General features: G+C 41.4%; 15 protein-coding genes, 2 long non-coding RNA genes and 2 other non-coding genes across 20 annotated transcripts; 9 read left to right on the plus strand and 10 right to left on the minus strand.

The window, feature by feature from the left end:
* Positions 1-608: 608 nt before the first annotated feature.
* On the minus strand, positions 609-2,938 carry LOC146635335 (butyrophilin subfamily 1 member A1-like). Its single transcript, XM_085350512.1, has 3 exons — positions 2,869-2,938; positions 1,239-1,562; positions 609-1,012 (listed from the first exon to the last, which is right to left on the minus strand). Exons 1-3 carry the CDS (start codon positions 2,936-2,938, stop codon positions 852-854), a joined length of 555 nt encoding a protein of 184 aa, XP_085206638.1. The 3' UTR covers positions 609-851.
* A 10,854-nt stretch (positions 2,939-13,792) lies between these two features.
* LOC146635336 (uncharacterized) lies at positions 13,793-18,164 on the minus strand. Its single transcript, XR_014905470.1, has 4 exons — positions 17,393-18,164; positions 16,724-16,797; positions 16,433-16,517; positions 13,793-13,924 (listed from the first exon to the last, which is right to left on the minus strand). It is a non-coding gene; the product is annotated as an uncharacterized LOC146635336 (long non-coding RNA).
* A 26-nt stretch (positions 18,165-18,190) lies between these two features.
* LOC146635337 (uncharacterized) lies at positions 18,191-21,419 on the minus strand. The gene is made up of 4 exons (XM_085350091.1): positions 21,196-21,419; positions 19,919-20,260; positions 19,189-19,304; positions 18,191-18,214 (listed from the first exon to the last, which is right to left on the minus strand). Exons 1-4 carry the CDS (start codon positions 21,263-21,265, stop codon positions 18,191-18,193), a joined length of 552 nt encoding a protein of 183 aa, XP_085206217.1. The 5' UTR covers positions 21,266-21,419.
* Positions 21,420-27,061: 5,642 nt separating this feature from the next.
* On the minus strand, positions 27,062-32,829 carry LOC146635338 (uncharacterized). The gene is made up of 3 exons (XM_085350514.1): positions 31,242-32,829; positions 29,471-29,806; positions 27,062-27,729 (listed from the first exon to the last, which is right to left on the minus strand). The coding sequence occupies exons 1-3, from the start codon at positions 31,270-31,272 to the stop codon at positions 27,518-27,520; spliced, it is 579 nt and encodes a 192-aa protein (XP_085206640.1). The 5' UTR covers positions 31,273-32,829; the 3' UTR covers positions 27,062-27,517.
* Positions 32,830-39,130: 6,301 nt separating this feature from the next.
* LOC146635339 (Fc receptor-like protein 4) lies at positions 39,131-41,997 on the plus strand. The gene is made up of 6 exons (XM_085350513.1): positions 39,131-39,161; positions 39,556-39,591; positions 41,002-41,262; positions 41,342-41,587; positions 41,663-41,860; positions 41,948-41,997. Exons 1-6 carry the CDS (start codon positions 39,131-39,133, stop codon positions 41,995-41,997), a joined length of 822 nt encoding a protein of 273 aa, XP_085206639.1.
* A 20,376-nt stretch (positions 41,998-62,373) lies between these two features.
* On the plus strand, positions 62,374-114,325 carry LOC146635340 (scavenger receptor cysteine-rich domain-containing protein DMBT1-like). The gene is made up of 23 exons (XM_085350092.1): positions 62,374-62,782; positions 62,926-63,357; positions 65,209-65,595; positions 65,739-66,170; positions 70,539-70,925; positions 71,069-71,500; positions 75,869-76,255; positions 76,399-76,830; positions 83,181-84,370; positions 85,634-85,661; positions 86,045-86,431; positions 86,575-87,006; positions 91,555-91,941; positions 92,085-92,516; positions 97,065-97,451; positions 97,595-98,026; positions 102,395-102,781; positions 102,925-103,356; positions 107,725-108,111; positions 108,255-108,686; positions 113,055-113,441; positions 113,585-114,016; positions 114,264-114,325. The coding sequence occupies exons 1-23, from the start codon at positions 62,374-62,376 to the stop codon at positions 114,323-114,325; spliced, it is 9,492 nt and encodes a 3,163-aa protein (XP_085206218.1).
* Positions 114,326-115,405: 1,080 nt separating this feature from the next.
* On the plus strand, positions 115,406-124,032 carry LOC146635341 (alpha-tectorin-like). Its single transcript, XM_085346857.1, has 11 exons — positions 115,406-115,648; positions 115,870-116,026; positions 116,151-116,238; positions 116,345-116,407; positions 118,749-118,948; positions 119,058-119,189; positions 119,283-119,470; positions 122,153-122,304; positions 122,390-122,635; positions 122,718-122,880; positions 123,946-124,032. The coding sequence occupies exons 1-11, from the start codon at positions 115,406-115,408 to the stop codon at positions 124,030-124,032; spliced, it is 1,719 nt and encodes a 572-aa protein (XP_085202983.1).
* A 2,986-nt stretch (positions 124,033-127,018) lies between these two features.
* On the minus strand, positions 127,019-138,526 carry LOC146635342 (nephronectin-like). Its single transcript, XM_085350515.1, has 13 exons — positions 138,459-138,526; positions 137,496-137,596; positions 136,728-136,820; positions 134,952-135,071; positions 134,589-134,708; positions 134,372-134,506; positions 133,398-133,472; positions 130,887-131,402; positions 127,967-128,050; positions 127,704-127,802; positions 127,343-127,529; positions 127,186-127,270; positions 127,019-127,105 (listed from the first exon to the last, which is right to left on the minus strand). The coding sequence occupies exons 1-13, from the start codon at positions 138,524-138,526 to the stop codon at positions 127,019-127,021; spliced, it is 1,770 nt and encodes a 589-aa protein (XP_085206641.1).
* A 2,520-nt stretch (positions 138,527-141,046) lies between these two features.
* On the plus strand, positions 141,047-151,038 carry LOC146635343 (atrial natriuretic peptide receptor 1). The gene is made up of 23 exons (XM_085350517.1): positions 141,047-141,082; positions 141,269-141,380; positions 141,561-141,693; positions 141,784-141,916; positions 142,449-142,553; positions 144,126-144,228; positions 144,478-144,623; positions 144,706-144,778; positions 145,066-145,210; positions 146,450-146,536; positions 146,623-146,766; positions 146,946-147,067; positions 147,391-147,529; positions 147,705-147,753; positions 147,846-147,947; positions 148,869-148,988; positions 149,157-149,250; positions 149,434-149,521; positions 149,689-149,828; positions 150,213-150,365; positions 150,447-150,545; positions 150,669-150,760; positions 150,847-151,038. The coding sequence occupies exons 1-23, from the start codon at positions 141,047-141,049 to the stop codon at positions 151,036-151,038; spliced, it is 2,607 nt and encodes an 868-aa protein (XP_085206643.1).
* A 9,108-nt stretch (positions 151,039-160,146) lies between these two features.
* LOC146635344 (uncharacterized) lies at positions 160,147-161,958 on the minus strand. Its single transcript, XR_014905471.1, has 3 exons — positions 161,850-161,958; positions 161,170-161,302; positions 160,147-160,529 (listed from the first exon to the last, which is right to left on the minus strand). It is a non-coding gene; the product is annotated as an uncharacterized LOC146635344 (long non-coding RNA).
* A 1,599-nt stretch (positions 161,959-163,557) lies between these two features.
* LOC146635345 (uncharacterized) lies at positions 163,558-176,978 on the plus strand. Its single transcript, XM_085350518.1, has 4 exons — positions 163,558-163,774; positions 164,823-167,308; positions 168,336-168,467; positions 174,968-176,978. Exons 1-4 carry the CDS (start codon positions 163,685-163,687, stop codon positions 176,976-176,978), a joined length of 4,719 nt encoding a protein of 1,572 aa, XP_085206644.1. The 5' UTR covers positions 163,558-163,684.
* Positions 176,979-190,834: 13,856 nt separating this feature from the next.
* On the minus strand, positions 190,835-196,781 carry LOC146635346 (uncharacterized). The gene is made up of 3 exons (XM_085350519.1): positions 196,665-196,781; positions 193,946-195,001; positions 190,835-190,882 (listed from the first exon to the last, which is right to left on the minus strand). Exons 1-3 carry the CDS (start codon positions 196,779-196,781, stop codon positions 190,835-190,837), a joined length of 1,221 nt encoding a protein of 406 aa, XP_085206645.1.
* Positions 196,782-210,705: 13,924 nt separating this feature from the next.
* On the plus strand, positions 210,706-216,157 carry LOC146635347 (PRELI domain-containing protein 1, mitochondrial-like). Of its 2 annotated transcripts, XM_085350520.1 has the most exons (6): positions 210,706-210,728; positions 211,531-211,654; positions 211,954-212,179; positions 213,802-213,915; positions 215,302-215,380; positions 216,066-216,157. In XM_085350520.1, the coding sequence occupies exons 2-6, from the start codon at positions 211,563-211,565 to the stop codon at positions 216,155-216,157; spliced, it is 603 nt and encodes a 200-aa protein (XP_085206646.1). In that variant the 5' UTR covers positions 210,706-210,728; positions 211,531-211,562. The 2 variants fall into 2 exon arrangements, with proteins under 2 accessions (XP_085206646.1, XP_085206647.1); XM_085350521.1 differs by lacking the exon at positions 210,706-210,728 and having other exon boundaries at positions 211,563-211,654; positions 215,302-215,411; positions 216,070-216,157.
* trnag-ucc (transfer RNA glycine (anticodon UCC)) lies at positions 211,037-211,108 on the plus strand. Its single transcript has one exon. It is a non-coding gene; the product is annotated as a tRNA-Gly (tRNA).
* A 5,135-nt stretch (positions 216,158-221,292) lies between the features above and the next one.
* On the minus strand, positions 221,293-234,170 carry LOC146635349 (alpha-tectorin-like). The gene is made up of 17 exons (XM_085350522.1): positions 234,125-234,170; positions 230,556-230,647; positions 230,043-230,267; positions 229,300-229,374; positions 229,046-229,151; positions 228,790-228,919; positions 228,419-228,656; positions 228,047-228,197; positions 227,832-227,919; positions 227,660-227,722; positions 227,273-227,472; positions 225,658-225,789; positions 225,377-225,564; positions 225,065-225,216; positions 223,371-223,616; positions 223,095-223,257; positions 221,293-221,385 (listed from the first exon to the last, which is right to left on the minus strand). The coding sequence occupies exons 1-17, from the start codon at positions 234,168-234,170 to the stop codon at positions 221,293-221,295; spliced, it is 2,388 nt and encodes a 795-aa protein (XP_085206648.1).
* A 613-nt stretch (positions 234,171-234,783) lies between these two features.
* Positions 234,784-252,682, minus strand: LOC146635350 (uncharacterized). Its single transcript, XM_085350093.1, has 5 exons — positions 252,553-252,682; positions 252,152-252,403; positions 251,510-251,599; positions 251,087-251,338; positions 234,784-234,890 (listed from the first exon to the last, which is right to left on the minus strand). The coding sequence occupies exons 1-5, from the start codon at positions 252,680-252,682 to the stop codon at positions 234,784-234,786; spliced, it is 831 nt and encodes a 276-aa protein (XP_085206219.1).
* Positions 252,683-255,782: 3,100 nt separating this feature from the next.
* On the plus strand, positions 255,783-255,854 carry trnag-ucc (transfer RNA glycine (anticodon UCC)). Its single transcript has one exon. It is a non-coding gene; the product is annotated as a tRNA-Gly (tRNA).
* A 436-nt stretch (positions 255,855-256,290) lies between these two features.
* Positions 256,291-265,371, plus strand: LOC146635352 (PRELI domain-containing protein 1, mitochondrial-like). The gene is made up of 5 exons (XM_085350523.1): positions 256,291-256,382; positions 257,480-257,705; positions 262,297-262,410; positions 264,500-264,578; positions 265,265-265,371. The coding sequence occupies exons 1-5, from the start codon at positions 256,291-256,293 to the stop codon at positions 265,354-265,356; spliced, it is 603 nt and encodes a 200-aa protein (XP_085206649.1). The 3' UTR covers positions 265,357-265,371.
* Positions 265,372-270,464: 5,093 nt separating this feature from the next.
* LOC146635353 (alpha-tectorin-like) lies at positions 270,465-285,585 on the minus strand. Its single transcript, XM_085350526.1, has 17 exons — positions 285,540-285,585; positions 281,961-282,052; positions 281,448-281,672; positions 280,705-280,779; positions 280,451-280,556; positions 280,195-280,324; positions 279,824-280,061; positions 279,509-279,659; positions 279,297-279,384; positions 279,128-279,190; positions 278,741-278,940; positions 277,570-277,701; positions 277,289-277,476; positions 276,980-277,128; positions 275,328-275,573; positions 275,052-275,214; positions 270,465-270,557 (listed from the first exon to the last, which is right to left on the minus strand). The coding sequence occupies exons 1-17, from the start codon at positions 285,583-285,585 to the stop codon at positions 270,465-270,467; spliced, it is 2,385 nt and encodes a 794-aa protein (XP_085206652.1).
* Between the last annotated feature and the right edge of the window lie 1,452 nt (positions 285,586-287,037).

The following is a 287,037-nucleotide window of genomic DNA, read 5'->3' on the forward strand; positions in this document are numbered from 1 at the left end:
TCTATACAGCATCTGCTTCGATCACTCACACATGGAGGTAAAGCTTTATCTGTGCAAAGAGTCATTTTACTGTAATAGCTACATTAATCTGACAACTTACAGGATATCTTCACATTCACAAATGAAACAGTTTTTGTTAGCATAAAATATAAAGCTTTGTTTACAAAACTGTAAAAACAGGACATTTTACATTATAATTCATAGAGAGGAAAACTAGCTTCACCTTTAAGAGAAAACACTTAATGGAGAGAAGAAAAAATAGTTCCATGTCTATTAATTACTTGATATAATCTGACTTCATGTGATGACAAATTACTCAGTTTCTGTCATGAACTCTTAACAGCTCAGTTTGATTCTTGTGTTTGTGTCTTATAACCAGCTTTGGTGTCATTACACCGAGTCCCACACATCAACAAAAATCCCTGTCCTAATGAGGACACACATATATGATCTTTCTTTTATTATTCAGGTTTCAACACAAAGCAAAGATGACTTCAAAGTGATCACCACAGCTGCTCTACTATAGAAACACGGACAGGTAGAAACACCAATTTCAAGTCTGACTGATCATCTCTGCCTTTGTTACCTGTTCAAGTTCAGACTCTGGCTGCTGGGCTGGGGTCAGCATACACCCACTTTCAGCAACACTCTGTGTTATTGGCTAACTTAGTGTTAGCATGCTGTCTGTGCAAATGGTTGCAAAGAGCCAAAGTTCTGTTAGCAGGATACTGCAGTTTAGCATTGCTCTGTTGTCCTTCTGTGCAAAAAATAAATAAAAGTAATGGCCACATCTCCACTGTAAACCGCTCCACCGTTTTCCTGCTTCATGTAGTGCAACAAAGAGTTTCAGTTCACACATGATAGTACAAACCGTGACGCCTGCGTTTTTTATGTTTTCGGTAAATTAAAAATACACCAGCGATGATGAACATCACAGGAAGAGGCAGACCAGCTCTCAGTCCAACAAATCCATCCTCGTTCACTCCATCTCCACTCTCTCCTCCTGACTGACCTGCAGGTGAGAAACAGGTGTGAGGTGTCAGCTGTCAGGTAGGTGATGAGTGAAGAACAGAACAGAATCAAACTGCTGTCAGACATTATCTACTGCACTCTGATCACATCACTCAGACCAGCTGCTTTCTACAAAGTCTCATCAACAACATCTTTACAAACAAACATCAACAACCAGGAAGCAGCTTCACCTCTGATCACACACACACTCAACTCTACTCACTCACCTGGAGGAGCAACAACTCTCAGGTAGATGCTGCTGATGGACTTCCCATCTAACAAACGACACTCATATGTTCCTGTGTCCTCAGTTTTCACATCCTTCAGAATCAGAGACACATCTCCATCCGTCATCTGTCTGTCCTGCAGATCCACCCGGTCCTTAAAATTCGGATGCTGGTTTGTTGGATCGAGCTGCTCGTCTCGGTACAAAAGGACATATTGTGTCTTCAGGTCAGCTCTGCTCCACTCCACACCTATGATGTCGCTGTTTGGACCTCGACACGGCAGAGTGGCAGTCTGTCCACTATCCGCTGTGATGATTTTGCGATCTGAAAGAAGAAATAATTCAGAGCAGAGAGTTTAATGGGATCAAAGTATAGCAGCCAATCAGAGTAAGGAGCTAAGAGACCACTCAGTGTGGGATTTTCATGTGTTTCACACGGCAGCTCAGGTAACTTTATAATCTTATGAGCCCCTTAAGTCCTTTTATGATCTATCTTTTAATCTAAATTGTTTATTTTCTTGTTTTCGGTGCCGTTTTACTATTAAACTGTTTGGAGATTCTTCATAATCCTTCAAAGATTAGCAGGTCTCCGTCTCTGTGGGAACACTGTGGATAAATGGAACACAGGGAGTTCTCATGACAGTGTTACAGTCCCCTACAACTACAAATGCATTGGTAACAGCAAACAGTCTTTATGTGAGCCTAACACAGCCACACCACATGTGTGGATTGTCAGAGCCCTGTCAATGCTTTCCTGCACAGCTGAAGTCCATGGCTGGCAAAAATGATCCCAAGGCCGCCGGGAAATGTCCCTGTACCCTCCCTGATAGAACTCAGCTCACCTGCACTGAGCTATCTGGTCTTGGGACAGGTATTAGGAGCACATCGGCCTCTGAACCCTTCCTATAGAGGTGGGCAGATCCATGCAAATATCAGTACAGTGATGATATTGGTATCAGATTGAAAATGTGTTCAGAATTTTCAATTTGAGGATGACTGAGCCCATAAATCACAACACACTGCTCCCCCCAACATAATCTGCCTTTATGAATTAAAAGCTATACTGACCCTATATTTACTTGATATTGGATGAATACAAGAATATGTAGTATTGCACAGCATTACTCTTTGGTAAAAATCCTGTTGTAGGCTATAACATAATGTTCCAAGAAAGGGGAACAAAATAAACTGTTGGTGGTAGTAAAAATGCATAACTTTTGCAATTAATTATCCAAAACGGGTCTAGTTTTATGCAGGTTATAGGAAATTATAGGTTATAGTAAAAGCTGTTTTTTTAAAATACATGAATCACTTGGAAACATGCAGTCCATATAGTCTCCACCTCCTCCTGCACACCTTAAACTCCTCCCTCAGTGACAGCGCAAAGCAACATCATTTCTCCGGACCTCGTCGTGTTAGTGAAAAGAAATTGTTGGGAACTGAGCGCAGCACCCCGCCGTGCGTATTTCAGAATAACTGCAAATAAATCGGGTTGCGTGCTGAGTTTCCACAGCACAGGTTAAACAGACACTAATGACACAGATATTATAGGCTCAGTATTACGGACTTTTCAGAGTAATATAAAGTGAACTCTCATACTTCATGTTGCTTTAAAACAGCTTGAGTCTCACCTGCAGAGACCAGCAGGACGCAGACAGACAGTAAACTCCAGCAGAGACACGCAGACCTGCCAGCTCTCATTTCCGTGTTCGGACTTTTCCTTCTTCAGCTTTAAAAAAAAAACTTTAAACTTCCTTATCGATAGATCCTGGGCGTGAGATTATCTGAGTTGTACTTTATTAAAAACATTAACATTTAATGTTGTTTAAATATCCGTGTGTCTTCCGTGATCGTGTCAACGCAAGCAGGGGCGCGGAAGCGGTGGAGGAAGAGTAGGACTACCCAGGGCCCCTGAGGTGGGAGGGGTCTATCCAAACCTGAAACATTTTTTTTTTTAGTTTGCATTTTTTTTGTTTTTTTTAGTAATTAGTGTCATATTTAAATTTCATGAATAAATCAGTCAGGTGACTAAACTTTGATTCCTAACTAGCTGTGATAATACTAGGTGTGATGCCATTTCACCCCTTACAGATAAAAAAATGGTTTAGTCCACCGTGCTGTGGGGCTTGCAGCAGCAGCCTATCTATATGAATGCTAGTGCACACAGTGAGTCATGTCTTTAAACAAGAAAGTAAACTGAAAGAACCAAAATAAACAAAGGAGCAAGAAAACAAACTGAGGACAGTCGACTGCTAACAAAACCCCGACTTTCAGCAGCCACAGTGCAAAAAGCTGTCAGAACTGCTGCCTCTCACTAAAATCAGTTGATTTTGTGCATCAGAATAAGTAAAAGTTTTGTTCTTTCAGGAAACTTTCATACTTACTGTTCAGTTCTCATCCCACCACTAAATTTAACCAACTCGGTCACGTTAAGAAAAAGGTAAAATATCAGTGTAGCAGAAACATGTGAAAAAAACTTTTGTTTCAGATATTTTAACTGTTACCCGGTTATCAAGGAACATTCCCACAACCTCAGTAACATCCATACAGGACCCTCAGAATGCTGCAGTCAAAACTTTTAGTCTTAATTAAACTTTTAACCTCACATGAACTTTATTTCATTTATTTTTGGTGACAGAAACCTGGCGATGACTCCAACCTCCTTGGAGCAGTTTCAACAGGAGGCCGTTCCTTCCTGCTGATGTCAGACTCTTTAATTCAACCACATGGTTTTTATACGATTGCTCTGCTGTCTGCTGTATGTGTGTATTCTGCTGCTGACAGTTCATAAAGTTTCTCTGATTCTGATTCTGAAATGATCATATTAAACGGTTTCTTGATAACTTCACTGTAACTTGTTTATAACATTTGCTATGATTGTGTGGCCAGGTGTTTATTCAGAGAGCAGCAGCAGAGTGAACGAGGCAGGTCTACAGATAAAGTGTAAAGCTCACCAGTTTCTCTTAAGTCACATGACTTCAACTGAAGTCTTTTACAGAAGTCATGTAATTCAAAAGTCCCTGCTGTCTTTACACACAGGACCATTTGCACCACACTTAGAAAATTCTTTGTAAATGTCAGAGATGTGCTAATGTTTCCTCCCTCTGGTGTCAAAGGTCAACTTGGGCGACAGATGAAAGAGTTAGTAAGGATTTAAACAGGGTGAAGTCTCTTTGTGGACCAAATTGTTTGTGGAAATATAAAAAAAGAAGAAGAGGTAATGTGGACTCAGACTCTTCTTTCAAGCAATGCTGCCACTTTGAGGTATAATTTAATATTTCAAACTCTCAACTTTTCTGCAACAGCTTGGGGATGGCCTCTTCCTGTTCTAACAGTGCACAAAAGCAAGTTCCATAAAGACACGGATGATGGTGGATTAATGAGTTTGGAGTGAAAGAACTTGACTGGCCTGCACAGAGACCTGACCTCAACCCAACAGAACATCTTTGGGATCCATTTGAGTGCAGACTGTAAGTCAGGCCTTGTCATCCAACATCAGTGTCTGATGTGACAAATGCACTTCTGGAGAATGATCGAATATTCCCATTAGCACTCCTAAACCTTGTGGAAAACCTACACAGAAGTGCAGAAGCTCCCATTGCTGAAAATAGTGGGACAACATTATATTAAACCATATGGATTAAGAATGAGATGCCACTTAAGTTCATATCCGAGCAAATACTTTAAAATGTATCTGGCCTGTCTGGTCTGATAATGGAACTAATCTTGTTGGTACTAAGAAAGAGGCTAGGGGGGAAGAGTTGAGATCAGTAAAATACCATGTTTGAGGGGAGTAAGCTAAGGGTCACTGATTCCTCTTTTACACGGCAAACAGGTGACAAAGGTCTCCAAATCCTGTTCAGTGAAGCTGAAGCAATCCTCAATAAATTGCCCAGCACTTCTATATCCTGTGAACTCTTTTGATGTAGAACCTTCTACACCAAAAACTATACTTTTATTCAACCCTCAACCTGTTTTCCCTCAGCTTTCCAAGGCTGGTGGAAACAAGTACAGTACCTGGCTTAAGTTACATAAAAGCATTTCATCCTTGCCTTGTTGCTTTAATCTCACTCACTTTGATCTGTTCTTAAAACATTATGTTTATTTCATGTCTTATTGCGTGAAACAGTGCTGGATGTGTTTGATGGTAATGAGGTGTCTCAGGCTAAGGGCCAACTTGAACTGGCACTACAGAAAGCTGTAGAGATGCAATTCTGGAGACAAATCAACTAAATGACTTCTCTGCAGCTCAGTTCAGTCCAAACAAAAGTGGTTTAAATAACGGAGACATGTTGTTCTTTAGCTTTGGGTGGTGAAAAAATGTGGCAGGTGACAATGATGAGGAAGCGGAGGATTTTTTGCCATTGTTTGTGGTTTTATGTACTCCAGATTCTCTTTGGTGGTGGATTATTAGTTTGTGAGCAACTCTTGACCAAAGCAAAACCGACAAGGAGCTGACCTTATAACGTAGCAACAGCAACAAATAAATTTATTTTGTTTTTCATTTTCATCATTTTAATTTGCTGTTCTGTGAGGTCATGACAAAAAGGTTGGAAACACAGTTTTTCCAGTTTGCAAGAAGACAAATCGTGTGCCTGTCAACATGAAATATGATCGATAATCATGAATATTTTCAGTAACTCAGTCAGTAATTTTAGTGTATCTGTGAAAAAAAGCTGAAAAACATCCCTCTGATTTATTTGAAGTGTAAGCAAAGGCACCACATTCAAGAAAAGGAAATTGGGTGGTTGTTACATTTACAGTTTACTAACTTAGAATTTGAACAAAACAATTTAATGTTTCTATGCTCAACATAATTAAATCATGTGGGATCTGCATGAAATTCAACAACTTAATTTGATCTTGTGTCGATGACATGATACAATCTAGTGAGAATAGTTTATTGCCTGGACTTATGAAATTCACAAGATCACACGAGATTTCAAACCACAGGAAAATCACTGGGGTTATTAGAGGAAGACAACTATGTGTACGCTGTTGCTATTTATTGTGGTTTAACCTGTCAAGGACAAAAACGTAAAGAAAATTCTGCATCAAGCCTTGTAACCACAGATTTCCTACTTTTGGGAAGTCAGGCTTGACAGCTTGGTGGCGCGGTGGTTACTTCACAGTAAGAAGGTCCTGGGTTCAAGTCTGCAATCCAGCTAGTTAGCAGTGGGTTCCCTCTGGGTACTCTGGTTCCAACAGTTAAAAGTCATGCAGTTATTGGGGTTAGGTTAGTTGGGAAATATTCTCCAGCGTTAGCCCTGCAATAGACTGGTGGCATGTCCAGGGTGTGCCCCGGCTCTCGCTCTATCACATTTGGGATAGGCCCAAATGACCTGTGTGATTTAACTCAGTTGTTTAAGGTGAAAAACCTCTGTGTGCAACCAATGTCTACTACTGAATTAAGTAAATCCAACATGTTCTCTTTTCATTGCAGAGAGGTTCTGCTTTCTGCTTTTCTAAAGTTTTGGGGAAACAAGAATGCTGACACCAAGTCAAATAGAAGGAGGAAGAAGGTGAAGAGGAAGAGTAATGTTTTTATTTGAAGAAACAGTGAATTGATTAAATACAATTTAGATTAAACAGGTGGGATTCTCTCTGCAGGTACACTTACAACCACAGCTACAGTGCGAGCCACCATGGAAACAGTGCCCCCTTCCTCAGCTCCACTCCCTGATTGCAGCTCCATCCAGCTTGCATTCAGAGTGGTCCTCCACCTGCTGGTGTTTTGTCCATACTTTATCTCCACTCTCCTCGTGGTGTCTTTGTATCGATGCAGAACCAAAGGTAACACTGAATCACTGACTCATCACTCAGTGTACTAATGATGAACTAGTCTCCCTGTGTAAACTAGTCTTTCTACATATTTACAGGAAATTTCCTTTGTGCTTCTCATAATGATGAGAATAATGATGTCATCACTGATGTCACCACAGAGCATCACCTCTGAATCGCCTCTATTGTGTCTCAGTGATCTCTGCAAACTTTATATCAGTAATAAATAAAGCTGTGCATTTATTGTCATTTCTACAAAGAGGTCTTCTGTCATCTGAGTGTTAGAGATGATTTATTTCTAGTAACTTTTGTTTTTCAAAGTAGGAGTCTAGAAACAGTCTCACTGTGAAACAGACTGAACAGCTGATTGTCTTTGTTTTAAAACTGACTTCACAGCTAAAACACATTTAAAAACAATATTACTGTAAAAGTAGAACAGTGAAAGTTTATCATCTCGGCCACATCTGATCACCAAACCTGCTGCCTTTCATCCACCCTCCACTGTGCTCCGCCTCAGTGGTCAACTTCACCTCCTCAGCTCTCCTGCTCAGACCTGATCCTGGATTTCATTCTTTATTTGCTCAGATCAGTTCTCCACACTCTGGACTCTCTGCTCAGGTCCACTTCCCAGCTGCTCTGCACAGTCAGTGTCACGGTCCTGGCTCGGTGACCCAATGTTTTGACATTTGTATCATTATTCATCTTTATTTTCCTCATTGTTTAGTCTGTTAGTGTTTTGGTTTCTATTTTGGAATTCTAGTTCTTAGGTTTTGGTTCCTCTGCTTCTCATGTCACTCCTGTCCTTGTACTCTGTGTTCCCTTCAGTGTCTAGTCCGTGCCTCTGCTGTTTTACTTTGACGGGCCCTTGTCTCATGTCAATGTTTCTAGTTTTGCTTCCCCTTGGACTCCTCAGGTGTGATTACTCCCTGCTGTGTCTCATCTCCTTGTTTGCCCTCAGGGTATTTAAGCCCTGTGTTTCTTTCTGTACCCTCATGGTTGTGTTTCCCTGTGTGCCATTGTGTGTGTTTAGTTTATATCATTTCCCAAAGTACTTTGTATTGTTTTACCAGCCAGCAAATAAAGCTGGGCTGTTTTGAGTTTACTCTTCGCCTCTGTGAGTCTGCATTTGAGTCCTCTCCTGCCTGCACACAGCCAGGAGCCTGCCCAGTTTCCAGACAGTCGGTCACACACTCCCCACTCTGACCAGCTCTGCTCTGGCTCAAAATCCTCAGCTTAACCACAAACCCCTATATATTTATGAATCATATCTAGCCAGCTTTGCCTCGTGCAACAGCAGCCTTCAAGTTAAAATCTGTGTAAACAATAACCTGGCCCCAGAAGTGGCTCCATATTCATTTCTATAAGGTGAAATGACTTCCTTTTTTTCCTTTTTTTTTTTCCTTTTGACCCCACTCACCCAAACTTTCAGTATTTGATGATTAACCCCATTTTTGGAAAAGCCATGAAATATGGGATCATTAGGTTTTGTTTCTTAAAGAGTTGCAGGAATTTTAAATTTCCAATGGGAGTCTAGTGTTAACAGAGTGGACAGACAATACAGACACAAACAACATGATGCAGACACTAGCAGCATGTCGGAGGACTACAGGGAGGGTGTGAGACCTTTACAGGATGGTGCAGTAACAGAAACTTGTTCCTGAATGCAGAAAAGACCCCAAACAAAACTGGTATTCGACTTCAGAGGAAAGCGGCCCATGCACACCCCGATATGATAAGGACACTGCTGTGGAGGTTGTGTAGCATGTAAGATTCCAGAAAGTCTGCCCTCGACCCCGTACGCCTCCTTCATTGTATAATTTAAAAAAAGTTTGCCATTACCTGAACGTCCTCATAGAAGAGCTCATCTCACCTGTCCTTTCTACTTAACTTTATTCCATATTTTACGGCCTCAGATCACATACCAATGAAACATCTCAGTAAAAGTAAAAATGAGACAAAAGGAAGATTTCTGCCTTTATTTCTGTCAATAATGGTGCACAAAACAGCTAAAGTGTCCAGATGTGCCATTGCAGTGCAGAAAGGGTTCTGCATGGGAAAGAAGTTAATATTTACTCTATGAAATCATGATAACATCCACTGCTTGATGGAAAAATCTCACATTACATGGAACGTATTTTTCAGATTTAGAGATTCTCTACAAAGTGATTACATCTGCGATAGCCGTCAGATGTTTAGATAATTTTAACAAATGTGTGTCCTTATTCTTCATGAATGAAGTTTTTTGTTTTTAAACACTCTGCGGCTTTCTCTTTAATAAATGAATGGTTTCCTTTTAAAGGTGGCTGCCCCCTGTTGCCCAAACATGTGCTACACCAACACAAAGAAGCAGGAAGAAAAAGCAACATCTGTCTGTAAAAACTATTTCAACATGGGAATGATCCACTAAAGAGACAGACTCTGTCAGTCCAGAGTATTTTGTAAAACTGGCACAGAAAAGACATCTTTGTATTTGCATAGTATCTATAGAAAACCCACTCAGACATGGAGACTGAAAGTGGAGAGCATGACATGTCCACAGAGAGACCCCAACTGAGGACACTCATATCAGGATCCTTCTACCTGTGATGCTGCAAAAACCTGGAGCAGAGAGTAAGATGAATGGATCTAAACTGCCTGATCCGAATCCTGAAGGTTCCTCAAATCTGTCATGACCCGTCTGTTAAGTTCCACAAACATTTTAAAGATGGATGCAGCATGTGTGATGACACTATCTGGTTTTGGTCTCCACATTTTAGCATCAATGATGTCACCACGTTGTTGTTGTTTTTTTTTGTTTGAAAGCAGAAGTGACCATATTTGGACAGGGGTGGGTGGTAAATTATGAGCTCACGGTGCCAAGCTTAGTTGCTTAGCATGCAGATTGAACAACTTTTAGAGACTAGCTTCTAGTTTGACCTGCTCCCCTCAGGCAGGAGGCTCCGGTCCATTCGCACCAGAACCTCTCGCCACAAGAACAGTTTCTTCCCCTCTGCTGTTGGACACATGAACAATAACCACATGACTGTCCCCGCCACTCACACATGACCCTACGCTGTGTCACTGCATCATTTCATGTCTGGCACTGATCACCACCTGCACTCATGTATATATCCTTCTACGTAGCACTCTTAATTCTTATTCTCATGTATATATCTCATGTATATCTCATGCACATATCTTTCTTTCTACATAGCACTTTAATTCTTATTGTTTGCACTGAAGCACCGCAGCAAATTCCTAATGTTGTAAACCTCAACATCTGGCAATAAACCCATTCTGATTCTGATTCTGATTCTGACATGAGAGGAACTGCAGGTTTTGGCACTTAGGTGCAGGCTTCAGTTTACAGCTCTGCAAGTTGCTGCTGTAAATGCTGGTAAAATGTTCTGTGTAGATTTAATGATGTGGATGACTGATTTATAATAAGTTACATAATTTCATGAATATGTATATAGTTTGTGTTAAAATGTCTTTATTTGAAATGTGCATGTGTACAGTGTAAGAGTTAGTCTCTCGTGAGAATACCCTTAAGGAGAGTACACGAGACTTTTTATGGACTGCAAGGGAGCAGATGTCTCTCATGAAGCCTGTTAAGCTAAAAGTTTACTAAAAGAAAAAGCAACACAAGGACTTAAGGACCTCTTTTCAGGACAAGCAGTCAATGAGGTATTTGTCATTTGAGAAATGTTTTTATTTGTGTTTGGACTTAATATGTGTACTGTAACGTTGCTAATTGGTTTGTACTGTTGACTGTTGACCAGTTCTCACGGCGTATTGATGTAGTGGCGTATCGGCATACTGGTGATGGTGAAGCTGAGGACAGAAAGCCCAAGTAATAAACGCCCGTTTCAAAGAACCGACCTGTGTCTGTGTTGTCGTGAAGAGAGCTACAGCTGCTTTGTGAGGTAATGACAAAAACACTTTTTGCAGTCTACAGGAAAATGAATCTTGTGTCCGTCAATATGAAACAGGATTGATAAAGAAATCAAATATTTTCAGTAATGCAGTCATTAAGTTCAGTTTATCTGTGAAAAAAGAGCAGAAACACATCCCTCTGACTTATTTGAAGTGTACGTGAAGGCATCACAAAGGTTCTGCTTTTGCAGGGTTTCGGGAAAACAAGAATGTTGACACCAAGTCAAACAGAAGGAGGAAGAAGATGAAGAGGAGGAGCAATGTTTTACTTGAAGTGACAGTGAATTGATATCAGTGTTGGTCTGATATCAGTGAGCAGTAAGATGGAGGAAACGTCTCTGCTGTGTCTGTTCTGTAAGTTCACTCTGTGTTTTTCATGCCTCTGCTGTCTTTGACTGGGATGGAGATCCTATGGGCTGTTTTAAGGAGGAGGAGGAGCCCAAAAATAGGGACAGTGGGTCCCAAGAACCGCTATGTTTAGCAAGTTTGAATGTATTTCTTTGAACTGTGTCTCAGGGTTTGCTTCTGTTTTTAATTCAAAGCTGAGATTTTTGTTGAATTTTTTTGTATTTATTCTGTTCTTATTCTGATGAAATAGCACAATTCAATGCATATATACATATTTCATCATACAGTATTCATTTTCAGTCACATGACCAACTCACCACCGTTGTCCAAAACATTACTTCATTGTGACAGTCAGCAGTACTGCAGTCTTTTTCTTTATCACCTGTCCTGAGCCAAAACTACTTGGATCACCTATCCATGGAAGAAAAACAAAGATATGAAGAGAAACTATAAATTTGTTTTAAATCCGGAACCTCTCCTGGTACTAAAGAGCTGATCTGTTTCAAACTGCTGTTTCGTTTCTTGTAGAATAAATTATTTTTTTTCTTACTAATCTTTAATAGTATCGTAGTGTTTCACTGCCAAACATGTTGTACTGACCAGAACTGACCATGTTTGGATAAATGAGTAACATGCTGTGGCCAGCTAATCCTTACTAGCTCAGCTAGCATATTGCCTCTGTAACCAGGCTCAATCACTTTGCTGGCTGTTCAAAAAACATCACTTGTCTCTGTGTTGTGTAGTAAATGATGAACGAGACTTGCTTATCCTTTAGTTCTTATTAACAGTCATCAGTGGAGATTATTTTATTAAAAGTCAGACAATATACAGTGGTCATATTCTCCATATAGTGATAGCAATAATACCAATATGTAATGGTCCCAGAAAGTGTACTGTGATGCAGAGTGCTGTGATCTACAACTCACTTCAACCTTGTCCCCTGTAATCTGGCAATGTTTTAATGCTGCCAGTGGCATTTATTCACTGCTTATGAGAGAGGGCGCTATTGAGCCAATAACCCTCACAATACTGTGGTTAACCTGGCATACACTATAAACATACGACATAAACACTGTTACACGTCCATAGAAAGTGTAAGCCCAGCATACAGACGCCTGCTGGTCAGTGGTAAACAGTAAGTACATCGGCTTCATCATTCATCTCCAGATCTCACTGGTAAGGCTGTAACACAAAGAATGAAAAAACAGGCTTTACAGACAAATGATAAAATCAACACTTTCCATAATATATTCTACATTTTTAAATTGATTTTTAAAAAACATTTCTAAAAAAAAAGAAAAATGCAAACACTCCCTTCAGGTCTGGTCAGTGAAGGCATCACACAGGTTTTGATGTTGCCTTCATGTTTTGCTGTCAGTTGAGAATTTCTTCTCACTGCAGACAGTCTCCTCTTCAATTATGTCCTGATCTGTTTCAGAAACACAATCTCCTCTGAATGTGTGAAAATCTCATACTTCCTGTCACCTTTACACATTCAAATAAACGTTCTTCTTTCTTCCACTGGATGTATAATATTCACATAAACCTTGATGGTAAGAGAAAAATGAAAGCTGTATATTATTGCTTATTAGGTCTTCTTTTTCATACAGTTACATTTGATTTTCTTTTCGTGACTCATGTGTTTTATAGAGAAAAGCTTAGATTTGAGCCACAAACAATATTATATTTATATGTGCAATGGTGGAGAGCAAAGACGTTGTAATAAAGTATGGATAACTGGTTAATATACATATGTAACCCTACCTCTTTTGATAGTTTTGCTGGCTTTGCTGGTGTGTAATAAATATGTATATTTTGTGAAATTAAAGATTTTATTTATCTATTTGATTAGATTTTAATTTTTCCACTTTGTATAACCACATTTTGATGTTTGATTCATGGCTGACAGAAGTGTCGAAGCAGATAGTTTGAGTCCAATGTGACGTTTCCGTAGAGATGGTTTAACCCCTCTCTGCATTAAAAATGATTAAAAAGGTCAAATAAGTAACATTTTAAAATGAAAAGAACCAGTACAGGCATGATAATCACAAATAGAGTAATTAAATGTCACAAACATAGCTTGGCAAATTAAAGAGTTAAACTCTTGAGTAGCCACTTTTTTATAACATGCTGTGTGATGACAAGGGGTCCAACATGAGCCTGGAAAATGTTTTTCATTATCATAATTTTACACTGCATTTATTTCTGATGCGACATCCTGAGCGGTGTTTTATGTGGATTCATGTCTACTTACCAACTTCTTTAATCGCTACATTAAGATATATTAAAGTCCACAGAGTTTTTTAAAATGGTTGTGAGTGCCTTGAGGTAAATGTTGTCATTTGGTGCTAAATACAATAAATACATAAATAAAACTGAATTGAATGTTACTAATCTCTTTCTTGTTGATGTATTTGGGGATTTAGACCAAGACATTGAAATCAGATGAGGAATTCCCCCACACGGTCATAACTAATGGACTGACTGGACTCATAACACAGACTTGCAGGATTAAGTTCAGTGCGTTTATTTACAGTGAAGTAACAACAGAATGTGACAACAGAAGGATTTCCAGTTAGTGAATCCAAAGCTTCAGTTCAGGCAGGTCCACAGGAATTCTCTCTCTCAGTGGGTCCCAATTTCCTGCAGAGAGGGTAAGATGAGGTGAATGAGCCGAAGCATGCAAAGTTTTAGACTGAAAGAGCCGACTTCCATAACTGTTTCTGAGCCTAATAATGCAGCATCTGATGAAATCCCTCCTCCATCATAAGTAGTGGGCAACTGATCAGAGCTTTACCAGTATGTGAGTTAATGAACCCAGGTGTGCGGAGCTGAAGCACGAGAAGCAGAGGAAGAACCTGCCCTTTGAACACAGGGTGTCTCAGCCTCTTAATATGCTGGTTAGATAAGGTAGAGTGCAATGTTATTCAAGTGTAGTCCATGAAGGGAGATGAGTGAATTCATTTAAACAGGCACCTTATCAAGTGTTAAAAAAAAAAAAGAAAAAAAGGACAAATTCGAAATTATTGACCCACAGAAGGATGAATAAACAGAATGAAATATAAGACAAAAAGAAGGCCTGTCATTTATTTTTAGAAGCCACCCATCTCACATGAGCTCTTTAAAGTTTTCTCTAATTGCTTCTCAGAAACAGATTAAATATTGAGACCTTGTCTGTCATTGCCCCTCTAAAGCTACATCCACACTAGCCCGGACAGATTTGAAAACTGTTTTCATCTGAAAACGCTCCACATCCACACTAGCGTTTTCAGTTGTTTTGACAGATTTGTGCGTCAACATTGAAACAGACGAAAACTCTTACGTTCCAGTACTGCGCATGCGTGAAACGCAAGAAGATTCGACCTGCCTCATTTCTATCTGCTGTTTATTTACTTTCCGGCTCTCTGAAACGTTGCGGCAAACGGTTGAGGAAAACCACCAAGTTTTTTTAAATGGACAAACAATGAGGTGGAGTTGCTGTTGCAAGTAACGCAAAAGCAAAAAGTTGCAAAAGCGAGAATTAAAGAATTTGAAGAAAAGCTATCTGAAGCATGTACAAACTGATATTAATCTTTAATAGGGCTGTCAAACTGAGAGCAAACAAAACAACTAACCTACTCTAAGGCTACGTTCACACTGCAGGTCTTAATGCTCAATTCCGATTTTTTGATCAAATCTGATACTACGGGTACTCTAAATGGACCTATCTTCTGTAATGAAATTACAATTACTCACAGGGTTCATACGCCTTTTTCAGGGTCAGGTCTAGGTTAAATTAAGCACCTTTGTTCCCCCTTTTGTTAAGACATAGAAAAAACGCACCACACAAAAATTCTGCAAAAGGAAACTGTCACCTTATATGCATATAGTGTATAAACTCAAAATGCACATTTCACTTAAAAATTAAGATGTGAAAATGTGAACAAATCAACTTGTTAGAGATATCCATCTCCTGTTGCTGCTGCTTCTTTCCTGTATGACACAAAAAAATAGGACAGAGATGTTTGTTTGTTTTTTAAATTAATTCCAAATAAAACTGTTTTATTGCTAACTAGATTGCTGTCTGTATTATTGCTGAAGTCCTAACTGATCCCCTTTAAAGTGTTTGTGCTAATGACATCATGTACAGTCAGACAGGCATGGAGAACAGCACTGACTGGGAGGCTCTGAACTGATCACAAAGTTCAATTCAACCTATAAGACTTTAAGAATGCACAAGCATCTACTTAAAATCTATTTAATTTATCATCCGTGATATTATTATGTACAATTCAGTCCAAATTCGTAGACTCTGACAAATGCATACTCCTTTTCCTCCAATTTGAAGGATGGGTCGGGTGTGTCCTTGGTGGCCCACCATATTCCAGAATTCCTAGCACGGCCCAGCTAATTCCAGTTTCCGCCAATGTCAGCAGCTACTAAGTTTTAATATTACTCCAATTACTCTTTCTGAGTCACAAAATAAACTTTTAAGATATTTTTAGGCAAGAATGTAGCTGTGTAAACTTCAAATATCTGCTCGGTTTATCAAGACATCACATATTTTCAGAAGTGCTGCGACATTTTCGGAGACGTCTGTTAGCAACCAGCTCGACAGCTAGCCGGGGCAATAACAGTGAACCCCCCCGCTGTCTTTCGCTACTCAGGTTAAACATGATATAAGTCACTTAGAGAACTTAAAAATGTTAATTTGGCTTTTTTCAGTGTTTTATTTGTTTGTGAGTAAATCGGTTTGGCTGAGATTAAAGTTATAGTTTTCACACAGCTGAATAAAAGTCAAATGGAAAACTGATTATCAGAAATGTGAGATGATCGAGAATTATGCCAGTATCCTGTTATATTTTAGACAGAAATGAGCAGACGGCCGAGTTTATTAAACTCAGCCAAGACAGCTGGTGATGCAAATCTGAAGGCTAGACCGTCCAGTTTCACAGCCGCTCACTTCTGGCCTACCCGACCTTCTGAGGACCCGGCCCACGTAGACCGCGAAGGCCGGGTCCTCAGGAGGATGCAGCCTATGAATCTGGACACCCCTAATATCATACATTATCCAGGTATTGCAGTATAGTATGCTGCAGCATATTTATGGGTGGAGCCTAGTTAGTGCTCTGTGTGTGGCTTATTTAGTGATTCAAATACACAACAACGCACCATTAAACTTTGAGGCGCTGATGACTCTTGTTGATTTCTCAAGACACAAAGGTGAGGCCTCTTCACTCCTGTGACACCAGCTAGTCTGCAGAAAGAGCAGGAGAACACATATCTTTAGCAGGGCCATGCAGAAATGTTTAAAAGGGTTGATGCTTAAAGTTAAAAAGGGGCACAGATCCAGGCTGGAGAACAACAACACACATTTATCAAGAATCTAATATGGAATCATATCATACTATATCACTGTCATCAGGTGGGAACAATGCAAAGCAAACGCAGTTTATGTTTTACCTGATGGGGTGCAATGTTGCTGTTGAGGGGTTGCTGCTGCTGCTGATGGTGCTGGAGGACAGGGCTGTGTTGATCTGAGGCATTAAAGAGTCCATAGGAAAGATGGTAGCTGATTAAACAAGTCTTATGACATAATAATAAAATCCAAAGACTGGTGACACTGCTTGGAACCATAAGGCTTGTTGCCTAATGGTTCCAAGCAGTGTCACCAACTGTGAGAAATAAACTAGGCTCTGCTTGTGAATCACTCATTGCCTCTCTTTCTCCTTTCATCTCCTCGTCTCATGTATCATCTCCACTTGCTGTCCATCTGATAGTTATAGTAATAGTTAAATATTATTGTTGAGGGCACAGGCAGGACTCTACATGCACACACACATAAAAAAAACATTTGCCTCAAGAAAAGGGCACTTGGGGCATCCATCAGGAAAGGGGCAGGTGCTTAAGCCCATCCCCCCCCCCCCCTGCACGTACCTGATCTTTAGTAAGGCTAAGCATTTGCATTTAGGTAAAACTAGTAAAGGTACATACTGCCTTACTGTTATTGGAAGGAAAAGGAACATGTTATGTGACCCCTCCTTACACAGATTTAATACGATTATAAAGTCTTACACTTGTCTTGCCTGCTAAATTATGCTTTCAGCTGTTAGGTGGCTCTAGGCGGTGTACCTGCACTCCAAGTTGACCTGGCCCATCTGGTGTCATGGTTTGCATGGAAGCCCACGTCCTCAGGAAACCCGTTTCATTATTTTAGCCCTGTTGAGGTTCTAGGATTTAACTACATACAAACTTCACTGTCATGATTTCATGTTCTAGATGTTGTCGGATCTGAAAGAGACTGAAAAACAAACAGGTAGTTTTACCCTTTTCTTTTCCAAACATTGTTTACTAGCAAGCATAAACCACTGCACACACACAGTTCATGTTTTAAGTCTAGATGAAATTACACATTTGAGTGGTTGCATCTAGCCACTTCTTCCAGATCATATGCGGGACACACAGTCACTCGCAATCTAGTCATGATACACAATCTCCTCTGTCAAACCCGAGGCCTCCTTCTGGTTGGACAAGGCTGGAAAAACCTTAATGGGCTCCTTTTTATGTGAAGGAGCGGCAACTTTACTCTCAATTGACCAAGCTCCTCACCCCATCTCTAAGGGAGAGCCCAGCTCCTCTATGAAAGACGCTCATCGATCCACATCACCGCAGATGTGTGCATCAGAGCACCAGGACCTCTGCCCGATCCACAAATCCAAAAGTAGTGTCTCACAGAAGAATTGACCCATATAGCTTCTTCAGCTTGAGCCCGGCTGGGCCAACTGATCATCGCCCTTGAGCCTCTCTCCAGGCTTGGCTACAGGTTAGGACCCTGGTAGCCATGTTCCAGGCAGGGTACGCTGGCTACCATGATTTTTTTGGTATAAGAGTGACCCAAATCACTTTTTGCTGCATATTCTTTTGTTTAGATCATGACCCACCATGCTCATACGACTACAGATGTCAAATACACAACGTATTTAAAATAGATATTTATTTTAGTTTTGCAGTAGTGGAAAATAAACAGCATGTCGCTGCATTCCTTGCTCTTTTATTGTCGTGTGGCGTAAATTTCCCAGACGGTGGCGTGTTGCATTTCCCATCTGCCGACCTCCTAGATGGCGACACGTGCTTGTATTCTCCAACCGCCGATCTCCTAGATGGCGACACGTGCTTGTATTCTCCAACCGCCGACCTCCTAGATGGCGACACGTGCTTGTATTCTCCAACCGCCGATCTCCTAGATGGCGACACGTGCTTGTATTCTCCAACCGCCGACCTCCTAGATGGCAACACGTGCTTGTATTCTCCAACCGCCGACCTCCTAGATGGCGACACGTGCTTGTATTCTCCAACCGCCGACCTCCTAGATGGCGACACGTGCTTGTATTCTCCAACCGCCGATCTCCTAGATGGCAACACGTGCTTCTATTTCCCCATTCACTGAACTCCCAGGCGGGGTTCGGCTTGCCTTCCTCATCTGCCAATGTATTCTTTCAAATTGCATCAAGACCAAATTTGGGTTGGGGGTGATGGGTGGGGGGACTTATTGGCCTATGTCAATTTATGACATAAGGTAAAAGATGACTGGTGACTCTAGACTTGTCACCAGTCATCAGACTGGGAAGAAGCTGTAGTAACTATCTGTCAGGGACCTTTATGCTTTATGCTCAAAACCCCCTCCACTTTACTGCAGTGGAAAGGTTTGTGTAGAATTTGAGCTTTGCGTTTGTGGTCTCACTTAGAATTGTTAGACCACTGAATTATTTGCAGATTATTAATGTTATTTGCTTTGTTTCTCAGTCAGATTCATTATTAGAAGGAGGAGAAAAGGGTGAATTCTTTTTACAGCAATTTATAAGCCACTTTATAGCAACTGGCGCACATACACAACCACACACAACCACACCAAAACAAAACAGACTGACTGCCAGCCCAGGATGTTCTCTACTGGCTCCATCCTCCTTCCCTCCATCCTCCTTCCCTCCATCCTCCTTCCCTCCATCCTCCTTCCCTCCATCCTCTGTGTCTCCTCCTGTCTGACCTGCAGGTGAGAAACAGGTGTGAGGTGTCAGCTGTCAGGTAGGTGATGAGTGAAGAACAGAACAGAATCCATTTCCTCTTCAAACTGCTGTCAGACATTATCTACTGCACTCTGATCACATCACTCAGACCAGCTGTGGCTCAGAAGGTAGAGTACGTCAGGTCGTGATTTAATCCCTCTCGGATATATGTCAAAATATTCTTGAGCAAGACACTGAACCCCAAAATAACCCATGCTGCTTTCACTGATACGATGATATTCTGATATTCCCCACCATGTATTATCCATTTGAATCATTTCAAATTATGGAAAAGACTTTCATTTACATAGTGCTTTTTATTTAAACACGGCATTCAGTCAGGTTTGTAGTTTTGTCTCTGTATATCATCTGCCATTTTTAAACAATATTCTATTTTTCAGTTACAGAAAATATTTTGCTTGTCCAATTACTTTACTCTGGCAAAAAAGGAGAAAGAGATACAAGTCCCCTTCAAAATATATTTCAAGAAATGAAAGTAGGGGTGTTTCTAGATTTATTGTACCATTTAGCTTTGTACTACACCCACCCGGTGGTATACCCAGGGGAGGTAATGTTGTGAATAAGCCTGTCTCACCTGGGTCAGTAACGTTGAGGCAGACCGTTTTATTAAAGTATCTTCCACTATGGTCCACCCCTTGAAGCTCGTATGTCCCACTGTCGTTGCTGGTCAGGTTCTTCAATGTTACAGAGACTGTGCTGCTGATATTGCTACAGTCCATCCCCTCCACCCGACCCTTGATTGACTCCTCCTGGTCACTGGGACGTGTTGGTGTTGAGTCTTGGCAGTAGGAGATATATTTATCATTGTTTTTATATTTTTCAAGTCTTTTTAGCCATACAGATGTGGTGTCAGTGGGAACCTGAAATGTCAGATTGACACTCATCCCAGGATGTCGTAAGATCTGCTGGTCTGAAGCTGAGGAAAAGAAAAGAAAACAGAGTGAGGACTCATCACCTTCACAGCAGCCAATCTGCTTCTGTTCAGAACCACCCACCAAACTACTGAGCCAAACTTTAACACTAGAAGTGATTCGCTCGCTGTAAATCACTTTTAAGCAGACATCTGATGACCCTCTAATGTACTTGTACTGAAAAATGCCCACTTTATGTTGCCAGCACTGCACAACCAAATATTGTTCACCGTGTGTGGTGTAAGTCACCATGTTGTTGGGGATCACTTCCAGTGTGTATAAGGCTTCAGTGCAGGGTTAAGAGACAGGATGTGCTTACCCTGTGACCAAAACGCATTTCCAAAATAGTCATCTACCTCCCATTTAAAACTCTGAATTAGAATCCCAAAATTCCTCACTAACCAATAAATCTCTCTTTGAGGTGACACCGCACAGGTCTCAGTGGATCATGTCATTTAGACTGAGATCCTACTATTCACATTTTTAGGCCCAATAGCTGTGTTTTACACAGGAACAGCCACAGACTCTAAACGTTTTCCGTGACTCGCCGTCAGGAGCTGTCCACTGAACCAGTGACATTAGAAACAGGACTGTAAACAATGTACATAGTCTTTAGTGATCGTGTGTTGAGCCACGGGTAACTTTGCGGATTTTACCTGTTACCACATGTGGGGACCGGTCTATAGTTATTTTTTCTAGACGTTTCCTTTTCCACTAATTTTAGGAGAACAGTTTGATACGTTTTAAAGCCTGAGTTTACTCCTCAGATTTGCATACGTTTCTAATCGGTTCAGTCCAGCTTTACTTTTGACGTTAAACCTGTCCGGTCACCAACACACCCATCGACATATTTACAGAATGTGAACTTGTTTATCTGTGAGTTTCTGTAACTTCACAAATCATTACAAAACAGCAGCATTTAAAACCTGCTCAGCCTTACCTGCAGAGCCCAACGAGACGTGGATGACCAGTAAACTCAAGCAGAGACCCAAATATGTCCCAGCACTCATGGCGTTGTTGTGAGTCTTTCTTCTTCGACAATAAAACGTTTTATATTTTATATGCGATAGATCCCCCGCGATAAATAAGTTTAAAAGAAAATACTATTACTAAAAAGTGGAAAAAAACTTCCCTGCGTCTATCCTCCGTGCGTCGTCCTTAATGTCGATGGGTCCACTGAAAACCGGTGAAAACTGGATCTTCACAAGTTCCGCATACTTACACTTAAACCAATCAGCAGGAGGACCTCTATCAACTTATACTACCTGTGAATAAATATTGGTTGAAAGTACACGTGCATGTCTGGGATTGGTCAGTCATCACTGTGCTCTCTGCAGAGGCGGTCCTAGGCTGTTTGGTGCCCCGGGAGAACATCTATCTATCTATCTATCGAGGGAGAGAGAGAGAGAGTATGCAGACGGCTAACAAACAGTCCTTTTAATTTGTTGAGAATAGCAGACAAATCAACAATACATCTCTTCCAATTAATGAAATAATATTATTATGCTGAACACAGTCCAAAAGATCCAATAAGCCACATCAGCGTCTACTCTCTGTCTGTTCAGTATCATAGCCAAGTAGCTAACAAAGATAAACAGAAATTTTCACTATCCCTACCAATAAATGTTATCTTGTTTCAGGATGCATGTCATACATAATACCTGCCATTATCCAGTGACACATCTGCTTACCTGTATCTTTTGCTCCTTTCTCCTCTTCTTTTTTAAAGAAGAAACTGAGCAGCTGTTGGCTTTGACGTTCTCCTGGCTTGGATTTACAACGTTACATTACATCACGTTACACAAATATATTGCACAGGTTGTGTATGAGACTTCAGCACAGCAGCAGCAGCAAGCAGGTGCACCGAGGACCCTCACGCTCACTTTTCGCGTATATGTTTGTGATAGAATTTACAAAACACATCGGTGCAAATTATAAGTGTATATCATGATGTGTGGCGTTTTTGTGTTTGTTGGCCCCCACCACGATGCCACTCTGGGCAACTGCCCATGTTGCCCATGTAAAAAACTGCTATTACTTATTATTACTTATACTTATTTTCCACCCTAATTTACGAATAAATTCTTTACAAATCCTACCATGTGAATTCATGGATTTTTTTTTTCACATTCTGTCTCTCACAGTTGAAGTGTACCTCTGGTGCAAATTACTGACCTCTGTCATCATTTTAGGTGGGGGAACTTGCACAATCGGTGGCTGACTAAATACTTTTTTGCCCCACTGTATAAGAATAATGATGTGGTGACATGAGATACTCTGTGGTCTCATGTCATCACAGAGCATCACCTCTGAATCAGAGCTCGATTGTTTCTTGGTGGGTCTCATTTACATTGTCCTCGTCACCTCTGTTGTGGAGTTGATTTGAATAAACGGACTCTGATGTAGTTCTCTGGATGTTTTTATGTAGAATAAATAACAGTAATTGTAAATATTCCAACTCAAAGGAGGATATTCATCATGTGCTGTCTATGTATCACTGCAGCTATAATGTGTTGTGCAAAGCATTCCTTTTACTTCTCGACTGATTGATGGGACTTTGTTTTCTCTTTGTTGCTCTAGCTTCTTTACCTTATGATATGAAATGCACTGAGGCAACTGCTGTGGTGATTTTTTGCTATATAAATAAAATTGAAAAAGTACTGGATCGATACTATCAAGAGCAATACTTTTTTTCTATCCTTTAAAATCAGTATGTAGCCCATTGAGTTGTGTTATGTTTTTAAATGAAAATATATACTTCAAACTTTACTATGACAAATGTTTGAACCTTTTTTGTGTTGACTAACATGTCTATTTGATTTATAGCCTGTATGAGATTTAAACAGAGAAAGTTGACCCAAAGTGCATTAAAGACAGATACATTTACATTCCATATAACTGCTCTCCCTAACGTACGCTCCCCTAATGGGTTAAAAATATCAGTATCTGCAATACTGAAACTGTATTTACTTGGAATCATTGTTCTATAATCCAAATCTATAGTATTGCACTACTCTTAACTAAAATGCTCATGTAGGCTATAACAAATTTTGGTTGCAATAAAAACTCTAAAACTCATGGACACAACTATCCAAAATTGATCCAGCTTTTTGAAGGCTACGTTTAAAAAAAATAAAAATAAAAATAGCCTAGCTACATAACAGTACAGGTAATGACTTGTTTATGTTGCATATATGGTTTGTGTCACGGCTGCCGAGGCGAGCCGTGTGGAGTTGGAAGAAGGACCCAAGATGCAAGCAGTGGATGAGATGCTAATGAGGTTTATTTACAAAGGTGTAGTGGCAGACAAGCAGTGGGGCATGACAAATAACTGAAGACACCTAAACTGGGAGAACTAAAATAACAGACCTGGAAGCATACGACAAAGGGATGAGACGCAGCCAAGGAACAGGACACCGTTGAACACAGGGTAAACGCAGACTGACACGGAGGAACACAGACGAACCAGCAACAGGCAGGAGAACACACAGGGCTTAAATAGACACACCAGTAATCAGGGGATGAGAGACAGGAGGGCAACACAGCTGGGAGGAATCAGAGCTGAGGGGACAGGGGAAACGTAAACAGAACACACTCACATCAGACAGAGACCTTCACAATAAAACAGGAAACTCAGACACAGGGAACCAAACAAGACACAGAACTAAACAGACAGATTCACAAACAGTTGGGGTGACACCATAGACAGAGACACAGACGCAGACTCAGAGGCAGACCAAACATAACACATAGAACTCAAACAATAATCATCATCATCATCATAATAAACTAGAAAATGATAACAAACTAAAAGCGCTGGGTAACCGACCCAGGACCATGACAGTTTGTAAACTTACAGTCTGTATAGCAGGATGCAGACAGACAGCAGAGAGACGCAAACCTCCCAGCACCCTCTTAGTTAGGACATCAATGCGCTCACTAAGTGTATCGGTGATTACATAACCTTCTGCACTGACTCTATTGCCCCAACTCAGACTTTCCATTGTTACCCAATAGAGCACATCCCCACTGATTTAGCTGTAGTAAGCCTGCACACTCTTTGTCCCTCTCTCCACATTGCACTATGGGCTCCTGTGAATGTCATTGCACCTCTTTCCCACCTATCCCTTTCTTTGATAAACTCTTCATAATGAGCGTGAGTCTACAGAAGGTCCCAGTGCTGTCCAAGACATTTTGCATTGTTCCTGTACCAAAGACACCACATCCCATTCGCCCCCAGGATCTCCCAGGATCAGGTTACCCACCATCGGGAAGCCTAGCGTTAACTTTCATTGAGTGGAAAAAAGTTAGTGTTTATCATCCAGCTTCACTGTTTATATTATGCTAACATAGCTGTGTCGCTAGAGATCACGTAGCACATCATTATATACCAGCCAAACTTCAGTAACTCTACAAACGTCACTGCTGTTTAGTTTCTTTTCTTCATTTATGTCGGAAGTGATAGCAGAGCTGTACGTCTCAATTTGTTTCAGAAATCTCTCAGTCAGGACATGCTATATTATATTTAGGTGGAAACTAGTGAGCTAACTTCCTTCTAACTTCTAACTCCGTTACATTTAATAAATTCTGTTTCCATGGATGCCTGGATGTTAAACTTAATTGTTACACCTGGTAAAGCAGCAACACTGATCATTTTAATACAGATGAAATCATTTAGACATTATTTAGAGAGTTGAAATTAGAGTTTTTCAACTCTCAGTGATGCCGCATTTCTCGTTTGACTTTGGGACCTGCACCAGAGTTTGGGCTCAGACACGGCTAATGACATCAGATTTAAAGACCGGATAGTGAGGCCAAACTGGCCCCTCAGTTCGCTTACCAGCACTGCCTTGGAGTTGAGGACATCCACCTACACATCTGGATGCCTCTCTCGTGTCCTGGATTGTTGATTACTGACAGAAAGATCACAATATGTGCATCTTCAACATTTTGTGTCTAACAAGGCGATCAGCAAAACAGGGGTACCACAAGGGACCGTCCTCTTCCCTTTGTCATTCACAGTCTACACCACAGACTTCAGCCACTGCACAGAGACCTGTCATCTTCAGACGTTTCCTGATAACGCTGTCAAACGTTTGTGCTGCAAAAGTTTTTGTTTGTGCCTCTATCATTTTAAAGATACTAATATAAGTTTCTAGAGGTCATCCAAGGTCAATCAACCCCTTTTTTAGCTGTGAAAAGGTTGTGAAAAATAAACCAGTGCTGGATATTTTTTTTATCATGGCCACACTCTTAAAAATAAAAAATTAGGTTAACATATAACAGTCAAAATAAACTATGCATTGTGTTTTCTGTTTTCTTTACTCACATCAATAAAATGGGTTAAAAACACCACTGCACTCCACGGGAAGAGCGAGAGTCGGCTTTATTCTCCGAGGCAGCTGGGCTCTTTTAACATCTGTCGGACAGTGCCCAGGATTTTCTATGAATCTGTTGTGGCCAGTGGCATCCTCTTTGCTGTTGCATGCTGGGGCAGCAGGTTGAGATTTGCAGATGAAAAGAAACTCAATAGACTGACCCACAAGGCCAGAAAGTTGTCAGGAGCTGGACTCTCTTAACGTAGAGACAGAGAGGTGGATGTTGTCCAAGGTAAGGACAATAGTGGACAATACCTCCCACCCACTCAATGACATGCTGGCCAGTCACAGGAGCACGTTCAGTGAGAGACTGAGATTACTGATAATGTACGAATGAACGACACGGAAAATCCTTTCTACCTGTGGATATGTTTCAGTAGAACTCTTCCATGTGTACAGGACACATTCCGATAGCTCTACACCCTTGATATTTGCACATCCCCTTTTGAGAGAATTAAGTTTTAAAGTTTGGTAAGAGGAGTACTAGAGGGTAATGGTCTTCAGGTGCTGCAACTCTGGCCCTTTAGATAGAGAGAGCAGGTTGGGTTATCTGTTCCACAATTATTTAAATTAAACAATCATCAATGGAGCTGTGATATAAGGATTCCTGGTGCTCACAAGTACAACAACAAAGCCAGAAATTCAAAAAGACGTTTATCCATGCAATCAGTACCTACCTAGCTTACATTTTCAAGTTATCAACAATAACTCTGGATTATGGACAAAGCCAAAATGGACTTTTTGAGTAAGAATGTCATAAAGTTTTTATGTGTCAGTTAGAATGATTATTTTCTTTGTTCCCTGATTAGACTAGAACAATTAAATAAATATATAAAAAATACATATGGTGATTGTACAGGGTTCAGGATGGGGTAAACCCTCATGAACAACAGTAACATCCTGTAATAGAGTCACAGAAACAATTTTTAGCTGATAAATCCAGTGATCGCTGCCTCTGTCCTCATTCAGATTAGTATATTTTATTACAAAAACAATTAACTCTTACCTAACAGACTTCAGTGTCTGTAAACACCCACACTTGTGTAGATTAGAGATCCGATATCAATTGTACGATATAGGACATTAGAAAGTCTGACTTGACAGGAGGATTCAAAGAAAACCTGCCTCCTTCTCTACTGTGTCTCCTTCATCCATCCTCAAAATTAAAGCCTGTCTGCTGTGAGAGACTGAACCAGCAGAGTTCACATTAAATGGTCACACTTATGGCTATATAGCATCACACAGACTCTGACATTTTAAAAAAAGTCAAATACATCAGAAAAAAAACAAATATTTACTTCAATCATTAACACAATTAGACAACATGTAAAAACAAATAATTTGATTAAAAAAAACAAATTCCATATATTAGCATGTTTTTAGCATCTTAAATACTGCACAACAGATTTCATGATTAGATATCTCCATAAATAAATACATGTTCAAATGTCCACCTTTGCACAGGTATAGAAACAGGTTCATTCTCTGTTGACAGTTTCTTACTTTATACAAACTCTACAGGGGTGATTTTTTTAACATCCACCTGGATGCTGGAGATAAACTTATCAACCCACACATGGAGGCTTTAAAATGTGGAGTCTAGCCAAAGGTTGGTGTCACCGTGTCCAAGTCCTTCATTTATACAGTTTATAATTATACCAGGAAAGTGAAGCTCTCGCCACGACCTGAGCATGTGTTTTATCCACACTAAAAGTTGAAGTTACAGGAACTCTGAGATGTGTCCATCCTGCTGCTGTGGTCATCATCTTAATGACAGGATGACGCTGTGGGAAACTCTGGTTTGTCTGATGTTCAGGGGTCCAAACCCAGAGTGCAGTTCATGTATTCATGAAAAAAAAATAAATCTGTCTCCGTCTCTTTCCGTTACACGGAGTTAAAGGAAAAAATGGTTTGCTTCAGACAAACATCTTGATCAGCAGGAAGGTCATGAGAATTCTTCTCCTTGCATGTAACGAATTTATAAATTATCCCAGCAATGACTGCAAAGAGCAACAAAGTACAAACTGTCAGTCCAACTTTGAGTCCGACAGATTGATCCTCCTTCCCTCCATCCTCTGTGTGTCCTCCTGTCTGACCTGCAGGTGAGAAACAGGTGTGAGGTGTCAGCTGTCAGGTAGGTGATGAGTGAAGAACAGAACAGAATCCATTTCCTCTTCAAACTGCTGTCAGACATTATCTACTGCACTCTGATCACATCACTCAGACCAGCTGTGGCTCAGAAGGTAGAGTACGTCAGGTCGTGATTTAATCCCTCTCGGATATATGTCAAAATATTCTTGAGCAAGACACTGAACCCCAAAATAACCCATGCTGCTTTCACTGATACGATGATATTCTGATATTCCCCACCATGTATTATCCATTTGAATCATTTCAAATTATGGAAAAGACTTTCATTTACATAGTGCTTTTTATTTAAACACGGCATTCAGTCAGGTTTGTAGTTTTGTCTCTGTATATCATCTGCCATTTTTAAACAATATTCTATTTTTCAGTTACAGAAAATATTTTGCTTGTCCAATTACTTTACTCTGGCAAAAAAAAGAAAAGGAGAAAGAGATACAAGTCCCCTTTAAAATATATTTCAAGAAATGAAAGTAGGGGTGTTTCTAGATTTATTGTACCATTTAGCTTTGTACTACACCCACCCGGTGGTATACCCAGGGGAGGTAATGTTGTGAATAAGCCTGTCTCACCTGGGTCAGTAACGTTGAGGCAGACCGTTTTATTAAAGTATCTTCCACTATGGTCCACCCCTTGAAGCTCGTATGTCCCACTGTCGTTGCTGGTCAGGTTCTTCAATGTTACAGAGACTGTGCTGCTGATATTGCTACAGTCCATCCCCTCCACCCGACCCTTGATTGACTCCTCCTGGTCACTGGGACGTGTTGGTGTTGAGTCTTGGCAGTAGGAGATATATTTATCATTGTTTTTATATTTTTCAAGTCTTTTTAGCCATACAGATGTGGTGTCAGTGGGAACCTGAAATGTCAGATTGACACTCATCCCAGGATGTCATAAGATCTGCTGGTCTGAAGCTGAGGAAAAGAAAAGAAAACAGAGTGAGGACTCATCACCTTCACAGCAGCCAATCTGCTTCTGTTCAGAACCACCCACCAAACTACTGAGCCAAACTTTAACACTAGAAGTGATTCGCTCGCTGTAAATCACTTTTAAGCAGACATCTGATGACCCTCTAATGTACTTGTACTGAAAAATGCCCACTTTATGTTGCCAGCACTGCACAACCAAATATTGTTCACCGTGTGTGGTGTAAGTCACCATGTTGTTGGGGATCACTTCCAGTGTGTATAAGGCTTCAGTGCAGGGTTAAGAGACAGGATGTGCTTACCCTGTGACCAAAACGCATTTCCAAAATAGTCATCTACCTCCCATTTAAAACTCTGAATTAGAATCCCAAAATTCCTCACTAACCAATAAATCTCTCTTTGAGGTGACACCGCACAGGTCTTAGTGGATCATGTCATTTAGACTGAGATCCTACTATTCACATTTTTAGGCCCAATAGCTGTGTTTTACACAGGAACAGCCACAGACTCTAAACGTTTTCCGTGACTCGCCGTCAGGAGCTGTCCACTGAACCAGTGACATTAGAAACAGGACTGTAAACAGAACAGAACAGAATCCATTTCCTCTTCAAACTGCTGTCAGACATTATCTACTGCACTCTGATCACATCACTCAGACCAGCTGCTTTCTACAAAGTCTCATCAACAACATCTTTAGAAACAAACATCAACAACCAGGAAGCAGCTTCACCTCTGATCACACACACACTCAACTCTGCTCACTCACCTGGAAGAACAACAACAGTCAGGCTGATGTTGCCAAGTGATTTCCACGAGACTGTTTCGTCCTCGAAGACAAGACACTCGTATGTTCCAGTGTTACTCCTCGTCACATTCTTAAGGGTCAAAGACAGGTCTCCATATTTCATCTGTCTGTCCTGCAGATCCACCCAGTTCTTAAACGATGGATGTTGCCCTTGTGGCTGAGGTTGCCCTCTGCGGTTCAAATAGACATATTCTTCCCCCAGGTCAGCTTTGCGCCACTTTACACCTATCAAGTTGTTGTGTGGAGCTTGACATGGCAGAGTGACGTCCTTTCCAGATTCAGCTGTCTTCGTCTGGACTAAAAAAGGAAACAGAGAAGAGTTTACACATTACATGAATCCCTTCCCTCCATCCTCTGTGTTCAGCTGTCTGACCTGCAGGTGAGAAACAGGTGTGAGGTGTCAGCTGTCAGGTAGGTAATGAGTGAAGAACAGAACAGAATCCATTTCCTCTTCAAACTGCTGTCAGACATTATCTACTGCACTCTGATCACAACACCCCGGCTAGCTATCGAGCTGGTGGGTAAAATATGTCTCCGAAAACGTCGGAGTGCTTTTGCAAATATGTGATGTCTTTAAAAACCGAGCAGATATTTGAACTTTACACAGCTACATTCTCGCCTGAAAATATGTTAAAAGTTTGTTTTGTGACGCAGAAAAAGTAATAAGAGTAATATTAAAACTAAGTAGCTGCCGCCATTGTTCGAAACTGGAATAGGCTGGGCTGCGCTATGAATTCTGGGATAGGTTGGGCCACGAACGATACACCCGACCCATCCTTCAAATCCGGAGAAATGAAGGACCCATTTCTGGGCCGCATTTGTCGGAGTCTTCGAAATTGGACAGCCTTCGTCGTGTCGCATTGATGTAATGCGGCCTCAGGAGGATGTGGTTCCTGTATTTGGACACAGCTAGGATACTGGACACAGCTGCTTCTTCTTCTTCTTCGAGGTTTAACGGCAGCTGGCATCCTTGTACATGCAGCGCTGCCATCTTCTGTTTCAGTCCGTTATTACACTCTTAAATCCTGCTACTTATTCCAGCGTCTTTTGGGATCTTACAAAGCTGCAAACGACTATTAAATTAGTCGTCGACGATTTTGATAGTCAACGTAATCGTGACTAGTCGACTAATCGTGGCAGCCCTAGTTTCATTTTAATAGACAACTTTTGTACACAAACGTCAACTCGACACCCACTTGAGATATAAACACATAGATCCTGCATCGAGCTTGTAAGATGTTCAGGGTGTCAGACTGTGGGATGCAATTTTTTCATTCAATGAGGAAAGATTCTAAAAGAAAACATGGCAATACAATTGAAACATGGCAAAAACAGGTAATTTTCTACAGGTCACACTAAGTTAAACTATAGCTTAATGAACAATGTTTTAATTATAATATATCATATATACAGTATGTTTAGTTTTTATTTAAAAGTGCATCATAAATACACTTATAACATCTGTAAGCACACTTCTGGTTAATAATGCAGCAAGTTATTATTGGCTCTCTCTGTCTGGACAAATTAATTTGAGTTAAGGGTATAAACTCACACCGTCATCTTCATCCGGGTTACCACACACACAAAATAGATTAAGCCTTGCCACACTCGTCTATACAACTCCTCATTCAACAATCATTTTCAGTGAGCCGGCAGATCACACACAAGTTACAGTACGAGCATAAGTGCTAACAATATGTCATTGTTTTACAAAAAAACCCAAACTACTCACCCATGACACCTTCATGTTTCACACCCACCATTGGCTTCAATGCCCAAATCCCAAGTCCTGGGGGGTGTACTCATCCTCCTGTCTGCTCTCCTTCCGCTCTGGAGCACCAGTTTTTTGTTTGTTTGTTTTTTGGTTGACAAACCCAAAGAAAACAAAAAACCCTTCAAAATGAAAATATTTTTCTTCTACTTAGTGTGTCCCTAACACTCATTTTCCTCAGAGCTCCTCTTTTGCAGAGTTGGTTCAAGTGATGTATTTCCCAAAAACATTTCAAAAATGCCTTTTTAATCAGTGGAGTGTAAACTCCCCACGTAAATATTGCAGTTTGATATTTGGACGTGTCAGTAGAACTCATGTGGCACCTAGTTTACTGGAATTCTGCGAATATGAGCATCCAGTGTGATGTTGAAGAGGCGGCCCTCCTACTTTTTCGGCCGTGGGGGGATTTGATACACTACAATGCATCAGTCGCGTCATCTCTATTCACTCCAATGGATCAGTTTTGTTTTTTGTTTTGTTACAGCGATGGCAGACGGAGCACAAGAGAGAGGATTTTATTATGGATTTCAAAATCTTATCTGGTTTTCTTATTCAGTTCAATTTCATTTATATATCGCCAAATCACAACAATAGTCGCCTTAGGGCGAGCCCCCATATGGCTAAGAAAATGTCTGGAGGCGGCCCTGTTTGCAAGCATATTTGTGCCTGCGTCTTTTTTACCTTATAAAAACATCTGAACAAAATTAAAGAAATGTTATATATTGGCACTCTTGAAAGGCGTTTTTTGTATGTCTATTAAAGTTATTAGCAGAAAATTGATTGCAGCTTCTCCCTTTTGACAGGAACGTTGTTTGTGGCTCAATGTTTGACAAGTAAGTGCCGCAGGGAACAATCTCAAGTCTTCATGTTTAAACTCGCGACTCTCCCAATCAACAGCTCCCAAACCTCCGACCAACGCGCCATCTACGATGACCTGACGTCGCCACAACTTTAAGATTTTGGAAAAAATTTTAACCAATAAAAGGCTTCAAATACTTAATCACACAAAATGACGTTTTCACAGTCAGCGGGGGTGATTTGTTTTGGAGTGTTCAGTGATGTTATGAATAACAGAACACGGTTCGGCGCCGAGGCGAAATCTCACCGGCGAAAGTGGACGCGGTGGCGACGACAACGAGCATCAGAATCCAGCAGGGCCACGAAAACGTTACAACAGCCATTTGCGCTTAACCTAAAACAGCAAAGATTGAGGAGGGAATAGACGCAGGATTAAAGTCACGGAGTCCAGTTAGTTTACGTACACAGTAAAGATTTACTGAAATATCCGTTTGTTTACCGTCGTTTTAAACTACGGCAGAAAATGATGTGACGTTGCTGTACCAGCTCGTACCGTGAACCCGTTTAAACGTTAGCGCTTTACAGATTAATGGTGAATAACACGGTAAACATCGACGGTCACGTTCAATGTGTCAGTAAAAACAGAGACGCCGGTAAACGTTTCTCTTTTAAAGGTTTTCCGTCAGTTACTCACGAGCTCTCAGCCACGTACAGCCAACACGACCACGGTGGAAACTACTCTGAATGAGCGCACCGGATCCGGTGAAGCTTCTTTACCGGCTCCAGAACTTTCTGGAGTTTTCTGGACCAGCGGAGGAGCCGAGAGTTCTGCTAGATACATTAACCGACATTTGTTTATTCGTTTAGATTTTTAAGGTTCCGAAATTACATTAAAGTAAACATGGTTCGTTTAAATAGCTGATTGATGTCGTTCTTTTTTTCCCAATAAAAAGCTAAACTAATCACGCGGAAATGGTTCAGGAAGTCTGTGGGCGGTTCCCGTTCGAATAGGAAGTAAACAAACCGCTGTTTTTTCCTCTTCAAACTTTAGTTATAAAACACGCCGCCCCCAAAACAAACAAAACGAACTAGAAAGCACTTACAGAAAGGTACCGCACTAAGAGGATCACTTATAAGTAAAAAAAAACAAAAAACAATTCTACCAAAATATGTAATTTACATAGACAGGGAAGAGTTTCATCCATCCATCAGGGAAGAGTTTCATCCATCCATCCATTCGCTTCCGCTTATCCTTTTCAGGGTCGCGGGGGGCGCTGGAGCCTATCCCAGCTGTCATAGGGCGAAAGGCGGGGTACACCCTGGACAGGTCGCCAGTCTGTCGCAGGGCCAACACACAGGGACAGACAACCATTCACATTCACACCTAGTGATCCAATTATCCAGTTATCCAATTAACCCATCCCCATAAGCTGCATGTCTTTGGACGGTGGGAGGAAGCCGGAGTACCCGGAGGGAACCCACGCAAACACGGGGAGAACATGCAAACTCCACACAGAAAGACCCCGGCCTGATGGTGGATATGTATATCCATATATGTATATGTATGTATGTATATATATATACACATATATACATATATGTATATGTATGTGTATATATATATATATATTAGGGGTGCAACGATACACAAAATTCACGGTTCGGTTCGGTTCGATACTTTGGTGTCACGGTTCGATATTTTTTCGATACAAAAAAAAATGTTAATGCCTTTTTAATTTGTCATTTATTAAAATTATAAATATATATTTTAACACAAAAGTACAGTTTTTAAATTTAACCCTAACCCTTGTGCGTGTTTTTTATTTTGACTGCGAATACGCACCTGTGGACCACTTATGTGCAGCCCTGGTTATTTAGCTCGTCATATTGCAGCCACAGAAATTCTTTTGTCCATGAAACCATAAAGCTGCACTTTCTTTTTGCCTTATAGTCTGATTTGTCATAACTTCTCCGTTTTGTGGTAAGCTTTTCTTTGGCTGTCACTTCTTCACCCTGACCTGTCTTATTTGGCTCAGCAGAACTAAAATATATATCTGTCTGTGAAGGTTCTCAATCATCCAGGTCATCGTAGTGAAATATATATCCTGCCGCACTCACATAAGCTCAGCGATTCTCTGCGCGATCAACCTCTCACATGTTTAAGCTGCGGGAGATTTCACTTGTCATGTTTGCATAGTAAGCTAACAATTAATAAGACGATGTCAGAGGAATTGGTGCACAAATTATCATCACTCACAGATCAGTGCTGTTGCTCTCTATACACAGTTTGCGCGATTGCAAAGTGAAAGCAAAAAAACAAGCGCAAATTCAAACACGATTTCAATATGTCACATATTGACAGTGGCTCACCCAATGACATAATTACCCAGCTACATTTCTGAAAGAATGCAAAAGCATTGACATATATTTTTCCTACAATAGCCCGACAGGCAGGGCAGAGATAGCCCCGGGACATCGGGCTAGCGATATTGCGAGCCCTGTATCTGATTGAGGAATCACTCATCTTTGGAAAAGAGAGTTTATTACAGAGAAATGTCTCTTTCCAAAATAAAAGCTATACTATCCGCTTCTTCTGGGCTATATTCTCAGCAGCATATTAAACATATCAGGTCTCCATAAGGAGAATCCTGTGCTAACAGCTGTCTAAATGACTCGGCTAAAGTTTGTAGCATGCATGCTTGTTGTTTTTGTCTTTGCACTAGGATGATGTCGGTGTAAATGTGCAGTCATATTCGTTGTGTTCCCACTAGTGCTTTCAGGTTAATCTCGTTGAAATAACCTTAACGCCACAACACGGCAAATCTCCGTTAACGAGCTACCCTATACAGAGGGGCTAGACGGCCAACACGTTAACGAGCTAACTGTGCTAACACACTAGCTCCCACCCATGTAATTGAGCATTGCATGGCACATCCAACATACTGTTTTACTTTAGTCCATGACTCGCTTACCTTCAGGGTCATACCTCACATGAAAACCAAAATAATTCCAAACGCCAGATCTGAATGAGGGTGGGGAGGTCCACTTCTGTCTCGCTAGCTTGCCCTGCGCTCTTCCTTCTGACCATCCTGTCTGTGTTGAGTGCTCAGTGAATCTGCGTTCGACTACTCCGCCTAGGCTGCACTCTCGAGCCTAGGCGGAGTAGTCAAATGCAGATTCACTGAGCGCTCAACACAGACAGCATCGTCAGAAGGAAAGTTGATAAAATAAATTACAAATTTTGTATTGTTCTTTTTTTTTTCTCCCCTTTGGTTTTCTTTCTTTCTCTCCCCCTCTTTCTTTCATTCTTTCCCCCTGTCCTATCCCACAGTCATGTCTGTCCCGTTTGCAACTGAAAATAAAATAAATTCATAATTATAATAAAGGTCAATCAAATGGACCAATATGATGATCCACTTGGTAAAATAAATCCTCTTGGCATCTTTCTTGGCCTCAAGACAACAATTCTGATGGCTATAGATCCAAACGGGACACAAAAAAAAAAAAAAAAAAAAAAAATTGAAAAAAATTGTATTGTTCGATACATATGCGTACCAAACCGAAAGCACTGTATCGAACGGTTCAATATCGATACGAATATCGTTGCACCCCTAATATATATATATATATATATATATATATATATATATATATATATATATATATATATATATATATATATATATATATATATATATATATATATATATATATATACACACATATACACATATACACATATATACACATATACACATATATATATATATATATATATATATATATATACACACATATATATACATACATATACATATATGTATATGTATGTATATCTTGTTGGGTCTGTATAACTGCTAACTGCAATTCCTTCCTCTGCTTCGCTTTCCCTGTTTTACCTGCTACACTTACAGCTATTCTTTCTACCAGCATTTTACACTTAACTTCCACTAATGTCCTTTCAAATCCACATTTCTTACGCCAACAACCTACATACTGCGTGCTGCCTGGTAAAAATTTCTCCATAAATTTTACATCTCCTTCTAAGGCAGACTTACACATTTTATTCTCCATTACAAGACAACAATCAGCCACACTCACGCAGACCACGTCTGGCCCGCACACACACAACATAGGCCTATCGCTTGCGTCTGCACGCACAGCTAGCGCTCTCTGTTGAAAACTCTCCAACGCCCCAAATGACGGAGATTCCGGACTCCTTCACGGCGGAGACGCCGAACCTAGGTTATCTCCACGCCCCAAATGGCGGAGAAGTCTCTACGCCCCACACGGCGGAGAAGCCTGCGTCTCTCTCACGCGGCTAGCGCGCTCCCGTACCTGCGGTCAACGCAGGGTCACGTAGCCGCTCTCTAAGGCCTTCTGTACTCACTGTTTGTTTACGTTCATGGGAAGAGTCTCTGGATCCCGTCAATCGTCACCCATCCCGAGGGGAGGTCAGGCGCAAACTTCCCGGCCTGGTGACAAGCCAAAAACACCAGGGCTTTACGTCAATCATCCCAGACGTTGCGGTGGCGTCCTCTCCCTCTCCTCGGTGGATGCAATGTGTTAGGCTCCGGCTCCGAAGGACCAAATAAATGTTGGGTCTGTGTTTCCACAAACCCCGCTGATTCTAGAGACTTATTCATGATGAAGAAAACAAGACAGTCGATCGATCCATTACTTGCGCAAGGGAGGCCTCGTCTGTGTCCAGCACGACAAAGAACCCCATGATGGCCTCCTCTCGCTGCCTTTTATTGACAAACTTCAAACAATAGTTTACAAAACACCTTCCCTTGCAACTCCCTTTGGTTACAAAGACAAGGCACTGTATGTAAATGTATATGTGTGAACTTCTGTAAGAGTGTGTGTGTGTGTGTGTGTGTGTGTGTGTGTGTGTGTGTGTGTCAGACCTCCTGCTGACCAAAGGGTCATAAACCCAGAAAGTTTACATCAAAAGAAACAGATCTTTCAGATAGGATGTATCTACAATAAAACCTCCCCCAGCACAGAGTGGTTGGAGAGGTGATCAGGATCAAAGGGATGGCTTTGATCCTACTGCTTAAACTAAGACTGTACAAATTTAAGAAACACAATGGCAACATTCAACAATTAGACTTAACAAGGCCTCTGGAGAACTTCAAGACATGTTGAGGAGCTAATTTAGCCATTTAAATCTAATAATAAACTAATAATAATAATAATAAATTTAAAACAGCTGTGATGGATCAAGGACACATCTAAAACCTGCAGGACACCGGCTCTCGAGGCCTGGAGTTCCCTACCCCTGGTTCAGAGAGATTCAGATCAACATAATGAACCCTCACTTTACAATATCACAGGCTTTACTGTGATATATGAAACACGTGCAGAGTCTCAGCCTATCCTACCTGCTTCCTGTCACAGAAAATGATTTCTAATAATAATAATTACTAATTTAAGAAAATACTTTTTCGATTAAATTGATTGACAGTGCTCACACATGTTCACTACAGTTCTTGTTTTGAACCACTAGATGTCAATAAACCTTCATTTTTATGGTGTGAAGAATGAAACTATTTATATTCCTGATGTTTCACAGTTTAACATTTTTTCATATTTCAGACTTCCTGCAAGTATTTCACAATAAAAAAAAAAAAAAAACTTTTCATACTTTTTTCAATTTGAAGGGCTAAAACACTTTCCATGTGAAATGATGCAGAAAAGTCTTTTTTTTTTTAGCCATAAAAAGAAAACAGAATTATTATACTATTATTCAACTTCTATGGATTTCTCATTCATTATTCTGCCATAGCTCAGCCTAGTAGTATTCACCTGTAGTAATAACTTATTGATTTATAAATAATCTCTATTCATTTCAATTTTATTAATGCAGAGCCAAATCACTACAACAGTTGCCTCAAGGTGCTTTATGTTGTAAAGTAAAGACCGAACAATAATACAACCCAGCCCAACCCCCTGTGAGCAAGCACTTGGCAACAGTGGGAAGCAAAAACTAGCTTTTAACAGGAAGAAATACCTGACAGATTCACACTCAGTGGCAGCTATTTCGTGTGACTGGTTGGGGGTGAGGGGAGGGAGACAGGACAAAGACACACAGTTATTAGATGCTGCTTCAGCCAGTCAGAGAATCCCCCGCCGCCCCGCCCTCTCCTCCCTGTGCAGCAAGCAGCAGGCGCACCTCGCAAACGGAGGGCGCTCTTACTCCCAGCAAATGGGCGGCAGAAAACCGATCGGTGCCTATGCTATTCCCAATATGCGCTGGCATGACATGGGGGCAGGATGAGTACAGCAATTTTTTAATTTTTTTTTTTTTTGCCCATGTCGCCTGTATCAAAAACCTCTACTGCATAAGGGCATAAGGAAGTTTGTCTAATGACACCTGTTGTGGATAGGCGTAGCTTTGGGTCACGTGGTGTCTGTAATAGTAATAGTGATTGCTATATGACCTGTTCACGTCCCGAGGGAATTTTTGTGAATGAGTGGGTGATGGGGGAAGTCGACTTTTGCTGACTGTTCAAGTCTAGAATGTTTTTGATTATTTTTTCTACGGATTTTAAGGATTTGATAACAAATAAAGGAGTTTTAACCTGGAACTTTGACTTACGTTTTAAACAGTGGGCGCGTCAACATTATTCCCCTATTCAGCTGCTCGGCGACTCAAAGGCTTGACAGTCGCCAATAAAACCTTTACAAACCACCCGATTGTGGTTAAAAGAGAGAGAAGCACAACACCACCTCCATCTCACTTCCTTTCATGTGAACTGCTCTCACTATCAGGAAAACAAAACCTAATGTTCTGACATAACAGGTCATCACTTCATCAATCATTGTCCATTGAAGCTCTCTGATTCTCCCCATGAAAGGGAATCAAAGAGCTCATGGTTAATAAAATCACATTCATATTTACTTCATATTAGATATTAGAGCTTTGATTTAATAGAAAAGCCTCGTACTGATGAGTGAAGAGGAAACCACAGTCACAGAGGAGGAGGAAGAGGAGGGTGTGCATAGAAACTGATCACTTATAAACTTTTAACTTACCAAGTGTGAAGATGGGGGAAGTTTCTGTGCTGTGGCTGCTCTGTAAGTTCCCTCTGTTTCTACAAAGTTTAGTTAAAGATACTTGCAAAAGGGAACAAAAACATTTCTCCAAAGTATGCTTTTAGGGATGTTTGGCTTTGTTACGATTAATTTGTGAGACTTACTCAGAAAGGTCGTAATGATACTCCTACAGGAAGTTTGCATGTTTTTCATTTTAATACATTTTAATACTGTTACGTCCTGCTAGGGCCGTAACAAATACAAACGTTGAAATTGTATTTAAATTCTCTTTACGTTTGAATCAATTCCTTGTTTTCAGCACTTTTTCTCCTTCCTTTGCTGACTTTTCTTCAGTGTTTTTTTTGTCACTTTGCCCTCTGATCACTTCGTTAAACCTCTCAAATTAAAAACTAACCCAAGTGTCATTTGTCTTCAGTCCTGACCTCACTGCTGATCTACACGACAAATGAAGGTCAGTGAGCTTCGTCTTTGTTAGTAAAAACTTAATTTAAGCATTCAGGTGTTGGTTTAAGGAAAAGTTTTCATTATTATTACTCATTGATTACATGCTTAAACTCTCATTTCATACAATCTGCTTCACCCCGATGCTTCACAGGGCAACATGATGGTATAAAACATGAAAAAGGTCAAACTCGTGTTGTACCAAGAGAAAAAAATAAAATAAAAGGAAAGGAAACAAACAGCTACAAAGGGAGGAGATGGTTTTAACAAGAGCTCCCATTGGTGGCCTCACTGATAATGAAAGCAGAAAAGGAGGAAGTGACGCTGTTACAGAGACAAACAGACAGTGATCGGAGCATGAGAGTAGAAAATTCATCAGCAGGTGACCAGAGCTTGTTCATCTGTGCAGTCTGGGACTATAAACTGTATATAAAAGATGGCTGAAGTCAAATGGAACAACAGTATGTTAATGATTAGTGAACTGTTTAAAGCTTTAGTTTTAGCTTCAATCGGGAACATCGTACTTAGAAGTGACCGTACTTGGGTGAGAGGTCAATGCTAAGCTATTGGCTAATGCTAGCCAGTTAGTGCTAAGTGACATCCAAAGAAAATCCTAAAATTTCAATCACTAAAACTGGAGCAGAGACATCTTATATGTGCTTTTAGAACAATTAAAAATTTCACCTCCACTTGTCAGTACCATTAAATAAATATAGCAGAAGTAGTACATTTATTTTGTAGTACACATTTAGGTTTTTATGATTAACTGTATGCAATATTTTCTTTATATAAATAAGTTTTTATTCATTAGAATTATAAAGACAAACTGTTAACTGTTTGGTAAAGTCAAGACATTCATTTAAAAATGTGTTATGAATTAAGTCATTCAAGGGTGCTCACAAGTAGATTAGAGTTGAGATAAGAATCTGTTCATATGGTCTTAATGTTTACAGCCAGTGGAGTAAAGGCATGAAGATTGGTGCTTCGAATTGGAAGCATTTGTTATTTATTAGCTCTTCTAGCTAACAGCAGCAGGCAACTTTTTCTCTCCGACTTGTGGCTTTTGTGGTCCTACAGGCGATTCTGTGTCACTGTGTATGCAAGGTAAACATGGCTGTGTGTAAAAAAAAATATTGCCTTGCTAATGAAATACCTCTTAGTTTTAAACCTAACACAGGTAATTAAACATTGTTTATTTTGAATGAATTTCGGCACTGCCAGTAATCCCAAATAGAGTCCTGCTAATCCAGATTTGATAAACCTTAAAAGTCTGTACCTGGATCAGTGTGATTGCCAAAACTGGATCACTTACATACTGTTAAAAATTCAATATTTACGGTGGAAACTTGCTTGACCTTTGTGATCAGTGCTCAGGTTGACAGTTTCTCATATCCAAGTATTTTTTCCCTGTTTCGTTCAGTTCGTCTGACTGTGAACCCAAACAGCTCTCAGTTCTTCAAAGAAAAGTCTGTGTCTCTGAGCTGTGAGGGGGCCGAAAACTCTGCTGGATGGACTCTGAGGAGAAGCACACTTGAAGGAAAGAGTCACTGTGGAGAAACGTGGGGAAGATGGTCCAATTCTTCCTGTAAGATCAGCATGACGCTCCCATGGGACAGTGGAGTTTACTGGTGTGAGTCCAGAGAGGGTCCCATCAGTAACATGGTTAACCTGACAGTCACTGGTAAGCTGAGTGTGTGGAGTTAGTGTTGATGAAGCTGTGTGTAAATGGATGAAATGCTGTAGTTTGTCTCTGTGTTGAGGTGGATCAGTGATCCTGCAGAGTCCTGTCCTCCCTGTGATGGAGGGAGATGACGTCACTCTGCTCTGTAAAACAAAGACCGCTCCCTCCAACCTCCCAGCTGCTTTCTATAAAGATGGCGTCTTCATTGGGAGTGAGACTACAGGTCACATGACCATCCAGCATGTTTCCAGGTCTGATGAAGGCCTCTACAAGTGTGACATCAGCGGTCATGGAGAGTCTCCATCCAGCTGGATCACTGTCACAGGTGAGGAGCTTCACTCTGATTTCAGCTCTGATTTCATCCACATATTCACCTGAACAGGTGGGATTCTCTCTGCAGGTAATCCAATAACCACAGTCCTGCCTACATCTACACCCCCACCACCCACTTTTACATCCCTCACCCCTGGATCAGCTCCACACCCTGATGCCCCCTCCCTCCAGCTTGAGTTCAGACTGCCTTTCCACCTGCTGGTGTTCTGTCCATACTTCATTGCCACTGTCCTCATGGTGTCTTTATGTCGACGCAGAGCCAAAGGTAACACTTTGATTCCCCTCGAATATTTTTAAAGCTCGATCTGGGGTTAACTTATTCAACAGGCGCTCCTTGTTTCTTTGGTAACAGCACCACCTACCTGCACTGGACAGAAGTTGCCTGACGACTTGTTTGACTGACCACTGAGCATCAAGTGTGAGATGCAGCTTAGAAAAGTCAACATAGACTCTTTGTACAAAGATATGTCTGCTTCCTGATCTTTCCCTGTTAGGTCTTAACGTCAGGCTTTTTCCATAAATCCTTTTAAAAACATTAATAGCAGTTGTTTTTGTTGCTTTTCACTCGTAAAATTTCTTAAATACATTCTTAGGATCAATATGTGAATCACCAAGGCGAAGGCGACTCATTTCTCACTCACCATTGATAACTCCACAGTTTTCCCTTCTCCTCAGGTTAAGAGCCTTGGTGTCATCCTAGACAGTTCACTTTCCTATAAATCTCACATCAGTAATCTCACCCTTTCTGCCTATTTCCATCTACACCACATTAACAGATTACGTCCTTCTCTTTCCACCCAGTCTACGTCCATTCTAATCCATAGTCTCGTTCTCTTCCTTCCTCCTTCATTTACTATAGTAATTCTCTCTTACATGGTCTCCTCCAAAAATCCCTCCAGAAGCTTCAACTGGTTCAAAATCCCTTCTACCAGCACATCACCCCCATTCTCCAGGAATTTCACTGGCTCCCAGTGAAACTCCGGATGGTGTACAAACTTCTTCTGCTCATCTTCAAGGACATTAATAACCTTGCTCCTCCTTATCTTTCTGACCTGTTAAGCACCTGACCTGCCTTTTTTCCGCCTCACCTCCATGGGAAGCAGAGCTTTCAGCTGCTCTGCTCCCAGGCTGTGGAACTCTTTACCCCCAGATATAAGAAACATTGGTTCTTATATCTCAGCTCAGAACCCGTCTGTTCAAATCTGCATATTCACTGTGAATCCACTGTTTGTTCATTTTATCTTGTGCTTTTATTTTATTGTTCTTCATTGTGTCATTGTTCTATTATGTCTTTTATCCTATTGTGCAGTGTCCTTTGGTGTCTTGAAAGGCACATTTTGAATAAAATGTATTATTGTTACTATTATTGTTATTATTATTATTATGAATACTTAACCTCTCTTTTTTTTAGGATTTATATTCAGTGCTCTTTATTGGCTCTTTATTGGCATAAAAACAATTACGTTTTCAATTCAGTTTGATTAATGCAGCACCAAATCACAACAAAGGTTGCCTTTAGGTGCTTTATATTGTAAGTACAATGAATGTTCTCTGTACAATAATACAGAGAAAAGAGAGAAAACCACAACAATCAGATAACCTCCTATGAGCAAGCAATTTGGCAACAGTGTTGCTGAGGTTAGTTCATAGACTGCAGACTGTTAGACTTGATGGATAGGATTAACAACCTGTTAGCTGCAAATAATCATGTGCAGTTCTGAAAGCAGTCTATGAACTAACCTCAGCAAACGGCAGCTAACAATGTTAGTGGGGTCGCGAGTAGCCTTCAGTAATACTAATAAATCACGCAGCAGTAGTACATTCATGTCGTTGTAAAAAGCATGACAGTATATTAAGTAATCCAAAGTCTTCAGAATGTGTTACTCTCATTGAGTAACTTAACCGAATACGTTACAAAATACATTTGGGAGCATGAATTCTGTAATCTGCAGTGGAATACATTTTAAAAGTAACCTTCCCAACACTGTACATATATATGTATATGCTATAGTTATGCTTATATTCATCTAATAAATAAAGTTTTGTTTTTTCAATAAAGAGGCACTCACAGTGTTTTTCCACTCATCAGTTAGATGGAAAGTCCGTGTGCTTATTGTGGTCTGGCTGTGGTTGACAGAGCAACACATCATCTTTGAGTTTGTTTTTTTGTTCTTTTGCTTCCTTTTACTGAACACTGCAGACTCAACACACTGAGCCCGTGAAGCCGAAGTCTGGATTTACGCTTCAGATCTCCTTTACATGATGCCTCTGTCCTCCTAAATGGCAAAACCAAGACTGTGTATGCTCGTTCACGGTTGTGGAGAGTTTCAGGCTTTCAAAGTGCGGACATTGTGACTCCTCCTCAGAACATCTGCTGTGGTTTCTGTGGTTTTTGCTCCTCTGCAGGCTTTTCAGAAAAATGCTTTCTAAACTTGGCTGCAGGCTTAAAACTGCCCCCCTGCTGGGCTGGGAGTCCTGCAGCTACGTTGCTTTAAATAAGCACAATCATCCTCTGTAAAAACTCTTCGAAGTAGAGCCTGTGACTGTCCAGTGTGCTCGACAAAATAAGCCGCTATTTTCCACTGCCATGTTTTTTTAAAATTCCTTGGCTCTGCTGGAGTAACTTTGTATGACTCAGAACTGAAAATAATCCTTCTTTATTTTGTACTGGGCGTCCGTGCAGAACCTCAGTTCTGGAGTTCAACCTTGTGAACTCTCAGCTAGGAAGAAACAGTCACATTATTTACTTATGAGTGCTAAAACACTGCAAAATGCTCCAGTAATATCCACTCATCCCCAACCCATTGAGTCAGATGGCCGCCCCTCCCTGAACCTGGTTCTGCTGGAGGTTTCTTCCTGTTAAAAGGGAGTTTTTCCTTCCCATTGTTGCCAAAGCGCTTGCTCATAGGGGGACATATGGTTGTTGGAATTTTTCAGCTTTTCTTAGGTTTTTGTCTTCACATTTGGCAGATTAGGTTCTATTTATATTTTCAAGTAATCATTTCACCTTATTCTTTAGTCTCCATCTCAGTTTTCTCTTTGTGTGGTTTACTTTTGTGTTTGTGTTTAGCTATTGTTTCTCATTTCCTTATTTGTCGTCTCCTGTGTTTGAGATCTAGTTTCACTTCCTCATTTTCATGTGCACTCAGAAAAATTATGGTTCTTCAGATGTCTTCATGGTTCTTTAAAGAACCATCATACGTCAAAGAACCTTTTTATTTTGTGGATGGTTCTTCAGCTATTACAAATGGTTCTTTAAAGGTACTGACGTATGTTACCATCAGTTCTTTGCCATGGTGAATCATTAGAAGGAGAGTTTTATCATTTATTTTCCTACTCTTGGTTTTCTTGTTGATGGTATGTGGGTGGATTTCTAATTATAGTTTCTTAGGAGACCAATTAAGTAAACTCAAGAAATGTTTTAGGTTTCAGAGTCTGTAAAGCTCAGATTTGCTGATTAAATATGCTGCACATAGATAATGTTGGAAACAAGACCTGTCAAAGTTGAGGGAGGAAGGACAGCACCTGATTTTGTTGATGGTTATAGAAATTAAAGGTTATTAAGGTGGACAAACTGATAAGGTGATCAGATTTATTGGCACCTGTCAGTAAAGACTGAATCACTGCGTGACAGAATACTGTCGTATCCAACAACACCAGCATTCAGCTGAATCTGAGACCATGGCAGATGTTTGAGGGGTTGGTTTTTGTTGAAACAGTGGAGTTGGTCTGTTTTGTTGATTTGAGCTGCTTCTCTCCATCTCCCATATCATTCATTGTTTGTTCCATTAGAATAGGGGAAAAAATCAAATAAAGGGATGATTAAAAAACAATCTCAGTTTCTTTCAGTTTTTTTGGTTCAGAAGCTGATTTGATGTAAGATAAGAACCCATTAAAATACTGTTGGGTAACAGAGTCAAAGCAGCTTACAAAGAAGCCACTGGACTTACTTAAGTTTCTTGAAGAACTTTTCGAAAAGCTTCTTCTTCAGTTCTAAGACTAAATGGTGGAGAGTCTGATCTATATCGCTACTTTATTTTACATGTAGATCAAGCAGTCAAATATTTTTTGACTGCTTTGTCTTCCCATGCTGCCTTTGTTCGCTTTTCTCTGTCATTTCTTTTCATTGTCATGTCCCTGTGTTTGTTATTCTTCTCTTCACTACTTGTTGTTTTGCTGTGGAGATGAGTTTTTATGTCCTTAGTGATTTGGTACATTGGAATAGCCACTTTTCCTGGTCATGAAGTCAAGGAAATGTGTGAAGGAGAACTGATAACTTAGGAAAAGGGAAATGTGGTCCAAAAGGAATCCGACTGGACTGATAAACTCAAATTTCAGGTTTATGATGTAAAATGCAACAGGTCTCCTCTGGATAGAGCCTGTGGCCCAGACCCAGTCTGCAAGACCACACACAGTGCCAAATGGATCCAAATGCAGGACCCCAGAGACGACACATGAACTTAAACAGCTTTATTCCTGAGAACCAAAACTAAAACTGGGGACTCAGAAATACACAGGATCATGAGAGGATGGGCAACAGGGGCAAACACAGATGGAATAAATTTGACAAACGGAACAAGGGAAGCAAAACTGAAATTAACACACATGAGACGAGGTAGCTTCATGATAAAACAATAAGTGACACTCACACTGAGACCCAGACAAAGACAAAGACATGCGAACTTGACAAGAGGACAGGTAACAAGCAGACATGAAACACATGACAGACTGGGGAGATGAGATGAGACACATGGAGAGCCACACTGGAACAGATATGGAAGACGAAACACAGAGACACCACTAACAGAGTGAGAGAGAGGGACGCTGAGGGCGAGGGAGTGTGTAAGGAGTGTGCTAAAGAGACGACAACTATAATAAACGGGACATGACAACAAGACTGACAAACACTGCGGACAACATAGAGGGAAAGGAAAACACTAAGAGAACTAAACCGGAAGCAAGAGGGATTAACACAATCAGAAAAACGAATAAATGTAAGAAAACTAAACTAGGAAATATGAGTCACTCTAGAAACATAACACTAATGATTAATCAAGATTCAAGAGGTCCACAAACACAAAGGAGTGGATCAGTGACCCAGGACCATGACAGTTTCCTTTAGAAGACTTTATAAGTTATCTGACAACACAACCAGAACACAAACAGCCTCATAAGATTACAGGTGAAACAATCCTTTTTACTTAATGACATGTAATGTTATTTCAGCAACATGATTATGAAGTGTTTAAGCTGTGACTACTAGAGATTACATCATTTACAGTTGATGACTCTCAGTCAGCTGGGAGTGAGGTCAGGTGTGGCCCATTTAGGAAGGTCAGAGTCAAACTGGTACATCTGTTTCACAACGGATGTGATCATTCTCAGTCCAAAGGAAAGGCTTATGTCCAGGGATTGACCTCCTCAGACTCATCAGATGTATTTTTGTCCACTAGTGGATCTGTATGGTCCTCAGGAAGAGGCTCATCCATATTGCTTTGCTGTTCTGGTTCTTCCTCATCTTCAGCAAAGATATGATCCCCATTTCATACTCATAACAAACATCATGACTTTCACCAGAGCATTTTATAATTTAGTGAAATTCTATTTTTTGTGTCTTCTGTTTAATTATTAGCAGCCATCACATTGCCAGCTGTGTGACACCTGTTTTTGACTCTGGTACAGTTGTTTTTGTTTGCTGCTACCTCCTGGCAGCTTCCTGTCACTGCTCAGTTTGTCTGAAGCTGAGCAGCTCCACAATGAAACACAGGTCAGTGTTTAAAGATGGATATTGGATGGATAAATAATTTCCCCCAGGGATCAATAAAGTATTCTGATTCTGATTCTGATTCTGATATTTATTGAATAAACTGAAATTCATTTTATTAGTCATAATGCTGATTTCCACTCACACTGGGAATAAAGTGGGTAAGAGTTTGACTTAAGTAAAATTTTGTGACTTTAAGACATTTTAGGGTGTGAAAAATATGCTGCTGTGTTCATCCGTGTGTTATTTAACTCACCACCAACACACTGACAACATTGAGAAATCATGTGTAGCCATTTTATCACAATATAAGATTTTTAAAACATGCACATTGCAGATACTCTTGACCAGTGTTGCAAAGATTCTTCATATGCTGTTAACCCAAAAATACCCTCAATCCAGCTGTGGTGAGTGTGAGCAACCAGGTACATGAGACAGAATGACTCTGGTGGGAAAAATGAATCGGGAGCCATGATGAGATGTTTGCAATGTACATACACTGCTTTGCCATTTTCATGTTGTTACAAGTAACCTGGTAGCACACACAAACTTTCTACCCCAAATGCTGTCTTAACACAGGCAACAAAGGTAAATTGCAAACTGTTTTAGTTACTGGACTCTAATCAAATGAAATGTATTTAACTGGTATAATTCAGTTAATACCAGCAACATTGTCCTTAAAGATTAAGAATTTAAACAATTGAGAGTCACGTGGGACCGCCAAAGAAGATGGCCGCACACTAGAGGCGCTCCTAAAGCCTGTTGATTAATGTTCTGAATCTGGAAACATACACTCCAGCTGTAGTCGTAAGTTGGACACCCTTTGTGGACTTTGAAGCTTTTCAAGGATTACCGTCTTTGGAAAATGGCAGGTAACAACAAAGCAAACTTTTTTAAGGGAGCTACCACGAGGAAGAAGCAAGCTAGCATTAGCCTCGCTCCGGAACCACCCGAAAGTGCATCTGCATCTGAGGCCGCCTCTCCAGTAGTTGAGGGCGGTATGGGGAGCGAGAGCAAAAAATACATTTTTGAAGAAATTAAGAAGATGAACGCTACTCTTCAGGTCGTAGCAAAAGATGTCACCACTATTAAAGAGGCCACTAAAGAATTGAAAGATTCGGTGGAAGATATAAAAGTGAGGTTAGGGGAGGCGGAACAACGTATATCAGACATGGAAGATGCCAGCATGCTTACCGAGGCAAAAGTGGACAAATTCCAGAAGAGGATGGACGCGAGTGGAGGACCTTGAAAACCGTAGCAGGAGGAATAATGTACGGATCATTGGACTCAAAGAAGGTGTGGAGACACCCGGGAACGTGGACAAATATGTGATGGCGATACTGGCCAAAGCATTTGAGCTTTCTGGAAGTGAATTTGAAATTGAACGTGCCCACCGTTCCCCGGTACCAATGCCGGAACCTAACGAGCCTCCCAGGGTGATACATGTCCGCTTTCTACGTTCATCTGCTAGGGAGAAAGTGCTTCGGGTGGCCAGAGAGAGGCGTGGAGTCGATTGGCAAGGCTCCAAGCTTTCCTTTTTTGAAGATATTACAAAGGAGCTGGCGGAGAAGAGGAAGGCATTCAACCCGGTGAAGAGGCGTCTTCGGGAGCTACAAGTGAAGCATAGGCTGATGTATCCTGCAACGCTCGTTTTCACGTGGAACGGACAAAAGAAAGCATTCAAAGACGGAAAAGAGGCCGAGAAATTTCTGCAGGAGTCGACTTAGAGGAATGCGGGACATGATGTAACAGATCGGAGTAGTGTATGTGGATTTTAAAATAAGGTAACAAACAAACAATGGGCACAATGGGGCTGCGGCGGTGGTGCTGCTGTCGGATGATTAGTGTGTCTCACGGACCACAAGCAGTTTGGGGTTTCAAGCTAAAGTTAGTTAGGCTTGGGTAGGAGGGGAGGGAGGGGGCGCTTAGCAACGTTGTTCTGAGTTGCTATGCAAAGAAGGGTGTTGGTTTTGTTCAGGTTTGTTTGTTTTTTTGTTTTTGTTTTTTTAATGACGGCTAGTTTGATAAGACCAGATGGGTTTTGTAATATTGAGTGCCTATGCATATATTTGTGTTGTGTTGTAAAGCGCACAAGGTGTGCCTTACCCCATTTCTGTTAGAAAGCGATGAACAGGTATACTAAAATAATATCGTGGAACATAAACGGATGTGGGGACCCAATCAAGAGGAGGAAGGTTCTAACATACTTAAAATCTAAAAATGCAGATATAGCGTTTATTCAGGAATCCCACATTGCGGGGGAAGAAGAGGCGAAAAAGTTTAAACGAGACTGGGTGGGCTCCGTTTTTCATAGTTCATATTCGAGTAAACGAAATGGTGTATTGATCCTTGTTAATAAGAAATTAAGCTTCGTGTTGCTGAAGAAGTATAATGATGACGAAGGACGCATTATATGCTTGGAGGCCTTAATTAATGGGGTTCGAACAGTTTTGTGCAATATTTATGCACCTAATAAGGAAGAGCCAGTTTTTTTTCACAAAATTAATAAGATAATAGGGGATCATGTGGGGCAGGTGATATTGGCTGGGGATTTCAACCAGGTGATGGATGGGATAATTGATAAGAGTAATCCCAGGGGTACGTCTACACCCAGGGACAGAGAGGCTGTTCATTTACTGACAGAGGATCTTTGCTTAACGGACATTTGGAGGTTAGTTAATCCCAGTTCAAGGGAATACACGTTTTACTCCAACTGTCATAAAACATATTCGAGGATAGATTTCGCCTTAATATCAAAGTCTCTGGTCGATTCAGTCGTAGACTGTGAGATTGGTGCCATTGCTATTAGTGATCATGCCACAGTAGAGTTGTAAATTGACTTGAACACAGATAGAAGGAAGAGGGGCCACTGGAGGCTTTTATCGAAGTTTACCGGAAGCCCACACACACGGACCAGTACCTCCTGTTCGACTCCCATCACCCTCTGGAACACAAACTTGGAGTAATTAGGACCCTACACCACCGGGCAGAATATGTTCCCTCTAAGCCTGAAGGAAAAAAGAAGGAACACACACATGTAAAGGAAGCACTCAAAACGTGCGGCTATCCTAAATGGGCGTTCTTAAAGTCAGCAAAGAGGCACAGAAAAGAAGACCAGACACCAGCGAGGGAGGATAAGAAGGACAGACGCAACAACATTGTCATCCCCTATGTAGCCGGTGTATCAGAAAAACTCAGGAGAGTTTTCTCCAAGCACGACATCCCAGTGTATTTCAGACCCAGCAACACGCTCAGACAAAAACTGGTTCACCCGAAAGATAAAACGCCAAAACACAAACTTAACAATGTGGTGTATGCTGTACAGTGCAGCGAGGAATGCCCAGACCTCTACATTGGAGAGACCAAACAGCCACTTCACAAGCGCATGGCACAACACAGAAGAGCCACCTCCACAGGACAAGGCTCAGCAGTCCATCTGCATCTTAAGGATAAAGGACACTCTTTCGAGGATGCCAATGTTCACATTTTGGACAGAGAGGACAGATGGTTTGAAAGAGGAGTGAAAGAAGCCATCTATGTCCACTGTGAGAGACCATCTTTGAACAGAGGCGGGGGTTTACGACACCAACTCTCTGCCATCTATAATCCAGTTTTGAGATCCCTTCCCAGACGCCTTAACGCCCACTCACATCCTGGGCCATCTGATCTCAGGAATTCGCATGATAAGGTGGGGCCAGGTTTCACAATGAGCTCACCTGAAACTCTGGCTGATTGGGACCCACGCCCAGTTTCACATCTTGGCTCAGGCGATTAGAGGATCATCAGGGGGTCCTTTTGTCCCTCTGTGGGGGGTCACTCCCACTAGGTTTATATCTGGGACTCTCCACCATTTGACCTTAGAACTGAAGAAGCTTCTCGGATGAGAGGTGAAACGTCTTCAAGTAACTTAAAGAAGTCCAGACGCTTTTCTTTGCAAGCTCGTTTGACTGCTCATGTTTGTTTGCATACTGTGTTCAGGAGGCTTGCCCCATCGTGATCATCACTAGAACATCAGTTTCTGAACAAAAAGTGATGAAACACTGGTTTTTAATCTCATCCTTTATGTATTTATTTCTGTCTGTTGGAAGAAACAATAAAGCAATGAGGGAGACAGAGCAGCTCATCAGCACAACTGTGACCAGCACTACTGTCTTCACAACACTCAAAGACAACTCTATAAAATTTACGAATAAATTCTTTACAAATCCTACCATGTGGATTCATGGATTTTTTTTTCACATTCTGTCTCTCACAGTTGAAGTGTACCTCTGGTGCAAATTACTGACCTCTGTCATCATTTTAGGTGGGGGAACTTGCACAATCGGTGGCTGACTAAATACTTTTTTGCCTCACTGTACGTATTTGAGCAGCTATTCCCCACCAAAAACCGCTCACGCCTCACAGACGACAGCTTACAGTCCTGTGTAAAGATAAAAGTGACTTCGTACAGCCCCGGTCTGCTGACGCTGTGTGTAGAGGTTCATGAGCAGAAGTCCCATTGGAAACATATCACGGCAGACCCGACGATGTTTAATAATGAAGAACATTAAAACATTACTGTTGGCCACATGTCGGCAAAGTTATGTGACATTAGTGATGTTTGTACTTTCAGCGTCAGCTTGGTTTTTAAAGCCTTTGCTTTAAAATATACGCCGTTAGATAGTCGACCTCAATCTTACAGAGAATGTGATGATTTTATGGATAGTTAAAGTCAGTCATATATCCACAAACACAACAAGCTGAAAGTCAGTGATGCTGCTCGGTCTGCAGTCCTGAATATCACGGCACAAGCAGGATCCACTGCACTGTTAATGTTAGCTATGTTATATTGCTGCCTCTGTTCGGTGGTGTCGAGCCAAACGGACTTTAACGTGTGTTTGAACGAGCTGACAGTTCAAACTTAATACAGTATGCTCGGATATAAAGCCTGACGGATAGCAGATGGTCAAGATATTAGTGGCACATACGACACGTGAACATGGGTATGCTGATATACTTATTTCATACATATATATCTCATAAATTCTTTTTATGCATCTCCCACATTTATTTTGCTGAAGGTGGCATTTAGACTTTTAACAGTGGCTGCACTTTGTGTTTGTCTGTGTAGGACAAGTCCTTCGAGAAATGTCAAAGGGTATCATCACGTTGTTTCCATACTTGGCTGATCCTAGGAGCAGGTTTGGCTATGTAAGTACAAGCTTGGCTATGGGTTGAGTAATACTGAAGCTGGGGTTTTTTTTCGCATGTCTTCCATCTGTGCTGCATTTTATATTAACTCTGATAGTGGAGCTATCAGGTAGCTCAACTGTAGATGCCGCCTCTGTATCCACCCCTCCTGGGTGTGGAGAGTGGAGCGGATGTACATAAAGAGAGACAGAGTGGTGTCCTCACAGAGACACCAACAGACAGATCTGTCCAAGTACTGCAGATCCACCAGATAGCCTCCTGAACATCAGCTTTCATCCTCCATCAGAGCTGCAGAAGGTAAGATGAGCTGCGCACTTGTACTCTTATTCTTCCTCTAACACAGGGGTCTCAAACTGAAGTCCTCGAGGGCTGGTGACTTGAAACATATCCATGTGTCCCTGTTGCAACACACCTGAATGTAATTAGTAGGTCATTGGCAAAAGTATAGAACTTGACTGCATGCTGAAGTGGCAACCCCTAACGCTACTCAATTAAATTTAAATAAATGTAAGTGTTTGAAAAATTGTACTTCTAAAAGTACTTTTATTGCACCATGTTCATTCACTCATGAGCTGCTGTAACATGAATCAAATGGCTGAATTTCCACCTCAGCATGCAGTTAAGTTCTATCGAGTCTGCTAATGACATACTAATTGTATTCAGGTAAGTTGCAACAGGGACACATTGAAAAGATTCAATACACCGACCCTCGAGGACTGGAGTTTGAGACCCCTGCTCCAACAGGACTGCTCAGCTGGCATAGATACCACACATCAATTTTATGCCTGTTAACAAGCTGCATAAGCTGGACAATACACATACAGAAACAGTTTGAGATCAACATGCAGCTCTGAGGCCTTATCAACAGATATAACAGATAAAGTTAAGGAAACACGAACATAAACTTTAGATTTTTTTCATTTCATTTAACTATTTATTTTTATCTTCATTTCAAAAAGAAATTCAGTGTTTTTGGCTCATAGTAATCACTCCTCTTGTGCTTTTGTCCTAATTGGATTGACTGTAAGATACTCAAAACCTGTTATTGTGATGACGTCCTGATCACTTTTAAATCACCTTATACTTATTCTCGTATGGCTTTAAAAGCTAAGACCTTTTTCTTTCTTCTTTACCCAAAAACTAGGTTTGCAAGTCCTTGAATATCAATGGCGTCTCAGATTACCCACATTTTTCTTTACAAAAGACATCAACTTATTCCACGAGTGTCTGGTTACCAAGGTTTTTCAGTACCAGGAATCCCTGTCTCCTTTGTTTTGTTCCATGTTATTAATTAATAAAGACATGCTTCAGAACTCTTAAGCTGCATCTTTCAACACTTACTAGAGCATAGGGCAAACTGTATTAACTTAATGCTTTACTTGTGAATAGAACACCTTAAATCTGTGCTGAATTCATATAGAACATTTATTGTGTGAATATCAACATTGCTATTTTAAATATTATAACATTTACATTTAACTACTGATTTTATCTACTGTTCTGATTTTATCTGTTTTGATTTTATATACTGTTTGTTTGTTTGTTTGTTTGTTTGTTTGTTTGTTTGTTTGTTTGTTAATTAGTTAGTTAGTTTATTTGCTTGTTTTAATCAATTTTAAATCATGCTTTTTATTTGTTCTTGTTTCTAATGTCTCTGTAAAGCACTTTGAATCACCTTGTTGTTGAATTGTGCTATACAAATAAACTTGCCTTGCCTTGCCTTGCCTTATATTTTGACCAAGTCTTGATGCATGCTCAATCATCCAGGTAAGTAAATCTCCAAAAGTTGGTTCTGTTCATCTGTAGCGTTTTGTGGGAGAAACGTTTCGTCACTCATCCAAGTGACTTCTTCATTCTCAGCTGACTGCAGGTTTCCCCAATCGCATAAACAGTGCATTTGCATAATGACTGAAACCAGCCCACTGAAGGAACAATGGGCTGGGAGGTCAGTTCCTTAATCTTTACTATGCAAATTCTCATGACCATTGATCAACAACCACTGACCAAAACCCACTGATCAATGGCCATGAGTACCATTCACAGAGAGTTGGGGAATGGCCGCAATCACAACATTGATTGTAACATTGTAAGATGGCGAAAGATGTACCCTTAGGCCCCCTCCTCAATTCAGAGATGGTGATCCCGTATGTGTCAGGAGCATCAGAGCAGTTGAGACGCATTTTTCTAAACATGCATTCTGTGGCTTTTAAACCCCAAAACACGCTGCGCCAAAAATTGGTCCACCCCAAGGATCGGGTCCCCCGACACAAACAGAGTAACATAGTGTACACTGTTAAGTGCCAGGAGGATTGCCAGGATTTATACATTGGGGAAACCAAACAACCTCTGGCAAAGCGGATGGCACAACACAGAAGAGCTACCGTGTCAGGCCGAGACTCTGCAGTCTATTTACACCTACAGGCCAGTGGACACTCTTTCAAGGATGAGGGTGTACACATCCTGGACAGGGAGGAACGCTGGTTTGAGCGCAGAGTCAAGGAGGCCATTTACGTGAAAAGGGAAAGACCATCTCTGAATCGAGGAGGGGGCCTAAGGGGACATCTGTCACCATCTTACAATGCTGTGATTGCAGCCATTCCCCAACTCTCTGTGAATGGTACTCATGGCCATTGATCAGTGGCCATTGATCAGTGGCCATTGATCAGTGGGTTTTGGTCAGTGGTTGTTGATCCAAACTCTTCCATGGCATGCATTTTTAACTTCTCTTTGATATTTGGGCATATTGGGGCCCGATGAATGTAAAAACAAAGAATTACCAGATTTTTTTTTTTTTACCTTATTTTTGTTTTTAAGAGAAATCAGAGCCACATAAGGATATTTGTTTAAAATTTTGATAGAACAGTAGCAGTATAATGTCCTCGTAAGTGGATATCAGGCCCTTGTAGAGCAAAATAACCCAAAATGTGATGTCCACGTATGTGGACGGCAGGTAGGAGGTTAAGGAACTGACCTCCCAGCCCATTGTTCCTTCACTGAGCTGGTTTCAGTCATTATGCAAATGTACTGTTTATAAGATTTGGGGAAACCTGCAGTCAGCTGAGACTGAAGAAGTCACTTGGATGAGTGACAAAATGTTTCTCCCACAAAACGCTACGTCCAGATGAACAGAATTAACTTTTAGAGATATTTTTACTACATTGTTGTCTTAACCAAATTTTGCTTGTTGGGAATCTTCCACATTTCCATTTTTGTTGGTACCAAATTCTTCAAAAATAAACAGGTTCGTTCAAACTTTAGATGTCCATTAAATGACTCAATAAAACTGTAATACTTTTTTAAGCAGAATTAAAAAGTGACTCCTATCACCCACAACCGCACTGTATCACAAAGACACACACAAGTTATTACGCTCGAGGCAAATAGCAAACTGTACACATCAAAAGGAAATAATGTATGGTATTTATCAGTCCATATATCAAGTCACAAATGATTATATTTTCTTCTTTGGATGGTGAGGGTTTCAAACATTTAGATAAACAAATGGAAACTTACAGACATTTCATCCACCTTGTGGGATGATGTACAATATTAGGATGAATACCAAGTTTTGATGATGGGAGAATGGGATTGTGACTTTCTATCCAATCAGAGATATCTAACTACGTGTGTGGTGTGTCTTACAGCTCAGTCGCCTGATTGGCTCTCTGCAACATGCTCCACCCCCTGCTCATCCTGCCTCTTCTCAGCTTGCTGACAGCAGGTAAGCTAAAACAGCTGGCAGTCAATTAAAAGCCATTTGGGGGTGACATTTAGTTTGTGACCGGGATTTTTTTTCCTTAAAAGAATATTTGATCTTTGTGATAAAACAGGTTGATCAGGACCTGACAATAATGTGTGATATTTTGCATGTGTGTCTGTTATGATTATCTGGGTCTCACACAAGCACCAAAATCACTCCTCATCAAAAGTTACCTCAATCATTTACCTTTGATCATTCTCCATCTGAATTTATACTGAAAGTCATGTCCTATTCATGTATTTAGGAGATCTTCATTTACCCTGAAAAAAATCTTAGTGTCTTACTATTCATCACTGATTGAAGTAAATAAGAACAGCCCTAGGTTTGTCTTCAGCACGGTAACCAAGCTGACAAAAAGTCATTTATGTTGAGCAAACCATTCCTTTAACATTAACTAGCAAGGACTTCATGAATTTCTTCACACAGAAAACCAATCAAGGAAAAAGTATTTGTGACAATTATGTACAGCTGCTTTCAGTACCATTTACCATCCACTGACACTGCTCTGTTTTGTGTGGTCAACCACTTCATGGCTGAGTTGCAGTCATTGCCAATCGCAAGTGGCATCTTGTCACGGTACCGGGTGGCTTTAGCTCAGGAAGGTTGGTGGTTCGATCCCTGGCTCCTCCAGTCTGCATGCCAAGTATCTTTGGGCAAGATACTAACCCCAAGTTGGTCTCTGATGCATCCTTTGGAGGGTGAATGTGGTTAAACAGCACTAAGCTTGGAGAAAGTGCTCGTGTGACTGGGTGAATGTGGCATGTTGTATACAGCGCTTTGAGTACTCCAGGAGAGTAGAAAGGCGCTATATAAGAATCTTTACAATATACATTTACCATTTACCATGCTGGAATTCACTAAGCTCCTCAAAGTGACCCATTCTTTTCAAATGTTTGTAGAAGCCATCTGCATGGCTAGGACAAAACAAAATATATTCGGACAAAATTGAATTCTTAAAAAAAAACAAAAAACCTTAGATTGAAAACTATTCTCTAATTGACTTTATCAAACAATATAGTGTCATGTCTTCCCATTTAAATCAGAATACAAAACTCATAGGGGCAGCACGGTGGCACGGTGGTCAGCACTGTTGCCTCACAGCAAGAAGGTCCTGAGTTGTACCATCAGGCTTTCTGTGTGAAGTTTGCATGTTCTCCCTATGTTTGCGTGGGTTTTCTCTGGGCACTCCTCCTACAGTCCAAAGATATGCACTTAGTTGGGATAGGTTAACTGGAAACACAAAATTGCCCATAGGTGTGAATGTGGGAGTGAATGTGAGTGCATTTGTTTTTTTCTGTCTATGTGTTAGCCCTGCAACAGACTGGGTACCTATCCAGGGTGTACCCTGCCTCTCACCCTAAGACAGCTGGGATAGGCTCCAGTAACCCTGAAAAGGATAAGCGGAAGAGGATGGATGGACAAAACTCACATTAACTATAAGAAAACTCAGAACACCAATATGTATTAGACAGGAAATACACACTATTATTAATTACTAGTGCATTGCTTAGGGCCCACTCACAAATGCATGGCTGAAACGGTCCAAACAATTCTCTTTAAATTAGAAAAGACATATCTTTCAATCATAGCACATAGCTCAGGTTATGGAGAAGGTCATCTGCTAATCGAAAGGTTGGTGGTGATTTGATCTCCATGTCCTCAAGTCTGCATGCCAACTACAGGGCAATCTGCAGGGCAAAATCCCAAGTTGCTCACTGATGCGTCCATCAGAGTATGAATGTGTGTGAATGTTAGATAGAAAAATGTGAGTAAGAAAAGTTGTGTCACATGCTTTAAATGCTCAGAGTAGAAAAGTGAAAACTGGGTTTGCAAGTCCTTGAATATCAATGGTGTCTAAGATTACCCACGTTTTTCTTTACAAAAGACATCAACTTATTCCACGAGTGTCTAGTTACAAAAGTTTTTCACTACCAGAAATACCCGTCTCCTTTATTTTGTGCCATGTTATTACCTAATAAAGACATGCTTCAGAACTCTTCAGTTGCATCTTTCCGCACTCAGTAGAACTTATTGGTAATGTCACAAGAAAAACAATGGTGTGTTTGGTTTCAACGTAACTTTATTCTTTCATGAGTTATTTACAAGTTTCTGACCACTTATAAAATGTGTTCAATGTGCTGCCCATTGTGTTGGGTTGTCAATGCAACCCTCTTCTCCCACTCTTCACACACTGATAGCAACACCGCAGGAGAAATGCCAGCACAGGCATCCAATATCTGTAGTTTCAGGTGCTGCACATCTCGTATCTTCACACCATAGACAATTGCCTTCAGATGACCCCAAAGATAAAAGTCTAAGGGGGTCAGATTGGGAGACCTTGGGGGCCATTCAACTGGCCCACGACGACCAATCCACTTTCCAGGAAACTGTTCATCTAGGAATGCTCGGCCCTGGCACCCATAATGTGGTGGTGCACCATCTTGCTGGAAAAACTCAGGGAACGTGCCAGCTTCAGTGCATAAAGAGGGAAACAATCATCATGTAGCAAATTCAAATATCCAGTGGCCTTGAGGTTTCCATTGATGAAGAATGGACCCACTATCATTGTACCCCATATACCACACCAAACCATCACTTTTGTTGTTCCAACAGTCTTGGAGGGATCCATCCAATGTGGGTTAGTGTCAGACCAATAGCGGTGGTTTTGTTTGTTAACTTCACCATTCACATAAAAGTTTGCCTCATCACTGAACAAAATCCTTTGCATGAACTGAGGGTCCTGCAAATTCTGTGCGCCGATCTGGGTCATCCTCGTTGAGATGCTGCAGTAGCTGGAGTTTGTAAGGGTGCCATTTGTGAGTAGCTAATATCCGCCAAAGGGATGTTCGACTAATGCCACTCTCCAGTGACATGCGGCGAGTGCTACGCTGTGGGCTCTTGCTGAATGAAGCTAGGACAGCCACTGATGTTTCTTCATTAGTGACAGTTTTCTTGCGTCCACATTTTGGCAAATCCAACACTCAACCAGTTTCACGAAACTTAGCAAGCAGTTTGCTGACTGTAGCATGGGAGATGGTTGGTCTCGTAGGGTGTCTTGCATTGAAATCTGCTGCAATGACCCGGTTACTGCGTTCACCAGATATCAACACAATTTCGATCCGCTCCTCACGTGTCAACCTCTTCGACATGTCAATGGCTGTGAACAAAGAGAAACTTGTAAATAACTCATGAAAGAATAAAGTTACGTTTAAGCCAAGCACACCATTGTTTTTCTTGTGACATTACCAACAAGTTTGATGTGTCACATGGCCCTCTTCCTATTGAAAAAACAAAAGTTGTACCCAAGATGGCCGACTTCTAAATGGCCACCATGGTCACCACCGATCTTGCCGAGTTTGCCCCCTCACATATACTAATGTGCCACAAACAGGACTTTAATATCACCAACCATTCCCATGTTATTACGGTGTATCCATATAAATGTCCCACCCTGTATATTATTGTCTTTACTAAATTTTGCTTGATGAGAATCTGTCATGATCCTGGGTCTTTTGACCCAGTGTTTTAAGTTTGAGTTTATTTTGTTCATTAGGTTATCTAAGTTCATTTGGTTATTAGACTCCTTGTGTTTTCTTCCCCTGTATTTAAGTTTCCCCTCACCCTTCGTGTTTCATGCTGCGTGTCTTATGTTATCAAGTTTGTATTATCATGTCTGTCTCATGTTTCCTGTTTTATTTTGAAGGATTAGTGTGTTCTTTGTTCATTGTATTTAGTTTCACTTCCCTTGTCCTGTCATTAGGCTCATGTCAGTCAGCTGTTCCTCCATGTGTTCCCACTTCCCCTAATCACCTCCTGTACATTTAAGTCCTCTGTTTTCAGTGTGTGTTTGTCAGGTCGTCTGTTGTCCACGCCATGTTTCCAAGTTCCTTGTCTAGGTTTTTCTTATCGTTTGTTTAGATTTCCCAGTTTAGGTTTGTGTTAATTTTGCTTCAGTTTGCCTTGCCCTTTGTTTGTACCTTTTTTATCAGCCATATTAAACGGCTCGCTTTTTGTTAACATTCAAGTTTTGTTCCCTGTTCCTTGGAGTCTGCATTTTGGGTCCTTTTTTCAATTCATACAGTCTGCCCTCACCAGACTGTGACAGAATCTTCCACCTTTACATTTAATTCTTAATTTTTAACCACAATAACAAAATAAATCGGTGAAGGGTGTAGGCAGGGGTGTCGCTGCCCTAAAAGAAAAAATACATGTCAAATTTTGATGTGAAGTATTGAGAGCAGTTTCCGTGTTGTATTGTTGTTTTGTGTAACAGAAATTTGATCTGTAACAATGTTGAAAACTGATTCTAATCCTTATGTTTCCAAAAAAAACAACAACTTGAAATTCATATCAGCTATGCCACTGGCAGACATGCTGTATCATGTTTCTAAAACAAACCCAGAAAAAACAGGGAGATGTTATGTTGTTGCATTCACTTGGTACTTATTGCCCCTTTGGGTTTGCCATAATGGCAGTGGGTTGGTGGGATTAAGGAAGTGGGAGGTGTATGTTGGAGATGTATACAGAGTGAGTGGCAATAAAGAAAATGGTGACTAATGAAGCAGTTTAAGAAGACGTTTTATTATAAGAGATAAGAGCAGAGCATTACATAGTGTCCTTACAGTACTTGAGTGGAAAAAAAACTAAAGAGGAAACAACCTGAGAACCACAAGGAAAGCTGAAAAGGCTGTAAACTGCAGCACAATCTCATAAATTTCTGATAATATCAAGCAAACAACCAAATAAAAGGTTAAAAGCCATTTGGGGGTAACTTTTTTTTTTCTTAAAACAATATTTAATCTTTGGGGAAAAACAGGTTGATCAGGACCTGACAATAATGTGTGAAATTTTGCATGTGTGTCTGTTATAATTATCTGGGTCTCACACAAAGACCAAAATCACTCCTCATCAAAAGTTACCTCAATCATTTACCTTTGATCATTCTCCATCTGAATTTATACTGAAAGTCATGTCCTATTCATGTATTTAGGAGATCTTCATTTACCCTGAAAAAAATCTTAGTGTCTTACTATTCATCACTGATTGAAGTAAATAAGAACAGCCCTAGGTTTGTCTTCAGCACGGTAACCAAGCTGACAAAAAGTCATTTATGTTTAGCAAACCATTCCTTTAACATTAACTAGCAAGGACTTCATGAATTTCTTCACACAGAAAACCAATCAAGGAAAAAGTATTTGTGACAATTATGTACAGCTGCTTTCAGTACCATTTACCATCCACTGACACTGCTCTGTTTTGTGTGGTCAACCACTTCATGGCTGAGTTGCAGTCACTCCCTATCGCAGGTGGGATCCTGTCAAGGTTACATGAAACAACCAAACAAAGTACATTACAAAGACCATAAATAGCAACCCTTAGACCTGCGAGGTCATTCAGCCTTTAACCCCACCAACCATCCTGCAAATTTTAAACAACAACTTAAGTCCTTGGTAAATACAATGCTGGACACCTGAATGACTTTAAACAGATATATAAATACAATATACTCTAGGTCCTAGGGTATATTGTATTTATATACCTCGGGCCTAGGAGTAGTGATGGCCAATTTAAAGCTGAAGCTCCGGTGTAAGTGTCAAAAAAATCAACTCATTGTTTCAGAAACACTGTGTTGAAGCTTGGTTTGTCTGAACAAAGTGATCAATGATGTCCGAAACTTCATTCGGCACGTCACTGTCAATTCAGCTGTATAGAGTGGGCAGTCCTAATAAAGCAGTGCATTCGAATTTGTAGATTCACGCTGCTCTTCATATTTGTGACCACCAGATGTCACCAAAGACTGTACTGAACAGCTTCTAGTGATGAAATGTTTTTCAATGCAAGCTTAAATGCATCAGAAAACTTAATTTGGCCATCACTACCTAGGAAATATATATTAGCAAATTTCATAATATTTTACCAGGGTAAAAAAGTATTGTGATCAGACAGAATTAACTCTGTCTGATCACATTCGGTCTGAATATGGTCTATCCTTAAAGCATAAGAAAAAGGGTTGTATGACTTGTGTAAATTTCACATATATCAGTGAAATTTGCTTGAGGTAAAGATGACTTCTTTTCATCCTTCAGGATATTCCCAAAGTGTCGATCCTTGTTACAACTACACTGTGCTGAATGATCAATGGCGTTCAACAAACAACACAAACACTCAGGACCTACACTGTGATCAATCTATTAACTGGCAAGGCTGGTACCGCCTGTTTCTGGGGAGCTCCAATGCTCGTATTCCCGAGAGGTGTATAGACTCAAACAGGTGTGGAACTCATGCTCCTCTGTGGATAACACAACCTCATCCCTCACAGCCAGGTGAAACTGTAAATCGCACTGTGTGCAACAACTGGTCTGGAAGCTGCTGCCAGTTTCCATCACACACCATCCAAGTCAAACTATGCTATGGAAACTACTACGTCTACAAACTTGAGAGGCCATCTGTGTGCCACCTTGCGTACTGTGCAGGTATTGTTGCCCTCTAAGCATGATCACACTGTAACAAATTCGTCTTTTTCATCCTGCTGCTAAATTCAACTGTTCAGAAGGAAAATGCTCTCAGCTTTACCGCAGTACTCTCACTTATTCATTTATGTATTGACTGTAAACAGAGGTGAACACAACAACATCTGCACTTTCTTCAACCACACCTGCTCCAATACCGCAGACCTCTACAGCCAATCATGTCAGGCTCACTTCTACAACAGCAGTGAGCAACAGTGCAGCAGTGGAGGGGCGCATCCGCCTGGTTGGAGGAAACAGCTCGTGTTCTGGCAGGGTGGAGATCTTCCACAGTGGGCAGTGGGGGACGGTGTGTGATGATTTATGGGACCTAGTGGATGCTCAGGTGGTGTGTAGACAGCTGGGCTGCGGCAGGGTCGTCTCAGCACCAGCAAATGCTCAGTTTGGTCAGGGCACCGGACCCATCTGGTTGGATGATGTCAGTTGCTCAGGCAGTGAATCAAATCTCACTCAGTGCCAGCACTTAGGATTTGGATCTCACAACTGTGGACACTCTGAGGACGCTGGTGTCATCTGTGAAGGTAAATTTGTGCAGCTGCTTACACTGAAGTCCCACTGCTTGATTATATGTCCAGGATGTTTAGCTGACAGGTTTGCAGTCTACGATTATGATAGCTTTGACTTATGTTACACTGTTTTGCCCACAAGCTCTTTCACATTGAATATTTTATTTACAGACAATATCTTGGAGCCTTACTGTAAACCCAACAAAAAGTCCATCATTTTCCATTTAAAATGCAAATTTGGATGATTTTTTACTCTTTACAGGCTTTGCACTTGAACCAACTCTTCTTTCAGCTCTTTGTGATGGTAAATTGCGAGGCTTTTGAGTTTTCGTTAAAGTGGGACAACACCAAAATAAAACACCAAAATGCAATGCGTTTCCACAGCTCTTGATATTGCTCCACTCAAATATATGTTATCCAACATGTACCTGCTTTTACAGGCTCCATGAGAATCATATTCTGGAGACGTCTAAGTAACAATATTTGATCACAATCATACTTGCACCTGGTAGAAACAGGACTTCAGGATTAAATGCTTAAACTTTATCCATTCTAGACTACATTTTCACTGTGGGTTCTGCAACTGATACACAGCTGCATGAAACATAGTTAGTGGGTCCTCTATAACCTTACCTTATGTCCACAGGAAGTCCCTCTTTCTGACTGTGAGCAGCAAAATAATATCCAAGACTTAAAACACCCATGTGACTGCATTAAATGCCCTGATTGCTGGACATGTGACATGCACTGAAATGTTATGGCCCTGTGTTGTGTCCACATACTATTGCATTTTGTTCTGTAGATGCATTTACTAGAAGCACTGGAGGGCGCTAATGAATATCCTTGTTGTTGTGGTACTTGGGAAGGAGAAAAATAAAAAAGGAGTTTTCTCCGGTGATCCTCTGTTCCTACATGCTCATGTGTGTTCATGCCTGCTGAAACAACACCGTGTATGCAATACATAAATTGTCTGTCTCACCAAATCTAACAATTTTATATCCAGCAAAAAGTCTTTCTGATTTTGTTTTGAGACTAACAGGGTAAGCAAGAGCACGATGAACGAGATCATTAATCTTCTTTTGAGAATATATGCCTTTTATTTTTTATTTTGTTTATAAATCCGTAAATTGAGCACTTTACATGCATATTAGACTAATTCATATGGCCACACTGTTGGAATTTACATTGTATTTTACAGCCATTTTTAGCTGTGGACCCTGGTTTCAAGGCCTCTCCTTGTGGGTTTTCTCTGGGTAATTCGGATCCCTCCCATAGTTCGATGACTTGCTGTTCCTGAAGATAGGTGAACTGGTGATTCTAAAATGTCCGTGTGGTTGTAAGCCCTGTGACTGACTTGTGACCAGAAGAATCATCTTTTACATGTGCTGTTGTTTTAAGATTTTTTTTCTCTTAAATTGAGGAAGAGGCGATGCGGAAAGAAGCACCGACAGGCTTGTTTTGAGTTTATTTGACACAATAAAGTGGGTGGAATAAATGTTTCAACTATTCTTTTAAGATATTTCTCACATGTCTAAGGTCGAGATATTATGTCACTTGATTACAGTCTGGATTTTTTTGAAATTAAATACTTTTTTCATACCAAATATTTAGATGTCAAATCTTTGCAGTGTTCATACCAAAAACTGATTGTATTGAACAAAAAAAGTTTGGAAACTAAAGAGACAATTTAGTTAAAGATATGCACAACAGAAATCTTTAAGACCGGTACAAACACGCTGTTTCATCCCTGCTCCTTCAGTCTGCATGTCGAAGCTTTCTTGGCCAAGACATTGAACCCAATTTGTCCCCAATGCATCTATCAGTGTGTGTGATTGTTTAAAAAGATGACTTCTTTTCATCCTTCAGGATATCCCCAAAGTGTCGATCCTTGTTACAACTACACTGTGCTGAATGATCAATGGCGTTCAACAAACAACACAAACACTCAGGACCTACACTGTGATCAATCTATTAACTGGCAAGGCTGGTACCGCCTGTTTCTGGGGAGCTCCAATGCTCGTATTCCCGAGAGGTGTATAGACTCAAACAGGTGTGGAACTCGTGCTCCTCTGTGGATAACACAACCTCATCCCTCACAGCCAGGTGAAACTGTAAATCGCACTGTGTGCAACAACTGGTCTGGAAGCTGCTGCCAGTTTCCATCACACACCATCCAAGTCAAACTATGCTATGGAAACTACTACGTCTACAAACTTGAGAGGCCATCTGTGTGTCACCTTGCATACTGTGCAGGTATTGTTGCCCTCTAAGCATGATCACACTGTAACAAATTCGTCTTTTTCATCCTGCTGCTAAATTCAACTGTTCAGAAGGAAAATGCTCTCAGCTTTACCGCAGTACTCTCACTTATTCATTTATGTATTGACTGTAAACAGAGGTGAACACAACAACATCTGCACTTTCTTCAACCACACCTGCTCCAATACCGCAGACCTCTACAGCCAATCATGTCAGGCTCACTTCTACAACAGCAGTGAGCAACAGTGCAGCAGTGGAGGGGCGCATCCGCCTGGTTGGAGGAAACAGCTCGTGTTCTGGCAGGGTGGAGATCTTCCACAGTGGGCAGTGGGGGACGGTGTGTGATGATTTATGGGACCTAGTGGATGCTCAGGTGGTGTGTAGACAGCTGGGCTGCGGCAGGGTCGTCTCAGCACCAGCAAATGCTCAGTTTGGTCAGGGCACCGGACCCATCTGGTTGGATGATGTCAGTTGCTCAGGCAGTGAATCAAATCTCACTCAGTGCCAGCACTTAGGATTTGGATCTCACAACTGTGGACACTCTGAGGACGCTGGTGTCATCTGTGAAGGTAAATTTGTGCAGCTGCTTACACTGAAGTCCCACTGCTTGATTATATGTCCAGGATGTTTAGCTGACAGGTTTGCAGTCAACGATTATGATAGCTTTGACTTATGTTACACTGTTTTGCCCACAAGCTCTTTCACATTGAATATTTTATTTACAGACAATATCTTGGAGCCTTACTGTAAACCCAACAAAAAGTCCATCATTTTCCATTTAAAATGCAAATTTGGATGATTTTTTACTCTTTACAGGCTTTGCACTTGAACCAACTCTTCTTTCAGCTCTTTGTGATGGTAAATTGCGAGGCTTTTGAGTTTTCGTTAAAGTGGGACAACACCAAAATAAAACACCAAAATGCAATGCGTTTCCACAGCTCTTGATATTGCTCCACTCAAATATATGTTATCCAACATGTACCTGCTTTTACAGGCTCCATGAGAATCATATTCTGGAGACGTCTAAGTAACAATATTTGGTCACAATCATACACTCTAAAAAAAGATCTGCTGGCTTAACGTAAAAAAATTAAGGTAACAATTTGCATGGATCTTTTTAAGTTACTTCAGCTTAGCCACTATAGCGTAAATGCCACAAGAGTTCTCTAGTTAGGCAAACTCTATTCCTTACGTACAAACAACATGATTTGCTTTGTCCTCTACAAGCTTAATTAAGTTGAACCAACTTAATTTTAATTGTTTAAAAATTACTCCATTTAGTTATTAAAACTTATTTTTTTTACTTTTATTCTACTCAGAAATATCCATGCAAATTGTTACCTTAATTTTTTTGAGTACTAATAACTTACAATAACTTATAACTTACAATTATACAATAAATTACACATTGAAATTCCAGTTTTATGATCAAACTGTTTATTAGAACACCAGTCCACCATTCCAGACTCATTGACATTTCAATAGCAGACAAAATTGTTGCCTCCATAAAATAAAAGACATAAAACACCCCTGTAAATCTGTCTCAAAAAGACTGAACATTTTGACAGTCATGCTCTGATTCAAGTTTGTTTGTGTTAAAGTGATAGTTTAGGTTTTTTTAAGTATGAAGTACATTGTGAGTGTATTACACACAGTAGACAGCAGTCAGCACATTCCTGCCACCGACACGCACGATAGGCTCAGTTTGTTTGTGTGACTTTGGTAAATCTGAACTAACCCGAACTAACACCAAAGTCACCAAATAACACAATTACACTTACTGATCAAGGCAGCAGGAGACCAGCAACTCCTGTGTGCTGTCAGGTAAAATTGCTGTTTTTGTCCATGGACGCTGGCAGGCCAGAGCGATTGAAACAACAAGCAGTAGAACTTCTCTTTCCTCACAGAAAAGGCTGTCTGATAGCAAAATAAAGCAGTAAACATATTCTTGATATAATGTACATTTAAACTGACATCAGTTTTATTAGGATGGAGGCTCATCTTGCGTGCCGGTGGCCCCGTCTGCTTCTCTGTAGGTGGAGCTTACTGACTGCCATCTACTGTGTGTAATACACTCACTATACATATGTACCTCATACAGTCTCACTTCAAAAGACCGGAGCTATCCTTTTAAAGTGCATTATTTTGAACTAGGTGTACTTAATGTTCAACGCTCAACTTTACACCTACTGCCTACTGTATGTACAGTATGTAACACAACACATTGCAAACAACAGTGGAACATTTCCCGTTTAATTTGAGGATAGCCTCACTCTTCACATTTTTTAGTACAACAGTTTACTTTTTAGTGACAATACCTTAGGACTGGCTTTCAGATCATCCAGCTCGAGGAATATCTTTTGAAACACTTCAAAAGTGTTTTTCAGTTCTTTTGGGTAGCTGAGGTTGAGTGCATATATCAGCCCCATTAGCAAGGCACAGGCTCTGGGTACATCCAGGTCTGCTAGGACTTCTGTTCCTTCAAGTATGATCCTTGCGCTGGCTGGATCAGACGTTGTGGCACCTCTGGTTACAATCTTCATCACTTCATTGGTAATATCCCCGCCACCATCCTGGTAGGTCAGAATCAATATAAATGTTTTAAGTAATCATACTTATACATGAGAGTAACACAAAATAAAACTATGTATATTATTTTTAGTGTTGAGTTTCTCCTAAAAGTTGCTTTATGTTTCCAAATCAAAGATATTTTTTCTTAAGTGATACAACTGCGCTTATGTATCTGCAGTTAACACCCAAAAGAGCAAAATTATATTTTATGTGCTAATGCACACTCAATGTAATGTCATTAAAACAACTAGTTTATGAATGTTACTTAAGATCTTTCCTGTGGCGTTTCTACAACATGGCGTTCGCTTCCTCGCCCGCGTTTTTTGACTGAACTTTGACACAGGCTGTTCTTCAGCTAGGGCTCAATTAACAAACTTCAATCTCACATAAAAATAACTCTAGGACTTAAACATCAAAATGCATCGATGTTAAACCGAATGTATACTCAGTAACCTACATTTGTTTAGTCATGAATGTAAAACGGCCCATCCTTTTGCTGGTCAAACCTTCATCAACGCTGCAACGATTTCAAAGTAGAAAGAAGAAAAACGTGTATTACCCTGTCTTTGCAGAGTTAAAACTACGGCTACAGAAGCTCAGTGTCAATTAACACCATTAGGCTGCCACCGTAAAACAAAACTTAACAAAGACTAATGTTACGGTCGAATTACTTCACAAGTTAGCCAGAAGTGTAACGTTACTAGCTTATCACCACCACTCGCCGAGGAAGAGTTTAGTGTTGTGTAAAAAGGATTTCTTGCAGTGCGTGTTGATAGAGTTAAAGTTAGAGTTATTAGCTGCTGTGAATAAAACAAGGCAAAAAATTGTACTCACCACAAAGCTTTAACATTTGATAACGTTCTGTACAAAATGGCGCTTCTCCGCTTTCTCTCTTTGCCTCCGTTTCTTTCGATCAGTGGTCTGAGAGCACAACATGTCCAGGCAAGTCAGCCTTGTACTCAGCTTTTAAAGGACGCTTACGAGATTTTTAAGTTGTATTAACTGAATACACTTTCATGTTAAGTTAACACAGAAATGTCTGTTCAAAATCGATATATTACTGAGCTAAGACTGTTTTCTTTATTTTCATTTCGACCAACTCATTAAATTAAGTTATCAACTGATTACAATGTGTACATGCAACAAACTTAATTTTTTATGCAGAAAAAGCTATTGATTTTAAGCTTTACTTACTAACCCCATGAATAATTTTTTAGAGTGTACTTGCACCTGGTAGAAACAGGACTTCAGGATTAAATGCTTAAACTTTATCCATTCTAGACTACATTTTCACTGTGGGTTCTGCAACTGATACACAGCTGCATGAAACATAGTTAGTGGGTCCTCTATAACCTTACCTTATGTCCACAGGAAGTCCCTCTTTCTGACTGTGAGCAGCAAAATAATATCCAAGACTTAAAACACCCATGTGACTGCATTAAATGCCCTGATTGCTGGACATGTGACATGCACTGAAATGTTATGGCCCTGTGTTGTGTCCACATACTATTGCATTTTGTTCTGTAGATGCATTTACTAGAAGCACTGGAGGGCGCTAATGAATATCCTCTCCGGTGATCCTCTGTTCCTACATGCTCATGTGTGTTCATGCCTGCTGAAACAACACCGTGTATGCAATACATAAATTGTCTGTCTCAGCAAATCTAACAATTTTATATCCAGCAAAAAGTCTTTCTGATTTTGTTTTGAGACTAACAGGGTAAGCAAGAGCACGATGAACGAGATCATTAATCTTCTTTTGAGAATATATGCCTTTTATTTTTTATTTTGTTTATAAATCCGTAAATTGAGCACTTTACATGCATATTAGACTAATTCATATGGCCACACTGTTGGAATTTACATTGTATTTTACAGCCATTTTTAGCTGTGGACCCTGGTTTCAAGGCCTCTCCTTGTGGGTTTTCTCTGGGTAATTCGGATCCCTCCCACAGTTCGATGACTTGCTGTTCCTGAAGATAGGTGAACTGGTGATTCTAAAATGTCCGTGTGGTTGTAAGCCCTATGACTGACTTGTGAACAGAAGAATCATCTTTTACATTTGCTGTTGTTTTAAGATTTTTTTTCTCTTAAATTGAGGAAGAGGCGATGCGGAAAGAAGCACCGAAAGGCTTGTTTTGAGTTTATTTGACACAATAAAGTGGGTGGAATGAATGTTTCAACTATTCTTTTAAAGATATGCACAACAGAAATCTTTAAGACCGGTACAAACACGCTGTTTCATCCCTGCTCCTTCAGTCTGCATGTCGAAGCTTTCTTGGCCAAGACATTGAACCCAATTTGTCCCCAATGCATCTATCAGTGTGTGTGATTGTTTAAAAAGATGACTTCTTTTCATCCTTCAGGATATCCCCAAAGTGTCGATCCTTGTTACAACTACACTGTGCTGAATGATCAATGGCGTTCAACAAACAACACAAACACTCAGGACCTACACTGTGATCAATCTATTAACTGGCAAGGCTGGTACCGCCTGTTTCTGGGGAGCTCCAATGCTCGTATTCCCGAGAGGTGTATAGACTCAAACAGGTGTGGAACTCGTGCTCCTCTGTGGATAACACAACCTCATCCCTCACAGCCAGGTGAAACTGTAAATCGCACTGTGTGCAACAACTGGTCTGGAAGCTGCTGCCAGTTTCCATCACACACCATCCAAGTCAAACTATGCTATGGAAACTACTACGTCTACAAACTTGAGAGGCCATCTGTGTGTCACCTTGCATACTGTGCAGGTATTGTTGCCCTCTAAGCATGATCACACTGTAACAAATTCGTCTTTTTCATCCTGCTGCTAAATTCAACTGTTCAGAAGGAAAATGCTCTCAGCTTTACCGCAGTACTCTCACTTATTCATTTATGTATTGACTGTAAACAGAGGTGAACACAACAACATCTGCACTTTCTTCAACCACACCTGCTCCAATACCGCAGACCTCTACAGCCAATCATGTCAGGCTCACTTCTACAACAGCAGTGAGCAACAGTGCAGCAGTGGAGGGGCGCATCCGCCTGGTTGGAGGAAACAGCTCGTGTTCTGGCAGGGTGGAGATCTTCCACAGTGGGCAGTGGGGGACGGTGTGTGATGATTTATGGGACCTAGTGGATGCTCAGGTGGTGTGTAGACAGCTGGGCTGCGGCAGGGTCGTCTCAGCACCAGCAAATGCTCAGTTTGGTCAGGGCACCGGACCCATCTGGTTGGATGATGTCAGTTGCTCAGGCAGTGAATCAAATCTCACTCAGTGCCAGCACTTAGGATTTGGATCTCACAACTGTGGACACTCTGAGGACGCTGGTGTCATCTGTGAAGGTAAATTTGTGCAGCTGCTTACACTGAAGTCCCACTGCTTGATTATATGTCCAGGATGTTTAGCTGACAGGTTTGCAGTCTACGATTATGATAGCTTTGACTTATGTTACACTGTTTTGCCCACAAGCTCTTTCACATTGAATATTTTATTTACAGACAATATCTTGGAGCCTTACTGTAAACCCAACAAAAAGTCCATCATTTTCCATTTAAAATGCAAATTTGGATGATTTTTTACTCTTTACAGGCTTTGCACTTGAACCAACTCTTCTTTCAGCTCTTTGTGATGGTAAATTGGGAGGCTTTTGAGTTTTCGTTAAAGTGGGACAACACCAAAATAAAACACCAAAATGCAATGCGTTTCCACAGCTCTTGATATTGCTCCACTCAAATATATGTTATCCAACATGTACCTGCTTTTACAGGCTCCATGAGAATCATATTCTGGAGACGTCTAAGTAACAATATTTGGTCACAATCATACACTCTAAAAAAAGATCTGCTGGCTTAACGTAAAAAAATTAAGGTAACAATTTGCATGGATCTTTTTAAGTTACTTCAGCTTAGCCACTATAGCGTAAATGCCACAAGAGTTCTCTAGTTAGGCAAACTCTATTCCTTACGTACAAACAACATGATTTGCTTTGTCCTCTACAAGCTTAATTAAGTTGAACCAACTTAATTTTAATTGTTTAAAAATTACTCCATTTAGTTATTAAAACTTATTTTTTTTACTTTTATTCTACTCAGAAATATCCATGCAAATTGTTACCTTAATTTTTTTGAGTACTAATAACTTACAATAACTTATAACTTACAATTATACAATAAATTACACATTGAAATTCCAGTTTTATGATCAAACTGTTTATTAGAACACCAGTCCACCATTCCAGACTCATTGACATTTCAATAGCAGACAAAATTGTTGCCTCCATAAAATAAAAGACATAAAACACCCCTGTAAATCTGTCTCAAAAAGACTGAACATTTTGACAGTCATGCTCTGATTCAAGTTTGTTTGTGTTAAAGTGATAGTTTAGGTTTTTTTAAGTATGAAGTACATTGTGAGTGTATTACACACAGTAGACAGCAGTCAGCACATTCCTGCCACCGACACGCACGATAGGCTCAGTTTGTTTGTGTGACTTTGGTAAATCTGAACTAACCCGAACTAACACCAAAGTCACCAAATAACACAATTACACTTACTGATCAAGGCAGCAGGAGACCAGCAACTCCTGTGTGCTGTCAGGTAAAATTGCTGTTTTTGTCCATGGACGCTGGCGGGCCAGAGCGATTGAAACAACAAGCAGTAGAACTTCTCTTTCCTCACAGAAAAGGCTGTCTGATAGCAAAATAAAGCAGTAAACATATTCTTGATATAATGTACATTTAAACTGACATCAGTTTTATTAGGATGGAGGCTCATCTTGCGTGCCGGTGGCCCCGTCTGCTTCTCTGTAGGTGGAGCTTACTGACTGCCATCTACTGTGTGTAATACACTCACTATACATATGTACCTCATACAGTCTCACTTCAAAAGACCGGAGCTATCCTTTTAAAGTGCATTATTTTGAACTAGGTGTACTTAATGTTCAACGCTCAACTTTACACCTACTGCCTACTGTATGTACAGTATGTAACACAACACATTGCAAACAACAGTGGAACATTTCCCGTTTAATTTGAGGATAGCCTCACTCTTCACATTTTTTAGTACAACAGTTTACTTTTTAGTGACAATACCTTAGGACTGGCTTTCAGATCATCCAGCTCGAGGAATATCTTTTGAAACACTTCAAAAGTGTTTTTCAGTTCTTTTGGGTAGCTGAGGTTGAGTGCATATATCAGCCCCATTAGCAAGGCACAGGCTCTGGGTACATCCAGGTCTGCTAGGACTTCTGTTCCTTCAAGTATGATCCTTGCGCTGGCTGGATCAGACGTTGTGGCACCTCTGGTTACAATCTTCATCACTTCATTGGTAATATCCCCGCCACCATCCTGGTAGGTCAGAATCAATATAAATGTTTTAAGTAATCATACTTATACATGAGAGTAACACAAAATAAAACTATGTATATTATTTTTAGTGTTGAGTTTCTCCTAAAAGTTGCTTTATGTTTCCAAATCAAAGATATTTTTTCTTAAGTGATACAACTGCGCTTATGTATCTGCAGTTAACACCCAAAAGAGCAAAATTATATTTTATGTGCTAATGCACACTCAATGTAATGTCATTAAAACAACTAGTTTATGAATGTTACTTAAGATCTTTCCTGTGGCGTTTCTACAACATGGCGTTCGCTTCCTCGCCCGCGTTTTTTGACTGAACTTTGACACAGGCTGTTCTTCAGCTAGGGCTCAATTAACAAACTTCAATCTCACATAAAAATAACTCTAGGACTTAAACATCAAAATGCATCGATGTTAAACCGAATGTATACTCAGTAACCTACATTTGTTTAGTCATGAATGTAAAACGGCCCATCCTTTTGCTGGTCAAACCTTCATCAACGCTGCAACGATTTCAAAGTAGAAAGAAGAAAAACGTGTATTACCCTGTCTTTGCAGAGTTAAAACTACGGCTACAGAAGCTCAGTGTCAATTAACACCATTAGGCTGCCACCGTAAAACAAAACTTAACAAAGACTAATGTTACGGTCGAATTACTTCACAAGTTAGCCAGAAGTGTAACGTTACTAGCTTATCACCACCACTCGCCGAGGAAGAGTTTAGTGTTGTGTAAAAAGGATTTCTTGCAGTGCGTGTTGATAGAGTTAAAGTTAGAGTTATTAGCTGCTGTGAATAAAACAAGGCAAAAAATTGTACTCACCACAAAGCTTTAACATTTGATAACGTTCTGTACAAAATGGCGCTTCTCCGCTTTCTCTCTTTGCCTCCGTTTCTTTCGATCAGTGGTCTGAGAGCACAACATGTCCGGGCAAGTCAGCCTTGTACTCAGCTTTTAAAGGACGCTTACGAGATTTTTAAGTTGTATTAACTGAATACACTTTCATGTTAAGTTAACACAGAAATGTCTGTTCAAAATCGATATATTACTGAGCTAAGACTGTTTTCTTTATTTTCATTTCGACCAACTCATTAAATTAAGTTATCAACTGATTACAATGTGTACATGCAACAAACTTAATTTTTTATGCAGAAAAAGCTATTGATTTTAAGCTTTACTTACTAACCCCATGAATAATTTTTTAGAGTGTACTTGCACCTGGTAGAAACAGGACTTCAGGATTAAATGCTTAAACTTTATCCATTCTAGACTACATTTTCACTGTGGGTTCTGCAACTGATACACAGCTGCATGAAACATAGTTAGTGGGTCCTCTATAACCTTACCTTATGTCCACAGGAAGTCCCTCTTTCTGACTGTGAGCAGCAAAATAATATCCAAGACTTAAAACACCCATGTGACTGCATTAAATGCCCTGATTGCTGGACATGTGACATGCACTGAAATGTTATGGCCCTGTGTTGTGTCCACATACTATTGCATTTTGTTCTGTAGATGCATTTACTAGAAGCACTGGAGGGCGCTAATGAATATCCTCTCCGGTGATCCTCTGTTCCTACATGCTCATGTGTGTTCATGCCTGCTGAAACAACACCGTGTATGCAATACATAAATTGTCTGTCTCAGCAAATCTAACAATTTTATATCCAGCAAAAAGTCTTTCTGATTTTGTTTTGAGACTAACAGGGTAAGCAAGAGCACGATGAACGAGATCATTAATCTTCTTTTGAGAATATATGCCTTTTATTTTTTATTTTGTTTATAAATCCGTAAATTGAGCACTTTACATGCATATTAGACTAATTCATATGGCCACACTGTTGGAATTTACATTGTATTTTACAGCCATTTTTAGCTGTGGACCCTGGTTTCAAGGCCTCTCCTTGTGGGTTTTCTCTGGGTAATTCGGATCCCTCCCACAGTTCGATGACTTGCTGTTCCTGAAGATAGGTGAACTGGTGATTCTAAAATGTCCGTGTGGTTGTAAGCCCTATGACTGACTTGTGAACAGAAGAATCATCTTTTACATTTGCTGTTGTTTTAAGATTTTTTTTCTCTTAAATTGAGGAAGAGGCGATGCGGAAAGAAGCACCGAAAGGCTTGTTTTGAGTTTATTTGACACAATAAAGTGGGTGGAATGAATGTTTCAACTATTCTTTTAAAGATATGCACAACAGAAATCTTTAAGACCGGTACAAACACGCTGTTTCATCCCTGCTCCTTCAGTCTGCATGTCGAAGCTTTCTTGGCCAAGACATTGAACCCAATTTGTCCCCAATGCATCTATCAGTGTGTGTGATTGTTTAAAAAGATGACTTCTTTTCATCCTTCAGGATATCCCCAAAGTGTCGATCCTTGTTACAACTACACTGTGCTGAATGATCAATGGCGTTCAACAAACAACACAAACACTCAGGACCTACACTGTGATCAATCTATTAACTGGCAAGGCTGGTACCGCCTGTTTCTGGGGAGCTCCAATGCTCGTATTCCCGAGAGGTGTATAGACTCAAACAGGTGTGGAACTCGTGCTCCTCTGTGGATAACACAACCTCATCCCTCACAGCCAGGTGAAACTGTAAATCGCACTGTGTGCAACAACTGGTCTGGAAGCTGCTGCCAGTTTCCATCACACACCATCCAAGTCAAACTATGCTATGGAAACTACTACGTCTACAAACTTGAGAGGCCATCTGTGTGTCACCTTGCATACTGTGCAGGTATTGTTGCCCTCTAAGCATGATCACACTGTAACAAATTCGTCTTTTTCATCCTGCTGCTAAATTCAACTGTTCAGAAGGAAAATGCTCTCAGCTTTACCGCAGTACTCTCACTTATTCATTTATGTATTGACTGTAAACAGAGGTGAACACAACAACATCTGCACTTTCTTCAACCACACCTGCTCCAATACCGCAGACCTCTACAGCCAATCATGTCAGGCTCACTTCTACAACAGCAGTGAGCAACAGTGCAGCAGTGGAGGGGCGCATCCGCCTGGTTGGAGGAAACAGCTCGTGTTCTGGCAGGGTGGAGATCTTCCACAGTGGGCAGTGGGGGACGGTGTGTGATGATTTATGGGACCTAGTGGATGCTCAGGTGGTGTGTAGACAGCTGGGCTGCGGCAGGGTCGTCTCAGCACCAGCAAATGCTCAGTTTGGTCAGGGCACCGGACCCATCTGGTTGGATGATGTCAGTTGCTCAGGCAGTGAATCAAATCTCACTCAGTGCCAGCACTTAGGATTTGGATCTCACAACTGTGGACACTCTGAGGACGCTGGTGTCATCTGTGAAGGTAAATTTGTGCAGCTGCTTACACTGAAGTCCCACTGCTTGATTATATGTCCAGGATGTTTAGCTGACAGGTTTGCAGTCTACGATTATGATAGCTTTGACTTATGTTACACTGTTTTGCCCACAAGCTCTTTCACATTGAATATTTTATTTACAGACAATATCTTGGAGCCTTACTGTAAACCCAACAAAAAGTCCATCATTTTCCATTTAAAATGCAAATTTGGATGATTTTTTACTCTTTACAGGCTTTGCACTTGAACCAACTCTTCTTTCAGCTCTTTGTGATGGTAAATTGGGAGGCTTTTGAGTTTTCGTTAAAGTGGGACAACACCAAAATAAAACACCAAAATGCAATGCGTTTCCACAGCTCTTGATATTGCTCCACTCAAATATATGTTATCCAACATGTACCTGCTTTTACAGGCTCCATGAGAATCATATTCTGGAGACGTCTAAGTAACAATATTTGGTCACAATCATACACTCTAAAAAAAGATCTGCTGGCTTAATGTAAAAAAATTAAGGTAACAATTTGCATGGATCTTTTTAAGTTACTTCAGCTTAGCCACTATAGCGTAAATGCCACAAGAGTTCTCTAGTTAGGCAAACTCTATTCCTTACGTACAAACAACATGATTTGCTTTGTCCTCTACAAGCTTAATTAAGTTGAACCAACTTAATTTTAATTGTTTAAAAATTACTCCATTTAGTTATTAAAACTTATTTTTTTTACTTTTATTCTACTCAGAAATATCCATGCAAATTGTTACCTTAATTTTTTTGAGTACTAATAACTTACAATAACTTATAACTTACAATTATACAATAAATTACACATTGAAATTCCAGTTTTATGATCAAACTGTTTATTAGAACACCAGTCCACCATTCCAGACTCATTGACATTTCAATAGCAGACAAAATTGTTGCCTCCATAAAATAAAAGACATAAAACACCCCTGTAAATCTGTCTCAAAAAGACTGAACATTTTGACAGTCATGCTCTGATTCAAGTTTGTTTGTGTTAAAGTGATAGTTTAGGTTTTTTTAAGTATGAAGTACATTGTGAGTGTATTACACACAGTAGACAGCAGTCAGCACATTCCTGCCACCGACACGCACGATAGGCTCAGTTTGTTTGTGTGACTTTGGTAAATCTGAACTAACCCGAACTAACACCAAAGTCACCAAATAACACAATTACACTTACTGATCAAGGCAGCAGGAGACCAGCAACTCCTGTGTGCTGTCAGGTAAAATTGCTGTTTTTGTCCATGGACGCTGGCGGGCCAGAGCGATTGAAACAACAAGCAGTAGAACTTCTCTTTCCTCACAGAAAAGGCTGTCTGATAGCAAAATAAAGCAGTAAACATATTCTTGATATAATGTACATTTAAACTGACATCAGTTTTATTAGGATGGAGGCTCATCTTGCGTGCCGGTGGCCCCGTCTGCTTCTCTGTAGGTGGAGCTTACTGACTGCCATCTACTGTGTGTAATACACTCACTATACATATGTACCTCATACAGTCTCACTTCAAAAGACCGGAGCTATCCTTTTAAAGTGCATTATTTTGAACTAGGTGTACTTAATGTTCAACGCTCAACTTTACACCTACTGCCTACTGTATGTACAGTATGTAACACAACACATTGCAAACAACAGTGGAACATTTCCCGTTTAATTTGAGGATAGCCTCACTCTTCACATTTTTTAGTACAACAGTTTACTTTTTAGTGACAATACCTTAGGACTGGCTTTCAGATCATCCAGCTCGAGGAATATCTTTTGAAACACTTCAAAAGTGTTTTTCAGTTCTTTTGGGTAGCTGAGGTTGAGTGCATATATCAGCCCCATTAGCAAGGCACAGGCTCTGGGTACATCCAGGTCTGCTAGGACTTCTGTTCCTTCAAGTATGATCCTTGCGCTGGCTGGATCAGACATTGTGGCACCTCTGGTTACAATCTTCATCACTTCATTGGTAATATCCCCGCCACCATCCTGGTAGGTCAGAATCAATATAAATGTTTTAAGTAATCATACTTATACATGAGAGTAACACAAAATAAAACTATGTATATTATTTTTAGTGTTGAGTTTCTCCTAAAAGTTGCTTTATGTTTCCAAATCAAAGATATTTTTTCTTAAGTGATACAACTGCGCTTATGTATCTGCAGTTAACACCCAAAAGAGCAAAATTATATTTTATGTGCTAATGCACACTCAATGTAATGTCATTAAAACAACTAGTTTATGAATGTTACTTAAGATCTTTCCTGTGGCGTTTCTACAACATGGCGTTCGCTTCCTCGCCCGCGTTTTTTGACTGAACTTTGACACAGGCTGTTCTTCAGCTAGGGCTCAATTAACAAACTTCAATCTCACATAAAAATAACTCTAGGACTTAAACATCAAAATGCATCGATGTTAAACCGAATGTATACTCAGTAACCTACATTTGTTTAGTCATGAATGTAAAACGGCCCATCCTTTTGCTGGTCAAACCTTCATCAACGCTGCAACGATTTCAAAGTAGAAAGAAGAAAAACGTGTATTACCCTGTCTTTGCAGAGTTAAAACTACGGCTACAGAAGCTCAGTGTCAATTAACACCATTAGGCTGCCACCGTAAAACAAAACTTAACAAAGACTAATGTTACGGTCGAATTACTTCACAAGTTAGCCAGAAGTGTAACGTTACTAGCTTATCACCACCACTCGCCGAGGAAGAGTTTAGTGTTGTGTAAAAAGGATTTCTTGCAGTGCGTGTTGATAGAGTTAAAGTTAGAGTTATTAGCTGCTGTGAATAAAACAAGGCAAAAAATTGTACTCACCACAAAGCTTTAACATTTGATAACGTTCTGTACAAAATGGCGCTTCTCCGCTTTCTCTCTTTGCCTCCGTTTCTTTCGATCAGTGGTCTGAGAGCACAACATGTCCGGGCAAGTCAGCCTTGTACTCAGCTTTTAAAGGACGCTGTAACGATGGACCCAAGAAATACCAGCCGGAGCGACTTTGACAATGCAGAAACCTTTTATTAAACTCGGGGTTGTACGTGGACACATATACTCCGCGCTCTCTTTCTCTGCTGTCACCTCCGTCTCCGTCTGTCACTGCCAACATATAAAGAGACACAATCACTGTCAGATCCCAGCACACCTGTTCACCCCGCCCCTGCGCCGCCCCGGGAGCTCACTGCGTCACGCCTCCTCTGCAGCTGGCCAAGGACCACACCCACGCCACACATCCCCACCGCCCGACTGAGGCCGGGGCCCATCCGGCCGAACCTACTCCCCCCCCCGCGAGCGAGAGAGGAAATCGGCCACGACCATCTGCGCGCCCGGCCTATGGATCACCTTGAACTTAAAGGGCTGCATGGCCAGATACCACCGAGTGATCCGGGCGTTGGCATCCTTCATGCGGTGGAGCCACTGCAGCGGGGCGTGGTCCGAGCAGAGGGTGAACGGGCGGCCCAGGAGGTAGTAGCGAAGGGAGTCGACCGCCCACCGGATCGCCAGGCACTCCTTCTCCACGGTGCTGTACCGTGACTCGCGGTCCGTGAGCTTCCGGCTGATGTAAGCGACCGGCCGGTCAACTCCCCCCACCTGCTGGGACAAAACGGCCCCCAGCCCTCTGCTCGAGGCGTCAGTCTGCAGACAGAAAGGGAGGGAGAAGTTAGGTGTGAACAGCAGCGGCTCTCCACAGAGAGCCCGTTTCACCTGCACAAACGCCGCCTGGCACCGCTCCGTCCACTGGACCAGATCTGGGGCACCCTTGCGGGTGAGATCAGTCAGGGGGCTGGTCAGGTCCGCGAACCCTGGGACGAACCGCCGGTAATAGCTGGCCAGCCCCAGAAACCGTCTCACCTCTTTTTTCGTCTTGGGACGCGGGCAGGATGCAATCGCCGCCGTCTTCTCCACTTGAGGTCGCACCTGCCCGCTCCCCAAGTGGTACCCCAAATACTGTACCTCCCTCCGTCCAACCGCACACTTCTTCGGGTTGGCCGTGAGCCCCGCCTGCCTCAGGGACTCCAGCACCGCGGCCACACACCGCACATGCCCCGCCCACGTGTCACTGTAAATGATGACGTCGTCTAGGTAGGCGGCAGCATAGGCAGCGTGGGGCCGCAGCACCCGGTCCATGAGGCGCTGAAAAGTGGCAGGGGCGCCGAACAAGCCGAACGGAAGCGTCACGAATTGGTACAACCCATACGGAGTGGAGAAGGCCGTCTTTTCCCGGGACTCTGTAGACAAGGGAATCTGCCAGTAGCCCTTGGTTAAATCCAGAGTCGTAAAAAAGCGAGCGGTGCCCAACCGGTCCAGGAGCTCGTCGACCCGGGGCATGGGATAAGCATCAAAACGTGACACCTCATTCACTCTGCGATAATCGACACAGAACCGTATAGACCCATCCTTCTTTACTACAAGGACGATGGGGCTACACCAAGCACTGTGTGACTCTTCTATTACTCCCAGCCTCAGCATTTCCTTCAATTCCCGGAAAACAATTTGCCTTCTATGTTCCGGCAGCCTGTAGGGCCGTGAACGCACCGTCACGCCAGGCCGCGTCTCAAAATGGTGCTCTATGAGAGAAGTACGGCCGGGCAAGGGGGAGAACACGTCGGCAAAGCGCTGTTGCAATGCAGCAACATCCGCCCTCTGGGCCTGTGTGAGATGGTCACTGCAATGGAGGGAGGCGGGGATGCTAGACTTTGGCGCCTCCGGCCCCAACTCATCTCTCCCTCTTACCAAGCTCACTAGAGAAGCGGTCTCCGCCTCCCTCCAGGCTTTGAGGAGGTTGAGGTGGTAAATCTGCGTGGCCCCGCCCCTGTCCGACCGTACCACTTCATAATCAACGTCCCCCACTCGCTGTGTGACCACGAAGGGTCCTTGCCACTTGGCGAGTAATTTAGAGCTGGAAGAAGGAAGTAACACAAGCACCTTATCTCCCGGTGAAAATTGCCTGAGTCTAGCCCCTCTGTCATACAGGCGTCGCTGCCGCTGCTGGGCCTGGAGCAAATTCTCCCGTGAGAGCCTCCCCAGTGTGTGCAGCTTTGCTCGCAGGTCCAGCACGTACTGAATTTCACTTTTCGCAGGGCTCGGACCTTCCTCCCAGTTTTCCTTAATCAGGTCGAGCACCCCCCGCGGCTTCCTGCCGTATAACAGCTCGAAGGGAGAAAATCCCGTGGAGGCCTGGGGCACCTCCCGCACTGCAAACAACAGAGGGTCTAACCAGCGATCCCAATTGCGTTCATCCTCGCGAATGAACTTACGAATCATGGATTTTAAAGTCTTATTCAGCCTCTCCACCAACCCATCAGTCTGAGGGTGGTAGACGCTGGTCCGAATAGATTTAATACCCAGTAATTCGTACAGTTCCCGCAATGTGCGCGACATGAACGACGTGCCCTGGTCAGTCAGTATTTCTTTCGGAATACCGACTCGGGAGATGACCTGAAACAGTGCCTGCGCCACGCTCTTCGCTGAAATGGTGCGTAGCGGCACTGCTTCCGGGTACCGCGTTGCGTAGTCCACCAGGACCAGCACAAAGCGATAGCCGCGTGCACTCCGGTGCAATGGCCCGATGAGATCCATGCCAATACGCTCAAACGGGATCTCCATCAGCGGTAATGGGCGCAACGGCGCCTTTGGCACGGCCGGCTGGTTAACCAGCTGGCATTCGGGGCACGACGCACACCAGCGGCGCACGTCGGCCCAAATGCCCGGCCAATAGAATCGGGCCATTATGCGCTCCAGAGTTTTCTCGCTACCCAAGTGCCCTGCCATGGGGTTCGAATGAGCCGCCTGGAAAATCATTTCCCGGCGGCTTTGCGGCACCAATAACTGTGTGCGGATTTCATTAGTGTGAGTGTCACGGCTCACTCTATAAAGCCGATCGTTCCGCAATTGGAAATGAGGGTACGTTCGCGCAGCGTCGGGGCGCACCGAGCGACCATCAATATCCATCACTTGGTCATAGGCTGAGCGTAGGGTGTCGTCCCGAGACTGCTCTAGTGGAAAATCTTCCGTGGGGTACACAACGGGAGGCGGCGGGGCTTCCGTGGAAGTCCCCGCCTCCTCCTCCCCCCCAGAGTCAGCGTCGGTCGACCCCGCGTCACCGCCGAGCGCCGCGCAAACGTCACACGAATTTACAGACCGCGATCGCATCCCCGCGTACTGCCCCAGTAAGCTGTGGAACCCCGGCCAATTCGTACCCAAAATAAGGGGATGCGACAGGCGCGGGCTAACCGCCGCCTTCACTCTATGCGTTTTGCCCCTGAATTTCAGCAACAGTGACACTACTGGGTACTTGTGAATATCCCCGTGCACACATTTAACCTCCACCCAGTCAGCCTCCAACAATGCCCCGGGGCGAACCAAACTTTGGTGGACCAGAGTCTGCGTGCAGCCCGTGTCCACCAAAGCATGGCGAATACCCCCTTGACACCTTACCGGCACGCGGTACGTCACTCCTGGACCGGGGGCGGGCGCTGGAGCGCCGGCAACGCGGAACACCTGCCCCACCTCCATGAGCGGACAGTCTCGGCGCAGGTGCCCCGGCCGCCCACACTTCCAACAGTCCGGCCCCGGCGTCTGTGCGGCTCCCCGTGGCTCCGGGGCAACCTCGGCGGCCGCCGGGGTTCCGGCGGGAAGCAGCGGCCGGAACGGGTTCCTGGGGCTCCACCCTGCTGCCTGCTCCGTTCCCGCAGGGCCGCCGCCTCTCCTCTGCGACGCCGCCGCCGGTGGCCTGGGTGGCGGAACACGGGCGCCCCGCCGCGGCTCCTCACGGCCCGGTACCGGGTCGGCCGCCAGATGGTCCTCTGCCAGCGTCACCGCCGCCGTCAAATCCGCCGGGCGGTGGCAGCGAACCCAACGAGCCGTCGCCTCGGGCAGGCCTCCCACGAACTGCTCGAGGACGACCATGTTCAGCATCCGCGTCTCCCCAGCCGAGGGGCCCGGTCGCAGCCACCTTGCTGCCGCATCCTCCAGCTGCCGAGCCCAGGCAAACGGCCGCTCCCCCCCCGACATCCTGCTGGCCCGGAACTGACGGCGGTAATCCTCTGGGGAGAGCCCCAAACGATCCAGCACCGCCCGGCACACGTCCTCGAACACCCCCCGCGAGCCGGGGGGCAGGCTCAGCGCCGCCGTCTGGGCCTCACCCGACAGAAGCGGCAGCAGCCGGGCGGCCCACTCCTCCTCCGGCCAACGACAGGCCACCGCCGTGGCCTGGAAAGCCTCGATGAAAACCAGCGGGTCCTCCCCATCCCGCATCCGGTGCAACGTCACCGACAGCGGAGGGGCGGGAGCCGGCGCGGCCGCATTCCCCAGCAGCTGCCCCAGAGCCGCGGTCTGCTGCTCCGATTGCAGGCGAAGCAACGCCAACTGTTGGTCCTGCGTGGCCGCCTGACGAGCCGCCATCGCCGCCATGTCCACCATCATCTGGCCCAAGATCTGCAGCGGCTGGGCGGGCGGCGGGGCGGGCGGCGGCGCCGCCGGGGGAGCAGGGGGAGCCGGCAGGGGACCGGACATCACGCGTGGGTTTCGGCACCAGTGTAACGATGGACCCAAGAAATACCAGCCGGAGCGACTTTGACAATGCAGAAACCTTTTATTAAACTCGGGGTTGTACGTGGACACATATACTCCGCGCTCTCTTTCTCTGCTGTCACCTCCGTCTCCGTCTGTCACTGCCAACATATAAAGAGACACAATCACTGTCAGATCCCAGCACACCTGTTCACCCCTCCCCTGCGCCGCCCCGGGAGCTCACTGCGTCACGCCTCCTCTGCAGCTGGCCAAGGACCACACCCACGCCACAGACGCTTACGAGATTTTTAAGTTGTATTAACTGAATACACTTTCATGTTAAGTTAACACAGAAATGTCTGTTCAAAATCGATATATTACTGAGCTAAGACTGTTTTCTTTATTTTCATTTCGACCAACTCATTAAATTAAGTTATCAACTGATTACAATGTGTACATGCAACAAACTTAATTTTTTATGCAGAAAAAGCTATTGATTTTAAGCTTTACTTACTAACCCCATGAATAATTTTTTAGAGTGTACTTGCACCTGGTAGAAACAGGACTTCAGGATTAAATGCTTAAACTTTATCCATTCTAGACTACATTTTCACTGTGGGTTCTGCAACTGATACACAGCTGCATGAAACATAGTTAGTGGGTCCTCTATAACCTTACCTTATGTCCACAGGAAGTCCCTCTTTCTGACTGTGAGCAGCAAAATAATATCCAAGACTTAAAACACCCATGTGACTGCATTAAATGCCCTGATTGCTGGACATGTGACATGCACTGAAATGTTATGGCCCTGTGTTGTGTCCACATACTATTGCATTTTGTTCTGTAGATGCATTTACTAGAAGCACTGGAGGGCGCTAATGAATATCCTCTCCGGTGATCCTCTGTTCCTACATGCTCATGTGTGTTCATGCCTGCTGAAACAACACCGTGTATGCAATACATAAATTGTCTGTCTCAGCAAATCTAACAATTTTATATCCAGCAAAAAGTCTTTCTGATTTTGTTTTGAGACTAACAGGGTAAGCAAGAGCACGATGAACGAGATCATTAATCTTCTTTTGAGAATATATGCCTTTTATTTTTTATTTTGTTTATAAATCCGTAAATTGAGCACTTTACATGCATATTAGACTAATTCATATGGCCACACTGTTGGAATTTACATTGTATTTTACAGCCATTTTTAGCTGTGGACCCTGGTTTCAAGGCCTCTCCTTGTGGGTTTTCTCTGGGTAATTCGGATCCCTCCCACAGTTCGATGACTTGCTGTTCCTGAAGATAGGTGAACTGGTGATTCTAAAATGTCCGTGTGGTTGTAAGCCCTGTGACTGACTTGTGAACAGAAGAATCATCTTTTACATTTGCTGTTGTTTTAAGATTTTTTTTCTCTTAAATTGAGGAAGAGGCGATGCGGAAAGAAGCACCGAAAGGCTTGTTTTGAGTTTATTTGACACAATAAAGTGGGTGGAATGAATGTTTCAACTATTCTTTTAAAGATATGCACAACAGAAATCTTTAAGACCGGTACAAACACGCTGTTTCATCCCTGCTCCTTCAGTCTGCATGTCGAAGCTTTCTTGGCCAAGACATTGAACCCAATTTGTCCCCAATGCATCTATCAGTGTGTGTGATTGTTTAAAAAGATGACTTCTTTTCATCCTTCAGGATATCCCCAAAGTGTCGATCCTTGTTACAACTACACTGTGCTGAATGATCAATGGCGTTCAACAAACAACACAAACACTCAGGACCTACACTGTGATCAATCTATTAACTGGCAAGGCTGGTACCGCCTGTTTCTGGGGAGCTCCAATGCTCGTATTCCCGAGAGGTGTATAGACTCAAACAGGTGTGGAACTCGTGCTCCTCTGTGGATAACACAACCTCATCCCTCACAGCCAGGTGAAACTGTAAATCGCACTGTGTGCAACAACTGGTCTGGAAGCTGCTGCCAGTTTCCATCACACACCATCCAAGTCAAACTATGCTATGGAAACTACTACGTCTACAAACTTGAGAGGCCATCTGTGTGTCACCTTGCATACTGTGCAGGTATTGTTGCCCTCTAAGCATGATCACACTGTAACAAATTCGTCTTTTTCATCCTGCTGCTAAATTCAACTGTTCAGAAGGAAAATGCTCTCAGCTTTACCGCAGTACTCTCACTTATTCATTTATGTATTGACTGTAAACAGAGGTGAACACAACAACATCTGCACTTTCTTCAACCACACCTGCTCCAATACCGCAGACCTCTACAGCCAATCATGTCAGGCTCACTTCTACAACAGCAGTGAGCAACAGTGCAGCAGTGGAGGGGCGCATCCGCCTGGTTGGAGGAAACAGCTCGTGTTCTGGCAGGGTGGAGATCTTCCACAGTGGGCAGTGGGGGACGGTGTGTGATGATTTATGGGACCTAGTGGATGCTCAGGTGATGTGTAGACAGCTGGGCTGCGGCAGGGTCGTCTCAGCACCAGCAAATGCTCAGTTTGGTCAGGGCACCGGACCCATCTGGTTGGATGATGTCAGTTGCTCAGGCAGTGAATCAAATCTCACTCAGTGCCAGCACTTAGGATTTGGATCTCACAACTGTGGACACTCTGAGGACGCTGGTGTCATCTGTGAAGGTAAATTTGTGCAGCTGCTTACACTGAAGTCCCACTGCTTGATTATATGTCCAGGATGTTTAGCTGACAGGTTTGCAGTCAACGATTATGATAGCTTTGACTTATGTTACACTGTTTTGCCCACAAGCTCTTTCACATTGAATATTTTATTTACAGACAATATCTTGGAGCCTTACTGTAAACCCAACAAAAAGTCCATCATTTTCCATTTAAAATGCAAATTTGGATGATTTTTTACTCTTTACAGGCTTTGCACTTGAACCAACTCTTCTTTCAGCTCTTTGTGATGGTAAATTGGGAGGCTTTTGAGTTTTCGTTAAAGTGGGACAACACCAAAATAAAACACCAAAATGCAATGCGTTTCCACAGCTCTTGATATTGCTCCACTCAAATATATGTTATCCAACATGTACCTGCTTTTACAGGCTCCATGAGAATCATATTCTGGAGACGTCTAAGTAACAATATTTGGTCACAATCATACACTCTAAAAAAAGATCTGCTGGCTTAATGTAAAAAAATTAAGGTAACAATTTGCATGGATCTTTTTAAGTTACTTCAGCTTAGCCACTATAGCGTAAATGCCACAAGAGTTCTCTAGTTAGGCAAACTCTATTCCTTATGTACAAACAACATGATTTGCTTTGTCCTCTACAAGCTTAATTAAGTTGAACCAACTTAATTTTAATTGTTTAAAAATTACTCCATTTAGTTATTAAAACTTATTTTTTTTACTTTTATTCTACTCAGAAATATCCATGCAAATTGTTACCTTAATTTTTTTGAGTACTAATAACTTACAATAACTTATAACTTACAATTATACAATAAATTACACATTGAAATTCCAGTTTTATGATCAAACTGTTTATTAGAACACCAGTCCACCATTCCAGACTCATTGACATTTCAATAGCAGACAAAATTGTTGCCTCCATAAAATAAAAGACATAAAACACCCCTGTAAATCTGTCTCAAAAAGACTGAACATTTTGACAGTCATGCTCTGATTCAAGTTTGTTTGTGTTAAAGTGATAGTTTAGGTTTTTTTAAGTATGAAGTACATTGTGAGTGTATTACACACAGTAGACAGCAGTCAGCACATTCCTGCCACCGACACGCACGATAGGCTCAGTTTGTTTGTGTGACTTTGGTAAATCTGAACTAACCCGAACTAACACCAAAGTCACCAAATAACACAATTACACTTACTGATCAAGGCAGCAGGAGACCAGCAACTCCTGTGTGCTGTCAGGTAAAATTGCTGTTTTTGTCCATGGACGCTGGCGGGCCAGAGCGATTGAAACAACAAGCAGTAGAACTTCTCTTTCCTCACAGAAAAGGCTGTCTGATAGCAAAATAAAGCAGTAAACATATTCTTGATATAATGTACATTTAAACTGACATCAGTTTTATTAGGATGGAGGCTCATCTTGCGTGCCGGTGGCCCCGTCTGCTTCTCTGTAGGTGGAGCTTACTGACTGCCATCTACTGTGTGTAATACACTCACTATACATATGTACCTCATACAGTCTCACTTCAAAAGACCGGAGCTATCCTTTTAAAGTGCATTATTTTGAACTAGGTGTACTTAATGTTCAACGCTCAACTTTACACCTACTGCCTACTGTATGTACAGTATGTAACACAACACATTGCAAACAACAGTGGAACATTTCCCGTTTAATTTGAGGATAGCCTCACTCTTCACATTTTTTAGTACAACAGTTTACTTTTTAGTGACAATACCTTAGGACTGGCTTTCAGATCATCCAGCTCGAGGAATATCTTTTGAAACACTTCAAAAGTGTTTTTCAGTTCTTTTGGGTAGCTGAGGTTGAGTGCATATATCAGCCCCATTAGCAAGGCACAGGCTCTGGGTACATCCAGGTCTGCTAGGACTTCTGTTCCTTCAAGTATGATCCTTGCGCTGGCTGGATCAGACGTTGTGGCACCTCTGGTTACAATCTTCATCACTTCATTGGTAATATCCCCGCCACCATCCTGGTAGGTCAGAATCAATATAAATGTTTTAAGTAATCATACTTATACATGAGAGTAACACAAAATAAAACTATGTATATTATTTTTAGTGTTGAGTTTCTCCTAAAAGTTGCTTTATGTTTCCAAATCAAAGATATTTTTTCTTAAGTGATACAACTGCGCTTATGTATCTGCAGTTAACACCCAAAAGAGCAAAATTATATTTTATGTGCTAATGCACACTCAATGTAATGTCATTAAAACAACTAGTTTATGAATGTTACTTAAGATCTTTCCTGTGGCGTTTCTACAACATGGCGTTCGCTTCCTCGCCCGCGTTTTTTGACTGAACTTTGACACAGGCTGTTCTTCAGCTAGGGCTCAATTAACAAACTTCAATCTCACATAAAAATAACTCTAGGACTTAAACATCAAAATGCATCGATGTTAAACCGAATGTATACTCAGTAACCTACATTTGTTTAGTCATGAATGTAAAACGGCCCATCCTTTTGCTGGTCAAACCTTCATCAACGCTGCAACGATTTCAAAGTAGAAAGAAGAAAAACGTGTATTACCCTGTCTTTGCAGAGTTAAAACTACGGCTACAGAAGCTCAGTGTCAATTAACACCATTAGGCTGCCACCGTAAAACAAAACTTAACAAAGACTAATGTTACGGTCGAATTACTTCACAAGTTAGCCAGAAGTGTAACGTTACTAGCTTATCACCACCACTCGCCGAGGAAGAGTTTAGTGTTGTGTAAAAAGGATTTCTTGCAGTGCGTGTTGATAGAGTTAAAGTTAGAGTTATTAGCTGCTGTGAATAAAACAAGGCAAAAAATTGTACTCACCACAAAGCTTTAACATTTGATAACGTTCTGTACAAAATGGCGCTTCTCCGCTTTCTCTCTTTGCCTCCGTTTCTTTCGATCAGTGGTCTGAGAGCACAACATGTCCGGGCAAGTCAGCCTTGTACTCAGCTTTTAAAGGACGCTTACGAGATTTTTAAGTTGTATTAACTGAATACACTTTCATGTTAAGTTAACACAGAAATGTCTGTTCAAAATCGATATATTACTGAGCTAAGACTGTTTTCTTTATTTTCATTTCGACCAACTCATTAAATTAAGTTATCAACTGATTACAATGTGTACATGCAACAAACTTAATTTTTTATGCAGAAAAAGCTATTGATTTTAAGCTTTACTTACTAACCCCATGAATAATTTTTTAGAGTGTACTTGCACCTGGTAGAAACAGGACTTCAGGATTAAATGCTTAAACTTTATCCATTCTAGACTACATTTTCACTGTGGGTTCTGCAACTGATACACAGCTGCATGAAACATAGTTAGTGGGTCCTCTATAACCTTACCTTATGTCCACAGGAAGTCCCTCTTTCTGACTGTGAGCAGCAAAATAATATCCAAGACTTAAAACACCCATGTGACTGCATTAAATGCCCTGATTGCTGGACATGTGACATGCACTGAAATGTTATGGCCCTGTGTTGTGTCCACATACTATTGCATTTTGTTCTGTAGATGCATTTACTAGAAGCACTGGAGGGCGCTAATGAATATCCTCTCCGGTGATCCTCTGTTCCTACATGCTCATGTGTGTTCATGCCTGCTGAAACAACACCGTGTATGCAATACATAAATTGTCTGTCTCAGCAAATCTAACAATTTTATATCCAGCAAAAAGTCTTTCTGATTTTGTTTTGAGACTAACAGGGTAAGCAAGAGCACGATGAACGAGATCATTAATCTTCTTTTGAGAATATATGCCTTTTATTTTTTATTTTGTTTATAAATCCGTAAATTGAGCACTTTACATGCATATTAGACTAATTCATATGGCCACACTGTTGGAATTTACATTGTATTTTACAGCCATTTTTAGCTGTGGACCCTGGTTTCAAGGCCTCTCCTTGTGGGTTTTCTCTGGGTAATTCGGATCCCTCCCACAGTTCGATGACTTGCTGTTCCTGAAGATAGGTGAACTGGTGATTCTAAAATGTCCGTGTGGTTGTAAGCCCTGTGACTGACTTGTGACCAGAAGAATCATCTTTTACATTTGCTGTTGTTTTAAGATTTTTTTTCTCTTAAATTGAGGAAGAGGCGATGCGGAAAGAAGCACCGACAGGCTTGTTTTGAGTTTATTTGACACAATAAAGTGGGTGGAATAAATGTTTCAACTATTCTTTTAAGATATTTCTCACATGTCTAAGGTCGAGATATTATGTCACTTGATTACAGTCTGGATTTTTTTGAAATTAAATACTTTTTTCATACCAAATATTTAGATGTCAAATCTTTGCAGTGTTCATACCAAAAACTGATTGTATTGAACAAAAAAAGTTTGGAAACTAAAGAGACAATTTAGTTAAAGATATGCACAACAGAAATCTTTAAGACCGGTACAAACACGCTGTTTCATCCCTGCTCCTTCAGTCTGCATGTCGAAGCTTTCTTGGCCAAGACATTGAACCCAATTTGTCCCCAATGCATCTATCAGTGTGTGTGACTGTTTAAAAAGATGACTTCTTTTCATCCTTCAGGATATCCCCAAAGTGTCGATCCTTGTTACAACTACACTGTGCTGAATGATCAATGGCGTTCAACAAACAACACAAACACTCAGGACCTACACTGTGATCAATCTATTAACTGGCAAGGCTGGTACCGCCTGTTTCTGGGGAGCTCCAATGCTCGTATTCCCGAGAGGTGTATAGACTCAAACAGGTGTGGAACTCATGCTCCTCTGTGGATAACACAACCTCATCCCTCACAGCCAGGTGAAACTGTAAATCGCACTGTGTGCAACAACTGGTCTGGAAGCTGCTGCCAGTTTCCATCACACACCATCCAAGTCAAACTATGCTATGGAAACTACTACGTCTACAAACTTGAGAGGCCATCTGTGTGCCACCTTGCGTACTGTGCAGGTATTGTTGCCCTCTAAGCATGATCACACTGTAACAAATTCATCTTTTTCATCCTGCCGCTAAATTCAACTGTTCAGAAGGAAAATGCTCTCAGCTTTACCGCAGTACTCTCACTTATTCATTTATGTATTGACTGTAAACAGAGGTGAACACAACAACATCTGCACTTTCTTCAACCACACCTGCTCCAATACCGCAGACCTCTACAGCCAATCATGTCAGGCTCACTTCTACAACAGCAGTGAGCAACAGTGCAGCAGTGGAGGGGCGCATCCGCCTGGTTGGAGGAAACAGCTCGTGTTCTGGCAGGGTGGAGATCTTCCACAGTGGGCAGTGGGGGACGGTGTGTGATGATTTATGGGACCTAGTGGATGCTCAGGTGGTGTGTAGACAGCTGGGCTGCGGCAGGGTCGTCTCAGCACCAGCAAATGCTCAGTTTGGTCAGGGCACCGGACCCATCTGGTTGGATGATGTCAGTTGCTCAGGCAGTGAATCAAATCTCACTCAGTGCCAGCACTTAGGATTTGGATCTCACAACTGTGGACACTCTGAGGACGCTGGTGTCATCTGTGAAGGTAAATTTGTGCAGCTGCTTACACTGAAGTCCCACTGCTTGATTATATGTCCAGGATGTTTAGCTGACAGGTTTGCAGTCAACGATTATGATAGCTTTGACTTATGTTACACTGTTTTGCCCACAAGCTCTTTCACATTGAATATTTTATTTACAGACAATATCTTGGAGCCTTACTGTAAACCCAACAAAAAGTCCATCATTTTCCATTTAAAATGCAAATTTGGATGATTTTTTACTCTTTACAGGCTTTGCACTTGAACCAACTCTTCTTTCAGCTCTTTGTGATGGTAAATTGGGAGGCTTTTGAGTTTTCGTTAAAGTGGGACAACACCAAAATAAAACACCAAAATGCAATGCGTTTCCACAGCTCTTGATATTGCTCCACTCAAATATATGTTATCCAACATGTACCTGCTTTTACAGGCTCCATGAGAATCATATTCTGGAGACGTCTAAGTAACAATATTTGGTCACAATCATACACTCTAAAAAAAGATCTGCTGGCTTAACGTAAAAAAATTAAGGTAACAATTTGCATGGATCTTTTTAAGTTACTTCAGCTTAGCCACTATAGCGTAAATGCCACAAGAGTTCTCTAGTTAGGCAAACTCTATTCCTTATGTACAAACAACATGATTTGCTTTGTCCTCTACAAGCTTAATTAAGTTGAACCAACTTAATTTTAATTGTTTAAAAATTACTCCATTTAGTTATTAAAATTTTTTTTTTTTACTTTTATTCTACTCAGAAATATCCATGCAAATTGTTACCTTAATTTTTTTGAGTACTAATAACTTACAATAACTTATAACTTACAATTATACAATAAATTACACATTGAAATTCCAGTTTTATGATCAAACTGTTTATTAGAACACCAGTCCACCATTCCAGACTCATTGACATTTCAATAGCAGACAAAATTGTTGCCTCCATAAAATAAAAGACATAAAACACCCCTGTAAATCTGTCTCAAAAAGACTGAACATTTTGACAGTCATGCTCTGATTCAAGTTTGTTTGTGTTAAAGTGATAGTTTAGGTTTTTTTAAGTATGAAGTACATTGTGAGTGTATTACACACAGTAGACAGCAGTCAGCACATTCCTGCCACCGACACGCACGATAGGCTCAGTTTGTTTGTGTGACTTTGGTAAATCTGAACTAACCCGAACTAACACCAAAGTCACCAAATAACACAATTACACTTACTGATCAAGGCAGCAGGAGACCAGCAACTCCTGTGTGCTGTCAGGTAAAATTGCTGTTTTTGTCCATGGACGCTGGCGGGCCAGAGCGATTGAAACAACAAGCAGTAGAACTTCTCTTTCCTCACAGAAAAGGCTGTCTGATAGCAAAATAAAGCAGTAAACATATTCTTGATATAATGTACATTTAAACTGACATCAGTTTTATTAGGATGGAGGCTCATCTTGCGTGCCGGTGGCCCCGTCTGCTTCTCTGTAGGTGGAGCTTACTGACTGCCATCTACTGTGTGTAATACACTCACTATACATATGTACCTCATACAGTCTCACTTCAAAAGACCGGAGCTATCCTTTTAAAGTGCATTATTTTGAACTAGGTGTACTTAATGTTCAACGCTCAACTTTACACCTACTGCCTACTGTATGTACAGTATGTAACACAACACATTGCAAACAACAGTGGAACATTTCCCGTTTAATTTGAGGATAGCCTCACTCTTCACATTTTTTAGTACAACAGTTTACTTTTTAGTGACAATACCTTAGGACTGGCTTTCAGATCATCCAGCTCGAGGAATATCTTTTGAAACACTTCAAAAGTGTTTTTCAGTTCTTTTGGGTAGCTGAGGTTGAGTGCATATATCAGCCCCATTAGCAAGGCACAGGCTCTGGGTACATCCAGGTCTGCTAGGACTTCTGTTCCTTCAAGTATGATCCTTGCGCTGGCTGGATCAGACGTTGTGGCACCTCTGGTTACAATCTTCATCACTTCATTGGTAATATCCCCGCCACCATCCTGGTAGGTCAGAATCAATATAAATGTTTTAAGTAATCATACTTATACATGAGAGTAACACAAAATAAAACTATGTATATTATTTTTAGTGTTGAGTTTCTCCTAAAAGTTGCTTTATGTTTCCAAATCAAAGATATTTTTTCTTAAGTGATACAACTGCGCTTATGTATCTGCAGTTAACACCCAAAAGAGCAAAATTATATTTTATGTGCTAATGCACACTCAATGTAATGTCATTAAAACAACTAGTTTATGAATGTTACTTAAGATCTTTCCTGTGGCGTTTCTACAACATGGCGTTCGCTTCCTCGCCCGCGTTTTTTGACTGAACTTTGACACAGGCTGTTCTTCAGCTAGGGCTCAATTAACAAACTTCAATCTCACATAAAAATAACTCTAGGACTTAAACATCAAAATGCATCGATGTTAAACCGAATGTATACTCAGTAACCTACATTTGTTTAGTCATGAATGTAAAACGGCCCATCCTTTTGCTGGTCAAACCTTCATCAACGCTGCAACGATTTCAAAGTAGAAAGAAGAAAAACGTGTATTACCCTGTCTTTGCAGAGTTAAAACTACGGCTACAGAAGCTCAGTGTCAATTAACACCATTAGGCTGCCACCGTAAAACAAAACTTAACAAAGACTAATGTTACGGTCGAATTACTTCACAAGTTAGCCAGAAGTGTAACGTTACTAGCTTATCACCACCACTCGCCGAGGAAGAGTTTAGTGTTGTGTAAAAAGGATTTCTTGCAGTGCGTGTTGATAGAGTTAAAGTTAGAGTTATTAGCTGCTGTGAATAAAACAAGGCAAAAAATTGTACTCACCACAAAGCTTTAACATTTGATAACGTTCTGTACAAAATGGCGCTTCTCCGCTTTCTCTCTTTGCCTCCGTTTCTTTCGATCAGTGGTCTGAGAGCACAACATGTCCGGGCAAGTCAGCCTTGTACTCAGCTTTTAAAGGACGCTTACGAGATTTTTAAGTTGTATTAACTGAATACACTTTCATGTTAAGTTAACACAGAAATGTCTGTTCAAAATCGATATATTACTGAGCTAAGACTGTTTTCTTTATTTTCATTTCGACCAACTCATTAAATTAAGTTATCAACTGATTACAATGTGTACATGCAACAAACTTAATTTTTTATGCAGAAAAAGCTATTGATTTTAAGCTTTACTTACTAACCCCATGAATAATTTTTTAGAGTGTACTTGCACCTGGTAGAAACAGGACTTCAGGATTAAATGCTTAAACTTTATCCATTCTAGACTACATTTTCACTGTGGGTTCTGCAACTGATACACAGCTGCATGAAACATAGTTAGTGGGTCCTCTATAACCTTACCTTATGTCCACAGGAAGTCCCTCTTTCTGACTGTGAGCAGCAAAATAATATCCAAGACTTAAAACACCCATGTGACTGCATTAAATGCCCTGATTGCTGGACATGTGACATGCACTGAAATGTTATGGCCCTGTGTTGTGTCCACATACTATTGCATTTTGTTCTGTAGATGCATTTACTAGAAGCACTGGAGGGCGCTAATGAATATCCTCTCCGGTGATCCTCTGTTCCTACATGCTCATGTGTGTTCATGCCTGCTGAAACAACACCGTGTATGCAATACATAAATTGTCTGTCTCAGCAAATCTAACAATTTTATATCCAGCAAAAAGTCTTTCTGATTTTGTTTTGAGACTAACAGGGTAAGCAAGAGCACGATGAACGAGATCATTAATCTTCTTTTGAGAATATATGCCTTTTATTTTTTATTTTGTTTATAAATCCGTAAATTGAGCACTTTACATGCATATTAGACTAATTCATATGGCCACACTGTTGGAATTTACATTGTATTTTACAGCCATTTTTAGCTGTGGACCCTGGTTTCAAGGCCTCTCCTTGTGGGTTTTCTCTGGGTAATTCGGATCCCTCCCACAGTTCGATGACTTGCTGTTCCTGAAGATAGGTGAACTGGTGATTCTAAAATGTCCGTGTGGTTGTAAGCCCTGTGACTGACTTGTGACCAGAAGAATCATCTTTTACATTTGCTGTTGTTTTAAGATTTTTTTTCTCTTAAATTGAGGAAGAGGCGATGCGGAAAGAAGCACCGACAGGCTTGTTTTGAGTTTATTTGACACAATAAAGTGGGTGGAATAAATGTTTCAACTATTCTTTTAAGATATTTCTCACATGTCTAAGGTCGAGATATTATGTCACTTGATTACAGTCTGGATTTTTTTGAAATTAAATACTTTTTTCATACCAAATATTTAGATGTCAAATCTTTGCAGTGTTCATACCAAAAACTGATTGTATTGAACAAAAAAAGTTTGGAAACTAAAGAGACAATTTAGTTAAAGATATGCACAACAGAAATCTTTAAGACCGGTACAAACACGCTGTTTCATCCCTGCTCCTTCAGTCTGCATGTCGAAGCTTTCTTGGCCAAGACATTGAACCCAATTTGTCCCCAATGCATCTATCAGTGTGTGTGACTGTTTAAAAAGATGACTTCTTTTCATCCTTCAGGATATCCCCAAAGTGTCGATCCTTGTTACAACTACACTGTGCTGAATGATCAATGGCGTTCAACAAACAACACAAACACTCAGGACCTACACTGTGATCAATCTATTAACTGGCAAGGCTGGTACCGCCTGTTTCTGGGGAGCTCCAATGCTCGTATTCCCGAGAGGTGTATAGACTCAAACAGGTGTGGAACTCATGCTCCTCTGTGGATAACACAACCTCATCCCTCACAGCCAGGTGAAACTGTAAATCGCACTGTGTGCAACAACTGGTCTGGAAGCTGCTGCCAGTTTCCATCACACACCATCCAAGTCAAACTATGCTATGGAAACTACTACGTCTACAAACTTGAGAGGCCATCTGTGTGCCACCTTGCGTACTGTGCAGGTATTGTTGCCCTCTAAGCATGATCACACTGTAACAAATTCATCTTTTTCATCCTGCCGCTAAATTCAACTGTTCAGAAGGAAAATGCTCTCAGCTTTACCGCAGTACTCTCACTTATTCATTTATGTATTGACTGTAAACAGAGGTGAACACAACAACATCTGCACTTTCTTCAACCACACCTGCTCCAATACCGCAGACCTCTACAGCCAATCATGTCAGGCTCACTTCTACAACAGCAGTGAGCAACAGTGCAGCAGTGGAGGGGCGCATCCGCCTGGTTGGAGGAAACAGCTCGTGTTCTGGCAGGGTGGAGATCTTCCACAGTGGGCAGTGGGGGACGGTGTGTGATGATTTATGGGACCTAGTGGATGCTCAGGTGGTGTGTAGACAGCTGGGCTGCGGCAGGGTCGTCTCAGCACCAGCAAATGCTCAGTTTGGTCAGGGCACCGGACCCATCTGGTTGGATGATGTCAGTTGCTCAGGCAGTGAATCAAATCTCACTCAGTGCCAGCACTTAGGATTTGGATCTCACAACTGTGGACACTCTGAGGACGCTGGTGTCATCTGTGAAGGTAAATTTGTGCAGCTGCTTACACTGAAGTCCCACTGCTTGATTATATGTCCAGGATGTTTAGCTGACAGGTTTGCAGTCAACGATTATGATAGCTTTGACTTATGTTACACTGTTTTGCCCACAAGCTCTTTCACATTGAATATTTTATTTACAGACAATATCTTGGAGCCTTACTGTAAACCCAACAAAAAGTCCATCATTTTCCATTTAAAATGCAAATTTGGATGATTTTTTACTCTTTACAGGCTTTGCACTTGAACCAACTCTTCTTTCAGCTCTTTGTGATGGTAAATTGGGAGGCTTTTGAGTTTTCGTTAAAGTGGGACAACACCAAAATAAAACACCAAAATGCAATGCGTTTCCACAGCTCTTGATATTGCTCCACTCAAATATATGTTATCCAACATGTACCTGCTTTTACAGGCTCCATGAGAATCATATTCTGGAGACGTCTAAGTAACAATATTTGGTCACAATCATACACTCTAAAAAAAGATCTGCTGGCTTAACGTAAAAAAATTAAGGTAACAATTTGCATGGATCTTTTTAAGTTACTTCAGCTTAGCCACTATAGCGTAAATGCCACAAGAGTTCTCTAGTTAGGCAAACTCTATTCCTTATGTACAAACAACATGATTTGCTTTGTCCTCTACAAGCTTAATTAAGTTGAACCAACTTAATTTTAATTGTTTAAAAATTACTCCATTTAGTTATTAAAATTTTTTTTTTTTACTTTTATTCTACTCAGAAATATCCATGCAAATTGTTACCTTAATTTTTTTGAGTACTAATAACTTACAATAACTTATAACTTACAATTATACAATAAATTACACATTGAAATTCCAGTTTTATGATCAAACTGTTTATTAGAACACCAGTCCACCATTCCAGACTCATTGACATTTCAATAGCAGACAAAATTGTTGCCTCCATAAAATAAAAGACATAAAACACCCCTGTAAATCTGTCTCAAAAAGACTGAACATTTTGACAGTCATGCTCTGATTCAAGTTTGTTTGTGTTAAAGTGATAGTTTAGGTTTTTTTAAGTATGAAGTACATTGTGAGTGTATTACACACAGTAGACAGCAGTCAGCACATTCCTGCCACCGACACGCACGATAGGCTCAGTTTGTTTGTGTGACTTTGGTAAATCTGAACTAACCCGAACTAACACCAAAGTCACCAAATAACACAATTACACTTACTGATCAAGGCAGCAGGAGACCAGCAACTCCTGTGTGCTGTCAGGTAAAATTGCTGTTTTTGTCCATGGACGCTGGCGGGCCAGAGCGATTGAAACAACAAGCAGTAGAACTTCTCTTTCCTCACAGAAAAGGCTGTCTGATAGCAAAATAAAGCAGTAAACATATTCTTGATATAATGTACATTTAAACTGACATCAGTTTTATTAGGATGGAGGCTCATCTTGCGTGCCGGTGGCCCCGTCTGCTTCTCTGTAGGTGGAGCTTACTGACTGCCATCTACTGTGTGTAATACACTCACTATACATATGTACCTCATACAGTCTCACTTCAAAAGACCGGAGCTATCCTTTTAAAGTGCATTATTTTGAACTAGGTGTACTTAATGTTCAACGCTCAACTTTACACCTACTGCCTACTGTATGTACAGTATGTAACACAACACATTGCAAACAACAGTGGAACATTTCCCGTTTAATTTGAGGATAGCCTCACTCTTCACATTTTTTAGTACAACAGTTTACTTTTTAGTGACAATACCTTAGGACTGGCTTTCAGATCATCCAGCTCGAGGAATATCTTTTGAAACACTTCAAAAGTGTTTTTCAGTTCTTTTGGGTAGCTGAGGTTGAGTGCATATATCAGCCCCATTAGCAAGGCACAGGCTCTGGGTACATCCAGGTCTGCTAGGACTTCTGTTCCTTCAAGTATGATCCTTGCGCTGGCTGGATCAGACGTTGTGGCACCTCTGGTTACAATCTTCATCACTTCATTGGTAATATCCCCGCCACCATCCTGGTAGGTCAGAATCAATATAAATGTTTTAAGTAATCATACTTATACATGAGAGTAACACAAAATAAAACTATGTATATTATTTTTAGTGTTGAGTTTCTCCTAAAAGTTGCTTTATGTTTCCAAATCAAAGATATTTTTTCTTAAGTGATACAACTGCGCTTATGTATCTGCAGTTAACACCCAAAAGAGCAAAATTATATTTTATGTGCTAATGCACACTCAATGTAATGTCATTAAAACAACTAGTTTATGAATGTTACTTAAGATCTTTCCTGTGGCGTTTCTACAACATGGCGTTCGCTTCCTCGCCCGCGTTTTTTGACTGAACTTTGACACAGGCTGTTCTTCAGCTAGGGCTCAATTAACAAACTTCAATCTCACATAAAAATAACTCTAGGACTTAAACATCAAAATGCATCGATGTTAAACCGAATGTATACTCAGTAACCTACATTTGTTTAGTCATGAATGTAAAACGGCCCAGCCTTTTGCTGGTCAAACCTTCATCAACGCTGCAACGATTTCAAAGTAGAAAGAAGAAAAACGTGTATTACCCTGTCTTTGCAGAGTTAAAACTACGGCTACAGAAGCTCAGTGTCAATTAACACCATTAGGCTGCCACCGTAAAACAAAACTTAACAAAGACTAATGTTACGGTCGAATTACTTCACAAGTTAGCCAGAAGTGTAACGTTACTAGCTTATCACCACCACTCGCCGAGGAAGAGTTTAGTGTTGTGTAAAAAGGATTTCTTGCAGTGCGTGTTGATAGAGTTAAAGTTAGAGTTATTAGCTGCTGTGAATAAAACAAGGCAAAAAATTGTACTCACCACAAAGCTTTAACATTTGATAACGTTCTGTACAAAATGGCGTTTCTCCGCTTTCTCTCTTTGCCTCCGTTTCTTTCGATCAGTGGTCTGAGAGCACAACATGTCCGGGCAAGTCAGCCTTGTACTCAGCTTTTAAAGGACGCTTACGAGATTTTTAAGTTGTATTAACTGAATACACTTTCATGTTAAGTTAACACAGAAATGTCTGTTCAAAATCGATATATTACTGAGCTAAGACTGTTTTCTTTATTTTCATTTCGACCAACTCATTAAATTAAGTTATCAACTGATTACAATGTGTACATGCAACAAACTTAATTTTTTATGCAGAAAAAGCTATTGATTTTAAGCTTTACTTACTAACCCCATGAATAATTTTTTAGAGTGTACTTGCACCTGGTAGAAACAGGACTTCAGGATTAAATGCTTAAACTTTATCCATTCTAGACTACATTTTCACTGTGGGTTCTGCAACTGATACACAGCTGCATGAAACATAGTTAGTGGGTCCTCTATAACCTTACCTTATGTCCACAGGAAGTCCCTCTTTCTGACTGTGAGCAGCAAAATAATATCCAAGACTTAAAACACCCATGTGACTGCATTAAATGCCCTGATTGCTGGACATGTGACATGCACTGAAATGTTATGGCCCTGTGTTGTGTCCACATACTATTGCATTTTGTTCTGTAGATGCATTTACTAGAAGCACTGGAGGGCGCTAATGAATATCCTCTCCGGTGATCCTCTGTTCCTACATGCTCATGTGTGTTCATGCCTGCTGAAACAACACCGTGTATGCAATACATAAATTGTCTGTCTCAGCAAATCTAACAATTTTATATCCAGCAAAAAGTCTTTCTGATTTTGTTTTGAGACTAACAGGGTAAGCAAGAGCACGATGAACGAGATCATTAATCTTCTTTTGAGAATATATGCCTTTTATTTTTTATTTTGTTTATAAATCCGTAAATTGAGCACTTTACATGCATATTAGACTAATTCATATGGCCACACTGTTGGAATTTACATTGTATTTTACAGCCATTTTTAGCTGTGGACCCTGGTTTCAAGGCCTCTCCTTGTGGGTTTTCTCTGGGTAATTCGGATCCCTCCCACAGTTCGATGACTTGCTGTTCCTGAAGATAGGTGAACTGGTGATTCTAAAATGTCCGTGTGGTTGTAAGCCCTATGACTGACTTGTGAACAGAAGAATCATCTTTTACATTTGCTGTTGTTTTAAGATTTTTTTTCTCTTAAATTGAGGAAGAGGCGATGCGGAAAGAAGCACCGAAAGGCTTGTTTTGAGTTTATTTGACACAATAAAGTGGGTGGAATGAATGTTTCAACTATTCTTTTAAAGATATGCACAACAGAAATCTTTAAGACCGGTACAAACACGCTGTTTCATCCCTGCTCCTTCAGTCTGCATGTCGAAGCTTTCTTGGCCAAGACATTGAACCCAATTTGTCCCCAATGCATCTATCAGTGTGTGTGATTGTTTAAAAAGATGACTTCTTTTCATCCTTCAGGATATCCCCAAAGTGTCGATCCTTGTTACAACTACACTGTGCTGAATGATCAATGGCGTTCAACAAACAACACAAACACTCAGGACCTACACTGTGATCAATCTATTAACTGGCAAGGCTGGTACCGCCTGTTTCTGGGGAGCTCCAATGCTCGTATTCCCGAGAGGTGTATAGACTCAAACAGGTGTGGAACTCGTGCTCCTCTGTGGATAACACAACCTCATCCCTCACAGCCAGGTGAAACTGTAAATCGCACTGTGTGCAACAACTGGTCTGGAAGCTGCTGCCAGTTTCCATCACACACCATCCAAGTCAAACTATGCTATGGAAACTACTACGTCTACAAACTTGAGAGGCCATCTGTGTGTCACCTTGCATACTGTGCAGGTATTGTTGCCCTCTAAGCATGATCACACTGTAACAAATTCGTCTTTTTCATCCTGCTGCTAAATTCAACTGTTCAGAAGGAAAATGCTCTCAGCTTTACCGCAGTACTCTCACTTATTCATTTATGTATTGACTGTAAACAGAGGTGAACACAACAACATCTGCACTTTCTTCAACCACACCTGCTCCAATACCGCAGACCTCTACAGCCAATCATGTCAGGCTCACTTCTACAACAGCAGTGAGCAACAGTGCAGCAGTGGAGGGGCGCATCCGCCTGGTTGGAGGAAACAGCTCGTGTTCTGGCAGGGTGGAGATCTTCCACAGTGGGCAGTGGGGGACGGTGTGTGATGATTTATGGGACCTAGTGGATGCTCAGGTGGTGTGTAGACAGCTGGGCTGCGGCAGGGTCGTCTCAGCACCAGCAAATGCTCAGTTTGGTCAGGGCACCGGACCCATCTGGTTGGATGATGTCAGTTGCTCAGGCAGTGAATCAAATCTCACTCAGTGCCAGCACTTAGGATTTGGATCTCACAACTGTGGACACTCTGAGGACGCTGGTGTCATCTGTGAAGGTAAATTTGTGCAGCTGCTTACACTGAAGTCCCACTGCTTGATTATATGTCCAGGATGTTTAGCTGACAGGTTTGCAGTCAACGATTATGATAGCTTTGACTTATGTTACACTGTTTTGCCCACAAGCTCTTTCACATTGAATATTTTATTTACAGACAATATCTTGGAGCCTTACTGTAAACCCAACAAAAAGTCCATCATTTTCCATTTAAAATGCAAATTTGGATGATTTTTTACTCTTTACAGGCTTTGCACTTGAACCAACTCTTCTTTCAGCTCTTTGTGATGGTAAATTGCGAGGCTTTTGAGTTTTCGTTAAAGTGGGACAACACCAAAATAAAACACCAAAATGCAATGCGTTTCCACAGCTCTTGATATTGCTCCACTCAAATATATGTTATCCAACATGTACCTGCTTTTACAGGCTCCATGAGAATCATATTCTGGAGACGTCTAAGTAACAATATTTGGTCACAATCATACACTCTAAAAAAAGATCTGCTGGCTTAACGTAAAAAAATTAAGGTAACAATTTGCATGGATCTTTTTAAGTTACTTCAGCTTAGCCACTATAGCGTAAATGCCACAAGAGTTCTCTAGTTAGGCAAACTCTATTCCTTATGTACAAACAACATGATTTGCTTTGTCCTCTACAAGCTTAATTAAGTTGAACCAACTTAATTTTAATTGTTTAAAAATTACTCCATTTAGTTATTAAAACTTATTTTTTTTACTTTTATTCTACTCAGAAATATCCATGCAAATTGTTACCTTAATTTTTTTGAGTACTAATAACTTACAATAACTTATAACTTACAATTATACAATAAATTACACATTGAAATTCCAGTTTTATGATCAAACTGTTTATTAGAACACCAGTCCACCATTCCAGACTCACTGACATTTCAATAGCAGACAAAATTGTTGCCTCCATAAAATAAAAGACATAAAACACCCCTGTAAATCTGTCTCAAAAAGACTGAACATTTTGACAGTCATGCTCTGATTCAAGTTTGTTTGTGTTAAAGTGATAGTTTAGGTTTTTTTAAGTATGAAGTACATTGTGAGTGTATTACACACAGTAGACAGCAGTCAGCACATTCCTGCCACCGACACGCACGATAGGCTCAGTTTGTTTGTGTGACTTTGGTAAATCTGAACTAACCCGAACTAACACCAAAGTCACCAAATAACACAATTACACTTACTGATCAAGGCAGCAGGAGACCAGCAACTCCTGTGTGCTGTCAGGTAAAATTGCTGTTTTTGTCCATGGACGCTGGCGGGCCAGAGCGATTGAAACAACAAGCAGTAGAACTTCTCTTTCCTCACAGAAAAGGCTGTCTGATAGCAAAATAAAGCAGTAAACATATTCTTGATATAATGTACATTTAAACTGACATCAGTTTTATTAGGATGGAGGCTCATCTTGCGTGCCGGTGGCCCCGTCTGCTTCTCTGTAGGTGGAGCTTACTGACTGCCATCTACTGTGTGTAATACACTCACTATACATATGTACCTCATACAGTCTCACTTCAAAAGACCGGAGCTATCCTTTTAAAGTGCATTATTTTGAACTAGGTGTACTTAATGTTCAACGCTCAACTTTACACCTACTGCCTACTGTATGTACAGTATGTAACACAACACATTGCAAACAACAGTGGAACATTTCCCGTTTAATTTGAGGATAGCCTCACTCTTCACATTTTTTAGTACAACAGTTTACTTTTTAGTGACAATACCTTAGGACTGGCTTTCAGATCATCCAGCTCGAGGAATATCTTTTGAAACACTTCAAAAGTGTTTTTCAGTTCTTTTGGGTAGCTGAGGTTGAGTGCATATATCAGCCCCATTAGCAAGGCACAGGCTCTGGGTACATCCAGGTCTGCTAGGACTTCTGTTCCTTCAAGTATGATCCTTGCGCTGGCTGGATCAGACGTTGTGGCACCTCTGGTTACAATCTTCATCACTTCATTGGTAATATCCCCGCCACCATCCTGGTAGGTCAGAATCAATATAAATGTTTTAAGTAATCATACTTATACATGAGAGTAACACAAAATAAAACTATGTATATTATTTTTAGTGTTGAGTTTCTCCTAAAAGTTGCTTTATGTTTCCAAATCAAAGATATTTTTTCTTAAGTGATACAACTGCGCTTATGTATCTGCAGTTAACACCCAAAAGAGCAAAATTATATTTTATGTGCTAATGCACACTCAATGTAATGTCATTAAAACAACTAGTTTATGAATGTTACTTAAGATCTTTCCTGTGGCGTTTCTACAACATGGCGTTCGCTTCCTCGCCCGCGTTTTTTGACTGAACTTTGACACAGGCTGTTCTTCAGCTAGGGCTCAATTAACAAACTTCAATCTCACATAAAAATAACTCTAGGACTTAAACATCAAAATGCATCGATGTTAAACCGAATGTATACTCAGTAACCTACATTTGTTTAGTCATGAATGTAAAACGGCCCATCCTTTTGCTGGTCAAACCTTCATCAACGCTGCAACGATTTCAAAGTAGAAAGAAGAAAAACGTGTATTACCCTGTCTTTGCAGAGTTAAAACTACGGCTACAGAAGCTCAGTGTCAATTAACACCATTAGGCTGCCACCGTAAAACAAAACTTAACAAAGACTAATGTTACGGTCGAATTACTTCACAAGTTAGCCAGAAGTGTAACGTTACTAGCTTATCACCACCACTCGCCGAGGAAGAGTTTAGTGTTGTGTAAAAAGGATTTCTTGCAGTGCGTGTTGATAGAGTTAAAGTTAGAGTTATTAGCTGCTGTGAATAAAACAAGGCAAAAAATTGTACTCACCACAAAGCTTTAACATTTGATAACGTTCTGTACAAAATGGCGTTTCTCCGCTTTCTCTCTTTGCCTCCGTTTCTTTCGATCAGTGGTCTGAGAGCACAACATGTCCGGGCAAGTCAGCCTTGTACTCAGCTTTTAAAGGACGCTTACGAGATTTTTAAGTTGTATTAACTGAATACACTTTCATGTTAAGTTAACACAGAAATGTCTGTTCAAAATCGATATATTACTGAGCTAAGACTGTTTTCTTTATTTTCATTTCGACCAACTCATTAAATTAAGTTATCAACTGATTACAATGTGTACATGCAACAAACTTAATTTTTTATGCAGAAAAAGCTATTGATTTTAAGCTTTACTTACTAACCCCATGAATAATTTTTTAGAGTGTACTTGCACCTGGTAGAAACAGGACTTCAGGATTAAATGCTTAAACTTTATCCATTCTAGACTACATTTTCACTGTGGGTTCTGCAACTGATACACAGCTGCATGAAACATAGTTAGTGGGTCCTCTATAACCTTACCTTATGTCCACAGGAAGTCCCTCTTTCTGACTGTGAGCAGCAAAATAATATCCAAGACTTAAAACACCCATGTGACTGCATTAAATGCCCTGATTGCTGGACATGTGACATGCACTGAAATGTTATGGCCCTGTGTTGTGTCCACATACTATTGCATTTTGTTCTGTAGATGCATTTACTAGAAGCACTGGAGGGCGCTAATGAATATCCTCTCCGGTGATCCTCTGTTCCTACATGCTCATGTGTGTTCATGCCTGCTGAAACAACACCGTGTATGCAATACATAAATTGTCTGTCTCAGCAAATCTAACAATTTTATATCCAGCAAAAAGTCTTTCTGATTTTGTTTTGAGACTAACAGGGTAAGCAAGAGCACGATGAATGAGATCATTAATCTTCTTTTGAGAATATATGCCTTTTATTTTTTATTTTGTTTATAAATCCGTAAATTGAGCACTTTACATGCATATTAGACTAATTCATATGGCCACACTGTTGGAATTTACATTGTATTTTACAGCCATTTTTAGCTGTGGACCCTGGTTTCAAGGCCTCTCCTTGTGGGTTTTCTCTGGGTAATTCGGATCCCTCCCACAGTTCGATGACTTGCTGTTCCTGAAGATAGGTGAACTGGTGATTCTAAAATGTCCGTGTGGTTGTAAGCCCTATGACTGACTTGTGAACAGAAGAATCATCTTTTACATTTGCTGTTGTTTTAAGATTTTTTTTCTCTTAAATTGAGGAAGAGGCGATGCGGAAAGAAGCACCGAAAGGCTTGTTTTGAGTTTATTTGACACAATAAAGTGGGTGGAATGAATGTTTCAACTATTCTTTTAAAGATATGCACAACAGAAATCTTTAAGACCGGTACAAACACGCTGTTTCATCCCTGCTCCTTCAGTCTGCATGTCGAAGCTTTCTTGGCCAAGACATTGAACCCAATTTGTCCCCAATGCATCTATCAGTGTGTGTGATTGTTTAAAAAGATGACTTCTTTTCATCCTTCAGGATATCCCCAAAGTGTCGATCCTTGTTACAACTACACTGTGCTGAATGATCAATGGCGTTCAACAAACAACACAAACACTCAGGACCTACACTGTGATCAATCTATTAACTGGCAAGGCTGGTACCGCCTGTTTCTGGGGAGCTCCAATGCTCGTATTCCCGAGAGGTGTATAGACTCAAACAGGTGTGGAACTCGTGCTCCTCTGTGGATAACACAACCTCATCCCTCACAGCCAGGTGAAACTGTAAATCGCACTGTGTGCAACAACTGGTCTGGAAGCTGCTGCCAGTTTCCATCACACACCATCCAAGTCAAACTATGCTATGGAAACTACTACGTCTACAAACTTGAGAGGCCATCTGTGTGTCACCTTGCATACTGTGCAGGTATTGTTGCCCTCTAAGCATGATCACACTGTAACAAATTCGTCTTTTTCATCCTGCTGCTAAATTCAACTGTTCAGAAGGAAAATGCTCTCAGCTTTACCGCAGTACTCTCACTTATTCATTTATGTATTGACTGTAAACAGAGGTGAACACAACAACATCTGCACTTTCTTCAACCACACCTGCTCCAATACCGCAGACCTCTACAGCCAATCATGTCAGGCTCACTTCTACAACAGCAGTGAGCAACAGTGCAGCAGTGGAGGGGCGCATCCGCCTGGTTGGAGGAAACAGCTCGTGTTCTGGCAGGGTGGAGATCTTCCACAGTGGGCAGTGGGGGACGGTGTGTGATGATTTATGGGACCTAGTGGATGCTCAGGTGGTGTGTAGACAGCTGGGCTGCGGCAGGGTCGTCTCAGCACCAGCAAATGCTCAGTTTGGTCAGGGCACCGGACCCATCTGGTTGGATGATGTCAGTTGCTCAGGCAGTGAATCAAATCTCACTCAGTGCCAGCACTTAGGATTTGGATCTCACAACTGTGGACACTCTGAGGACGCTGGTGTCATCTGTGAAGGTAAATTTGTGCAGCTGCTTACACTGAAGTCCCACTGCTTGATTATATGTCCAGGATGTTTAGCTGACAGGTTTGCAGTCAACGATTATGATAGCTTTGACTTATGTTACACTGTTTTGCCCACAAGCTCTTTCACATTGAATATTTTATTTACAGACAATATCTTGGAGCCTTACTGTAAACCCAACAAAAAGTCCATCATTTTCCATTTAAAATGCAAATTTGGATGATTTTTTACTCTTTACAGGCTTTGCACTTGAACCAACTCTTCTTTCAGCTCTTTGTGATGGTAAATTGCGAGGCTTTTGAGTTTTCGTTAAAGTGGGACAACACCAAAATAAAACACCAAAATGCAATGCGTTTCCACAGCTCTTGATATTGCTCCACTCAAATATATGTTATCCAACATGTACCTGCTTTTACAGGCTCCATGAGAATCATATTCTGGAGACGTCTAAGTAACAATATTTGGTCACAATCATACACTCTAAAAAAAGATCTGCTGGCTTAACGTAAAAAAATTAAGGTAACAATTTGCATGGATCTTTTTAAGTTACTTCAGCTTAGCCACTATAGCGTAAATGCCACAAGAGTTCTCTAGTTAGGCAAACTCTATTCCTTATGTACAAACAACATGATTTGCTTTGTCCTCTACAAGCTTAATTAAGTTGAACCAACTTAATTTTAATTGTTTAAAAATTACTCCATTTAGTTATTAAAACTTATTTTTTTTACTTTTATTCTACTCAGAAATATCCATGCAAATTGTTACCTTAATTTTTTTGAGTACTAATAACTTACAATAACTTATAACTTACAATTATACAATAAATTACACATTGAAATTCCAGTTTTATGATCAAACTGTTTATTAGAACACCAGTCCACCATTCCAGACTCACTGACATTTCAATAGCAGACAAAATTGTTGCCTCCATAAAATAAAAGACATAAAACACCCCTGTAAATCTGTCTCAAAAAGACTGAACATTTTGACAGTCATGCTCTGATTCAAGTTTGTTTGTGTTAAAGTGATAGTTTAGGTTTTTTTAAGTATGAAGTACATTGTGAGTGTATTACACACAGTAGACAGCAGTCAGCACATTCCTGCCACCGACACGCACGATAGGCTCAGTTTGTTTGTGTGACTTTGGTAAATCTGAACTAACCCGAACTAACACCAAAGTCACCAAATAACACAATTACACTTACTGATCAAGGCAGCAGGAGACCAGCAACTCCTGTGTGCTGTCAGGTAAAATTGCTGTTTTTGTCCATGGACGCTGGCGGGCCAGAGCGATTGAAACAACAAGCAGTAGAACTTCTCTTTCCTCACAGAAAAGGCTGTCTGATAGCAAAATAAAGCAGTAAACATATTCTTGATATAATGTACATTTAAACTGACATCAGTTTTATTAGGATGGAGGCTCATCTTGCGTGCCGGTGGCCCCGTCTGCTTCTCTGTAGGTGGAGCTTACTGACTGCCATCTACTGTGTGTAATACACTCACTATACATATGTACCTCATACAGTCTCACTTCAAAAGACCGGAGCTATCCTTTTAAAGTGCATTATTTTGAACTAGGTGTACTTAATGTTCAACGCTCAACTTTACACCTACTGCCTACTGTATGTACAGTATGTAACACAACACATTGCAAACAACAGTGGAACATTTCCCGTTTAATTTGAGGATAGCCTCACTCTTCACATTTTTTAGTACAACAGTTTACTTTTTAGTGACAATACCTTAGGACTGGCTTTCAGATCATCCAGCTCGAGGAATATCTTTTGAAACACTTCAAAAGTGTTTTTCAGTTCTTTTGGGTAGCTGAGGTTGAGTGCATATATCAGCCCCATTAGCAAGGCACAGGCTCTGGGTACATCCAGGTCTGCTAGGACTTCTGTTCCTTCAAGTATGATCCTTGCGCTGGCTGGATCAGACGTTGTGGCACCTCTGGTTACAATCTTCATCACTTCATTGGTAATATCCCCGCCACCATCCTGGTAGGTCAGAATCAATATAAATGTTTTAAGTAATCATACTTATACATGAGAGTAACACAAAATAAAACTATGTATATTATTTTTAGTGTTGAGTTTCTCCTAAAAGTTGCTTTATGTTTCCAAATCAAAGATATTTTTTCTTAAGTGATACAACTGCGCTTATGTATCTGCAGTTAACACCCAAAAGAGCAAAATTATATTTTATGTGCTAATGCACACTCAATGTAATGTCATTAAAACAACTAGTTTATGAATGTTACTTAAGATCTTTCCTGTGGCGTTTCTACAACATGGCGTTCGCTTCCTCGCCCGCGTTTTTTGACTGAACTTTGACACAGGCTGTTCTTCAGCTAGGGCTCAATTAACAAACTTCAATCTCACATAAAAATAACTCTAGGACTTAAACATCAAAATGCATCGATGTTAAACCGAATGTATACTCAGTAACCTACATTTGTTTAGTCATGAATGTAAAACGGCCCATCCTTTTGCTGGTCAAACCTTCATCAACGCTGCAACGATTTCAAAGTAGAAAGAAGAAAAACGTGTATTACCCTGTCTTTGCAGAGTTAAAACTACGGCTACAGAAGCTCAGTGTCAATTAACACCATTAGGCTGCCACCGTAAAACAAAACTTAACAAAGACTAATGTTACGGTCGAATTACTTCACAAGTTAGCCAGAAGTGTAACGTTACTAGCTTATCACCACCACTCGCCGAGGAAGAGTTTAGTGTTGTGTAAAAAGGATTTCTTGCAGTGCGTGTTGATAGAGTTAAAGTTAGAGTTATTAGCTGCTGTGAATAAAACAAGGCAAAAAATTGTACTCACCACAAAGCTTTAACATTTGATAACGTTCTGTACAAAATGGCGTTTCTCCGCTTTCTCTCTTTGCCTCCGTTTCTTTCGATCAGTGGTCTGAGAGCACAACATGTCCGGGCAAGTCAGCCTTGTACTCAGCTTTTAAAGGACGCTTACGAGATTTTTAAGTTGTATTAACTGAATACACTTTCATGTTAAGTTAACACAGAAATGTCTGTTCAAAATCGATATATTACTGAGCTAAGACTGTTTTCTTTATTTTCATTTCGACCAACTCATTAAATTAAGTTATCAACTGATTACAATGTGTACATGCAACAAACTTAATTTTTTATGCAGAAAAAGCTATTGATTTTAAGCTTTACTTACTAACCCCATGAATAATTTTTTAGAGTGTACTTGCACCTGGTAGAAACAGGACTTCAGGATTAAATGCTTAAACTTTATCCATTCTAGACTACATTTTCACTGTGGGTTCTGCAACTGATACACAGCTGCATGAAACATAGTTAGTGGGTCCTCTATAACCTTACCTTATGTCCACAGGAAGTCCCTCTTTCTGACTGTGAGCAGCAAAATAATATCCAAGACTTAAAACACCCATGTGACTGCATTAAATGCCCTGATTGCTGGACATGTGACATGCACTGAAATGTTATGGCCCTGTGTTGTGTCCACATACTATTGCATTTTGTTCTGTAGATGCATTTACTAGAAGCACTGGAGGGCGCTAATGAATATCCTCTCCGGTGATCCTCTGTTCCTACATGCTCATGTGTGTTCATGCCTGCTGAAACAACACCGTGTATGCAATACATAAATTGTCTGTCTCAGCAAATCTAACAATTTTATATCCAGCAAAAAGTCTTTCTGATTTTGTTTTGAGACTAACAGGGTAAGCAAGAGCACGATGAACGAGATCATTAATCTTCTTTTGAGAATATATGCCTTTTATTTTTTATTTTGTTTATAAATCCGTAAATTGAGCACTTTACATGCATATTAGACTAATTCATATGGCCACACTGTTGGAATTTACATTGTATTTTACAGCCATTTTTAGCTGTGGACCCTGGTTTCAAGGCCTCTCCTTGTGGGTTTTCTCTAGGTAATTCGGATCCCTCCCACAGTTCGATGACTTGCTGTTCCTGAAGATAGGTGAACTGGTGATTCTAAAATGTCCGTGTGGTTGTAAGCCCTATGACTGACTTGTGAACAGAAGAATCATCTTTTACATTTGCTGTTGTTTTAAGATTTTTTTTCTCTTAAATTGAGGAAGAGGCGATGCGGAAAGAAGCACCGAAAGGCTTGTTTTGAGTTTATTTGACACAATAAAGTGGGTGGAATGAATGTTTCAACTATTCTTTTAAAGATATGCACAACAGAAATCTTTAAGACCGGTACAAACACGCTGTTTCATCCCTGCTCCTTCAGTCTGCATGTCGAAGCTTTCTTGGCCAAGACATTGAACCCAATTTGTCCCCAATGCATCTATCAGTGTGTGTGATTGTTTAAAAAGATGACTTCTTTTCATCCTTCAGGATATCCCCAAAGTGTCGATCCTTGTTACAACTACACTGTGCTGAATGATCAATGGCGTTCAACAAACAACACAAACACTCAGGACCTACACTGTGATCAATCTATTAACTGGCAAGGCTGGTACCGCCTGTTTCTGGGGAGCTCCAATGCTCGTATTCCCGAGAGGTGTATAGACTCAAACAGGTGTGGAACTCGTGCTCCTCTGTGGATAACACAACCTCATCCCTCACAGCCAGGTGAAACTGTAAATCGCACTGTGTGCAACAACTGGTCTGGAAGCTGCTGCCAGTTTCCATCACACACCATCCAAGTCAAACTATGCTATGGAAACTACTACGTCTACAAACTTGAGAGGCCATCTGTGTGTCACCTTGCATACTGTGCAGGTATTGTTGCCCTCTAAGCATGATCACACTGTAACAAATTCGTCTTTTTCATCCTGCTGCTAAATTCAACTGTTCAGAAGGAAAATGCTCTCAGCTTTACCGCAGTACTCTCACTTATTCATTTATGTATTGACTGTAAACAGAGGTGAACACAACAACATCTGCACTTTCTTCAACCACACCTGCTCCAATACCGCAGACCTCTACAGCCAATCATGTCAGGCTCACTTCTACAACAGCAGTGAGCAACAGTGCAGCAGTGGAGGGGCGCATCCGCCTGGTTGGAGGAAACAGCTCGTGTTCTGGCAGGGTGGAGATCTTCCACAGTGGGCAGTGGGGGACGGTGTGTGATGATTTATGGGACCTAGTGGATGCTCAGGTGGTGTGTAGACAGCTGGGCTGCGGCAGGGTCGTCTCAGCACCAGCAAATGCTCAGTTTGGTCAGGGCACCGGACCCATCTGGTTGGATGATGTCAGTTGCTCAGGCAGTGAATCAAATCTCACTCAGTGCCAGCACTTAGGATTTGGATCTCACAACTGTGGACACTCTGAGGACGCTGGTGTCATCTGTGAAGGTAAATTTGTGCAGCTGCTTACACTGAAGTCCCACTGCTTGATTATATGTCCAGGATGTTTAGCTGACAGGTTTGCAGTCAACGATTATGATAGCTTTGACTTATGTTACACTGTTTTGCCCACAAGCTCTTTCACATTGAATATTTTATTTACAGACAATATCTTGGAGCCTTACTGTAAACCCAACAAAAAGTCCATCATTTTCCATTTAAAATGCAAATTTGGATGATTTTTTACTCTTTACAGGCTTTGCACTTGAACCAACTCTTCTTTCAGCTCTTTGTGATGGTAAATTGCGAGGCTTTTGAGTTTTCGTTAAAGTGGGACAACACCAAAATAAAACACCAAAATGCAATGCATTTCCACAGCTCTTGATATTAGCTGACAGGTTTGCAGTCAACGATTATGATAGCTTTGACTTATGTTACACTGTTTTGCCCACAAGCTCTTTCACATTGAATATTTTATTTACAGACAATATCTTGGAGCCTTACTGTAAACCCAACAAAAAGTCCATCATTTTCTATTTAAAATGCAAATTTGGATGATTTTTTACTCTTTACAGGCTTTGCACTTGAACCAACTCTTCTTTCAGCTCTTTGTGATGGTAATCTGGGAGGCTTTTGAGTTTTCGTTAAAGTGGGACAACACCAAAATAAAACACCAAACTGCAATGCGTTTCCACAGCTCTTGATATTAACTGACAGGTTTGCAGTCAACAACTATGATTTTTTTGATTTATGCTACACTGTTTTACCCACAAGCTCTTTCTTTTTTGGACATGAATTCAATCATTGTATCTGTTCTGGTTTTTTGATAATTATTTACAAAATAATACAGATGTTTATTTTTAATTAAAATTTTAAGGCCTTTTTGACATTTACAGGCATTATATTTGAACATAAATTGTATCTTAAGAGATAATGATTTAATTTAATATTAGCTGCATGAAGAGAATTAAAATCGATCATACTGAAGTTGTTCAAAATACCCAGTTCCATCCACTGGCTGTAAGGAACAATCTTTCCACCCCAGTAAACAGAAAACGACACAACAAAAAATGCCCAAACAAGTCTGCTTCATACCACCTGTCACTCACTTCTGGTCATTTCTGCAAAAGACAAAGTAGATTGTGTGCTGAGATATTTTGAAATGTTATCTTAAAGATAATCCAAGAGACCAGTCATTTCCAGAGGTTATATCATCCATACTAAAAGTGTGACCATGGTTAGATATTCACATATGCATCTCCTGAACTTATCATGATATCTTGTGAAACTGTTCAAGAAGTTCTAAATAACTTAGAACTTCCAAAATCCAGAAGACTTGTAGAGCTGATACTAAGACACCCTTTCCCCTATGTTTTTTTTTAAGAATTTCTACCTGAGATGCCCAGTGTGTTGGCCTCAACCTGCACTGTGACCGGCCCCACTATCATTGACGTCCACGGCCAGATTAACTCCATCCAGGATCGCTGTGCGTACTCTCTGTTCTCGACTCCGTTACTCCCAGATTTCCTTGTTCTGGGGAACTTCAGGGACAGACGTCGTAAAGATGTGAGCTTTTTGGACAGTGTGATGCTGCGTGTGGACGGGCATGACATTCACCTGGAACAAGGTGGGAGAGTTCAGGTAAGCGACCTACAGCCACAGTTCATGTGTCAGAGTGGAGTCTGATCCAAAGTCCTCCCTCATCCTCTGCTGTGTCTCCTCTCATCGTTCTTCTCAGGGCTGTTAGAAGCAGTTCTTTCAGAGCTGCTAAACTCAGTGGTTGTTGCTGTGAAATCAGCCTGTTTGTGTGTTTGACATGTTTCACTCAGTGTTTCCTCCACTTTGTCTCTGCTGTGATGCAGCTGGACGACTCCACACTGACCCTCAGCAGCTCATCTCAGCTGGTTCATGGTGTGCAGCTCTCTAAGGACCAAACTGGAGTCACTGCCAAGCTGTCGCTCTCCAACCTCATCATCTCTGTCTTCTTTGACGGCTACACCGCACAGATCCTCTTAGAAGGTGCAGAAGATAAAGTTTAATTCTTGTAACATAAACTGTAAACTGTGCTGTTATTTATTCTTCTGTGTTCCTCCAGTTTGAATATTGATGCTGATCTGACTCATTCTGTCCTGATCCTGTGCAGGACCTGCTGGTTCATCTGTGGAAGGTCTGTGTGGAAAATCCAGCAGGTCTCTGAGTGACCTGAGGCTCTCTGAGTACAGCTCCACCAGGTAAGACCTCATCACAAGCTCAGAGTCCCTCTGACTGCTGCTGCTGATGTTGCAGATATTCTGTTTGTATGAATGAGCCTGAACTTTGTTGTTTGTCGCCCCCTAGCTGTGAGATGCAGTACAGTGAGACTGCTGACAGCACGATCGACTGCACCAGTGTGACTGAACGGTGAGCAGATCCACACAGTAGGGAACATCTGTTATATTGTTGGATATATAATTTTTGTGGCAGTTACCTTGTGTACTTCTTTAGAAGTTTGCCTTTGCAGACCACCACATTAAATGCCACACTTAAGCCTTGAATGTAGTCTAGATTTATAGCATTAAGCAAAGGTGTTCAGCAAAAGTCTTGCATTAACTGTTTAGGAATTACAGATATATACACAGTTTGATGTTTTCACAGGCTCAGAAATAATTGGTTCCACTGAAAGGCATTCATGCCCATGCTATAACACTGTCTCCATTATGTGTGACTCATAATGTGGTGCTTCAGACTATGAACTATTTCTCTCCTCCAAACTTCATCATTCCGCTACTAAAGTCAAAATCAGCCTTCTTGTCTGTAATTGTAACCCTTAGTTTGTTATGAATCCTCTGTATTTACATTCATGAAGGCATCTCTTCATTGCCAATTTTGGCAATGATACTGTGGAATACACTTCACACCGACAACAGTTGTGCTCACAGTTGTCAATTTTATTGGACATTCATACAACAACCCACAGTCAGGGAAGCGCTGGTCTCAGCTTTCCCTCTTTCCATCTCTCGCCTCACCAAAAAGAAAAAAAGGCCGTCCACAGTCTAAGTGCAGTTATGTTCTCACTTTCCTTGCTTTCACGTTTCTGTCCAGTTCATCCCAAAACAGCTCAATGGGGTTTACGTCTGGAGTCTGTCCCGGCCACTCCATGTTTTCAAGCTTACCATCTTGTTCTTTATTCCTGATTCTGGCATAGCTTGGACTTGTTTTTTGGGTCATTATCCTTCTGTAGGATGACCAACCCCTGATCAACTAGGCCAGAGGCTGTTGCATGGCGCAGGATAAGGCTGTGGTAACTGTTGTGGTTCAGGGTTCCCCTCATTCTGTATAAGTCACTGACCCTGGATCCAGCAAAACAGCCCCAGACCATCACACTTCCTCCTTGAAACTTGATGCCATGGAATCTTTCACCTACTCAACAGCATACGAAAATCCAGCATAATGAAACCAGGATTTCAATTTTCAGTAGTTCAGTGGTTTTGTTTCATGGCCCAGGTGAGCCTCTTATTCTTACATCTTAGCAGTGGCTTTCTTGCTGCAACTCATCCTGTCAAACCAGTAGCTCGAAGTCTTCTCTTCACAGTTGAAGGTGAGACTTGGTTGCCATGACTACTATTAAGCTTGTGCTTGAAGCTGTTGTCCTTTGAGCCGCAAGCTGTCCTCTGATTCAGTTGTGGTATTGGGTCTGCCCGACATCTTCCTGTCACTTTGCTGCAGTTTCTGAGTAACTTTTGATAGTGAAAGAAACTGTACTCTCTGACACCCTGACTCTCTTTGTAATTTCTCTGTAGGAAAAACCTACATTTTTAAGTGTTACGATGGTCTGTGTCTCTTCCATTGTTAATTGCTTTTTTCTCACCATTTTTGTAGCAACACACTTCTTTCAGCAGTATAATACTGATCAACTGATGCTCAAGAGGGTATGATACTGCAGTGACGCAGACAAAGGGGGTTGTAAGTAATCCAAAAAATTGGGATCACCTGTTGGAATTTGCAGCACCAGCTTTCAAGCCTTGATCAACCTCCTACAGAACAGTTTTGAATTGTTAACCCATTTTGAGTTCCCTGAAAAAATGTCATGAAGAGGCTGTGTGCAGGCAGAGAAGCACCTAAAATGCAGACTTCACAGAGCAAAAAAGTGAACTCAAAAAGCAGCTTTATTTCTGACTCAAGGGTAAAACAATAAAAACTACACTGTGGAAGTAATAACTAAACATAGAGTGAGGCACACAGGGAAACACAGCCATGAATGAGGGAGATCGCAACACAGACCAAGGAAAACACAGGGCTAAAATACACAGAGGGATAAGGAGGGAACGAGAGACACAAAGGGAGCACAGCTGGGAGTAATCAAACCTGAGAAGACCAAGAGGAAGCAAAACGGTAAACATTAACATAGGACACGGACTGCCAAAGTAAAACAGGAAACATAACACAGATGCAGACTTGACAAGGGGATACAAACCAAGCAGTCAAGTCCCTTGAAACTGATGAAATGAAAATGAAAAGTGAAAAACTGCAGATCAGTCACATCTTGATTGATTTGCATGATTTTATTTAACAACCATTATGGCAGTGTAGAAGCAAAATTACAAAAACAGAGACTTCATTTAATTTTGATCTACCATAAAAAACCATTAGATTTAGAGAAGCACATACGCAAGATAAGTCGTGTTTGATAAGCTATATTTAGACAAATGATTACAGTTGATCATTTTCTTGTCTTTAATTTTGTTTTCTCTGTGGTGAGCAGCTGTGATCTCCTGAAGGAGGCGCCCTTCTCCTCCTGTAAAACTGACATTGACCCAGAGCCCTACATAACCGCCTGCACCGACACTTTGTGCAAATATCCTGCAGTGGACGGACTCAACTGTCAGTTCCTGAAGGCCTACGCAAGAGCCTGCAGTCAACACAACCACACTCTGGATGGCTGGACATCAAAGACCGGCTGCTGTAAGACCTTAATAAGACCTTAATAAGCTCTCCTTTGTTAAAGACCTGAACTCTGGAGTTTTAGAGCTCCCATGTTTTCAGGATAATACATCAGTGTGTTCCTCTGTAGCCTCTGAGGCCTTCTGTCAGGACAGGACCTGCAGCGATCACGAGTTCTGTGGTGAGAAGACGGTCGGTGGTGACACTCGCTGCTTCTGTCGGGACATTTTTGCCTCCAAGTACCAAGCAAACAACTCTTTGGGTACGACAGCTGTGACATCACCATGTCAACAGGGCTGAATGATGGAGGAAAACTTCTAACTGTGATTTTTCTGACTGATATTGTGATGTTCAGGTGATCCAACGGTCTGCATGCAGGACTCTGCTTCAGTCACTCTGGTCGGTTGTCTCCTGGAGGACAAAGGCATCGACTACTCTGCCTTACACCTCAACGACCCGACCTGCAGGGGTCGGGTGGACGAGCTCACCCACATGGTGACCTTCAGCTTCAACAGCAGCAACAGCTGTGGGACGGTGGTCATGGTGGGTTTCATCTCCTCCTCTTTACCTTCTACAAGCTAGAGTTGGATGTCTCGAGACCGGTCTCGACGGACTTTTGTCTTGGTCTTGTCTTGATCTCGACGGACTTTGGTCTCGGTCTTGTCTTGGTCTCGCTGTCTCGGTCTTGCTGTCTCAGATCAACATAGTGGTCGGGAGATTTGGAGTCAACAGTATCCATGACACACAGCATAACGTTCGATAATGTATCATGCGCAAAAGCTTTAGCTCTAAGAGCCGTGCTTAGAGAGTGCTTTTTAGTGAATCAGAATAGTCGACTCCCATTGAGCGAGAGCCGGCTCCTCAATTAATTTCCTTTCCCTGCTCAGCTGTCACACAGCGACACACAGTGGCTCAGCCATGCTCAAATCCCTCCACATTGTGGCATTTTATTATTTCGCCTTTCGCGCCCTTCAAACACAACTAAATGCAACCCGTTAGATTGAGCAGTATGCCCGGTCAGTAAGTTACAGAAATGTAAGCGACTTCGTCTGTCATAAAGTTTGCATTCATAGAACACAAATAGTTTTTGGTAAATGCAAAAAAGAAGCATTCGGCAAAGTGCAGTTTTTGCAAAGTCTCCTTGACCGAGACAGCTGGGACTACCTCAACCTTCACCAGGCACCTGGAGCGCAAACACCCTCAAAGGTAACAAACACCTTCAAACTCTTCTAACTACCTTTCCAACCTCAGATGACGTGGTCATGTTTATGTAATATTGTTATCTATAATGTGTTCTTCAAACATTATAAATTATGTAGGGACAGTTTTTTTGCAACTGTCCCTGCAGACATAACTTTAACTTAACGTTACAGTACATGCTATGTACAGGTAGCTAGCGCTAGCAGTGGCGTTCAGCTACTTAAACAATTTTCATTAACTTTAGGTATTTTGGTGAATTCATTGAGCAGAAATATATTGAAACCATTTCAGTGAGCACTTTAAGGGCTGGTATGGTGTGGTTTGTTGTCGACTTTAATGGGCATATTTATGTGGTTGCTGACTAGAGTTGGATGTCTCGAGACCGGTCTCGAGACCACTTTTACGTGGTCTTGGTCTCGATGGACTTTTGTCTTGGTCTTGTCTTGGTCTCGATACCCTCTGGTCTTGGTCTTGTCTTGGTCTCGATACCCTCTGGTCTTGGTCTTGTCTTGGTCTCGGATTAGGCGGTCTTGACTACAAGTCTACTACAAGCAGCCAAACATCTTCTAGCATCTGCTGAGCTTCTGCTGCTCTGCTCTGTTATATTTTAAAAAAAAAACAAAGCAAAACAAAGAGGAAGCTGGTTAAAGTGAGTTGAAATGACTAAAAAGATGCAATGTAATATTTTTTCTCTTGTGCATACTCATCTGCTTACGAATTATATGCTAGGCTGTTGGTTTGCCAAACCGGTTTTATACGCTTTTATTATATTTATGGTAGTGTGACATCTTAACAGCAACTCAGTTAAATATTATTTGATTCCAGTTGTCCTTTATCAAAAACCAACAGTGTAAATAACAGCTGTTTACAGAAGCCTAATGATTGTCACATGAAAAAGATTTATTATGATTAATTAACATTTGGTGCAAGATAATAACATTTATTATCTTAAGATAGTAATTCTCAGAAGGGAATCACTACCTTACCGTAGTGGAGGGGTTTGTGTGTCCCAGGGATCCCAGGGGCTATGTTGTCGGGGGGCTTTTGCCCCCTGGGAGGGTCACCCGTGGTAAACTAGTCCTTAGTGAGGGACCAGACAAAGAGCGATTCAAAAGATCCCTATAAATAGAGCATCAAGGGAACAGTTCACCTTGCGCGCTTAGGGTTATCAGAGCCCTGCCCTGGAGTCAGGCCCGTGGAGGGTGCCCGAGGTCGAACGTCTGGTGAACGCGCCTTAGTCTATGGGGCCCGGCCGAGCACAGTTCGAAAAAGGTCTGGAGATCAACAGACAAATTGATGCTTCTGCAGTGATGACGCTGTACCAGTCCATCGTGGTGAAAAGAAAGCTGAGTGTAAAAGCGAAGCTCTCAATTGCCCGAGGGCAAACATCTAAACACGCATTGAAGCACACAGAGAAACATACAACCATGAAGCAGAACGTGTCAATGGACAGAGAGAAACAGAGGGCTTAACTACACAACACAATGACGAGTGAACAGGAAATACATTGGAAACACAGCTGAGACAAATTAATGTAATGAGACAGAGGCAGCAAAACTAAACACACTGAAGATGGAACTTAAGACTGTCAAAATAAAATAGGAAACACAATGGCACAAGGAGGGAACAAGCCAATAGGAACATAAACACAGACGCACAGGGAGGGACACAGAGGACAAAGACACAAGGGGACCCTATATGTACAAGAAGCTTGTGCATTTGGAGTTAGATGTTGCATTGAACATGGAGAACAATTCCCAATCTCTTCATCACCTCAGAGTTATGAAAAAAGCTAATTAATTTAACAATGATATCAGGAGATATAAGTATCAGGTCAGAAATAAAAGTTGGATTGATGCATTCCTATTTCTTTGTGTTGACCAAGAAATCATAGTACCTGGTAAGTTGTAGAAACATAACAGATCTCTGTTGATTCCTGATGTCCAGCATTAAAAAATTATACATATACTATAATTTTAAAATGAACCGACTTGTTTAGCGTCATCTGATTGTGTGACTCCACAGACCAACAACAGTGAACTCATCTACAAAAACACCATCATGAACCAGAACAGCTCCTCTGACATCATCACTCGTCACGACCAAGTCTACATCGACTTCTCCTGCGTCCAAACTCAGCCGGACATCAAGACTGCCACCTTCAGGATCAGAGACAGGTGTGTGGTTGAATTACTTTAAGATGTGAAGCTTCTCATGAGGTTTGTGAGTCAGAGAAAGCTGAAGTGTGTTTGTGTTCTGCAGCTCTGTGATCCAGCACATCACATCTGGAGTTTGGGATTACACTCTGACCATGAAGGCTTTCACCAACGTCAGCCACACACAAGCTGTGGAGTCCAGCATTGAAGTGCAGCTGAACCAGAAGATCTGGGTGGAGCTGAAGACTGACGGGCTGGACGGAGACGTGGTCGTCGTGGTGACCGACTCCTGCTGGGCAACTGACCAGCCATCACCCGACAGCACTCCGAGATACGACCTGATCATAGACGGGTGAGACAGACTCAGAGAGTCATGTGGTTTTGATCTCTCTCATGGACTCCTGAACAAAGTGTGTTTTCCTGTCTGTGAGCAGCTGTGCCAACCCTGCTGACCAGACTGTGCAGGTGGAGGAAAACGGACTGGGAACCTCCAACTACTTCTCCTTTAACATGTTTGAGTTCACCGGGGGTTCTGGTGAAGTCTTCCTGCACTGCAAACTCCACGTGTGTCCCAAACAGGAGTACAGCTGCCTCCAGGTACAGCATTCTGCTAACACACTAGCAGCATGTGTTAAGCTCTATCAAAACATACCAAATTTGCATCTCAGAGTTTTATTATCGGTATTTGCATGTAACTACTCCTACATTACTGAATTTTAAAGATGTATTGATCTGGCATACCTGTACCCACAGGCAAATTAAATCTCTAAAATTCTTCCACGGCTTTGATGTTTGCATCACATAGTGACGAATGATGACCCAAATGCAGTTCAGTAGGCAGACAACATACATAACATAAAGCGCTTCATTAACGGCTGTTCAAGTGATCAACCAGGAAAACATAAACAGAATCCACAGTAACAATGAAATAAGGAAAGGTTAACACACAATTTAAAACTGGAACTACTAGACATGCATAGACACAATGATTGCAATCTGAGCACTCACCACTCTTCCCACATTTTCGATCAAAGCAGCCAGTCTTCTGGGCTTTTGAACAGCATTCACCGTTTTCTTCAATTTCCAATAAACCAGGGCCAAGCCAGCTCAGATCAGGAAGAGCCCCTTTATCATGGTGCTGAATAGGTAGATGTCTTCAATGTCTTCAATAGACAGTCCCGCTAGGCACATGATGCACCACTTCTGCCACCCATAAATCGTGTATCTGGAAGGAAAGTCCCTCCAGAGCACGCAGGCTCTCCCAATCCTAGGCTTCTCGTTGAGAAAAGGGTGTCAAGTGCATTAAGGGACCAGTTAATCAAAGCCATAGTTCTTCTTTACTTTTTAGAGGACAAGAGCAAGAATGAGAGGCTCTCTCAGGGTTAGAGTGAGACAAGACCAGACAAGGACATAGAAGCAGCAGCAGGGAAGATAAGGGTAAGGAGAGGGTGAAAGATGCATCCGCCTCCTCCAAAAGCCAGAGCAAAAAGACTGCAAGGGAAGTAAAACTTATACAAAACACTGGACACTGGGAATTAAACTGGTCCAATTAAGGGATTCTGACACAAAAGCTATAATGTTTGCTCTCAGCAGATTCAGTCCTGAATGAAAGGATCAGCGTTGATGTTCTTAAGTCTGGACTTTGTCTCTCTTTGTCTTTAGACTTGTCCTGGAGCTGCTCGCAGACGCAGATATGCCAGGCCCAAATATGAAGGTGAAGCCTTCATCAGCATGGCCTGGACTCATTAGGTAAGACACAGTCTGCTGTTTTAGATGATATCATTCTGAGACCTGTGCTGATAGTTAGTGCTATTCATTAGCACAATGAAAAGCCTCAATATAATAGAAACATCTCAAACCTCACTGATGGAGGGTGAAAGAAAAACTACAGAAATAATACTGATTCCAGCTGAACTATGATTTCAGGTTCTTGAATTGAGTTAAAGCAAATATAATGTCTTTATTATTCCCACTAAAAGTCTATAAACTTGACATCTGATGAGTTCGATCTTCTAAGTCAGTGAAATGTTGGTTGTCTGTAGCCTGACAGTCCAGGATCAGGGTGAAGGTCCATCTCAAATACTGATGATGAGCAGATAAGAGGAAGAAGTGGGAGGAGAACGATAGATACAATTTGGTATGACACCAGAAACAGGAAGATTTTCCAGCATTCAGTGTCGTTCATCTTCTCAGGTGGTTTCCATGGTGACTCGGACTGATTGACAGGCTGCCCACCTCCATGATGATCCCTGTCTTTTGATGATGATCCGGATGCTGGTTGTATGAAAGATTGAGCTGTCTTCTGGCTGCTATGGTGTTGTGATCACTACACAGCTGGAAAAGGCAGCAGTTTTATTGGAAGTATTGTAAGGACAGGACCAAACAGAGAGATAATGATTCTGTTCCTTATGGGTGGAAGTAGCTCAGGAGGTAGAGGAGGTCATCTACTAACCAGAAGGTTGTTTGTTTGAACCCTGGCTGCTCCAGTCAAAACACTAACCTGAAGTTGCTCTCTGATGCAGCCATCGGAGCATTTACTACATTTTATTATTAACATGGTGAAGGGAAGTGTGTCAGTTTGTTTTTTTTTATTTGAACAAATTGATATATTCCTCAAATGTCTCCAAGCAAAGCTGGTTGCACTCTAGAACTTCTGGGGACCAGTAGGGTGTCAAATGTTGGATTAGAATTGAGACTAACGACTTGTTGGACTTGTGCCCTTCTGAATATAAACACATCTTTGGTAACAGGTCTCACAAGCAATAAAGAAGCATTCCTTCTTCTCAAGTTGTTTTAGGTGAAGATGTTTTACCGTACTCATAAAGATGTGAAAGTATCCATTTGAGAGGAAAATGAAATGAAATGACAAGAGGAGAGTTTGAGAAACATATATTTTGGGGCCATAAAGTCCCATATAGATAAATGGAAATTGATTCTTTACCAGGGTGAGTCATTAAAAGGAGAGCAGTATCATTTATTCCCTTACTCCTTGTTTTCTAGCTGCTTTTGTTTTAATTTGATTATGTATGGGTTGAGTTTTGAATTTTGCCTTCAAGTGATCATTCAAGAGTTATTGCTGTGTTCTTTTTTCTTATTCTGTCTTACTGTTTGCATGAAAGACCAAAAATAAAACAAAAGGTCAGGGTAAAAATGAAGCTTCAAGCATTTTTTTGTTATTTCCACTGTCTCACTAAGAAACTGTTTAGCCCGAACTCCATTAACTACAGTGGTTTTCTGAATGACACGGGGCTCTATATACACTGAGAACAGTGCATGTTTATGCAGGCTTCATCTATTTAACACCTGTTAAATCAGAAAGAAGAAGGCAATGACCTGTTTTTTCTTCTGTTGAGTAACATTTTGTGGGCTACCAATAAGTACTTTGTACTCAGCATAACTCTAAACCAGAGTTGAAGTATTAAACCACAATAAGTCTCTTTCATATATGAAGAGAGATTACAAGACAATAAGCAACAATCCATATTAGAAATAGAGAAAGAGATGAGATAAAACATGTAGCTTCAACTCAGTGATGTTCTGTGAGGGCAAGCACTCAAACAGTGCTTGTCCAATGAAATCTAAATATAGATTGTACCAAAGTGAGAACAATCTCTCTTCTTGTATTTCAGTATTTTGACACATAAAACTTTCTCCACTGCCTAATTGCATCCATCCTACACATGACTCCACTGCAGTTAATGATTGTATCGGGCATCAGATTTAACTCTAAGCCTTCTTGATTTACTATTTTAAACAATACTTTTTTTTATTAACAACATAAAACAACAATGTTAGATAACGGTGAAGAAGATGTACTGATAAACTGGATTACAGGACATTTTGCAGTGAAAAATGCCGAGTTAAATGCATGGATCTGTGAAAAGAGACTAACTTAATGCATATATAGATTCAGTGTAATGACTTTTGTGTTGTTGTTCTGACAGACAATATGACGTAGCTTGGCTGTAGAGTGGAGTTGGTTTACTTTGGTGATTGCGGTGTTACCGTCTTTAAACATACAGGCTTAAAGATTAACGACAGGTTTCACTCTCCATAGTCACGTGTCTATAAACCAATAAATCTGCTGATCTAACAGGAAAGTAGCAATCAGCTTTCTGGCTGCTCCACCCATCTCTTTGTGTGCGCCCTCTGAAGCAGATGCTCACCAGGCAAATCTCTGCCCTCCTCATCCTCTCTTCCTGCATGTGAAGTTGCATCTGTCTCCCAACACAGAAGATTTAGAATGATTTCTTACTCATGATTTATATGATCGATAAAGTTTATTACAACGTTACAGTGAAACAAAAAAATATGGACCTAAATATTTATTACACTCTCACTGCAGTATTTCTATGAATCGAAATCCTTGTACAAATCAGTGAAATCAGTGTGAAATTGTAAATCTTTGTAACGATATGTTACTTTTACTACATTGATTATAAATGATAATTAATGATAATAAATCTTTGCACTCATTAACATATAAAGTAAACAGTTAAAGTAAATCTGAAACCTTTCCAAAATGAATTCTGAGTGTTTCCAAATCTTCAGTCCGGCTCATAAACAGGAACTTCTACTGTCACGCAGCACAAAATTTAAACTGAAGCACTGCTGCTGTGGCTTCACCACAAACCCACATAACTTCCTCTTCCTCTGAGGGGGCAGAAATCCTGATGCTGGGATTGCAGCAACATTGGTCCTTTAAATCATGTGACCTGAAGGTCTATATTTGGTGTCATCGACACGGCCCCCGTCTCAACGTGACATCGTCAACAGCGATCTGTCCACTTCGTCCAATCCTCCGCTCGGCCTTGAGCAGCACCTGCACGCACACACATCCGTCATCATCAGCTTCACAAACTCAGCTCAGCAACAAATTTGGGTCATGTACGTCTGCCTCACCCTGTCCAGAGAGTGTGTTGTCAAGGTAACATGCGTGTGTCTCCAACCGTGCCCACCTGTCCTACTCCAGAGGGCGGGGCCATACCTGCAGCAGCAAAAAGTGTTACAGAGGCGACTCCAGCAGGAGTTAACAGTCGTGGCACTTTGACTCGAGTACCTTTGGTCTCGTCCCTTTTTCCTGACGAACAGCTGCAGCACGCCCACGTGATGCCCCGTCAACCAATGGGAGAAGGAGAGACACAGGTCGCCATGGCTCCAGGAAGGGACTACCTGGATGGCCAGTCGAGCACCACGGATGCTTGTCTGTCCCGCCTTCAGCTCGGGGACAGATAGGTACCACCCACCTGAGACACATACGATCATCAGAGCAGAAACTGAATTGAAACTAATTCTACTTTTCACTGGGAACACATCATGTCAATCAGACATCCTTACTATGACATGAAAATGTGTGTGTGTGTGTGTGTGTGTGTGTGTGTGTGTGTGTGTGTGTGTGTGTGTGTGTGTGTGTGTGTTACCTGCAGGACTTTGAACCGTCTCCCAGTGTAGATCTCCCTCACTGTCAGACATCCAGTCACAGAGTCTGTGACTGAAGCTGCAACGGAGCTCCCCGACCTCTACGATCAAAGAAGGGAAACAGGAATGCTACTAAAGTCACCAGCTGGGGGAAGTTTGATATGACCCTGTAATCTCCTCTTTTAAACAGGGGAATGAGATGTGTCTGCTTTTTTAAAAATATGAATATTAACCTCCTTTATCACGCAGTGTAACCGGTGCTTACCAGGATCGTCTCTGGCATCTTCCGCGATGTTTCCCAGCTCGATGTCAAACTCCCACACGTGGTTGTGACCGGGATGTCGAGGGACTGCAGAGCACACACACAAATAAGTAAACGATCAGTTTATCCTAAATGTATTATTTGGTTCATGCTGATATTCAGTATTTAAAATGCTTCTAACCGCCCATCAAAGACATTCAGTCTATAAACCAACAAAAGCAAACACACCAGCACATATATAAACTAATTACTGAAAATTTTAAAAGAGAAAAATCAATGTTAATCCTCTTCAACCAACACGCAGGCTTTGTATACACACATGTGAAAACCAGACTGAAGTCCAAAGTTTGCAGTTTTTACTTTCTTACATATCCTAAAAAAAATTTAAAGTCTAGATTAGCATGCAAAAACTGGTTTCATTTTTCTACCTTTGTTTATTTTCATGAATCTTTAACTGGAAGACATCAATCTAAGTCACTTCTTTGAATTATTTTGGCTTAGTAACAACGCAATCAGACAAAAACTTACTTCAAGACCTCCCAGTAACGATTTACAAAAGGTAAGAATACTGGAGCAGTGATTAGCACTACTGCTTCACAGCAACACCATCCTGGGTTCGACTTCACTGTGTGCCTTAGAAGAATCATCTTTTTTCAAGATATTTTCTCTCAAAATGAGAAAGAAGCATTGACAGGCTTGTTTTGAACTTTTTTGGAAGGAGTGTTTCAGCACTTCCTTTAAGATATTTCTCACATGTTTAAAAAAAAATCTTATTTTAAGAAATCTTACCAAGTGAAATCATCTTACTGCCAGATTATTTCGCTTGATTATAGTCTCGATCTTCTTAATTTTTTGTTTCTCATATTAAGTAGCTAATTTTTGCGTTTTGAGAGGAGGCTTCACATCCACCATGATCTTGGTGGAGCTGCTGAAGCTCTAACTGGCAGTGTGAAGCTTTATAAAACTTTAAGTAGACCAAACATACTGAAACATGAAGGTTAGCTTTAACGCTATTGTATCTTCTGCTTGACCTTCTTTCATTTTTGACTGTTTTTGATATTTTTTACTTTGTTGCATCTTCTTAATCGAGCATTGAAGTCCAACGAAAATAGAAATTTCTTTATTTTTGTAATCAAGTATTTCATGTTAAAAAAGTACTCTAAGTGTTTCATTTGACATTACTGTGAAATTCAACAACACACCAACTAATTTAATTAGTTTTCTTTTTCTTTCTGCTTTAACCTCCTAAGACCTGAACTCTTCCACGACATGTATTTTTAATTTTTCTTTGATATTTGGGCATATTGGGGCCCGATGAATGTAGAAAACAAAGAATTACCAGATTTTTTTTTCAACCTTATTTTTGTTTTTAAGAAAATTGAGAGCCACATATGAGGATATTCGTTTAAAATTTTGATAGAACAGTAGCAGTATAATGTCCTCGTAAGTGGATATCAGGCCCCTGTACACCAAAATTGAGTATTTTAGTCTAAATAACTAAATCAATAATAATGTGATGTCCACATATGTGGAAGCCAGGTCCTAGGAGGTTAATATTAAATGGCCTGCATTTGTATAGCGCTTTTTTAGTCCTTAAGGACCCCAAAGCGCTTTACACTACATTCACACACTGGCAATAGCAAGCTACATTGTAGCCACAGCTGCCCTGGGGTGCACTGACAGAGGCAAGGCACAGGACACAGGCGCCACCACCAGTAGGCAAACACGGGGTTAGTATCTTGCCCAAGGATATTTGGCATGCAGCCAGGATGCAGCCTGGGATCAAACCACCGACCTTCTGATTAGTGGCTGACCTGCTCTGCCACCTCAGCTATAGCCACCCCAATTAGAATTTACACAAGTGTTGGACTTTCTTTTCCATCCATCCATCTTCTTCCGCTTTATCCGGGGCCGGGTTGCGGGGGCAGCAGCCTAAGCAAAGAGGCCCAGACCTCCCTCTCCCCGGCCACCTCCTCCAGCTTATCCGGGGGAACACCAAGGCGTTCCCAGGCCAGCCGAGAGATATAATCTCTCCAGCGTGTCCTGGGTCTGCCCCGGGGCCTCCTCCCGGTGGGACATGCCCAGAACACCTCACCCAGGAGGCGCCCAGGGGGCATCCTTGTCAGATGCCCGAATCACCTACTCTGGCTCCTTTCGATGTGGAGCAGCAGCTGCTCTACTCTGAGCCCCTCCCGGATGGCCGAACTTCTCACCCTGTCTCTAAGGGAGATGCCAGCCACCCTTCGGAGGAAGCTCATTTCTGCCGCTTGTATCCGCGATCTCGTTCTTTCGGTCACTACCCACAGCTCGTGGCCATAGGTGAGGGTAGGGACGTAGATCGACCGGTAAATTGAGAGCTTCGCTTTTACACTCAGCTCCCTCTTCACCACGACGGACCGGTGCAGCGTCCGCATTACTGCAGCTGCAGCCCCAATCCGTCTGTCGATCTCCGGCTCCCTTCTCCCATCATTCGCGAACAAGACCCCGAGATACTTGAACTCCTCCACTTGGGGCAGGAACTCATCCCCGACCCGGAGTGGGCTTTCTTTTTTCTTTTTCTATTTTTACTGGTCAACATTCAGATCTGCATCTGCATCTGTCCCATATTACAGACACTGAGTCACTTTTACGTTGGGGTCCGTGAAAAGTTCAGACTTTAGTCCTTAATAGTTTTTGAGAAACTGATGATTTTAGTGTTTGAAAAAATGTCCTGAAAGTTGATGAACTGGCTTTAAAAATAAAAGTATTTGATACATGAAGCTAACATTTCACAGCAAACATTTTATAACATTACCTTGGTACCTGGCCATAATGAAACACAGCAACAAGAGCGACTTCTTCCCAATTAATTAATAAACAGTGTGATTGGGCGAGTTCATACTCGGCAGGTCCGTGGATGTGTGCTGTGTTTGTGTGTCCTTACTGTGCACGTCTCCTCGCTGCTTTTGTGTCACGTCTTTGTTGATCTTGTTGTTCACCGTGGTGGTTTGCAGCGAGGTACTCGGCAGCACTGTAGTGATTGCTGGTGTTGTTGTTGTTGGAGGAGGAGGAGAAGAAGGTGTCGTCTGGGTTGTAGTTAGCAGAGTGGTGGGTGTAGTTGAACTTGCAGTGATGGTAGTAACATTTGTTGTTGTACTAGGAGTAGTAATAGCAGAAGTGGTGGACGGAGGAGGCGTTGTGGGAGTTGTCGTATCCATTTCAGTTGTAGTAGTAGCAGCAAGTGTTGTTGTTGTCACAGTAGTGGCAGTAACTGGTGTAGCAGTGGTATCAGTTATAGGTGTTGGAGTGGTGGTCATAACATCAGTGGATGTAGACAGGGAGGTTGTTGGGATGGGGGCAGTTGTGGTGGTTGGAGGAGATGTAGCGGTAGTGATGATGGTGGAGGTCATGGGAGTTGTAGTTCTTGGTCTCTGCGGTTCTACCGTCACTTTGGGGATGGCTATGAGTAAAACAAAGAAAGTAAACTTTACTGCTGCCTCAGAGTTTGAGGCCAAAAACAAAACTTGCAGTCGGGGGAACTGCTGACGTGCTTAAAAACAGTGTAAACCTCAGGGAGGACAGGCAGGTGAAAAATGAGTGGTTGTTAGGCGATATTTGTACAGTCTGGATAAATTGTGTGCCATTAACTGATACACAAGAGGCATAAGACCAATAAAACAACTGGAACAAGAACTAGTGTGCTGGGACGTAAAGAAGTGAACTTAATCTTCCCATCAGCTGTAAAGAAGAGAAAGAGATTCAGGTTTCCTTCATGTTTCCATGCTGTTGATCTACACAGGCTGTTCTCAGACCCAACTTTATATTATATAATCTGTTTGTCTGTCTATTGTTTGTCTGCTAAGACATCATATTTAGACTTTGTGTGATGTTAGTCCAATGACAGCATTTCAGAGAGAATTTAAATAGTTTTAACTTATATCTTTTAACACAGGTTCTCTCCTGTGAAATACAACTTTTTTTAAAAACCTATATATTAATAGGTAAGTGTACACTAATATATAATATATATTACTGTTGGCAAACAATTAAAATATTGAATCAGATTCATCACTGGGTTACTGTGGATTAATATTGATTAGTCACGATTAAATATCCTTCATTTTCATTCTATATTAATCGCATTTCATTTTGCATGAGCAAACAGACTCAAGAAAAAGGGAAAATATACGCACTTAACATGTTTATTGAACAGCTTGAACATTCACGTTAACAAAAAACTCTGTAAACATTTATCCCCTCTCTCTCTGTCACTCTTGGCGAGGCACTTCAAGTCCTTGAAATGAGGAACCAAAGCTATGTAAAGAGCGTGTTCTCATTGATATTAATAGGTCTGCAGTTTGTTGCAATCCACATGGCATTGTTTCAGTCAATATGTCCGAGGTAGACTTACTGAGTCCCCTGCTCCGTGAGTGGTTTGTCGCAAGCTGGGTGACGCATTAGCCAAAGTCCTAGCACCATCCCAGACTAATGTATGCTTTGGGTCAATGTGAAATTTTAAGCTCAAAGTGCTTCGGTGAAAAGAAAATTCCTTCTGGCACAATGTGCATAATGCTTTATGTCGGTCGACTGCTCCGTCTTGTTATTTTTTAATACTCAAATTTCCCATTGAGAAATCATTATCATCTTCCATATAGAGTTGATTGGTTCAGCTGCCCGTCACTACCAGATCAACTGCCTATTTGCGAATGTGCAAAGGTAACTCTACTTGGACAAACTGCCCGAAATGTGTTAGCTGAAATATTTCAGGGATTTTGAGTCATTCTGTGCTCCAGATGCGTTAATTACATTAAAAATTTTAATCGCATTGACCGTGATGGCGGATTAATTTGCTTTAACGCGTTAGTTTTGACAGCACTAATTAAAACATAATACTATAAAAGATTATGAAATCCAACCTCAAAGGAAAAAATTCACATGGCATATTGCACTGTGTCATTATTTATTTAAATCTAAACCAGAAGCAGTGTGTGAAGATATGACAAAGCCAGTGTTCATTATGTTGTTTCAGCCCAAAGTGGAGCTAATTATAAGCTCAACACCTTTTTTAAAGTTTTGTGTTTTTGGTGGGGAAATTTACAGAAGCAAAGCTGAAGTTCAGCTCAGACTTTGAAGCAGATTTTATCATTGAAATGTGTCTGACTGGTGCCTGCAGTTCACCAACACCTGCCTCTCATCTGTCCTGAGTAGCAATAAAAGAGTCAGAAGACAGAGACTGAAGGAAGGTCTGGGACACTACCGAATCAACAGATCTAAACTTTTTTCCATCATTTTACTTTACCGTGCTGATTATATGATTGTGTGAAATGCAGCATACAACTTCAGAACTCGACAGATTTCTCTTTTTATTTGAAACGACAAGAAAAGTCTAAAGAATAAACCCTAACCTAACCTTTTAAGAGATGGACAGGTGTTTGTGATAAAGAGCTGTTTTTACCTTTGCAGCTGCCGTCTTTACACTTGCACTTTGGAGACGATGGATTCAGAGAGCAGAACGGACGAGTGTCCTTATCTGGTAACAAAGAGAGAAACGAGGAAGAAGCGCCTTCTTTTCTTTTTTCTTTTAACTTCTAACAAATTAAACTTCATTCTGATTAAGTCTGAAGAATAAGTTATTTACAACACCAGAAATCCGTCTAAAAAAATGAATTCGACTAACAAAGCATATTTTTATGGCTAAAACAGCAGATAAAACATTCCATTAAAACAAGCAGCAACCTCCAGAACTAAAAATAAAGCCAGCATGGATTTGATAGACTGCAGTCCCTCTAATGTCCACTTGAGGGCCCCCCAAACTCAGTCAGTCCCCACAGACTCAGATGTCAAACTGGCCAACTTCACAGCAGACTAAACATGTTTCCAGCCTGCTACAAAAAACGAAAACCATTTTGGTCTTTATAGATCATTGGAAACAGGCAGATGTCGCTGCTAGCTGTCTGCTAGGCTCCACCTCAGGTAACTAGAGTCCCTGAACTGGACCTGTGGCATGTTTGTCATATTATGCTGTTATCGGAACATTTTACATGTAATTGTCTGACCCCTAATATGGCTGCTGTGAAGTTAATTGCAGTAAACCTATCTAACTATGGGTTAGATATTTAGATAGGTGTGATGCACCCATACAGTCTTGTGATGCTGCTTGCAAACCAAATACGCTAGCATTAACTGATAAGTTAAAACTTCACCTTCTTGTCCAAATATGGTCACTTCCCCCCCAAAATTAATTAATTAATTAATTAATTGAAACAGCAGGGCAGTGGCTAAAATGCTAAAGAGTCTATGTACAGCCACAGTGACTTAGCAGGGAGTTTTGTGAATAGTTAAGACATATTTATGTATAAGAAGAAATGAAAGCTCTGTAAAATCACATTTTATTTTATTTTACTTTAATCTCCAGGGTTTTAGCCTCACCGATGCAGGTGTACCGCCCGTTGATGTACACGAGTCTGAAGCCCAGGTGACATTTACAGATGAAGCTCCCGAAAGTGTTCACGCACTTTCTGCGACGAGGACACACGCCTCCACCCAAGAAACACTCGTCGATGTCTGAACAGAAAGAAAAAGGTGGAGGACGAAAGATGATCCTGCACTTCTTCATCCAGGAATTTAAAAAAGCAAGCTAACTTACCGACGCAGGTGTGTCTGTCTGGACCCAGGCGTAACCCTGGCGATGGACAGGTGCATCGCACTGCCCCTTTGATCACCTCACAGCCATACTGACAGTTGGCATGGTAACAGGTTTGGGCATCTGCGAGCGTACAGACACCGAAAAAAATCAAAGTATGACTCACAGAGAAAAATAAACAGGACAAAAAGGATTATAATGTTTGTCTTTACTAAGACAGAGACAACTCATAAAACACTCTGCACAAGAAAAACAAGTAGGCCTCATAAAGCTGGTGACTGCACTGTGTTTTAGCTTATAGCTCACACTGAACACGTGCATAAATACTTCTGCGAAAGGGAATCGAACGCTCGATGAGTAACTCACTCCTGCAGCTGCCGTCCGGCTGCAGCACGTACCCGTCCACGCAGTAACACTTGTAGCTGCCTGGCGTGTTCATGCAGCGGTGTTTGCAGGGCCGAGGCTTCACGCCACACTCGTTCAGATCTGAAACTCACACACACAGAGGGGGTATTAAACATAAAACTCCTCCCTGTTTTCACTCATCTTGTCAGCCTGCGGGATTAACCTTTGACCTTAAGCCCTGAGCATTTTAAATAAGTGTGTGTTTGTAAAAACACCTCTTGCTCTGAGACAAAAAGTGCATTCCAGGTGGAACAAATCACCCACTCCTCAGGTAAACACCTGGTTTAACCCTTTATTACCACAGGCTCAGTAGCAGGGCCATTTTACAAGCGCTCTTTAAATTTCCATTTGTGCTACAGACAAACTTGAATCATCTTTGGAAAGGAGAGAAGACGGGCTTTATGCTGACAGTTGATTTATCGTGGCAGCACAGAAGAAAATCAGCTCCAAATAGATTTTGCCATGTGCGCTTCACATTTTGGGCTCGAGAGAAAACTGAAATGGTTCCTGAAAGAAGAGAATTATTTTATAATTTTGCAATTTTGTGTGTTAAAGGGTTAAGTTATCTAAATGAAAGGAAGACAGAGCGGTGTGCTCTGAAGTGTTGGAGAAACATCTGAGTTTAGATAAACTCAGGACTGAAACCATCATAAGCAGGACGGTCGTGTCCTCTCAAAGACAGAAGTCCAAACACACACGCTGTGTGTGTTTGGACTTCTGGGGGGGTCTCCAGATGCTGTTTTATGGTCAGGATATGAGTCATAATGAAGCCTCTAATCAGGACATTAACACTGTGTGTGGGTGGAGTAGGCCTAAGATTAGAAACAGTAGTTAGAGTGTGTTTGTGTGTTTTGGGGGTCTTCAGGTAAAACACGCCCTTGCAGGTCAAACAAACATGACAGGAATGCATCTGTTTTGTTGAGGCAAAACAGATGCATGATGGGCAATCTGATCTCTGTGAAACCAGGAGTCCACATCTGGACCAGCTCCCTGCAGATGTGCTGAAGAGTTCTCACTTTGTGAGCTAACTTTATGAGCAATCTCCTATTCTGTCAGGTTATTAAAAGGCAGTTTTATATCTATCTTAATTTAGAAACACACCTGTGAGGTTCACTGCTGCACTGCTCATGCACTGAGGTTAATTTAGAAGCAGATCCACAGTCAAGTTTTAACATGCATATATATTAACATACAGCTTTCGTACTTTCTTCTCTGTACCCACACACACTAGCAAAAATCACACTAGCAAGATGTGACTGAAGTACAGACTTCCGGCTTTAATTCAAATGGGTTTAACAAAAGTGCTCAGGAATCACAGCCATTTTTACCCAGTTGACTGACATCAACTGCTTGGAAGGCAGCTATGCTAACCACTATACCTCCAACATTCACAACCACCAAACAAACATGAATGAATGACTAAAGGCAAAGGCTTCACAACAAGGTGCAAAACACTGGTTAAATTCAAAAACATGAAGGTGAGATGAGACATTTTTATCAGAATGATGGAGGATAGAAACGGGCAATGATCCAAAGCACCACAGTATCTATCTCTGCCATGGTATGGCATGGCCAGTTTACAAAAATGTGATATTCCTTATTAACAGCAACACAGCATCTGTGCATCACTCATATCTAAATGTAACACCTCCATTTAATTACAAATGCATAAAAATAGAGAAGTTTGAATAGGTACGTCTGAACCTGGTGTACTCTGTGCTGAGTAAAAAGACATACCTTGGTTACATGCCTTTCCCGTGTATCCTGGGTGACATTTGCACTGGTCTGGTTTCACACACTCTCCATGTTTACAGCCCTGCTGGCAGTGAGCTGCACACACACACACACACACACACACACACACACACACACACACAGAGGGTGTTAACATACACTGAATCATGTACAAACATATGTCAGGCTGACTGGCTGCAGATCAGTTTTCAGTCGTAAATGAAATAACACACTCTGGTCTCTGCAGCTGCTCCTTCAGTGTTTAAACCCTGAACAGATGCACAAAAACACAGTTAAAGCTGATTTCCTTCCTTCCAAGCAGCTGCTGGTTTAACAAAGAACCATCAGTCAACACAGTCCAGTTTATTTGTCGACTGGTTTCCATCACCAGTCTGACTGTGGTCCCCCATTGAAACAAATGTAAACTTTCTCTAACCAACATGCTGGTTTTGCTGGGGATGCTAGCTTGCTAGCATTAGCTGACAGCTGATCACTGAACCCTAGGGTTGAAATACCATCATGTCTGACCTCACAAACCAACAAATGCCTGATCACAAAAGCTAAAACTGAAGCTTAAAAATATGCAGGTTAAAAAAAAACTACAAGTGACATCACTGTATCTACTGCCTTCTTCTATATACAGTCTGTGTCTTTAACAGCTATCAGCAGTCGCATTAAGTAGGTTAAAAGGAAAGTCCACTGGCTGATCAGTTGGTTAGGGAGGATTTTAGACTGACTTCACTGAAAGGACGTATAAATGTGTGTCCTTACGTTCACATCGCCCCCAGTCCAACTGTTTCCAGCCCCAGCAGCACTCCACGCTGTTTCCATAGCGACAGAGTCCACGGGACAACGTGGCCTGGTCCGCCCAGCTGCAAACACACATGAACACACAGCATGTTTGAGGATCATATCATGTTGTTAGGATTGGGGCGTTGTGGGGGGGTGTTGCTGCCTGCACGGGGTCATGTGACCCTGTGGATGAACAGAAATCCAATGAACTGTTAGGACAACAAGAAAAGACACAGAAACAATCTGAGGGAGAAATATGACTTGAGGCTTTAAAAAACTACTCTGTGGCTCCATGACTTTTTTATGTCGCCTGTACTAGTTGAGACCGGCTGGAGAGAGAGAGAGAGAGAGAGAGAGAGAGAGTGTGTGTGTGTGTGTGTGTGTGTGTGTGTGTGTGTGTGTGTTATTGACATCTCCTGTTTCCTGGTGCCTGTCTGAACATGAAATATATCAGCCATAGAGGAGGGGAGGGTGCTGTGCGTGCCTTTTTTTCCACTCCCTCCACATACTTTCCCCTCTTCATCATGTCCTCCTCAGTGTTCCCATCATCATTCATTGCTAGTTATTTTTTAACTCTGGATTTTCTTCTTCCTTTCTTCTCAGGTCTCTCCCCTTAGAAACGAATTCACGGTTTTGGTTGCTGTCTTTTAGTTAAAATGTTCTTTAATTGCACAGACTTTAAAGTGTTTGACTTGTTTGCCTTTTTTCAGCACTGCTTCTGAGCCAAACCCTTTAATTAGAAACAAGACCATGCAGAGAGGAAGAAGACGCTCGTGTTTTGCACAGGTGTGCGTTACTGTGACTGTCACTGAAAAGCACCAGACAGTTGAAATGTATCATTGTGAGCAAGAATTATCTATTTACATTTATTTTTAAAACATGTTTTCAATGAAACTACCTTAAAAAAGCTTAACCAGCTAAAACGAAAAAGAAATTCCTGACCTGTCGTGGTCCAAGCGCTGGCCCCGTGTCCACAAACAGAAGCAAGACAGGAGAACTATGGTCAACATCCTGCGGTTTTAACCCGGGACACTAACACTAGCACGGCCCGGGTTAGTCAAGCAGTTCGCTCCAAATATCTCGGATTTCGGCAGGGAACCGGTACCCGTGCAAACTTACACAGTGCGTAAAATAAAAAAAACCCGAGACATTCAAAACATGCAGTTGGTTAAAAAAAAGGCTCATCAAAAGTGCAAAAAGCCGCTGAATCCAGTGAGTAAAACATAAAAATAGATCAAAAACGACATGTAGAATAACACAGCTGCGATGCTAAATGTGAGAAAAATGAATTAAAAGCCGCTAAATCATTGCGCTTCTCACTGCCCTGCGCGCGAGCAGGCGCGAGAGAAAGAGAGCCAGGAGAGTGTCCTCGCGCGCTTGAATTGGACTGTGTGGAGTCGCGTGCCGGGGAATAACCCGACAGACATTCAGACAGCGCGCGAGCAGGAAGTTTATAGTCGTTAACACGAAGACGGATTTGTTTCTTTAACCCCCACGCGCTCTCTGTTGATGCATAAACACAGATGGACCGTAGGCGCGTGGGGTTATTCATTCACGTCCGTTTTCATGAACATCTTGCACCAATCAGAGCCTTTCACTTCATGAAGCTGTTCCCCTGTGACGTCATGTTCTTAGGCAGTCAGGAACGACCAAAGTTACAATGTTAATAAATAATTACTGATACTTTTTTTCTCACTGCTGTCGCTACTACTATTATTATTGACGGTAGTACTAGTAATAACAACAAGAACAATAATAACAGTGTTATTTTGTCATCAACATTTTAACTGCTGTAAAAATAATTTAGGCAATATGGAATAAATAAAATACGGCTGACACTGTGTTACTCTATAGAAATATTTAAGATATTAACATAGATGTTTAAATTCTGATAAGAATATATAGTTTGCAGTTTATGACCCTCGTATATGTGTTCATGGATAAATAAAAACAAAGGGATAACTCAGTGAAAGTATGGCAATTTTATAATAGTTATATTTGAAGTTAAATGACCTCATTAGTGATAATTAAGGATGTGGTTCATGTTTACAAGTAGCTGGCACAGCTGTCAGGAGCTGGCTGGTTTGTTGTTTTCTTTTGGAGATTGCAGTCTTTGTAAAATCTGTGAGTTATATAAGAACCTAAAATACCAGAGATACAGCCAGCTTTATATGTGTGTGTGTGTGTGTGTGTGTGTGTGTGTGTGTGTGTGTGTGTGTGTGTGTGTGTGTGTGTGTGTGTGTGTGTGTGTGTGTGTGTGTTAACATTGGTAATTACATTAGCTACAAATATGCCGTTATGTATGTTACAAAGTTTCCTCAGTTGTCTGTATGATGAGCAGATAGAAAGAAAAAAAGCTATTTAGTGCTACAATCAGCAGATTTCAGCTTGTGTACAGGTAGGACACAGAGGTCTGTAACCTCTTTGGAGTAGACATAAGGACACTTTAATTTGTATTGCTCAAATGGACAAGAGTGGGAAAACTATTGAGTAATTACATAAGGAAAGGAATGTAGCATTAATTTTTTAGAGTAACATCCTGAACACTAACAATAAGTCATAAACCTTCAACCAAGGGGGTGGACCATCAGCTGCATACAGACCAGTTTTGGTCTGCTTTCGGCTAGACCAGTAAAAAAAAAACTGAGATAACCTTTATGCAAACATCTTGGTTGGTTTGTGAAAAGCATCTTTAAATATTTCCTACAATCTAAAATTAAATGCAAAGTCATCAATATGTCTGACTTTTTCCACATTCAGTACTGGGAACAACCCAAGGAGAGCCATCAGCACAGATCCCTGCAGTGTGGTGCAGCAGATCATGGGTAAAGTCTGTCACAATATCTTAACAGTTCAAAAGATCCATCCAGCGAGCTGGTTTACTTCCTGTGGGCTAAATGTTTGACACCGCTGCCTTACAGGGTTAAACTGTAACTGACAAGTTTTTTGTTTTGTTTTGTTTTTTGTTTTTTTTTTTTGCTTTAATCCATCATTACAAAGTAAATAAAGCAAGTGAAGTCAGCTCATATTGACTCTTTAAAAAAAAAACCTGCAAGAAGTTTGAAAAAGAATTTGCCTTTTAAATATAAAAAAAAATATCTAAAAAACTCCAAAAGACCACACATAGAAAACTGGGTTTGCATAGTGAATAACAATACAATATTTCTTAATTCTTTAAAGCTTTGATCGGTAGAGAATTATAAATGTAGAGAGGGAAAAACTCAACTGAGCTAATAGTAAATGTTTAAAGATCAGTGCAGTAACAGCAGCCACCACCAGAGGGCAGTGAAGTGTAGCCATCTCTATGTAAAACATTGAATTCAGCTTTGACAGCGCACGGGAGAAATACAGAATCCAATCTCTCTTTCTCTCTCTCTAGTGTCTCCTGCCTCGCTCTACCTACCACGGCTCCATCAGCTCTGACTCCACAGCAAGCGAGCAGCTCAGAAGCTGCAGATGTCCGAGACTCTCAGTCAGTCTTCCTACCTGTCTCCATCCTGTCCTCCTGTCTGTCTTTCAACAGCAACAGTATGAAGAAACAACAAAGACTTTGGTTTCTGTTCTGGGTAAGACATCTTATATGAAACACCTTTTTTTACAGGCCTAAAGTTTAATGTATTTAAATTCAAGGGAACGAGCTCAGGTCCATAGTTTTTAATCATGTGAGCACCTCGGATGATTCTCTGGATGCTTTTTCCTTTTTTATTTGTGGTGTAATTTTGGTCATTGAACACGTGTCGTGTTGTTTCCAGGTGTCTGTTTGTGGTGTTGGTTTGGTGTTTTGCTGGCACGATTTGGACAACAGCGAGTACGACTGTTGGCCTCTGGACAGGCCCAACGAGTACAACATGATCGACTGTGGAGGTGAGAAAACAGACGGCAGTTACAATACAATCATTAACCGTAGGTCTTGAAGAGAGATTTTGGTTGGTCTCGAGATTAAATAACAAGTATTACAGCTCCCCAGTGAAGGCTGAAATTATTTATTTTAAAGATTGCAGTCTAAAATCTCTGTCTGTCTATTATCCTGTGGCTCTTGTCCAGGTCTGGAGATGGCTTGGGTTCTTCGTCCTCCAGAGTTAATAAAGAGTGGTGAGGTATTCAGTGTCATATACTCGGTGACCGCCCAGGACTCTTTCTACCACTGGGCCGTCCAAAACCGCGTCTTCACTCAAAGGTAAACTGGTTAAACTGGGTATAAAGCAGAATAATTTTAGACTGAACAAAATAAACTAGATAAACTGGTCTGCTTTGTCTGTGTGTTCAGTGACATAGAAGACGCTGAATCAGCTCGGAGGTTCTGTGAACATCACGAATGTCCGGCCAACTGGAAAGATGCAAATGGCGAGAACTGCTGCATTCACCACGCTAACATCCACTCCTGCCCGCTGGGATACATGGTGCACTGCTTCTTCTTGTCTTCATCACTCCTCTCTGTAACACAATCCACAGAGAACTCCAAATTCTAGTTGCAAAACGTAGTTTGGCAAATTTTGTCACCAATCCTCACACAATAGCGTACTATGGAGATACAGGTTAATCCCAAGGTTGGTCAGCTCCAAAACTTAAACTGTTTACACAGTTTAACTCAAAATTGGGACCATAATTTACTAAATTATGCTGATTTCAGTTCAACTTTAAACTCGCAACAGAGGCCATAAATAAACCAGACTAGTGTTTAATGAGGTCACAGATTACATAAGCAGTGGGATCATTTTCTATTAGACTTCTTGACATATTCACTTATTTTCTACCCAAAGTAGTCACCCCTTAGTGGTGAGAAACTGCAGGTCTAAGACACCTTAGGATCCGTTTACTTTTCCCAGATCTACTTTCTAGATGTAGTCCATCTATGTAATGTCTGACAGATAAGTAAACAGATAAAAAGCTCTCTCATAAAAATAAAGTTTTCTGTTTTTTCCTCACTAACAGACAACAGAGAGCATTTGTGGCCCCTGGATTCCTGATGATGGAAAAATCTTCACACATACCGTCTCGACCTCTGGGAAGATGACCCAGACCAACTGGACCGCGAAGGTAACACACATGCCAGTTTATCTTAATAAGTCCATATCTCACATAGTTCCTCTTCAAAAATAAATATAACTCCACCACTAATTAAATGGATTTAGGTCAATTAATTCAGAGAATAAGAGTAGAGCCACATTGGAAGGAGCCAGTTCACCCAGTTGATGCCCCCTGGATGCCTCGTAGGTGAGGTATTCCAGTTATGTCCTATCAGGAGGAGGCACCAGGGCAGATCCAGGATTTGCTCAAGAGATTATATCTCACAAATGGCTTGGGAACAACTCGGTGTCCCCTCTGGATAAACTAGAGGAGGTGGTGAAGGAAACCTGGGCTTTTCTGCTCAGACTGCTGCCCCCACAACCCTAACCTGGATAATCGGTAGAAAATGGCTGGATGGAAGTGTAATAGTGAACATTAAGCCTAAATAATTGTTTAAAATAGTTTACATTAATCCATACACAACACACGATTGGGCATATCCAGCAATGAGGTCACTGAGGTCTTCAAAAGTACAGCAGTTTCTCAATGAAACAAAAACTTAAAATAGGAAAACTAACATTTTAGGAACATACTAATACACTTACTGGACCTACAGGTCATCTCATTGGTTGCATTTAGCAATTTAGGTTGATGCATAACTCAGCAGGAATGATAACTGTCTGGTTTAAGCACAAAGAGTGAATCACTGGATCACTAGAGCCAGAGCCATTGAAAAATTAACCTTTTCCCTCGTGCTGTCATTTCAAGTGAATGAATAATTCTGTATTTTGCTATTCTTTTTTATTCCATTGTTTTATACAGACAGTGTTCTTCTTCCTTAATTCTAGTATTTACACCCTACATTGTTTCTGCAAAAGAGGAAGCTGTCCAAAAAGCATCTTTTACAGTTTTCAAAATTTCTGGTTTGACTGTTATTTCAAGTCTAGGACCTAGTCTCTTCAGAAATGAAGCCTTTTGTACTGGTGACTGGAGCCCAAGTGGAGCCCAAGTTTCTTTAAATACAGAACATTAAGCAGAAAAAAGATGTAACATATGCTTCTGTACAGACAAACCTATTTCATTCAAAGTAGGGCAATACTACAATATTATAATCAATCAATCATCAATCAATCTTTATTTATAAAGCACTTTTCATACAGAAAAAATGTAGCACAAAGTGCTTTACATAGTTAAAAGCAGCCCAGCCCACCCTCCAACTCACTCCCCACACTCTCAATACACATATATCCCCCCACCCCCACCCACACACACATACACACACGCGCACACTTAAAGAGTAAAAATTGGGCTGGGCTCGCATGAGCCAAGTGAGGAAACATTATAACAGAGAGCCGTCTGCACCGGGAGCCGGTCACAGACCGCAGCCTCCGGGCTGGGCACACAGCCGGAGGGAGGCAAAGGAGCCCCCCAACCAGGCTGAGAGGACCCCAGAGACCCAGCAGCCACGGTCAATAACTGTCCCAATGACAAAATAATATAATTGCATGCAGATGCTACACTCAGTTACTATTAAATACTCACATTCTGATTCTTTGCTGATGTTTTGTCTACAGCCAGTTAATCTAACATGTTGATTTGTAGGTGGTTCTGTTTCATCCTGGCTTAAACTCACTCATCGCTCACATTCGGGTCGGTACCATGCAGGTTGCCCTGGAGGCCAAAACCACCGTGTTGCCTGCTGTGGGTATGTTTTTCCCCTCTCAAAATCCTGACTTGACTATAAGAAGTGCAACAAGGAGTGCACAAAAGCTTCTGTATTAGATCATATTGTCATTGTTATGTGAACATTTTCTGGCCACTGATGACAGAGATTATACTGATAACCCAGCAGCAAAGATGTCATAAGGTTCCAGCAGTCAGTCAACCCCAAACATAGTGTTGCCATAAAAAAGTAAATAAGTCACAATTTCATCTTTAAATTTCACCCTTGAAGTCTGTGGTGATGGTGTCTGTGAGGAGGCGGAGTTTTGTTCCACCTGTCCAGCTGACTGTGGTGAATGCCCTATGTCCCCTTCCACGAAGATTGCCATCGGTCTGCCACTCAGTCTGCTCTGCCTCTCCTTCATAATGACTGCTGTGGTAAGGACTCACACAACAACACACATATGCTCAAAACAAAGTCTGCCAGTTAAAAATAAATAAATAAATCTGTCTCTTGTAGTGGCTAAGGTACCAGAAACAGAAAATGTTGTGGGACGAAAGCTGGATCATCGACTTCTCTACAATAAAACAAGGTCCTTTTAACAGTCTACATAAAACTCTGAGAGTAGCTTAGTAAGTACTGAAAGGCTCTGAGTGTATGCTGGAATTGCCTAAAAGCTGCACAAGAGAGATATTACTGCAAAAAGAGTATGAACCAGATCTAAAACATTACAGTGCAGAGCAGGACACAAAGCACCACAAAAAAACTTAATTAACAGCACTGATTTAGAATGATTTGAAATGGACCCACATCTGTAAATTTGTATACATTTTATGTACATGAAGGAAATCTAAAACTTAACTCTGTTTTTCTCTGCAGATCAAGAGGGGCACATGACCATGGGCAGCATAATGAGTGTACCAGTGGGGAACAATGACAGTCATACTAGCTGTGTATCAGCGCTAAGCACCTGTACAGGACAACTGGGAACCCGAAAAACAATGTTCACCTGCACTGGCATATAGTACGCCTACCTATGTAACCACTAGGGGTGCAACGATACACAAAATTCACGGTTCGGTTTGATACTTTGGTGTCACGGTTCGATATTTTTTCGATACAAAAAAATGTTCATGCCTTTTTAATTTGTCATTTAATAAAATTATAAATATATATTTTACCTCAAAAGTACCGTTTTTAAATTTAATGTTGCTGAAACAACAAAATAATAAAAATAAATAAATCTGTCTGATCAAGAAATCACTCATCTTTGGAAAAGAGAGTTTATTACAGAGAAATGGCTCTTTCCAAAATAAAAGCTATACTATACGCTTCTTCTGGGCTATATTCTCAGCAGCATATTAAACATATCAGGTCCCCATAAGGAGAATCATGTGCTAACGGCTGTCTAAATGACTCGGGTAAAGTTTGTAGCATGCGTGCTTGTTGTTTTTTTTGTCTGCTTCCACTTGTCTTTGCAATAGGATGATGTCGGCGTAAATGTGCAGTCATATTCGTTGTGTTCCCACCAGTGCTGTCAGCTTTAAACTCGTTAAAATGACATTAACGCCACAACACGGCAAATCTCCGTTAACAAGTTACCACGGATCGCCCCGTGTGTGGGGCTGGACGGCGTCAACACGTTAACAAGCTAAGTGCGCTAACACACTAGCTCCCACCAATTGAGCATTGCGTGGCACATCCGACATACTGTTTTACTTTTGTCCATCAGGGTCATGCTTCACATGAAAACCAAAATAGTTCCAAACGCCAGATCCGAATGAAGGTGGGGGAGGCTCAATTTCGGGTAGCGTTGAGGCAGTTGCTATGTTGCAACGAGGTTAGCTTCTGTCTCACTAGCTTGCGCTCCGCTCAGTGGATCTGCGCTCGATTAAATTTGATAAAACAAATTAAAACTTTTGTATTGTTCGATACATATGCGTACCGAACCGAAAGCACTGTATCGAACGGTTCAATACCGATACAAGTATTGTTGCACCCCTGATAACCGCCTGTCTGTCTTTATATAAAACTGTACTGTGCTATTTCGGATACTTTGATAGGCCACCAGGGCCAGTTTCAAGTATCTTTTCCTGATTCCCAGAGGTCAAGATTTTTGTTTGTCAAAGCCACAAGTTGTCCTTTGCCACTTCTGTGTCACACACTGGTTATAGCACCATCCATACCTATCGCCAATAGAAATGTCTCCAGCTTCCTGGTATATTATTTGGAAATGTATGTTAAAAGCCACTTTGTTTTCCAGTGATGGGCGCACCGTGGCTATCAAAAGGATTCACACAAAGACGTTCTCTCTGTCCAAAACCATCAGACAGGAAGTCAAGCAAGTCAGGTAAGATGCAAATACAAACCTATCCCCTTCATACTGCAAATACACAGCATGTTAGTCTGACTTTCTGTCTTTATGTTTGTCTCCAGGGAGCTTGATCACCCCAACCTGTGTAAGTTTATCGGTGGCTGTGTTGAGGTGCCAAATGTTGCCATAGTGACAGAGTACTGCCCAAAAGGAAGCCTTAACGATGTCCTTCTTAACGAGGAGATCCCACTTAACTGGGGATTCAGGTACTCAGATAATCACACAGACTCTTGCTTATGGTACAATGACATCTTGAGGTAATTAAGGCATAATGCGACTACACATAAAGTGTTTGTCTTTGTAAGTTAATTGGTCACACACATTTCCAATTCATTTGGGGTTCTCATAAGGTCTGTTTAGATGCATGACTGTTTGTGCCTGCCAGGTTTTCCTTCGCCACAGACATCGCCAGAGGGATGTCGTACCTGCACCAACATAAGATCTGTCACGGCCGACTGAATTCTCTAAACTGTGTCTTAGACGACCGCTGGGTCTGCAAAATAACAGGTGATCTGAGCGTGCAGAAAGAATGTTCCTAAAAGTATTAAAACTATACGTGTAAATAAAAAAAACCCAGTAAATACTTGTTAAACTTACCAGATATAAACTAGCTTTGAAAGTGAACGTTTGCTTTATTCCTAATTTAGTGAAGATCATTTTCTATAACTGAAATCTCTTTCTGAATTGTTCTAATCTCCGTTTTTTATTGTCATTTTAATTAAACCTAATTTTTGTCATCCTAAAATAGATCTGAAAAATAATCTAGAATGCAGCAAAATTTTTGATTATATATCTACAATTGTTTTTATTTACATATAATCTCCAATTAGATTACGGTCTGGGAACCTACCGCACGGGCGATGGGGCGGAGCCTCTTTCCACCTATCAGCAGAGGCTCTTGGAAGTGTACTTGCCGCCTGAGTTTCAGGACTCTAACACGGAGCCAACGCTGGCAGGAGATGTGTTCAGGTCACAGAGTTAACTTTAAATTTCCTTCACTTACTCACCTCAGTTCCCCGAAGACTTCCATCTGCCTCCCTCACCTTTACCCTAAACCAAAGCAAAACTGTAGTTTTAGCTCAGTCTCCACAATGTGATAAATAAATATAGATCAGTTGATACTCTCTGTATGTAAATTTCCCAGTTATTCCATCATCCTGCTGGAGATTGCAACTCGCAGTGATCCGGTCCCTGTAAGTCAGTCTGAGTGTCCTTTCCCTTCACTGTAACTGTGCTGCTTTCATGGTCTCCCTCAGTAAAATTCGTAAAATGCTTTGGTTTACAGGCAGAGGAGTCAAACCTCGAGTGTTCCTGGTGTCCTCCTCTTCCTGAATTGATCTCCAGTAAAACTGACAACACCTGCCCCTGTCCCGCTGACTATGTAGAGGTATGTCATTCCCTTTAAACTGACTGTTATGAAATGGTTGAAAGCAGGCTGTATGAAATGTGCTATCATTAATAAAATAAATAAAAATTTATAGTGTTCGTATGCTAGGTTGTTATAAGCATACTTTTGTAGGAAAAAATGTGTTCATTTATATACTCAGAACTTAGTTATAGTTCTTTTAACACAAATTACTGCATCAATAATTACAGTATTCGTACCATGAAGGTGATCAGCTTGTGGCACCTCAGCTTCAACTTCCTCATCTTCCTTCTCTCAGCGAGCTGTAGAATCTGTCAGGTTGAGGTTAGGTGAGTTAGCTCCCCAAATAAGCATAGTCATAAAATGGTTAGCAAACTGTTTGGTAGTAGTTCTGGCACCACCAAACAATTTATTAACTACTTAGTAGTGGAAGTGTTAAGTCCTCTCGGAAGAGGGAATCTGCATGTACATAAATATCGTCACCAAACTGAAGCTAAAGAAGAGTTCTAAAATCTCCTGGTAGAGGGCTGTGCTGACTTTGATAAAACACGTGGATGAACCACCACCAAGACCAGGAGATGATAAAGTACCCCAAATTATCACAGAATGCAGAAACGTCACATCAGACTTAAAACATCATGGATTCTGTGCCTCTACACTACTCCTTTATACTCTAAAACCTTGCTTTCCAAGTTAAACACTAAATTTACTTTCACCTGAAACGAGTGATTTGGACTTCTGAAGAACAGTCAAGTTAATGTTTTGACTGGGTGAAGGATGTCTGTAGCTGACAGCTGTCAGGTGTTCCTTGCATTTGTGGTCGTGTATACTTGAACTAGTTGATGTTTTGTTTAAATTATGTTTTCTTCTTTGAATGATCCTCGATGACTGAATATTCCATCTCAGCTGTTCTGCTCTTTTGACCCACCTGTGTTTCCGTAGCTGATTCGGCGATGTCGCTCTCATAACCCTACCCACAGACCTACCTTTGAACAGATCAAGAAGTTTGTGCATCGAATTAACCCCATCAAAACCAGCCCAGTGGACATGATGATGAACCTGGTAAAAACAAACTCTGTCAATACAGTGGACAGTCCAATAATCATTATATGTTATTACTATAGTAACAAACTGTGCACTGTACCATGTTCTCATGTAATATCATATGTTAAATTACATCAATGCTATATACTGTATATGTAAAGCTTTTTTCTTTTGTCTCTGTTTCAGATGGAGAAATACAGCAAACATCTGGAGGTGTTGGTGGCTGAGCGGACTCAGGATCTGATGCATGAGAAACAGAAAACTGATAGGCTGCTATACAGTATGACCCACAAACACACACACATACTAATGTGTTACTAGGTTAGTAGGATGATTCTGTTTCACATTTATTACACACATTTTCATCCAGAAAACATTTATTTGTATGCAGATTATACAATTCTCTATATCTCTGACCAGTTAAAACTCGCCTTTTACTGACATTTGTATGTTTGTGGTTCAGGTATGCTTCCCAAACAGGTTGCTGATGACCTCCGTCAGGGAAAACCTTCCCAAGCTCAGAGCTATGTCAGTGCTACCATCTACTTCAGGTAAAGATAGACTAGAGTTGAAAACCTTGGGGTCTTTAGTCAGATGAGGCTAATAATGCTGGTTTGTAGCAACCACATGAGCTAAATAAATTTCTATGGATTCTATTCTACTTTTCTATATTTTTACAGCCACCACAATAAAGGATGGTATGTGTGTGTTTGTGTAGTGATATAGTGGGCTTCACCCAGCTGTCCAGCAGCAGCACTCCTTACCAGGTCGTGGACTTCCTTAACAAGCTCTACACAACTTTCGATGACATCATTGACAATTACGATGTCTACAAGGTAGAAACCATCGGAGACGCATGTGAGTGACACACATGGTAATATATAGCTATATAAATATATAGCTCATCTCCGGGCAGCCTTTCCAAACAAGCCACACTTGTTTGGTCTTTTTTCTAATTGTACTGCCATGAACTAAAAGATTTAAAATGCTAACTGAAGCCGGTAGAGTCAAAGATGTAACTCTTTCGGTTTTGTTAATTTCTCTCAAAACTGACCTTGGTCCGACCTCGTGGTTAATTTTCTGGGATGTTGCTCTCTTATGTTAGCAGCATCTGGCTCCGTCTTACCCACTTGCTCATAAATGGAAGCAATAAAGGTGTACTTGGTTTTTCACAAGACTCTATAGTGTCCTGTGAAATCTTTTTACTTGATTGTTGTTTTTTGTTTGTTTGTTTTTGTGTAGATATGGTGGTCTCTGGTGTTCCACAGGAGAACGGGATACTCCACGCCTCAGAGATCGCCAGCATGGCTCTGGATCTGGTGGGCGTCTGTCGCACCTTCAGGATCCCCCATAAACCCAACACTCAGCTGCAGATACGAGCTGGGATACACTCCGGTATACAAGCTACTAAGCCACTGTAATAAAAAATTTTTGTTAAATCATTTTTCCACCCGTGACTCTTCTGAGTCCTTTTAGGTCCAGTGGTGGCAGGGGTGGTTGGGACAAAGATGCCTCGTTACTGCCTGTTTGGAGATACAGTGAACACAGCATCGAGGATGGAGTCAACAAGCGTTGGTAAGACTGCAGGACCTAATAAGAGTATGACTAATTATTACTGGAACAAATGCTGGTTACTGGACACAGACTTAACTTTCTTCTTCTTGGGGTGAAACAAGCTGGTATGTTCCATTTTTGCAGCCCTGAAGATCCAGTGCAGCTCCAGTGTCTTTTACCTACTGGAAGAGATTGGTGGCTACGTGTTGGAGTGCAGAGGAACACTTCAGGTCAAGGTGAGCTGTACACTCCCATTGGAGTCCAGTTAAGGTAAAACTGGGAGCTGCCCAGTTAACACTCTGGACCTGATTAATTTCTTCAGGGTAAAGGTGACATGGTTACTTACTGGTTGGAAGGGAAGAAGACTTCTCTGGTCTCCAAGGACATCATTGCAGACCCAAAGACAGCCAAACTCATCACCACGGAGACAGAAGAGGAAGCAGAGAAGAAGCAAGAGCTGTATTCATCAATACCGGGGTATCTGAATGACGATCTTCTCCTGGACCCAGCCTGAACCGCAAACTGTGGATCTATCTTTTGTTGTGATGTCCTCACTGTTAGCCTAAGAAGAATACATTACTGTGTTGTGTGCTACATTTCACATGTATGGTCACCCGGTGGATCTCATTAATCCACCGAGGAATGTTCAACGAAACTGAAAAACAGAATAATCTTAGTCTAAATTTTGCCATTTGCTATGTTTTTCACTCCAGTCAAATCTTCGCCTGATAGTTTATGTTTTACTATATTCTATGCTGTTATTATGTTTTTGTGAAGAAGCACTTCCCCATTAGTCGACTATGAGGATGAAAAGTTTATGTATAGAATTTTAATGTGACACCAGGGATGCTTTTAGATGAAGACAGCACCTGGTCTGAACCAATGAGTTACTTTGTTTCTTCTTCGATGTTTTGTCTTAAATTTGTTTACAAGTGAAAGGCAGAATACTGCAGTTCAGAATACTGCAGGTATATTTTACTGCTATTAGTTTGTGTTGTTTGTTGGACTGTGCACAAAAACTCAAACTGACATTAATGCTGAATAAATACATCCTGTGTTCACGGGAAGTTTTGCTGAAGTTTCTGCATATTCTTTTAATACATTCAGTCCCTCTTGTGAGACTAGAGCAACCCTGTCATAATTTAAAGAACTGCTGGAGGAAGTTCTTGAACTTTTTTGTGTCTAGACTGCAGTTACTCGTTTTATGGACCTTTCTAGGTCACTGTTTAGCTTCAAATCACAGTCACACAGATTCAAACACAATCAAAGACAATCTGCAATCGACTCGCTGGGGCTTTCGCAATCATGGCACAAGGTTTTGCAAAACCAGCCCTTTTTATAAAGTTCCATTCATGATCTCAAACACTGCATATGCTTCATGAAAAACAGGGACTCTGTGATTTCAAACCTGAAAAGCAGACATTTTGACTTCAAAGACTTTTGGTGGTACTTGCCAGTGTTTTCTTTAGCGCCTGTGGTTCATGAACATTTAACATGTGGCCATGTTGGTTTTATGTTTTGTCCCGTTTGCCTGTTTCAGTTTTATTTTTATGTTTTTAATCAAATCTTAGATTTTTTTTCTCCTATTTTTTTCTGTAAAACACTTGGAATAATAGAAATATTATTAGAAACGAGACACAAAAGTCAGCCTACAAACATACTGGAGTGAACATAATTATAGTTTAGTTTTTAGTTTTTATAGCATTTGTGTAATATTTCAAAATAAAATAGGTCAACAGTTAAAATGGTGATATCCATGAAATACTCAACAATAAACCAACACAGAGGTTTTTCTCTAAAGGCATTAATAAAATCAAACCAATTATATTATTCCATCCATTTCTTTCTCCTCCCAGTTAGTTTCATACTCAGACACTTCACACCGGCTGGTTAATCAGCACCTTTTGTCACGAATGTTCTGTGTGAATATTCATGTCACGTTGTTGAGCAGATGGAAGACTTAAAGAGATGGAGGCGATGTGGTCTGTTTACTTTTTTGTGTCAAAGATGGCTGACATGACAACTGGCGGACATGAAGAAGAAGAGGCTCTGAGGGAGAATAGATGAGTTCCCAGTTCCAGACTCTCCTGTCTACAGACATAAAGTGACAAACTGCATTTTACTCACAGCTGTTGGGTTTTGTGGCTTTGTTCAGAAATAATTTTTATTTTGGCCAAAAATATAGGTGGAGAGTTAAGAAAAGTAGATTTTTAATATTTAGTAAGCAGAGATGGGCAGTAACGCGTTACTGTAATCCGATTACTTTTTTCAAGTAATGAGTAAAGTAAGGGATTACTATTGCAAAAACGGTAATTAGATTACCGTTACTTTCCCGTAGGAACGCTGCGTTACTGCGTTACTAAAACCGTGATTTTTTTGCGAGAATGTCTCATGACAGTGACGTAAGCGAGTGCGACGTTTGTGGCAACAGCTGTGTGCAGAGCAACAATGGATAATATATCGAGTGCGGAGAGAGTATGAGCGTGCAGCGTTTAAAGTGTGGAAGTACTGAAATTACTTTAAGTTTGATTCCATAAAAAGTGACAAAAACTTTAGTGTCCGTTGTGCGTGGGAAGAAAAACTTCTTTTTACAGTGAAAAAAACCCCTAAACTTCCAAGCAAGCACCGAGTGCGCTACCATGTAATGGGAAACTCACAGAGAAACTCGCGGATTCTTCCACTGACCTCTGCGGCTCACCTGCACCAGGGTAAACCTCCGCCTACCCTACTCCTGCTTTACAGGTGAAAATAGAGCAACAGGACCGCTGAGTCTTTGACTTTATTTATTTTCTGCTGTGTTTTACTTGCATCTATTTGAAAGACTGAGTGTAAACACAAAAAATATTTTATTTTATGTGCTGGAATGTGCAGAAAATAGGTTTAAATGTTAAACAAATTTCTTCCAGTCAGAGAACGTTGCATATAATTAAATTTTTGCTTGATGCATAAAGTTAAAAGATTAAAACTAATAAAACAAGTTTTAAAAAGAGACTTTTCCATTTGATTACATTTTGTATGATGGATTATGCAGAAACAGTAGAATTGGGCTGAAAGATCTATCGCTTTATCACCTCTTCAGGTTGTAAATCGTGTTTTTAAAAAGTAACTAAGTAATTAATTACTTTTGAAAATAAGTAATCAGTAAAGTAACGGGATTACTTTTTTGGGGAGGTAATCAGAAATTAGTTACTGATTACTTTTTTCAAGTAACTTGACCAACACTGTTAGTAAGTGCATTTGACCCTCCCAAGATTACCAAATTAATTACTTCATTAAACCTGGTCAATGATTGTACTTAATTACACTCTGTTTCATTATATAGCACCAAATCACAACAAGAGTCATCTCAAACCATCCTGTATTCTAAGGTAAGGACCCTACAATATGAGAGAAAACTCCAGCAATAAAACAATCTCCAATGATCAAGCACTTGGGAAGGAAAAACTCTCTTTTTGACAGGAAGAAACCTCCAGCAGAACCAGGCTCAGGGAGGCCATCTGCCTTAACTTGTTAGGGTTGAGGGGAGGAAGACAGGACAATAATTACACTGTGTAAGAGAGCCAGATTAATAATTACTGATGATTTAATGCAGAGAGGTGCATAAACAGAGTGAAAGCAGCCTAAGCCTATGCAGCATAAAAAAGGGAGGATTCAGGGTCACCTGATCCAACCTTAACTATACTGTTCCAAAAAAATATATGAACACTTTGAAAACATGTCACATCTCAATGGGGAAAAAATCTTTCTGCATCTCCATACTGATAAGGGTAACATGTTAGGAACACAAGGATGCCACATTGTTTGCTGGGAATTAAAATTCGTCACCTAGCCTGTAGAGCAGGGGTGCCCAATCCCAGTCCTCGAGAGCTACCGTCCTGCAGCTTTTAGACGCACCCTTCTTCTGACACACCTGAATCAACTGAATGGCTTGTTATCAGGCCTTTGCCAAACTTGATGGCATGCTGAAGAGGTAATCACACCATTTGATTCAGCTGTGTTGGAGTAGGGATGCATCTAAAAGCTGCAGGATAGTAGATCTCGAGGACTGGGATTGGGCACCCCTGCTGTAGAGGACAGTGCGTTCCTCCATGGATATGCCTCACCAGACCATCACTGACCCACCACCAAAACAGTCATGGTGATCAATTTCACGCACACCATAACATTCTCCACGGCCTCTCCAGACACTTTCACATCTGTCACATGTGTTCAGGATGAACCTGCTCTCTGTGAAAATCACAGTGCACCAGTGGTGGACGTGCCGATTCTGGTATTCTGTGGAAAATGCCAATCGGGTTCCAGGGTGTCAGGCAGGGAGTCCAGGAACCACTAGAGGATGTTGTGCTCTCAGGCAACACTCATGAAGTCTGTTTGTGATTGTTTGATCAGAGACATTCACACTAGCAGCCTGCTGGCAGTGTTCATCCTGCTACTTATAGCGGCTTACAAAAGTATTCGGCCCCCTTGAACTTTTCCACATTTTGTCACATTACAACCACAAACATGAATCAATTTTATTGGAATTCCACGTGAAAGACCAACACAAAGTGGTGTACACGTGAGAAGTGGAACGAAAATCATACATGATTCCAAACATTTTTTACAAATAAATGACTGAAACGTGGGGTGTGCATAATTATTCAGCCCCCTTTGGTCTGAGTGCAGTCAGTTGCCCATAGACACTGCCTGATGAGTGCTAATGACTAAATAGAGTGCACCTGTGTGTAATCTAATGTCAGTACAGATACAGCTGCTCTGTGACAGCCTCAGAGGTTGTCTAAGAGAATATTGGGAGCAACAACACCATGAAGTCCAAAGAACACACCAGACAGGTCAGGGATAAAGTTATTGAGAAATTTAAAGCAGGCTTAGGCTACAAAAAGATTTCCCAAGCCTTGAACATCCCATGGAGCACTGTTCAAGCGATCATTCAGAAATAGAAGGAGTATGGCACAACTGTAGACCTACCAAGACAAGGCCGTCCACCTAAACTCACAGGCCGAACAAGGAGAGCACTGATCAGAAATGCAGCCAAGAGGCCCATGGTGACTCTGGACGAGCTGCAGAGATCTACAGCTCAGGTGGGGGAATCTGTCCATAGGACAACTATTAGTCGTGCACTGCACAAAGTTGGCCTTTATGGAAGAGTGGCAAGAAGAAAGCCATTGTTAACAGAAAACCATAAGAAGTCCCGTTTGCAGTTTGCCACAAGCCATGTGGGGGACACAGCGAACATGTGGAAGAAGGTGCTCTGGTCAGATGAGACCAAAATGGAACTTTTTGGCCAAAATGCAAAACGCTATGTGTGGCAGAAAACTAACACTGCACATCTCTCTGAACACACCATCCCCACTGTCAAATATGGTGGTGGCAGCATCATGCTCTGGGGGTGCTTCTCTTCAGCAGGGACAGGGAAGCTGGTCAGAGTTGATGGGAAGATGGATGGAGCCAAATACAGGGCAACCTTGGAAGAAAACCTCTTGGAGTCTGCAAAAGACCTGAGACTGGGGCGGAGGTTCACCTTCCAGCAGGACAACCACCCTAAACATAAAGCCAGGGCAACAATGGAATGGTTTAAAACAAAACATATCCATGTGTTAGACTGGCCCAGTCAAAGTCCAGATCTAAATCCAATCGAGAATCTGTGGCAAGATCTGAAAACTACTGTTCACAAACGCTGTCCATCTAATCTGGCTGAGCTGGAGCTGTTTTGCAAAGAAGAATGGGCAAGGATTTCAGTCTCTAGATGTGCAAAGCTGGTAGAGACAAACCCTAAAAGACTGGCAGCTGTAATGGCAGCAAAAGGTGGTTCTACAAAGTATTGACTCAGGGGGCTGAATAATTACGCACACCCCACTTTGCAGTTATTTATTTGTAAAAAATGTTTGCAATCATGTATGATTTTCGTTCCACTTCTCACGTGTACACCACTTTGTGTTGGTCTTTCACGTGGAATTCCAATAAAATTGATTCATGTTTGTGGCTGTAATGTGAAAAAATGTGGAAAAGTTCAAGGGGGCCAAATACTTTTGCAAGCCACTGTATAGAAAGGTGAAGAAACCCTTCCTGCTAAAGGGTTTAGGGCAATCTATGGCTCTGTCCAGCTCTCCTAGTGTGGAAAGAGCCTGTCTCCTGGAATCTCCTCCATGCTCTTGAGACTGTGCTGGGAGACAGCAAACCTTCTGTCAGTTGGACAAATTGATGTTCTGCCCTGGAGGACTTGGACTACCAGTGCAAACTCTGCAGGGTTCAGGTATCAACTCATGCTATCAATAGTGACACTGAGCCTACCCAAATAGAAAACTAGTGAAAAAACAGTCAGAAAAAATGAGGACGGAGAAATTGCCAGTGGCCTCCACCTGTAAAACCATTCTTGTTTTGAGGGATGCCTCATTGTTGCCCCTCTAGTGCACCAAAGCAGCTGAAACTTGCCAGACCAGATCAATATCCCAGATGTTTCACTGACTTGATGACATATCTGATTAAAAAGTGTTACTTACAGATTTTTAGCTTCTATCTCCTGAGATGAATTTTAATTTGATTCTGGATTTAACAGGGAGCCAATAAAGACAAGCCAATATTGGAGATATATGCTCTCTCTCTGTAACCTTCACTAATGCTGTTTCTTGACTGTGATTAGTCCTGAAACCTGACTGAAATGCTTCAAATAATTTTGACCTACAACTTGTGAAGACATCCTACTCCCGTGTGTCTTATCAAAAAGGAATATATATTTCATGATTTACTTCTACATGCTGTGTGTGTATACAAAGTGCCTGATAGCGAGTGAATAAACAGAGTCCTGCAGCCTCACACGAGTGCTTGTGTGTTTTATGGCTCATCTGCATGAGAGGTTTGAATACAAGCACAGCTGCAGAAGGCAGCTCGCTTTTTCTTTCCAGCATGCAGAGCAGTGACGTCTCACTTCAGAGGACATCGTGCTAATTTAACAGGTATTCATCATCCAATGGACTCAGTGCAACCATGTATTTATTTATTTTTTTTAATTAAATAGAAACAGTGCACGTTAATGGCCATCAATATCAAAATATAAAATGTAAAAATGCTGTATTTCAAAAAAAGATTTTTTGGAGATGCACATGAACTGACTACAAAAATCAGGAAAAGATCAAAACAGTAACCAAACCTCAAAAACATAACATGTCCTTACAAGGTGTCGTTTCATTTCTGATTAATTCCAAACAGGTTAAGGAGATAAACTGGATTTAATTCTATGTGTTCAATTTAAAAATTCAACACTTTGATTTAAATCCATAATCGAATGGGTGGCTAGTTTTGCATTCACAGTAATGCTGTATGGAGTTCAAAGAGGCGTCATTACAGGTGAAAGATGAAATCAACAGGCTGCAAGAGCACCAAGAAGAAGGGAATACAAAAGTGGTGGACGATCACAGAATCTTTTCCATTGTAATAAAATAAAAGCCTTTTATAACATCCAGCTAAAAGAAGACTTGACATGTCAGTAATGTATCATGAAGACTTCATAAGAGACAGTTGAGATGCAAATCATACAGGCTGGGTTAGACGGACAAAAATCCCCTGAATCAGCACTCTGAAAGTGAAGACTATTGGAAAGCAGCTGAGTACACCAACTGATCTCAACATGCTGTATTTCACTGCTGAACACGAAAACTAAAAAGCACGAAGGGCTGCAAACACATGTGAACACACCAACACTTCAGTACTTCTTTTCTTGATTTCAAATAGATTTTTGGTGATGTAGAAGGAAAAAGAAGCAAAACATTTGCCTCTGTCCAAATACTTTTGGAACTATACCACCTTGGTTAATTAATAAGTAGGTCAACAAGTGTTTTACCTAACTGAGAAAGACTCTGTTTAGACTCCAGACGCCACTTGTAGTTCCTAGGAGACCCTTATGCACCCCCCTCACATTTATCACATATTTCCAGTGGTTTCCAGAGGGCTCTGGATCTTTCTGGCAGGTGGGATCGTGCCCACATTCCCATCAATGTTTTTAATTTTCCATGAAAAGGTCTCGGGGCCCCAAACACGAGAGCAGATGGAGACACGATGAGCAGGATTTTAATTACAGATGACAGAAGGTGTGTGTGTGCTTGAAGTGGTTTTTGATAACAGAATGAGTATTTACATAAAGAGAACCCCCTCTCTCTGCTTCTCATTCTCTCCTTACCTCACTTGCCCTCACTCACCCATTCTGTTAAGAGCATTTACATATCTGAGGGCACACATCAAAGAGCAAACCTCTTCCTTCCAAATCAACCTCCTGTGTGTGTGTCTGAGGTTTATTTACTGAATACATCAGAGGACACACGTCTCCATTATTATCCCTGCTTCTGTTTAACATAAATCTGTTCAACCCTGGTGGCATGAAAATGAAACATCTCAACACACATGAGCTGAAGAAACTAATCTTTAATGTTGAAATATACAGAAAAATGACCAGATACTCGTTTTTCATTGCTTTTACATTAATTTAGAGGTAGATCAGGTAATATTAAACTACAAACAAAGCATCAGACCATCAGGTTTCCCAATGTTAAAGACACATTTAGACCTTAGGGAAGTTCACACTTGGGAGTTTAAATTGAATTTTAAAAAACAAACATTAAAAAAAACTGCAGAAAACTTTTTGGTGATTCAGCCGTAGTGTCTAGTTATAGAATTACATGTACTGAATAAATAACTTTGTGAATGTGAAGCCTGCAGTTCCTCTAATGTCCACTAGAGTGACTGTGTTAAAACATCTGACTTTACAAGACAAACAAACATATTTACACCCTGCTACAATAAAGGTTTTGAACCCTATAGCTAACTCCCCTCTTCTTAACAACTCTAAGGGAGGGTGAATTTTTTATAAGTCATCTGTTTAAATTATATTAAGGTTTAAAGTTTGCATTATTGGGGCGTGGCCTCTTTGACTGACAGGTGGATGATGACACAGGCGGCTAAGCTTCACCTCAGCTAATTGGAGTTCCTGAATTGGACCCCTGGACCCTGTTTATGTTGTTGGAGCATTTTTATTGTGATTATAAGACAAAAAAAGTACAGATTCCTGATTGGCTGACCAGATCCCAATAAATGATATGTGTAAGTGTGGGACAAAGTGTTAAAAATGCTGGGAGGTAATCCAATATATGTGAATGCAATTTTCCCAATTCTTTTTTTAAGTAAATATAATAAGATTTAAAGGGCGCTCATGTGATAGTCTTTACATACTCCTGCTGTTCCAACTGAAACTGTCTGTGGGTGTCAGTAGTGATGTATCCATAGATTATGTCAATAAAAAGTACACCAGAGTTTAGCTATTTTTAGTCAGTTGTGGCACAGCATACTGTGTCACTTCACACCAGACTTGCTTCCGTGCAAAACAAAACAACTACAACAAAAACACTATTTTGATTCTAAAATACTGACACTCCATTTCATTTGTGGTGGTTCCAATCATAATCACTAAAATGTGAAAATCTTATGACTTTCTGGCAATTTGTAACATTCGCAACATTAAACAGGCTAATCTTTATTTGACACATATAAAAAAGCCTTCCCTTGATATGCACTGGGTAAAAGCCACACTTTAGAAAAAGTGCAGAAGAAGTCAAAATGTGAGACAGATGTGGGACAATGTATAAAAGTCTCAATTAAAGAGAGAGATCTGGTCTGACTGCCCAAGAAGTCATTAATCCAGCTTCAATTACTCTAAGTTACTCAGCAGTAATTACAACATAAAGTATCAGAGTGGATGTTGTGGGTTTTACTGTGTTGTGGGCTAAACGCAGTCCCCATAGAACCCGCTCAAGTTCGGAGCTCGTCTTCATTGTTTCTCTCATTACGCCGTCTTTTCCCACTTTTAAACCAGTTTTTGGTTGTTGTGTCGTCTCCTTTCAGATCTGACCTCCTGGAAACCTCTGGTGCTTTCAGCCGCTTCTGTCCTCTCCTACCTGAACAGTCACCATATGTTCAGGTCTGAACCTCTGGAACGAGGGCTCAAAGGGGTCCATCAGCCTGAGACCAGAGCAGGAGGAACAGGTTTAACCTTCTGAAACCAAAGAACTTCACTTCAAAGAAAGTCCTTCCAGACACACTAATACATCCACAACTAAACAAACGACTGTAGACTTTAGGAAAAAAAAATCCTACAACATCCTATCGTGCGGGGATAAATGACCAGCCTGATCTTCAAGCTTCAACTCCACTAAAGGAGGCAAGCACTAAAGGGTCTTTTGTTATGTACCTAGAGAATCTAACCCACAACCAGGCTCATATTTAGGGTCATGTCATTCAGTTAGGAACTTTAATTAGCAAATTTAAAAAGTTAAGCAAAAATCTGACTGAAGCCTGAGATCTGCAGCAGATCACAGTTCATATACTGACCCCTGGTGGTGCTGCAGTGACTTCAACCTGGCTGGGTTTAAAGGGATGTGAAAAGAGCAGTGAGGTGTTCATATGAGCAAGGAAACAGGGTCTGTTTCTCCCATTTGTACCAGCAGCTAAAAGAGCTCTTCCTAACATGCTTTGTCTTTTATGCATGACGCTCACTTTGTGCTTTGAACAATACCACAGTTTACACCCTTTACACTGTGCAGGTGTCCGTGGAGATGACTTTATTTATGATACCACATGTCATCATGACCAGAACACAGACCTGTACGCTTGCACTCTGACGCACGGTCAGTCTTGCCTCAACGACGCGTCCTCTGTTCCAGCAGCCAAACGGAGGCGATCCTGCTGGCGTAGATCACATAAGACCAGGACAAAACCACAACTGCCAGCAATACCTGAAGGCCGGAGAGAGACTTGATTCAGAAGGACTTCAAACCTTGGAAAGATGGTTAAACGTGCTCTAAGCAGCATTTTTAAACACGTTTTGGACAATTGAATCTGTTCCACGAAGAGTTAAAGCAGCTCATGTCCAACCAGCAAGTTGTACCTAATATGAGTTGAGGCTGATGAGTGTATAAGACCACACACAACTTTTCTGTGACAAACTCACATGATGCTGACATTCAGACTATGACTGTTTTCCTGTCGTACGTAATAAACAAAAACTGAACCACAATAAACGCACACGATAAAGCAATTTGTTACATGTCGGTAATTTTGTGTTTTCACAATCAAACAGGCATTTCAATGTTCTACGTGTTCTATTTTTGATGTGAGTGAAAATTTTTATGCATTTATTTTTGGTCTTTATGATGTTAAATATCAGCTTGTTAGTGTCTTCCTCGCTAGCTTTACTGTTTCCAGGCTGTAGCTTGTTGCTAACGGTTACCGCGTCTAGTCCCGGTGACTGAGAAGTCAATAGAATAAATAAAGAAAATTTACCGCGGAGTAAATCCGGTCCAGAGCCCGCCTGCTGAGTGCCTCCATCTTCTGTTAAAACCTAAAAACTAAACACAAACGCCGCCTCACTTTAGTTTGTTTACAGTTCTTCTTCTTCGACTGCCGCTGCTTCTTCTTCTTGGATTTCCGGCAGACTCAACAAAAGGCGTATTGCTGCCCCTTCAGGTCCTTCAATCAATCAGCAGGAGATGTCAAATAAAGAAAATCAAATAAATTAGATAAATAGAATAACGGATGGTTATAATAGGTTATAAAATAATAGGAATATAACATTTTAAAAAAATATATGCTATTTTTATATAAATATATACAAATCAAATCAAATACTATGTAAATATCAATCTAGAATGCTACCTCAGCTGCACGTGCAGTAGACAGCAGTGAGTGTGCAATTGCATGTGTGCAAACAGAGGAATATAGATGGAGGTAAAACAAGTTTACAAACTCCTGTCAGGTGTTTAGGAGTCTGATGGCAGGAAGAAAGAGTTCTTCAGTCACACACTTCTACACCTCCAGCAAGAGGCTGGGAGTGTGAACACAGTTTGTTGGTAGTGAGTAGGGTCTTTAAGGGAGGAGCCAGGTATCCTGTGGACTCTGCAATGGTAGATAGAGATGTAAAGGACCTTCTTTTTCTTTCTTTTTGCAGCCTAATATTGGCCTCTGTCCCCATGAACAGAGATCAGATTCAGGAAAATGCTTGTTAGTGTGCAAACTACTTTACTGAGAATTCAGGGGCTGTGTAAGAAATGACTGAAACTCATGAATAGTTGTTGTTAAACATCTTAAATTTAGGCTAAAGATCAGCACTACAGTAGTTCTACAGTTGATTTCAAATATAGACTGGGGGTATACAAGTCATCTAGATTGCACTTATCAACATTCTTTTTTCCAATACATCCACTATCCTTCCTGCACACATGCACAATCTCAGCCTTGATCCTCTCTAACCCAAGTGGGATAATATGCCTACTCCCCGGAGAGTCTTCTTCTCTTGCTCTGAAGTAATTTTTCTAATCATGGAAACGATCTTGCGATCCCCTATGGGCTCAAATTGTGGTCATAAATATTTTGTACTTGTAAATCAGGATTTGTATGTGTAAAAAAGAATTTGTGTGTGTGTGTAAAAAAGATTTGTGTGTGTAAAAAGAATTTGTGTGTGTGTGTAAAAAAGATTTGTATGTGTAAAAAGAATTTGTGTGTGTGTAAAAAAGCCAAACCCATGTGTTCTCTGATTGACATGACATTGGCCAATCAGATGAAAGGACGAAAAATAGGGTCACAATTCGTACTTGTAACTTGAAACTTGAGTGCAGACTATCTCACGTATTTTTTGGCTAAGTCCACACACAAATCTTTTTTAAGCACACACAAATTCTTTTTACACATACAAATCTTTTTTACACACACACAAATTCTTTTTACACATACAAATCTTTTTTACACACACACAAATTCTTTTTTTACACACATACAAATCCTTATTTACAAGTGCAAAATATTTGAGCCCATAGATCCCCCCGTGCTGTCCCTCACACCCTGTGCTGCAGATTGCATTCAGAATCCTCGTACCATCACCCCACCCAACTAGGTGGCAGTGATAAACTGATTGTGGGGGCTGACCACAGAAGAAGACGAAGAAAACTCGACTGTCATTGTATTTCCCATCATCCATCGCGGCGTTTTTCTCGTTCCAGCTGTGAGGAGCGTCGCTTCTGAGGACAGTGACAGGCAGATGTGTGTGTTTCTCACAGCAGTCGGTTTCTAAACGGATCGATACAGTGTGTGTCCGGGGCCATCGCTGAGCTCGGTGACGGCGGATGCCGCTGAAAGCGCGGAGCTCGACCCGGAGGAGGAGAAAGAATCCGGATGAGGAGCAACCCGCGGAGCCTGCTGCTTCCTCAGCTCAGGTACGAAGCTAACAGGCATGCTAACAGGCTGGGGGAAGCCGTTTGTTTGAACCCGGCTAGCTTTGGTTAGCATGTTGGTCTGGTAGCAACCTCGGCATCGGTCCTGCTAGAATATGTTGTAAGTAATAAAATAAACAATATAATGTTTTAAAACATCATTGTTGTTATGGAGAAAGAATTAAAGAGTAAAGCCAAGTAATTAAACGCAGATTTTTATAATGACCGTAGAAAATAACAAATGTGGGCTAAATGCTAACAGGCAGGGAGCTTCTGTTAGCCAGAGATAGCATGTAGGGTTTTTAAGCAACGATGAGCATCCCTAGCTTGAAAATCTTTAAACAAAAAAACATATTTAATTTAAACAATTAGATTTTTCGCGAATAATCTTTGCAAAATTAAAGGTCCTTATAGAATTGATAGAATTAAGCAAAATGGAAGGCTTAGCTAACAGCTAGCTGGTGTGTTAGCAGGCTAACAAACTCAGGGGAGTCCTTCCGTGTCGGTAATTGGGTGAATAATTAGAATAATAATCAGTGTTAATATTAACACAACTGTGTGAAGGGTTTCCACAGACGGAGGGTTAAACAGACGGATGATTTAAACAAACAGAGGCTCTGACAGGTGCAAAGTGTTTACCGCAGTGTTCAATCCTGACTGTGAGCTTCAGTTAGTCAGTGTTAGCACGCTAACATAGTGGCTACAAGGAGCATCAGTGAAGTATAAATCTATAAAGAACAGCACCACAAGAGGGGCTTTGATTTACAGTTAAGTTATTTTTCAATAAAAAGTCAAATATAAAAGCAGAAAGTCAAATGGGTAGCGAAATTTAAAGAGTGACAAAGAAGCAGTAGCTGCTAGCTGTGTTGGTGCCACAGCTTTCCTGTGTTTTTAGATCAAAGTGAAGCACTGGGGAGCCATGTGACCTGATTAATTTGTAATCCAGGACTTTGTTTTTGTTCTCAGCAGGTGTCATTTCACCTGTACTCAACAGTTCTGAATCCTGAAAGCTGAATAAGGACACATTTCTTCCTGCGTTGTTTGTTTTCAGGTGATGGCACCGACGCGAATGAAGCTGCGCGTTCGCCGCCGTGACAATGCAGCCGCAGGTGCTGCAGGACGTGGTGCTGCGCTGGAGGAAGATGAAGAGCAGAAGAGTCGAGAGAGTGGCAGCAGGAGGAAAAACGCTAGCAGATCTTCTACTGCGGCCACATCCTCCTCGTCCTTGTCTCCACCCGCGTCCTCCGCCTCAACGTCAGCACGCCCCCATCTGATGGCAGCAGAGGAGGCGTCGCCTGACTCCAAGTGCCCCATCTGCCTGGACCGTTTCAACAACTTGGCATTCCTGGACCGCTGCAAGCACCGCTTCTGCTTCCCGTGCATCCAGGAGTGGTCTCACAAAAAGCCAGAGTGTCCGCTTTGCAAGCAGCCCTTTGCTTCAATCTTTTACCGGAACCAAGCTGAGGATGACTTCAAGGAATATACACTACGCTCAGCGCCCCCCAGCAGCAGCGTGGCCGCTACTGTGGCAATGGTGGCAGCGATGGCGTCAGCTGCAAGAAGCAGCCATCAAATGAGGCTAATGCTGAGGCGGCACCGGGTGTCAGAGGCTGGCGAGACAACAACAAGGAGGCGGCGGAGGGAGAGAGGGGCCAGAAGGGCGGAGGAGAGGGCAGGGAGTTGGGAGTGGTACCTCGATTCCCCTCCCCTTCCACTCCCTCCTCTTCCTCACCCTCCAGTCGTTGCTGAGGACAGTGAGGATGGGGAGGAACAGAGGATAAGAGGAGGTGCTGATTTGGTGGAGCGCGGTGTGATATTTGAAGGACTAACAGGCCTTGGAGGGGCAGTGGCACCCATTGCCCCCAATGACCGGGCATCACGGCGACTGATGACTCGCTTAGCGGCAAGGCAGCGTTTGCAGCGTGAAGGTGGAACCGTGCGTCGACTTAGGGAGAGAGAGACGGTGGCTTTTCGCCGTGGCCTCTATCGCTGTGGCATTCGGGTCCGTGGGGTTGCCGGAGTACACGGCAACGAGGGACAGCGTGACATCACGGCAGATAGCTTCCGTCGGAACCCTGCCCACTTGAACAGGCTCCGCCCCTGGCTGCGGAGGGAGCTCACGGTGCTGTATGGCTCGCACACCTCGTTGGTTGACATCGTTCAGCGCATCATCATGGCAAGGCTCGCCCGCCACGGCCTGGAGAATACACCCAACATAGAAGAAGAGTTGCGGCCATTCTTGCTGGCACGCACTGAGCACTTCCTGCATGAGCTCATCAGCTTCGCCCGCTCGTCGCTCAGCCTGGAGAACTATGACCTGCAGGCGGTGTACGAGCCACCGGACGCTGCAGTGGAACTGGATGGGATGAGCAGCTCGTCCGATGGCAGCTCTGTCATTGCCATCTCCGAGGGGGAGGATGAAGAGAGGGGGGCAGGGGGAGGGTCCGAGGAGAGGCTGGGGAGGGAGGTGGGAGCTCAAGATGACCCCATCCAAACAGCGAGTGTCCTTAGCCTTTCGGGTTGGGACGATGAAACCCCAGGCCCCTCCTACTCCACCGCCGAGCCTTCATCTTCGTTCAGTCCTGCCCTGCCGGAGGCAGCCAATCAGGATGGAGGAGAAAGGCAGGGAGAAGAGGATGAGTGTCTCATCGTTGGGTACAAGAAGCCGATTGCAGAACGGACGCCAGAGTTGGTGCAGCTCTCCTCTGACACAGAAGAAGAGGAGGTAGAGAAGAAGAAAGAGGAGGAGGCTCCTCCTCCCCCCTCTGCAACACCTCCCCTCTCTTACCTACCAGCGATCCCTCCCTCCACATCAGGTACTTACAGAGAGGAGCAGGACAAGGGGCAGAAAATTGGCGAGGTGGCAGGACAGCGCTCACGTGCACGCTCATGGTCAGGGAGCTCTGGTCGGAGCAGGAGCTCTGTGTGCACGCTCAGCCCGGCGACGCCTGGAGAGACTGAGCGGCAGCAGGAGATGGGGAGCTGGAGAGACAGGAAGTCCACCAGTGAGGCAGCAAGAGAGAAGAGGAGGAAGAGAAGGCAAGAACGCAGCAGCAATCAGCACAGGAAAAGTGGCACTCTGTTCAACCCAAATCGCTCCATTTATCCCGCCATGATGCGGCACCGCTCCTCGCCTCCGTTTGACTCCAGCGCTGACTCCAGCTCCCCGCCGTCGCCCAGCCCGCCGGACTCCAGCTGGGAGTACCCCTGCGCCCAGGTGTCCCCTCTCACCTCCTCTGCCTCTTCACCATCCCTCTCCTCGTCCTCACCACGTCCTCCCCCACCACCACCGCGGACGCCACCGACGCCCACGCTGTCCCCCAGCGACAGCGCTCATCACGGAGAAAAACCCGGCGGGAAAAGGAAATGCAAGAGCCGCCACCTGGACAACAATGTCAAGGATCCCACATGGAGGCCGAGCGGCAGTGGCGGTATTCGCAAGGAGAAGAGGAAAGAGAGGAGGAAGAGGAAGGAGCGAGACAGAGGAAGGAGAAGGGAGAGGCACAGGCGGGCGAGCAGTGGCTACGGTGGCGAGAGGTAAGAGGCCACTGGATTTATTATTATTATTATTAGACTTTCCAGAAGAGTGTAAATTATCAGTGGTCTATTATTGACTGTTTTTGACAAATTTTGATTTGCAGGATAAGCCGGTTTCACCCACCACCCTCACCTCTGATTTGGGTTTCATTTGACTTGTACCGTATTTTTCGGACCATAAGGCACTCTGATTTTCTTCAAATTGACAAAAAGGTTGTTTTAAAATCACAGGACAGTGCTTTGAGTGAAAAACTTGAGCTACTAAGTTTTTCGGTAATTTGACACATTTATTTTGCCGACTGAAGCTACCACAAAGCGCGACTTGCACAAGCAGACATGATGTCACTGGTTGTACGGTGAAACTAAGAAACATTTCCTACCTGGGATGTTACCTGTTGGTTCTCATCGTTTTGACCTCTTGTGATTTTCAAAATCATGTAAATGAATTCCCCACAGGGGATGTGATTTTGAACCCATAAATATTAATGTAAAAGCGTTCCCGCAGGCCAGTGGTGCCTAGCAACATTGTTTATACATTTTGATGTGATGGCTGCTTCTAGCTAGATCTGATTGATAGGTAAACAGAAGAAGCAAGTGTTTAGGTTTTGAAAATGATTATCTTTGGTTAATCACTAAGCTGCAGCTCTTTATTCAGGGGACGATGCACGAAAAATGAATCCTTTACCACGAGAGATCAGCATTAACGTATTCCTCTTTATTCTGGAAACAGACACAGTTTTGTTGTATTTTCTTAAGTTTAAATGAACCTCAGTCTAATATTAATGTTTGGGATTTTCTTTTCAGCAATGAAAAGGCTTCATGTTCGCGTGTTGTTTCTCCTCTTACTGTTGATTTCTTTTTTTAGAGTTGCTTTCCTGACTCTAAAACTGTCAGCTGAAACATCTCACCAGCTGTTGTGTGAAGTGCTCAGCTCAACAGATGAGGAAGACCTCTCAATAGCTTCCTGTGGTTCAGGTGTTTTAATGACGTTTCCAGAAGTTGCTCACTCCATGCTCTCCCTCTGCAGCAGCCGGAGGTCCAGACAAGACCGCAGCCCCAGCGTGGAGATCATCTACGAGGGCACCATCACCGCCGACGGGGCGCAGCCTCCTGCCCACAAACGGCGCCGGAAACGTCATCGCAAGGCTCAGCAGAGCAGGTACGAGGTGTCACACTGCTGGGAGGGGAAAAAAAGGTTTGTTTTAGCACGTTACACAAATTCATACAGCTGACAGTAATTAACACGTAAAGAAGAGTCTGAGACGAAGCGAAGTGGTCGTCACCTGATTAACTGTGAAATCAGTTATTTTAAATGAACACAGTGATGAAACACTTCTGTTGATCATTATCAGGTGTACCGTTTGCACAGGTGATATCAGTTTTTGAATGTGAGATGTTACACATCCACTCTACAAGTCTTTTTCAATCCCTGCATCACACTTTGCTCACAGACGGGGAACAGAAATGCTATTTAGAAATTACAGGCTGCTACATTTCTGCTGCTACATTTCCAGCCTAAAGGTGGATTTTTCTGCCTGTATTTCTCTGGTTTGTTTAGGATATATTACTTTCTTTCGAGGAGGGGGCCTAAGGGTACATCTTTCGCCATCTTACAATGCTGTGATTGCAGCCATTCCCCAACTCTCTGTGAATGGTACTCATGGCCATTGATCAGTGGGTTTTGGTCAGTGGTTGTTGATCAATGGTCATGACAATTTGCATAATTATGATTAAGGAACTGACCTCCCAGCCCATTGTTCCTTCAGTGGGCTGGTTTCAGTCATTATGCAAATGTACTGTTTATAACAGGGGTGGGCAATTCTAGGCCCTGAGGGCCGGTGTCCTGCAGGTTTTAGATCTCACCCTGGGTCAACACACCTGAATCACATGATTAGTTCGTTACCCGGCCTCTGGAGAACTGCAGGATGTAATTTAGCCATTTAAATCAGCTGTGTTGGTTCAAGGACACATCTAAAACCTACAGGGACACCGGCCCTCGAGGCCTGGAGTTGCCCACCCCTGGTTTATAAGATTTGGGGAAACCTGCAGTCAGCTGAGACTGAAGAAGTCACTTTGATGAGTGACGAAACCTTTCTCCCACAAAACGCTACGTCCAGATGAACAGAATCAGCTTTTGGAGATTTACTTTCCTGGATGATTGAGAATGCATCAAGACATTACTTTCTTTGTTAGTCCAAAAGTGATCTGCTGCACTGCGTCTTCTTTTAAAGGGAACCCCGGCTATCAAGACATGTTTGCGTTAAAATATGTACTGTGCTTTCAATAACACATGTGGTATTAAAATATGCCAAATGTTTTCCTTTTAAACACATTTTATATAAAACCATTTACCAGTAGGCCGCCATTGTTATTTACTTCTCAATACACTCTGGGTAGTGACGTCATATGGTTGCACCGCATCGAGTTCACAGTTAGCAGTGCACTGGAAATGGCTTCTGTTCAACCTTTCCAGTTTGAACCAGATCAAACCGAGAGAGCGAATGAAAATAGTCAACAAGTACTTAGTTTAGATGAAGATGAAAACAATCCGTCACACGAGGACGAGAGAGTGAGGGAAAACTACTGGTGTCTATGCGGCTACTGCTTGCCAATGGCAACGGCGACTGAGAAGGTTTGTTGTAAAGTACCAAAACTTTTTTAAGCCGTTTGTCTTAATCCAGATGTTCTTTGGGCAGCCATGACCGGTATCTGGTCTTTAAGTGATAACATGATGAATCGTGCTTCCAGGCCCAAAGTTGTCTGCATTTAATAAGACTGTTGTGTTTTTAACATGTTTTAATGTTTTGTATCTTGTTCGATTTAATCTCAACAAGCCCCTAAAAACAGTCAGTGATCACTGTCGGCTTCTCGTGGTTTTTATTACCGCTAATCATTTTAAAGCTCAGTTTTTAAACCCTTACGATGTAACTACAGACCAGCCCATGCAGCAGTATATTAATGACTAACCTCGTATTGTGGATGGATTATCTTGGTGGTTCTCCTGATGTTTGGTTCGTTTACAGCATCCTGCCATGAGCTGTGTCGCTAGCGGCATGTAGCACATCATTATATACCAGCTAGCCCAACTTCAGTAACCCTACAAACGTCACTGCTGTTTAGTTTTCTGTCTTCATTTATGTTGGAAGTGATAACAGAGCTGTACGTTTACGTTTTTTTTTTTTTTTTTCCAGAAATCTCTCAGTCAGAACATGATATATCGTGTTTCACCTGTCTATCCAGTCGTTAAGTGATGACGTGATGAATCCTACTTCCGGGCCTAAAGTAGTCTGCGTTTAATATGGCTTTTGTGTTGCTAACATGTTTAATGTTAAGTATTTTCTTCTATTTAAGAAAAGCTCCTAAAACAGTCAGTGATCACTGTTGACCTCCCTCGGCTTTTATTACCGCTAATCATTTATTTAAGCTCAGTTTTTAAAACCTTAGGATGTAGCTACAGCCCAGCCCATGCAGCAGTATAAGAATGACTAACCTCGTATTGTGGATGGATTATCTCAGTTGTTCTCCTGGCTAAAGTTTGGTCCTTTTACAGCATCCTGCCATGCGATTACATTTGTTCCTGACCACCGAGAACACTCACGGTAACTTTTATCCAGTGAGAAAAAAAGTTAGCTTGTTTATATTATGCTAACATAGCTGTGTCGCTAGCGGTCACGTAGCACATCATTATATACCAGCTAGCCCAACTTCAGTAACCCTACAAACGTCACTGCAGTTTAGTTTTCTGTCTTCATTTATGCTGGAAGTGATAGCAGAGCTGTACGTTTTAATTTGTTTCCAAAACCCCGCAGTCAGGACATGCTATATTGTATTTAGATAGAAGCTAGCGAGCTAACTCCCTGCTAACTTCTAACTCCGTTAAATGTTATAAATTCCGTTTTCATGGATGCCTGGATGTTAAACTCAATTAACTCAATTGTTAAACACCTGGTAGAGCAGAACGCTGATCATTTTATTAAATATGAAAGACTTTGGACAGTTTTTCTACTCTCAGTAATGCCATAGTGATCGTTTGATATATGGACCTGCAGCGGAGTTTAGACCCAGACACGGCTAGTGACGTCAGACTTAACGATGGGATTTCCACCCTGCAATGTTAGTGATGACGTCCAATTCCAACAAAGTGCCAGCAGCAGCAGTATTATACTGCAACAGTTGTAACACAGGCATTATATCCAGTAACGCAGTCTAAGTTTAAGGACCTGCAAACGGTGACATCACCGCAGCTCTGTAACATTTACACCAAACTTTGCAAACATAAGTCCTCTGTTCGTTAGCGTTCGTCCTCCAGCTTTACTGTTTATATTATGCTAACATAGCTTGTCGCGCTAGCGATCACGTAGCACATCATTATCATTAGCCCAACTTCAGTAACCCTACAAAAGTCACTGCTGTTTAGTTTCCTGTTGTCATTTATGTTGGAAGTGATAGCAGAGCTGTACGTTTTAATTTGTTAAATAAATCTCTCGGTCAGAACATGGTATATTATATTTAGATGGAAGCTAGCAAACTAATTGCCTGCTAACTTCTAACTCAGTTAACGTAAATTCCGTTTTCATGGATGCCTGGATGTTAAACTTAATTGTTACACCTGGCAGAGCAGAACGCTGATCATTTTATTACAGATGAGCAAATTTAGACAGTTTTTCAACTCTCCGTAATGCTGCAGTGATCATTTGAGTTTGGGCCCAGACATGGCTAATAACGTCAGACTCAAAGACCAGATAGTGCTGGTCTACCAAGTCGTAACCAGGTCACTAATAGGCAAGTTAATTAAAACTGTTGCTACACTTTAAAAAACAAAACAGGTTAGCTGAACGAAAGCACCGATGGAAAACTGCCGACAACCAATACACGTCCTCGTCCCAGAATGCATTGTGTGCGAAAAAACATGGCTGGCATGGCATGGATGGAAACCCGAACAAAACACGCATTAGCAGGCTCTAATGCCTGTGTCTCAATCTCACGGCCCATGTCACCTCTACTTGCGAAAATTATTACTCTAAAAATTTTATATCAAGGCAATAGGCAGAGTGTTACAGGCCTAGCCCTAAAGAATGTAGCCTCATGGGCAGTTTAGTCCATGCTGCAGGGAGAATGGACTGCCATACCTGTTGTGTGCAAAAAAGGAGAGTTGAAAAGTACAAGTTGTCACCGAGCAGAAACGGGAGCTGGAAGCATGTAAATATAATAATGACCACTGCAGCCAAAAAGAGTGCCTGACAAGTCCAGTTGTAAGTAAGCTATTAAGACTTGACTGTACACGGTGTTCATGTGAAACAATAAGTTCCAGTGGAGTAGCGTTTCAACGCCTCTCTCTGTCTCTCGCTAGCAAAGTTGACGCAGACAACAAAGTAAAGCTAGTTTTCGGCTACAAGCTCAACACGGAACCTGGCGTATTAGTCAGAGGTCCCTTTACTACGGTTCGGAGCCACAGACCTGTTTTATATACGCGTGGAATAGTTTTCTATACAAGATTGCTGCAAAAAGTGCAGTCTTACCTAATGTCCACTCTACTGTTACTCATTTATATTAAGATTTAAATATCTAGTTGGTATTGGTATGGCGAGTAACCTTCAGTAATAGTAATAAATCACACAGCAATAGTACATTCATGTATTTGGGTCATTAATATACTGCAACAACATGGGAATAGAGCAGCTGCGAGAGAATTCAACATTAATGAATCAATGGTACGGAAGTAGACAAGGCAAGAAGAATGAGTTGAGTAAAGTTTAAGTTATCTGACTGTTTTGTTTCCCTTAATGCGCCTCATGGTCTGAAAAATACGGTAATTTTTAAGGTTGCAGCAGCGTGGCGTTCAGAGTTCAGCTATTTAAGGGTCAACATCAGGTTGTAGCGTGTAACGGATGGTAAACATTAATATCATCTAACACTTAGCAGGTATTTTGTTTGTCTCAGGGAATTTTGTGATGTCATTATCTCTTTTCCTTTCATGAATGATGCTTCAATGTATCCTCTGCTAAATGAGGCAAGTAAGGAAGCATTGAAGCTCCTTTCCTTTGTGTTTAGAGAGTTCATCCATCTCTGATGATGGCTCCACTTCTGTTGCCTTCCTGAGGAAATCTGCCTGTTTGACTTAAAATTTTATTGGCAGAGCTTCCATCTTTTGTTTCATTATTAACCTTCAGACACTGTGTCTGCAGAAAAGCTTGATTATAGCCATCTGCGGGGAACATTCACGTAGGTGCAGAGACTGCAATTTTCTTGTCCAATTTCATTTTTGTTTCTGGTGATGCAAACATTATGAGTAGAATCTACTTTTTTGTTCAAAACGTTACTTTAACCTCCTAAGACCCGAACTCTTCCACGACATGCATTTTTAATTTTTCTTTGATATTTGGGCATATTGGGGCCTGATGAATGTAAAAACAAAGATTTTTTTTTTTTAACCTTATTTTTGTTTTTAAGAAAAATAAGAGCCACATATGAGGATATTCGTTTCAAATTTTGATAGAACAGTGGCAGTATAATGTCCTCGTAAGTGGATATCAGGCCCATGTAGAGCAAAATTGAGTATTTTAGTCTAAATAACCCAAAATGTGATGTCCACATATGTGGACGGCAGGTCCTAGGAGGTTAATAACAAAAGAAATGGCTGAACTTTACAATTTCCCCAAATAAAACGTCCAAATTTGAGGTTTTTCACCTTGTAAAGCCTGAACAATTAAATAAATGCCAAAAAAAACCTGTTTGTTGAACCTTTTACTAGGAAGAAAAAAGGAAAATAAATATCATTTTGCAGATACAAATTTTAATTTAAATGAATAATTTTTGCTATTTGTGCAGATGGTTTCTTAAAAGTTTTATTTGGGTTTTTCACAGATACGATACACATTACAGGATTAAATATGTATTATTTGTAAGCTCCGTAAGTACAGTAAAAATTTCCAGGAAAAAAAAGCAGTTTTAACCTCTGCTAAAAATTGACACCAACTCAGTTTTGTGCTTACTGCAGAGTTAAAATGTGTTCACCAGTCCAACAAATGTCATGTGGGTGTCTTCTGCACTAATAAGGCTATAAATGCTCACAAATGCTGAATAAAATCTTTAATAACGTTAAGATAGGCAGCACGGTGGTTAGCACTGTTGCCGCACAGCAAGGTCTTGAGTTCAATTCCACCATCAGGCCGGGGTCTTTCTGTGTGGCGTTTGCATGTTCTCCCCGTGTTTGTGTGGGTTCCCTCCGGGTACTCCGGCTTCCTCCCACCGTTCAAAGACATGCAGCTTGTGGGGATAGGTTAATTGGATAATTCAAATTGCCACTAGCTGTGAATGTGCGAGTGAATGTGAGTGCGAATGGTTGTCTGTCCCTGTGTGTTAACCCTGCGACAGACTGGCGACCTGTCCATGGTGTACCCCGCCTCTCGCCCTATGACAGCTGGGATAGGCTCCAGCGCCCCCCACGACCCTGAAAAGGAGAAGCGGAAGCGAATGGATGGATGGATAACGTTAAGATTTTTACCACAATATGTACTTCAGGTGGGATTGATCTATGTATTGATCCCTTTGTAGAAGAACACCATTATTGATCACAGAAGACTCAAGTGATGAGGGTTGTTGCTGTTATTTATTTCTGATTTTATTCTGATTTTATTTCTTTGTCTTTCTCTCTGTCAGCTCTCCGGTCATCATCACCCTGGACAGCGACAGCACCCACGACGACGCCAACAACAAAAATAGCGGCAGTATCAGCAGCAGCCCACTCAGCAGCCAGCAGACCGTCGACTTCTCAGACCTTCCTCCGCTTCCATTGGTGCATTCGGCCAGTGTGGGCGGCGTTTTGGACGCTGAAATCGGAGAGCTTCCCGTTGACATTCTGGACCGAGGATACGATGGGTCGGACACAGAGCTGGCGGGCCGTTCCAAGGCAGCTAGACTGATCGCCATTGACAACAGCGATCACGAGGTGGACGTGGAGAACCTGGATGTTGATGTAGAAGGACCAATCAAAGCGACAGATCCAAAGACACCCAACGCCGACAGTCACAGAAACATGGGCTCTGTGAGCGTGGGCTCTCGACCAATGGGAGACCAGGATGCTGCCCGCGTAATGACTGATCTTCTTCATAAAAGACATACTGAAGCTTCAACCTCTGACAGCCACCTCTTGGCCTCCATCCTAAGTGACCTGGACAGGATCGCTGCACCTAAACGTGAAGCCCCGTTGGACATTGACGCCAGCTGTTCCCCAGACTCCAAAAAAAGGCGCTACCGAGATCCGTGTGGCGTTAGTCAGGCTCATCAACAGCAGGACAGCTGGAAATCCACTTTCTCTGAGGAGCAGCCAGTCCAGAATCAGGACGCTACGTCCATAAACTCGCCATCTCAACTCAAGCAATGGAAGGAGGGGAGGGATGCCCCTCCGCTCCTCAGACAGGCCAGCCCGGTTCGGTCATACAACAGGAACACGCCGCCACCACTAAAACACAAAGATGCTGGGAGTCCACGCCGCTCCCCTATCTTTAACAAAGACCTCCACTCAGATCACACCTCTGCCGGACCAATTCTGCATAGTTTAAATCCCACCGACTCCTGTTCGCCCGCGAAGCTGCCTGACGACAGCGAGTCCATCCCGCCCATTTCTGCACTGAAGAGACATCTGACCAGCACGTTCGCATTGAGCAGCAAGCCGGCCAACATGAGCAGCGTTTCAGCTGCTCTCTCTAAAGTCCGAGCACTAACCACTGACTTCGATCGCTCCGGTCACAAACCTCCTGTCGCTCCCTCTTCCTCTTCTTTTGCGTGTGATTCGACTCCCACGGCTTCTCGTTATTACTCCTTAAACTCCTCAGCTTTACATTCCACCAGGGAGAGCACGATGGGAATATCTTCCATCCTCTCACCCGTCGACTTAAATCCTGTGAATTCTTCATCGGACATTGATTTCCACTCAGCTGCTGGCTGGTCCAAAGAGAAGCCAGCTCCTGCTCACTCTACCTCCGCCAGCTGCAGGAATAAGACTCACAACTCCTTCTGGGCATCACCCGTTGACTTTCATCGATTCAGCAGTGCTGCTGGAGGTCCCCCGGCACGTAGCGGCATGTACTCAGGAGTCAACTCTCACGACACATCACTTCCCGTTTCTGTTAGTGATTCCAGGACTCAGAATGATGTCTCACCCCCTAACTCCCCCTGTTCCAGTAATCTGACTCTAATTGGCTTGACAACAGCTGCCACGCCGTCCACCGTGAACCTGCTTCCAGTTGACTTCCACTCCTCCAGTCCGGCCTCGGGAGGACGGACAGGCGAGGAGACGGCGTCGGTGCTGAACTGCGAGGGAAAGCCACTCTCGGTGGGTCTTGTTGCACCTGCTAACTTGCATTCGTCTTGTTTGATTGACGGACACTTGAACCACACAGCCTTCTCCTCCTCCTCTACTCCCTCTGAACACAGCATTACATTCAACGCCTCGCACAGAAAGTCCGAACTCGGCATGGACCCGAATCTTCTCCGGCCCCCCAACCACGTTGATCCTGATTCAAAACATAACCTCCCCCCTGACTCTGAGCCTCCACCACCAAAATACGCTCAGAGGGACTTTGAGCCCCACATGGACAATCACATCATCTCGGAGTATAACTCCACTTCTACCACTGACACCCATCCATACGAACGCTCCGCCACGTAGGACACGATGAAACGAGAGATTTAAATGTTCGGAATAAATGTCAGGGACAAACTGTTGCATTATACTTTTAGCATCATTTTTCATGAACCATTTATAAACTTGTTTATTTAGAATTTAACTCGAGTACAAACACATTCCTAGTGACTGATTTTCAAAATAAACTTGTTTTCTGAGGCAGCACCAATAAACTGATTGTTTAGACATGAGCACTGTCATGTACTTTTGTATTACTTTTATTATTTTAATCGTTGAGGCAAGCGGGTGAAACCCCCTCCAAACCTCGCTATCAATTGGTTGGTTTTTGTTTTTTTTCCCATGTTCAAACTGCTTAAGAAAAAAAAAAGTGTAAGGATGAGTCCAGAGTGAAGCGCTCTCAATCACATGTAGTCCACAAAACCGGTAGCTCTAGACTAAAAGTAAAAGACAAGGTGTAAACCTGAACAAAACTGGCCTTTTCAGGGGAATGATGACTGAATTTGGTAATGACACTCGGACACATGCTTGTGTAAGTGAGTGGATGTTTGTGCGTTTACATGTTCTGTGTGCAAAAAAAAAAAATCTGAATAAAAGTTTGGTTTAAAAAAAAAATCTTTTACAGTAATGTAAAAAAAATGCTTTTTTTACTCAAATGTATGAGCAATGTTGGCAGTGGCTTGTAAAACAGATGGAGAAGTAATGACTCATTAAAGCTTTCTGACTCATCATATATTTGAATGGAATTTGGATTTATGTACTGGGGTCCATTGCTAAAAATACGTGACATTAGCTTATCGTGGTAACGGATCTTTTTTTCTTTTCTTTTTTCAAACTGGTTACACTGGTGTGTTCCTGCGTTGTTTGACAATGAAAAGTAAAAGAAACACAGACCTCCAAATCACTAACTTGCCCACTCCAGCTCCTCTCCCACAGGGGATTTGTAGAAAAGGGCGGCTGCATTTATTTTCACATTAAACATAAAGTACGAACTTACATGGAACAAATTTGACTTACGATTTAAAAAAAAAAAAAAAAACCAACAACACGAAATCTGACATGCCTGACAATGAAAGGTAACAAAGACATGCAAGTCATTAACTTGCCCACTCCAGCTCCTACAACCAAATGAAAACAGTAGGGAAGAGGGTTAGCTCAACCCTCCACAACTCCCAAGCTAGCAAAAAAAATAGTTTTTTGGGGTGTTTGGGGTCTGGCCCAGTCTAGTAGCAAAATGTGGGGGGGTAAAGTCACAAATAGCTGCCTGTGCATTTGTGTTCACGGATATGAATCATCGGGTTTTGGGTTTGTTTTTTATTTGCTTTTTATACCAGTCAACAGACTGGAAGTGCACATCTGGTCTAAAGTTGCATCATCATATTATGAAAGCAAAGAAGTGGTAGTCAAAGGAGTTTGCAAAGAAAAGCGTCTGGACTTCTTTAAGTTACTTGAAGACGTTTCACCTCTCATCCGAGAAGCTTCTTCAGTTCTAAGGTCAAATGGTGGAGAGTCCCAGATTTAAACCTAGTGGGAGTGACCCCCCACAGAGGGACAAAAGGACCTCCTGATGATCCTCTAATCGCCTGAGCCAAGGTGTGAAACTGGGTGTGGGTCCCAATCAGCCAGAGTTTCAGGTGAGCTCATTGTGAAACCTGGCCCCACCCTATCATGTGATTTCCTGAGGTCAGATGGCCCAGGATGTGAGTGGGCATTAAGGCGTCTGGGGAGGGATCTCAAAACTGGATTATAGATGGCAGAGAGTTGGTGTCGTAAACCCCCGCCTCTGTTCAACGATGGTCGCTCACAGTGGACATAGATGGCTTCTTTCACTCCTCTTTCAAACCATCTGTCCTCTCTGTCCAAAATGTGAACATTGGCATCCTCAAAAGAGTGTCCTTTATCCTTAAGATGCAGATGGACTGCTGAGTCTTGTCCTGTGGAGGTGGCTCTTCTGTGTTGTGCCATGCGCTTGTGAAGTGGCTGTTTGGTCTCTCCAATGTAGAGGTCTGAGCATTCCTCACTGCACTGTACAGCATACACCACGTTGTTAAGTTTGTGTTTTGGCGTTTTGTCTTTCGGGTGAACCAGTTTCTGTCTGAGTGTGTTGCTGGGTCTGAAATACACTGGGATGTCATGCTTGGAGAAAACTCTCCTGAGTTTTTCTGATACACCGGCTACATAGGGGATGACAATGTTGTTGCGTCTGTCCTTCTTATCTGGGACTCTCCACCATTTGACCTTAGAACTGAAGAAGCTTCTCGGATGAGAGGTGAAACGTCTTCAAGCAACTTAAAGAAGTCCAGACGCTTTTCTTTGCAAGCTCCTTTGACTACGATGACCTGGATGACTGAGAACCTTCACAGACACAAAGAAATGGTAATTGTGCTACTTCAGGCCAAACCATGGGATTTTTTTTTTTGTAACTTAAACGTTATTTGTAATGTCTAAACAGGTAAACAGGTAAACCAGGTAATGTATTCTGAAATTACAAAGCATTAAGGAATCATATTTGTGTCCTCTGGTTTTTGTGAAAGGTGGCCCAGTGAATTTGCTAAGCCCATATATATATATATATATATATGTATATATATATATATAAGAAAAAGAATATAAAATGATTGCTTACAGACATTATATACACACAGTACGTTTAGTGCGTTATAAACGAATTTATCAATACTGGAAAAATGTATCTGAAGCTGTGTGATTGTTATGATTAACAGGTGGGAGGCCTCTCCAGATCTCTTTCATCTGAGTAAATTTTAATTATTTTATGCAAAGGTGACATTAAAAAATCAGTAAAACAGAATAGGTGGCAACAACATAAAATGAATAAAAATCAAAAAGGAAAGGAAAATAAAAATGAGTCAGGAAATCAGAGTGAAGGACAATTAAACCAACAATGTGGAAAACAGGAGAATAAAAACACATAAAACTTTTCCTTTTTAGATCTCATTTATTCCTTAATTTTCAATTAATTATTTTTCAGAGTAGTAGCTCTTGGAAAACATAAAAACAAAAAATATAAGGCAAAAACAGAGTTTGTCAACGAGCTTCCAAGTCTATATTTGGTATGACCACCTTTATTCTTCAACACAGCCGGAACTCACTTAGCAAATCTTTCTTGTAATTCCTTTAAGTAGTCTGCGGGACTAGTTCTCCAGGCTTTTTGAAGGACATTCAAAGCTCTACATTAGATGTTGTCTTTTGTCATGTTCTCTGTCAGGATGAGCCCACACTTCATCAGTAATATCTGGGCTTCAGAAAATCCATGACTGATAGTGGTCCGCTGTGTGTTTTTGTATCATGGTGGGCTTTTACTGCACTCGCAGTGTGTTTGGGATCATTGTCATACTGAAAATCTCCCATCGTCTCCCCAGCTTCTCTTGTGATTGCCTCAGGGTGTTCTCCTTGTTGGACATCAGCTAGGAGGCTCCCAGAAGGGCATCCTAGCCAGCTTGCTCCTTTTGATGTGGAGCAGCAGCAGTTCTCTGAGCTATTCTCACTCTAAGGCTGAGCCCAGAAACTCATCATAGGAACATTTCTCCACTTAAATCCATGATTAAAAAATTTTCAGTTAAAAATAACAATTTATTTGACATGAAAATAACCACATGCAGATACAGGTAGTACCTCGGCCTGCAGTCTAAGGGGATAAGTTGACTCAACAGTGACAGAACCTCCAGATCCCTTCACTGTGAAGGACTAGTGGATCAGTTCCCCCACAGTTCATCGCCCGTCTCATCAAATCATTTAATAAAGTTAGAAAAAATAACGTTTTTCTGTGATTTACATTTTTACAAGAAAAAAAGAGTAACAGAAAAGTCAGTGCAGTTTATGTTTCTCACCACCAGATGGAGCCAGAGGAGTGGTTCCCCCCCCCCCCCCCCCCCCCCCCCCTTTTCCTCTTCCTCATCATGTCATCACTTTCTCACCACATCCTCATCTTTCACTTTCTCCTTCTTCCTCCCAATTTCCGTGTCCTCCTCTTCACTGGCCCTTAGAAGAGAGCAAGAACACTAAGTGGGATAATGAGCCCCGAGAGAGACCGAGCCAGCGACAGCGGTTCTCCCACACTAATTAAAGCCGCTGGGGTCCCACTAAATGGCTGTTAAATACACACAGTTACACACTGTGATGGATCAATGCCAACTCCTTACTACAGTTGAAGAACATGAGGAGTGTAAAGGAGAAAAGATGACATGATGAGCTGTACAAAAACACCTAAAGAAAAAGCTGAGTACACAAGTGGAAAACAGCATCTTTTCCAGCATACATGTCCATACTGGAAAACGTGCTGTGAAAGATTTGAAATGAACCTCAGACAGTATAGACAGCAGCATAACGCTGAATTTACATTTTTTAAATTTCAAAATAAAACTACTTGTTGAAAACCCATAAAACTACTCTTCAGAAGTGAATTTCATGTCTTTGCACAGCATAAATATGAAGTTGTTTTATAAGTACAATTTCACAGTTTGTAAAGTCTTGTTTTGAAAGATACTGTGCAAAAGTCTTGAGCCACCCCTAGTTTCTTTACATGTTTCTTTTTGTTTAAAGTCATCTTGAGCAGTTGTTCTCCAGGCTTTCTGAAGGTCTTCCAAAGGTCTGTCCCTTGGCTGCTTTTTCACTCATTCTCAGTCCAGTCCTTGTACACAACCACTTTCAAAGGAATGTTTTTAGTTTGGTAAGCCACTAACCAGTGAATCATACAAGCGTAAAAAGGGATGAACCTGTCTGGTGTCTGCACATAGGTGGCACTATGATAAAGATAAACACATGAAAATAGTCACCCCCCCCCCCATTTTATTTTATGCCCAAAGACACTTTATTTTGGTAAGGACACTATTAATGTCCATTTCCTGTCATGTAAGGTGCGCCAGCAGAGGGCGCTCTGTGTCGTACGCTTCAGTAGCCAGTGTTGCCAACTTAGCGACTTTGTCGCTATATTTAGTGAGTTTTTTTTTTCTAAAAAGCGACTAGCGACAAGTCTGGCGACTTTTTCTGGTGTTATTGGAGACTTATTTATGACGACTTTTTGACGTGAAAGAGCGTGTTGCTCTTACTCTCGACAAGCAGCGGTGCTGCTGTGGGCACCTCACCCGTGCTAAAGCGCTCATGGGCAGAGGATAGTCCTCCCCCAGCTGCAGGAGATGTTCACATCTATGCGTCCAAACTGCAAATGAACCACGCATGAGCGAAACCGCTGCTCCCGCACTGACTGTAACGCAGTCAGTTCTTCTTTTACTGTTATGCTGTTTTGTGGATCACAACGTTTAAAACTACTTATAAACACACACACATAAAGTGGGCTTTTTTCAGTGTTTTGTTTGTTCGTGAGTAAATCGGTTTGGCTGAGATTAAAGTTATTAGATTAGATTAGATAAAATAAAACTTTATTAATCCCCCGGGTGGGTTCCTCCTTGGTTTTTACACAGCAGACTAAACGTCAAACAGAAAACTGATTAAACAGAAGTATGAGACGGTCGAGAATTTACACCAGTGTCCTGTTATATTTTAGATAGCAGGGAGCAGACGGCTGAGTATATTAAACTCCACCGAGACAGCGGTGACGCTAATCTGAAGGCTAGACCGTCCAATTTCACGGCCGTTTACTTCCGGCCTATCCGACCTTCTAAGGACCCAGCCCACGTAGACCACAAAGGCCGGGTCCTCAGGAGGATGCAGCCCATGAATTTGGACACGACCATAGACTCCTCCGAATGCGGCCGACAAATGCGTCCTCCTTTTCCCCGAATTTGAAGGATGGGTCGGGTGTGTCCTTCGTGGCCCACCATATCCCAGCCAAACTCCAGTTTCCAGCAATGGCGGCCGCTACTAAGTTTTAAAATTACTCTTACTAATCTTTCTGGGTCACAAAATAAACTTTTAACATATTTTCAGGCGAGAAAGTAGCTGTGTAAACATCAAATATCTGCTCGTTTTATCAAGATATCGCATATTTGCCAAAGTGCTTCGATGTTTTCGGAGCATCTGCTACCCACCAGCTCGATAGCTAGCCGGGAGCTCGAGGGTTACTGATGCAGCCGAGAACGGCACAACTCCCGGCACATCATTTTCAGATCACCGCGGACTTTCGCTACTCGGGTTAAATGTAATATATAATTCACTTAGACAACCTAAAAATGTTATTGTTGGGCTTTTTTCAGTGTTTTGTTTGTTCGTGAGTAAATTGGTTTGGCTGAGATTAAAGTTATTAGATTAGATTAGATAAAATAAAACTTTATTAATCACCCGGGTGGGTTCCTCCTTGGTTTTCACACAGCTGACTAAACGTCAAACAGAAAACTGATTAAACAGAAGTATGAGACAGTCGAAAATTTACGCCAGTGTCCTGTTATATTTTAGATAGCAAGGAGCAGACGGCTGAGTTTATTAAACTCCACCGAGACAGCGGTGACGCAAATCTGAAGGCTAGACCGTCCAATTTCCCCAGCAGTTTACTTCCGGCCTACCCGACCTTCTGAGGACCCGGCCCACGTAGACCGCGAAGGCCGGGTCCTCAGGAGGATGCAGCCCATGAATTTGGACACAACCATACATTACACAAAACATCACATGGGGAAGACAGGTCAGAGAGGTATAACAATGGAAAAATGTACCACATGAGGAAAGATAAGGAGATACAAATAACTCCCCCCAGACTGAGCTCCAACAGGGAGATTTCTTTGGAGTCTTGTGTGGTGAGCGTCATTATTACCTCATTATTACACATAATTTATGGACATCTATGTTCTACTTCTTTCTGTGTGCAGATGGGATGGGTTGTAGCTGACTTTGGTGAGAATTTCATGTCAATAGCAACTTTAGAAATATATTTTCTTCAATACTTTTTTAACCTGCTGTAATTCCTAATTTCCTATCAGCAAATAAAGAAGCGAAGAGTGGATCAAGACTTTTTGTACAATAGTGCAGTTATTATTATGATTTTTGTTTGGATTTGGTCATTTTCAGCATACCATGTCTTTTGCACCTCAACCCTGTGCAGAATTTTATTCACGTCAGAGTTTTAAAGACTTCGTTTTTTGTTTTTTGCATAAGCACGAAGTGGTTCTTAAAGCTGTAGATGTGCCTTTAGATTTGTCATCTCTTTTTGTGTAATGGCGTTCCTTTTGCATGCTGTTTGTTTGTTTGTTTAGATTTCTGACAGATTTAAGGAAAGCTGCTTTATTCGCAGATTTGCAACAGACTGTAATAAACATCAATCATTCATGTCACAGCTATTTATCACGAGATTAATGGGCTGAAAACTCTGCTGAGAGAAAAGTGCCCTCCTCTATCACTCAACCCCTCTCTATCTGTCAGGCCACACCCACATTCTAGAACACTGGTGGTGGGCCATTGTTAGCGCTGTTGCTAGGCAACACGGAACACTGTCGTCAGGGACAACCAGCCTTTCAGTCTTTCTCTCTTTTTCTGATAGCAACACCATTACTGAGATGAGAAGCCCACGCGCACACATAGACACTCTTAGACACACACTCAGCTTCCATCTTGTGGCAGAGAATTTCACACAAACACAAGAAAACATATTGTTCATTTTCATGCCTGCCTGCTCTCACTCTCCCCCTTCCCCTCCAGCTCTCTCACTCTCCCTCTCACACACATCATTACAAACAATACTGTATGATGCAATCACCTGACATCCACTGCGTGTCTGTCACACACTCGCAGCTAATCTTTGAAATGCTTTATTATAATTCAGCACATGAGGAGGTCACAGAGACAGAATACATGAGGAGGAGGACACACATACAAAACAAACGCCCCCTTCCTCTCTCAAACCCCCCCTCAACACCTTCGACACCTCAGCCAACCTGAGAAAAAGGGGATGTTTGATTCCGACAATGAGGCAATGGAACATTTTCATCCAAAAATAAATTAGGCTTACGTCAAAATAAAAGTAATCTGTATTTCCATCACGTCGGCAGGTGCAGAAACTTCAACACACTGATGATAGTAACTGAAACCAGCCACAAACAAACTAATAGGAATCATTCAGCGGGAAACCTGAATCTTTGTACAAATTTAACACCAAATCATCAGGTAATTATCAAGACATTTTCTTTGAAGTTGAAATTCTGACCTACTAGTGGTGCAGTCTGTTATGGACGTGAACGTCCAAGTAAAACATTTAAAATATTTTACTGCCAGTTTCTATTACAAGAAGCTGTCGCCATATTTGTCAGGTACAGATTTGTCAACATGTCAGAGCAAGCAATCATGATGGCATCACACTCATATATTTATGGAATAATAGGAGGATGCATTGAGCATAAAGCTACATAGCTATATGCTGATGATGTCAGATTATTTGCAACAAATTAACACAAATATGTGCTCTTTGAAATAATTAAAAATTAATAAAGATTTTCTTTATTAAATCGGAATTTTTGGGCTTGCTGTCTGTGGAACAAAAGGATCAGGTTGTGATTACTATTTTTTGTCTTGTGTTATTTCTTCTTTCTGGTCAAAATTCAACAAATATAGTGTTAGAAAATATAGTTCAGTATTTGTGTTTCACCTAAAGACCACTTTGTCGAAGTACTGATCAGCTACACAGGACCATAGTATAAAACACGGATGTATTTTCAGGTTGGAAAAATGAAGTCAATGCCCAAGTACCTAAACACTGCAATTTATCTGAAAGCCACTAGATGGTGGTAGCTAGGGTTGCAGAAAGACTTAGGGTCCCGTTGACGTTTCTTATGTGATGTTATGCACACTTTGCTCGAGAGTTGTCTGCAGTGTTGGATGTGATACAACCAATTTTGCTGTATTGGTAGCTAAGGAAATTTGTTTTTCCCAACTAGTTGGTAGTGGTTCCTCAATGTTTCTGCTGCACACTGGGTGTAATCTGTTGCAAAAAAAAAGGTCCACTACCAAAAACCTCCTGATGTTAAATTTGGTTGCTACCAAATTCCACAGTTGACTAAAATTTTTCATGTTTGTTTGCAAATACTTGCTAACTGCTAGGCTGCTAGGGTAGTAAAACTTGAAAAAGTTTGAAGCAAACCAGAAAGGGAGAATGTTTGCCTCTATAGTAAAAGTTCGGTTTCATGAAGGCAAATAGTATCCAGTTCCAGTTTGCATCCTTCTTTTCAGTTTAACTGTAGCTTGGACGGTAACTGACTACTGTTTGTAGACAAGTCTGTCACATTCATCCAAATTATGACCACTGCAATCTGCCAGTGACCAAAGCAATCACAAGGAAGTTTTTGCTAACCATAAGGTTGCCATCAGGTCACTGAACCATTTGTAGACAAGCGTGACTGGGGATTTAGAAATAATTTTCCCAGGATTTCAAAAACCACTGGATGGCATTACAGTATCTACATCCACCTTTTTATAGTGTCTGGCTGGAATCACATTTATGTATTTCAGGAGTTAGTGTTCTCCTTTCTTAGTTACAAATCACTTATCTACTGAGTGGATAAGTGATAAAGTAACAAGAGTGTGTTATAATGAAAATCTTCTAAATGTTATGTGATCCAACCCAGAAAACATGTGAAATGGCTAACATTCTTGACTGTTTCCAGATACACCATATGGACAAAAGTGCTGGGCCACACTTCCTAATCAGTAAATTCAGGTTTTTTTCAGTTCCATTGCCACAGGTGTATAAAATCAAGCACTTAGCCATGCAGCGTCCCTCTACAAACATTTTAAACATTACAAAGAGTAGGCCTCTAGCATCAGCAAAATACGTCACCAGAAGCTTCATGGCATGGGTTTCCATGGTCGAGCAGCTCCTAATGTGTGGTTGGCCCAGTACTTTCATCCATATGGCATATCAAAGGTCTTCTGATGGCAGATTGCTCAACATTCGTGAAGATAATATTTCAAAATAAGACTTTAAGAAGGCTGTGGATTCTGCCGTCCAATCATTTTATAAGACAAATTATTGTTAACAGTAATAAAGGTTTTTGTGCACAAAGTCTCATAGGGCCTCATCAATGGCCTACAGACGTGTTGGAAATAACATTATTTTTTTCTGTGTGTGTGTAATGTTCTGATTTGATCTTTTAGTTCAGTTCAGTTCCTTTTAGTCCCAGAGTTATACTCAGAACCTCAGAGCTCTCCAGATGATCCAAGGGTGAGTCTCTGTGCCACAAATAAACTGCAGGTGAGTTCTTCTGTTCTGGATCCTACTGGTCACCATGTGTGGTACAATATGCCCAGATACAAGTACAGAGAAACTGGTTCTGAACTCTCTTGGAGGTCCTGGCAGGGGTCTCATAGATATGAACTTTAGAGATCTGAATATTCAGGACTGGAGGTGTAACTTGAGAGCAGATTTTCTGATCCATACTTCTCTAAAAATGCATCTTGCCATTTTAAGCTTTTAGTGAAGACAGGAATTTCAAACCTTCAACTGCCACCTTTTAATCAAATGTAAAAAAAATGCAACAAAGTGAGTTTTGTGTTCAGTCTACTGTAGTTCATATAAACCAGAAGTGTGACTGCACCCTGAGAACTTTCCATTAAATCTAGACAAATAAAATAAATTCAGACATTTCACGACTCATTTAGACAGCAGAGTACACTTGCAAATACAAAATCTAAACACCAGATTCCACAAGAGGCAGATCAGCTCCGGACCATCTAGAGAGTTAAGAAGCAGATCATGCCGTACCAACATGAACAGAGCCCAATAAGAATCAATCAAGGTGCCTTTAATGTTCTTGAGGAGGAGGTAGACAGAAGAGACAGATAACAGTGATGTGGTAGTCCTACTGTGGTGAAGTTGTAGTCCTTAATAACAGTCCTGAATCACGTCCTGCTGAGGTCAGTTTGTATCCTCTCTGTGGTGATTTTTTTTCCCTTTGAGGTTAACGTGTCATCCGGTTTTGGTCAGACTGTAATTGTTTCTGTGGTTAAGTCCTGAATCTTCCTGGTTTGGCTACAATGGGGTTTGTGGTTTGCTAGGAGGAGGAAGAAGAGGAAGCAGGTGACAGTTTTATCACAGATTGTGAAGGCTGTACACAAACATACATAATCTGTGCCATGATCACAAACTATATACCATATATACGGCTTCTGTTCACATTATCGGACATCTCAAGACAGCAAGACTACAGCTGACCAAAATTATACTTTATGTACTAAAATCAAAAAGTGCAACTGTGAGAGAGCAGAATGTGAAGAATTGAAGCTCAAAGGTCAGATCAGGAGTTCTACTACCATGCTAGTTGATATTATGGCAAACTGTGTGTTGTGCACCCTGAGTTCACTCTCAGGTGTCAGGCTGCCAATGCAGAGTTCTGCTCCAACATCCCGAGGCAGGGTCCTGAGGGGTTAGAGGATGACTTCCACTATGCAACCTAAGCCATGTTGGGCTGCACATGAATTTGAACACCCTGAAAGGAAGAGTAGCCAATTTAATCCGGTATAGTTATTTTTTCTATTTACTTCGAACTTTCAGACAATCAGCTTTTCACTGGTAATGTCTTGGATGTTTATGTGAACACCGCTTACATACCTTAAAGATATGTTATTCATAAAAGAAATCCAGATTAAGGAGTTTGGACCTTGACCCAGAACAAGAACAGTCTTCTATAAAAGCACGTCAGCACGATGCTTCAGTGGTAAGCCCTGTTGCATGTTCTCCCCATGTTTGAACAGCTTTTCTCTGAGAACTATGGTTTTGTCATAATTGCCATAACTGAAAACCAGGCTAGACTTATGCTCCCTGTTTAGGATAAGGACACTCTCACAAAATCCAGGAAGCCAGAAAGAGATGTTTCATCTCAATTGTTTTACTTCCTGGTAATATAAGTGTTATGGAAAAAGAAAAAAAAAAAAAGTTGCTACATTGCACAGTACACAAAGCGTCCTTGCAATAATGTCACTATTAACATAATACTTTTTCTCTTAGCAAAATATGTTTGTCAGCAAGATTGCTGAATTTCATGAAATCTGTTTACTGGTTTACATTTGGTACTAAAGTTTGTATAATTTCTTATATTTACTGAAGATTATTTCCAGAAAGCTCTTTCCTGTGGGTGGCCAGTCAGAGGTGAGGTAATGTTAGCTACATGATTTTCCTAGTGTCAGGGGGATTACAGTGAGAGTAATCCATTGTCATTAGTTTAACAGGACCAAACTGGCATATATTGTTATTTCAGAATGATGTTTATAAGTAACAACAGGAAATCCTATGCTACAAACTGGGCTTTTCTTCTTCTGGGAGAGACTACCTTCCTTTGGTGTGGACTTTGGGCTTTGTGACTTGATGGACCTTTACAGAAAAGCTACATAACACATTAGAGGAAATGGATAAAACGGTTACAATGTTGGCACTTAAAATGATTTCTATGTAATTAATACATGTTTATGTGAATGAGATTGTCAAGACTGTTCTGGAACTTACAAAAACACTGCTTTGATTGCCTTTTTCCTTCCTTTTTCTTCTTTTATTTTCAGACATTTTTAAATCAAGGCTACATGAGGTACACCAGGCTAAGGTAAACTTCATGTTGAGGTCCATACTGGGATCTGAAATGGATAATCTACCTTATTGATAACACCACCCGCTTTTGCCAGAGCAATCACGTGACCGGAACATCTGGCCAAAACATCTGGTCAAGCTTACAAAGAAGCCCAATTTCCCAAATCTAACATTTACTGTTGAAAGCAGGTACAGAACACTCTCTCTGCTGTTGGCTTATTGATCTTTGATGCCATGCCTCTATTTTCTGTTTTTCGGGGTCAGGTTGCATTGATAGCAAACTATGCAGGGTATTATTCTCCCAATGTCTGCAACATTTTTCAGTTACCCGTGGGAGTTCCCAGTTTTCTCTTGGCTGAAATGGGATCTACAATCTGCATGGCTCCTTCGAGCTTGGATTGTACTGGAACCTTCCAAAGGACAGTACTCAGAGGGAATCTCTAATTAGATGCTCAAACCACCACAGCTGGCTGCTTTTGATGCAAAAGAGCAGCATCCGAGATCCTTACCCTACCTATAAGGCTGAGACCCAATGAAAGAAAGTCTAAAAATCAGTCCATAAAAAGTGGATTAGATCTTGACACAAAGAACTGCTAAAAGTAGAGGTACAGGGCAATACTCTTGCATTTTCACCAGTAGATGTCAGATTTCATATACCCTCAAAGATGTCGTTTTGATACAATTTCATGTAATTTTAAGAACAGCCTAGCTACAGACATAGACATAGTGGCAGCTTTGTTCCAGCACTAGTCTTTGAATTGATTGCAACTCTATGAGTAAGCCATAAGAGAACCGTTAATGTTTCGATATTCATCCAGTCAAGCTTGCAATGGAACAACCTGAGCTTTTCGAAATTTTTATGTAATAGATTAGAGCTACAGAATTTATAGATTATTTTTATGTGGCTACTTAGCGGCCTATCCTTTCAATAGTCAAGGCCTGAACTGTTTGTTAAGAAAAGCAAACAGGAGAAGTGATAGACAATTTAGAGGTCTGGAACAAGTTTGTTTAGCCAGTACAAATACAGACTAGTATCTGTTCTAGCCAGTTTGCTTGCTACGGTCTGGACATTCTGTGTGCGCCTTTTTAAGAATTGATTTATAAATTTACCTTTACACAATCTTGGGAAAAACATGCAATTATGGCATCACCACATCAATTGGCCAAGTCCGGTTGCCTGTGACCAAACTGCCCCCTCTTCCTCTCCTTCTGTCTAGCTACTCCCTGTTCCAGCTGAGGTGGGAATAGTCTCAGTCTGGGAACTGTCATCCATACAGTATGAAATTGTAATCCTGTCGCAGAGAATCAATTTCAGTTCCAGAGGTTGTAGTCCTTTTGCTGATTTTGCAGTCCGTGTGATGGTGACTTCCTGCTAGGCCTCCAGATTTTGGTTCTGTTGGTGGAGGGAAGGCTAGAAGAACCAACGAAATGCCTCACTGGCTGGGACAGAGGGAGGCCGCTAAGAATAGGAGACAAAATGTGGCGTGAGACATAGGAAAACTGACAGTAAAATCGAAATGACAAAATAAATACACACCTAAATGTCTGTTTCTACTATTTCTTTCCTGAATCTTAGTCTTTTACCTTTGACTTTTTTTCAGTTAAATTGTAAATATTGGATCACATCAGCATCAACGCTGGCTCGCAGTTTCTGCTGTGTTTCTTGAACCGTTTGTGTGGGTAAACACATCCGCAGTGATGCAGGCTGTAGATCAAAGTCGGTCTGCTGCGACTATACTCTCCTTCCTCTGAAAAGCTGCCAGCAGAACTTCATAGAGTCAATATAGATTTCCTGTCTTGTCACCTTGTGATAAAGTTTAATTTCATTATAATTTGGGGTTTGGGATATAAATTAACTTCGAAAAACAGCAAATCTCTTTGACTGTGTGGATACACAAACTATCACTGGTTTAGTTTAATACTGAGATAATATTAAAAAAAAGAGGGTTTGTTGAAAGAAGAGCCACCAGTCACAAAGTAAAGTATTCATCTGTAAAGGGAAAGCATGTAAAAACAAGTTCTTTAATATAAATTAAAAGGTGACCCCAATAATGAAACAGTCCCCAGCATTTTTGGGGGTGTGGCCTCTTTGAGAGATGGTTGGCGACACAGGTTCAGCTCCGCTACATTTGGACTGTTTGATCTCTTTGAGCCTTTTGGAGGATATTATTGCAATTATCTGATGATTAATATAGTCGTAATAGACTAATATATTTCAATGCAACTTTTCCTGTTGCTTTCGATCTTTTAATAAGATAGTAAGATAATAAGTTTCTTTTATGGTCCATGAAATAGTCTTTATACACCCCTGTACAGCTGCAATTCTGTATGGTCAGTGGTCTGTGGTTTTCAGTAGCAATACATTGTAGATTGACAGAGCCATATGTGACAATTTCGCTATTTTTAACCAACTATGACACATGTACTCTTCTTCAGTGTGAAACTGAAAAATATGTTTAAGAAAAAAACCTGAAAGACAAAAATGTTACTTCTCAGAATATACTACCACTTCATTTCCTTTATGGTGGTTTCCATCATATTCAACAAAATATGAGCTCAGTATTAAACTGGCTAAGTTTCATGTGACTATAATAAAATGCTTTCCCTTCATATGCTCTGGGTAAAAGAAGGCGTAGAAAAGTGCAGAACCAGTCAAAATGTGGGAGGTTTTTGTAAGATGTTTAAGATGTTGTGCAGTCTCACTTGAAGCATAATTTTTCAATCTGCATAATTGTTACATTGCTGGGGGGTTTTTTTGTTTGTTTTTTCTTTTTTAATCTTCGATGGGGTTTTTTCACAGTTCTCCCATTCCTGGTGAACTCCTGTTGCTCCTGTCCTATTCTGACCTACTTGTCAACCAATTAGCATTTGGCAGATGCAAATGTCATATGGTAGCAATCTGTAGTTAGGATTTTGGAGGCCAGGATGGGAGCACGTCTGCGGTTGAAAACCCTTCTCTGCTCACTCCGTGAATAGAAAAATGTTTGAAGTGAAACCGAGTGTAAAAAACAATGAAAAGTTTCCACCGCTGCCATGATCTCTCTTTGTATTTTATAACTTCACTCTTCTCTTTGGCTGGCTAACGGACCAACAACAAAACAAGCAAGAATGGCCCACAGACCAGTTGTACCACTTATTTGTACACTGGCGCCACTGCAGGTAGAAGGGCCATCCTTAGACTCGAACCATAAATTCTGCGTAATGAGGGACATGTGGTCACCCTACCTGCTAAGAGTTGACCATCGAAGAAGTCTGTGCTTCAGTTTTGGTCAGTGACACTCACTAATTAGCACAGTTAACTGATAACTCAATTACATCCTCTCATCCAAATATGGTCGCTTCTAGCTCCACAACCGCCAACATGACGATGGACATGAAGTTGAAATTAAGGCTTCAAAACTGGACTTCTTAAAAGTGACGACGCCTACATATGCGGGGTATGATATCCTTGCATATGTTGCATCGAGTGCACTGAAATCAGCTGTGACTGGTTTTGAAATCACTTTGAAGTTAGTGGCCAGTTTGCTATGGGCTCTGACAGGTTATCCTGCTGCAGAGAAAGGTGGAGAAAACTACCCAGGGTGCTTTGCTGTTCATCTCACAGAGTAAACTTGGTGCCAGGCTGAGAGTTTGTCAGGTCGACATCAAAGAGAGCGGAAAGAATGAGGCAAGAGTGTGAAACCACCTGCTGACACACACACAGAGAGGGAGAGAGAGAGTTGCCCTCACAAACATTCACATACTTTGTAACACACACACACACGCCGCTGTCACTTGCCGTTAGCCTCCACAGGTCCAATTAGCGTGTAATTGAGGAAGATTATGGCTGCTAATTCACTCTCTTCCCATCACACACACACACAGTGTTTCAGCGCGTGTCCTCACAGCACATGTGTGCAGATGAGGGAATAATTAGTGATAGTTTGTAGCGATTCCCACAGGAAGTGCGTGTGCGTGTGTGTGTGTGAGAGAGAGAAAGGGAGAGAGATATATAGAGTCATCAGTGAGGTCGAATGCTGGTGTCAAAGAATTATTGATCGCCACTAATTCTTATTGCGCTCACACACTCTTATACACACGCACGCACACAGCAGTGGTAGATCACATAAATATTCGCTGTTCCCTCCCTCTCGCCCGGCCGCTTTATCACCGTGAATCAGTGTTGGTGTGTGTGTGTGTGTGTGTGTGTGTGTGTGTGTGTGTGTGTCTGCTGGCGGCTTGCCAGACCTCAGCAGGGACCGAGCTCTCGCATTTCACCACCCACCATCTGCACAGCACTCACACACACACACTCAGCAGGGTGAGCGATGCCTTCCAGCTCGAGCATCACTGCCAGTGATCTGGGTTAAGTGAGCCAGGACACACACCGAGACACACACGCACACCGAGATGCACACATACACACAGACAGAGATGCGCACACACACAGAAGAAAGAGAAGATGAGACATACATTTGCTAACGTCCAGCCAATGCTGTGCGTGTGCACGTGTGTATGCGTGCGTGTGCGTGCATGAACTCACCTCCAGCACCCCCCCTCCTCCCCCCGGCTTCTTCTTCAGCTCCTCGCACTTTCTGAACTTGCAGATCTGGTGACCCGTCTTCCTGTTGCGGCACGATGAGCAGACGCCACAGTTGATGAGCCGCCTGCACGGCCCGCACACGCCACACCGCTTCCTCTTTCTTTTAGCCACCGTCCCGGATGACGAAGATGATGATGACGACAAGGAAACGGCCGCCGCTGTCACGCCTGATGATGGGGGCGAGGAGGAGGAGGGGCAGGGGGAGGAGTTGGCATGCTGCTGGCAGTCTGTTAGCGCCCGCTGGCCGCCTGTCATCTGAAAGGCGCTGCTAGCGTCTGAGATCCCGCCCCCTGCTGACCCCATTGCCATAACAATGACCCCGGGAGGTAGTCCCAGCCCCCCCAGGAAGCTGCCACCCATAACCCCTCCTCCGTTGCAGCTGCCACCCTCTGATAGGCCTATCATGTCCGCGTGGGTGTGTCCCTGCTTGTTCATGACGCCACAGTCTGTTCCGCCACTGTATCCAGGAAGGAAGTTCCCGTTGCTTGATGCCATGGCGTGATGGTGTGCCGTTCCCTGTGAAACAGGAAGTGAGGCAGTGTGTCCGTGTTTCTCAGCCCCTCCACCGTCACTGCTCCCACCACCTCCTCCCCCTCCCGACCCACTGTTGCTGCTCTGGTGCATGCTGGTACTATGGGGGTGCGAGGATGTCATGTGACCCGGCGTCGCAGAGGGGTGATGATGGTGGTGGGGGTGGTGCGTCGGCGTGGCCGCCACGGGTTTAGGTCGGCCCCAGAACATTGCCGCCGGGTGGTTCATGTTCATGTTCATGTTGTCGTGGCAACCCCAGGGCGTCGTCGCCATAGCCCCAAGTCTGGCAGCGGTGGGAGGGAAGATGGGGGCGGCCGCGGCCAAGCGGGCGGCCAGTTTGGCTGACTGAGGGAAGTTTGTAACGTTCATGTTCATATTGACATTGGTCTTGTAGAAACTGGCGATGGAGGAGCGGTACCGATCCATCTCTGTAGTGTAGTCCAGCATGGGAGCCAGGCCCGACACCTGCAGGACATAGCACCAATCACTGTTATCAATACCAGCCATAATCAATTTAAAAAAGCACACGGATAAAGTGGCTTTACAGGGAGGTTGGTGGGCAGAGCTGTCTTCATGGAGCAAAATACAAAGGACAGAGCGGTTCACCTGTTAATGGAGCCTCAAATATCAGCAAACACCAAGGCGACAGAGTTGATACTATGCCTAATGACGACTGCTAAAAGCTGGCTACACACCAACAAGTCCACCTTTGAATTGCCCAACAAAACCAAAATGAAGGTGTTGGAGTGGCCTAGCCAAAGTCCAGATTGAGCTGCTGTGGCATGACCTTAAACAGGCTGCTCATGCTTGAAAACATTCCAGTGTGGCTGAATTAAAACAATGCTGCAGAGTAAAAGTGGGCCAAAATTCCTCCACCATGACACGAAAGACTCATTGGCATTGCAGTCATTGCTTCCAAGGGTGGAACAACCAGGTACTGTTTAGAGCAGGGGTCCCCAATCCCAGTCCACGAGGGCCGGTGTCCCTGCAGGTTTTAGATATGTCCTTGTTCCATCACAGCTGATTTAAATGGATGAATTACCTTCTCAACATGTCTTGAAGTTCTCCAGAGGCCTGGTAATGAACTAATCGTGTGATTCAGGTGCGTTGACCCAGGGTGTTATCTAAAACCTGCAGGGATACCAGCCCTCGCGGACTGGGATTGGGGACCCCTGGTTTAGAGAACAATTACTTTTCACAAAGGAACTAGTGGGTTTGGATAGCTTTTTTCCTTAATAAATGAAACCATCATTTAAAAACTGTGTTTTGTATTTACTCAGGCTATCTTTGTCTAATATTGACATTAAATCTAAACGATTTACCGAATTTCCCAGAGGTATTAATAAAGTTTTATCTAATCGAATCTAAAAAAAAATCCAAGACATATATGCAAATCGCTACAAAATCTGGAAGGGAGCAAATACTGTTGCACAGATCTGTTCCACGTTTTCCTTCCTTCACAGCTCACAAAGAAATATCCGCTGTATTCACCAGTGCAGTTTTATTCATCTCTATTATTTGCCTACAAACATTCGTTCATGAGAGCCAATCTAAGAACTACTTTATTCCAAAGTACAACTCTTAATGAACAGTACCACATTCTGTCTTTGTAGTAAATCCATTTTTGCCTAGACTTCGTCTGTCGTCTCACTGCAGGAAACATTTATTTTGCAGTTGGTCTGACCACACCGTCGCTGTATTCTCTGGAGCAGAGTGACAAGAAGGAAACTGAAAAGTAAAAGTTCTGTAAATGTGAGCATTAATTAAGCTGGCAGTCCCCCCCCTAGCTGTGAAAATGTGGGGGTCATTTTCACAGCTAATGGATCAATCCTTAAAAGGCTTGTTTCGTTCTTTGAAAGTAACGCAGTGGATTGGACTAATGAGAAAGCGTATTGACCGAACAATCGACCAGCTGACCCTGAGATCGGCGCCCTCGCAGCAGAGCAGCGGTGGGTTCTGTAATTGATGCCTACCTGGATGATCTAATTGAGTTTTTGGCAATGACCCGAGGCCAGTTTCAACAGGAACCTTCTAAATTTAATTTGATTTAACCTTCGCTTCACCCGCTGATTCTGCAGCCCTGCACTGGGAGACCAACATGGATGCAAAAGTTTACACGTCAACTCACCTGTCCCTGTCCACCGTAGCCATGGTGATTTGGGTGATGGTGCGAGGGGGCTGAGCTTCTCTGGAGCATCGAGGAGAGGTCACTGTCCACACACACGCCACTCGTCATGCCCGACATGACCTCACGCACACATATACATACAAGCGCACACACACACTCACTCACACACACTCAGGTGGGCTTTGTTGCACAGGAAGCTAGTTAGTTCTGCGTGGTCGCCACGTTTTGCTCTGAAAGTAAAAAGAAAAGTCAGGTGAAGGTGCTGCATTCAATAAAGAAAACCCTCACTCTCGTGGATCATCTTTTTCAGGCTCAGCAACAAGATTTTCTGTGGTTTTAGTCCCACAAATGCACAACTCTGTTGCTTGTGAAGCTCGCACACAAGAATTTCACTCACATGTACTGTACCAATGTACCTGCACATGTGATGTGACAATAAAAGTGATTTGATTTAATTTGATTTGACAAATGATCTACAGAGAGTATTTTAATGTAGCTGATTGATTGGTCAGTTAAGTCGGCAGGCCATTACCCTCAGTTATTCACATCTAATCTGAAAGTAAACCCAGAAAGTAAAGCCGTCAGAGGACATGAAAGACCGACTATCCTGTGACAGTAAGCGAGGGGAAATCCCTTAAGCCTGCATTCCCTCTGAGGTTCGGCAGGGGGCGACTGCTCATAGCTGCAAAAAGAAGTCTAACTGTGTAGAAGTCTGATTCTAACTCGATGTCTGACTTCGGCTAATGCTTTCCTAATGAATTTTAAAAATTATAGGAAATTTAGTCGAGAATAAGCTCTCCTCAAAATCATCACATCAACAGCTCACTTGGTTTCAAAAACCATGATGGCAGCGCACAAAACGCTCCAACAAACTACCTGGTGACATCACGGTGGCTACGTCTTGTCTTTTATATGGAGATGGCGATGACACAAGGCTGCAAACAAAAGAGGAAACAAAGAACAAGCTGCCATCTTCTTCGTCTTCCTTTGTGGAATTCCCTTTTCCTCAGGTGATGACGTGCCCTTGAGCAAGCAAGCGCCGAATCCCCACCAGGGACACCGCAACATCCGACATCGAGTGAACTGAGGCCTCTATTTGTAGCTCGTCAGCGTCGGTTTCAAGGCCAGGTCGTGACCCCAGTGCTTCCACGGAGGGCACTCAATAGGCAAAAAAGTTCACGTAAGGCAGATCTCAGGTCCAAGCAGAGGCCTCGAAATATCAGAAAGGGTGGAATAATCTGATTATAAGTGACCTCTGACCTCTCGGTGTGCACACGCACAAACTCACACACAAATGGTTAAGTCCAACTGTAAAGGAGTCATTGTCGTTTGTGAGCGTGTGCAGAATAAACGGGCTGCAAATGTGTGAGCTTGAAAATGTGTTTGCATGGAGAAAGAAAGAGACTGAAATTGTGTCCCTGTGTGTGTGTGTGTGTGTGTGTGTGTGTGTGTGTGTGTGTGTGTGTGTGTGTGCATGTCTATGTGAAAAGAATTGAATGTGTGCAGCCTCAAATGTGTGTGTGCGTCCGTGCGCTCTGCTCTGCGTGCGCAGCCAGTGTGTACGTCAAGCCTGTGTGTGTCTGTGTGTGTGTGTCTCTCGCAACATCCCCCCCCCCCCCCTTCCTCACCACCACCACTCTCCCACTCCCCCGAGGCGTAACTAATTACCCTGTCTGGTCAACCGGGCTGGCGCGAGCTCCGACAGAAGGTCATGGTGGCCACCGGCCGCGAGGGGGGAAAAACGGCTCTCCCACGCGACACATTAACACCTCCCCTCCTTCCTCCCCCCCCCCCCCCTCCCCCGGCACAGCACGAGAAAGGAAAAGGAAGGAGGGAAGAAGGAGGAGAGGGAGGGGGGAGGGTGAGTGTTGGGGGGGAGGGGGGTCAATCAAAAAAAAAAAAATAGCCAGACTCGATAACGAGCGGTAAATACCGTGAACACAGCATGCAGTCCGACAGAGAGAGGAGGAGTAAACGAGAAGATGGACGGCGCTTGCTGCTGCTGCTACTTACCGGGCCCGCGAGGAGGAGGAGGTGGTGGAGGAAGAGGGTGATGAGAAGAAGAGGAGGAAGGAGGAGAAGAGGAAGAAGACCGTCTGGGAATTAGCCCGCCACGGATCATGGCTGGCGGGAAGGAGACAGAGAGAGAGAGGAAAGGAGAGGAGAGGAGGGGTAGGGGGGAGAAAGGAGCACCGGGAGGGATTTGTCGGTCTGTTGGTACCGAGGAGAGGAGGAGGAGGAATGGAGGGGGGGGGGAGGAGGAGGAGGAGGGGGGTAACGGATAACGGGGGGCGGATGGATAATCACCTGGGCTTGGCACAAGCCAGTGCGAGGCAGGGAGAGAGACACACACACAGAGAGAGAGAGAGAGAGAGAGAGGCGTTAAATTAGCCCGGGTGAGGCGAGGAGGAAGCAGCTCTGTGGAGACCCTGCAGGGGTGGGAAAAAGAGACGAGCTCGAGGAAAGGAAAAAAAACGGCACCATGGGAAGAAAGGAGAAGGACGGGGGAGAGGGAGGGGGTAGGGGGTGATGAATAATGGCGGAGGTTATGAACGGATACGTGCGTCGCTCTTGCGACAGAGTGAAGGGAGCGAGGGAGGGTGGTGGCAGGGGGTACACACAACGCTGATGTTCAGTAACAGGGAGGGGAGGTGTGTGTGTGTGGTGGCTTGTGCCCTCCGCCGTGTCTCCTGTTGTCAGCGGCGCCCGTGGCGACGTGCCGTGGCGTGTGCGCAGTGTGAACGGTCTGATTGGCACTGAGGCGAGGTGAGGCGAAAACAGGAGGCGCGAGACCCTGCAGATGATTGGCTGCCTGCCGGTAACAGAGAGAGATGGAGAGACCTTAGAAACCACACGGAGAGAGAGAGCTGAGCGAGGAAACACTGAATGAATTTACTCGATATTTTTGTGACAGTGTGGATGATTTTAACTGAGTCCTGTGACTTTGTTGGATTGCTGTTGTATTATTAGTGCGATTGTTTACTACATTTTTGTTAATGTGGACTTGTTGGACCCAGACGTGCCCACATTTAAAGAGGTCGGAGGGTAAAGTTATCAGAATGTTGTGGTCGTTACTCAAAAAGTTTAAAGCGTTAAACATTACTTGTTATTTTCCTTAAAAGCAATGCGGTGTGTTGCTTATTTACTCTCCAGAGAAACTAATTTGGTTACTGTTACTTTTGCTTAACTCTGTAACATGAACTTAAACACACTGTCACATAACGTGATAACAATATAAACCTGAGGCTACAGTTCCACGCACCGCCACAAACCCCTATCCTCATCATATATGCTAATGAGAATACACATATGATTTTTCTTATAGTACAAACACAAAAACAACAACAACAAACTTTGAAGTGATTGCTGGTGCGTATAAAGCACCTTTCCGCTTAGTCTGGGGAGTTATTTCACCCGCACCTTGTCTAACAATTATACACACCCACAAACACACACACACAAGCTCATCAGGTACGGTATCTTGCCCAAAAATATTTTTTTACATAAAGAGTAGAGCAGCCAAGGACAGTAGACAACCTGCTCTTCCTCTCCGCTACAGCAGCAAAGCAGCTTTGCATTGACTCAGAATCGAACCCGGATCAACTGCTCTAACTACGGCTGCAACGATTCATCGAGTAATTCCAGTAATTTGATTATAAAACTCTTGACACAGACAGTGCATCATTTAACACATGACTCTGCAGTATGCCGATGTGTTAAATCAGCAGTCCCCAACCTTTTTTGTGCCACAAACCGGTTTGTGTCCGATGATACTTTCACGGACCGGCCTTTAAGGTGTCGCAAACAAATACAACAAAATAAAACCAGTACCGGTACCCAAAAAAAGATTTCTTCATAACACACAGGAAAAAACCCGGGGAAACCGAGTCAATGATAAAAATGATTTAAAAAAATAACGATAAAAAACAATAAAAACCCTGAAAACAGTACATTTCACACCCAAGCCTCAACTGTCACGGCCCGGTACCAAACGCCTCACGGACTGGTGGATTGGGGACCGCTGTGTTAAATGATGAAAAGACAAACATTTCATTCTTGTAACTAAAAACAGCTCTGCAGTAGGAACATATTTAGGAGCAGTGTTTGAATAAAAAGTCTGAAAACATTAAGCCCACACAGCCCCCAGTTTTAAACAAAAACACAGATAACATAGCAGCAGTGATGATGACGCTGCCACAGTTTTTTTTAATGAGATGGTAAGCTCAAACTGAGTAAAAGAAAGAGTGTTTCTAGTGTTTAAAACAGAGGCCCTGTTCCTGTAATTACCATTAAAACCTTAACTGGGAAAAAGCTAGCAGGAGTCCTTCATCAAACCACCTGATCAATAAACTCCGACATGAAGAAAAGGAAAAGGAAACTGGCATTTCCCTCCACCACTGTTTGTTTTACACAGCAATAAGTCTGCAGTAAGCCTCCAGAAGGTGTATTCAAATTTTATATGGAAGCGATACCTCCAGCAAATAGTGGTGACTCTAAAGGGGGGCATGGGGTGTACTAGTCCAGATTTATTTCAAGGCGTTCGTACCATTTTTCAGATTGAAAGTGGAGTAATATAAAATATTTTATCAATTAAACTGGATTCGCGTTTAAAAATATAAAAATAAAAGCTTTTTTCACAGGCCAATAAAAATGTACATGGGCAACTCTGAGCCACTGACGTGAGGGTTGTTGTTCGGTTGGACGCTATTAATTAACGTCTATATCATCATAGCGTCTGTTTTCCGCAGGACAAAAAGTTGCCTCCAAGAAAACAGGCAAGAAAACAGAGTAAAGGTATGCTTTATTTTCGATTGCGTATATATCTTATTTTATTTGCCTTTGCCCTTTGATCGTACTTGAGATTATTTATATATTTTTGAATTTAAGAAAATGTTTTCAGTATGAAATGTACATCCAATCAAAGAGTTTAGTTTTGTTGGTTTTTTATAAAAAATCAATTTTATGCAGTTAAACTTTAAAACATTGTAATTTCTAAAATGCAAACTAATATGCATATTATTATTCATAATATTCTGAAAGACCTGAGGGTTGTTTTTTTTTCTTTGAATGGGATTTATTGCTCATTAATAAGACAAAAGCATTTCTTATCCGATTAAAAGACGGACTAACTGATAACTAACTCGATTACCAAAATAATCGATAGCTGTAGCCTTAGCTCTAACAAGTATACCACCAATACTTAAAAATGCAGGTCAAATGGAGGCTCCAGTGTCCAAGCCTAATTCCTCATCACTGCCTTTGTTACCTGTTGAAGTTCAGGCTCTGGCTGCTGGGCTCAGGTCTGCATACACTCAGCTTTGATGTCACTCTAGGATCTTCGCTAGCGTTATGTTATTATTGTCTGTGCAGATATCTGCTGAGGACAAAGGTTGTGCTAGTAGCACAATGAATTTTTTGACACAATTTGCATGCTCTTGTTTTTTTGTACATTAACAATAAAAGCAATAAAAACTTTTCACTCAATTGGAGCTCTAAATTAGCTTTTTACACCAAGTAACAGACATTCAACATTTACATTCAACATGTTAGACAACATTGTTTAACATTTGCACTCACTCACATGAAAGCATTAGGGTTCAGTATATTGCCCAAGCTCACTTAGATATGCAGAGTAATCAGAGTAACCACTCACTCACTGATAGGCAGTGTTGGGTAAGTTACTTTAAAATAGTAACTTAGTTACATTACTAGTTACTTCTCTCAAAAGTAACTCAGTTACTTCAAGTTACTCGTTACTTTCAAAGTAACTAGTTACTAGGGAAAGTAACTTTGGTTTTACTCAGAATTCTCTTGTTAATGTGTTGCTTCCATAACTTTGCCAGTCTTCTAGCTTGCTTACTTGCCACAGGTGCACTGTGCCACCTACCAATAGAAAGGAAAAGATAATGTGCATATTTCCACGAGAGAAATCCCACGCCTGGACCGTCATTGACTACTGCCATGATTCTAGCCTACGTCACAGTGTCATGTGCGCCTTTTACATCCAACACAAAAACTGCAGTCGTGGTGCTTTCGATTGTACTCAGAACTCGGAAATTCTGCCTTCTGAATAGGAAGATGTAGGTAACACCAGACTGCAGATGAGCTGCATACAGAGCTGGACTGGGACAAATAAATCGTCCCGGGCATTTTGACTAGAGACCGGCCCATCATTATAGGAAAAATCATAAAGCCTTTGAATGAAAATAAACACTGTTGTGACAGTGATGTACACTGTTTTGATGGTATATATGCATCAATCTATCAATCGTTTGTTGTAAGATTCAGATAATTATTTTTTAAAAGCGAGACATTTTAAATGAGAATAAGAAAGAAAAGTATTTCTTTGTGTCCCCCTTTCCCTGTTAATGCTCTACCTGGCCCCCTGGCAACACTTTGCTAGATCCGCACCTGCACAGTTACCAGCTGTCAGCTACCTAAAAAAGGATCCTGGTGTTATTTGTCTCTCAGAAACAGTTCATAACTTCCGTTCAACTCATTCATGTCACCTAAAAGGTAAACCTGTTTCTCCATCACAGCTCTGATGATCCAGTAAGGACATCTCCTGGTTTCATCTTCATGTTTCCCTCTCACCAGATAACCAAACCATATCATGACCAGCAGCTTTTTTGCAGCTGTGGCTCCAGCAAACATCAGCTGATAGTAGAAATTAATATTAAATAAATTCTAACGATAGCTGATCAAGCTTAAACGTGCTGCTGTTGTTTAGCGCGACATCCGCTGGTTTCCTCTTTCGGCGCAAAGTGAGCAATAAATAAACAAGAGAGAAAAGCCGATCAGCTGATCATTGATCAGTTTTCATGATTGAAGTAGAAACAGGAGAGGGAGGGGGGAGAATGAGAGAAGAAGAGGCAGCTGCAGCGTAAAGACACAGAATAACTCCAGCTTTGTGTCTTTTTCATTGTAGCTGAATTACGGGACAAACTGTTCCTTTTCACCTCAATAAGAAACGCGTAATATTTTCTCTGAATACCAGACGGGACGGTTGGCAACTCTAATAACTTATGAACAAAATAAAGTTCAACATCATTAACTTCATAGCACCACCCAGCTGTATAGAAACTCCGTCATGCTAGCTAGTAGCAGTACGGGAAAAGTCAGAATAACAAAAATAAACTCCACCTAAACTTGGTTCATATCTGACCCAGAGAGACTGCAGGTCATAACTTCTTACCTGAAGTTCAGTTCACACTTGGACCGGCGGCCGCCTCGGGTCTCTTTTCCTTCTGCGTCCCTTTTCTTCATCCACCTGCTGGCCTCCACCACTTGCTAATGTTACTGAATCTGTGGAAGCTCCGCGATAGCCACCACACGAAGTAACGAGTAACGAACGACCCTATCTAAATCCCAGTAACGACTAACGCGTTCCTGATTTTGGCATAATAACTAGTTACCGTGCTCGTTACCACAATAATAACGTAGTTACTGTAACGCGTTACTTAATAACGCGTTAGTCCCAACACTGGTTATAGGAAAACTTTCCCCCCACCATTTGTGTGCCCTTGGCAATTCCAAGAAGAAATCAAGGAAAAGAGGCTGTAGAGCCCACTCTTCCTCCTGAGTTACAATCTCAAAACAGTTTTACTTTGGCCAGGAATCACACCTGCTTGGAAGGCAACTAAGCTAACTACACATCCAGTGCTGAAACATACAGATAGAAATGGGACATACAACACTGCAAGGTGAACTGCTAATTACTGTCTTTGTTACCTTTTTAAGTTCAGGCTCTGCCTGCTGTGCTCAGCTTGGCTACATTTGTGTTAGCAGGCTGTCTGTGCAGGTGCTTTCACAGACATGCTAACACATGCTAAAAGTTGTGTTGGCAATCAAATGTAGTTGTTTTGTGATCCAGTTTGCACTTTACCATTACAGTCCTGTCTTTTTATGCAATAAAAGCCTGCAAGTCCACTCCTCAAAAATTGTAGATTGCTCCACTGTTTTCCTCCTCCCGCCACACAAACTGAAATCACTTGATGCTATCGTAAAAAACACTTTGCAGTATTACAAGTAGCTCAAAGGTCACAACAAATAATAGGATGTCAAAAACACTATATGGAAAAAATTATGTGATATGTCAGTGAGTGAGTAGTGTTGGTATGTCTGCATGTGAGCACTTGTGATAAATGAAATGCTGCTTGAGTGTAGAAAAGAAGCGCAAAGGGAGGACTGAGCAGCAATTTTCGTCTCTCACCTGCAGCAGAAAACAGAGACACAAAAGCTACGTCCACATGTACACTTGTATTTTGGCGAATGTGGCTTTTTCTTTGCTATATGTTTTTGTGCACATGTAAATGAAGCATATGAAAGACTCGGTTTTTACATTTACACACGAAAAAGGAAAACAGAGATGCTGTCTTGCGATGTTTTTGCCTTTATCTACTTTTTCTACTATCTAATACCAGGTTGAGATGCAAATGAGGAGACTTCACTCAGGCAAGTCTGCTGGACCAGACGGAGTGAGTCCCCTCGTCCTCAAGACCTGTGCCCCCCAGCTGTGTGGAGTCTTTCATAAACTGTTTATGCTGAGTCTGAGTCTGCAGAGGGTCCCGGTGATGTGGAAGACATCATGCCTCATCCCTATTCCAAAGACGCCACGTCCCAGTGGCCCCCAGGATTACAGGCCCGTGGCACTGACCTCCCACATCATGAAGACCCTGGAAAGGCTCATCCTGGACCAGCTGCGACCCATAGTAAGACCACATCTGGATCCCCTTCAATTTGTTTATCAGCCTCATCTCGGAACTGAGGACGCCATCATCTACCTGCTCAATCGTGTCTACACCCATCTGGACCAGCCGGCGAGCACTGTGAGGGTCATGTTTTTTGACTTTTCCAGTGCTTTCAATACCATCAGGCCAACCCTCCTGGGTGATAAGTTAACAGTGATGCAGGTGGATGCTTCTCTGGTGTCCTGGATTGTTGATTACCTGACAGGAAGACCACAATATGTACGTCTCCCACAGTGTGTATCTGACAAGGTAATCAGCAGCATAGGGGCACCACAGGGGACTGTCCTCTCCCCCTTCCTCTTCACCCTCTACACCACAGACTTCAGCCACTGCACAGAGACCTGCCATCTTCAGAAGTTTTCTGATGACTCTGCGGTGGTTGGATGCATCAGCAGGGATGATGAGACAGAGTACCGGGCTGTGGTCGACTCCTTTGTCACGTGGTGTGAGCAGAATCATCTGCAGCTCAACGTGGCAAAGACCAAGGAACTGATCGTGGACTTCAGGAAGACCAGGAAACACTTGACCCCTGTTTCAATCCAGGGGGTCAGTGTTGACATTGTGGAGGACTATAAATACCTTGGAGTACACATTGACAATAAACTGGACTGGGCTAAAAACACCACAGCACTTTACAGGAAGGGCCAGAGTCGTCTCTATTTTTTGAGGTCCTTCAACATCTGCCAGAAAATGCTCAGGATTTTCTACAAGTCTGTTGTGGCCAGTGCGATCCTCTATGCTGTTGCATGCTGGGGGAGCAGGCTGAGAGTCGCAGATGCCAACAGACTCGATAAACTGATCCGTAAGGCCAGCAATGTTGTGGGGATGGAGCTGGACTCCCTCAAGGTGGTGCCGGAGAGGAGGATGCTGTCCAAGATAAAGACAATGTTGGATAACACCTCCCACCCACTCCATGACATGCTGGTCAGTCACAGGAGCACGTTCAGTGAGAGACTGAGATTACCGAAAAGCACCACTGAACGACACAGGAAATCTTTCCTGCCTGTGGCCATCTCCCTGTACAACGCATCCACTTAACACACTGTTTACTGCTACAGCTACACATGTTTCTTTTTCAGCTATTTATTGATAAGTGACTTTTATGTATATATATATATATATATGTATATATTGTGCTATTCTTAGTGTAGTGTATGTCTTGTTAATGTTAGTTTATAATGGAGCACTGTAACAAAAAATAATTTCCCCTAGGGATCAATAAAGTATTCTGATTCTGATTCTGATTTTCAGTCAGATTAGGGTTATATGTTTGTTTGGGTCTTGACAACGCTTGAGATGGGTTTTTCTTTTTAGTTTTATGTGGATGGGGGTATTTTATTTAAAGAAACTTGGGGGAGCTGTTTTAAAAATTAACCGTGTACTTGTGGATGAAGACAAAGGCAACTGCGACCCAAGAGGTGAGCTCTTTTTTTTTTTCAGCATCTAGTCATTGATCTAAAGGATACTTTAGGACACATCACTTATCCTATTTAGCCTATTAACTTTACAACACAGCTGAATCTATAATGCTGACAGAAAGAGGGGATAATTGTAAAATGCCAACATGTTCAGTTGTTACATGTTACCAAGCCAAGAAGAAGGAGACAAAGGAGACACTGATACTTGATACAGACACATAGTATAATATAGTAAACACCAGTATGAAATGTAAAATTTGGTTCTAAATTTCTTTGTCTAATGTGTATAATGACACAAAATCACCAGGCAAAATAGGTACACTCGAATAAGAGGATAACTCTTATTTAACTACATTCAAGTACTGAATAAATAATTTTAAATAGGGCCTAAATTGTAGGTATTTTACAGGAAAGGAGAAACAAATTATACTGTAATTAATTTTTCAATACAGTGGTCCCTCACTATAACACGTTTCACCTTTCGCTGCCTTGCTGTTTCGCATGAAATTTTGCATGCTTTGTTTTTTACTGAGCCCCGCAGGGGACATGGGAGAAAAGAAATGAAGATGAACTTTTGCGAGATCTCGCAAAACTTCAAACTGGTGGGTAACAGACATCTCCAAAAACGTTGGAGCACCTTTGCAAATATGTGATGTCTTGATAAACCAAGCAGATATTTGAAGTGTACACAGCTAGATTCTCGCCTGAAAAGGCTGGCCCACAAAGGACACATTTGGAGCAGCCTTTGAATTGGGCCAGCCTTCGTCGCCTGGGTCGTCAGCTTCAAGCTGGCAGCCTCTGAAGGATGCAGCCTATTTTGCGAGATCTCGCAAAACGTTTGTGAGATCCCGAGTTACTTTTGCGAAATCTCACAAAAGTTCATCTTCATTTTTGTTCTCCCATGTCCCTTGCAGGGCTCCGTAGTTTTTTCTTTTTCTTCTTCTTCTTTTTTTTTTTTTACAGCACATTGTGTTCTGCATCCTGATTGGCTGTAGACCAGATAAGAGAGAGATAAGATAAGATAAGACTTTATTAATCACTCGGGTGGGTTCCTCTGGGAAATTCGGTTTCCAAAAGCACAGCACCGACAGAAGTTACAGAGTTACAGAATGTTATATATATATACACACACACACACACACACATATAAATACAGAGACATATATAAATAAAATATACAAAGGGGATAAATAGAATAAATAGGAATAAAAATAAAAATACAAGTGAATTGCACATTTAAAGTATTGAGGTCTATTGCACCGTTGACTATTAACAAGAGTATTGCACAAAAGGTATTGCACAGTGAAGTGAAGAGGCACTACAGCTTAGTTGTTCCCCCCTCCTTTGTCCTCCTGTTTCCCCTCTCTCTCCCCTCCAGAGAGGAGTTAAACAGTTTGATGGCGTGTGGGACAAAGGAGTTTTTAAGTCTGTTGGTTCTTGTCTTTGGGAGAAGCAACCTGTCACTGAACAGACTCCTCTGGTTGTTTATGGCCGTGTGCAGAGGATGCCCAGCATTGTTCATAATGTCCAGCAGTTTTTTTAGTGTCTTTTCTCTGCCACTGTCACCAGAGTGTCCAGCTTCATGCCGACCACAGAGCTAGCCTTCCTGATCAGTTTCTCCAGCCTGGATGAGTCCTTCTTTGCTGTGCTGCTCCCCCAGCACACCACAGCATAGAAAAGTACTCCAGCAACCACTGACTGGTAAAACATCCTCAGGAGCTTCCTGCAGATGTTAAAAGACCTCAGCCTACTGAGGAAGTACAGTCGGCTTTGGGCTTTTTTATACAGGTGCTCTGTGTTGCATCACCAGTCCAGTTTGTTGTCCACCCACAGCCCGAGGTACTTGTACTTGTTGACCACCTCCTCCCCCTCTATCTGAACCGGCAGGGGACCTTCTCTGGACCTCCCGAAGTCCACAACCAGTTCCTTAGTCTTTGAGGTGTTGAGTTGCAGGTGGTTTGTGTGACTCCATGCGACAAAGTTCCTCACCAGACTTCTCTACTCCTCTTCCTGATCATCCCAGATACACCCCATGATGGCTGTGTCATCTGCAAACTTCTGAATGTGGCATAATTCAGAGTTGTAGCAGAAGTCAGAGGTGTACAGGGTGACCATTGTCAATCAATCTCGTGCCGTGTCTCCAGTACATTACAGAATGTGTCCAGCTTGTCAAGTTTAAATAAATCTTCGATCGCTACCAGTGTGGCTTTGAAGTGCTGTACTGTGTGTTTGTAAGTTTTCTCGCCAACAAACACAACAATGTCGATGAAACATTTTGCACCGCCAAAGTCACCTGCGGGTGTCTTTGGTTTCATTCTATAATACTGGACTTATTTTTCTACAAAGGTTTGAACTTTGAGAGTGTTTAAACAAGAGAGAAAAGTGTGAAAATGTTCATGCCTGTCTGAGAAAAGTGTATAAAGTGTGTTGTGAGGGGTTCTACAGCCTTAAAACATCTATAATAATTGTATAAAAATAAAGTTGGCTACTTCGCAGATTTCACCTATTGCAGGTTAATTTTAGAACATAACTATCCCGATAAACGAGGGACCACTGTACTAAGTAATTTATTGAGAATTTTTCAGAAAAACAATATTTCCCCATTGGATAATCAGAAGAGAATGGATGAACGGATAATATTTCACCATTTTACTAGGGTGACCAACCGTCCTCTTTTTTGCAGTTGTTGACTTGTAAAAGCCTATCGTTTAAATATGTTAAAGTTTTCTTTAAGCAATTGTATTATTAAAGTTTTTCATGACTAAGCCAAATCTCCTCTTTTTTGGAAATCAAATGGAAATCAAAATATGGTCACCCTAATTTTACAAGACAAGTTTTCTTTACTTTATTGGGTGCAGCCCATATTATTGAGTCATTTAACCTGGACTGAATTCATGGTATTTTACCAGACAGGAGACACTCCTTTCCTGTACAGCTCTTTTGGTAGTTATGTTTAAACAGTGATTGCGAAAGAAAAAAAAAATCTTAGAATTTCTTAAACATTTCTTGCATTTTTCAACTGTCTTTTTTTCATCAACAACATGAAGTGCAGGTCTTCAGGGCCAGCTTATGTGATAGGAATTCTGTGGAAAGTGCAGGGTATCAAGCAAGTCCAGGGGATCAATCACTGCTCAATCTCATCATAACAACTTTATTCTCTTAAACATTAGATCTTTAAACCATAGTCTAAGTGGATATATCACCTGAAACTTAGATTTGCTCTAAATCTGACCAGGCCTGCTTCAATTCACAACTGAAAAGTGTCTGTAGAATATTTTTGCCTGTACAGTATAGTTATTTATTTATTATTTTATTTTGTAACAATGGAAAAAAGTATTTACTCCTTTTCTGTTAGCTGACACCCATCCTAGAGTAAATAAGTGCAACAGACAGAAGTGGTACCAGCACGTACAGACAGATTTACACTTTAAAAGATTGAGAGAAACTGTATTGTGATCTAAGGAGCTTGGAAGGAAAAGCGTCTGGACTTCTTTAACCTCCTAGAACCTGGCGTCCACATATGTGAACGTCACATTTTGGGTTGCCTAGACTAAAATATGTAAATCATGTAAATTGACAGAGTGAGTGCACAGAGGGCACCAAATTTTTGCAGAGTTGCCACAGACCTCCAAACTTCATGCGGTCTGCAGATCATGTGGATTTAGTCGTGAACCGTTTACCAAGCAGCGCGACCTGATTTCTGCTTGTCTAGTCTGCCATCTGGTGGAAAAAGGCGGTAAGTGCACGTATGACCGCCTGGGTCCACTTTTTTTCTTCTTTGTTTCTGTCTCAAATAAGCAGCTGCTACAAAGAAACCCCCGAGCTGCCCCGCTGCTGTGTTTTATCCATGCCGGCTCACTTACAGTCCGCCGGGCTTTGAGAAACACGCGCTTTAGGTACGTCCGTTACTTGGCTAGCCGAAGCTGTTAGCTTCCTCAGCAGCTACAACAGACTGCGACGTTTACGGTAGAGGGTGTTTGTGCGACCGCGTTAAACAGCTAACTAGCTTGAGCCCGCTGATGAAGTGCGGTTATAAAACAAAGGGATTAGCAATGCTGGCCTCGAGCTGTAGCAACACCTAATAACGGTCGCAGCTAACAGTTTTTACAGTAAACAAATGCTATGATGAAAAGCATTGCGTAGAAGTACTAGTATTGTGTTAATCACAGGATAAGTTGCTCTACTTTCCCCTCTGCTGATGTGAGCGTTGGTGGTATAGTGGTTAGCATAGCTGCCTTCCAAGCAGTTGACCCGGGTTCGATTCCCGGCCAACGCAAAGTCATTTTTTCACTAAAGTGGCAACTTTAGATTCTACTGTTAACAATTGCATATTTAAAAACGTGCTCACCCCAACGGTTTTCATTTGGTGTCTGAAAACTAGCGTCTGAAAACTTTTTGTGGGGGAAAAGCTTTTTGTGGTATGAAAACTAAAGTCATTTAAACACACTGTTAGAATTTAAAGCTACCCGGATTTTCAGGCACTAATGCAGGCACAATCAGCTGTCTATGTCCTGTTAATGGGGACTTTGGCACGACTGTCCTATCCTCTCTTGCTTGCCGTGATCAAATTCAGTGAGTGTTCATACCAACGGGACAGGAATTTTATTCTACAAACTTAAACATGAAGAGGAACTCATGACACTAAATACAAAATATATTTAAAATATATATAACTTGTCTCTTATGTTGTTCCTGCAGCTGCTGAATGAGCTCTGTTAGTACATGCCGACATGGGGAGGTATTTCCACAGCGAGGTGGACATTAAGAGCCCGTGGCATCAGGTGCTGGCTGCCTTCTGGCAGCGCTACCCAAACCCATACAGGTAATTAATGATTGTTTCAGTGAATATGCAAAGTCATTTCCATCAATGAATCTGATATTTTTCCCTTATAAAACAGTGAAAAATGTCACCTTATTATCTAGTACAATAAAAGAAAAAAAACACATTAGTCCATTTTCTCCAGACAATGGACAAAGTGGACCAAACTGTCGTGCTTTTATCTTGACTGCATCAACCCTGGGTGTTGTTTGGAGAACTTCAGTTTTTTAAACAATAAAAGACATTTAAAAAAAAAGAATGTGTGAGTGTCCTTAAAAAATAGATCTGTTTTGGTGTACCAGCACCCATGTACTCACGGAAGATGTCCTATACCGCGAGGTCACCTCCAGCAACCACCTGCTGTCCAGGCGACTGCTGACGAAGACCAACCGCCTGCCGGGCTGGGCGGAGCGGGTCTTCCCCATGCACATGGCTCGGGCGGTCTATGTCCTGGAAGATTCTATCGTGGACCCTCAGGCCCACACGCTCATCACCAAGACCTGGAACCTGAACCACAACACGCTGATGGTGAGATGCGCTCTGATTAGATCACTGTGGTTAATTAACCCCCCCACCCCCACCCCATGACAGATAGGATAGAGTTCAGATCGATGGTCTTATTGTCATCAAGTGATTTCTCCCACTTTGAATGGGGCAGTTTGCAGTTTGAGATAACCAATCAGAAAATGGCCACGAGCTGTGAATAGCATGAAAGCATGAGATCATGGTCATAAGAGGTGGATGTAATAGAGCAGACCTTCCCAAAGTGTGGGGCCCGCCCCCCAGGGGGGGGCGCAGAGCCATTGCAGGGGGGGCGCGGTATGAAAAGGGGGGGGAGAAAAAACAAAACTCTTGGACACTGCTAGCACGGGGCGCCCACAGAAATGCAAAGCAGGAGATGAAGCATCGCTGAATATGTTTCCAAACCAACTTCATTCTAAGCCAAAGACTAGAAAATCTGGTGAAGCATGTTTGCCCTTTGGTTTCACCTGCACAAGTGCCGAGGTAGGTCTCCCGTGCTTAATTGGTTTTCCCTGCGTTGGGAGCAGCACTGTGCTCTCCCTATCACGGACAAACAGTATCCCACAGTTGTTTATGTTTTTAAACCCATTTTGCACAGAGAGGCATTTTTTGAAAAATGCATTGATAGCAATGTTGAATATTATTACACATACAGTAAAATAATCACACCGTGACGCCTCTGCCTTTCTAAATGGAGGGACAGTAACTGCGTTTGTATATGTTAGTGTGTAAAACCTGTAGACAGTAAGATTAACAGTATTTTGTCTCTATCTGCCATTCTGCAATTCATCTCATGTAAACAATAACGTGCGCACAGCGTGACGTGAAAAAAGGCACATACCTTTGACGTTGCGTGACGAACTCTGTATTCCTCATCCACACGTAAACGGAAAAAAAGGAGTTTTAAAAAAATCTCCGTTTTCGGTGATTCGAAATGCTGTTTATGTGTCAACGAAACAGCTGCGTTTTCAAAAATACCCGTGTAGGTGTGGACGTAGTGTAATAGTTTACTTTCTTACTGCCTGTAATTTATTGCAAGTTACTTGTATTTGCTTAATTGTTTACTAAATGTTTGAGGTGTGAAAGAAACCGCAATGGAGCAAAATATGGGCGTGTGTGGTTGGAGGATGTGTTTGTGCGTGTGCGTGCGTGTTGTAAAACAAAGGCAGCAAAAAAAGTTTGGGAACCACTGTAATAGAGGAACCAGCTGACATGGTTTGAGCACCTGAATAGGAGATCTCCTGCACATCTAGACTTTGATGGACTAGGTCAGGGGTTTTGGGCATGTCCAGCTGTGAGGAGACCTGGGACAGAAACAGGACTGGACTGGGAATGCCTTGCTGGAAAGGCTGGAGATAGTTGCCTAAATGAGGCCATTCTCTCCACTTTTGCTCATCTCAGAAAGGACAAGAAAATGGATGAATTTGCAGATTTAAAGAACTGCACTGAACACAGGTATAAATGCTTTTTGACTGGAAAACTACAAGGCCTCTTACAGTCTGGTTGGTTTTAACATTTTCAGTATTTAACTAAGTTGAATATAATACTTTTTCCTGTGCTTGAACATAGTTTGTGTTTGGAGTAAAAACGGGCTTTTTTGTACATTTTCTACCGTCTCTGCCTCTAAGACTGTTGTGGAGCGGTGTCTGTTTGAAGAGAACCATGGTCGGCCATCTTGGACCAAATTGAGGAGGGAGGCCTGGATCTCCACAGCTGTATATGGACTGGGTCGACCCATACAGGTATACACAAACATACAAATGTTTCAGTCCTAGGGAAAATTGGCCACCAAAACCCAAACTCAACCTACTATCACTTAAAGTATAAAGAACACACCAGCTTCTCTTAGTGTATTTCTAATAGAGATTGACAGACCACGTGACCTTCGTGCATTGCTTTGTGGGTACCCGTGGCAACAAAATCAAAACACTGCATTAAGCGCTAGTATTTCCAGCACCGGTAATCATTAATTCTGTGGTTTTAAACCCTACTTGCATTTTATTTACCCCAAAAACAGTTATGTACAAAACGACGGACAACACGGCAGGTCCGTACAAAGGTTGATAGAGGGCGCCCAGTCTGGATCGCATTCCAGCATTTTGTAGGCTGGTTTTCCTACAAAACATAACAAACATTAGCCCGCAAAGCCACAGTGAACAAAGCAGCATAGCGCAATGAATTCTATTCAAATCAATATAAGACTTACTTGTAACCTACATCAACAATTATGTTATGATAAATTACGTAATAACTACAACAGAAGACGTACCTTTGTGGAAATGCTTGGAGCAGACTAACATGTGAGCTGGAGTGTTCTGAAACGTTATATTTGGTCTTCAAATTGCTGCAATCCAGGCCATACGTCAGCTCTTGTTACTTCGGAAACATGGCTTGAACAATTTCTCTTCCACGACGTAATCCCATAAACGATCTCTTTACCCGTCGGCTTCCCGTGGCTGTCATGCGACCAGCTATTGCAGTTAATAATACAACAGCTTCTCGCCATTTTTTGTGTTTCTTTTTATCGCTGTGTGACTGTTTTCATGTGAAAGCCTGCGTGCGCTAGTACCTCTTGCCACGAATTCCCAGAATCCTTTGCGGTTTTACCCCAGAATGACATCACATTTTCAATCTCTATAAAAGATCCCCAGTAATGGCTGGAGGTGTGGTCAACACGAACTTGATAACGGCTGCTTAGTTTGCCTTAATGTTCTGCATGTTTGCGATTATAATTTTATTCCATTATTTTTGCAGTTGGGTTGTTATGCTTGTTACATAGCTTCATGTTGGCTTAGCTAATATCTCGGTTACTCCTTGGCAATGCAGGTCATAAATAAAACCCCTGACTAGTTAGCGAGTTGTTGCTGGGGAAATTCGTTGCAAAGAGGGTGCTGCACCAAAATTCTGTCTGCGATTGGTTTGGTCTCTTATCAGATTGTCCATTGTTGCCCATAGTTTGCATGGAAGATGTCTGCAAACACTCAGAAAATTGTGAAGTAATACCTCCTGGCTCTCAAGCCAAGCCAAGATACCAAAACCAACTATGTGACACTTCGTCAGTATCTATATACAGCTAACGTATGGTGCGGGTATTTATCTTTGACTAATTCTTTGTCTTTCTCCGCCAGGAATTCGGTCTTGCCAGGTTTAAAAGTAACCAAGCTAAAGCCATGAGAGGGCTGGAGTACTCTCTCTCCAAGCTACAGAGTAAGTCACAAATACATGCACACACACATTTGTATTTCACCTCTGAGGGCTTCACCAAAACCTGAAGCTTAATTACCACAAGCTATGTGTTTTTGTACAAAAGTCCTGAAACTGTAAAAAGAAATCCAGTTAAAACCAAGAAAACAAACGTCAGCCTATCACAAAACCGCTGTTTTTTCTTTCTTAAAAAGGGAAATCATCATTTAAAAACTGTGGTTTTTATTTTCTCTGATCATCTTTGTCTAATTTAACTTTTAGAGCATTTCATTAAACGTTGGTCTCAATCTAGTATCAGATTGAGACCAACATTTACTGTATTGCACACCTTTGGTGGTGGCTTAGAGTGATGTCAACTTTTTCATTGATTTTTAGATTTGGTCACAGGAGTCACAATTTTTTTTATTTATTAAAATATGAATAACAAATGTCATATGAGTCTTCTCTTTTGACTTTTTTATGTAGATGTAGTTTAGATCAGCCTGATTTTCGGTCATTAGAACTTAAACCTTAGATTGCATATAAAAGACGACGGTACACTCCGGGTGTGAGAACTGTGCATTTTCTTTTCTTGTTTTAAACCTTAAACCTATTTTCAGCTCCATTATGCTCATATTCAGTTTATTTTTCACTTCAGGGCTCAGATCAGTGTGACAGTTCCTCATTTTCTACTTTTATTTATCCACAGCTAGTGACCAGGGAGAGTCATCAGAGAAGCAAAAGCCCCTCCCACCACAAGCCACGCCGACCCCCAACCAGAAACCCAAACAGTTTGTCTGAACCTCAGTAGGAACAACAAGCCCACAATAGAGATTGACAGACCACGTGACTTTTGCGCATTGCATGCCGGGAACTCGTGGCAAAACAATCCAAGTACCGCATCAAATGCAAGCATTTGCAGCACTGCAAAACGTTCATTCTCCGGTTCCAATACCTTCTTGCTTTTTCTTTGCCCCCCAAAAAAGGTATGTACAAAACGAAGGATAACAATGCCGGTCTGTACAAAGACAGACTCGACGAAAAGGCAAAGAAAAGATACGTGGAAAAAAATCAAAGGAGTGAAAGGGTTAGACCCTTACGAGCACACAGAGTAGACAAAAGACGTTAGCGTGCTGCCCAACTTTCACCACCACCAGTGCATACATTCATGTAAGTTTAGTAACTTCAGGTCACTGCAACAAGCCCAGGTACAGTTTACTGACGGATGGGTACAGGACCTTGAAATGCACCGTGTAGAACGAAAGACCATCGCACAAACAAAGGTAAGTTTACCAGTCTCACAAATCGTCTTCATAAATACACATTCGTTAACCGTTTATTAATAGGACCTTTAAGCTCAATGGTAATTAATTAGTAGTGGAAATAATTTCTGGTACGGATTACAGAAATGTAGCAGTGACAATAATATTGTATGCTGTAATCGTACTGGGCAATTAGTGATACAAAAAAACAAAAAACCTGTTTTATCTGCTTTACCCGTCGGCTTCCCGTGGCTGTCATGTGACCGGCTATTGCAGTTAATAATACAACAGCTTCTTTCCATTTTTTGTGTTTCTTTTTATCGCTGTGTAACTGATTTCAATTGAAAGCCTGCGTGCGCTAGTACCTCTTGCCACGAATTCCCAGAATCCTTTGCGGTTTTACCCTTGAATGACGTCACATTTTCAATCTCTATGGCTCGTTTGAAGAGCAGCACTAAAACGGTGGGGCATCCACTCATCCTCAGTTCTGATTGGTGACACATTAGCTGATACTGATTACTTTTCAAAGTCACCAGAGCAATGAACTACAATAATTCCCAGGATTCCTTGAGACTGATTTAATCATCTTATTAAAGTTTTAGTAATTTTTTTTTGAAGTTTGCAGTTTGTAATTTGTCAGTTATGTAATGTAAACATGATATTAAGTTAATAATTTAAGTTTACGTTGACTTTTCTTATCTTTGTTTTTATATTTTTATATGGAAATAGTTTTTTGTCTTATTTTGTAGAATTCTCTGAATGATTATTGTCATCTTGGATTTCTTTGGGACCTCCCACAGTAAATGTCTTAAGAGATTTTCTATCAATAGGAACGGGTTTACATCAGATTCAGGTAGTTTAGAATCAGACTGTTGTAGAAATGCATGTTTCATAGTATCCATATGCCAGTTTGAGTAGATGTTTGTTTTCTGGTGGTATGGCTCTGATCTTAAAATTCCAATAGATTTATGTTCTGGATAATTGGCCAACCCATTGAGACCAAGGGGAAGGTCAGAGTTGAGTTTTGTTTTTTCTCATGCTAAAGAGGATATTGTGTTTTAGATGTAGTCTTATCCGTTTTGGCTTTCCCATTTTTCCATTTGGTAGCTCGAAAAAGGGTTGTCAGTAACCTGGTGTATGTTAATATTGCAGCATGCCAAGCTGCATTATGCAAAATCAACCTCTGGGGCTAACAAATAAAGCTAATGTTAAAGCACTGAACACTGCAGTTTCTCTAATATCCACTTCAGACTGGTTCTAAAAGTGACCAAAAGTGAGTCAGTTCCCACAGACGCAAAATGTCAAACTTTACAACAGAAATAAAGATATTTACAGCCTGCTACAAAAAGATATTTTGGCCATATAAACTGTCCTGCATGTTGGCTAGAAGAGGGACATCAGTGTTAAAACTTCTGCCCACTCCCTGTGTGTTCTATATAATATCTATTCACACATCTTGACGCTGAAGGTTCTACATGGTTCTTACATGGTAAAGTAAGCACCTGAAAATAAAAGAGAAAAAACTTGTGGGCTGCAAATGGTAGTTTCTCATTGCCCGGATAAAAAGAATTTGTTAAACAGCCCTCACTGGATTGACCAATGCTTGTAATGGGAAAGCCTAAGTGAAGATATAAGAAGGAGAACTGTAGATTAACATGAGTTGGGAAGGTCTGTTGGAGCTATTTCTAAGCAACTGCAGATTCCAAGATCATCAGTTCAAGCAGTTTCATCTAAGTACAAGTTATTTGGATGTCTCATTGCTAAGGACTGAAAGAAGAGCCAAACTGTCACTATCAGATGAGAGGAAATTGGTCAGGATGTTCAGGGATCCCCCAGGCTCAAGCCTGACATGAACAGGAAACTTCTGGAACACCAGCATCAACGTCGATAGCAAAGTCAGTTTTAAATTGCCACGGAATGAGAGGGTGCTGACCAAGAAACAAACTCCTACTCCAAAAATAACACCTTCAAACTCCACTGAAATTTGTAGCTGCTCATATGGACAAGCCAAATGCATTCTGCAGAACATCTTTATGATGAGACTAGACGACCGGGGCGGCGGGTTGGGAAGCTCATCTATGTAACCGGAAGGTTGCCGGTTCGATGGACAAGACACTTTACCTACTGCCTACTGGTGTTGGCCAGAGGGGCTGATGGCGTGATATGGCAGTCTCACTTCTGTCAGTCTGCCCCAGGGCAGCTGTGGCTACAACTGTAGCTTGCCTCTACCAGTGTGTGAGTGAATGAATAGTGGAATTGTAAAGCGCTATGAGGGTGTCGAAAAGCGCTATATAAATACAATCCATTATTATTATTATTAGACAAAGGTTGAACTATTTGGCCAAAATGACAGGTGGTGTGTTTGGAGGAGTAGCACTGCAGCGGCCGTCAAGCATGGTGGTAGCGTCATGCTCTGGGGCTGTTTTTACACTATTGCTACTGGTACATTACACAATGTGGATGCAATAATACAGGACTCCTTTTTTTTTTTTTACTTGACAATGATCCCAAACACAAACGAAAACTCGATTCAAATGGATAAAGCACATTAGCTCACATTAGCTAAGCCAGGTCTTTGCGAGGAAACTAACCAATTGAAATAAACTCTACCAATTCTGCCATGATGAATGGTCAGTTATCCAGCCTGAATTATGCCAGAAGCTTGTTGATGGATACCAAAAGTGTTTGGTTGAGGTCAAACCTTCTGAGACATTTAACCAAATACTAGTGAGGATGTAAGTATATATTTAAGTCTTTATGCATAGTTTTCGACCCTGTGTGAATTAGAGAAAATTCCAAATAAATTCAAACTTGAGCACCCAGCTCTTATTTTTTAAAGTAATTAAACATGTATGCTATACCATCATTCCACCATCGAAAAAGGTCAGTTCCAATAAATTATTTAAAAAAAACAAATTACCATGACATTCATGATGAGTGTATATAAACTTCTGACCACAACTGTATGTTTAAATGTGGAATGAATGGGTGGTGTCTGTAACACTAATATTAGTGCACATCTTTTCATTTTTCTAAGCCCGTCAGCTTTTCAAAGCCTCTGAATGTATTGCAGGAAATATTCATTAAAGCTGAAAAGACTGGAGTTCAAGCTGAACAGTTTCAGAGCCAAAAAGTAGAAGTAATGAAATTCTGGAAAAACACAGACTGGTTACCACACGCTTTATTTTTCCATCCTTTAGCAGGAATAGTACAAGTATAAAGGAGATGGATAAAAGCAGCATGTCTCTTGTCTCTGCGAACACTGTCACATTAGGTCAGCACTCGGTTGGTCAGTCAGTCCATCCAAGTCACCGTGGAAACCACCTGAGAAGACAACCAGAGTAAACTGTGACTGCTGTTCTTTCTGTCACAGACCTTGGCTCCTTTTCACAAATCATATCCCAGTTCTTCTGTTGGAATCATCTGTGTTTGAGGATGACCTCTGCCCTGATGCTGGACTGTCAGGTGACATACAGTGGTGTGAAAAAGTGTTTGCCCCCTTCCTAATTTCCTATTTTTTGTGTATTTGTCACTCTTAAGTGTTTCAGATCATCAAAAAATTTAAATATTAGACAAAGATAACATGGCCCTGTATGAAAAAGTATTTGTAATTAAATAGAAATTTTCTAACAAACTGAAGCAAGCTAAGAGATCTCAAAAAGCAAAACAACATACCACGATCCAAAGAAACGGCTGATAAACAAAGTAGGTGACATCTCTCAGTCTGGAAAGGGTTAGAAGGCCATTTGTAAGGTTTTGGGACTTCAGTGAACCACGGTGAGAGCCATTATCCACATATGGACAAAACCTCGAACAGTGATGAACTTTCACAGGCCAGCCTACCAAAATTACTGCAAGAGTGCATCAGCAACTCATCCAGGAGGTCACAAAAGAACGATTCTTGACCTCAAGCTGAGATCACGAACAGATGGCCGTATATTCTCACTTGGGTTCTGCAGGAGGACAATCATCCAAAGCACAACAGCAAGTCCACCTCAATGGCTTAAGAAAAACAAAATGAAAACTTTGGAGTGGCCAAAGTCAAATTCCTGACCTGAATCTGATTGAGATGCTGTAGCATGACCTCAAAAAGGTGGTTTAGGCTTGAAAATCCTCCAATGTGGCTAAATTACAACAATTCTGCAAAAATGAGCGGGCCGAAATTCATTCACAGCACTGTACAAGACAGACTGCCATTTATGGTAAACGCTTCGTTTCAGCTGTTGTTGCTAAGTTTGGCCCGACCAGTTATAAGGTTTAAGGGAGCGATCACTTTTTCACACAGGGCCATGTAGGTTTTTTCCTCTTAAAATTTTAAATTTAAATTCTTTTGATGATCTGAAACATTTAAGTGTGACAAATCTACAAAGGAAATAGCAAATCAGGAAGGGGGGAAACACCTTTTTGAACCACTGTATAAACTAGGACATTTTATTCACTCAACAGCTTATCAGGCAAAGTTGGAAATACAAACCCATCAGTTTAGGTGGGCAGAAAACTTAACTCCAGTAAAAATTGCTAACATATCTGTAATGTCTCTTTCCACCTCCACCAGTGAGGTTTCCTCAGGCATTTTTCCTCTTTCTGAATTTCTTACTTAAACTTCACTGTTCTCTTCAGCAATCACCACATAACATATATGATGGTAAATCACAAAAGCCGATTGTACCTTACCTAATAAGTCCAGGACACGCTGATGAAGGCTGGAGCTTCAGGTTCATATGTCAAACTGGCAGATCTGCGTACCCGAGCAGGTGTGTTACACGTCTGGAAGTTAAAGACAAAGTCCAGGCTTTACAAAACCAAGAGTGATCCATTCATTTAGGACTGAAGCCACTGACAGCAAACATTTCATCTTTTGTGTCAAAACCCTCCAATTATAACATTTTTATTGAATCTGATGATAGTAGTCTCTGAAAGTCGATCAGCATCTATTATATATGGGTCGATTCATCTTTTAAAAATGATGAATTCCGGTGATAACAATGAACAGCATCAGAAACAGCATTTTCAAAAGCTGAAGAACCTTTTAACCCTTTAAGACCTACCATAGAACCAAGGCCGCCAAAGCTTACTTTATATTTTTACATGCTGTAGTGCCATTTTTGGGAGCATTTCAAGTTGCTATACATCAATACAACTGTTATAGCCCAAATTTTAATAATATTTATGCATTAAATCCATATTAACCACATAAATTGCAAAAAAGTGCAATAAACTACAGAAAAATTGAACATCGTTTTTGTTTTGTTTTTTTACATATATTTCTACTTGGAGAAATTTAAGAGGTTTATCCCTCAAAACTTTAAATACAAAAAAGTTGCAAAAAATAGTTTACAACCACAGGAAATTTAATTTGAGTGTCTTCATAGTTTTATTTCTGAGATACACCAATTTTTATATACTGCAGAAAAATTGAAAAACAATCCTATAATGCAAATTTGCAAAGAAAACAGCATGTGCATCAAAATAAACTATTTAAAGCAGCGCAATTTGAGTTCTAAGCATCACAGAAACTATTCAGAAAAGCATAAAGTCAAACATGACTTTTAAAAACACCAGTATAGGCTTTTAAGGCCTACAAGTAAAAAAACTACATTTTCCGCGAAAATGACGTCACTTCCGGTTTCGGGCAGGTAATGGCGGACATGCGATCGTTCGCGCTGACGTCTATTTCAATGTAGGAAGTGTTACGAACAGCTGATCGGATTGGCAAAGTGTGTTTCTGGAATATTACATTTTTGTTCCTGCAAGCACTTTTTATGCAATTTTTGCAAAGCTATATGTGGAAGGAAACCGTGACCTAGCACAAGCTGATGGCATAAGATGTAAGTACAACCCCTCCGGTTTCATATGCAAAACAAAATTATTGTGCTAGCTTACATGGTTCCGGTTCTACAGGGATTTAAAAATAGTTACGCAAAACGGAGCGTTGCTGCTCCGACCGCCTTTAAAGGGTTAATGCTTGATGCACTGCACCCATATCTAACAGCTCGGGCAAATTAGGAAAAAAATCTATGGTGTCATGGACAAGAAAGTCTACCACAACATTTTAGTGCATTATGGAGTCTCTTCTGGACCGGAGCTGATTAGTCGTGGGTTCATATACCAACAAGACATTGACCCCAATCATAAGTCAAAGCTGTGCAGACACTATTTGACCAAGAAAAAAGAATGTGAAGTTCTGGACCTGATGAAATGGCGAAGCGAAAGGTCAGACTTCAGTTCTGTTGAGCAGATTTGAGATTTAATGTATTCAAAGACAGCTCGTTTTATGCAAACCAATTCTCTGTGGACATCTAGAAGCTATTTGGACATCAATAGCAAAAGACACTATGGATAAGGAACAGTAAATAATGCGCTTCAGTGCTTGAACATTTGCACACTGAAGAGAAATGTCTATGTGCAGAGCAATGTCTCATGAAATCAGAAAAGATGGCCAGATTTGGTATATCTTTCTATGAACATTTGCGTACCGGGATGCAGTTGTTCCCCTGTTTGGGACACAGGTGGAGTTGGCAGTGAAGGAAGATGTCACTAGAGCCCCCAGTGAACCGGAACATGTTGAAGGAGAAGTAAGTGGAGGTTGCCAGTCCGTTTTCCTCCACCTGCACCGTCGGGTCAGCAGGGTTTGCACAGCTGATCATAAGCAGGAAAATAAACTTTGTTCAGGAGTCCATAATAGTGATCAAAAGGAGTTGAATTAATCTCTGAGCAGCAGCGAGCAACCACCACCTCTGAGTTTCTCTCACCCGTTAATGATCAGATCATGTCTTGGACTGCTGGTGGGTGATGCCTTGTCAGTTGCCCAGCAGGAGTCGGTCACCACACTGACCATGCTTCCATCCAAGCCATCGGTCTTCAACACCATCCAGATTTTCTCGTTCAACTGCAATTCACTGTTCCACTCCACAAGTTGTGTGCGGCCGGCATCAGTGTAGGCCTTGATAGTCAGAGTGTAATTCCAAGCTCCAGATGTGATGCGCTGTGCAACGGACCTGCAGAATGCACACATTTACACTGTTGTTAACAACAATCCCAACTAGGGCTGCTCAATTAATCGAATTTTAATCACGATTACGATCTGGGCTTTCAACGATCATTAAAAATGACTGAGCCGATTATTAGCCCCTCCCTCATTTACCCTTAAAGGCCGGTCCGTGAAAATATTGTCGGGCATAAACCGGTCCGTGGCGCAAAAAAGGGTGGAGACCGCTGATTAAGAGGACACGAGGGAAGCTCGGAAAGCTAAGCAGAAGTTATTTGGAGAGGAGAGTGACTGCCGTTGGTTGAAAAGAGAGGTAAAAAAAAAAGAACAAACTTCAGTGGTTTTGCACACTATTTTATATTATTTTTTAAAGTCATTGTTAACCCTTTAAATCCGGTCAGAGCAGCATGCTCCGTTTTGTGTAACTATTTTTAAATCCCTGAAGAACCCTGAGCCGTGTAAGCTAGCGCAATAATTTGTTTTGCATATGAAACCGGAGGAGTTGTACTTACATCTTATGCCATCAGCTTGTCCTCGGTCACGGTTTCCTTCCACATAAAGCTTTGCAAAAATTGCATAAAAAGCTCTTGCAGGAACAAAAACATAATATTCCAGAAACACGCTTTGCCGATCCGATCAGCTGTTCGTAACACTTCCCACAGTGAAACAGACGTCAGCGTGAACTATCGCATGTCCGCCATTTCCTGCCCGAAACCGGAAGTGACGTCATTTTCGCGGAAATGTAGTTTTTTTTACTTGTAGGCCTTAAAAGCCTACACTGGTGTTTTTATAAGTCATGTTTGACTTTTCTGAATAGTTTCTGGGATGCTTAGAACTCGAATTGCACTGCTGGAAATAGTTTATTTTCATGCACATGCTGTTTTCTTTGCAAATTTGCATCATAGGATTGTTTTTTCGTTTTTCCTGCAGTATATAAAAATTGGTGTATCTCCAAAATAAAACTATGAAGACACTCAAAATAAATTTCCTGTTGTTGTAAACTATTTTTTGCAACTTTTTGTATTTAAAGTTTTGAGGGATAAACCTCTTAAATTTCTCCAAGTAGAAATATATGTAAAAAAAACAAAAATTATTTTCAATTTTTTTGTAGTTTATTGCACTTTTTTGCAATTAATGTAGTTACTATGGACTTAATGCATACATATTATTAAAATATGGGCTATAATAGTTGTATAGCAACTTGAAATGCTCCCACAAATGGCACTACAACATGTAAAAAAATAATATAAGCTCTGGCGGACTTGGTTCTATAGTAGGTCGTAAGGGTTAAATAAATATCGTCAAATAATCGAGATCTCAATTTCAGTGAAAATAATCGTGATTATCATTTTTGCCATAATCGAGCAGCCCTAATCCCAACATCTTAAAATACTTGCACTGTTAGCAATGCCCACATTTTAACAAATATTCAAACAATACCTAGCAGCCACTACAAACCAGTCTCTGATTCTGAAGGTTGCAGTGTGGATGCTTGGCTGACTGTAAACACAGGAGAAGTCGATCTGGACTTGGTCTTTGCGAGTGATGACATCAGAAGAGTAATTCTGGCTCCTGATGGTGTTCTTATAGATGATGTAGCTGTTGTTGGTCTGCAGGGTCACATAATCAGATACTAAGCAAGTTCTTCATTGTTTCATCTTTAACATCTGATACTGTTTAAGATGTTGACTGACTGGTATAAACTTCAGATGACCAAAAATTTTAGAATTCACAGAGATCAAAGCTTAAACAGCAGGAGATGAAACCCACCGTGACCACCGTCCCACATCTCTTGCTGCTGTTGAAGCTGAAGGTCACCATGTGGGTGAGCTTGTCCACCCGACCCCTGCAGGTCGGGTCGTTGAGCTGTAAAGCAGAGTAATTGATGTCTTTGTCCTCCAGGAGACAACCGACCAGAGTTAGTGAAGCAGAGTTCTCCTTGCAGACCGTTGCATCACCTGAACGTCACAATATCAGTCAGAAAAATCACAGTTAGAAGCTTTCCTACATTATTCAGCCCTGTTGTCATGGTGATGTCACAGCTGTCGTACCCAAAGAGTTGTTTGCTTGGTACTTGGAGGCAAAAATGGCCCGACAAAAGCAGCGAGTGTCACCACTGACCGTCTTCTCACCACAGAACTCGTGATCGCTGCAGGTCCTGTCCTGACAGAAGGCCTCAGAGGCTACAGAGGAACACACTGATGTATTATCCTGAAAACGTGGGAGCTCTAAAAATCCACAGTTCAGTTCTTTAACAAAGGAGAGCTTATTAATAGGGGTGGGTTTTGATTAGTGATTTATCGATTAAAATCGATTCTAGCTTGGATAACGTGATATCGATTCATTAAAATCCTGAATCGATTTTTTAATCTAAATTTTAATTTGCCCGAAAAGCCAGAATCTCAGGTTAAACCTCACAAAATTTCAACAACCACCAAACAGCTAAAACAGTAAATGAGAGCAGGTACATGGATTCTGCACAAAGACGTAAACACAAAGCGCGGACCCGCGGATCAGGATCAGAATCAGTGAGATGTTGCCTTTCTCACCCGACGGCACGGACTGGGGCTGAAAGTCGACAGCTCGCTGATTCTGATGTTTCGGCGGGTCCACGCTTTGTGTGTACGTATTTTTTGCGCTAGATTCCGAAGCTGCAGGTTTTCACTGAACCAGCCGCAAAAGAAGCAGCAAACTACGCTTCACATTTGATAAACATCGACGTGAATTTCCTCTGACTTTTGCTGTTTTGCTTCCACCACGATACAATCACACTTCATGCACAGCTCTCTCTCTCTCTCTCTCTCTCAGTCTACTTCAAGAACAGTTTTGTTGAGCTAGTTAATAGGTATGCCCTCATTGTCATCTGTTGTGATTTTATTTTGAAAGGATGCTTCCTGTTATGCTGCGGAGTATACGCGAGAGTTCAATAAACAAAGTCACCTTTTGGTGTGAATGTTCCCATGAAAGCCGATGCCCCACATGTGATTATTCCTCCGTCTAGATAATAAGTATCTTCAATATTCATGCAGATTCTGCTGGAAGACCCGTCTCTGCTAACAAGTTTCCAGTCTAAAAATCTGTTTTCTTCATTATTCGCTTGCGCACAAGTCTACCATTGTTTACAGCACTGTTGGCCGCTGTTTTTTTCCTTTTACTTACTTCCGAAAAGAAAAGCTAATTTCTGCTGTTCAATAGGCTACTGAACAAATTTAAACTTTTTAAAATTGTGCAAAATTGCAAAACGTTTAGCTGTGTCTCTAATAAAACCTCTGTAACTTTGCTCTGCTTCACTTCAGCAGCATCAGGTAATGTTCATATGCTGATTAATGGGTTTCTTTCGTTTTTGATCTACTACAGAATATTTTTATAAAATCTCAGGCCAGGAAAATCACCTTCATGTTTTTCTGTGTTTTATCCTCAGTTACTTTGACACAAAGGTATCTGCTGTGATGCTTACACCTTTGATAAAGTCTCGCAAGTGTCAGCTTTCTTTTTATAGATATAAAAATATAGAAATGTACTGATGCATGATCTGAATTATAATATTTCTGACTGTCTGAGGCCAAATTTCCCCGATTCAAATCAAATCGAATCGAATCAGAATTGAATCGATTCTAGAAATCAGTGACAATCTGACGTCTTATTAAGGTCTTATTAACATCTTACAGCAGCCGGTCTTTGATGTCCAGCCATCCAGAGCGTGGTTGTGTAGACTGCAGGCTCTGGCGTAGGCCTTCAGGAACTGACAGTTGAGTCCGTCCACTGCAGGATATTTACACAAAGTGTCGGTGCAGGCGGTTATGTAGGGCTCTGGGTCGATGTCAGTGTTACAGGAGGAGAAGGGCGCCTCCTTCAGGAGATTACAGCTGTACCACAGATAGAGAAACAAAATTGAAGACAATAAAATAATAATCTGTAATCAGTTGTGTTTATCTTCCATCTATGCTACAGTCACATGCGATGTACCATGTAATTTACAAGACAGATCAACACACATGTTTTTTATTACGTCAAAGGGTAAACAGATCCTGCCTTGTGGATCAGTCTGCTCACCGTTCAGTCACACTGGTGCAGTCGATCGTGCTGTCAGCAGTCTCACTGTACTGCATCTCACAGCTAGGGGGCGACAAACAACAAAGTTCAGGCTCATTCATACAAACAGAATATCTGCAACATCAGCAGCAGCAGCAGTCAGAGGGACTCTGAGCTTGTGATGAGGTCTTACCTGGTGGAGCTGTACTCAGAGAGCCTCAGGTCACTCAGAGAGCTGCTGGAGTTTCCACACAGACCCTCCACAGATGAACCAGCAGGTCCTGCACAGGATCAGGACAGAATGAGTCAGATCAGCATCAATATTCAAACTGGAGGAACACAGCAGCTCAATAAATAACAGCACAGTTTACAGTTTACATTACATGAGTTAAACTTTATTTTCTGTACCTTCTAAGAGGATCTGTGCGGTGTTGCCATCAAAGAAGACAGAGATGTTGAGGTTGGTGAGTTCGGCAGTGACTCCAGTTTGGTCCTTAGAGAGCTGCACACCATGAACCAACTGAGGTGAGCTGCTGAGGGTCAGTGTGGAGTCGTCCAGCTGCATCACAGCAGAGACAAAGTGGAGGAAACACTGAGTGAAACATGTCAAACACACAAACAGGCTGATTTCACAGCAACAACCACTGAGTTCAGCAGCTCTGAAAGAACTGCTTCTAACAGCCCTGAGAAGAACGATGCGAGGAGACACAGCAGAGGATGAGGGAGGACTTTGGATCAGACTCCACTCTGACACATGAACTGTGGCTGTAGGTCGCTTACCTGAACTCTCCCACCTTGTTCCAGGTGAATGTCATGCCCGTCCACACGCAGCGTCACACTGTCCAAAAAGCTCACATCTTTACGACGTCTGTCCCTGAAGTTCCCCAGAACAAGGAAGTCTGGGAGTGACGGAGTCGAGAACAGAGAGTATGCACAGCGATCCTGGATGGAGTTCATATGGCCGTGGACGTCGATGACAGTGGGGCCGGTCACAGTGCAGGTGGAGTCCAACACACAGCTAACAAAGGCAACCAACCACAAACATCACCATGAGTTGCTGCCAAAGAAGGTTACCCCAGGGGACCCTCTATTTCTTAAGTTATTTCACTGTAGAACCTTTTAGTAACAAAATATGAAGAGAAAATATTTACATGCCGTTGCCTTGACAATGCTCCAATGGACCACAACCAGAGGTCTGGAGGGTTGCAGTCTCAGAACAGGTGACACTGGAGCAGATTTGTGGGTCAGAGTTGACCACAGTACCAGGTTTATACACAGTACCTGGGAAGAGAGGCTTCACTTTAGTTCAACAGTTTTCCAACTGTAAGTGCAAATAAAACAGTAACAATCAAATCTTTCAGAATTACATAATCCCAAAGTCACGGTAGGAGTTTAAGATTCACTAACCTGAGTGTCTGCATCCACTGATATCTATGGTATGATTTTGAGACTTGTAAACAATGTTATTAACCTCTACTTTGTTGATTACGACATCACTGACCTGAGTATAGAACTAAACAGAAACAAACACAGCTAATGTTATAATCACAGAACAGAAAGAACTGACATCAAGCTGAAAACAGACACAAATGTTGGCATTAAATATAAAGTATTTAACATATTACGTCAAAGTGTTATTGTTCATATACACACAGACTCACCGCCACTAAACCAATGCCAGCTGCTTCCAAAAACATAGCTGCTTCTGTCCCAAAGTTGAATAGGTGTAAGCTAATCTGTAAACAGGTTAACAGGAAAGATTCAGTCACTGTGAAGAAGTTTCATCTGAAAGTGTTTAGAAAAGCTCAGGTTCACAACATTAACATTGGGCCTGTTGAGCTGCATTGCTAAAACATTTTGAATTTCATAATGGAGTGTTTCCATATGCTATAAAAACTACAGTCATCACACATGTTTTTAAATCAGGTGATTATATAACCAATCATCAGACCAATCCTTCTGCTAGCAACAAAAATAGCAGAAAAAGTGATTTTTAAACAAACACGATCATAATCCAACATGTTGTCATATACTGAAGTGATATCCATGCAAGTCTCTGTTTTCATGGTCTGTATTGTCTTAAAGTGCTTCTGTTTTCAATCTTTAATAGTTGCTTTTGATGTTTAGTTTGTTTGGTTATGATTATGCATTACTTTTACCATTCACATGCGTTGGTCCTGTCTCCTGTGTACGCTTAGATGCCTTTGCATCTTTGGTTTTCCTTCACCCTTCAGGTGAAAACTAGCCTGTACGGCTGCATCTGACATACTCATGTTAATTAGTCTACAATGTCCCTTTAAAAAATAAAAAAAACATTTTTCATTTTATGTTTGTTTTCAGTGTTGATTGAAACTATTCATTTTAGGCACACCCTTCAGGCTTTGTGATGCAGAGCAGGACTCACCATTGAACTGCTGATCTGCATGGTTATTTGCACACTGCATCTCAAACTGTTCTGAATTGTTTGTGTTTTATTTTTAACCCAACGTTCAAGAACAGACTCTGCTTGAACTATATTAAAAGCTGCTCTCCTTTTGTCAGGTGAGCTCCCCACGATGCAGTCGCCTTCATTCCTAGGGTCGTAAAACTTGTCAAAACACATCACAATGTCTCGTCTTGTGAAGGTCACCTGTAAAAATCAGAGACACAACAAATCAAATAGCAAAATATTTTGTGGGTTTTTCTGTCATGTACAGCTGAACTGTTGGTGCTCAGGTTTCAGTCAGAGCTCTCGCTCTTCTTCAGGAAGCTGCATCAGGTGATGGTTACATACTCAGCATCACTGCAGAGGACATTAATAAGACGCTGATCTCTGAACTCTTCACTCAGTCTGCAAACATCATCTCTGCTACAGGTGGAGATTAAACAGCAACAACACATAAAGCTCTGCTAAAACATCAGGCTTCATCCTACTCACATAGAGCTTCCCGTACTTCTGTCCATAATATGTGATGGGACATGAGCTGATGTCCACCACTGAAGCTTGAGTGACTGACTGTTGCTGAGCCCCTGAAGACACAGACACACGTGAGAGGTGTGAGCTGCAGCTTGTTAGCTGTTAGGACAAACAAAGGTTCACATTCACGCGTTTGTAGAAACAAAGTATTCGTACAAGTTGCCAAAATCTTGGAAAAGGAGGGTAGATTACAAGTTAAACTTGGGGAACTTATATGGATGGGTATAGTAGACTTAACGTTTTTATTACTTACTCACTTTACACTCTCATTTGTAATAGCAGAGCATACTCGATGCAGCGATGGACAGCCGGATAGGTCATGATCAGTCTCATAGCTGGTGTAAAACAACTATTCAAATTATTTTGCTAAAGTAATAGGGTTGATGGATATATGGGGACTTATGAAGTCTTATCTATGTTACGGTAGTACATTAACATGTACTCTCACGACAGGCCTAAACACTAAAGTACAGAAATGTTACTATGTTGTAACTTCAGATATTGCATCGTATAGATCAGCTATGCAGTGTTTGGAAAAGAGAATGAGAGCTGTTTTGATCTGAATATGATGAGTTGATAACATTCAGAGTGCCAGTGAGGCTAAAACAAAGTAAAACAAAATGTATGAAATACATGACAGGGACTCACAGATAATCAGGGTGAAGCTGAAAAACCAGTAACAGACAGATATGGACAGGGAAAAAACTCCAAATGCAAAGACTGGAGGTCCACTACGAAGCAGGATTCAAGGCAAGGCAAGGCAAGGCAAGTTTATTTGTATAGCACAATTCAACAACAAGGTGATTCAAAGTGCTTTACAGAGACATTAGAAACAAAAAAAAAATAAAAAGCATGATTTAAAATTGATTAAAACAAGCAAATAAACTAACTAACTAATTAACAAATCAAATCAAATCAAATCACTTTTTATTGTCACATCACATGTGCAGGCACACTGGCACAGCACATGCGAGTGAAATTCTTGTGTGCGAGCCCCACAAGCAACAGAGATGTGCAAACACAACAACACAAACGAGCAAAATACAAGAATGGCCAACCTGAAACTAATAAAACAAACAAACAAACAAACAAACAAACAAACAAACAAACAAAACAGTATATAAAATCAAAACAGATAAAAACAGAACAGTAGATAAAATCAGTAGTTAAATGTAAGTTTTGAAATTTAAGCTTAAAAGTGTGGATTCAATCTTATTTACGCTGGGTTTCCTGTCCTGTGAAAGTGTGACTGGGGCATATCATGATGGTAACTAATACTGCAAACCTAACCTGCACTGGGTAAGAGATCAGTCACCTATTCTCCAGAAATGAGCTTGGCCATTTCTGGGAGATCCCTCGGACCTCTGTATGGCGAGCAGTGTTGGTCAAGTTACTTGAAAAAAGTAATCAGTAACTAATTACTGATTACCTCCCCAAAAAATAATGCCGTTACTTTACTGATTACTTATTTTCAAAAGTAATTAATTACTTAGTTACTTAGTTACTTTTTAAAACACGATTTACAACCTGAATTGGTGATAAAGCGATAGATCTTTCAGCCCAATTCTACTTTTTCTGCATAATCCATCATACAAAATGTAATCAAATGGAAAAGTCTCTTTTTTTAAACTTGTTTTATCAGTTTTAATCTTTTAACTTTATGCATCAAGCAAAACTTAAATTATATGCACCATTCTCTGACTTGAAGAAATTAGTTTAACATTTAAACCTATTTTCTGCACATTCCAGCACATAAAATAAAATATTTTTTTGTGTTTACACTCAGTCTTTCAAATAGATGCAAGTAAAACACAGCAGAAAATAAATAAAGTCAAAGACTAGCGGTCCTGTTGCTCTATTTTCACCTGTGAAGCAGGACTGAGGGTAGGCGGAGGTTTACCCTGGTGCAGGTGAGCCGCAGCGGTCAGTTGAAGAATCTGCGAGTTTCTCTGTGAGTTTCCCATTACGTGGTAGCGCACTCGGTGCTTGCTTGGAAGTTTAGGGGGTTTTTTTTGCTGTAAAAAGAAGTTTTCTTCCCACGCACAACGGACGCTAATGTTTTTGTCACTTTTTATGGAATCAAACTCAAAGTAAGGTCAGTACTTCCACGCTTTAAACGCTGCACGCTCATACTCTCTCCCACAATCGATATATGATCCATTGTTGATCTGCACACAGCTGTTGTCACCAACGTCGCGCTCGCTTACGTCACTGTCATGACACATTCTCGCAAAAAAATCACGGTTTTAGTAAGGCAGTAACGCAGCGTTCCTATATGGGAAAGTAACGGTAATCTAATTACCGTTTTTGCAATAGTAATCCCTTACTTTACTCGTTACTTGAAAAAAGTAATCAGATTACAGTAACGCGTCTGATGGCGGGTAAGGAGGGTCTAAACTTTTTCAATGACATCTAATGTTTTTGTATTTCTCTGAGTATCAGTTAAGAAAAAAAAAAAGATTCTCAACTTTATTTGGTGATTTTCTCCTGGCTGGCTGCAGATATCTTAACACATCTTTTCTGTTTTATAAGCATTAATATATTATTCTAAAAGAGAGCAGATATTTGTATTGGTGACCTTGTTAAACATTTTTCAGTTTTACTAACTGAAGTGCTTGAAGTATAAACTTTTAGTACTATATATTTCTCTACAGTGCCTTTCTCTTCACACACACACTGCTATTTTTGTGTGTAGCGATCCATATTTTCCCCATGGTACAGTTTTATCTTCCTGCATCCAGTAAATATGGAAGCTTGTTTCTGCCACTGAAAAAAATGCTGTCAGTTAACTGCAAGTTACACTTTTGGTTTATTGTCTTTAAATTTCAATTTAGTAACTCAAGTTTAGGATCAGGACTAGGGGTTATAATTTGTCTGAGTCTTATTAGTTCAAAATGCCACGAAAATAACTCAATATTAACATAAAACAGGACTTGAAATGTTCAGTTATTACGTGAAAAGTTTAAGATGAGTGAGTTAAATTGAATGTGAACAGAAAACAGGAAATAATTTCTTCCACATAGACCCAAAACTATATTTACTGTGTTTGGACCTTTAAGGACACAAACATGTTAAATGTGAGCAAAATGTTAGTAAAGCTCAGTGTTTTCAATGCAAAAAAGACCATAGCATTGTCAAACGCGCCAAACCTTCCACGAGAAAAACATAGAAACTAAAAGACAAGACAGGGGGTTTGAAAGAGTTCAGGGAGTCGTGTTGAATGTAATTAATGAACCATCAGATTGATGGATGGGCAGATGACAGAGATCTACATCCCTTGAACTCTTTAAAAATGCTTGTTTGTTTGTATGATTGTTTATTCTAAAATAAAGATATGAAAGCAAGGATCCCAGGAAAATCTGTCCATGTTTGTCAGATTATCAGCACTTCAAATGGCCTTCACTGTCCCTCCTCACTTCAGGTCATTTGGTCTTTGTTCCTCAGTCTCTGATTATCAGTTCCTGAATACTAATCACCAAATACTCAAGTCTAGTAAGGATACTTTTAAAGTAGCTGCGGTGCATGCTTACCTGCCAGTACAATGAATGCAGACAGGAAGAGCAGTGGGCACAGCATGTTGGAGGGAACCAATCGCCTGACAAAGACCTGAAAGAAAAAAAAACACAGTTGGACGTCTGTGATTGGACAGAAAGTAGCACAAACATCAAATGGTAACACTTGGAGTTATTACTGTACATCATCTGTAAGGTTAGGAAAATCCCAGCATGCAGAATGTTTGAAATTATGACTCTGATGATGTCACAGAAACAGACTAACTGAACAATCATCACTGTGCGAGTTAAACATCTCCATGCTCCTTCAGCTGTCAGTGAAATTTGTCTCCTTGCACCAACACTTGGCACATTTCCTCTCTGAATCTAAGTTTATTTTCTCATTAAACACCAAACTTCAAAGAAGAGAAACATAACAATATGAATAAAAGACTGGAGGAATGCGTATCATGAGCAAAAAAAACAAAGAAAACCCTGAATTTATCCTTTAAAAGGAGGACTCGGCATTTAAAAGTTCTAAAAGTCAGTGTGCGAGTTTTGCCCACTCCTTCGTCTGTCTGTTATTTATCCTGTTAAAGCCACAGAGATGCCCGTCAGTGACTCTTTATTGTTCTACTCGTGCAGCTCGTCTTACCTTCTGGAGCTCTGTTGGAGGATGAGGAGGGTGGAGGCTGCTGCTAAGGAGGCTGTCTGGTGATGGTGTCTCTGTGAGCCGTCCGTCTCTCTTTATTTGGATCCTTCCTGCTGTCCACACCCAGGTAGAGAGGAGGGCTGGAGGAGCTACCTGATGGGAACCTCCCACTGATGAATCAGCCTCTTACAGAGAGACACCTGAAATAAGCCCCCGAGAGCTTCAGGTGTTTTTTGAAACCTTTCAGCATATAACATTTATGTCTTCTTAAATGGAATAAAATTAGAAATAATTCCTTATGAATTTTGATTGCTGAGATTTTTCTAGTGACCAACATCTTGTCCCGGTCCCGTTCGTAATCTCAGCTTTCTAATCACCACGTGGCTGCAAACACAAGTGCACACGGGCAAGAAAGTCGTCAAGGCCACCAAGATACAGAGACGGCAGAGATGGAGGAGAGTCCCAAGGCTGGAACATTTGAGGCCAGAGATATCGTATCAAACAAAAATTCCTTTAGTTCACTCCTTGTGCTGAAAGTTTTCGTGTCACCCTCACTGCACCTCATCTTTGGGATGACTGTGTATTCACACTGTTAGAGTCCTGTTAATGCCATCATATTACAACAACTTTAATCTACATCTGCTTCTGCTCAGACGGTACCTTTTTAGGGACCAGGAACCAGTGGGGTAGAGAGGAGGGCTGGAGGAGCTACCTGATGGGAACCTCCCACTGATGAATCAGCCTCTTACAGAGAGACACCTGAAATAAGCCCCCGAGAGCTTCAGGTGTTTTTTGAAACCTTTCAGCATATAACATTTATGTCTTCTTAAATGGAATAAAATTAGAAATAATTCCTTATGAATTTTGATTGCTGAGATTTTTCTAGTGACCAACATCTTGTCCCGGTCCCGTTCGTAATCTCAGCTTTCTAATCACCACGTGGCTGCAAACACAAGTGCACACGGGCAAGAAAGTCGTCAAGGCCACCAAGATACAGAGATGGCAGAGATGGAGGAGAGTCCCAAGGCTGGAACGTTTGAGGCCAGAGATATCGTATCAAACAAAAATTCCTTTAGTTCACTCCTTGTGCTGACAGATTAACAAAAGATTAATACACTAATCAATTTTTGTCAGAAGCACGTCGCATATGCCAGCAACACAACTCTAAGTAGCTACAGAGAGACTGTTCGCAGAAAGTCATCGCCTTATTTGTCTGATTAGAAGAGAACAGAACATACTGCAGTTTTCTGCCCCATCTCAGCAGGAGCAGATAAACAGGGAGCCAAGGCCGTAGCTTAGGCGCTGTGTGAGAGAAAGAATGTGAATGTTTAGGCTTTTATAATTAGGTGGGGGCCACTAGAGGCTATAAGAGTTTGATCAATGCTCCACCATTTTGAGATCTGATGCTGTCTGCGTACAGTGTCCATCTCCCACGCGTGTGACCATTAAAATCATTGTTTGACTTAACCCGGCCGGACCAGTGTTTTTCTTTTGGCTTTTCCTCTTGTATCCATCCCCAATATTTGAATCCGTAACAGTTGTTTTCACAGGTGTGCTCTATATCTCAACAATGGCTCATATTAAGACGACAGTCTTTCACACAGGTCAAGTGCCTCTATGCACTTCATTAGTTTAAATATTTGCCTATTTTACTTCATCTCATATGTCATTGTACTGAATTTGAGCAACCCTAAGCTTAATGCAGATTACTTTTAACAACTATCCACCTCAATTAAATCTATGGTCTGGAGCACAGGCTGTTGTCGAACAAGCTAAAGAATAAACATTTTGTGTCAGCAAGGGGTGGGGGAAAGCCATTCACCAGAGCATATCTTAAGTGCTGCTGATGTGGGCTGGCCTTCTCCACACGCTCTTCAAGGCTGATGTGTTTTCTGAAAACTTCTAACATTTGAATCTCTTCCATTTATAAGCCTGCGATTAACCGCACGGCTCAGGTCCGCGTGAAACCCGCGCAGCCATGGAGCCGTCGCTCTCTTTTATTTTTATTTAAATACTTTGTGCTGCCAGGAGCAAAGTCCAGCATAAACGTCTGTCACCCTCTGACACACTCTTGGTTGCTTAGGAATTCATGATAACAACAACAGCTGCTGACGTCACAGACCACGTGTTCTGCTCCTTACACACTCACACAACAACAACAACAACACAAAAAAGGGCTATTGTCCAGCACAATCTGGACCCCGCGGAACTTCTCAATACCCCACAAAGCGGCGGACCCCACAAAGCGGTCTACATTTCTCCCCACTAAGACGGCGAACCAAAAAAGTTCGAACTGCGCAACTCTGCGACTTAATGCTTCTGTACAAAAAAACCCCACTGAGCGGCTTTGTACATCGCCCCACTAAGACTGCGAATTTATCCCCACTAAGCGGCCACGGACAACGCCCCACTGAGCGGCGAAGACGTACAGTTATAGAGTTGGACTCTAAACTTACTCGGTGTTGCTTAGCGTGTAGTATAGCCTCGGATCCCGCCGATCGCCATTCATCAAGGAGAGAAAACAGACAGCTCATCCACTGGCCTGATGACAAACTCTCACGTCTCGGGACTTTACTACAGGAACTTCCTGGCTGACGTCAGTCTTTCAGCGTGTCTCTTCTCCCCTTGGTGAATGTCGACTCCAGGGCTCCGGCTCTCAAAGGACCAATTAATGATAGGTTTGTAGCTTGAACCTATTCGCTGGAACGTTGAAGACAATATAATTACACAGCAAGCAAGACACGAAGTAGGCAAAGTTCTTCTTGTTACTCATGCATGAGGGAGACCTGCCTGGAGCCAAGTGTCGTTCCACCACTTGACCTCCGTCAGACTCCCAGCCAGGTTCCCCATAGCACTCCTTTTATTGTGGTTACATGAATATGCATAGGGTCATAACATACGACGGACGTCTACATACAAACAAAGAGTACCGTGTGTGTGTGTGTGTGTGTGTGTGTGTGTGTGTGTGTGTGTGTGTGTGTGGGTGTGTGTGTGATAAGTGATAAGTTAACAGCGATGCAGGTGGATGCTTCTCTGGTGTCCTGGATTGTTGATTACCTGACAGGAAGACCACAATATGTACGTCTCCCACAGTGTGTGTCTGACAAGGTAATCAACAGCATAGTGGCACCACAGTGGACTGTCCTCTCCCCCTTCCTCTTCACCCTCTACACCACAGACTTCAGTCCCTGCACAGAGACCTGCCGTCTTCAGAAGTTTTCTGATGACTCTGCGGTGGTTGGATGCATCAGCAGGGATGATGAAACAGAGTACCGGGCTGTGGTCGACTCCTTTGTCACGTGGTGTGAGCAGAATCATCTGCAGCTCAACATGGCAAAGACCAAGGAACTGATCGTGGACTTCAGGAAGACCAGGAAACACTTGACCCCTGTTTCAATCCAGGGGGTCAGTGTTGACATTGTGGAGGACTATAAATACCTTGGAGTACACATTGACAATAAACTGGACTGGGCTAAAAACACCACAGCACTTTACAGGAAGGGCCAGAGTCGTCTCTATTTTTTGAGGTCCTTCAACATCTGCCAGAAAATGCTCAGGATTTTCTACAAGTCTGTTGTGGCCAGTGCGATCCTCTATGCTGTTGCATGCTGGGGGAGCAGGCTGAGAGTCGCAGATGCCAACAGACTTAATAAACTGATCTGTAAGGCCAGTAATGTTGTGGGGATGGAGCTGGACTCCCTCAAGGTGGTGTCGGAGAGGAGGATGTTGTCCAAGATAAAGACAATGTTGGATAACACCTCCCACCCACTCCATGACATGCTGGTCAGTCACAGGAGCTCGTTCAGTGAGAGACTGAGATTACTGAAAAGAACCACTGAACGACACAGGAAATCATTCCTGCCTGTGGCCATCTCCCAGTACAACGCATCCACTTAACACACTGTTTACTGCTACAGCTACACAGCAAATTCAAAAGTGTTAAATGTTTTGGTGTTAATAGTCTTCTTGCAAAAGTAGAGTTGATTTTACTCTAAGTAGAGTCACATTATTTTAATGTAACTCTGAGGTGTAAAATGATAGTAGTTAAAATCGAGTGTTAAAAATGAGTGTTTCTCTGTCAAATCTGGAGGTGTTACAATGGAAACATTAACTCTTGACCTCTTAACTCTGAACTCCTACAGGGGCTATGACAGCAATAGAGTAAATTCACAGTCATTTTTTCAAAGATTGTTTCAATTATTATCATGAGCTTTTACTTCTGTGGCTCTTTGGAGCAGGGGCGGAGCGTGGGGGTGGCTTACTGGGCTTAAGCCCGGGTTGTTTTGTCAGAAGCCCGGGGTCTTTTGGAGTGTAATTTTTTCATAGTTAGATGTCTGGCTGACAACTGTATAAAACAAAAAGTACACACAATATTCGAAGCACATAGTGCACACTGTGGGAATTTACGACTGTGCGTGAATCCCCCCTGATATTGGTATGATCCGAGCTCAGGCACTAAGCGACTGAGCGAGGGGGCGGGGCAGCTGCTGCCCGTCAGTGCGCTGTTGGAGAGACGGAGCCAGCCATACTAAGGAGAGCTTAAGTTTGACCAGGTACCAAAGAAAATCATTCATACCGTACAAATAATGTAAATATGATGGTGCATCACGAAAGATTGATATCAAACTGATCACTTGACCAATATTACGTTACTTGCTCTTCAAGTGAATCAACAAATGGCGAAATGAAAAGCCGAACAAATGCTATTTTTTTTAGAGAGTCTTAGCTTACGTGTGTTTATTTCATATTTTCAGTTCTTACCCTCCCCGACTAAATCGGTTTCAGTAATGCACTGAAATATAAGAATGGACATTAGAGGGTTCTTTCAAAGAAAAAACTCAGGTAAATGTTATTTTATATATTATGCTTTGTATGTTGTTCAGTATATTTCTATGCAAAACAAGAGGGATTTCAGTACACAGCAGGATATTCACATTTGTAACCAGATATTTACATACACTTTAGGGAGAAAACATAAAACATTTTTACTGTACAAGATCAATTTAGAGTAAACTTTTGTTTTAGATAAATATTGAAATATATTTTGAATTTGTTAAATGTCAGAATAAAGAGAGACAGAGCTTCTATTTTTTATCACTTTCATTAAATTTAGGAGTACATATACACTACGTTTATTGTTAATTAATAAGAAAACTCCAGAGGATTCCATTCTGAGCTGAAGAAGCTTCTGATAGGTTAGTAGAGTCCATGTGAGTAAATTGGTGGCACAGCTGTGGATGCATATAAGGCAAAACACAGAGCCTGTTTCTTTGACATGGGAAAATCAAGAGATGTCAACCAAAACACCAGGAAAAGAACTGTGGAGCTCCATAAGTGTGGCTCAGTTTTGAATACAATTTGGTGCCATTTGCAATTAAGAAATACAGATAGTTTCTCTCTTTACTCTTAAAGTTAACAAATATGTTTTTTATATTTATCAATCTAAAAAAATAAACATTTAGTCTGATTTGATCTTACAATTAAAAAAGTGTTTGTGTTTTGATCTGAAGAGTACATAAATATGTGGTTTCAACTGTATATTTGATGATTGTCAGCACAAAGAGGGAGAGAGAGGAACAGAGAGGGAGATGGAGAATGAGGACAGAACAGAGGTGAACAAGAGCAGGTGAGACACACATGTTACTCAAATGGTTGTTTACCAAAAGTATCACTGTATCATAGGTACTCATGTATCTCGTACCTAGTGTTTCTTTTTAGGTTTGCTATTTTTCAAATTCTATATTTATTAAGTTATGCAGGCTTGTTTGCACAACAAGGCTAAATAATTATATAAACTTTTCTCAATCTAAATAGTGGACTTTGGTAGAATTAAAAAAATAAGTGTAGTGCAGGTCTATGATGATTTTTAGTGCTACTATCATCTAGTTCTGATTCTGGTTCTGTCTTGGTTAAGTCCTCAGTAGTCCTGATTTTGAACTCTTGTAGTCCTGTTTTAATTCCGGATCAGTTCTGGGTCTGGTTGAATTGGGGTTTAGTCCCTGTGTCTTGATACAGCCCCGATTTTGTTCTGCCTTGCTGCTTAATTAAAAAACTAGTTTAAGGTGTCCTGCACATGTGATATATATTTTTCCCTATATGAAGTCATTCTTTTTTGAACAAAACTCAAAACAGAGCCTATTAATCTTTCAGTCATTTCTACACCCCCCCCCCCCCCCCCCCCTCAAAAAAAAAAAAAAAAAAAAATCCCACATGCATACTACCCTTTAGGGCTAAGCCCCGGGTGTTTCAAATGTCTGGCTCCGCCTCTGCTTTGGAGTTGAGACGAAGCTGTGTGAAAGGCATTAGCCATGTTGCTCGGTGATAGCATAATATTCTGTTTTAGCTAGCTGAAAGGTATTGTTTGCGGCAAATACCACAGCCTTGAAAAAAGCTTGCATGTGAATTTTCAGTCAAACTTTTGGTCAAATACACCTAAAACAATGTCTAGAATGTGAAATGTTGGTATAATGGTGCTACTTGAAGCCTGAAAACGATCGCCCATAAAAAAAAACAAAAAACGAGCAAACAGCAGTAGCAGACGTCCTGACTGGATTCTACGTTAGCATTTAGATCCCTCCAGAGTTTTGTGCACACGGTTTAGGTAAAAATTAAAAAGGTTGAGGTTTTACATTTAGTTCAGTATTACCTGTTGCCTGTGTCTTTGTCTTTTGGGAAAATACTTTACACAAGTAATGGCTCAAAGAGGATTCCTTTTTTTTTTTTTTTTTACTGTGCTGCAATTGTTTACTGGATTATTTGTGCCATTAATTAGTGTCAACTAATTTTTATTCAATCTCCACACAGGATATGCTTGTGAAGATGGAATATGGGGGAGAGCAGAAGTGCGTTGAAGTTCCACAAAGGGATGAATGAAGGACATGCATATTGTATTGAAGAAATAAGAGATGAGAATGCTGTTATTTGCATTTACCATGTCAGACCTTTTGATAAACAAAATTCTAATGAAAGTGAGAACATGTATACTGTTACATCTTTCAGAAAATGTTTTGAAATTGTGGTGCACAGTTCAGAATAAATGTTTTTCAAAAACCATTGCATCTTTTTAGTAAATGTTTATTTCCAAAAGAAATTTCTAGAAGTTCAGAACAGTAAAATTCCCGCTTTTTAGAATGAATTAGAAGATAACTCTTAAGTAGTTAAACTAAAATACTCTTTGAGAGTTAATATATAAACTCTTAACACTAAGTGTTAAATTATCAACTCCAGACAGATTTGGTGTTTAACACTAAATCAGAGTTAATGTACCAACTCTCCAAAAAGAGTTAAATTAACACTCTCTGGTGTGGACCCATATAGACACTTTAATAGTGTTGAAATCAAATCCGACAGTGTTAATTTGGACATGCTGGATTTGCTGTGTACACATGTTTCTTTTTCAGCTATTTATTGATAAGTGACTTTTATGTACATATATATATATATATATATATATATATATATATATATATATATATATATATATATATATATATATATATATGTGTGTGTGTGTGTGTGTGTGTGTGTGTGTGTATATATTGTGCTATTCTTAGTTAGTGTAGTGTATGTCTTGTTAATGTTAGTTTATAATGGAGCACTGTAACAAAAAATAATTTCCCCTAGGGATCAATAAAGTATTCTGATTCTGATTCTGATTTTCAGTCAGATTAGGGTTATATGTTTGTTTGGGTCTTGACAACGCTTGAGATGGGTTTTTCTTTTTAGTTTTATGTGGATGGGGGTATTTTATTTAAAGAAACTTGGGGGAGCTGTTTTAAAAATTAACCGTGTACTTGTGGATGAAGACAAAGGCAACTGCGACCCAAGAGGTGAGCTCTTTTTTTTTTTCAGCATCTAGTCATTGATCTGAAGGATACTTTAGGACACATCACTTATCCTATTTAGCCTATTAACTTTACAACACAGCTGAATCTATAATGCTGACAGAAAGAGGGGATAATTGTAAAATGCCAACATGTTCAGTTGTTACATGTTACCAAGCCAAGAAGAAGGAGACAAAGGAGACACTGATACTTGATACAGACACATAGTATAATATAGTAAACACCAGTATGAAATGTAAAATTTGGTTCTAAATTTCTTTGTCTAATGTGTATAATGACACAAAATCACCAGGCAAAATAGGTACACTCGAATAAGAGGATAACTCTTATTTAACTACATTCAAGTACTGCATAAATAATTTTAAATAGGGCCTAAATTGTAGGTATTTTACAGGAAAGGAGAAACAAATTATACTGTAATTAATTTTTCAATACAGTGGTCCCTCACTATAACACGTTTCACCTTTCGCTGCCTTGCTGTTTCGCATGAAATTTTGCATGCTTTGTTTTTTACTGAGCCCCGCAGGGGACATGGGAGAAAAGAAATGAAGATGAACTTTTGCGAGATCTCGCAAAACTTCAAACTGGTGGGTAACAGACATCTCCAAAAACGTTGGAGCACCTTTGCAAATATATGATGTCTTGATAAAACAAGCAGATATTTGAAGTGTACACAGCTAGATTCTCGCCTGAAAAGGCTGGCCCACAAAGGACACATTTGGAGCAGCCTTTGAATTGGGCCAGCCTTCGTCGCCTGGGTCGTCAGCTTCAAGCTGGCAGCCTCTGAAGGATGCAGCCTATTTTGCGAGATCTCGCAAAACGTTTGCGAGATCCCGAGTTACTTTTGCGAAATCTCGCAAAAGTTCATCTTCATTTTTGTTCTCCCATGTCCCTTGCAGGGCTCCGTAGTTTTTTCTTTTTCTTCTTCTTTTTTTTTTTCCAGCACATTGTGTTCTGCATCCTGATTGGCTGTAGACCAGATAAGAGAGAGATAAGATAAGATAAGAAAAAAAAAAAAAAAAAAAAAAGAAGTTACAGAGCGTGAGCAGAATATTATATATATATACACACACACACACACACATATATAAATACAGAGATATATAAATAAAATATACGAAGGGGATAAATAGAATAAATAGGAATAAAAATAAAAATACAAGTGAATTGCACATTTAAAGTATTGAGGTCTATTGCACCGTTGACTATTAACAAGAGTATTGCACAAAGGTATTGCACAGTGAAGTGAAGAGGCGCTACAGCTTAGTTGTTCCCCCCTCCTTTGTCCTCCTGTTTCCCCTCCCTCTCCCCTCCAGAGAGGCGTTAAACAGTCTGATGGCGTGTGGGACAAAGGAGTTTTTAAGTCTGTTGGTTCTTGTCTTTGGGAGAAGCAACCTGTCACTGAACAGACTCCTCTGGTTGTTTATGGCCGTGTGCAGAGGATGCCCAGCATTGTCCAGCAGTTTTTTTAGTGTCCTTTTCTCTGCCACTGTCACCAGAGTGTCCAGCTTCATGCCGACCACAGAGCTAGCCTTCCTGATCAGTTTCTCCAGCCTGGATGAGTCCTTCTTTGCTGTGCTGCTCCCCCAGCACACCACAGCATAGAAAAGTACTCCAGCAACCACTGACTGGTAAAACATCCTCAGGAGCTTCCTGCAGATGTTAAAAGACCTCAGCCTCCTGAGGAAGTACAGTCGGCTTTGGGTGTTTTTATACAGGTGCTCTGTGTTGCATGACCAGTCCAGTTTGTTGTCCACCCACAGCCCGAGGTACTTGTACTTGTTGACCACCTCCACCTCCTCCCCCTCTATCTGAACCGGCAGGGGACCTTCTCTGGACCTCCCGAAGTCCACAACCAGTTCCTTACGGTGTGTTCACACCGAACGCGATGGACGCGAATAAAACGCCCCAAACGCCCCTAAATTGACACGTGTACATTCGCGTCTCAACGCGTGTCCAAGAAAAATCCATCGCGCGTCAAAATATCATATTTTGACGCGTGTGAACCGGAAATGTGGGAGGAATGTGGGAGGAAGTTGTGCCAGACCGGTATCTTTGCAAGATGGCAGCTTTCGAGCTAGCGCTTGAAGAGAGAGTCTCCCTTCTCTATTTACTGTGGAGAGCAGAGCAGCAGCGTAAAAGACGTCCTCGCCGTACCTGGGTCCATCAGGTCCTCCAGAGGCGTGAGCAGTTTGGTGAGTTTCACCATTTGCTCCAGGAGCTGCGCCTGGATGACGGCCGATTCCAGCGCTATCACCGTCGGCCAGTTTGAGAACCTGCTTTCCCTCGTCGGTTCCAGCATCGCCCGCCTAGACACCAACTACAGGCGCTCAATCCCACCTGCAGAGCGCCTGTCCGTCTGCCTGAGGTTAGTAAAAGTATTTAATACGGTAGTCCTTTATTGATACCTGTGCTAATATGCTAAACCATCCATTTATACACTGCTATCATGGATGTGCTATGCTAACAGTGAATGCTGTCGGTGTTTACCGATAATATTCCTAGTGATACTCAGACGGTCTCATCAAGTCCCGATTTAATTCGATTTATGCTGTTATCAGTGTTTGAATGATAGCATGGCTGTGGTGTCATAGGTATGCTCTCGGTGTTTGCTGATATCAAACTGGTATTAGGACCAATGTGGGTTAATCTTTGTAGTGATACTCACTCCTTTTTTTATTTAGACCTGGTTTAATTCTGGGATAGTTGAATATTTGTATATAATCACCGCAGACTGTTTTGGATTATATCTAAAATATATCATGTAATTATCCTTATAATTACAAAATGTTTTATGTAAGATTTATGTTTTGTAATTTGTAATTTTGGAATTTCAATAATGTATTTTGTAACTGCAGTACACATAATACTCATTTTAAACAATTTTGTCCAGGTTCCTTGCCACTGGGGACTCCTTCAGGACCATCACGTTCAGAGGCTGTCCTGGTGAGGGAGAAGTTCATGGCTCACTTCTCGGCAGAGGGAGCCGTGTCTTGGCAACCAAAGGAGTAGCCTGTTTGAAGTCTGAGTGACTTCCCCACAACGGCTCTTTTAAGAGCCACCCACAAACCTCTAAAGAGTGTTCCTGTCTTTTTAAATTTTTCTTAATAAATGGAGCTCTACACCAAAATAAACTAACCTCTTTTTACTCTGCAACTTGTTTTCACTATGTTCCTGTATACAGTGTGGTGCAAAAGTTTGGGCAACCTTATTAATAGTCATTATTTTCCTGTATGAATTGCTGTTACAGTAAAAAATGTCACTTACATATATCATATAGGAGACACACACATTGATATACACTACATATTTATATTATTTCTCTTTTTTTGTGTTGCCAATTTATGCACCTGCTTGATTTGGTTTAAACAGTTATTGCACACTTTCTGTAAATCCAGTGAACTGCATTTCACTTCTCAAATATCACTGTGTGTCTCCTATATGATGTATTTAACTGACAATTTTTATTGTGACAACCAACGATTTGTACAGGAAAATAATTACTTTTCACAATGTTGCCCAAACTTATGCATCCCACTGTATTAGTATGTTTTGTTATTAGTGTAATATGAAATAAATTCTACTTTTGTCAAGTCGGGTGCCAATATTTGCTGTGTAGTAGAACAAAGACATTTGTCATTATAAATGTTTATTTGATAAAATATATAAATTCAGTAACAAAAGGACATAAATAACATAAATATATGAAATCTAACTATTTACAGACAGACAGGAATAAAAAGGACCCAGCTTGGAGTGGAAGAGCCTCAGGGAGAAGGAGGATAAACATAAGAACATTGTTTCTGCTCTGGAGAGCTGCTGCCTCATCAGAAAACTACTGATCACTAGAAAAATTTGCATTTCCTGCGAAAATGCAGTGTGGATGCTTTAAAGCTGAAGCTGTATGCAAAAAGTAGCTGAAAAAGCTGAAAAGTTGCAGAAATTGTAAAAACTTTGCAGAAGCAAAGGAACTTTGCTAAAATGGAATAACTTAGCAGAACTGCAATATCTTAGAGGAAACATAATACTTGGCAGAAATACAATAGCATAGCAGAACTTAGCAGAAATATTGTAACTTACCAGAAACATAACTTCTCAAAAATACAAGAATTTAGGATAAATAGTATAAGATAACAGAAAGAATATATTTAGACAAAAATACTTAAGCATTACAGAAACACTATGATTTAGAAAAATAGTACAACATAGCAGAAATACTGTGATTTACCAGAGACACTGTGATGAACTATGAATATTGTAATTTTAAATTAAGACTATGTTTTAGCACAAATATTATAATTTGGCAGAAATACTATGATAAAGCACAAATACTCTGGTTTAGCACAAATATTATAACATAGCAGAAATACAATTATATAGCAGAAATGGTATATTTAGAAAGAAAAATATAATATAGTAGAAATAGTATGATTGAGCAGAAATACTACAATATAGCATAATAACAATGATTTAGCAGAAATACTATGATTGAGCAGAAGTACTAAGATGTAGTAAAAGTACTTTGATTTAACAGAAATACAATTATGGAGGAGTAATACTTTAAAATGGGAGAAATATTGATACACACACACACATACACAGAGCCTAAAGGGAAGAGTATTTGTGCCATGGAGTGTTAAGAATGTGAGGTCCATATTAGAAAAGCTGGTAAAATCATAAAAGTTTGCAGAATTGTAATAAATGATGAATATGAATTACTGGTCTGTGACAGTGTATTAATTTGTAGGGAAAAAAACATGTTGACCAAGGTGGAATCGAACCCACGATCTTTGGCTTGCAGACCCGTGTCATTACCAACTGCGCCACTGGGAAAGAGAGGAGCCGTTTTGAAAAACAGGGTGATGAGCAGTCAGAATTAGATCCCGGTGAGAGGCGAAATATGCCGTTTTTTGGAGTTACAAAACGTTGTGTAACTCAAAAACTAGGTGGACTAGAGGCATAATTCTTGTACTGGGTGAATCAGCGGACTTTGGTGTACTTTGACTGCGATTTTCATTGCTCTTTGTACAACCGTCGCTGAGATATGACGAGAGAGGAAACGGAAGACCTCAGACATGATTGGCTGGCTGGGAAGCCGTGCAGGCCCTGATATGTGATATGTGTCTGAGTCCGCACAGAGGATTGGCTGCCTGGCAGAAATATATAGAAATAGTATGATTAAGCATAAATACTACATTTAGCAGAAATACTATATTAAGCACAAATCCTATAAAAAGCAGAAATAGTATATTAAGCACAAATCCTATAAAAAGCAGAAATACTATATTAAGCACAAATCCTATTAAAAGCAGAAATAGTATATTAAGCACAAATCTTATAAAATAGCAGAAATAGTATGATTTAGCACAATAGTAATAAGTTAAACAGAAAAATTGGAAAAGCAAAATGGACAGCTGAAAAAATGCTGAACATGCTGAGGGTCCCTCAAATATACTTGTTAAATGAAAAAAATCAGCAAAAAAAATATATAACAGCCACACAATCAGAAATATGTACACATAAGGAAACACACATGCACAGAGAGACACACACACAAGATCCAATTCAGTCAACCAGTCTAAATATATTGAATTTGAATCTTAGAATGAGATCATCCCATTAAAAGGCCTTCTCTCTCTCTCTCTCTCTCTCTCTCTCTCTCTGTCACACACACACACACACACACACACACACTCACACACACAGGGAGAGAGAAGTAAGTTTCTAGCTCAGTCAGCCATGGAGCTGCTGAATTTGAATCCACCAATCAGAGAGCCTGTGCACTTTTTCCCGCCAAAACAGGTGCATCTATTTACACACGCAGCACAGAGAGACACAGGATTATCCGGTTGTTCAGTCTGACGTCACTAGCCGTGTCTGGGTCTAAACTCCGCTGCAGGTCCATATATCAAACGATCACTATGGCATTACTGTGAGTTGAAAAACTGTCTAAAGTCTTTCATCTTTAATAAAATGATCAGCGCTCTGCTCTACCAGGTGTAACAATTGAGTTTAACATCCAGGCATCCATGAAAACGGAATTTATGACATTTAACGGAGTTAGAAGTTAGCAGGGAGTTAGCTCGCTAGCTTCTATCTAAATACAATATAGCATGTCCTGACTGCGGGGTTTTGGAAACAAATTAAAACGTACAGCTCTGTTATCACTTCCAACATAAATGAAGACAGAAAGCTAAACAGCAGTGACGTTTGTAGGGTTACTGAAGTTTGGCTAGCTGGTATATAATGATGTGCTACGTGACCGCTAGCGACACAGCTATGTTAGCATAATATAAACAAGCTAACTTTTTTTCCACTTGATAAAAGTTACCGTGAGTGTTCTCGGTGGTCAGGAACAAATGTAATTGCATGGCAGGATGCTGTAAACGGACCAAACTTCAGCCAGGAGAACAACTGAGATAATCCATCCACAATACGAGGTTAGTCATTCATATACTGCTGCATGGGCTGGGCTGTAGTTACATCCTAAGGTTTTAAAAACTGAGCTTAAATAAATGATTAGCGGTAATAAAAGCCGAGGGAGGTCAACAGTGATCGCTGACTGTTTTAGGAGCTTTTTGAGATCAAATAGAAGAAAATACATAACATTAAACATGTTAACAACACAAATGCCATATTAAACGCAGACTACTTTAGACCCGGAAGTAGGATTCGTCGCGTCATCACTGAACAACCGGATTGCAGTCTATTTCTCATAATGACGACTCCCCTCAAACAAATGACCATAATTTCCTAACCGTAGGGGCTAGAGCGGTCATTCTTACACCGTTTTGTTCAGAAGAGATGGGGGAATCTTCAAGTGTTGACAATTTATCATTAAAATATGAATTTTTAGAGATATATGACATGGATGACTTGTTGACTTAGAAGCCACGAATTCCCCAATATGCAAATTTGAATGCCTCAGACCACATATATGATTGGCTGGCTGGGAAGCCGTGCAGGCCCTGATTTGTGGATTTGAATTCCTCAGCCCTCAGATATGATTGGCTGGCTTAGAAGCCATGAAGGCCCCAATATGCAAATTTGAATGCCTCAGGACACATATATGATTGGCTGGGAAGCCGTGCAGGCCCTGATTTGAAAATTTGAATGTCTCAGTCCTCACAGAGGATTGGCTGCCTGGGGACCTGGCAGAAATATATAGAAATACTATGATTAAGCATAAATACTACATTTAGTAGAAATACTATGTTTTAGCACAAATACTATAAAAAGCAGAAATACTATAATTTAGCAGAAATACTATATTAAGCACAAATCCTATAAAAAGCAGAAATAGTATGATTAAGCATAAACACTACATTTAGTAGAAATACTATGTTTTAGCACAAATACTATAAAAAGCAGAAATACTATAATTTAGCAGAAATACTATATTAAGCACAAATCCTATAAAAAGCAGAAATAGTATGATTAAGCATAAACACTACATTTAGTAGAAATACTATGTTTGAGCAAAAATCCTATAAAAAGCAGAAATACTATATTAGGCACAAATCCTATAAAAAGCAGAAATAGTATGATTAAGCATAAATACTACATTTAGTAGAAATACTATGTTTTAGCACAAATAGTATAAAAAGCATAAATACTGTAATTTAGCAGAAATACTATATTAGGCACAAATTCTATGAAAAGCAGAAATAGTATGATTAAGCATAAATACTACATTTAGTAGAAATACTATGTTTTAGCACAAATCCTATAAAAAGCAGAAATACTGTACTATGATTTAGTAGAAAAACTATAAATAATCAGAAATACTATATTTGGCAGAAATACTATATTTTGCACAAATCTTATAAAATAGCAGAAATAGTATGATTTAGCACAATAGTAATAAGTTAAACAGAAAAATTGGAAAAGCAAAATGGACAGCTGAAAAAATGCTGAACATGCTGAGGGTCCCTCAAATATACTTGTTAAATGAAAAAATCAGCAAAAAAATGCACAGGGAGAGAGAAGTAAGTTTCTAGGTCAGCCTGGGAGCTGCTGAATTTGAATCCACCAATCAGAGAGCCTGTGTACTTTTTCCCGCCAAAACAGGTGCATCTATTTACACACGCAGCACAGAGATTATTTTGCAACTGAAAACTTTAAGAGGCATAAAGGTAAAACGGTAAAAGATTTGAAAAAGCTGAATCATACCTGAATAGCCCCATAATTTGAGAACATTTTAAAGTTTGAATGGTTGTTCTACGTGAAAATATGAGGAAGTAGTTAAGTTTCAGAAACAAGCAAATTTTAGCAGAATTGCAGAAGTTTCCCATTCATTTCAATGGGACTAATTAAGCTTAATATTTTAAAAAGTATAATAGTGAAAAATACCAAAAGACATAGCAGGAATTAGCAGAAATAGCAGAATATTTTAAAATTTGAACGGTGAAAATTGGCTGAAAATTGTGGAAGTAGTTAAGTGCCAAAAAGTGTGCGGAAGTCCCAAGAGGAACTCAATAGTGTGGATGCTTAAAGCATCCACACAATTAGGGTCCAATGTTTCCAAATTTAGCACAGCTGTGCTGTTTTCATAAACTGATTTATAAATTTGGAATTTCACGAATTCTCGTGTCTGAGGCGGCATGCTCTCCAGAGCAGGAACAAGGCTGAGGAGGAAATGTTCAGTTGCAGACGGACGTGGCCTCTTTAGGGTCTCCAGGATAGCCAGCTCCACCGCCGATGGACCGTCCTGGGACCCTTCCCTCGCCCGCCTTCGAGCTGTCCTCCTCTGTGGGCCTGTAAAACACAGAACAAAACACCACAAAGAAATGAGAAGGCTGCTACTAGATTTTCATTTTCAAAATTGAAGAAAACCAGGATATGAACAGATTGGTTGTAGATATTTAGTAAAGGTGATCACAAGGGGATTCAAGCAAGTAAAAAGCTATCAGTGCTTGATGTTCATACCTGTGGGTGCAGCAGCAGGAGTGGAGGGACCAGGGACTGGGGAGTCAGGAGAAGCAACATGGGAGGACTCTGCTGCATGATTACTTGACTCTATCAAGACAATATTAAATGTTAACAGGTTGAAGACAATAGTCATAGAGAATATTATATTATTATATACTTATTATTATATACAGTGGTCTCTCATTTATTGCAGCACATGAACAGTAGTCACAGTTCTCACAAGTTGATTCTCAAAGTGCAAACCTTTGTCGATTTTAAAACGTATTATGCCGCGCTTTTTCTCCGTCTGCGGCGCCACTTTTGTGCGCCTTTTTCCCTCCCCGGTGCAGGTTTTATATTTCCGAATGAGGGTCATAGTTAAGAGTGTTTTTGTGCTGTTTTTTTCTATTGGACATGATGGATATCAAAACCAAACATGATAAGTTTGGCAAGCGCAGGAGACACGACACGGAGGAGATTTGTCATTTGGGCTGCAGAATGCAATGCTGTACGGTGCAATAAAAACAAAATCAGCGAAAAGGCGAGGCAGTGACGGATGAACAGCGGGACTACTGTATACTGTTTATTAATAAACAAAATATATTCCTGTATGACAACACGCATTAATTAACTGCCTACATTAATTCATTGTAAACATACCTTCTGACTGACACTCCCCTGCTGCCTCTTCGGGCTGTCCCTGGTCCTCGGGGGAGAAGTTCTCCACGGTCCGCACCATATTACCGCTAGTCTCCCGCGGGGTGAGGAAGGGGTCCAGAAACCCCATGACCGCGAAGAACTTCCATCTCCTCCCCGATCCTGCTGCCGACCCACTCCTCTTCTCCTTCTCTGCCCTCTTCTCCTTATTATAGGTGTCCCTGAGGCTCTTCCACTTTCTCCTGCAGATGTCCTCTGAATAAACGCATTATCTGGTTAGCGGAAAGGTATTTGTACAACAGTGGGAAAATCGCGGGACAGTAGGCAGGCTTGCTAGCTTGCTAGCTTTTGCGCGGCTTCATCGGGTCAGTCTGAAAATTAAAAAGAAGAAGGAATGAACTTACCAGGTTGCCCGATCTCCTCACTTATGTGTCTCCAAGCTAGGTCCTTTTTATTCCTGTCTCGGTAAAAATAGTAGCTGGCATCATACAGCTCAGGGTGGTTAGCCACAGCGCTGATTAGCTTTTCCTCCATACTGAATGAAGAATGAAGGGCTTTGGCTGGATCTGCCCCTTTGACCTAGGTCAGAGCCACGTCACCAGGCTCCTGATTGGTTGTCGCGGCGCGATTTGACGCTCGAGTTCAGCTTTTTCCAACTCGAGCGGTAGACGCGAAACGCGCGTATGCACAAAATGCAACACAAAAACTGACGCGCGTGGTTTTATTCGCGCGTCAAACGCGCCAGACGCGCTACACTGACGCGCGTTTCACGCGTTTTGGCGTTTTCGCGACGCAAATCTGCTTCCGAATTTTCGCGGGACCCGCAATCGCGCGTCATCGCGCCTTTCCATTGACTTTACATGTAAACCTGACGCTCTATTCGCGTCCATCGCGTTCGGTGTGAACACACCGTTAGTCTTTGAGGTGTTGAGTTGCAGGTGGTTTGTGTGACTCCACGCGACAAGGTTCCTCACCAGACTTCTCTACTCCTCTTCCTGATCATCCCAGATACACCCCATGATGGCTGTGTCATCTGCAAACTTCTGAATGTGGCATAATTCAGAGTTGTAGCAGAAGTCAGAGGTGTACAGGGTGACCATTGTCAATCAATCTCGTGCCGTGTCTCCAGTACATTACAGAATGTGTCCAGCTTGTCAAGTTTAAATAAATCTTTGATCGCTACCAGTGTGGCTTTGAAGTGCTGTACTGTGTGTTTGTAAGTTTTCTCGCCAACAAACACAACAATGGCGATGAAACATTTTGCACCGTCAAAGTCACCTGCGGGTTTCTTTGGTTTCATTCTATAATACTGGACTTATTTTTCTACAAAGGTTTGAACTTTGAGAGTGTTTAAACAAGAGAGAAAAGTGTGAAAATGTTCATGCCTGTCTGAGAAAAGTGTATAAAGTGTGTTGTGAGGGGTTCTATAGCCTTAAAACATCTATAATAATTGTATAAAAATAAAGTTGGCTACTTCGCAGATTTCACCTATTGCGGGTTAATTTTAGAACATAACTATCCCGATAAACGAGGGACCACTGTACTAAGTAATTTATTGAGAATTTTTCAGAAAAACAATATTTCCCCATTGGATAAGCAGAAGAGAATGGATGAACGGATAATATTTCACCATTTTACTAGGGTGACCAACCGTCCTCTTTTTTGCAGTTGTTGACTTGTAAAAGCCTATCGTTTAAATATGTTAAAGTTTTCTTTAAGCAATTGTATTATTAAAGTTTTTCTTGACTAAGCCAAATCTTCTCTTTTTTGGAAATCAAATGGAAATCAAAATATGGTCACCCTAATTTTACAAGATAAGTTTGCTTTACTTTATGGGGTGCAGCCCATATTATTGAGTCATTTAACCTGGACTGAATTCATGGTATTTTACCAGACAGGAGACACTCCTTTCCTGTACAGCTCTTTTGGTAGTTATGTTTAAACAGTGATTGCGAAAGAAAAAAAATATCCATCCATCCGCTTATCCTTTTCAGGGTCACGGGGGGCGCTGGAGCCTATCCCAGCTGTCATAGGGCGCAAGGCGGGGTACACCCTGGACAGGTCGCCAGTCTGTCGCAGGGCCAACACACAGGGACAGACAACCATTCACTCGCACATTCACACCTAGTGGTAATTTGGATTATCCAATTAACCTATCCCCACAAGCTGCATGTCTTTGGACGGTGGGAGGAAGCCGGAACCCAGAGAGAACCCACGCAAACACGGGGAGAACATGCAAACTCCACACAGAAAGACCCCGGCCTGATGTTGGAATTGAACACAGGACCTTCTTGCTGTGCGGCAACAGTGCTAACCACCGTGCCACCGTGCTGCCCAAGAAAAAAAAATCTTAGAATTTCTTAAACATTTCTTGCATTTTTCAACTGTCTTTTTTTCATCAACAACATGAAGTGCAGGTCTTCAGGGCCAGCTTATGTGATAGGAATTCCGTGGAAAGTGCAGGGTATCAAGCAAGTCCAGGGGATCAATCACTGCTCAATCTCATCATAACAACTTTATTCTCTTAAACATTAGATCTTTAAACCATAGTCTAAGTGGATATATCACCTGAAACTTAGATTTGCTCTAAATCTGACCAGGCCTGCTTCAATTCACAACTGAAAAGTGTCTGTAGTATATTTTTGCCTGTACAGTATAGTTATTTATTTATTATTTTATTTTGTAACAATGGAAAAAAGTATTTACTCCTTTTCTGTTAGCTGACACCCATCCTAGAGTAAATAAGTGCAACAGACAGAAGTGGTACCAGCAAGTACAGACAGATTTACACTTTAAAAGATTGAGAGAAACTGTATTGTGATCTAAGGAGCTTGGAAGGAAAAGCATCTGGACTTCTTTAACCTCCTAGAACCTGGCGTCCACATATGTGAACGTCACATTTTGGGTTGCCTAGACTAAAATATGTAAATCATGTAAATTGACAGAGTGAGTGCACAGAGGGCACCAAATTTTTGCAGAGTTGCCACAGACCTCCAAACTTCATGCGGTCTGCAGATCATGTGGATTTAGTCGTGAACCGTTTACCAAGCAGCGCGACCTGATTTCTGCTTGTCTAGTCTGCCATCTGGTGGAAAAAGGCGGTAAGTGCACGTATGACCGCCTGGGTCCACTTTTTTTCTTCTTTGTTTCTGTCTCAAATAAGCAGCTGCTACAAAGAAACCCCCGAACTGCCTCGCTTCTGTGTTTTATCCATGCCGGCTCCCTTACAGTCTGCCGGGCTTTGAGAAACACGCGCTTTATGTACGTCCGTTACTTGGCTAGCCGAAGCTGTTAGCTTCCTCAGCAGCTACAACAGACTGCGACGTTTACGGTAGAGGGTGTTTGTACTAGCAACCTCGGACGCTGACTTCAGCATTTAGATAAAAAAAAAAGAAGACGATGACGAAGCGGCGACCGCGTTAAACAGCTAACTAGCTTGAGCCCGCTGGTGAAGTGCGGTTATAAAACAAAGGGATTAGCAATGCTGGCCTCGGAGCTGTAGCAACACCTAATAACGGTCGCAGCTAACAGTTTTTACAGTAAACAAATGCTATGACGAAAAGCATTGCATAGAAGTACTAGTATTGTGTTAATCACAGGATAAGTTGCTCTACTTTCCCCTCTGCTGATGTGAGTGTTGGTGGTATAGTGGTTAGCATAGCTGCCTTCCAAGCAATTGAGCCGGGTTCAATTCCCGGCCAACGCAAAGTCATTTCTTCACTAAAGTGGCAACTTTAGATTCTACTGTTAACAATTGCATATTTAGAAACGTGCTCACCCCAACGGTTTTCATTTGGTGTCTGAAAACTAGCGTCTGAAAACTTTTTGTGGTATGAAAACTAAAGTCATTTAAACACACTGTTAGAATTTAAAGCTACCCGGATTTTCAGGCACTAATGCAGGCACAATCAGCTGTCTATGTCCTGTTAATGGGGACTTTGGCACGACTGTCCTATCCTCTCTTGCTTGCCGTGATCAAATTCAGTGAGTGTTCATACCAACGGGACAGGAATTTTATTCTACAAACTTAAACATGAAGAGGAACTCATGACACTAAATACAAAATATATTTAAAAAATATATAACTTGTCTCTTATGTTGTTCCTGCAGCTGCTGAATGAGCTCTGTTAGTACATGCCGACATGGGGAGGTATTTCCACAGCGAGGTGGACATTAAGAGCCCGTGGCATCAGGTGCTGGCTGCCTTCTGGCAGCGCTACCCAAACCCATACAGGTAATTAATCAGAATCAGAATCAGAAAGGGTTTTATTGCCAAATGTTGAGCAGGTTTACAACATTAGGAAATTGCTGCGGTGCTTCAGTGCAAACATACTGTCATAAATTGCGCTTAAATAGACATGAAAAAGTAAAAGTAAGAATAAGAATTAAAAGTGCTACGTAGAAAGATATATGCATGAGATATACATGAGCTATATACATGAGAATAAGAATTAAAAGTGCTACGTAGAAAGAGTGCAGGTGGTGATCAGTGCCAAACATGGAATGATGCAGTGAACACAGCGTAGGGTCATGTGTTAGTGGTGGGAACAGTCGTACGTTTATTGTTCATGTGTCCAACAGCAGAGGGGAAGAAACTGTTCTTATGGCGAGAGGTTCTGGTGCGAATGGACCGGAGCCTCCTGCCTGAGGGGAGCAGGTCAAACAGACTGTGTCCAGGGTGAGAAGGGTCAGCTGAGATCCGAGCTGCACGCCGCAGTGTCCTGGAGGTGTACAGGTCCTGCAAAGATGGGAGTCTGCAGCCAATCACCTTCTCAGCAGAGCGCACAACACGCTGCAGTCTCTGTTTGTCCCTGATAGTGGCTCCAGTGTACCACACGGTGATGGAGGAGGTGAGGATGGACTCGATGATTGCGGTGTAGAATTGCATCATCGTCCGTGTTGGCAGGTTGAATTTCTTCAGCTGCCTCAGGAAGTACATCCTCTGCTGGGCTTTCTTGATGACGGAGGTGATGGTGGGCTCCCACTTCAGGTCCTGGGTAATGGTGGTACCCAGGAAGCAGAATGAGTCCATGAATGATTGTTTCAGTGAATATGCAAAGTCATTTCTCATCAATGAATCTGATATTTTTCCCTTATAAAACAGTGAAAAATGTCACCTTATTATCTAGTACAATAAAAGAAAAAAAAAACACATTAGTCCATTTTCTCCAGACAATGGACAAAGTGGACCAAACTGTCGTGCTTTTATCTTGACTGCATCAACCCTGGGTGTTGTTTGGAGAACTTCAGTTTTTTAAACAATAAAAGACATTTTAAAAAAACAGAATGTGTGAGTGTTCTCAAAAAAATAGATCTGTTTTGGTGTACCAGCACCCATGTACTCACGGAAGATGTCCTATACCGCGAGGTCACCTCCAGCAACCACCTGCTGTCCAGGCGACTGCTGACGAAGACCAACCGCCTGCCGGGCTGGGCGGAGCGGGTCTTCCCCATGCACATGGCTCGGGCGGTCTACGTCCTGGAAGATTCTATCGTGGACCCTCAGGCCCACACGCTCATCACCAAGACCTGGAACCTGAACCACAACACGCTGATGGTGAGATGCGCTCTGATTAGATCACTGTGGTTAATTAACCCCCCCACCCCCACCCCATGACAGATAGGATAGAGTTCAGATTGATGGTCTTATTGTCATCAAGCGATTTCTCCCACTTTGAATGGGGCAGTTTGCAGTTTGAGATAACCAATCAGAAAATGGCCACGAGCTGTGAATAGCATGAAAGCATGAGATCATGGTCATAGATGTAATAGAGCAGACCTTCCCAAAGTGTGGAGCCATTGCAGGGGGGGCGCGGTATGAAAAGGGAGGGAGAGAGAAAACAAAACTCTTGGACACTGCTAGCACAGGGCGCCCACAGAAATGCAAAGCAGGAGATGAAGCATCGCTGAATATGTTTCCAAACCAACTTCATTCTAAGCCAAAGACTAGAAAATCTGGCGAAGCATATCTGCCCTTTGGTTTCACCTGCACAAGTGCCAAGTGCACAAGTCTCCCCTGCAGGATTGGTTTTCCCTGCGTTGGGAGCAGCACTGTGCTCTCCCTATCACGGACAAACAGTATCCCACAGTTGTTTATGTTTTTAAACCCATTTTGCACAGAGAGGCATTTTTTGAAAAATGCATTGATAGCAATGTTGAATATTATTACACATACAGTAAAATAATCACACCGTGACGCCTCTGCCTTTCTAAATGGAGGGACAGTAACTGCGTTTGTATATGTTAGTGTGTAAAACCTGTAGACAGTAAGATTAACAGTATTTTGTCTCTATCTGCCATTCTGCAATTCATCTCATGTAAACAATAACGTGCGCACAGCGTGACGTGAAAAAAGGCACATACCTTTGACGTTGCGTGACGAACTCTGTATTCCTCGTCCACACGTAAACGGAAAAAAATGAGTTTTTAAAAAAATCTCCGTTTTCGGTGATTCGAAATGCTGTTTATGTGTCAACGAAACAGCTGCGTTTTCAAAAATACCCGTGTAGGTGTGGACGTAGTGTAATAGTTTACTTTCTTACTGCCTGTAATTTATTGCAAGTTACTTGTATTTGCTTAACCCTCCTGCCATCCTTTAAAAAACTCACACCCATCACCCTAGGGACCATTCTCAGCCACGCCATAAAAAGACCATATATCCATATTTTATTCCACTTTAAATTAGCCAACCTTGTAAAACTACTTCTCCCTGAAATATTCATGTAAAGTTTTAATTATATTTTCGTTGTTTTAACCCTTCAAATCCCAGTGTTATTACATGAGCGCCCTGTGTTATAAGCCCCAAAAACCAAAAAACGAAACTAAATATTTCCACAAAAAACCAGTTGAAGTAATATGTGATTGTCATTATAAGTAGGCCTTTAGATGGACCAAAGATTGGCACCAACATACATTTTGACCTGCCATTATTTTTTTTGCATTTTTTTTGCAATTTAAAAATTAAAACTTCAAGGCCCTGAGTCTTCATTGACATCCAAGAAAAGAAGAAAAAATAAAATCATATGATGATAATTTGGGGTTGAAAAATAGCGTTTATAATGGAAGTCAATGGGCAGAAAATGGTCCCCAGGGTGATGGGTGTGGGGATTTCTGCTGCTCAGCCATTTTAGGCTGATTTAAGGAATTCACACTGGAATATTAACATTGGCAGGTAAAAACTATCCTGTGGCAAGTTTGGTTATATTCCACTGAACACAGTGGAAATGGCAGCCATTTAACACATAGCAGTGGCACAAAAAGGTCCCAAGAAGGCAGGAAGGTTAATTGTTTACTAAATGTTTGAGGTGTGAAAGAAACCACAATGGAGCAAAATATGGGCGTATGTGGTTGGAGGATGTGTTTGTGCGTGTGTGTGCGTGTTGTAAAACAAAGGCAGCAAAAAAAGTTTGGGAACCACTGTAATAGAGGAACCAGCTGACATGGTTTGAGCACCTGAATAGGAGATCTCCTGCACATCTAGACTTTGATGGACTAGGTCAGGGGTTTTGGGCATGTCCAGCTGTGAGGAGACCTGTGACAGAAACAGGACTGGACTGGGAATGCCTTGCTGGAAAGGCTGGAGATAGTTGCCTAAATGAGGCCATTCTCTCCACTTTTGCTCATCTCAGAAAGGACAAGAAAATGGATGAATTTGCGGATTTAAAGAACTGCACTGGACACAGGTATAAATGCTTTTTGACTGGAAAACTACAAGGCCTCTTACAGTCTGGTTGGTTTTAACATTTTCAGTATTTAACTAAGTTCAAATCAAATCACTTTTATTGTCACATCACATGTGCAGGTACATTGGTACAGCACATGTGAGTGAAATTCTTGTGTGCGAGCTTCATAAGCAACAGAGTTGTGCAAAATACAATAATGTAAACAGGCAAAATACAAGAATGGCTGATCTGAAACTAATAAATATATGTACAATATATAATAGTATATGCATTTCTGGATGTGTATACTAAATATTTTTCTACGTGTGTGTGTGTGTACACATATTTTACAAATTAAATAGAGTAAACAATAAATAAAATATATAAAAATATACAGAGTTGAGACATGTGCAAAACAGTGGCATTGCTGTACAGTATGTAGTGCATAATGTTGAAGTTCCAGTAGTGGAGGTGAGGTGTCTATGAAGTGTTCAGCAGTCTGATGGCCTGATGGAAGAAGCTGTCTCTCAGTCTGCTGGTACGGGACCGGATGCTGCAGAACCTCCTTCCTGATGGAAGTAGTCTGAACAGTTTATGGCTGGGGTGACTGGAGTCCTTGATGATCCTCCCCGCTTTCCTCAGGCAGCGCTTCCTGTAGATGTCTTGGAGGGAGGGAAGCTCACCTCCAATTATCCGTTCAGAGCACCGCACTACTCGCTGGAGAGCTTTGCAGTTGTAGGCGGTGCTGTTGCCATACCAGGTGGTGATGCATCCAGTGAGGATGCTCTCAATGGCACAGTGATAGAAGGTCCTGAGGATGCGGGGGCTCATGCCGAATCTTTTCAGTCTCCTGAGAAAGAAGAGGCGCTGCTGCGCCTTCTTCACTGTTTTGTTTGTGTGTACTGACCACGTAAGATCCTCAGCCAGATGTACACCAAGGAACCGGAAGCTGCTCACTCTCTCCACAGCAGCGCCGTTGATGGTGATGGGGGTGTGTACTTCTCTGCACCTCCGGAAGTCCACTATCAACTCCTTTGTCTTTGCGACGTTGAGGGTGAGATGGTTGTCTTGACACCAGTGGTCAGGGCGCTGACCTCCTCCCTGTAAGCCGTCTCATCACCATTGGTGATAAGAACCACCACTGTAGTGTCGTCCGCAAACTTCACAATGATGTTGGAGTTGTTAGTGGCTGTGCAGTCGTAGGTGTAGAGTGAGTACAGGAGAGGGCTCAGTACACACCCCTGTGGAGCACCAGTGTTCAGTGTGATGGGGGATGAGGTGATGCTGCCCAGTCTGACCACTTGGCGTCTGTCAGACAGGAAGCTAAGGATCCAGCTGCAGAGGGAGCTGCTCAGTCCTAGATCCTGCAGTTTCCTGTCCAGCTTCGAGGGAACGATGGTATTGAATGCTGAGCTGTAATCTACAAACAGCATTCTCACATACGTGTCTCTCTTCTCCAGGTGTGACAGGGCAGTATGTAGTGTCAGGGCTATGGCATCATCAGTGGACCTGTTGTGGCAGTATGCGAACTGTAGAGGGTCCAGTGAGTCGGGTAGTGCAGAGCAGATGAAGTCCCTGACCAGCTTCTCGAAGCATTTGCTTACGATGGGGGTCAGGGCTACAGGTCGCCAGTCGTTCAATGAGGAGATGGTGGAGGATTTGGGTACAGGGACGATGGTGGCCATTTTGAAGCAGGCTGGGACTACAGACAGAGAGAGGGAAAGGTTGAAGATGTGCGTGAACACTCCAGCCAGCTGAGCCGCGCATGACTTGAGGACGCGGCCGGGAATCTCGTCCGGACCTGTAGCTTTGCGTGCGTTCACCTTCCTGAAGCACTTCCGCACATCCTCCTCAGACACAGTGTGCGCACTGACGTCATCCGCGGTGCGCACCCTGTCCGGTCTCATGGTGTTCGCTGTGTCGAATCTAGCGTAGAATACGTTTAGATCCTCACACAGAGAGGCCGTGGTCTGCGGTGTGCTGGGTTTCCCTCTAAAGTCTGTGATCGTGTTTAGTCCCTGCCACATACTCCGAGGGTTGTCAAACTGTTGCTCCACCCTGTCCCTGTACTCACGTTTGGCTGCTTTGATCGTCTTCCGGAGTTGGTAATGTGCGTGTTTGTAGTCCGATGTGTTCGCGGAGGCAAAGGCGGTGCTCCGTGCCGCCAGTGCCGCGCGAACATCTCCGTTAATCCAGGGTTTTTGATTTGGGATGGATTTAACTGTTCTGGATGGGACGACATCTTCCACGCATTTCCTGATAAATCCACAGACTGAGTCTGTGTACTCATCAATGTCCCTAGCAGCCACGTGAAACATTTCCCAGTCCGCGTGATCAAAACAGTCCCGCAGCGTAGACTCCGATTGGTCCGTCCAACAGTGCACCGCCCTCCGGGTTGAATATAATACTTTTTCCTGTGCTTGAACAGTTTGTGTTTGGAGTAAAAACGGGCTTTTTTGTACATTTTCTACCGTCTCTGCCTCTAAGACTGTTGTGGAGCGGTGTCTGTTTGAAGAGAACCATGGTCAGCCATCTTGGACCAAATTGAGGAGGGAGGCCTGGATCTCCACAGCTGTATATGGACTGGGTCGACCCATACAGGTATACACAAACATACAAATGTTTCAGTCCTAGGGAAAATTGGCCACCAAAACCCAAACTCAACCTACTATCACTTAAAGTATAAAGAACACACCAGCTTCTCTTAGTGTATTTCTGATAGAGATTGACAGACCACGTGACCTTCGTGCATTGCTTTGTGGGTACCCGTGGCAACAAAATCAAAACACTGCATCAAGCGCTAGTATTTCCAGCACCGGTAATCATTAATTCTGTGGTTTTAATCCCTAATTGCATTTTATTTACCCCAAAAACAGTTATGTACAAAACGACGGACAACACGGCAGGTCCGTACAAAGACAGACTTGACGAAAAGGCAAAAAAAAAGGACAAGGAAAAAATCAAAGGATTGAAAGGGTCAGACCCATACGAGCATACAGAGTGGAGTAAGGACGTTAGCGTGCTGCCCAACTTTCATCACGGACATATTTATTATTGTATGGTCCTAAGTGTGAGTGTATGCACTTCACGTTTATTAACTTCAGATCCCTGCAACAAGCCCAGGTCCAGTTTACTTTTGGTGATTTGGACTATTCCATTTCACAGCTGTTGTTACATTTTTTTTCCCTTTTTCTTCTGTACAGGCCAACGAAATCTGTTTGTAGTTTCAGGTTGTAGTATTACACAACATTTTCAGATCTAATAGAAAAAAAATAAGTGTTTCATAATTCATTCAATTTATTGTCTTTCTTTATAACTGGCATTATTGTTTCATTCTATTATAGAATCTTACAAGAAAGAGGCAAAATTGTATTCCATTATGCTTTATTAGCTGCTTCAATAAAAAACAAATCAACAATGCAAAAAACAACAACAAAAAAACAACAACAACAACATTGGAAACCAGCATAGTAGAAAACAGTTATTCATCACTTGATTGCTTGAAAACAACACTTGGGCACATATATGCGGGATTTTCGTGGCTGTTTTGATCTCGCTCTCTCTTAACCGATCAAATCTGGCTGTGGTAGCAGCTTTAAACTCAGTATGATCCAGGTTGATAGAGGGTGCTCAGTCTGGATCACATTCCAGCATTTTGCATTGGTTTTCCTACAAAACATAACAAACATTAGCCCGCAAAGCCACAGTGAACAAAGCAGCATAGCGCAATGAATTCTATTCAAATCAATATAAGACTTACTTGTAACCTACATCACCAATTATGTTATGATAAATTACGTAATAACTACAACAGAAGACTTACTGTTGTGGAAATGCTTGGAGCAGACTAACATGTGAGCTGGAGTGTTCTGAAACGTTATATTTGGTCTTCAAATTGCTCCAATCCAGGCCATACGTCAGCTCTTGTTACTTCGGAAACATGGCTTGAACAATTTCTCTTCCATGACGTAATCCCATAAACAATCTCTTTACCCGTCGGCTTCCCGTGGCTGTCATGCGACCAGCTATTGCAGTTAATAATACAACAGCTTCTCGCCATTTTTTGTGTTTCTTTTTATCCCTGTGTGACTGTTTTCATGTGAAAGCATGCGTGCGCTAGTACCTCTTGCCACGAATTCCCAGAATCCTTTGTGGTTTTACCCCAGAATGACATCACATTTTCAATCTCTATAAAAGATCCCCAGTAATGGCTGGAGGTGTGGTCAACACGAACTTGATAACGGCTGCTTAGTTTGCCTTAATGTTCTGCATGTTTGCGATTATAATTTTATTCCATTATTTTTGCAGTTGGGTTGTTATGCTTGTTACATAGCTTCATGTTGGCTTAGCTAATATCTCGGTTACTCCTTGGCAATGCAGGTCATAAATAAAACCCCTGACTAGTTAGCGAGTTGTTGCTGGGGAAATTCGTTGCAAAGAGGGTGCTGCACCAAAATTCTGTCTGCGATTGGTTTGGTCTCTTATCAGATTGTCCATTGTTGCCCATAGTTTGCATGGAAGATGCTGACTTGTCTGCAAACACTCAGAACATTGTGAAGTAATACCTCCTGGCTCTCAAGCCAAGCCAAGATACCAATACCAACTATGTGACACTTCGTCAGTATCTATATACAGCTAACGTATGGTGCGGGTATTTATCTTTGACTAATTCTTTGTCTTTCTCCGCCAGGAATTCGGTCTCGCCAGGTTTAAAAGTAACCAAGCTAAAGCCATGAGAGGGCTGGAGTACTCTCTCTCCAAGCTACAGAGTAAGTCACAAATACATGCACACACAAATCTGTATTTCACCTCTGAGGGCTTCACCAAAACCTGAAGCTTAATTACCACAAGCTATGTGTTTTTGTACAAAAGTCCTGAAACTGTAAAAAGAAATCCAGTTAAAACCAAGAAAACAAACGTCAGCCTATCACAAAACCGCTGTTTTTTTCTTTCTTAAAAAGGGAAATCATCATTTAAAAACTATGGTTTTTATTTTCTCTGATCATCTTTGTCTAATTTAACTTTTAGAGCATTTCATTAAACGTTGGTCTCAATCTAGTATCAGATTGAGACCAACATTTACTGTATTGCACACCTTTGGTGGTGGCTTAGAGTGATGTCAAATTTTTCATTGATTTTTAGATTTGGTCACAGGATTCACATTTTTTTTTATTTATTAAAATATGAATAACAAATGTCATATGAGTCTTCTCTTTTGACTTTTTTATGTAGATGTAGTTTAGATCAGCCTGATTTTCGGTCATTAGAACTTAAACCTTAGATTGCATATAAAAGACGACGGTACACTCCGGGTATGAGAACTGTGCATTTTCTTTTCTTGTTTTAAACCTTAAACCTATTTTCAGCTCCATTATGCTCATATTCAGTTTATTTTTCACTTCAGGGCTCAGATCAGTGTGACAGTTCCTCATTTTCTACTTTTATTTATCCACAGCTAGTGACCAGGGAGAGTCATCAGAGAAGCAAAAGCCCCTCCCACCACAAGCCACGCCGACCCCCAACCAGAAACCCAAACAGTTTGTCTGAACCTCAGTAGGAACAACAAGCCCACAATACAGATTGACAGACCACGTGACTTTTGCGCATTGCATGCCGGGAACTCGTGGCAAAACAATCCAAGTACCGCATCAAATGCAAGTATTTGCAGCACTGCAAAACGTTCATTCTCCGGTTCCAATACCTTCTTGCTTTTTCTTTGCCCCCCAAAAAAGGTATGTACAAAACGAAGGATAACAATGCTGGTCTGTACAAAGACAGACTCGACGAAAAGGCAAAGAAAAGATACGTGGAAAAAAATCAAAGGAGTGAAAGGGTTAGACCCTTACGAGCACACAGAGTGGACAAAAGACGTTAGCGTGCTGCCCAACTTTCACCACCACCAGTGCATACATTCATGAAGTTTAGTAACTTCAGGTCACTGCAACAAGCCCAGGTACAGTTTACCGACGGATGGGTACAGGACCTTGAAATGCACCGTGTAGAACGAAAGACCATCGTACAAACAAAGGTAAGTTTACCAGTCTCACAAATTGTCTTCATAAATACACATTCGTTAACCGTTTATTAATAGGACCTTTAAGCTCAATGGTAATTAATTAGTAGTGGAAATAATTTCTGGTACGGATTACAGAAATGTAGCAGTGACAATAATATTGTATGCTGTAATCGTACTGGGCAATTAGTGATACAAAAAACCAAAAAACCTGTTTTATCTGCTTTACCCGTCGGCTTCCCGTGGCTGTCATGTGACCGGCTATTGCAGTTAATAATACAACAGCTTCTTTCCATTTTTTGTGTTTCTTTTTATCGCTGTGTAACTGATTTCAATTGAAAGCCTGCGTGCGCTAGTACCTCTTGCCACGAATTCCCAGAATCCTTTGCGGTTTTACCCTTAAATGACGTCACATTTTCAATCTCTATGGCTCGTTTGAAGAGCAGCACTAAAACGGTGGGGCATCCACTCATCCTCAGTTCTGATTGGTGACACATTAGCTGATACTGATTACTTTTCAAAGTCACCAATCAGAGCAATGAACTACAATAATTCCCAGGATTCCTTGGGACTGATTTAATCATCTTATTAAAGTTTTAGTAATTTTTTTTTGAAGTTTGCAGTTTGTAATTTGTCAGTTATGTAATGTAAACATGATATTAAGTTAATAATTTAAGTTTACGTTGACTTTTCTTATCTTTGTTTTTATATTTTTATATGGAAATAGTGTTTTGTCTTATTTTGTAGAATTCTCTGAATGATTATTGTCATCTTGGATTTCTTTGGGACCTCCCACAGTAAATGTCTTAAGAGATTTTCTATCAATAGGAACGGGTTTACATCAGATTCAGGTAGTTTAGAATCAGACTGTTGTAGAAATGCATGTTTCATAGTATCCATATGCCAGTTTGAGTAGATGTTTGTTTTCTGGTGGTATGGCTCTGATCTTAAAATTCCAATAGATTTATGTTCTGGATAATTGGCCAACCCATTGAGACCAAGGGGAAGGTCAGAGTTGAGTTTTGTTTTGTCTCATGCTAAAGAGGATATTGTGTTTTAGATGTAGTCTTATCCGTTTTGGCTTGAAAAAGGGTTGTCAGTAACCTGGTGTATGTTAATATTGCAGCATGCCAAGCTGCATTATGCAAAATCAACCTCTGGGGCTAACAAATAAAGCTAATGTTAAAGCACTGAACACTGCAGTTTCTCTAATATCCACTTCAGACTGGTTCTAAAAGTGACCAAAAGTGAGTCAGTTCCCACAGACGCAAAATGTCAAACTTTACAACAGAAATAAAGATATTTACAGCCTGCTACAAAAAGATATTTTGGCCATATAAACTGTCCTGCATGTTGGCTAGAAGAGGGACATCAGTGTTAAAACTTCTGCCCACTCCCTGTGTGTTCTATATAATATCTATTCACACATCTTGACGCTGAAGGTTCTACATGGTTCTTACATGGTAAAGTAAGCACCTGAAAATAAAAGAGAAAAAACTTGTGGGTTTCTCTTTGCCCGGATAAAAAGAATTTGTTAAACAGCCCTTACTGGATTGACCAATGCTTGTAATGGGAAAGCCTGAGTGAAGATATAAGAAGGAGAACTGTAGATTAACATGAGTTGGGAAGGTCTGTTGGAGCCATTTCTAAGCAACTGCAGATTCCAAGATTATCAGTTCAAGCAGTTTCATCTAAGTACAAGTTATTTGGATGTCTCATTGCTAAGGACTGAAAGAAGAGCCAAACTGTCACTATCAGATGAGAGGAAATTGGTCAGGATGCTCAGGGATCCCCCAGGCTCAAGCCTGCCATGAACAGGAAACTTCTGGAACACCAGCATCAACGTCGATAGCAACGTCAGTTTTAAATTGCCACGGAATGAGAGGGTGCTGACCAAGAAACAAACTCCTACTCCAAAAATAACACCTTCAAACTCCACTGAAATTTGTAGCTGCCCATATGGACAAGCCAAATGCATTCTGCAGAACATCTTTATGATGAGACTAGACGACCGGGGCGGCGGGTTGGGAAGCTCATCTATGTAACCGGAAGGTTGCCGGTTCGATGGACAAGACACTTTACCTACTGCCTACTGGTGTTGGCCAGAGGGGCTGATGGCGTGATATGGCAGTCTCACTTCTGTCAGTCTGCCCCAGGGCAGCTGTGGCTACAACTGTAGCTTGCCTCCACCAGTGTGTGAGTGAATGAATAGTGGAATTGTAAAGCGCTATGAGGGTGTCGAAAAGCGCTATATAAATACAATCCATTATTATTATTATTAGACAAAGGTTGAACTATTTGGCCAAAATGACAGGTGGTGTGTTTGGAGGAGTAGCACTGCAGCGGCCGTCAAGCATGGTGGTAGCGTCATGCTCTGGGGCTGTTTTTACACTATTGCTACTGGTACATTACACAATGTGGATGCAATAATACAGGACTCCTTTTTTTTTTTTACTTGACAACGATCCCAAACACAAACGAAAACTCGATTCAAATGGAAGCACATTCAAAGCACATTAGCTCACATTAGCTAAGCCAGGTCTTTGCGAGGAAACTAACCAATTGAAATAAACTCTACCAATTCTGCCATGATGAATGGTCAATTATCCAGCCTGAATTATGCCAGAAGCTTGTTGATGGATACCAAAAGTGTTTGGTTGAGGTCAAACCTTCTGAGACATTTAACCAAATACTAGTGAGGATGTAAGTATATATTTAAGTCTTTATGCATAGTTTTCGACCCTGTGTGAATTAGAGAAAATTCCAAATAAATTCAAACTTGAGCACCCAGCTCTTATTTTTTAAAGTAATTAAAGATGTATGCTATACCATCATTCCACCATCGAAAAAGGCCAGTTCCAATAACTTATTTAAAAAAACCAAATTACCATGACATTCATGATGAGTGTGTATAAACATCTGACCACAACTGTATGTTTAAATGTGGAATGAATGGGTGGTGTCTGTAACACTAATATTAGTGCACATCTTTTCATTTTTCTAAGCCCGTCAGCTTTTCAAAGCCTCTGAATGTATTGCAGGAAATATTCATTAAAGCTGAAAAGACTGGAGTTCAAGCTGAACAGTTTCAGAGCCAAAAAGTAGAAGTAATGAAATTCTGGAAAAACACAGACTGGTTACCACACGCTTTATTTTTCCATCCTTTAGCAGAAATAGTACAAGTATAAAGGAGATGGATAAAAGCAGCATGTCTCTTGTCTCTGCGAACACTGTCACATTAGGTCAGCACTCGGTTGGTCAGTCAGTCCATCAAAGTCACCGTGGAAACCACCTGAGAAGACAACCAGAGTAAACTGTGACTGCTGTTCTTTCTGTCACAGACCTTGGCTCCTTTTCACAAATCATATCCCAGTTCTTCTGTTGGAATCATCTGTGTTTGAGGATGACCTCTGCCCTGATGCTGGACTGTCAGGTGACGTACAGTGGTGTGAAAAAGTGTTTGCCCCCTTCCTAATTTCCTATTTTTTGTGTATTTGTCACTCTTAAGTGTTTCAGATCATCAAAAAATTTAAATATTAGACAAAGATAACATGGCCCTGTATGAAAAAGTATTTGTAATTAAATAGAAATTTTCTAACAAACTGAAGCAAGCTAAGAGATCTCAAAAAGCAAAACAACATACCACGATCCAAAGAAACGGCTGATAAACAAAGTAGGTGACATCTCTCAGTCTGGAAAGGGTTAGAAGGCCATTTGTAAGGTTTTGGGACTTCAGTGAACCACGGTGAGAGCCATTATCCACATATGGACAAAACCTCGAACAGTGATGAACTTTCACAGGCCAGCCTACCAAAATTACTGCAAGAGTGCATCAGCAACTCATCCAGGAGGTCACAAAAGAACGATTCTTGACCTCAAGCTGAGATCACGAACAGATGGCCGTATATTCTCACTTGGGTTCTGCAGGAGGACAATCATCCAAAGCACAACAGCAAGTCCACCTCAATGGCTTAAGAAAAACAAAATGAAAACTTTGGAGTGGCCAAAGTCAAATTCCTGACCTGAATCTGATTGAGATGCTGTAGCATGACCTCAAAAAGGTGGTTTAGGCTTGAAAATCCTCCAATGTGGCTAAATTACAACAATTCTGCAAAAATGAGCGGGCCGAAATTCATTCACAGCACTGTACAAGACAGACTGCCATTTATGGTAAACGCTTCGTTTCAGCTGTTGTTGCTAAGTTTGGCCCGACCAGTTATAAGGTTTAAGGGAGCGATCACTTTTTCACACAGGGCCATGTAGGTTTTTTCCTCTTAAAATTTTAAATTTAAATTCTTTTGATGATCTGAAACATTTAAGTGTGACAAATCTACAAAGGAAATAGCAAATCAGGAAGGGGGGAAACACCTTTTTGAACCACTGTATAAACTAGGACATTTTATTCACTCAACAGCTTATCAGGCAAAGTTGGAAATACAAACCCATCAGTTTAGGTGGGCAGAAAACTTAACTCCAGTAAAAATTGCTAACATATCTGTAATGTCTCTTTCCACCTCCACCAGTGAGGTTTCCTCAGGCATTTTTCCTCTTTCTGAATTTCTTACTTAAACTTCACTGTTCTCTTCAGCAATCACCACATAACATATATGATGGTAAATCACAAAAGCCGATTGTACCTTACCTAATAAGTCCAGGACACGCTGATGAAGGCTGGAGCTTCAGGTTCATATGTCAAACTGGCAGATCTGCGTACCCGAGCAGGTGTGTTACACGTCTGGAAGTTAAAGACAAAGTCCAGGCTTTACAAAACCAAGAGTGATCCATTCATTTAGGACTGAAGCCACTGACAGCAAACATTTCATCTTTTGTGTCAAAACCCTCCAATTATAACATTTTTATTGAATCTGATGATAGTAGTCTCTGAAAGTCGATCAGCATCTATTATATATGGGTCGATTCATCTTTTAAAAATGATGAATTCCGGTGATAACAATGAACAGCATCAGAAACAGCATTTTCAAAAGCTGAAGAACCTTTTAACCCTTTAAGACCTATCATAGAACCAAGGCCGCCAAAGCTTACTTTATATTTTTACATGCTGTAGTGCCATTTTTGGGAGCATTTCAAGTTGCTATACATCAATACAACTGTTATAGCCCAAATTTTAATAATATTTATGCATTAAATCCATATTAACCACATAAATTGCAAAAAAGTGCAATAAACTACAGAAAAATTGAACATCGTTTTTGTTTTGTTTTTTTACATATATTTCTACTTGGAGAAATTTAAGAGGTTTATCCCTCAAAACTTTAAATACAAAAAAGTTGCAAAAATAGTTTACAACCACAGGAAATTTAATTTGAGTGTCTTCATAGTTTTATTTTTGAGATACACCAATTTTTATATACTGCAGAAAAATTGAAAAACAATCCTATAATGCAAATTTGCAAAGAAAACAGCATGTGCATCAAAATAAACTATTTAAAGCAGCGCAATTTGAGTTCTAAGCATCACAGAAACTATTCAGAAAAGCATAAAGTCAAACATGACTTTTAAAAACACCAGTATAGGCTTTTAAGGCCTACAAGTAAAAAACTACATTTTCCGCGAAAATGACGTCACTTCCGGTTTCGGGCAGGTAATGGCGGACATGCGATTGTTCGCGCTGACGTCTATTTCAATGTAGGAAGTGTTACGAACAGCTGATCGGATTGGCAAAGTGTGTTTCTGGAATATTACATTTTTGTTCCTGCAAGCACTTTTTATGCAATTTTTGCAAAGCTATATGTGGAAGGAAACCGTGACCTAGCACAAGCTGATGGCATAAGATGTAAGTACAACCCCTCCGGTTTCATATGCGAAACAAAATTATTGTGCTAGCTTACATGGTTCCGGTTCTACAGGGATTTAAGAATAGTTACGCAAAACGGAGCGTTGCTGCTCCGACCGCCTTTAAAGGGTTAATGCTTGATGCACTGCACCCATATCTAACAGCTCGGGCAAATTAGGAAAAAAATCTATGGTGTCATGGACAAGAAAGTCTACCACAACATTTTAGTGCATTATGGAGTCTCTTCTGGACCGGAGCTGATTAGTCGTGGGTTCATATTAGAGCTGGGCGATAGAACGATAACGATATGTATCGCGATATAACTTTTACTCGATAGAGAAATTAAGCTATCGCGATAGACCTCGCCGCTCTTGTCCTCTTAAAAAAAAATAAATACAAAAAAAAAATAATAAAGGTCAGCCAATCCAAATTAAGTAGCGCAGAGCCGAACCAATCACAGCCGCAGCGTCACGTCGCGTGACTTGTTACGTACAGCACAAGTGCCAAGCCGCACGTGTGTTTGTTTGGGAAGCAGCCAGCGGGTAATGGAGCCAGCGCGTAATGGAGGAAATGAGTGTGCCGACTAGAAAAATCAACCGAGCGTGACCGAAGAGAAAACAGATGATGGTTCCAATGCCGGAGAGATTGTCGAACGGAAGAGCCAAAGAAGTTCCGTAGGGTGAAGGTATTTCGGCTATTTCAAGTCTGACAAAAAACAGAGTAGCGTGCACTGTAAATTGTGCCGAAAGCAAGTCTGGAAATACAATAAACTGGTGCATGCGTCACACTGTGCGCCACGTTATTGTTTCAGTGAAATGAATTTCTACAATACTGTTACTGTTAATTCTACTCTGCAGTGTTTAAATGCTTACATATACACAGTTACTGTCCGTCCACACATACGACTCGGGTCTGCTTCTATGCCCCAGCTTTGTTTACTTTTTCCCACCGAGGCTTCTAGACTTCTGATTGGCCAACATTTCTGCACGGTTAGGAATCTAGCACCACCTGCTGCTTTGGCATGTTCATAGCAGCGTTTTCCTTCATTTCTCCCTTTATGTGTGGACGGGATTATTTTTTAAAACGAAAACGGAAAATCTCCGTTTTCAAAAATACCCGTGTACGTGTGGATGTAGCCTCAGTCTCTGACTGGAAGCGCTAATTCGTCATTCGGCTTTTGTCAGACTAAAGTAACTGTTAAAACTGTTTGAAAAGCTAAGCTATACAACAAGGAGAGATTGAGAATTTCCTTTTAGTTCTCAGTTTATTTGATATTGACAAAAGTTAGTCAGTTTTGTCTGTTCTTCTGTAAAACAAACTAAGATTTATTTTTAGAATTAACATTTTGTTTCTAAGTGGAATTGACAATTTAGTCTGTTTTGTTTGTTCTATTTTGAAACTTAAACGCTTTAGCGGCTGCCTTTTGTGTAGTTTGCAATATTTGCCTTTATTTATCTGAAAAAGTCTCATGTTCCTTAAGTACATCTACCCTGTTGAACTTATTATGGGAAATAAATATTTAAATAAAAACAAGCTGCTGATTATTTCACATTTTACTTGTGAGCAACGGCACATTTAAATCTTACAAATAGTTATTTGGCTTATATCGTGATAGATATCGTTATCGCCTGAAATGAAAAAAACATATCGTGATTAGAGATGGCACGATACCACTTTTTTATGTCCGATACCGATATCATAAATTTGGATATCTGCCGATACCGATATGAATCCGATATAGTGTTTTTTAATCAACAAAACTGTTTTTAAATATCTTGCTGCATTTTGTATAAGTTCATACTCAAGTTTAAAACAACAACTACACTAAAGCTATTCTGTTATACCTGTATGCAAAAAAAAATATTTCATAGTTCAGCAATACTGATCAATCTAATAAACTTAAACCTACACCATCCTCGCTATTCTGGTATTTTAAAGAGTACTTAGCATAAATATTAAGCAACCTAACTAATAGGGTTCCAACTCCCAGCAACAACAAAAATAAATAAATAAAAAATAGGGAACCACCCCCCACGCTCCACCTCATGATGCTTAATCGACGTAATCAACCTTAATTTGATGCAGTGTGAAAAAAAATGCACAGAAATCAATTATTTTTCAAGAAATATTAAATAGATTCAACATCTTTCTTCAACAGAATTGCAGACTGCACAGATGGTACCTTCCCAAAGGAAAAAGTACTATAGCTTACTAGGGTATATATATTAGACTTAATAGTTACTATATACAATAATGGACTTTATTCATTTTGCATCAAATTAAAACTTTGGGTGTCAGATAATTATTTATTAAAAGCTAGACATTTTAAATGAGAATAAGAAAGAAAAGTATGTCTTTGTGCCCCCTTTTCCCTGTTAATGCCCTATCGGCCCCCCTGGCTAAACTTTGCTAGATCCGCCCCTGCACAGTTACCAGCCGTCAGCTACGTAGAAAAAGATCCTGGAGTAGAAAGTAATATTAAATACATTCTAACAACAGCTGATCAAGCTTAAACGTGCTGCTGTTGTTCAGCCGCTGGTTTCCTCTTTCTGGTGCAAAGTGGGCCAAAAGCAAACTAGAGACACGGACTCGCGACAGAAAAGCCGATCAGCTGATCGTTAAGCAGTTTCATGATTGAAGTAGCAGCAAGAAGAGGCAGTCGTTTGTTAAGCTTAACGCAGGAATGCTTTACAAACATTCAGAGATGGACTTACACACTTGCTTTACTTCTCTCGGGATAACTTTGTCGGAGATGAAATGCCGGGTTGCTAGCGAAGCTCCAAATGCTATCCAGACCACCGACAGGTCCCGCATGCCACAGCCGCTCTATCACGTGATGCATACTGCTCCGACGTGCTAACGTTCTGAGGTGAGTTACGGCGTGTTGCACGTTTTGTGAGGTGCTTTCGTGATATTTAATGGATCGGATTACATTTTTTATTTTTCTCCGATATCCGATCCAGTAATTTTGGTCAGTATCGGACCGATACCGATACGTAATATCGGATCGGTCCATCTCTAATCGTGATATGAAAAAATCTCATATCGCCCAGCTCTAGTTCATATACCAACAAGACATTGACCCCAATCATAAGTCAAAGCTGTGCAGACACTATTTGACCAAGAAAAAAGAATGTGAAGTTCTGGACCTGATGAAATGGCGAAGCGAAAGGTCAGACTTCAGTTCTGTTGAGCAGATTTGAGATTTAATGTATTCAAAGACAGCTCATTTTATGCAAACCAATTCTCTGTGGACATCTAGAAGCTATTTGGACATCAATAGCAAAAGACACTATGGATAAGGAACAGTAAATAATGCGCTTCAGTGCTTGAACATTTGCACACTGAAGAGAAATGTCTATGTGCAGAGCAATGTCTCATGAAATCAGAAAAGATGGCCAGATTTGGTATATCTTTCTATGAACATTTGCGTACCGGGATGCAGTTGTTCCCCTGTTTGGGACACAGGTGGAGTTGGCAGTGAAGGAAGATGTCACTAGAGCCCCCAGTGAACCGGAACATGTTGAAGGAGAAGTAAGTGGAGGTTGCCAGTCCGTTTTCCTCCACCTGCACCGTCGGGTCAGCAGGGTTTGCACAGCTGTTCATAAGCAGGAAAATAAACTTTGTTCAGGAGTCCATGAGAGTGATCAAAAGGAGTTGAATTAATCTCTGAGCAGCAGCGAGCAACCACCACCTCTGAGTTTCTCTCACCCGTTAATGATCAGATCATGTCTTGGACTGCTGGTGGGTGATGCCTTGTCAGTTGCCCAGCAGGAGTCGGTCACCACACTGACCATGCTTCCATCCAAGCCATCGGTCTTCAACACCATCCAGATTTTCTCGTTCAACTGCAATTCACTGTTCCACTCCACAAGTTGTGTGCGGCCGGCATCAGTGTAGGCCTTGATAGTCAGAGTGTAATTCCAAGCTCCAGATGTGATGCGCTGTGCAACGGACCTGCAGAATGCACACATTTACACTGTTGTTAACAACAATCCCAACTAGGGCTGCTCAATTAATCGAATTTTAATCACGATTACGATCTGGGCTTTCAACGATCATTAAAAATGACTGAGCCGATTATTAGCCCCTCCCTCATTTACCCTTAAAGGCCGGTCCGTGAAAATATTGTCGGGCATAAACCGGTCCGTGGCGCAAAAAAGGGTGGAGACCGCTGATTAAGAGGACCCGAGGGAAGCTCGGAAAGCTAAGCAGAAGTTATTTGGAGAGGAGAGTGACTGCCGTTGGTTGAAAAGAGAGGTTAAAAAAAACTTCAGTGGTGTTGCACACTATTTTATATTATTTTTTAAAGTCATTGTTTACCCTTTAAATCCGGTCAGAGCAGCACGCTCCGTTTTGTGTAACTATTTTTAAATCCCTGAAGAACCCTGAGCCGTGTAAGCTAGCGCAATAAGTTTTTTTTGCATATGAAACCAGAGGAGTTGTACTTACATCTTATTCCATCAGCTTGTCCTCGGTCACGGTTTCCTTCCACATAAAGCTTTGCAAAAATTGCATAAAAAGCGCTTGCAGGAACAAAAACATAATATTCCAGAAACACGCTTTGCCGATCCGATCAGCTGTTCGTAACACTTCCCACAGTGAAACAGACGTCAGCGGGAACTATCGCATGTCCGCCATTTCCTGCCCGAAACCGGAAATGACGTCATTTTCGCGGAAAATGTAGTTTTTTACTTGTAGGGCTTAAAAGCCTATACTGGTCATGTTTGACTTTTCTGAATAGTTTCTGGGATGCTTAGAACTCGAATTGCACTGCTGGAAATAGTTTATTTTGATGCACATGCTAGGATTGTTTTTTCGTTTTTCCTGCAGTATATAAAAATTGGTGTATCTCCAAAATAAAACTATGAAGACACTCAAAATAAATTTCCTGTTGTTGTAAACTATTTTTTGCAACTTTTTTGTATTTAAAGTTTTGAGGGATAAACCTCTTAAATTTCTCCAAGTAGAAATATATGTAAAAAAAACAAAAATGATTTTCAATTTTTTTTGTAGTTTATTGCACTTTTTTGCAATTAATGTAGTTACTATGGACTTAATGCATACATATTATTAAAATATGGGCTATAATAGTTGTATAGCAACTTGAAATGCTCCCACAAATGGCACTACAACATGTAAAAAAATAATATAAGCTCTGGCGGACTTGGTTCTATAGTAGGTCGTAAGGGTTAAATAAATATCGTCAAATAATCGAGATCTCAATTTCAGTGAAAATAATCGTGATTATCATTTTTGCCATAATCGAGCAGCCCTAATCCCAACATCTTAAAATACTTGCACTGTTAGCAATGCCCACATTTTAACAAATATTCAAACAATACCTAGCAGCCACTACAAACCAGTCTCTGATTCTGAAGGTTGCAGTGTTGATGTTCGGCTGACTGTAAACACAGGAGAAGTCGATCTGGACTTGGTCTTTGCGAGTGATGACGTCAGAGTAATTCTGGCTCCTGATGGTGTTCTTATAGATGATGTAGCTGTTGTTGGTCTGCAGGGTCACATAATCAGATACTAAGCAAGTTCTTCATTGTTTCATCTTTAACATCTGATACTGTTTAAGATGTTGACTGACTGGTATAAACTTCAGATGACCAAAAATTTTAGAATTCACAGAGATCAAAGCTTAAACAGCAGGAGATGAAACCCACCGTGACCACCGTCCCACATCTGTTGCTGCTGTTGAAGCTGAAGGTCACCATGTGGGTGAGCTTGTCCACCCGACCCCTGCAGGTCGGGTCGTTGAGCTGTAAAGCAGAGTAATTGATGTCTTTGTCCTCCAGGAGACAACCGACCAGAGTTAGTGAAGCAGAGTTCTCCTTGCAGACCGTTGCATCACCTGAACGTCACAATATCAGTCAGAAAAATCACAGTTAGAAGCTTTCCTACATTATTCAGCCCTGTTGTCGTGGTGATGTCACAGCTGTCGTACCCAAAGAGTTGTTTGCTTGGTACTTGGAGGCAAAAATGGCCCGACAAAAGCAGCGAGTGTCACCACTGACCGTCTTCTCACCACAGAACTCGTGATCGCTGCAGGTCCTGTCCTGACAGAAGGCCTCAGAGGCTACAGAGGAACACACTGATGTATTATCCTGAAAACATGGGAGCTCTAAAACTCCACAGTTCAGTTCTTTAACAAAGGAGAGCTTATTAATAGGGGTGGGTTTTGATTAGTGATTTATCGATTAAAATCGATTCTAGCTTGGATAACGTGATATCGATTCATTAAAATCCTGAATCGATTTTTTAATCTAAATTTTAATTTGCCCGAAAAGCCAGAATCTCAGGTTAAACCTCACAAAATTTCAACAACCACCAAACAGCTAAAACAGTAAATGAGAGCAGGTACATGGATTCTGCACAAAGACGTAAACACAAAGCGCGGACCCGCGGATCAGGATCAGAATCAGTGAGATGTTGCCTTTCTCACCCGACGGCACGGACTGGAGCTGAAAGCCGACAGCTCGCTGATTCTGATGTTTCGGCGGGTCCACGCTTTGTGTGTACGTATTTTTTACGCTAGATTCCGAAGCTGCAGGTTTTCACTGAACCAGCACAAAAGAAGCAGCAAACTACGCTTCACATTTGATAAACATCGACGTGAATTCCCTCTTACTTTTGCTGTTTTGCTTCCACCACGATACAATCACACTTCATGCACAGCTCTCTCTCTCTCTCTCTCTCTCTCAGTCTACTTCAAGAACAGTTTTGTTGAGCTAGTTAATAGGTATGCCCTCATTGTCATCTGTTGTGATTTTATTTTGAAAGGATGCTTCCTGTTATGCTGCGGAGTATACGCGAGAGTTCAATAAACAAAGTCACCTTTTGGTGTGAATGTTCCCATGAAAGCCGATGCCCCACGTGTGATTATTCCTCCGTCTAGATAATAAGTATCTTCAATATTTGATAAAGTCTCGCAAGTGTCAGCTTTCTTTTTATGGATATAAAAATATAGAAATGTACCGATGCATGATCTGAATTATAATATTTCTGACTGTCTGAGGCCAAATTTCCCCGATTCAAATCAAATCGAATCAGAATTGAATCGATTCTAGAAATCAGTGACAATCTGACGTCTTATTAAGGTCTTATTAACATCTTACAGCAGCCGGTCTTTGATGTCCAGCCATCCAGAGCGTGGTTGTGTTGACTGCAGGCTCTGGCGTAGGCCTTCAGGAACTGACAGTTGAGTCCGCTCACCGCAGGATATTTACACAAAGTGTCGGTGCAGGCGGTTATGTAGGGCTCTGGGTCGATGTCAGTGTTACAGGAGGAGAAGGGCGCCTCCTTCAGGAGATTACAGCTGTACCACAGATAGAGAAACAAAATTGAAGACAATAAAATAATAATCTGTAATCAGTTGTGTTTATCTTCCATCTATGCTACAGTCACATGTGATGTACCATGTAATTTACAAGACAGATCAACACACATGTTTTTTATTACGTCAAAGGGTAAACAGATCCTGCCTTGTGGATCAGTCTGCTCACCGTTCAGTCACACTGGTGCAGTTGATCGTGCTGTCAGCAGGCTCACTGTACTGCATCTCACAGCTAGGGGGCGACAAACAACAAAGTTCAGGCTCCTTTATAAAAACAGAATATCTGCAACATCAGCAGCAGCAGTCAGAGGGACTCTGAGCTTGTGATGCGGTCTTACCTGGTGGAGCTGTACTCAGAGAGCCTCAGGTCACTCAGAGACCTGCTGGAGTTTCCACACAGACCCTCCACAGATGAACCAGCAGGTCCTGCACAGGATCAGGACAGAATGAGTCAGATCAGCATCAATATTCAAACTGGACAAACACAGAAGAATAAATAACAGCACAGTTTACAGTTTACATTACATGAGTTAAACTTTATTTTCTGTACCTTTTAAGACGATCTGTGCGGTGTCGCCATCAAAGAAGACAGAGATGCTGAGTTTGGTGAGTTCGGCAGTGACTCCAGTTTGGTCCTTAGAGAGCTGCACACCGTGAACCAGCTGAGATGAGCTGCTGAGGGTCAGTGTGGAGTCGTCCAGCTGCATCACAGCAGAGACAAAGTGGTGGAAACACTGAGTGAAACATGTCAAACACACAAACAGGCTGATTTCACAGCAACAACCACTGAGTTCAGCAGAGGATGAGGGAGGACTTTGGATCAGACTCCACTCTGACACATGAACTGTGGCTGTAGGTCGCTTACCTGAACTCTCCCACCTTGTTCCAGGTGAATGTCATGCCCGTCCACACGCAGCGTCACACTGTCCAAAAAGCTCACATCTTTACGACGTCTGTCCCTGAAGTTCCCCAGAACAAGGAAATCTGGGAGTAACGGAGTCGAGAACAGAGAGTACGCACAGCGATCCTGGATGGAGTTCATATGGCCGTGGACGTCGATGACAGTGGGGCCGGTCACAGTGCAGGTGGAGGCCAACCTGCAGCTAACAAAGGCAACCAACCACAAACATCACCATGAGTTGCTGCCAAAGAAGGTTACCGCAGGGGACCCTCTATTTCTTAAGTTATTTCACTGTAGAACCTTTTAGTAACAAAATATGAAGAGAAAATATTTACATGCCGTTGCCTTGACAATACTCCAATGGACCACAACCAGAGGTCTGGAGGGTTGCAGTCTCAGAACAGGTGACATTGGAGCAGATTTGTGGGTCAGAGTTGACCACAGTACCAGGTTTATACACAGTACCTGGGAAGAGAGGCTTCACTTTAGTTCAACAGTTTTCCAACTGTAAGTGCAAATAAAACAGTAACAATCAAATCTTTCAGAATTACATAATCCCAAAGTCACGGTAGGAGTTTAAGATTCACTAACCTGAGTGTCTGCATCCACTGATATCTATGGTATAATTATGATACTTGTTAAGAACGTTATTAACCGCTAATGTGTCGATTACGACATCACTGACCCGAGTTTGGAGCTAAACAGAAACAAACACAGCTAATGTTATAATCACAGAGCAGAAAGAACTGACATCAAGCTGAAAACAGACACAAATGTTGGCATTAAATATAAAGTATTTAACATATTACGTCAAAGTGTTATTGTTCATATACACACAGACTCACCGCCACTAAACCAGTGCCATGTGCTTCCAAACTCAGAGCTGCTTCTGTCCCAAAGTTGAATAGGTTTAAGATCATCTGTAAACAGGTTAACAGGAAAGATTCAGTCACTGTGAAGAAGTTTCATCTGAAAGTGTTTAGAAAAGCTCAGGTTCACAACATTAACATTGGGCCTGTTGAGCTGCATTGCTAAAACATTTTGAATTTCATAATGGAGTGTTTCCATATGCTATAAAAACTACAGTCATCACACATGTTTTTAAATCAGGTGATTATATAACCAATCATCAGACCAATCCTTCTGCTAGCAACAAAAATAGCAGAAAAAGTGATTTTTAAACAAACACGATCATAATCCAACATGTTGTCATATACTGAAGTGGTATCCATGCAAGTCTCTGTTTTCATGGTCTGTATTGTCTTAAAGTGCCTCTGTTTTCAATCTTTAATAGTTGCTTTTGATGTTTAGTTTGTTTGGTTATGATTATGCATTACTTTTACCATTCACATGCGTTGGTCCTGTCTCCTGTCTACGCTTAGATGCCTTTGCATCTTTGGTTTTCCTTCACCCTTCAGGTGAAAACTAGCCTGTACGGCTGCATCTGACATACTCATGTTAATTAGTCTACAATGTCCCTTTAAAAAATAAAAAAAACATTTTTCATTTTATGTTTGTTTTCAGTGTTGATTGAAACTATTAATTTTAGGCACACCCTTCAGGCTTTGTGATACAGAGCAGGACTCACCGTTAAACTGCGGATCGGCATGATTATTTGCACACTGCATCTCAAACTGTTCTGAATTGTTTGTGTTTTATTTCTAATCCAACGTTCAAGAAAAGAATCTGCTTGAACTATAGAAAGAACTGCTCTCCTTTTGTCAGGTGAGCTCCCTATGATGCAGTCGCCTTTATTCCCAGGGTTGTAAAACTTGTCAAAACAGAACGCAATCTCTTCTCTTGTGAAGTTCGCCTGTAAAAATCAGAGACACAACAAATCAAATAGCAAAATATTTTGTGGGTTTTTCTGTCATGTACAGCTGAACTGTTGGTGCTCAGGTTTCAGTCAGAGCTCTCGCTCTTCTTCAGGAAGCTGCATCAGGTGATGGTTACATACTCAGCATCACTGCAGAGGACATTAATAAGACGCTGATCTCTGAACTCTTCACTCAGTCTGCAAACATCATCTCTGCTACAGGTGGAGATTAAACAGCAACAACACATAAAGCTCTGCTAAAACATCAGGCTTCATCCTACTCACATAGAGCTTCCCGTACTTCTGTCCATAATATGTGATGGGACATGAGCTGATGTCCAACACTGAAGACTCACTGACTGACTGTTGCTGAGCACCTGAAGACACAGACACACGTGAGAGGTGTGAGCTGCAGCCTGTTAGCTGTTAGGACAAACAAAGGTTCACATTCACGCGTTTGTAGAAACAAAGTATTCGTACAAGTTGCCAAAATCTTGGAAAAGGAGGGTAGATTACAAGTTAAACTTGGGGAACTTATATGGATGGGTATAGTAGACTTAACGTTTTTATTACTTACTCACTTTACACTCTCATTTGTAATAGCAGAGCATACTCGATGCAGCGATGGACAGCCGGATAGGTCATGATCAGTCTCATAGCTGGTGTAAAACAACTATTCAAATTATTTTGCTAAAGAAATAGGGTTGATGGATATATGGGGACTTATGAAGTCTTATCTATGTTACGGTAGTACATTAACATGTACTCTCACGACAGGCCTAAACACTAAAGTACAGAAATGTTACTATGTTGTAACTTCAGATATTGCATTGTATAGATCAGCTATGCAGTGTTTGGAAAAGAGAATGAGAGCTGTTTTGATCTGAATATGATGAGTTGATAACATTCAGAGTGCCAGTGAGGCTAAAACAAAGTAAAACAAAATGTATGAAATACATGACAGGGACTCACAGATAATCAGGGTGAAGCTGAAAAACCAGTAACAGACAGATATGGACAGGGAAAAAACTCCAAATGCAAAGACTGGAGGTCCACTACGAAGCAGGATTCAAGGCAAGGCAAGGCAAGGCAAGTTTATTTGTATAGCACAATTCAACAACAAGGTGATTCAAAGTGCTTTACAGAGACATTAGAAACAAAAAAAAAATAAAAAGCATGATTTAAAATTGATTAAAACAAGCAAATAAACTAACTAACTAATTAACAAATCAAATCAAATCACTTTTTATTGTCACATCACATGTGCAGGCACACTGGCACAGCACATGCGAGTGAAATTCTTGTGTGCGAGCCCCACAAGCAACAGAGATGTGCAAACACAACAACACAAACGAGCAAAATACAAGAATGGCCAACCTGAAACTAATAAAACAAACAAACAAACAAACAAACAAACAAACAAACAAACAAAACAGTATATAAAATCAAAACAGATAAAAACAGAACAGTAGATAAAATCAGTAGTTAAATGTAAGTTTTGAAATTTAAGCTTAAAAGTGTGGATTCAATCTTATTTACGCTGGGTTTCCTGTCCTGTGAAAGTGTGACTGGGGCATATCATGATGGTAACTAATACTGCAAACCTAACCTGCACTGGGTAAGAGATCAGCAGGTATGAAATCAGTCACCTATTCTCCAGAAATGAGCTTGGCCATTTCTGGGAGATCCCTCGGACCTCTGTATGGCGAGCAGTGTTGGTCAAGTTACTTGAAAAAAGTAATCAGTAACTAATTACTGATTACCTCCCCAAAAAATAATGCCGTTACTTTACTGATTACTTATTTTCAAAAGTAATTAATTACTTAGTTACTTAGTTACTTTTTAAAACACGATTTACAACCTGAATTGGTGATAAAGCGATAGATCTTTCAGCCCAATTCTACTTTTTCTGCATAATCCATCATACAAAATGTAATCAAATGGAAAAGTCTCTTTTTTTAAACTTGTTTTATCAGTTTTAATCTTTTAACTTTATGCATCAAGCAAAACTTAAATTATATGCACCATTCTCTGACTTGAAGAAATTAGTTTAACATTTAAACCTATTTTCTGCACATTCCAGCACATAAAATAAAATATTTTTTTGTGTTTACACTCAGTCTTTCAAATAGATGCAAGTAAAACACAGCAGAAAATAAATAAAGTCAAAGACTAGCGGTCCTGTTGCTCTATTTTCACCTGTGAAGCAGGACTGAGGGTAGGCGGAGGTTTACCCTGGTGCAGGTGAGCCGCAGCGGTCAGTTGAAGAATCTGCGAGTTTCTCTGTGAGTTTCCCATTACGTGGTAGCGCACTCGGTGCTTGCTTGGAAGTTTAGGGGGGTTTTTTTGCTGTAAAAAGAAGTTTTCTTCCCACGCACAACGGACGCTAATGTTTTTGTCACTTTTTATGGAATCAAACTCAAAGTAAGGTCAGTACTTCCACGCTTTAAACGCTGCACGCTCATACTCTCTCCCACAATCGATATATGATCCATTGTTGATCTGCACACAGCTGTTGTCACCAACGTCGCGCTCGCTTACGTCACTGTCATGACACATTCTCGCAAAAAAATCACGGTTTTAGTAAGGCAGTAACGCAGCGTTCCTATACGGGAAAGTAACGGTAATCTAATTACCGTTTTTGCAATAGTAATCCCTTACTTTACTCGTTACTTGAAAAAAGTAATCAGATTACAGTAACGCGTCTGATGGCGGGTAAGGAGGGTCTAAACTTTTTCAATGACATCTAATGTTTTTGTATTTCTCTGAGTATCAGTTAAGAAAAAAAAAAAGATTCTCAACTTTATTTGCTGATTTTCTCCTGGCTGGCTGCAGATATCTTAACACATCTTTTCTGTTTTATAAGCATTAATATATTATTCTAAAAGAGAGCAGATATTTGTATTGGTGACCTTGTTAAACATTTTTCAGTTTTACTAACTGAAGTGCTTGAAGTATAAACTTTTAGTACTATATATTTCTCTACAGTGCCTTTCTCTTCACACACACACTGCTATTTTTGTGTGTAGCGATCCATATTTTCCCCATGGTACAGTTTTATCTTCCTGCATCCAGTAAATATGGAAGCTTGTTTCTGCCACTGAAAAAAATGCTGTCAGTTATCTGCAAGTTACACTTTTGGTTTATTGTCTTTAAATTTCAATTTAGTAACTCAAGTTTAGGATCAGGACTAGGGGTTATAATTTGTCTGAGTCTTATTAGTTCAAAATGCCACGAAAATAACTCAATATTAACATAAAACAGGACTTGAAATGTTCAGTTATTACGTGAAAAGTTTAAGATGAGTGAGTTAAATTGAATGTGAACAGAAAACAGGAAATAATTTCTTCCACATAGACCCAAAACTATATTTACTGTGTTTGGACCTTTAAGGACACAAACATGTTAAATGTGAGCAAAATGTTAGTAAAGCTCAGTGTTTTCAATGCAAAAAAGACCATAGCATTGTCAAACGCGCCAAACCTTCCACGAGAAAAACATAGAAACTAAAAGACAAGACAGGGGGTTTGAAAGAGTTCAGGGAGTCGTGTTGAATGTAATTAATGAACCATCAGATTGATGGATGGGCAGATGACAGAGATCTACATCCCTTGAACTCTTTAAAAATGCTTGTTTGTTTGTATGATTGTTTATTCTAAAATAAAGATATGAAAGCAAGGATCCCAGGAAAATCTGTCCATGTTTGTCAGATTATCAGCACTTCAAATGGCCTTCACTGTCCCTCCTCACTTCAGGTCATTTGGTCTTTGTTCCTCAGTCTCTGATTATCAGTTCCTGAATACTAATCACCAAATACTCAAGTCTAGTAAGGATACTTTTAAAGTAGCTGCGGTGCATGCTTACCTGCCAGTACAATGAATGCAGACAGGAAGAGCAGTGGGCACAGCATGTTGGAGGGAACCAATCGCCTGACAAAGACCTGAAAGAAAAAAAAACACAGTTGGACGTCTGTGATTGGACAGAAAGTAGCACAAACATCAAATGGTAACACTTGGAGTTATTACTGTACATCATCTGTAAGGTTAGGAAAATCCCAGCATGCAGAATGTTTGAAATTATGACTCTGATGATGTCACAGAAACAGACTAACTGAACAATCATCACTGTGCGAGTTAAACATCTCCATGCTCCTTCAGCTGTCAGTGAAATTTGTCTCCTTGCATCAACACTTGGCACATTTCCTCTCTGAATCTAAGTTTATTTTCTCATTAAACACCAAACTTCAAAGAAGAGAAACATAACAATATGAATAAAAGACTGGAGGAATGCGTATCATGAGCAAAAAAAACAAAGAAAACCCTGAATTTATCCTTTAAAAGGAGGACTCGGCATTTAAAAGTTCTAAAAGTCAGTGTGCGAGTTTTGCCCACTCCTTCGTCTGTCTGTTATTTATCCTGTTAAAGCCACAGAGATGCCCGTCAGTGACTCTTTATTGTTCTACTCGTGCAGCTCGTCTTACCTTCTGGAGCTCTGTTGGAGGATGAGGAGGGTGGAGGCTGCTGCTAAGGAGGCTGTCTGGTGATGGTGTCTCTGTGAGCCGTCCGTCTCTCTTTATTTGGATCCTTCCTGCTGTCCACACCCAGGTAGAGAGGAGGGCTGGAGGAGCTACCTGATGGGAACCTCCCACTGATGAATCAGCCTCTTACAGAGAGACACCTGAAATAAGCCCCCGAGAGCTTCAGGTGTTTTTTGAAACCTTTCAGCATATAACATTTATGTCTTCTTAAATGGAATAAAATTAGAAATAATTCCTTATGAATTTTGATTGCTGAGATTTTTCTAGTGACCAACATCTTGTCCCGGTCCCGTTCGTAATCTCAGCTTTCTAATCACCACGTGGCTGCAAACACAAGTGCACACGGGCAAGAAAGTCGTCAAGGCCACCAAGATACAGAGATGGCAGAGATGGAGGAGAGTCCCAAGGCTGGAACATTTGAGGCCAGAGATATCGTATCAAACAAAAATTCCTTTAGTTCACTCCTTGTGCTGAAAGTTTTCGTGTCACCCTCACTGCACCTCATCTTTGGGATGACTGTGTATTCACACTGTTAGAGTCCTGTTAATGCCATCATATTACAACAACTTTAATCTACATCTGCTTCTGCTCAGACTGTACCTTTTTAGGGACCAGGAACCAGTGGGGTAGAGAGGAGGGCTGGAGGAGCTACCTGATGGGAACCTCCCACTGATGAATCAGCCTCTTACAGAGAGACACCTGAAATAAGCCCCCGAGAGCTTCAGGTGTTTTTAGAAACCTTTCAGCATATAACATTTATGTCTTCTTAAATGGAATAAAATTAGACATAATTCCTTATGAATTTTGATTGCTGAGATTTTTCTA

Source organism: Diplotaxodon limnothrissa, linkage group LG3, assembly GCF_057381915.1.
Source record: "Diplotaxodon limnothrissa isolate DT_005_m linkage group LG3, D_limnothrissa_male_GT1.1, whole genome shotgun sequence".
NCBI lineage: Eukaryota > Metazoa > Chordata > Actinopteri > Cichliformes > Cichlidae > Diplotaxodon > Diplotaxodon limnothrissa.

Excerpts from the sequence above, each read along its gene's own strand:
- LOC146635335 (XM_085350512.1), bottom strand. The coding sequence starts at position 2,938 with ATGAGAGCTGGCAGGTCTGCGTGTCTCTGCTGGAGTTTACTGTCTGTC. Across the intron at positions 1,563-2,868 it reads CGTCCTGCTGGTCTCTGCAG|ATCGCAAAATCATCACAGCG; the intron begins GTGAGACTCAAG and ends TTCTTCTTTCAG. Across the intron at positions 1,013-1,238 it reads GAGAGTTGTTGCTCCTCCAG|GTCAGTCAGGAGGAGAGAGT; the intron begins GTGAGTGAGTAG and ends TCTCACCTGCAG.
- LOC146635337 (XM_085350091.1), bottom strand. The coding sequence starts at position 21,265 with ATGAGTGCTGGGACATATTTGGGTCTCTGCTTGAGTTTACTGGTCATC. Across the intron at positions 20,261-21,195 it reads CGTCTCGTTGGGCTCTGCAG|CTTCAGACCAGCAGATCTTA; the intron begins GTAAGGCTGAGC and ends TCTTTTCCTCAG. Across the intron at positions 18,215-19,188 it reads GAGAACATCCTGGGCTGGCA|TCGTATGAGCATGGTGGGTC; the intron begins GTCAGTCTGTTT and ends TGACATCTGTAG.
- LOC146635338 (XM_085350514.1), bottom strand. The coding sequence starts at position 31,272 with ATGGTGGGTGTGAAACATGAAGGTGTCATGG. Across the intron at positions 29,807-31,241 it reads GAAACATGAAGGTGTCATGG|TCCAGACGAAGACAGCTGAA; the intron begins GTGAGTAGTTTG and ends TTCCTTTTTTAG. Across the intron at positions 27,730-29,470 it reads GACTGTTGTTGTTCTTCCAG|GTCAGACAGGAGGACACACA; the intron begins GTGAGTGAGCAG and ends TCTCACCTGCAG.
- LOC146635339 (XM_085350513.1), top strand. The coding sequence starts at position 39,131 with ATGGGGGAAGTTTCTGTGCTGTGGCTGCTCT. Across the intron at positions 39,592-41,001 it reads GATCTACACGACAAATGAAG|TTCGTCTGACTGTGAACCCA; the intron begins GTCAGTGAGCTT and ends TGTTTCGTTCAG. Across the intron at positions 41,588-41,662 it reads CAGCTGGATCACTGTCACAG|GTAATCCAATAACCACAGTC; the intron begins GTGAGGAGCTTC and ends TTCTCTCTGCAG.
- LOC146635340 (XM_085350092.1), top strand. The coding sequence starts at position 62,374 with ATGACTTCTTTTCATCCTTCAGGATATTCCCAAAGTGTCGATCCTTGT. Across the intron at positions 65,596-65,738 it reads TCACCTTGCATACTGTGCAG|AGGTGAACACAACAACATCT; the intron begins GTATTGTTGCCC and ends GACTGTAAACAG. Across the intron at positions 84,371-85,633 it reads GGACCGGACATCACGCGTGG|TTCGATGACTTGCTGTTCCT; the intron begins GTTTCGGCACCA and ends TCCCTCCCACAG.
- LOC146635341 (XM_085346857.1), top strand. The coding sequence starts at position 115,406 with ATGCCCAGTGTGTTGGCCTCAACCTGCACTGTGACCGGCCCCACTATC. Across the intron at positions 116,027-116,150 it reads CGCACAGATCCTCTTAGAAG|GACCTGCTGGTTCATCTGTG; the intron begins GTGCAGAAGATA and ends GATCCTGTGCAG. Across the intron at positions 119,471-122,152 it reads GCTGTGGGACGGTGGTCATG|ACCAACAACAGTGAACTCAT; the intron begins GTGGGTTTCATC and ends GTGACTCCACAG.
- LOC146635342 (XM_085350515.1), bottom strand. The coding sequence starts at position 138,526 with ATGTTGACCATAGTTCTCCTGTCTTGCTTCTGTTTGTGGACACGGGGC. Across the intron at positions 133,473-134,371 it reads CGGGCGGTACACCTGCATCG|ATAAGGACACTCGTCCGTTC; the intron begins GTGAGGCTAAAA and ends CTTTGTTACCAG. Across the intron at positions 127,271-127,342 it reads AAAAAGGGACGAGACCAAAG|GTATGGCCCCGCCCTCTGGA; the intron begins GTACTCGAGTCA and ends TTGCTGCTGCAG.
- LOC146635343 (XM_085350517.1), top strand. The coding sequence starts at position 141,047 with ATGAAGAAACAACAAAGACTTTGGTTTCTGTTCTGG. Across the intron at positions 145,211-146,449 it reads TTCACCTGCACTGGCATATA|TGATGGGCGCACCGTGGCTA; the intron begins GTACGCCTACCT and ends TTTGTTTTCCAG. Across the intron at positions 148,989-149,156 it reads TGGACATGATGATGAACCTG|ATGGAGAAATACAGCAAACA; the intron begins GTAAAAACAAAC and ends TCTCTGTTTCAG.
- LOC146635345 (XM_085350518.1), top strand. The coding sequence starts at position 163,685 with ATGCCGCTGAAAGCGCGGAGCTCGACCCGGAGGAGGAGAAAGAATCCG. Across the intron at positions 163,775-164,822 it reads CTGCTGCTTCCTCAGCTCAG|GTGATGGCACCGACGCGAAT; the intron begins GTACGAAGCTAA and ends GTTTGTTTTCAG. Across the intron at positions 167,309-168,335 it reads AGTGGCTACGGTGGCGAGAG|CAGCCGGAGGTCCAGACAAG; the intron begins GTAAGAGGCCAC and ends CTCCCTCTGCAG.
- LOC146635346 (XM_085350519.1), bottom strand. The coding sequence starts at position 196,781 with ATGTCGGGCATGACGAGTGGCGTGTGTGTGGACAGTGACCTCTCCTCG. Across the intron at positions 195,002-196,664 it reads GCTACGGTGGACAGGGACAG|GTGTCGGGCCTGGCTCCCAT; the intron begins GTGAGTTGACGT and ends TATGTCCTGCAG. Across the intron at positions 190,883-193,945 it reads GAGGAGGGGGGGTGCTGGAG|CGGCCTCCCTCTGTCCCAGC; the intron begins GTGAGTTCATGC and ends TCCTATTCTTAG.
- LOC146635347 (XM_085350521.1), top strand. The coding sequence starts at position 211,563 with ATGGGGAGGTATTTCCACAGCGAGGTGGACATTAAGAGCCCGTGGCAT. Across the intron at positions 212,180-213,801 it reads TGAACCACAACACGCTGATG|ACTGTTGTGGAGCGGTGTCT; the intron begins GTGAGATGCGCT and ends TCTGCCTCTAAG. Across the intron at positions 215,412-216,069 it reads ATACATGCACACACACATTT|TGACCAGGGAGAGTCATCAG; the intron begins GTATTTCACCTC and ends ATCCACAGCTAG.
- LOC146635349 (XM_085350522.1), bottom strand. The coding sequence starts at position 234,170 with ATGCTGTGCCCACTGCTCTTCCTGTCTGCATTCATTGTACTGGCAG. Across the intron at positions 228,198-228,418 it reads AACAAGGTGGGAGAGTTCAG|CTGGACGACTCCACACTGAC; the intron begins GTAAGCGACCTA and ends GCTGTGATGCAG. Across the intron at positions 225,565-225,657 it reads CCAAGCAAACAACTCTTTGG|GTGATGCAACGGTCTGCAAG; the intron begins GTACGACAGCTG and ends TGTGACGTTCAG.
- LOC146635350 (XM_085350093.1), bottom strand. The coding sequence starts at position 252,682 with ATGGAGGAAAAGCTAATCAGCGCTGTGGCTAACCACCCTGAGCTGTAT. Across the intron at positions 251,600-252,151 it reads AGGGGAGTGTCAGTCAGAAG|AGTCAAGTAATCATGCAGCA; the intron begins GTATGTTTACAA and ends TTGTCTTGATAG. Across the intron at positions 234,891-251,086 it reads GGAAACATTGGACCCTAATT|GTAGCTCCTCCAGCCCTCCT; the intron begins GTGTGGATGCTT and ends GGTTCCCATCAG.
- LOC146635352 (XM_085350523.1), top strand. The coding sequence starts at position 256,291 with ATGGGGAGGTATTTCCACAGCGAGGTGGACATTAAGAGCCCGTGGCAT. Across the intron at positions 256,383-257,479 it reads CGCTACCCAAACCCATACAG|CACCCATGTACTCACGGAAG; the intron begins GTAATTAATCAG and ends TTGGTGTACCAG. Across the intron at positions 264,579-265,264 it reads CTCTCTCTCCAAGCTACAGA|CTAGTGACCAGGGAGAGTCA; the intron begins GTAAGTCACAAA and ends ATTTATCCACAG.
- LOC146635353 (XM_085350526.1), bottom strand. The coding sequence starts at position 285,585 with ATGCTGTGCCCACTGCTCTTCCTGTCTGCATTCATTGTACTGGCAG. Across the intron at positions 277,477-277,569 it reads CCAAGCAAACAACTCTTTGG|GTGATGCAACGGTCTGCAAG; the intron begins GTACGACAGCTG and ends TGTGACGTTCAG. Across the intron at positions 275,574-276,979 it reads ACCTTCAGAATCAGAGACTG|GTCCGTTGCACAGCGCATCA; the intron begins GTTTGTAGTGGC and ends TGCATTCTGCAG.